General features: G+C 45.5%; 3 protein-coding genes across 9 annotated transcripts in view; 1 reads left to right on the top strand and 2 right to left on the bottom strand.

Moving 5' to 3' along the window:
- Positions 1-40,342: 40,342 nt before the first annotated feature.
- LOC137423841 (DNA-directed DNA/RNA polymerase mu) lies at positions 40,343-175,500 on the bottom strand. Of its 3 annotated transcripts, none has more exons than XM_068111385.2 (11): positions 175,278-175,500; positions 161,344-161,524; positions 143,241-143,339; positions 140,542-140,712; positions 124,682-124,753; positions 108,527-108,650; positions 89,802-89,922; positions 89,360-89,462; positions 77,585-77,905; positions 40,978-41,061; positions 40,343-40,649 (listed from the first exon to the last, which is right to left on the bottom strand). In XM_068111385.2, exons 1-11 carry the CDS (start codon positions 175,463-175,465, stop codon positions 40,563-40,565), a joined length of 1,551 nt encoding a protein of 516 aa, XP_067967486.2. In that variant the 5' UTR covers positions 175,466-175,500; the 3' UTR covers positions 40,343-40,562. The 3 variants fall into 3 exon arrangements, with proteins under 3 accessions (XP_067967486.2, XP_067967488.2, XP_067967489.2); XM_068111387.2 differs by having other exon boundaries at positions 77,585-77,887; positions 175,278-175,489; XM_068111388.2 differs by lacking the exon at positions 77,585-77,905 and having other exon boundaries at positions 175,278-175,489.
- A 10,508-nt stretch (positions 175,501-186,008) lies between these two features.
- On the bottom strand, positions 186,009-216,827 carry NRBF2 (nuclear receptor binding factor 2). 5 transcript variants are annotated; one of them, XM_078773708.1, is made up of 6 exons: positions 216,750-216,827; positions 216,449-216,582; positions 204,891-204,975; positions 197,759-197,799; positions 189,518-189,746; positions 186,009-187,073 (listed from the first exon to the last, which is right to left on the bottom strand). In XM_078773708.1, exons 2-6 carry the CDS (start codon positions 216,467-216,469, stop codon positions 186,424-186,426), a joined length of 1,026 nt encoding a protein of 341 aa, XP_078629834.1. In that variant the 5' UTR covers positions 216,470-216,582; positions 216,750-216,827; the 3' UTR covers positions 186,009-186,423. The 5 variants fall into 5 exon arrangements, with proteins under 5 accessions (XP_078629834.1, XP_067967484.2, XP_067967485.2 ...); XM_068111383.2 differs by lacking the exon at positions 216,750-216,827 and having other exon boundaries at positions 216,449-216,729; XM_068111384.2 differs by lacking the exons at positions 197,759-197,799; positions 216,750-216,827 and having other exon boundaries at positions 216,449-216,728.
- Positions 216,821-283,451, top strand: part of LOC144891269 (uncharacterized) — a 236,579-nt gene continuing 169,948 nt past the window's right edge. Inside the window, exons 1-3 of the mRNA XM_078773709.1 lie at positions 216,821-216,871; positions 216,953-217,009; positions 238,174-238,258. The gene's annotated coding sequence lies outside the window, so the exon portion shown is untranslated. The remainder of the gene's footprint in view (positions 216,872-216,952; positions 217,010-238,173; positions 238,259-283,451) is intronic.

Raw genomic sequence — 283,451 nt, 5'->3', positions numbered from 1 at the left:
AGGAAATTAGAGCTGTCTCCCTCGACTTATCACGTGCCTTCGATACGGACTGGCACCCCGCTCTGCTCACCAAACACTCCTCCTTTGGTATCCAAGGAAACCTCCACGCATGGCTGGCGGACATCCTCTCTCGTCGTAGTCAACGTGTGGCCCTGAATGGGTTTCTCTCATCTCCTCTTCCTGTTCAGGCTGGAGTTCCCCAAGGTAGTGTTCTGGGCCCTGTGCTTTTTCTGGTCTTCATCAATGATCTCTCTGACTCTCTTGAAAATCCTCTCTATCTCTTTGCTGACGACTCTACTCACTGTCGCTCCATTCTTCATCCCTCAGATTGGCAGTCTGCAGCCTCCTCACTCTATGCAGACCTGGACAAAATCACAGACTGGGCAAACAAGTGGAACATGTCTTTAAATCCTGACAAATCTCACACTCTTACGATGTCTCTCCGAAAAGACCGACTGGACAACCCTCCCACCCACTTTCTGAATAATCCTCTCCAAGAAGTTCTGTCACTCAAGCTTTTGGGTCTCACTATTTGCCATGATCTTTCCTGGGAAAACCACATTTCAAATCTGGCCTCCAAAGCCAGTCGCCGACTGGGCATCCTCCGTCGTGCGAAGTCCTTCCTTGGCACACCTAAGCTCCTCACCACATACAACGCTTTCATCCGCAGCTCAATGGAATACTGCTCTCCCCTCTGGGCTGGTGCTCCTGCCTCACACCTAGCTCGTCTTCACGCTGTGGAAACCAAAGCATTCTGAATCATTGGAAGGAGCAATCCAATCAGCAACCAATCATTCACTCACTCACCGCAGGCAGGTTGGTGGTCTTTCTGTCTTCTACCGACTCCTCTCCGGCCTTGCTCCCCCAGCTCTCTCTGTGCTCTGTCCCCCCAATATTCCTTCAGGTCGCACAAGATCTGCCTGCAACCCTCTTATGGTTAAACTGCCAAAGTCTAGGCTCTCTGCTCACCTTCACTCTTTCATTCCCCTTTTCTCCCGCCTCTGGAACAAACTTCCCCACTCCCTTCAATCCCACTCCTCCCTCCAGGTCTTTAAAACAGCTGTTCACCACCATCTCTTATCTTCCCCCATCGAAAACCTTGATCTTTTCTACCCCCGCCAATTCACCCCAGAGTCCTTGCAGTGTTCATATGTTTTATTCCTCTCCCACCTCCCCCCAAGTCCTCCCGATGTCCCTGCTCTCAAATGTTGTGTTTGTGTCCTTCCCCCTCTCTCCCCATCTTGTCTGCCGCTCCCCTTGTTTTTTGTGTTTTGTGTGTCGGTTTGTCTTTTTGTGTGATTAATGTTAGCTCTTTCACGAGCCTCGATCTTGTATACAAAAAAAAACAAAAAACACCCCAAAGACCCAAAACACCCCAAAGACCCAAAACACCCCAAAGACCCAAAACACCCCAAAGACCCAAAACACCCCAAAGACCCAAAACACCCCAAAGACCCAAAACACCCCAAAGACCCAAAACACCACAAAGACCCAAAGCACCCCAAAGACCCAAAACACCCCAAAGACCCAAAACACCCCAAATACCCAAAACACCCCAAAGACCAAAAACACCCCAAAGACCCAAAACACCCCAAAGAACCAAAACACCACGAAGACCCAAAAAGACCCAGAGGAACCAAAATACCCTTAAGACCCAAAAGCCCCTGAATACACCAAAGACCCAAAATACCCTGAAGACCCCAAAATACCTTGAAGACCCAAAAGACACCAAAGACCCGAAATACCCAAAATACCCCAAAGACCAAAAACACCCCAAAGACCCAGAAGACACAAAAGACCCCACCCCCCATCCAAAACCTTGATCTTTTCTACCCCCGCTAATTTCACCCCGAATCCACTTTTTTGAAATACCAACTTCTGTCCTGGAAGTCCTTGGTGTCCTTGTGTTTTATACTTCTCCCACCCCCCCCCCCCTTCCCACGCCTCCTCCCCCCAAGCCCTCTTCCTCCCACGCATCTCCCGATGTCCCTGCTCTCAAATGTTGTGTTTGTGTGCTTCCCCTTCTCTCCCCATCTTGTCTACCGCTCCCTACTTTTATATATTTTGTTTGTCTGTTTGATTTGTTTGTGAAATAAATGTTAGCTCTTTCACGAGCCTCGATTCTGTTTACAAAAAAAAAAAAAAGACCCCGAAGATCCCAAAGACCCAAATGGCGCCGAAAGACCCAAAACACCCCGAAGACTCAAAACACCCTGAAGACCAAAAAGACCCCAAAGAACCCAAATACCCGGAAGACACAAAAGACCCTGAAGACCCAAAACACCCTGAAGACCCCAAAGACCCTTAAATACAGGTTAAATCCAAAATACCCTTAAATACCCCGAAGGACCAAAATACCCCAAATATTCGGAGCGCCGAGTCACACTCGTAGTTAGAACTGCAGTTGTAATCTCATATACTTCCTGACAGTTTAGTTAACTTTAGAATCACTATCGGTTACGCTATTGTGGTTTATGTACTGCAGTAAGGATTGCAGGTAACTGAAGTGAGGACACTTCCAATAACAATCACTACTATACCATCTGTTTCAACAATCTCTGATATCGCCCTCATCAAACATCTATCCACGGTGTGTAATCTTCTTATTGTCTCCTTATTTCCCGATTACCTCGCTGCTCGTTACTCCTTTTCCCAACCATATCTGCAACCGACAACTATCAGGGACGGCTCTTTGTGGTGGTTGTACCCCCGCCCCAACGCAAGTCAGGGGCCAAATCTTACCCATTTCTCCCTGCTGCCTGGATTCGTCAGGGCAGCGTGCCGATTGGTCCCCATGGACAGACTCTTTCGCTCTTCTTGTTTCTCTCTTCTCTCTCTCCGTTGCGATTTGGGTGTGGCGTCATGGCCGCCGTATGCAGCTACTCTGTTTTGTGGTGAGCCCTCTGTGTGTTTTTCGCCTCTCCTGCCCCCCCCCTCCCTCCCCTTTTCCATCCTGTGTGTTTTGGCATTGTGTTTTCATCCGTTCTACACCTTTGTCTTCGAGAGAGAGAGGATTGAGAGCGGGCCCATTTTGGGTGCGGCCTACTGGCTTTGACAGCGCTTTATAAGCCTTTTTGTGCTTATAATGCGCGTTTGTTATTTATTTTAGTTCGATTTATGGAGGTTTGGTACCTTCTTGTCCAGTACGGACAAGTTGGGGGTGTTAATTCGTTGGTATGGCGAATACACGCTCTCGGTTAGAGGCGTTCGATAGCCTAACGAGGAAGCATGAATTTGTGTGTGTTCCACCAGAAGGAGTCCTCACTGAGGATGTGGTACTCAAGTGGGGAAAATAATCGGGTGCGAGCATGTCTGAGCTGCCTCACAAATGAATCAAAAAGTTGTTATTTTCGTGTCCGAAGAAACCTTTGTTCACGACGTCGTGAGTGCAGGTTTAACCACAGAGAGTGGTGTTTTTATGTTAGTGTCCCCATGGATACTCCAGCGATGAAAATAGTCATATCAAACGTACCACCTGTCGTGAAAATCAAGCTCAGACACGACTTGACCTCTGGGTAGGTTTAATATCATTTAGATCTGTAGTACATCCTGTAAGAATACATGCATGCAACAGGCATTAAAATCAGAGTATTTCATGAGCAATGGTCGATTCAATATAGCAATGGTCCAACAGAGAGGACAGTCAGCGCAGCATTTAGGGGCGTACATACCATTCAAACTACAGGACTATGTCACAGTGAGTATCGCTGGAGTGTCCGCGCGCCCCGGTTGTCCCGGGTCTTATAGACGCCCCTTCTGTAGCGAGCACACCCTGGGTTCACCTTAGTATAATTTCACTACATTCTCCCCGCCGTTAGAACTATACTGCCGCTCGGCAGGTTGCAAGCAAGCATCAGCAATAAACGAATGGGTCACGTCAATCCACGTCAGTCGGTCCACCCGTAGCGGTCGGGGCGGCGAACTTCCCTGCCAGTTCGTGTTCGGAATCTACCGGGCACGGCGTCCCCAAGCCCTGAGTCCCCCGCGTCGGAATAGCCGCCGGAGGTGGGAGTCGGAGGGGGCGCCCCTGCGCCTTCGGGCACGGGAGTGGGGGACGACGGGAGTAACGGTGGTAGTTCCATAGGGGAAGCTTCGGTAGAGTCCATAGACTCGTAGATGGGTTCGTCGATATCCCTGTCGCCGTCCCCACATGGGGCGAGATGGCGTACGGAGACAGTAGACTCGCGGCCATCCGCCGTTAACACGCGAGCATGCTCGGGATTAGCCTGGAGGACCTGCACCTTGTCAACAAGGGGGTCGTACTTGCTAGGGCGAACCGCTCATTTGAGATAGGCGGGCCCCGGTTCAGCGAGCCAGCTGGGTAAAGATTGGATACTGCCGGAGCTTCTAGGGTGGTGGAACAGTCGTTCGTGAGGAGTCTGGTTGGTGGCAGTACATAGGAGAGCCCGGATCGAGTTTAGAGCGGCAGGTAGCGACCACGCCCATTTATCGAGGCCTCGGCCGAGGGTCCGAAGGCTTAGCATGACGGCCCTCCATATAATCCCATTAAAGCGTTCGATCTGCCCATTCGCTTGGGGCCGGTACGGGGTGGTGTAGCTCGAAGCGACATTATGCTGGAGCAAGTAGCCCCTCACCTCCTGGGACGGGAACACCGCACCCCGATCGGTATGCACGTAGGCCGGATACCCGAACATAGAAAACAAATTCTGCAGGCACCGAATAACCGTGGCAGCCGACATATCCCCGCAAGTGTAAGCAAAGGGGAATCGGGAATACTCATTGACGATAGTGAGCAGATAGCGAGAGTTGCTCGACATTGGCAGCGGCCCTTTGAAGTCCATCGCCAAGCGCTCCCACGGTCTAGTAGCCCTAACGAGTGTCCCCATAGGAGGGTTATAAAAACGCGGTTTGAGTTCCGCACAGATCGCGCAATCACGGCAGATGCGGCGGATGTTCTCAATCGAGTACGGCAGATTGCCCTCGCGCACAAAATGCGCGAAGCGCGTTACCCCGGGATGACACATAGTGCCGTGCAAAGTGCGCAGCCCCTCCAAAGTTACAACCCCCGCGCAAGTGGCCGGCCTCGATAAGGCGTCAGCGACCAGATTATCCTTCCCCGGGCGGTATTTGATGGTGTAGCAGAAGTCGGCGAGTTCGATACGCCAACGGGTGATTTTCTCATTCTTAATGCGCTGAGCATGTAAGGTGTCGTACATAAACGCAACACTCTGTTGGTCCGTGACGATTTGGAAACTCCGCCCAAACAGATACGGCCGCCATCGCCGAATTGATTCGACGATCGCGTACGCTTCCTTTTCGACAGACGAATGCCTCCGCTCGGCGGAGGTGAGAGTCCGCGAGAAGAAAGCCACAGGGCGGCCTCCTTGGGAGAGAGTCGCCGCTATCGCATGATCCGAGGCATCACTCTCCAAAACGAAAGAGGCACTCTCGTCAATCGTCGCGACAGCGGCGCCAGCGATGTCGACTTTAAGGCCCTCGAAGGCTGCCAAGGCAGCCGGGCCCATGGGGAAAGTGTCGCAGGCCACGAGGGGGCGGAGCTTCGCGGATAAATTTTGCACCCACTTTGAATAGTGGGCGAACAGCCCTAGAGTGCGTTTCAGCGAAGCCCGATCGCGAGGCGGAGCCATATCGAGCAAAGGGCGCAGACGCTCCTTATCCGGAGAGACGGAGCCATGGGTCACGGTGTACCCCAAAAGGTCTACCGTGCGTAGAGAGAGTATCGACACTTAGCCGCATTCATGGTTAGGCGATATTTCCGCGCGACCTCGAGGAAGCATTTCAGATTAGCGTCGTGATGCTCCTGGTCATACCCACAAACCGTAAGATTGTCCAGATAGACAAAGACATCGGTCAAATTCTCCTTCGCAACGAGGTCATCCATAGCCCTCTGAAAACAAGCGACTCCGTTAGTTACCCCAAAGGGAAGTCTCGTGAACTGGTACAACCGCTGACCCGATTCAAAGGCTGTAAAGACGCGATCAGCCCTAGAGATGGGGACTTGATGATACGCACTACGCAGATCGAGAGTGCTATAAACGGAATTACAGGGCCACCTGGCGTACCAGGGCGTCCATCCCCGGTAAGGGGTAGGCATCCAGCTGTGTAAAACGATTAATCGTCTGCGAATAGTCGATTACCATGCGCCGGCGGTGGGCCTCACTCCGCACCACTAAGACTTGGGCCCGCCACGGTGACCTACTGTGTTCTATAATACCGTCCTTTAAGAGCAGGGCCGTTTCTTCCGCAATGAATTGCGCGTCCGCGCGAGAGTAGCGCCGCGATTTGATGGCTACAGGGGTACAATCAGTGGTCAGGTTGGGGAACAGTGAGAGTGGCTCCATGTCCATTTGAGCGAGGGCGCACACAGCGAGCGTGTCCGGCCCACCGAAGTCTATTTCCAAACGTCCATGCCGCTTAAGGAAATCAAGTCCTAACAGAACATCAGCGCATAAAGCAGGTAATACCATGAGATACACATCCGGGAACGTGCGTCCCTTTATCACAAGTTTCAATCGACACGCCCCTTTTGTGCTCAACCGAAGTCCCTGAGAGGCCATGAAGATCCGGCGGGTTGTCCCGAGAACCGGCCACCCATGTTGATGCACGAGTCGCTGATCGATAAAACTATCCGTGGACCCCGTGTCAATCAAAGCTTGCACAAAAACGCCCGCGACCGTGAGCGGAATGATGGCCTGCGCAAGGCCGGCAGACCCGGCAGGTATTGTACCGGCCGGGCGAGAAGATCGCGCCTCGCGGGTGGATCCCACGCCGGCTGCAATCCTTCGGGCAGCGGCGGCAGGTTGGGCCTCAGCAGGAGCATTGAAGTCAGTTGGCTCATCAGCAGTTTCATTTGCCAGAGTGGGTGTGTGTAGGTCGTAAGAGCAGCCGCCAGATGGCGCTCGAGTCACGTGAGAAAGATCTCTGCCATCTGCAGATTCATATGCCAAAGTGGGTGCATGTAATTCGTAAGAGCCACCGCCAGATGGCGCTCGCGTCACGTGAGAAAGATCTCTGCCGTCTGCAGATTCATATGCCAAAGTCGGTGCATGTAATTCGTAAAAGCCGCCGTCAGATGGGGCTCGAGTCACGTGCTGCGTTTGCCGCATATCGAGAGGAGTTTCCAAAGCAGGAGCATGTCGCTTGTTTGAAGTAGGCGTTCGAACGCCAGTCAAGGTCGGTCGCGCTGTGGTCGGTCGCGTTCGCGCCATTTGTTTCGGCGGCCCGGTGTATCTCACCAAGGTCGGGCGTGTAGCCAGAGGCCCGCGAGAAGGAGAGCGGCTCTTCAAAGCCGAGTGAGGCGCCCCGTCTGGCGCTCGATCCTTTGGCTCCGCGATGAGCCCATTCAAGGTCGCGCGGGGACGCGTGCCCCGAGCGGCCTTCCTGCAGACCTTTGCAAAATGGCCCTTGGTGGAGCACAGGTGGCATGTAGCCTCCCGGGCCGGGCATTCAGAGCGAGGGTGCTGCCGATTCCCGCAAAAATAACATTTTGCATACCGGTCAGGCCGTGGCCGGGCAGCGGTGGCAGCAGTGAGGCCGGAAGCGGAGTCCGCTTCAGGAGCTCCCAGAGACTTGGCCGTAGTGGTCGGGTCCTCCTCCGTATCCTCGGCGGTAGCCCTCTCCGGTCGCGCGAGTTGCGAGGTCCCCGCCACGACTCGTGGGTGATCATATGCGGTGGATTGTTCTCGGGCATCTGTGTATACGCGTGCCAGCCGTAGTGCCTCTGTAAATGTCAGATCCGCGACCTCCAGGAGTCGGAGCCGCAAGACTCCAGAATTAATTCCGGAGATGAATGAATCTCGGAGCAAGTCGTCCTGCACTTGCTCGTGGGTCCGGACGTCCTGCACGCAGTCTGCCAACAGGTAGCGCAACTCCTGCGCGAAGCGATCGATCGATTCAGATGGTTGTTGTCGCCGCTGAGAGAGTTGATGCCGGCCGTGCACAGCGCTCCGTGTCTTTACGTAGAGGCGCTTCAGCTCGGCTAGAGCCGTAGCGTACGTCCCAAATCGAGAAATGTTCCGGAAAACGGTGTGATAGACCTTCGACTGTAACACGGACAGCTTCATCCCTGCGGTGGGCTCTGTTTCGTGAGCAGCAAAGTAATTCTCCAGCATTTTGAGCCAGTGAGTGAACTCCGATGCTGATCCCTCAGCTTGAGGGTCGGCTCTGAGAATCGGTACCACGATCATCTTGTGGTCAGCCATTCCGGCGATCTAAATTATATTAAATGTCGTGAAAATCAAGCTCAGACACGACTTGACCTCTGGGTAGGTTTAATATCATTTAGATCTGTAGTACATCCTGTAAGAATACATGCATGCAACAGGCATTAAAATCAGAGTATTTCATGAGCAATGGTCGATTCAATATAGCAATGGTCCAACAGAGAGGACAGTCAGCGCAGCATTTAGGGGCGTACATACCATTCAAACTACAGGACTATGTCACAGTGAGTTCCGCTGGAGTGTCCGCGCGCCCCGGTTGTCCCGGGTCTTATAGACGCCCCTTCTGTAGCGAGCACACCCTGGGTTCACCTTAGTATAATTTCACTACACCACGATTTATATCAAACGACAAACTGATGTCAGTCCTTTCTCGTTATGGAACAGCTGTGTCGAGAATGTCCATGATCCCTCTGAAGAGCCGAGACGAGAGGATAAAACACGTTATGAGTTTCCGTCGCCAAGTTTACATGGTACTGCCCGATCGTGATGATGATACAGGGTTAAATATTTTATTTAAAGTAAAATCCGACAATCGGGAGTATCAAATGTACTATCAAATGTCAGCCTCACTAACGTGCTTTCACTGTGGAGCCTTTGGTCAAGTTAAACGTTTCTGTCCCAAGGTTTCGTGTTCAAAGTGTCGGGAAAATGGTCACGTAGACACCGATTGTAAAAAGGAGAATACTCGTGTTCCTATTCAACTGGAGTTGACTGGAGTCATTGGAGTTAATCCTGTGAGTTTACCGGTTCCTGCTGTTAACTCCTGCAGTGAGACGAACAATAGCAGCATCGATGCGCATATCCCGAGTCTTGAAAACGATCGCACTTCACTTCCTGTCACAGAAACCGAAGCGACCCCAACTCGCACAACCTTTGCTGCGATTCCCTCATGTAGTGAAGGAATGGAGGAGGATCCTATTATTGGTTCTAAAAAACGAAGGGCGTCGGTTGTTAATTTTATTACCAGTAATCCAAAAAAGGTGGTATTGGAGAAGGCCAGTGGATCTTAAAATGCACCTCAATGTGTTCCTCATGCTTCCATTTGGTTTGGAAAAAAGGATAGTGAATGGGGTGCTGCAATTGAGGATAATGTGTCTGAAAGTTTGTGTACCAACTCTGTGGATACAGATTGCTATATGGGTGAAATAGGTGGCAATGCTGAACACGTTTATAAACCCTCGTACGGACCGTTACGATCATTAGTCACAGTGAACGAGCAGACGGTGACTGACTTATCCCTCCACGGTGACTGACTCATCCCTCCACGGTGACTGACTCATCCCTCCACGGTGACTGACTCATCCCTCCACGGTGACTGACTCATCCCTCCACAGTGACTGACTCATCCCTCCACAGTGACTGACATCCCTCCACAGTGACTGACTCATCCCTCCACAGTGACTGACTTATCCCTCCACAGTGACTGACTTATCCCTCCACAGTGACTGACTCATCCCTCCACAGTGACTGACTTATCCCTCCACAGTGACTGACTTATCCCTTCACAGTGCTGCTCTGCCGATGCAGATTCAAAACTGTGTTACCGAGTCGCTCATTGATTCGGTAGATTGTGCTCCACAAGAGGATGAAACCGAGGTTTCAACTTCTGATGAGTACAAATATCACCGTGGCAACGTGGATCGCACAGTGGAGCTCTCCAGCGAATCCCCAGAGATACTGACAATTCCCATAGTGACCATGGAAGCCGACATCCTCGATCCCGGAGGGACCTTGTCAGACTTGTCGGAAACTGATGAGGATGACGAGGTGCCCGAGTTGTCTCAGTCTTATTTTAGTCAGCCAATGATATCTCCTCAACTCGTACTCTCTTTTCTGAATGAAACCTATAGACAGCGGAATGTAGTTATCAGGGATACATTTCCTGATTTAGGTTCATTTATTCAATCAGCAAAATAAATAACGAGAAAGGCTAAAGAATTTCCACTAACAAGGTCACAGTTTCACCGACTCAGGAAAATTATTACAAAAGCCAGTCTTGAGATTTCGCAACACCCAATCAAACCTTTTGATAAGGAATGAAGCAAATTACCTTTGGCACCTTGAACATTAACGGTGGAGGTGCAAACCCAAACCGCCAAGCTCAAATGCAAAGTTTGTTTCGCCGCAAAAATGTCGATGTACTTTTACTGCAGGAAACGCACATCACCCAAAACGTGGAATATGATTGGTGTCGCGTTTTTGGGGGACAGTGCTTTTTTAGCAACCTGTCTTCCCTTTCGGCAGGTGTTGCTTTCGTACTTCGACCAGGGCTAGTACCTGAGTCAATCCTCTTCCAGGAGATTGTTAAAGGCCGATTCAGCTCTCTTGAACTGGAGGTTAATAATTTCCATTTCACATTATTCAATGTGTACGCACCAAGTGAGAGCACAGAACGGAAAGCTTTCTTTGCGTCTGTGATTAATCACCTGCAGACAGTTGATCTAAACCAATGTGTGTGTATCGGGGGTGATTTCAACTGTACCTTTGAACCTGTAATGGACAGGAACTCGGCAGAACCTCATCCCGAATCATGTACTGATTTATCCCTTTTCCTTTCTCGGGTGGGTTTGCTAGATGTATGGAGGGTACTTTTCCCCAATGAACCTCAGTTTACCTGGAGCCGCATCACCAGAGGAAGAGTGTCCTTTGCGAGACTCGACCGATGGTATATAAACTCACCTTTTAGAAACGCTATAGTCTCTCCGGATTATTTTCCGTCAATATTCTCAGACCATCATTTAGTAACCATGGGATTTCTTTTTCCTCAATCAATAAATAAAAGTGCATACTGGAAATTTAATACCAGTCTTCTAGAAGATGGTCTATTTAAAGAAGCCTTCCAAGTTTTCTGGGCGAATAAAATCCTAAGAAAGCCCTCTTTTTCTTCAGTAAATCATTGGTGGAACAATACGAAAACCCAGATTCGGTTGTTTTGTCAACAGTTTAGAGCAAACATTACAAATGTTAACCCTCTGGAGTCTACTATTAAACCATTACACACACATCGAATCCAGGAGGCGGTAATTGCGTGGTAAATTTGAATGCGGTTAGAGCCGATAAATTCGGCTTGTAGACTCCAGAGGGTTAAGAATGTAACAATGACTTGTTTGGAAGCTGACATTGTACAACTCGAAGGTAAACTGGCTAAAAATAATAATGCAAGAAACTACCAGTTATTACTAGAAAAGAAGACTCAGTTGAGAGAGTTAATCCAGGAGAAAGCAGCAGGGTTGTTGCTCAGACTAAGGGTTAAGAACTTAAAGGTTTTAGATACCCCTAGTAAAGCTTTTTTTCGTCTGGACTCTGTCAGTAAAGCACCCAAGAACATTTTTTCTGCAATTAATCCTTGCGGAGCTGTTTTTGTAAATCCCAGAGACAGACGGTTATGTGTTCAAGATTTCTTTCAAAACAGGTTGTTTGTGATGAAACAATGAAACTTTTAACCTCTCACCTATCCTCGTTAACTGAGCCCCAGCGGCTGGATATGGACTCGCCAATTACGCTTGAGGAGTTAACGCAAGCCCTGGCTGGAATGGACTCGGGAAGAGCCCCTGGCATCGATGGACTGCCGGCTGAATTTTATGTGAAATTTTGGGAACTGTTAGGTCCAGAACTGATGCATGTTTTTGAATCATCACTGAATCATGGAGAATTGCCTTTAAGTTTGAGAAGAGCTGTGATGTCCCTTCTTCCAAACTTGTTTGTCCCTTCTTCCAAACTTGTTTGTCCCTTCTTCCAAACTTGTTTGTCCCTTCTTCCAAACTTGTTCCGACCTTGTTTGATGGTGTCGGTACACTAACTCCAAAGCAAAGAATGGATCTGGAGTCACCGCTCACGCTTGAGGAACTTTCTGTTGCCCTTAAAAGCCTGGACAGAGGGAAATCACCTGGCATGGATGGTCTGCCAGTGGAGTTCTTCGAGAAATTTTGGGACTTGATTGGACCTGATTTGCTTCTGGTTTTCCTGGAGAGCTTGAAGAAGGGTGAACTTCCACTGAGCTGCAGGAGAGCCGTGCTTACTTTGCTTCCTAAAAAAGGAAATTTATTGCTCATATCACAGTGGAGGCCAGTGTCCTTATTGTGTACGGACTATAAAATTTTCTCAAAGGCTTTGGCCTTGCGTCTCTCACCCCTACTAGGAGACATTATACACATGGACCAAACTTATTGTGTTCCTGGTCGCAATATTCAGGATAATATCTCTGTTGTCCGAGATGTCATTGAAATCTGTGAGACTAATTATGAAAGTTGTGGCTTGATCTTCCTCGACCAGGAGAAAGCTTTTGACTGTGTTTCTCATACATATCTTTTTGAAGTGCTAAAATGTTTTGGTTTTGGACCTCTCTTTCTATTCCATGTACAATTATGTTATTCAAACATATGGGCTATCTTAAAGATAAACAATGAACTTGTACCCCCCTTTTGTGTTGGGAGAGGGGTAAGGCAGGGCTGCCCTCTGTCAGGAATTTTGTACGCGTTATCCCTTGAGCCCCTCTTAAATACCTTTCGGAAGTCCTTGTCTAGTGTCACTTTTGGAACCCACCCCTTAAAAAGCATTGCTCATGCAGATGACATCTGTGTCTGCATCAGACAGTCAGAAGACGTTGATTTGATGATGAGTGCATTGGATCTCTTCAGCAAGGCATCATCGGCCAAGATAAATTCGACAAAAACAGAAGCGCTGTGACTTCAACCCTCTACCTATCCCCTGCCTGCCCTCCTATTTCCTCTCCCTCCCCCTCTCCCTGCCAATCTTTCGTGGAGAATATATGGGGTTAAGTTCCTCGGGGTGTTTCTTGGCCCTGGGAATTTTGTGAGGCATACATGGGAAGGCTTGTTGGCACACATTGAAGTACTGTTACTGAAATGGAAGAACTTGCTCTGCCAACTGTCCTACCGAGGTAGGGTACTAGTCATCAACAGTCTGGTCACCACTAAGTTATGGTACAAGGTTCTTTCCCTGCAGCCGCCCAAAACTCTGGTGGAGGACATACAAAAATGCATCACCCATTTCTTCTGGTCCGGAAAGCATTGGCTGAGACCAGAGATTCTAAACTTACCAACTGTGGAGGGTGGCCAAGGGATAATCAATGTCAAGTGCCGCATCATGGCTTTCCGCCTACGAACAACATGGCGCTTCTTGTTTGAACCATGTATGGCCTGGAGACAGCTTACCAGCTGCATCTTACGTCAAGCGGGGAAGTTGGACCTTGCACAGGAGCTGTTCCTGATGGACTCGACCAGGATAGATCTATCGATGCTACCTGCCTTTCACCAAAGCCTACTGAATGCGTGGCAAGCCTTTACCTGTCTCCATGACCCCTCGACTTATGTTCGATCCATGTTCTTCAACGAAACATTATTTCACAACTCTGTATTTGGTGAGTGTGTGAATGAAAGCACCTTCATTCAAAAGTTTTTACAAATGCCTCAGTAACAAAAGTGTGTCACTTGAGAAACGCCACCAATGACAGGTGGATCAGTGCTATCGCTCTGGCTTCGAAGGTTGGCATTAGATCGTGTCGCAGAGTTGACAGCTTTTTGAAAATGGTGCTTCGCATCTACTGTAAGGTGAAGGTGGGAGTGCATCAGGGGTCGGTACTAAGTCGACTACTATTTGTAGCTGTGATGGAGGTGCTGGCTCAGAACGTAAAGGAGGGTTTACCGTGGGAGTTGTTGTATGCAGATGATCTGGGGTTGATTGATGAAAGTATGGATGGACTGAAGGAAAAGATGAACAAGTGGAAGGAATATATGGAGACAAAAGGTCTGAAGGGGAATATCGGAAAGACGAAGGTAATGGCAAGTGGTAAAGCATGTGGTGAGGTGGAAAGAACTGGGGAGGGGCCGTGTGCTGTGTGCAGGAAGGGTGTCGGAGAGAACTCCATTCAATGTACAATGTGCGCTGAGTGGTTTCATCAAAAATGTAGTGGTCTGAGAGGGTCATTAACCAGTGTGGCAGGTACATTCAAATGTAAGGTGTGCACAGAGGGAGCTGCAGATGGAGGAAATGTTGAGTTGGATCTTGGAGGTGGCGTGAAGCTGGAAGGTGTGAAAACATTTTGCTACCTCGGAGATGTGCTGAATTGAGAAGGTGGATCAGACTCGGCAACGGTTGCTCGAGTGAGATGTGCATGGAAGAAGTTTCGGGAACTGAGTGGCGTGCTGATGAGGGGGGGGAGTGTCGTTGAAGCTGAAAGGAAAGGTGTATGCTGCATGTGTGAGAAGTGTTATGATTTATGGGAGCGAGACATGGGTAATGAACGTAGAGCAGCAACGAAGGCTGGAAAGATGGAAAGGAGAGAGGGTTGGCATGAAGCAATAGAGCTGGTGAGAGGGACTGCTTGGCAGAGTTGGAGAGAGATGGTCCACTGGCGTTCGAGAACGACCATACCAACCGCGCTGCCTGCCGGAGTTTTGCCGCGGCACCAGAGACGTGAACCAGAGTGAACGCGGACCAAAGACGTGGACGGGAACCGGACCGGTGCCCACGCTGATCGGCAGGACCTTTCTGCCTGCTATTCCCCATTCGTGTAAGTGTGTTTATTCTGTCCTGGGTGTGATAGCATAAGACTGTTTAAGGAATGCCGTGTGTATCTGCTTCTTCTTCCTCACTGTACATTCCCTTTCGTTTCTTCTTTGGTTTTGGTTTTGTATATAATTAATAAATTACACGTGTTCCTTCTTATTCTTTGGGTTTTCCTCTCATCCGATCGTTTTAGTGATTTCTCCATTGACATACGTGGCACGATTTGGCCGACCATTGTAATCGGGTTTAGTCTTTTGTTAACGGCTCGGATTTCGGACTGCTAACCACTCGGCAAACTCCATCTTGTCCGGGTCCGAGCAGGGAATTATATCCCTGCTTTGCGGAGAGATTGGCAAAGGTCTCTGGGAACCCCTTGACCAATCACCCTGGCCAATCTCACCCCGCAAAGGAGCGTGTAATTTCCATGACTGTGGGAAATCGGCCAGTGTAAAAGACAAGGGGATTAACTCCCCCCTTGGTAAGGGGAGCGCCGACCCCCAGATCCGTAACAATTCAATCCGCAACAACTCTGTCCAGGGCCAAGAAACACCCCGAGGAACTTAACCCCATATCTTCTCCACGAAAGATTGGCAGGGGGAGGGGGAGGGAGAGGAAATAGGGGGGCAGGTAGGGGATAGGTAGAGGGTTGAAGTCACAGCGCTTCTGTTTTTGTCCAATTTATCTTGGCCGATGATGCCCTGCTGAAGAGATCCAATGCACTCATCATCAAATCAACGTCTTCTGACTGTCTGATGCAGACACAGATGTCATCTGCATGAGCAATGCTTTTTAAGGGGTGGGTTCCAAAAGTAACACTCGACAAGGACTTCCGAAAGGTACTTAAGAGGGGCTCAAGGGATAAAGCGTACAAAATTCCTGACAGAGGGCAGCCCTGCCTTACCCCTCTCCCAACACAAAAAGGGGGGTACAAGTTCATTGTTTATCTTTAAGATAGCCGATATGTTTGAATAACCTAATTGTAAGTGGTTGTACTTGTGTGCGTCGCTCTCTCTCCCCATCTTGTCTCCCGCTCCCTTTATTATATGTTTTATGTGTCCCTTTGTTTTTTTGTGATTAATGTTAGCTCTGACACGAGCCTCGATCTTGTATACGAAAAAAAAAAAAAATGCGAATGGTTCGGTGGATGTGTGGAGTATCGTTGAGAGAGAGGAAGACAAATGATGAATTGCGAAAGATGATGGGAATAGAGCCTGTGATTGATGCTGTGAAGAGGAACAGGTTGAGATGGTTTGGTCATGTGTTGAGGAAGGATGAAAGTGACTGGTTAAGAAGAGTGATGGAAATGAATGTAGAAGGAAGTAGAGGACGGGGAAGACCGAGAAAGACTTGGCTAAATATGGTCGAAGAAGAAATGAGGGCAAGGGGGTTAACAAGGGGAGATGCAGAAAATACGGCAGAATGGAGAAGATTGTCATGGGGACCGCAAGGCTAACCCCCGCTCTAGCAGGGAAAATGGCCTTAAAATGCATGTTGTTTGTTTGTTGCATCGACTGAGCCTCAAATGGCTGGGCAAGCAAACCTCCCGTACCCACCTCTGAATCTTCTCCACCCTTCCCCAATCTTTGTCTATCTGGTTCTCTCAGTTTGGAACCGATTAGTTTTGGCCGCTCTCTATCCTGTTCTGGGAGCAATCAAAAGACCCTGTGTGTGCAATGCTTAAAAATCCTTTTTCCTTCGTTGTCCTCCCCTGTACCCTGTAGATGGTCTGCAGTCCTGCCGAATACCCCTCCCCTTTACCCTATTTGGGGGTGCTGCTATAAACAGCCTGTGCCGAAACGTGTTGGGGATCTTCAATGGAGAATTGCTCATTGGATCCTACCCACAAATTCCCTAATTCACCGGTTCTCGCAAGCGATAAGTGAGCAATGTCCATTTAGTGGACAAAATGAAACCTTGCCCCATGTGTATGTACGCTGTGACCGATTAACTCCTTTATTTGTTTTCTTTAAAATGTTACTTGCACGGTTTTCCTTTGTTTTTGATTTTCCTGCCTTTATTTTTGGCCCTAGTGGGCGGTTCAATTCCCCAACAACAATTTTAATTCATTTCTTTCTTGCGCAAGCCAAGTTGGCGATATATAAGACCAGGAAATCAAAGATACGGAATGATTCGTATCGTACAGATGTTTTGGAAATGTTTAAAGCTCTCTGTGTTTCAAGAGTGAAGCTGGAATTTTGTTGCTGTTCTGAGGTACAACTCTTTGAGAAGCAGTGGTGTGTGCGAGATGCATTTTGCAAAATAACTGACGGTCAGTTCGTATTCACTATGTAGTTGTTTTCCTTAATACTTGCTTGTTTATTTGCTGATAATTTGTTTATTTATTTGCTGATAATTTGTTTATTTATCATGTAAATGCTTGTGCAACTGTTGTGATTGTTTTCTTTGAATCATCATTTATTGGTTTTTTATACTTTTGTAATAAAAGGACAAAGAAAAGTCTCTAACTCTCCAACTCTGTCGTGGCCCTGACTGAAGGTGAAAGCAGGGGTACACCATCCTGGACGCAGGGGATCTCTGGGTCGTTCCTGCGAGATCGGTTGGCTGCCTCCATGCTACAGGCTTATTAGAGAGAACTGTCCGGGGCTGTACTACAACAACAACAACTCCCCCAGGAGTGACAAACAATTAGTCCTCACCCTACTGCTTCCAAATAAAACTAATACACTTACACACTAATATGCTGCAACCTTAAGTGATAAATACACAACATGATACAAAATCACGATAAAAAAAAGAAAAACAAACCAAAAAAAAATTACATGGCATGTTCTGCAATATAGAGCTCGGAAATCTACATGCGGACTATTCGTCACTGTCCCGTCCTTCTTTGAGGCATGCTTGTAGAAGTATATTATGGTTTTGTGGATATTTCCTTTCTGTTGTGTTTATTGTCATTTCCTCTTGTATTCTTCATATTTACAATTCTCCTTTTCATGTTTGCATTTATGGAGGAGATACAGGTGCTTGTATAGATCGTCGTTGTTGTCATTGTCATCGTAGTGCAGCCGACCGATGTTACAGAAAATGCTATACGACTCCACATCTCAGAATACACACCAACGTGCTCTGTGAAAATATTTTTCACATTTCAAAGAGTTTTAGAGCAATAAAAGCACAACTTGTATTCCAATGGCAGCAGGAAATTGAATCTCTGCCGGGAAGAAGAGTACACCACTGGATAGGAACTACGATAGAAAAGGATGAACATCTGTGCACTTATGTTGGTACAGCCTCGTTCCTTTGTAGTTTAGGGAAATAAAGCTTTTGAGCCCCCTAGTACTACACAGTAAGTTGAGGGCTCGGATTCGACAATTTTTGTCAGATTGTTGGAGCCGCAGACATTTGCTTTTGCAAGTTGAAGGACTTCCAAGACTCTAGGTCTGATTGTTCACTTTTCCCATTGTTCAATTTTCCATTGTTCACTTTTCCCATTGTTCACTTTTCCATTGTTCACTTTTCATTGTTCCCATTCAAAAGGGATTCCATTCGGATAAAATTTGACTTTAAAAACCTGGATCCTCCCACTTCTCCCCCACCCTGGTCCTCCTCCATGAGTACTGTCACAAAATAAGAGGTTTTTTTTTAAACCGCACTACTTTTTATGCCTCCGAAGGCCTGAGGCGCCATGTTTTTGGATGTCGTCTGTACGTTATCGGTTTTTCATTAACACGCTAACTCATGAACGACTGAAGTGATTTCAACCAAACTTGGCACAGGTATGGATTGTAATACAAGGATGAACTGATTAAATTTTGGGTTCAACATGTAAAAGGTTAAAGGTCATTTGCCCTTTGAAAATAATCTTACAGACCATAAGTCTAGTTAGAAGCATCAAATGTTGTCTTTCTTCTACTTATATCTCTTCTTGCTCTGTCACATGACTTTTAGTTGAGATCAAGCGTAACTGAGTCAACATCTGACATGGGTGGAGGCCATAGATGTAGTTTGAGTTCTCTATTTGGAGGGGCAAGGGCTTAATATTAATAATGGATATAGTTTGACTTCTCTATTTGGGGGGCATAGATGTCGTTTTGGGGCATAGATGTATATGGGGCATATGCATAGGGGGCATAGATGTAGTTTTTGGGGGGCATATATGTAGTTTGACTTCTCTATTTTGGGTGGGCAAGGGCTTAATATTAATAAACTGTAGCTCGGTCTGACATCCAAAATTACCGTTTGTTAGTGTAGTTACAGTGTACGTGAAATCACAAATACAGTTTACGTTCATTATTATTACTCACGTTTAAATACGGGATGTTTATATCTTAATTATAAACTACTGAAAAAAATGATGGTGGGTGCATTGCCCCCCTCGTCTCCCCCAAACTCCGCCGATGGCGGAGGCATATCCATCGATACATTCACATCACTATTTCTATTTTCTATTTTCTATTTCTATTTTCTATTTTCTATTTCTATTTCTATTTTCTATTCTATTCTATTTTCTAGTCACTTTTTCGATTCCATGTCGGATATTCATTCATTTATTCGGGGGTTGGTTGCCATTTATGCCTCAAATCTTGGAGTAGCTCAGGGTCATCAATACTAGGCCCTGTGCTCAAAATAAACGGACCACAAAATTGTTGATTTGGTGGGGGGCTCCATTACCTTATAAGTGATGTCTTTCCTGGGAAATGTACAACTCTCACATTCTATTTGGCCTTCACTGTTTCTACAACCTACTGCACTCATATGAGAAATATCTCAACTGCAAGGGGAACATGTTCCACAACCGAGACGTAAAGGGCCAACTACAAATTGTGATTCCCCATCAGGAAGGGTAATCCACACCTACCTTAAAGATTTCTTAAAGAATTCAAAATTCCATTTGCAGTTTATCACCAAATATCATCGTTTGCGACATTATTATTTCTTTCTTCTGCAGGTGTTGAGGCTCATGGAAGACAGGGTGTGAAGGGTCAGATAAAGTGGACCAAATGGGGAAACCATGGATATGAATACTTGGATACACAACCACAAGAGGAGAAGATGCAGGTGAAGAGGGAACAGGTTGTCAAGCAGATGAAAGTAAATAAAGAAGAAATGAGAGACCATTTGGTGGCACAGTGGGTAACACTGTGCCTTGAATTGCTCGTGGAAAGGACATGAGACAGGCTCTGGGAGATGTTGGCCTGTTCGGGTTTCCATCCAAAGTTTGGGCTCACCGAGGCTGCTGGGAATGCAGGTTACAAATCCCAAATATCACACGCGTTTGTTGAATGTCCTTGTAGTTTATTTGTAAGTACACTCATGTCTCATAATGTCTTTGGTGTACCTGTGATTAAGGATACAAGCTCAACCATGAGTCTTTCATCACAGTAAAAATAAAAAGGTGTTCCACAAGCAAGAGGAGAGGGGGATGAAATAACGGAGGTAAGCATTAAGTTTAGACTTGGGAGGGGTGACAAGCCGGGGCCTTCTGTTGAACACATGCGAGTGAAAGGGATTGTGTGCGGAGTTGAGAGAGTGGGATAAGCAAGATCTGAAGATTACAAAGAGAGAAAGAGAGAGTGAGAGAGACACCAGCACAGACATTAGGTGTTTGAAAGGGGGACAACAAATAACCAGGGAAGAATATCAATGAGTCTGGGATGGTGGGATATCCTGTGGAAGAAATGTTTTTTAGTAGACAGATGACGTCTGGGAATAAGAAAGCCTGGAGGGAGGAATCAATAAGGTTGGAGCATCGGCTTCTGCTATTAGTGGGCCAGAGAGAGAAGGTTGGATGATGCATGGCTGGGTGGTTGTTTGGGGGTGGTGGGAGCAGAGGCACAAGTTAGGGTGACGGCTGAATAGGCCGGAGGAGGCCGGAGGCATTGACGTGTATCTGCATAAAAAAAGATTTACTACCTTTTGAGGGGGAGGGATACCTGCTTATGACCTTATAATTTGCCTTCAAAATGTTTTACGGCGTTTAAACTTTCACAAGAATGTGTGATCGTAAACTTTATAATGCGTACTCACCGCAAATGCACCGAGGTGCCTCGGACGGAATCATTGCGGAACTGCACATTCAGCCAATGTTACAAACCATATAAGAGGTGCTTATTCATACAAAATGCACACGTTTGGAATATCATTGGAACTGCAAAGTACTTATATAATCTTCCCTGACAAGAGGCCACGAACCTTTCCAAGCGTTTATTATATCTATTTACTTGGTTGAGTAAAGGGTTAAACACTTCACGATTCAGCTTCACTGCCCGAGCCCTGCGAGCTCAATATGATCACTTATCAAGTCTACCAGATTGTATTTCTAGCCTTAGGCCTTTCATTATTGACACTTTTCACAATGATGTTGTCAGCTCATCATTTTCTTTCCACTTTTAAACTGGCACAGGCGAAGACGAGTGGACTTGTAACTCCTAATGATAAACTTGCACGACAAACTATTCCAAATCTTTCAAAGCAACAACAGCAGGGCCTGAAGGCTGCCGCTACTATTTTTAAGAAATTGCAATGTCACATCGAGCATGCTTTGAAAAGTGCTTAGAAAGGGCAGTGTATCATGGGTAAGAGCAGAAGTATGCCCCCTGCCCTGTCCCCCATACCCATAATTTTTTTCTTTCTTACTCGTCTGAGATACATCTCCCATATCTGAGATTCCAAGGAGGATTCTCTCCTGCTTTGGATCAGAATGGAAAGGTTAGCTGGGCCTTTAAAGAGTTGGAAACCTTGAAATGCTCGATGATTCTCTGATGTGACGAAAAGATAGAGATAGCCTGTCATAATGCATGGAACAATCCAGAGTTACCAAAAGGGAGTAACATGCGGAAACAATGACGGTAACGTGTGTAATGTGGGGTCCAGCGGATGTAATGTGGGGTCCAACTGGTGTAATGTGGGGTCCAGCAGATGTAATGTGGGGTCCAGCAGATGTAATGTGGGGTCCAGCAGATGTAATGTGGGGTCCAACGTGTGTAATGCGGGGTCAAACGGGTGTAATGTGGGTCCAGCGGATGTAATGTGGGGTCCAGTGGATGTAATGTGGGGTCCAGCAGATGTAATGTAGGGTCCAACGTGTGTAATGTGGGGTCAAACGGGTGTAATGTGGGTCCAGCGGATGTAACGTGGGGTCCAACTGGTGTAATGTGGGGTCCAGCAGATGTAATGTGGGGTCCAGCGGATGTAATGTGGGGTCCAGTGGATGTAATGTGGGGTCCAGCAGATGTAATGTGGGGTCCAACGTGTGTAATGCGGGGTCAAACGGGTGTAATGTGGGTCCAGCGGATGTAATGTGGGGTCCAGTGGATGTAATGTGGGGTCCAGCAGATGTAATGTAGGGTCCAACGTGTGTAATGTGGGGTCAAACGGGTGTAATGTGGGTCCAGCGGATGTAATGTGGGGTCCAACGTGTGTAATGCGGGGTCCAACGTGTGTAATGTGGGATCCAACGGGTGTAATGCGGGTCCAGCGGATGTAATGTGGGGTCCAACTGGTGTAATGTGTGTCCAGCGGATGTAATGTGGGGTCCAACTGGTGTAATGTGGGGTCTCGCGGATGTAATGTGGGGTCCAATGTGTGTAATGCGGGGTCCAACATGTGCAATGTGGGATCCAATGGGTGTAATATGGGGTCCAGCGGATGTAAAGCGGGGTCCAGCAGATGTAATGTGGGGTCCAGCGGATGTAATGTGGGGTCCAGTGGATGTAATGTGGGGTCCAACATGTGTAATGTTGGGTCCAACGTGTGTAATGCGGGGTCGAACATGTGTAATGTGGGGTCCAACGTGTGTAATGCAGGGTCCAATGTGTGTAATGCGGGGTCCAACATGTGTGATGTGGGGTACGAACGAAGCAATAAACAGATACACTTAATCTTAGAATAACAACCCAAGGCACCACTAGCACACGACCACTTTCACATACAACGGGGGGAGAACCAGGAAAGGTCTTAAGCATACAGGGTGAGCAGCACGGGAGAGATCCAGGTAGGCACGGGTAAGTTCACTCTTGAAGCAGCACTCGATGTCCTTCTTAACCCTCTGACTGCGTCCAAAGGTGGTCACTTTATCCCCTCACCTGTGGCATGCCAGCACCTTCGCCTCACGGTCCGCATTGGCCAATGAGAAGGCATGTCATCGGCCAATGAGGATAGCGGGTGGATGGGGAGGGGGGATTGAGGTTGGGGAAAGAGAGGAGGGACCTGGTGGGAATCAAGAATCAAGATACTTGCAATTAAATTCACAATTTCAATTGTCCATACAGTGACGCAAATTAGAGAAAGAGTGAATAAAAAATATTTTGGCAAAACATCTTCAAATGCATCCACACACCTGTAAGGTTACAGCAGAATTGCCACAATTGAACACGTGGTTATATTTGCAAGAAGAGTGTGTGTCAGGTTCATTTGAGAAGGAGGGATGGAGGAGACAAGGAATTCCTGGAAATTGTACAAGAATACTTTTTAGACGATTTATGAGTGAATTATGATGACTGTTCCACCCAGGAATTCTGTTGTGGAGATTGTGGAGTAACGAAGTGTCCACTGTATTCTGTATGGATTCAATGGGCCTGTTTCCTTTTGTATTGCACTACGTGTGTCAGTGTGTCACTGCCCTTTTTCCATTTGATATACAATAAATTGCTTGGCTATATATCCCAGAAAAGAACACGGGAGGAAGGAATTTATTTTTCATGACACACAGATATAACATAATGGCCAAAACATAACCACCTGTTTTTATCACCTTACCACGAGACTCTCACAGACACAGAGTACATAATTATTGACATAAACGTCCAGTTACTGACACACCACAACAAATTGTAAATGATTGTTTACATCTTAACAAATCAAATATCTATACAATAGTTAACAGCGGTATAAATAACATCAATAATTTAAAAAAACAACTGAAATAAGTTTGGCAAATTGTTAACAGATCAATGGAAGAGGACGATCAAGAGGAACTAACTCCCAATCCAACACATGGAAGCAAATCTGGGAATGATTGACCATAAAATGTACAAAGAGAAACTTAAATACGTTAATCATAGAAAAGGCAACGATGTCATCAAAATTATGTTTGATAACAAAGGGGTGGAAATGATGAATAGAGAAAATATTATAACAGAAGCAAGTGTGGAGTAAACTTCCAGAAACAATACAACAGAGTGACAATAAAAGGTGTACATTTTGGGAAATGCAATTCGGGAATAATCTTCAACTATAAGGAAATTGTACAATCAACAAGCATTCTGAGTATTGCGCTGCAATACATGTCCCCTACCGGCAGTCTGTCGTCCGGAAAACTGTTGGGGAAATTACCAAAGTTCAAAGTGCCATAACTTTGTCAAAAATGATCGAAACGTCGTGAAGTTCGAACTTGATCTGTAACTTATCATGAGGAAACCATGTGCCAAGTTTGAAATCATTAGCTTTAAGAGTTTAGAAAAAAAAGTCCGGAAAACTGTTATTTGCGTGATGGACTGACGGACTGACGGACTGACGGAGTGCAAACCTATAGTCCCATCCGGTGTACACCGGTAGGGGACTAATAACACGATTCACTTGAATAAATCCATGGAACTTCCAATGCTAGTACTGAGGGAATGGATGAGAGAACAAATTGATAAACACAAAGTACCAAACACACAAATGGTTTTATGGTTGGAGGAGGTAGAGAAACATGTGAAAAGGAGAATTGGCGATTTGAAAAGAAAAATTTGAATCAATAATCCGAAGGTAATTTTAAACAATCTGGAGACGCCCCGTGATTATTTAAAACAGCTTCAAACACAAGAATTGATAAAATAATAATATTGCAATTGTTTGAAAAACATTCAAACATTTTTGGAAGAATTGCGTTTAGAGACAGGAATTTGAAAGTCCTAAAAAAACATGTAGCGATAAGAAAATAGATTTGATACAAACAACAAATAAATCACTCAGAAGTGAAAAGACTGTTAGTTCCAGATAAACACCATGAATTAGCATTCATATACTGGATCCCAAAAATGCATTAAAACCTTGTCAGACGAGGTTCATCATCTCAAGTAGAGAATGGAGTTTGAAACATTTGTCGGGTTGTATTACAGGGGCGATTTTTGAATCCGTCCAGATTTTTCGAGATATTGTGCTATGCATAGCTTTTGGCCCTATCTCTCAAAAGTGAAGAATCACTTAAACATTATCGGATCAGGATCCTCACCAAAATCGTATCAATTCGGTCCTGTCACATACCCAACCTGTCCACCAAGATTCATCCAAATCCGTCCACAACTTTTTGAGATATTGGTCTATACCTGTGTATCGTTTTTGTCCCTATCGCTCAATGCTGAAGAATCACATAGGAGGTTTTAGTACAGCATTTGATTGCGGATCCTGATCTTCACTAAAATTGAGTCATTTCATCCTTGTCATATACCCAACCTGTCCACAAAATTTCGTCTGAATGCATCCACAGCTTTTTTGAGATATCCTGCTCACAGACAAAACAAACAGACAGACAGGGGTGAAAACATAATTTCCCTCAACCTTCGGTGGGGGAGGTAATAAAGGAAGAGGATTTGTAATACCGGATTCCACCAAGGGTGGCGCTATTCCCGCCACATGCCAATTTTGAAGTTTTAGTGGCATCCACATAAGCTCCATTATAGTAAAGATTGTAAATAAAGATTCATTCTCTATCTCCAGTATTGTGGTATGACTTATGTATTATTAGTACTAGCAACGGTACCCGCCCTTTGGGCGGGGCTTCAATTGGGAGGCCCAAATGAAAAGGCAAAATATCGGAAATTGAAGGCTTTTTTATTTTAAACGATTCATATGAACATCCGTTGAATCATATCACACGCAAATCATCAAAATCTAAACAGTACATGGCGCCCATTTTGAAAAAAGATTGAATTCTGCAAAACGGAAGCGGCCGCTACACGTCTTTCTCAGTCGTTATGTGTGAAGAGTGCGCGCCGAATCTGTAACACGGAAGTGGCCGCTACACCTGTTTCTCAGTCGCTTTGCACACGCTGCTGTGTTACTTCGGAGCCGCACGTTTATATAGGAAGAGTTCGTCAGGAGTCGATCTACTCTCTCCTGGTACGTAGAATAAACAGTATTTGTAGAATTTCAACAAAAGCCACATCACTGTTCATATCGGTACCTAAATATTATTCCATCGTGTTTGGAAAAACTGGAAAACTTTGAAAAAATTGGAAAAACAATGTAGCCTATTTTACTCCCAGGGGTCCCAGGAATACCCACCCAAAATATCGTTGCGATCGGTTGAGCCGTTTTTGCGGTACCTTCGAACGGACGGACGGACATTTGGTGAATTATAGTAAGATTTGGTTGAACAATGTAATCCGCTCGGTGCTACGAACGGCTCCTCGACTCACGGTGTGATCACTGATCTTTTGGGTCGGCTCATCTGAGTGCAAGCCATGATTGGTCATGACTCCCAAACACGTGACTATATGCAGTGCATTTGTGCTCATATCAAGGATTGGTTAAAAAAAAAGTTTATTTAGAATCAGCGGGTATTCATTATATTCTGGCAGGACAATTTATAATTCTTATTCTAAGTCCAAAGGATGGCATCAAGGCAGATGAGGAAATTAAACAAAGTTAGTCATTCTTGAATAGTGTTGGAAATGGAATTCAATAAAACCATGGACATGTCTCATAAAAGGAGGATGACTGATAAGGTTGGATGAAGTACGATGAGAGACTCTGCGGCAGCAATAACGATATGAAAAAAAAGAAAAGAAATAATACTTTTGCCTGAAAGGAAGTCCGCATATTATGCAAGAAAATAACCCATGTGAGTTATCTCAAGCTTGGAAAACTTTGCCCTAAAAATATTGGAGATCTTATAAATCCCATCAATCAGGTGACGTTTACCAGAATTGCGAGGGTGTTTAGAGAAATGGAAATGCACCATTTTGAGTCGCTTTTCAATTGTGGACAATGCAAAACTGTAATGGAATTCAAAAATTTTGTGAAACCAATTTAAAACCTTTCTAAAATTCAAAAGCTAGTTTTCCGCTGATGCTTCCACTGGAGTAGACAGAATCACTGAAATCATCCTTTTATGGATGTCTGTTCACATACCCCACTCATCCAAATGCGGACAAAGGCGTCGTCCCTCAACTGGTTCTCCTATCATTGTGCTTCCTCTGTCTCCTTGAAAAATGGCCTCTTCCAAGTCTGAAAAGCTTCACCTTCACATCGTCAGCGTAGTGCTTATGTGACGGCCTGCACAACTGCAAACGCATCATCTCCGCAGCTAAAGTCACCTTTATCCGGCAGGCCTCTGACAGCTCTCTTTCCCCAACAGAGATCGTGCCTTGTGGTCCTTGGCCAAGCGCATCTTCAACTTCTGTGAGTCATCTTTCCCTCCTCTCACCAACCCTGACGGCTTCCTCCTCAGCTCTCGTAAATTCAAAGCCAACACCTTTGTCCCTCAGTTTGCAGGTGCCTCCAATAAACTGGGTTTCCTCTTCAGAGCTCTCTCTACGAGCCCAAAGTCAAACCGGTGATGGAATACTGCTCCCATGTCTGCGGCGACGCTCCTCCATAATCATCATTATTTTGGATGGTGTTCCAGCCAAAGCTGTCCGACTGACTAACGGTCCAACTTTGTCTAGCCATCTCCAACCTTTTGCCCATCATTGAGCAGTCAAATCCCTGTTTCTATCCCTCCTCCTCTTCACTATATGTTCGTAACACCTGTCCAGCTTATACTCATCACCGTTTCTACGTTGCCCTCCCATCCCTCCATACCAATCGGCATTCCTCCTCCTTCTCCCGCATTGCCTCTCTTTGTTTGCCAATCGGCATGCCTCCTTCCTCTCCTGCATTGCCTCTCTTTGTTTGCCAATCGGCATGCCTCCTTCCTCTCCTGCATTGCCTCTCTTTGTTTGCCAATCGGCATGCCTCCTCCTTCTCCTGCATTGCCTCTCTTTGTTTGCCAATCGGCATGCCTCCTCCTTCTCCTGCATTGCCTCTCTTTGTTTGCCAATCGGCATGCCTCCTCCTTCTCCTGCATTGCCTCTCTTTGTTTGCCAATCGGCATGCCTCCTCCTTCTCCTGCATTGCCTCTCTTTGTTTGCCAATCGGCATGCCTCCTCCTTCCTCTCCTGCATTGCCTCTCTTTGTTTGCCAATCAGCATGCCTCCTTCTTCTCCTGCATTGCCTCTCTTTGTTTGCCAATCGGCATGCCTCCTTCCTCTCCTGCATTGCCTCTCTTTGTTTGCCAATCGGCATGCCTCCTCCTTCTCCTGCATTGCCTCTCTTTGTTTGCCAATCGGCATGCCTCCTCCTTCTCCTGCACTGCCTCTCTTTGGAACAGCTTTCCCAGTAGCGTGTTCCCAACTTCTATCAACTTGCAACAATTCAAGTGAGGAATTAATTGTCTATATCTCATTTAATTATTACATTTTCCCATCTGCTTTCTTTGCTTATTCACCTCGGGAGGGTTTGGGGGGCTCTTGGTTTTATTTGTTGTTATCTAAAAGAACCCAGTGTATTTTCAGAACATGTTTTAAAACCTACTTACGTTCTACTTTAGCATCAACAACATGGTACACAGAGATAACAAATGAGATTTACAAAAATGACTGTGAATATCTAAAGACGCATGGCTGCGTGGGTTGGGTCAGACATGGAGTCTGGGCGGGCAGTAGTCTGAATGTCACGTGCTGATTCGTTGCTTGATGTTGCACATTTTTTTTGTATACCAAGTCGAGGATTGTGTAAGAGCTAACACATAAAACGTATAATAAAGGGAGCAGGAGACAAGGGGGGGGGGGGGGGGGAGAGGAAAGCACAACAGTAGAGAACAGGGACATCAGGAGATCTGTGGAAGGGGAGGGATGGGGCGGAGTACAGAGTACACGGGATAAACAAGATGGACTCTACAAGGACTTCCAGGAAAGAAATTGGAATTTGAAAAAAGCGGATTTGGGAGCGTAGTGGGGGGCGTGGAGAGTGAAGAGCAGGGGGGGGGGGCTGGATAGAATAGATCAAGGATTTGGGTGGGGACAATCTGAGATGGTGGTGAACAGCTGTTTTGAAGACATGGAGGGAGGAGAGGGATTGAAGAGAGTGAGGGAGTTTGTTATAGAGGCAGGAAAAAAGATGAATGAAAGAGTGAATTTGAGCAGAGAGTCTTGATGTTGGTCGTTTCATCAGAAGAGGTTTGCTGGCAGGTCTTGTGCGTCCTGAAGGAATATTTGGGGGACAGAGCACAGATAGAGCAGGGGGATAGAAAGACCACCAACCTGCCTGCGGTGAGAGAGTGAAAGGTCCTCAGAATCGGCTTCATCACGGGAGATTTCAATGATTCTGAAAGCTTTGGTTTCTACGGCGTGAAGCCGAGCTCGGTGTGAGGCAGGAGCCCCGGCCCAGAGGGGAGAGCAGTATTCCAAGCTGCGGATGAAAGCTTTATGAAAGGATATAAAAAGGATAGAGTACAGACAATCATAGGTTGGCAATACGAGCGCAGGCTTTGAGGGGCCTAACGACCTTGAATGACCCCTTTCTGTAAAATAGTTAAAGTTTCTTGTAAAATAGTCCATGGATATTTTTCTGCAGCTTAGCACAAATTCTTCCACATCCATAGTAGTTGTAGTGAATATAGATATTGTGTGAGCGTCACATTTATATACGTGAAAAGCAGCCATTCCATAGTAGGCCGACCCAACTGCGCAGAGGCGAAAGCATCATGAGAGGGACGAGCTTGCTGTGATCGAGTATTAAACAATATTTATAAGAACAAGTACCCCTACCTACCCACCACTACCCCAGGCCCCATGCTCGCAAAGCGCAAAGGCGTGCTGAGTCAAAGCTTGCCAAAAGCATCATCATCATCGTGGGATGAAAGTTAAAACCAAACTGCCTCGGCCAAAGCTTCATGCACTGAGTGACGTCTCCCCACACAATAAACACAGATACATTTTCAACTCATTTTCGATATGAAAGCCAAAGCAATCACGCACGGCTAGTTTCGAATACGTTGAGCATCAAATAAACCAACAACGGGAATTCACAAGGTGTTTCAGCTTATAATGGAGAGGATCATATTCCAGCATGCTCTGCTGGAATAATGGAACTTATGAAACTTCCTTAACAGGGAGTTCGGCTTCATTGGCTCTTGTGATTATTCCGAGGTGTTGTTTAGAAACGCGACAGGTTGGCGTGGAGGTAGAGTAGTGCACACGCCCCTGAGATGTCTATAATCTGGCTTCGATACTCAGCCTGACCAATGCCACCTAGGCCTGACCAATGCCACCCAGGCATGACCAATGCCACCCAGGCCTGACCAATGCCACCCAGGCATGACCAATGCCAACCTGGCCTGACCAATGCCAACCTGGCCTGACCAATGCCACCCAGGCCTGACCAATGCCAACCTGGCCTGACCAATGCCACCCAGGCAAGACCAATGCCACCCAGGCAAGACCAATGCCACCCAGGCCTGACCAATGCTACCCAGGCCTGACCAATGCCAACCAGGCCTGACCAATGCCAACCTGGCCTGACCAATGCCAACCTGGCCTGACCAATGCCAACCTGGCCTGACCAATGCCACCCAGGCCTGACCAATGCCACCCAGGCCTGACCAATGCCACCCAGGCATGACCAATGCCACCCAGGCATGACCAATGCCACCCAGGTGGGGGTGTTGAACGCCATCTCGTGGACTGACGCTAAGTGGGGACCCGTCTGCTGGAAGTGATTACTGGTGGACGCTGAAGACCTCTTGGTAAGTTTCGATGGAAGACTTCGTGAGTTATCTCCGGCACCCTAAATTGCAAATCAATGGTCAAAACTGGTCCAAAGAGGAGATAGCTAATTGGTCTATTTCCCCATGGAAACTGTGATATGCCCCTCCCCCAAACGATCTGCTCGGTCATGGGATACATGATGGATGATTGCTTCAAAAATATAAAATAAAAACAGGAAGTATAAAACAAAATGAAAAGGCAAAACGAGCAAGACTTCAGTCTATTCTGGACTCGCACGATCATTTCCTATTACGATACCAATAGGCCTGGTGTATCTATCTCACTTGGCAACAGTAAATGCATCAACAACGATGTTTCAGGAATCGCTTTGCAGTCACAACTGCTCTTTCCCAAACTAGTTTTTGGTAGAAAAAAGAAAAATTCACTTTCATTTGCATCTTTGTTTTATATTCCTCTAATATATGAAAAAGCCAGTTCGTTTTCGAGACTATGGATGCAAGTATGTGTGGATGGACTGCCTTCGCCCCATTGGTTGGACAACTGACCCATCTCCACCCACAATGTAACCTAAAAAAAAAAAATCATACGTTCACCATTTTGAGAAGGTGCATATGACTCAGGCCTTAGGCCTCTGGTGTGAGCCCATGGTCCAGTGCAATTGCAATCTATCCGAGCTATATAACCACGATATATCGTATATGCACGTAAACAGTAGGTGTGTTTTTGCTTTAGTTATGGTACCCGGGTTATTACCCTCGCCAGAGGAGAGGGCATTGCATTTGAAGATTTTTCAAAGATTGAATCGAAGATTTTTCAAGTATATTGGTCAGTTGCGTTTGTGGTTCTGTCTGTCTGTTTGTCTGTCTGTCTGTCACCGGCCTACAGGTCACAATTCAAAACCGATCATCACGAACTTCACCATGTTGTATAGGTCGTCCCAATTGAGAACCCTATTGATTTTGAGGTCAAAGGTCATCTGGAGGTCAAATTTCTAAAATCACCATTTTAAGTCAGATTGACTTGAAAATTGAATAGCATTTGCATAGAGCCACTAAATTGGGAAATGAAGTTTTTTTGAGGTCAAAAGGCCAAAGGTCAACTCAAGGTCAAATTTTAAAAATCATACATTTTCATCTGAAAAGCCATCAATTTTCATCCGATTTACTTGAAAATTGAACATTTGCACATTGCCTCACTGAATTGGGAAACCTTTCATCCGCAGCTCAATGTAGTACTGTTCTCCCCTCTGGGCTGGTGCTCCTGCCTCACACCTAGCTCGTCTTCACGCTGTTGAAACCAAAGCGTTCAGAATCATTGGAATCTCCCACGATGACGCTATCTCAGAGGGCCTTTCACTTACTCACCGCAGGCAGGTTGGTGGTCTTTCCGTCTTCTACCGACTCCTCTCCGGCCTTGCTACCCCAGCTCTCTCTGGGCTCTGTCCCCCAAATATTCCTACAGGTCGCACAAGATCTGCCTGCAACCCCCTCTTATGGTTAAACTGCCAAAATCAAGACTCTCTGCTCACCTTCACTCCTTCATTCCTCTTTTCTCCCGCCTCTGGAACAAACTCCCTCACTCTCTTCAATCCCACTCCTCCCTCCAGGTCTTTAAAACGGCTGTTCACCACCATCTCTTATCTTCCCCAATCCAAAACCTTGATCTTTTCTACCCCCGCTAATTTCACCCCAAATCCACTTTTTTGAGGTGACTTTTGACTTCTTTCCTGGAAGTCCTTGGTGTCCTTGCGTTTTATACCTATCCTGCCTCCCCCCAGGCCCTCTCCCTCCCACACATCTCCCGATGTCCCTGCTCTCAGATGTTGTGTTTGTGTGCTTCCTCCCCTCCTCTCCCCATCTTGTCGACCGCTCCCCTTTTTATGTGCTTTGTTTGCTTGTTCGTTTGATTTGTTTGTTTGATAAATGATAGCTCTTTCACGAGCCTCGACTCTGTATACAAAAAACAAAAAACAAAACAAAAAAAAACAACCAACTATTGTTGAGGTCAAAAGGTCAAAGGTCAACTGAAGGTCAAACTTCCAAAATCATAAATTTTCATCTGAAAAAAACCGTCAATTTTAATCTGATCGACTTGGAAATTGAACAGCATGTGCAAATTGTCACTAAATAGGAAAACCAACTATTTTTGAGGTCAAAAGGTCAAAGGTCAACTCTAGGTCAAACTTCCAAAATCATTAATTTTCATCTGATCGACTTGGAAATTGAACAGCATTTGCAAATTGTGTCACTAAATAGGAAAACCAACTATTTTTGAGGTCAAAGGTCAACTCTAGGTCAAACTTCCAAAATCATCATTTTTCATCTGAAAACCCATCAATTTTCATCTGATTGGCTTGAAAATTGAACAGCATTTGTGTATTGCCTCACTGAATTGGGAAACCAACTATTTTTGAGGTCAAAGGTCAACTCAAGATCAAACTTCTAAAATCATCATTTTTCATCTGAAAAATCGTCACTTTTCATCCTGTTGACCCGAGCTTTAATCAAGATCGTAAATTTTAATCTTCATGAAATGGACAGTTTGCTGTATCAATGGAAACTTTTTGGCGGGGGGGGGGGAGGTGGATTTTGCAAGTATCGTACTACGCATGACGTCTTAACTGATCTCTCCATACAGGTTGCTTCTGACAAAGCAGACGTGATCTGCTTAACAGAAACTTTCCTCCTTCATGATGTCTCTGATTCTGTATTCATCCATATTGTTTGTCTTCTTGTTTGTTTGTTACTTGCTGGAAACGATTCCGGCAAGTATGTTGATCGGTTGGTTTATCTGTTTGTCTGTCTGTTTGTTCGCAGTACTACGTCTACACTCTACACCATTGCACGTAGAATCGCCAAAATTTACACAAAATTTACGACTTCCGTTTTCCGGTCCGGTCGTGAGAGGACGCTGGCGTCGTTTGCTCGCCGCTTCTCTGACTGGACCATTGTCCGTGTCTTGCTTTCCTGGTGGTCGTGGCGGATTTATGGCCATTGAGTCTTCCTCTGCGCGGTCCCGGCTCTGCTCTGCTGCTCCGGGCTTCACCTGCTCGGCTCCATCGCTGTTTCCTCGGGCCCACTCCCGTTGGTTGTGTCGATTGTTTCGCCTCCTCACCCTTGGCCGCGTGCTCGCTTTGCCTTCGCTCCTGCTGGCATGGCTCTGCGGTACTCTGCCGCAAGGCTTCTCCTGCTTAAAACCCGCTCCACCCCATCATGCATCTCTGCAATCAGATCGAATGGACTCCTGCGTCGACCCAGGTACATTCACCGTGGCTCCGGTCGTAAGTTTGTTTATTTACAATCAGGTCACTCCATCCCCATCCTCTGGTCGGCTCAGCGCACTCCCACTCATCGTCCCAACACACCTGGTCACAACAACGCACAAAATCGCACCTCCTGTCTGCGAACCCTGGCCAAATCACCTGGATTCATACCCGCCGTACAAAACAACATCAAGCTCACCCTGTTCAATACCCGGTCCCTCAACAACAAATGCCTCATCCTGAACGACTACATCCTGGAAAATAAACTGGACTTTCTCTGTCTCACTGAGACCTGGCAACAACCACTGGACTACTACACGCTCAACCTCACCACACCCAATGGATATTCTTACATCAATAAACCACGCTCGGAGGGCCGAGGTGGTGGAATTGCCGTTATTCACCGACAAGACATCAAGACCAACCTCATCTCCATCTCATCTGCTCCATCATTTGAACACCTGGCTTTTAAACTCTCTGGTCACACACAGTCAGTCATGGCTGTTGTCTACCGCCCTCCCAAACCACACCCATCATTCCTGTCTGACTTCTCCTACTTTCTGACCCAGCTATGTTCCCTCTCCCCCTCAATCCTCCTCCTTGGTGATTTCAATATCCACATGGACTCCACTGACTCCACGCTAACCACTGACTTCACTGATTTACTCACCTGCTTTAACCTCACTCAACATGTCAACTTTCCTACCCATAACCGTGGTCACATTTTGGACCTTGTCTGCTCTACTGGACTAATTTTGCACCATCTCTCTGGCTCCGACCTCACTCTCTCTGACCACCTAGCCATCACTCTGACCATCAACATCCCCACCCCAGCACCAAGGCATTATCGCACTATCAACTTCCGTAAGCTAAACGCTTTTTCACCTGCCTCATTCTCATCGACCCTCTCTGAAAAAATGTCCACTTCTCCCTTCGTTGACCTCCACACCCCTTCTGACCTCACTGACTACTACAACCACACTCTCTCTTCCTGCCTTGACCAAATTGCGCCTATAAAAACCAAAACAGTTTCTTTCACCCATTCTGCTCCCTGGTTTACCCCTGAGCTCCGCCTAATGAAAACTCGTGCTCGCCAACTTGAAAGACTCCGCAATAAAACAGGTCTCACAGTTCACTCCCAGGCCTACAAGGACCACATACAACACTATAAAGATGCCCTCTCCCGCGCCCGCTCCGCCTACTACTCTCAAATTATCCACTCTGGCTCCGGAAACCCAAAAGCACTCTTCTCTACAATAAACAAACTCCTCAGCCCCCTGAACACCACCACCCAGTCATTCACAATAGACAACTGCATCTCCTTCCTTTCATTCTTCCAACGCAAAATTGAAAACATCTACAACAGCTTGACCACCGCCGCACCCGCTCCCCCTCAAACCACCTGCCCCCCCTTATCCTGCCATCCCCTGTCTCAATTCTCCCCAGTCTCCCCTACTGACCTCTCTGAACTCCTCATCGGAATGAAAACTGCCACCTGCACTCTTGACCCCATCCCCTCCAGCTTTGTCAAGGCCTCCCTTCCTGCTCTTTCTCCACTTATCATTGCAACAATAAACTCCTCCCTGTCTACAGGCATCGTCCCACCATCCCTCAAAATTGCTGCTGTTACCCCCATTCTGAAAAAACCTGGACTAAACCCTGACACCCTAAATAACTTCAGACCCATCTCCAACCTACCCTTTCTGTCAAAGGTTTTGGAACGCGCTGTAGCCACTCAACTCAAGCATCACCTCTCTGCCAATAACCTGTATGAAACATTCCAATCCGGATTCCGGTCCAACCACAGTACTGAAACTGCTCTCCTCAAAATCACCAACGACCTTCTCCTCTCCTCTGATGCTGGCAACCTCAACATTCTCATCCTCCTCGACCTCAGCGCTGCCTTTGACACCATCGATCACACCATCCTCCTCACCCGACTTGAAACCACCTTTAACATTACCGGCACTGCCCTCTCTTGGATTAAATCATACCTCTCTGACAGACGTCAGTTCATCTCCATCAATAACTGCAAATCCCCCACTGCTCCCCTCCCCCAAGGTGTCCCCCAAGGTTCAGTTCTTGGCCCCCTCCTCTTTATCCTTTACCTGTCCCCCCTCGGTCACTTAATCCGCCGTCATGGTCTCCAATTCCACTGCTTCGCCGATGACATCCAGCTTTTCATCTCCACCGCCACCCACTCTATCCTGACAAACTGCATCACTGAAATAAAATCCTGGCTTCAAATCAACTTCCTCAAACTTAACTGTGATAAATCTGAAATAATCATCATTGGCCCAAAAACGCTCACCAAGTCCACCCATAACTTTGCCCTCAACATCGACGGTTTCCCAGTGTCCACCTCCCCTCACATCCGGAATCTTGGCATCATCTTTGACCAAACCCTCTCCTTCGACAAATACACTAAACAGATCACAAAGACAGCCTTCTTCCACCTGAAAAACATCGCCCGTCTCCGTCCATCCCTCTCCTCTGTGGCTGCAGAAACCCTCATCCACGCCTTCATCACTTCCCGTCTGGACTACTGCAATAGCCTCCTTTATGGTTCACCCTCAACAATCACCAATAAACTCCAATACATTCAGAACTCCGCTGCCCGTCTACTCACCCATTCCCGGACCCGTGACCACATCACCCCCGTCCTTTACAAGCTTCACTGGCTCCCCATCTCCCAGAGAATCCAGTACAAAATCCTCCTCTTGACCTACAAAGCCCTCCATAACCTGGCCCCATCCTACCTGGCTGACCTCCTCTCCAGACACACTCCCACCCGCAACCTCCGCTCTGCTGGTACCAACCTCCTGACCCCCCCCATCCGGACCAAATTTAGATCCTGGGGGGACAGGGCCTTCTCCATCGCTGCTCCCACCCTCTGGAACTCGCTACCTCACACCATCAGAGACTCCTCCTCACTCACCACATTCAAAACATCACTCAAGACCCACCTGTTCAACACTGCATTCAACATTTAACCCACAGCATCTAACCCCTGACTATCTCCTCTCCTTCTCCCTCCTTTGTGCTTTGAATATTTCCCTATTGATTCTTCTTTTTTTGCAATTGTCTTTATGTTTTGCTATGCGTTATGTTTTGCACTCTGTCAAAGCGTCTTTGGGCTTCCTGAAAAGCGCTATATAAAATAAATGCATTATTATTATTATTATATATTGGTCTTGCCCTGGAATAGACTGTGCCCAATTTATAACTCTCTCGGTCCAAGGCCTCCATTATGACGTCATAATTTGATAATTTGACAAGTACAAAACTTCATCCAATCAAGATGCAATTTCTTGAGCGCGATGTTGGCATAAACTGGTGGAGAAAAAAAATATTATGATGATGTCATCGGTCACGTGGTTCGGCCGCCATCTTGGAAAAACCGAAAAAGTTTGCACCTCTATATCTCCGAAAGTGCTGAATAGAAAAAATTGAGATATGGCTCATTGTAAAGAACTCTCCATGTGGAATAAAATATGTTAATGATTGTCATAGGTGCCTCTATTATGATGTCATAATTCGACAAGTACAAAACTTCATTCGATCAAGATGAAATTTCTTGAGCATCATCAAGGAATAAATTAGTTTAGAAAACAAATAATGATGACGTCATCGGTCACATGGTTCGGCCGCCATATTTGTCCAAAATGGCCGATAAAAAGTACATTCCGGCAAGTCCTCGGTCTCTGACCGATTTTTCATCTGTCTGTCTGTCTGTTTGTTTGTTCGCAGTACTACGTCTACACCGTTGCACATAGAATCACCAAACTTTACACACATATTTGACTTGCCCTGGAATAGACTTTGCCCATTTTATGACGTCATCGGTCACGTGGTTCGGCCGCCATCTTGGAAAAACCGAAAAACTTTGCACCTCTATATCTCCGAAAGTGCTGAATATAAAAAATTGAGACATGGCTCATTGTAAAGAACTCTCCATTGGGAATAAAATATGTTAATGATGATGTCATAGGTGCGTCCATTATGACGTCATAATTCAACATGTACAAAACTTCATCCGATCAAGATGAAATTTCTTGAGCATAATCTAGGAATAAATTAGTTTAGATGATGATGACAAAATAGATGATAGTAAACAAATAATGATGACGTCATCGTTCACGTGGTTCGGCCGCCATATTTGTCCAAAATGGTCGATAAAAAAAGTATATCCCGGCAAGTCCTCAGTCTCTGACCGATTTTTCATTTGTTTGTTTGTCTGCACAGAATAAATATGATTTGCTATGCAACCGTTGGTCCAATTGACAGGAAAGTTTCACGATTGGTGCAACTGCACCTGTAGAATTTTTTAATGATAATTATGATGTCATCGGTCACGTGTTTCGGCCGCCATCTTGGAAAAACCGAAAAACTTTGTACCTTTATATCTCCGAAAGCGCTGAATAGAAAAAATTGAGATATGGCTCATTGTAAAGAACTCGACCTGGGGAATAAAATATGTTAATGATGATGTCATCGGTCACGTGGTTCGGCCGCCATCTTGGAAAAACGGAAAAACTTTGCACCTCTTTATCTCCGAAAGTGCTGAATAGAAAAAATTGAGACATAGCTCATTGTAAAGAACTCTCCACAGGGAATAAAATATGTTAATGATGATGTCATAGGTGCCTCCATTATGACGTCATAATTCGACAAGTACAAAACGTCATCCAATCAAGATGAAATTTATTGAGCATAATCTAGGAATAAATTAGTTTAGAAAAAAAAAATGATGACGTCATCGATCACGTGGTTCGGCCGCCATATTTGTTTTAACACAAAAGCCTTAAAACCACTGGAAATACATCCTGGCGAGGGTTTGCAATATCTGATTGCTCTTTCTTGTTTTTTATTATGTTCGGGAGTGGCAGTGGTCTGTGGCCCGATACACAGCCCAAATAAAGGGATGAGAAACTTGTGTAATAAATGATGTTTTTTGTGCATAATTTCAGTTTTAGCCTAAGTCTTCAAGGCTGAATGAATTGTGTGAAAACACAGGAGGGCCCCCCGTCATTTTGATGGACTTTTCTGCTCGTCTATATAATACTACGATTGACCGTCCATCCGTGTGTTACGCTTCCTTCCATCGGGGAAAGGAAGGAAAGGTTGGACAGCTTCACTGACTCCACACACATGAAAAATCATACAACCGCCATTTTGGTTCTGTGCGAAGCCAGTCATCTTCGTAGCTGTCATATTCACAATCACTGTGCCGCCCCTACAAGTTTTCCGTTCAGTATAAAACGGCCAAAGCAACCGTTGAAAGGATCAAGTAATACCAAAAGGTTGGAGGCGATAGGCTTCACAGGCCTTGTGAAGGCCACAGTAAGTATAGGATTACCGCATATCTTGTGGGATTGTGAGTTGGACAGGTGACCGTGATAGGCCATGACATGTAGGAGCCAAGCTGTTTTAAATTGAGATTTTCGTGAAGTCAGTGAAAGCATGATAGTGGAGAGGAAAGAGTTAAATATTCTTCTGTTTTGATGATGTGGGAGTGCCTTGGGGGTAAGGGAGGTCAGAGAGTTGGGGTTGGGAGGGGATGTTGAGGCTTTATTGGGAGAGAGGGGTTGAGGACTTTCGGTGGTTGATGGGGGAGGTTGAGGAGTTGTAGTGGGGGTGAGGAGGGTGATTGAAGACTTGGAGTGGGTGGGGGGCGGGGGAGGGAGGGGAGGGGGGCGGCGAGGAGGACCTGAAGTCCCATTTTACATTGTGTGGATGTTCGGTGGGTCCCTGTTTGTAGTTTTACTAGTGACATAGGTTGTCATAAACGGTGGTGAGGTTAGTCCGAGTAATCAAACCTCACAGCAGGAACACTTCAGGCGTTTAAGAGAAAGTATGGGAATCTCGAAAATGCAAAGACTTCTACCAGAAGGGTTTATGAATCTACTCTGATTGTCCCAAGGATGAGTTCAGAGCGAAAACATCTGCTACGTCACACACATACCCCATAACTGCTTTCAGGGGATCGATTTATTATGTATGCACAAACGAATGGGATGGACTAACTTGAGAAATTTTAACTTGATAAACGGATGAAAAGGAGAAAGACTCGGATAGATGAGACAAAGGAAATGGGGAGGAGTGAGGAGAGAAGTTAAATTGGGACAACAAAAGACTAATCAAATTGGAAGGAAGTGATTCACAAGTTGTACAGGGGGAGGGCGAGTTAGGGAGTGGTTGTGGCAGGCGGAGGTTAGGGGTTAAATCACACGATTTTGCATATGTAATAAAAGGATGACCCCTCATGCAAGTTAAAATAACGGAGAGTTGCAGTACAGGGTCCCTCAACTGCAAGAAGCTGTCGTTGCCAGAGGAACACTCAGTGAAATCGACAGCCAAAGAATACTTCAAAAGGCCACTTCATCATGTTCCTGCCAAAGTACGCACTTCACAGGCCACCTTTGGGACACACGAGTGTCTGCCACTTTATCGTAACCTACATCCCCGAGGTTCCATTTTAGTCTCCCATGCATTCTGAGGCCTCTCAAAATTCACTTCAAAATTCCTTCATGTTACCCTGTGTTCATAAATTACCTCTCAGCGCACAGGTCACCTGGGCCCTACAATTCCATTCGCCACCATAATGACACCGTGAAATGCAAGGCCGTTACTTTCATTTCCACGTTCTTTATTCATTCCCACTGGCTTGACGAGTCATGGCACTGAATCCAATATGGAGTTCCAGCAGTAAAAAAACCAATCAGCATCGATGAATACACAAGAGATCTTACAATAATCGCTTTGCAGTTGCATGCCACAGCTGTACATGCAAAAAGATCCGCAAACAGTTGAGACATTCAAAAGCAAAATCGGTCTCCACAGCGTCGGGGCTCACGCATTTCTGAACGATGGTTCAAGGTATGGCAGGCCCAGGTGCGCAAAGATTTCCTCCTCTGTGTTTGCACGCAGAAAGGTGTTCTGAGAGGCAAAGGTAAATTGTTGTGAAGAAATAGATTCATAGACGCCATGCATTGGAAAATGGTGCACAACTGATGGTAAAGCGCGGGGAATCAGAATGAGGATTTACGAGGAAAGGCAGTACATTGGAAACTTAGGTAGTCACATCACACGAGGAGCCAATTTGGCTAATGCCAACATTCCAGTCTTTACAGGTGTTCTCAATTCGGTACACAAGAGGGAATTTCGGACAACACACCGGCAAACAATAGCCAACCCTTTTGAATCACGTGCAAGGGTCAGAAAAGTGTGCTCAATGGAAAGTGTGGGAAACGGTGAGCACATGTACCTGCTGCTTGTCAAACAGGTGATGACTAGAAAGGCTCATGGCCTTTTCTTGGCTGGCATATCTGCGCAAGTCTCGTTCAAACTGCTACGGGTTACAGGGCAGAGGCAGAGCCAAAGCACAGGTAATTAAATTCAGGAGTAAAAGAAACACAAACAAGACAAAGCCACGTGCAAGAAAGTTTCATCATTCGTGTCAAGTAAGGGTCGTGACATTCTTAAAACTACTCGAGTCAAGTAAGGGTCGTGACATTCTTAAAACGACTCGAGTCAAGTGAGGGTCGTGACATTCTTAAAACTACTCGAGTCAAGTAAAGGTCGTGACATTCTTAAAACTACTCGAGTCAAGTAAGGGTCGTGACATTCTTAAAACTACTCGAATCAAGTAAGGGTCGTGACATTCTTAAAACTACTCACGTCAAGTAAGGGTCGTGACATTCTTAAAACTACTCACGTCAAGTAAGGGTCGTGACATTCTTAAAACTACTCAAGTCAAGTAAGGGTCGTGACATTCTTAAAACTACTCAAGTCAAGTAAGGGTCGTGACATTCTTAAAACTATTCGAGTCAAGTAAAGGTCGTGACATTCTTAAAACTACCCAGGTCAAGTAACGGTAATGCAATTCTTAAAACGAATCGGGTCACGTCAAGGCCGTGACATTCTTAAAACTACTCGAGTCACGTAAAGGTCACGACATTCTTAAAACTACTTGAGTCAAGTAAGGGTCGTGACATTCTTAAAACTACTCACGTCAAGGAAGGGACGTGACATTCTTAAAACTACTCGAGTCAAGTAAGGGTCATGACATTCTTAAAACTACTCACGTCAAGTAAGGGTCGTGACATTCTTAAGACTACTCGCATCAAGTAAAGGTCGTGACATTCTTAAAACTACTCAAGTCAAGTAAGGGTCGTGACATTCTAAAACTACTCAAGTCAAGTAAGGGTTGTGACATTTTTAAAACTACTCGAGTCAAGTAAGGGTCATGACATTCATAAAAGTACTCGAGTCAAATAATGGTCATGACATTCTTAAAACTACTCAAGTCAAGTAAGGGACGTGACATTCTTAAAACTACTCGAGTCAAATAATGGTGGTGACATTCTTAAAACTACTCGAGTCAAGGAAGGGTCGTGACATTCTTAAAACTACTCGAGTCAAGTAAGGGTCGTGACATTCTTAAAACTACTCAAGTCAAGTAAGGGTCGTGACATTCTTAAAACTACTCGAGTCAAATAATGGTCGTGACATTCTTAAAACTACTCGAGTCAAGGAAGGGTCGTGACATTCTTAAAACTACTCGAGTCAAGTAAGGGTCGTGACATTCTTAAAACTACTCAAGTCAAGTAAGGGTCGTGACATTCTTAAAACTACTCGAGTCAAGTAAGGGTCGTGACATTCTTAAAACTACTCAAGTCAAGTAAGGGACGTGACATTCTTAAAACTACTCGAGTCAAATAATGGTCGTGACATTCTTAAAACTACTCACGTCAAGGAAGGGACGTGACATTCTTAAAACTACTCGAGTCAAGTAAGGGTCGTGACATTCTTAAAACTACTCGAGTCAAATAATGGTCGTGACATTCTTAAAACTACTCAAGTCAAGTAAGGGTCGTGACATTCTTAAAACTACTCGAGTCAAGTAAGGGTCGTGACATTCTTAAAACTATTCAAGTCAAGTAAAGGTCGTGACATCTTAAAACTACCCAAGTCAAGTAATGGTAATGCAATTCTTAAAACGAATCGGGTCACGTCAAGGCCGTGACATTCTTAAAACTACTCGAGTCACGTAAAGATTGTGACATTCTTAAAACTACTCAAGTCAAGTGAGGGTCGTGACATTCTTAAAACTACTCGAGTCAAGTAAAGGTCGTGACATTCTTAAAACTACTCGAGTCAAGTAAGGGTCGTGACATTCTTAAAACTACTCGAATCAAGTAAGGGTCGTGACATTCTTAAAACTACTCAAGTCAAGTAAGGGTCGTGACATTCTTAAAACTATTCGAGTCAAGTAAAGGTTGTGACATTCTTAAAACTACCCAGGTCAAGTAACGGTAATGCAATTCTTAAAACGAATCGGGTCACGTCAAGGCCGTGACATTCTTAAAACTACTTGAGTCACGTAAAGGTCACGACATTCTTAAAACTACTCGAGTCGAGTAAAGATTGTGACATTCTTAAAACTACTCAAGTCAAGTGAGGGTCGTGACATTCTTAAAACTACTCGAGTCAAGTAAAGGTCATGACATTCTTAAAACTACTCGAGTCAAGTAAGGGTCGTGACATTCTTAAAACTACTCACGTCAAGGAAGGGTCGTGACATTCTTAAAACTACGCGCATCAAGTAAAGGTCGTGACATTCTTAAAACTACTCAAGTTAAGTAAGGGTCGTGACATTCTAAAACTACTCGAGTCAAGTAAGGGTTGTGACATTCTTAAAACTACTCGAGTCAAGTAAGGGTCATGACCTTCTTAAAACTACTCGAGTCAAATAATGGTCATGTCATTCTTAAAACTACTCAAGTCAAGTAAGGGTCGTGACATTCTTAAAACTACTCGCGTAAAGTAAGGGTCGTGACATTCTTAAAACTACTTGAGTCAAGTAAAGGTCGTGAAATTCTTAAACCTACTCGAGTCAAGTAAGGGTCATGACATTCTTAAAACTATTCGAGTCAAGTAAGGGTCATGACATTGTAAAAACTACTCGCATCAAATAAGGGTCGTGACATTCTTAAAACTACTCGCATCAAGTAAAGGTCGTGACATTCTTGAAACTACTCGAGTCAGGTCAGGGTCGTGACATTCTTAAAACTACTCGAGTCAAGTCAGGGTCGTGACATTCTTAAAACTACTCGAGTCAAGTCAGGGTCGTGACATTCTTAAAACTACTCGAGTCAAGTCAGGGTCGTGACATTCTTAAAACTACTTGAGTCAAATAATGGTCATAATATTCATTCTTAAAACTACTCGAGTCAAGTCAAGGTCGTGACATTCTTAAAACTACTCGAGTCAAGTAAAGGTCATAATATTCATTCTTAAAACTATTGGAGTCAAGTAAAGGTCATAATATTCATTCTTAAAACTACTCGAGTCAAGTGAAGGTCATAATATTAATTCTTAAAACTACTCGAGTCAAGTAAAGGTCATAATATTCATTTTTAAAACTACTCGAGTCAAGTAAAGGTCGTGACATTCTTCAAACTACTCGAGTCAAGTCAGGGTCGTGACATTCTTAAAACTACTCGAGTCAAGTAAAGGTCATAACATTCATTCTTAAAACTACTCAAGTCAAGTAAAGGTCGTGACATTCTTAAAACTACTCAAGTCAAGTAAAGGTCGTGACATTCTTAAAACTACTTGAGTCAAGTTTGGGTCTTGACCTTCTTAAAACCTAATATAATCATTTCCCCTACTTGAACCTCTGCACTCGTCGATATAAAAATTCGTACTGCAGTTCATATGCACACACTTACACCTCGTTGAAAATATCAAAGAAAGATCAAGGTACATGATACAAGTCTGAAGCTTTCCCAGGTGGCAAAACGTGGATCGTAAGGTGTCCTGCTCCAGATTGCAGCTCCACTATTCCCCCCAATGTTAACCAAGGATGTAATACAGCAGCGAACAACTCGGGGGGCAAACACCATGCAGCTTTCCTTGCATCCCTTCCTCCCTTTGATCACATGTTTGTCAACAAATACAGTGGGATACAAAAGAAGTGGCTTTTTGCCGCCGACTCGATGTCAAAGGAGACGAAGGGCATCATAGAGGTATCTCAGCGATTCATCCTGCCTTTGAACGACAAAACAAGGATGATGCGTCCGAGCTGTTCCACTGTCTCCAATTTGCAGTCGCAGCATTAAAGACCGTTCTCATTTGCTCTGCTCTGCCACATGGCGACGCGCACACGTCTGAACACCCCGGGCGCAACTCCACGGAGATTTTGGTTTAATGCTGCACACGGCGTGAAAAACAAGCTCTTGTGCACACAGTGGAAAACAGAAGCACAGAAACTCACTAATGGGACCAAATGATTATCATGCAATCCAAATGTTCAAAATTAGTTCCTTAGCTTCCCACATGCTACCTGCTGCGCATGGCAATGCAGAACGTACAGAAAACAAGGATTGCACTCCCCCTCTCCATGCTACACTCACGCTCATCTTCCATACCACTCACAAGTACAGAAAACAAGGATTGCACTCCCCCTCTCCCTGCTACCCTCACGCTCATCTTCCATACCACTCACAAGTACAGAAAACAAGGATTGCACTCCCCCTATCCCTGCTACCCTCACGCTCATCTTCCATACCACTCACAAGTACAGAAAACAAGGACTGCACTCCCCCTCTCCCTGCTACCCTCACACTCATCTTCCATACCACTCACAAGTACAGAAAACAAGGCCTGCACTCCCCCTCTCCCTGCTACCCTCACGCTCATCTTCCATACCACTCAAGTACAGAAAACAAGGATTGCACTCCCCCACTCGCTGCTACCCTCACTCTCATCTTCCATACCACTCACAAGTACAGAAAACAAGGATTGCACTCCCCCACTCGCTGCTACCCTCACACTCATCTTCCATACCACTCACAAGTACAGAAAACAAGGACTGCACTCCCCTACTTGCTGCTACCCTCACACTCATCTTTCATACCACTCACAAGTACAGAAAACAAGGCCTGCACTCCCCCCCCCCTCTCGCTGCTGCCCTCACACTCATCTTCCATACCACTCACAAGTACAAAAAACAAGGCCTGCACTCCCACACTCGCTGCTACCCTCACGCTCATCTTCCATACCACTCACAAGTACAGAAAACAAGGCCTGCACTCCCCCTCTCCCTGCTACCCTCACGCTCATCTTCCATACCACTCACAAGTACAGAAAACAAGGATTGCACTCCCACACTCACTGCTACCCTCACGCCCATCTTCCATACCACTCACAAGTACAGAAAACAAGGATTGCACTCCCCCTCTCCCTGCTACCCTCACGCTCATCTTCCATACCACTCAAGTACAGAAAACAAGGCCTGCACTCCCCCTCTCCCTGCTACCCTCACGCTCATCTTCCATACCACTCACAAGTACAGAAAACAAGGATTGCACTCCCACACTCACTGCTACCCTCACGCCCATCTTCCATACCACTCACAAGTACAGAAAACAAGGATTGCACTCCCCCACTCGCTGCTACCCTCACTCTCATCTTCCATACCACTCACAAGTACAGAAAACAAGGATTGCACTCCCCCACTCGCTGCTACCCTCACTCTCATCTTCCATACCACTCACAAGTACAGAAAACAAGGATTGCACTCCCCCTCTCCCTGCTACCCTCACGCTCATCTTCCATACCACTCACAAGTACAGAAAACAAGGCCTGCACTCCCCCTCTCCCTGCTACCCTCACACTCATCTTCCATACCACTCACAAGTACAGAAAACAAGGCCTGCACTCCCCCTCTCCCTGCTACCCTCACGCTCATCTTCCATACCACTCACAAGTACAGAAAACAAGGCCTGCACTCCCCCTCTCCCTGCTACCCTCACGCTCATCTTCCATACCACTCAAGTACAGAAAACAAGGCCTGCACTCCCCCACTCGCTGCTACCCTCACTCTCATCTTCCATACCACTCACAAGTACAGAAAACAAGGATTGCACTTCCCCACTCGCTGCTACCCTCACTCTCATCTTCCATACCACTCACAAGTACAGAAAACAAGGCCTGCACTCCCCCTCTCCCTGCTACCCTCACTCTCATCTTCCATACCACTCACAAGTACAGAAAACAAGGCCTGCACTCCCCCACTCGCTGCTACCCTCACTCTCATCTTCCATACCACTCACAAGTACAGAAAACAAGGCCTGCACTCCCCCACTCGCTGCTACCCTCACTCTCATCTTCCATACCACTCACAAGTACAGAAAACAAGGCCTGCACTCCCCCACTCGCTGCTACCCTCACTCTCATCTTCCATACCACTCACAAGTACAGAAAACAAGGATTGCACTCCCCCTCTCCCTGCTACCCTCACTCTCATCTTCCATACCACTCACAAGTACAGAAAACAAGGCCTGCACTCCCCCACTTGCTGCTACCCTCACTCTCATCTTCCATACCACTCACAAGTACAGAAAACAAGGATTGCACTCCCCCTCTCCCTGCTACCCTCACTCTCATCTTCCATACCACTCACAAGTACAGAAAACAAGGATTGCACTCCCACACTCACTGCTACCCTCACTCTCATCTTCCATACCACTCACAAGTACAGAAAACAAGGATTGCACTCCCCCACTCGCTGCTACCCTCACTCTCATCTTCCATACCACTCACAAGTACAGAAAACAAGGATTGCACTCCCCCACTTGCTGCTACCCTCACTCTCATCTTCCATACCACTCACAAGTACAGAAAACAAGGATTGCACTCCCCCTCTCCCTGCTACCCTCACTCTCATCTTCCATACCACTCACAAGTACAGAAAACAAGGCCTGCACTCCCCCACTTGCTGCTACCCTCACTCTCATCTTCCATACCACTCACAAGTACAGAAAACAAGGATTGCACTCCCCCTCTCCCTGCTACCCTCACTCTCATCTTCCATACCACTCACAAGTACAGAAAACAAGGATTGCACTCCCACACTCACTGCTACCCTCACTCTCATCTTCCATACCACTCACAAGTACAGAAAACAAGGATTGCACTCCCACACTCACTGCTACCCTCACTCTCATCTTCCATACCACTCACAAGTACAGAAAACAAGGATTGCACTCCCCCACTCGCTGCTACCCTCACTCTCATCTTCCATACCACTCACAAGTACAGAAAACAAGGCCTGCACTCCCCCACTTGCTGCTTCCCTCACTCTCATCTTCCATACCACTCACAAGTACAGAAAACAAGGATTGCACTCCCCCTCTCCCTGCTACCCTCACTCTCATCTTCCATACCACTCACAAGTACAGAAAACAAGGATTGCACTCCCACACTCACTGCTACCCTCACTCTCATCTTCCATACCACTCACAAGTACAGAAAACAAGGATTGCACTCCCCCACTCGCTGCTACCCTCACTCTCATCTTCCATACCACTCACAAGTACAGAAAACAAGGCCTGCACTCCCCCACTCGCTGCTACCCTCACTCTCATCTTCCATACCACTCACAAGTACAGAAAACAAGGATTGCACTCCCCCTCTCCCTGCTACCCTCACTCTCATCTTCCATACCACTCACAAGTACAGAAAACAAGGCCTGCACTCCCCCACTTGCTGCTACCCTCACTCTCATCTTCCATACCACTCACAAGTACAGAAAACAAGGATTGCACTCCCCCTCTCCCTGCTACCCTCACTCTCATCTTCCATACCACTCACAAGTACAGAAAACAAGGATTGCACTCCCACACTCACTGCTACCCTCGCTCTCATCTTCCATACCACTCACAAGTACAGAAAACAAGGATTGCACTCCCACACTCACTGCTACCCTCACTCTCATCTTCCATACCACTCACAAGTACAGAAAACAAGGATTGCACTCCCCCACTCGCTGCTACCCTCACTCTCATCTTCCATACCACTCACAAGTACAGAAAACAAGGCCTGCACTCCCCCACTTGCTGCTACCCTCACTCTCATCTTCCATACCACTCACAAGTACAGAAAACAAGGATTGCACTCCCCCTCTCCCTGCTACCCTCACTCTCATCTTCCATACCACTCACAAGTACAGAAAACAAGGATTGCACTCCCACACTCACTGCTACCCTCACTCTCATCTTCCATACCACTCACAAGTACAGAAAACAAGGATTGCACTCCCACACTCACTGCTACCCTCACTCTCATCTTCCATACCACTCACAAGTACAGAAAACAAGGATTGCACTCCCCCACTTGCTGCTACCCTCACTCTCATCTTCCATACCACTCATAAGTACAGAAAACAAGGATTGCACTCCCCCACTCGCTGCTACCCTCACTCTCATCTTCCATACCACTCACAAGTACAGAAAACAAGGATTGCACTCCCCCACTCGCTGCTACCCTCACTCTCATCTTCCATACCACTCACAAGTACAGAAAACAAGGCCTGCACTCCCCCTCTCCCTGCTACCCTCACTCTCATCTTCCATACCACTCACAAGTACAGAAAACAAGGATTGCACTCCCCCTCTCCCTGCTACCCTCACGCTCATCTTCCATACCACTCACAAGTACAGAAAACAAGGATTGCACTCCCACACTCACTGCTACCCTCACTCTCATCTTCCATACTACTCACAAGTACAGAAAACAAGGATTGCACTCCCACACTCACTGCTACACTCACTCTCATCTTCCATACCACTCACAAGTACAGAAAACAAGGATTGCACTCCCCCTCTCCCTGCTACCCTCACGCTCATCTTCCATACCACTCACAAGTACAGAAAACAAGGCCTGCACTCCCCCACTCGCTGCTACCCTCACTCTCATCTTCCATACTACTCACAAGTACAGAAAACAAGGATTGCACTCCCCCTCTCCCTGCTACCCTCACGCTCATCTTCCATACCACTCACAAGTACAGAAAACAAGGATTGCACTCCCACACTCACTGCTACCCTCACTCTCATCTTCCATACTACTCACAAGTACAGAAAACAAGGATTGCACTCCCCCTCTCCCTGCTACCCTCACTCTCATCTTCCATACCACTCACAAGTACAGAAAACAAGGATTGCACTCCCCCACTCGCTGCTACCCTCACGCTCATCTTCCATACCACTCACAAGTACAGAAAACAAGGATTGCACTCCCCCTCTCCCTGCTACCCTCACGCTCATCTTCCATACCACTCACAAGTACAGAAAACAAGGCCTGCACTCCCCCACTCGCTGCTACCCTCACTCTCATCTTCCATACTACTCACAAGTACAGAAAACAAGGATTGCACTCCCCCTCTCCCTGCTACCCTCACGCTCATCTTCCATACCACTCACAAGTACAGAAAACAAGGATTGCACTCCCACACTCACTGCTACCCTCACTCTCATCTTCCATACTACTCACAAGTACAGAAAACAAGGATTGCACTCCCCCTCTCCCTGCTACCCTCACTCTCATCTTCCATACCACTCACAAGTACAGAAAACAAGGATTGCACTCCCCCACTCGCTGCTACCCTCACGCTCATCTTCCATACCACTCACAAGTACAGAAAACAAGGCCTGCACTCCCCCACTCGCTGCTACCCTCACTCTCATCTTCCATACCACTCACAAGTACAGAAAACAAGGCCTGCACTCCCCCACTCGCTGCTACCCTCACTCTCATCTTCCATACCACTCACAAGTACAGAAAAGAAGGCCTGCACTCCCCCACTCGCTGCTACCCTCACTCTCATCTTCCATACCACTCACAAGTACAGAAAACAAGGATTGCACTCCCCCTCTCCCTGCTACCCTCACTCTCATCTTCCATACCACTCACAAGTACAGAAAACAAGGCCTGCACTCCCCCACTTGCTGCTACCCTCACTCTCATCTTCCATACCACTCACAAGTACAGAAAACAAGGATTGCACTCCCCCTCTCCCTGCTACCCTCACTCTCATCTTCCATACCACTCACAAGTACAGAAAACAAGGATTGCACTCCCCCACTCGCTGCTACCCTCACTCTCATCTTCCATACCACTCACAAGTACAGAAAACAAGGCCTGCACTCCCCCTCTCCCTGCTACCCTCACTCTCATCTTCCATACCACTCACAAGTACAGAAAACAAGGATTGCACTCCCCCTCTCCCTGCTACCCTCACGCTCATCTTCCATACCACTCACAAGTACAGAAAACAAGGATTGCACTCCCACACTCACTGCTACCCTCACGCTCATCTTCCATACCACTCACAAGTACAGAAAACAAGGATTGCACTCCCACACTCACTGCTACCCTCACGCTCATCTTCCATACCACTCACAAGTACAGAAAACAAGGATTGCACTCCCACACTCCCTGCTACCCTCACGCTAATCTTCCATACCACTCTCCACGTGGGCATGGTGGTCTCATTGGAAGTACACTGGAATAACATTTAGAAGTTGTGTGCCTTCAAATATAACTCAAGACATGAGTATTGAAGATTTTGGTTCAAAAGGTTTGGAACTCGGGATAATTACTGCGTGGCGATTGGACCGTTAATAAGAAACACAAATGGCTCACTCATTCATTTGACCTTCAGGAAGGATCAGGAAGGACTTTTAGCTCTCATACGATCCTAGACCAAGTATACAAAGAAAGACCTGCCGACATTCTTCAGGTATTCACGAACATAATTGAGGTGGCAGTTTACGTGACGAAGACCTGGAAGTCTCCTTCCCAATGGAAAAGTTCACGACAATCAGTGGTGTCTGGGTTTGGATCGGATATCAATCAAGTCACCTTCATCACAACAGAATAATCAAATTCGAGAAGGCCCCATTACAAGTCATCGAGTATAGGAAATTCCCGAACTGGACACCGCAATATGGTTCTCGTGGAACTCCTTTGGGACGTTTGTTATAACAGGAAGGAGTCCGCATATTCCATCCTTGAAGCCAAAATGGGAAAACTTTCTCCAGGCCGTGGCACCCGAGATCACTAGGTAGGCCTCCATGACAGTTCCGACACATTAAGCTCAAGAAGCAACACGATCAATGGGTCCGTATCGGGTCTTGCTTCCAAAATCCAAGCGGTCATCAGTGTTGTAATAAGGAGCTGGAATAATGCCTTTCCACAAAAGCCAATTAATCTCCCTTGAAGACATCGAGACTTGGAGAGGAAATTGCATATTCACAGACAAATACGTCTTCCCACACAAGAGGAAATGAAGACAGAGTGCTAAAAAATATATATTAAGGCACCATTAAGAAAACCGAGAGAATGATGCGTTACAAATTCAAACACTAATATAACTAGGGTACAAGATATCAGGGAATACCAGGGGAATGATGCGTTACAAATTCAAACACTAACTAGGATACAAGATATCAGGGAATACCAAGGGAATGATGCGTTACAAATTCACACACTAACTAGGGTACAAGATATCAGGGAATACCAAGGGAATGATGCGTTACAAATTCAAACACTAACTAGGGTACAAGATATCAGGGAATACCAAGGGAATGATGCGTTACAAATTCAAACACTAACTAGGGTACAAGATATCAGGGAATACCAAGGGAATGATGCGTTACAAATTCAAACACTAACTAGGGTACAAGATATCAGGGAATACCAAGGGAATGATGCGTTACAAATTCAAACACTAACTAGGGTACAAGATATCAGGGAATACCAAGGGAATGATGCGTTACAAATTCAAACACTAACTAGGGTACAAGACATCAAGGAATACGAAGGGAATGATGCGTTACAAATTCAAACACTAACTAGGGTACAAGATATCAGGGAATACCAAGGGAATGATGCGTTACAAATTCAAACACTAACTAGGGTACAAGATATCAGGGAATACCAAGGGAATGATGCGTTACAAATTCAAACACTAACTAGGGTACAAGACATCAAGGAATACGAAGGGAATGATGCGTTACAAATTCAAACACTAACTAGGGTACAAGATATCAGGGAATACCAAGGGAATGATGCGTTACAAATTCAAACACTAACTAGGGTACAAGATATCAGGGAATACCAAGGGAATGATGCGTTACAAATTCAAACACTAACTAGGGTACAAGATATCAGGGAATACCAAGGGAATGATGCATTACAAATTCAAACACTAACTAGGGTACAAGATATCAGGGAATACCAAGGGAATGATGCGTTACAAATTCAAACACTAACTAGGATACAAGATATTAGGGAATACCGAAGGAATGATGCGTTACAAATTCAAACACTAACTAGGGTACAAGATATCAGGGAATACCAAGGGAATGATGCGTTACAAATTCAAACACTAACTAGGGTACAAGACATCAGGGAATACGAAGGGAATGATGCGTTACAAATTCAAACACTAACTAGGGTACAAGATATCAGGGAATACCAAGGGAATGATGCGTTACAAATTCAAACACTAACTAGGGTACAAGATATCAGGGAATACCAAGGGAATGATGCGTTACAAATTCAAACACTAACTAGGGTACAAGATATCAGGGAATACCAAGGGAATGATGCATTACAAATTCAAACACTAACTAGGGTACAAGATATCAGGGAATACCAAGGGAATGATGCGTTACAAATTCAAACACTAACTAGGGTACAAGATATCAGGGAATACCGAGGGAATGATGCGTTACAAATTCAAACACTAACTAGGGTACAAGATATCAGGGAATACCAAGGGAATGATGCGTTACAAATTCAAACACTAACTAGGGTACAAGATATCAGGGAATACCAAGGGAATGATGCGTTACGAATTCAAACACCAACTAGGGTACAAGATATCAGGGAATACCAAGGGGAATGATGCGTTACAAATTCAAACACTAACTAGGATACAAGATATTAGGGAATACCGAAGGAATGATGCGTTACAAATTCAAACACTAACTAGGGTACAAGATATCAGGGAATACCAAGGGAATGATGCATCACAAATTCAAACACTAACTAGGGTACAAGATATCAGGGAATACCGAGAGAATGATGCGTTACAAATTCAAACACTAACTAGGGTACAAGATATCAGGGAATACCGAGGGAATGATGCGTTACAAATTCAAACACTAACTAGGGTACAAGATATCAGGGAATACCAAGGGAATGATGCGTTACAAATTCAAACACTAACTAGGGTACAAGATATCAGGGAATACCAAGGGAATGATGCATTACAAATTCAAACACTAACAAGGGTACAAGATATCAGGGAATACCAAGGGAATGATGCGTTACGAATTCAAACACCAACTAGGGTACAAGATATCAGGGAATACCAAGGGGAATGATGCGTTACAAATTCAAACACTAACTAGGATACAAGATATTAGGGAATACCGAAGGAATGATGCGTTACAAATTCAAACACTAACTAGGGTACAAGATATCAGGGAATACCAAGGGAATGATGCATCACAAATTCAAACACTAACTAGGGTACAAGATATCAGGGAATACCGAGAGAATGATGCGTTACAAATTCAAACACTAACTAGGGTACAAGATATCAGGGAATACCGAGGGAATGATGCGTAACAAATTCAAACACTAACTAGGGTACAAGATATCAGGGAATACCAAGGGAATGATGCATTACAAATTCAAACACTAACTAGAATACAAGATATCAGGGAATACCGAGGGAATGATGCGTTACAAATTCAAACACTAACTAGGGTACAAGATATCAGGGAATACCAAGGGAATGATGCGTTACAAATTCAAACACTAACTAGGGTACAAGATATCAGGGAATACCAAGGGAATGAGGCGTTACAAATTCAAACACTAACTCGGGTACAAGATATCAGGGAATACCAAGGGAATGATGCGTTACAAATTCAAACACTAACTAGGGTACAAGATATCAGGGAATACCGAGGGAATGATGCGTTACAAATTCAAACACTAACTAGGGTACAAGATATCAGGGAATACCAAGGGAATGATGCGTTACAAATTCAAACACTAACTAGGGTACAAGATATCAGGGAATACCAAGGGAATGATGCGTTACAAATTCAAACACTAACTAGGGTACAAGATATCAGGGAATACCAAGGGAATGATGCGTTACAAATTCAAACACTAACTAGGGTACAAGATATCAGGGAATACCAAGGGAATGATGCGTTACAAATTCAAACACTAACTAGGGTACAAGATATCAGGGAATACCAAGGGAATGATGCGTTACAAATTCAAACACTAACAAGGGTACAAGATATCAGGGAATACCAAGGGAATGATGCGTTACAAATTCAAACACTAACTAGGGTACAAGATATCAGGGAATACCAAGGGAATGATGCGTAACAAATTCAAACACGAACTAGGGTGCAAGATATCAGGGAATACCGAGGGAATGATGCATTACAAATTCAAACACTAACTAGGGTACAAGACAACAGGGAATACCGAGGGAATGATGCGTTACAAATTCAAACACTAACTAGGGTACAAGATATCAGGGAATACCAAGGGAATGATGCGTTACAAATTCAAACACTAACTAGGGCACAATATATCAGGGAATACAAAGGCAATGATGCGTTACAAATTCAAACACTAACTAGGGTACAAGATATCAGGGAATACCAAGGGAATGATGCGTTACAAATTCAAACACTAACTAGGGTACAAGATATCGGGGAATACCAAGGGAATGATGCGTTACAAATTCAAACACGAACTAGGATACAAGATATCAGGGAATACCGAGGGTGCGTTACAAATTCAAACACTAACTAGGGTACAAGATATCAGGGAATACTGAGGGAATGATGCGTTACAAATTCAAACACTAACTAGGGTACAAGACAACAGGGAATACCAAGGGAATGATGCGTTACAAATTCAAACACTAACTAGGGTACAAGATATCAGGGATAACCAAGGGAATGATGCGTTACAAATTCAAACACTAACTAAGGTACAAGATATCAGGGAATACCGAGGGAATGATGCGTTACAAATTCAAACACTAACTAGGATACAAGATATCAGGGAATACCAAGGGAATGATGCGTTACAAATTCAAACACTAACTAGGGTACAAGATATTAGGGAATACCGAAGGAATGATGCGTTACAAATTCAAACACTAACTAGGATACAAGATATCAGGGAATACCAAGGGAATGATGCGTTACAAATTCAAACACTAACTAGTGTACAAGATATCAGGGAATACAAAAGGAATGATGCGTTACAAATTCAAACACTAACTAGGGTACAAGATATCAGGGAATACCGAGGGAATGATGCGTTACAAATTCAAACACTAACTAGGGTACAAGATATCAGGGAATACCGAGGGAATGATGCGTTACAAATTCAAACACTAACTAGGGTACAAGATATCGGGGAATACCAAGGGAATGATGCGTTACAAATTCAAACACTAACTAGGATACAAGATATCAGGGAATACCGAGGGAATGATGCGTTACAAATTCAAACACTAACTAGGGCACAAGATATCGGGGAATACCATGGGAATGATGCGTTACAAATTCAAGCACTAACGAGGGTACAAGATATCAGGGAATACCAAGGGAATGATGCATTACAAATTCAAACACTAACTAGGGTACAAGATATCAGGGAACACCGAGGGAATGGTGCGTTACAAATTCAAACACTAACTAGGGTACAAGACAACAAGGAATACCAAGGGAATGAGGTGTTACAAATTCAAACACTAACTAGGGTACAAGATATCAGGGAATACCAAGGGAATGATGCGTTACAAATTCAAACACTAACTAGGGTACAAGATATCAGGGAATACCAAGGGAATGATGCGTTACAAATTCAAACACGAACTCGGGTACAAGATATCAGGGAATACCAAGGGAATGATGCGTTACAAATTCAAACACTAACTAGGGCACAAGATATCAGGGAATACCAAGGGGAATGATGCGTTACAAATTCAAACACTAACTAGGGTACAAGACAACAGGGAATACCGAGGGAATGATGCGTTACAAATTCAAACACTAACTAGGGTACAAGACAACAGGGAATACCAAGGGAATGATGCGTTACAAATTCAAACACTAACTAGGGTACAAGATATCAGGGATAACCAAGGGAATGATGCGTTACAAATTCAAACACTAACTAGGGTACAAGATATCAGGGAATACCAAGGGAATGATGCGTTACAAATTCAAACACTAACTAGGGAACAAGATATCAGGGAATACCAAGGGAATGATGCGTTACAAATTCAAACACTAACTAGGGTACAAGATATCAGGGAATACCAAGGGAATGATGCGTTACAAATTCAAACACGAACTCGGGTACAAGATATCAGGGAATACCAGGGGAATGACGCGTTACAAATTCAAACACTAACTAGGGCACAAGATATCAGGGAATACCAAGGGGAATGATGCGTTACAAATTCAAACACTAACTAGGGTACAAGACAACAGGGAACACAGAGGGAATGATGCGTTACAAATTCAAACACTAACTAGGGTACAAGATATCAGGGAATACCAAGGGAATGATGCGTTACAAATTCAAACACTAACAAGGGTACAAGATATCAGGGAATACCAAGGGAATGATGCGTTACAAATTCAAACACTAACTAGGGTACAAGATATCAGGGAATACCAAGGGAATGATGCGTTACAAATTCAAACACTAACTAGGGTACAAGATATCAGGGAATACCAAGGGAATGATGCGTTACAAATTCAAACACTAACAAGGGTACAAGATATCAAGGAATACCAAGGGAATGATGCGTTACAAATTCAAACACTAACTAGGGTACAAGATATCAGGGAATACCAAGGGAATGATGCGTAATAAATTCAAACACGAACTAGGGTGCAAGATATCAGGGAATACCGAGGGAATGATGCGTTACAAATTCAAACACTAACTAGGGTACAAGACAACAGGGAATACCGAGGGAATGATGCGTTACAAATTCAAACACTAACTAGGGTACAAGATATCAGGGAATACCAAGGGAATGATGCGTTACAAATTCAAACACTAACTAGGGCACAATATATCAGGGAATACAAAGGGAATGATGCGTTACAAATTCAAACACTAACTAGGGTACAAGATATCAGGGAATACCAAGGGGATTATGCGTTACAAATTCAAACACTAACTAGGGTACAAGATATCGGGGAATACCAAGGGAATGATGCGTTACAAATTCAAACACGAACTAGGATACAAGATATCAGGGAATACCGAGGGTGCGTTACAAATTCAAACACTAACTAGGGTACAAGATATCAGGGAATACTGAGGGAATGATGCGTTACAAATTCAAACACTAACTAGGGTACAAGACAACAGGGAATACCAAGGGAATGATGCGTTACAAATTCAAACACTAACTAGGGTACAAGATATCAGGGATAACCAAGGGAATGATGCGTTACAAATTCAAACACTAACTAAGGTACAAGATATCAGGGAATACCGAGGGAATGATGCGTTACAAATTCAAACACTAACTAGGATACAAGATATCAGGGAATACCAAGGGAATGATGCATTACAAATTCAAACACTAACTAGGGTACAAGATATTAGGGAATACCGAAGGAATGATGCGTTACAAATTCAAACACTAACTAGGATACAAGATATCAGGGAATACCAAGGGAATGATGCGTCACAAATTCAAACACTAACTAGTGTACAAGATATCAGGGAATACCAAAGGAATGATGCGTTACAAATTCAAACACTAACTAGGGTACAAGATATCAGGGAATACCAAGGGAATGATGCGTTACAAATTCAAACACTAACTAGGGTACAAGATATCAGGGAATACCAAGGGAATGATGCGTTACAAATTCAAACACTAACTAGGGTACAAGATATCAGGGAATACCAAGGGGAATGATGCGTTACAAATTCAAACACTAACTAGGGTACAAGATATCAGGGAATACCAAGGGAATGATGCGTTACAAATTCAAACACAAACTAGGGTACAAGATATCAGGGAATACCAAGGGAATGATGCGTTACAAATTCAAACACTAACTAAGGTACAAGATATCAGGGAATACCGAGGGAATGATGCGTTACAAATTCAAACACTAACTAGGATACAAGATATCAGGGAATACCAAGGGAATGATGCGTTACAAATTCAAACACTAACTAGGGTACAAGATATTAGGGAATACCGAAGGAATGATGCGTTACAAATTCAAACACTAACTAGGATACAAGATATCAGGGAATACCAAGGGAATGATGCGTTACAAATTCAAACACTAACTAGTGTACAAGATATCAGGGAATACCAAAGGAATGATGCGTTACAAATTCAAACACTAACTAGGGTACAAGATATCAGGGAATACCAAGGGAATGATGCGTTACAAATTCAAACACTAACTAGGGTATAAGATATCAGGGAATCCCAAGGGAATGATGCGTTACAAATTCAAACACTAACTAGGGTACAAGATATCAGGGAATACCAAGGGGAATGATGCGTTACAAATTCAAACACTAACTAGGGTACAAGATATCAGGGAATACCAAGGGAATGATGCGTTACAAATTCAAACACTAACTAGGGTGGGTACAAGATATCAGGGAATACCAAGGGAATGATGCGTTACAAATTCAAACACTAACAAGGGTACAAGATATCAGGGAATACCAAGGGAATGATGCGTTACAAATTCAAACACTAACTAGGGTACAAGATATCAGGGAATACCAAGGGGAATGATGCGTTACAAATTCAAACACTAACTAGGATACAAGATATTAGGGAATACCGAAGGAATGATGCGTTACAAATTCAAACACTAACTAGGATACAAGATATCAGGGAATACCAAGGGAATGATGCGTTACAAATTCAAACACTAACTAGTGTACAAGATATCAGGGAATACCAAAGGAATGATGCGTTACAAATTCAAACACTAACTAGGGTACAAGATATCAGGGAATACCAAGGGAATGATGCATTACAAATTCAAACACTAACTAGGGTACAAGATATCAGGGAATACCAAGGGAATGATGCGTTACAAATTCAAACACTAACTAGGGTACAAGATATCAGGGAATACCAAGGGGAATGATGCGTTACAAATTCAAACACTAACTAAGGTACAAGATATCAGGGAATACCGAGGGAATGATGCGTTACAAATTCAAACACTAACTAGGATACAAGATATCAGGGAATACCAAGGGAATGATGCGTTACAAATTCAAACGCTAACTAGAATACAAGATATCAGGGAATACCAAGGGAATGATGCGTTACAAATTCAAACACTAACTAGGGTACAAGATATCAGGGAATACCAAGGGAATGATGCGTTACAAATTCAAACACTAACTAGGGTACAAGATATCAGGGAATACCGAGGGAATGATGCGTTACAAATTCAAACACTAACTACGGTACAAGATATCAGGGAATACCGAGGGAATGATGCGTTACAAATTCAAACACTAACTAGGATACAAGATATCAGGGAATACCGAGGGAATGATGCGTTACAAATTCAAACACTAACTAGGGCACAAGATATCGGGGAATACCAAGGGAATGATGCGTTACAAATTCAAGCACTAACGAGGGTACAAGATATCAGGGAATACCAAGGGAATGATGCATTACAAATTCAAACACTAACTAGGGTACAAGATATCAGGGAACACCGAGGGAATGGTGCGTTACAAATTCAAACACTAACTAGGGTACAAGACAATAGGGAATACCAAGGGAATGAGGCATTACAAATTCAAACACTAACTAGGGTACAAGATATCAGGGAATACCAAGGGAATGATGCGTTACAAATTCAAACACTAACTAGGGTACAAGATATCAGGGAATACCAAGGGAATGATGCATCACAAATTCAAACAATAACTCGGCTACAAGATATCAGGGAATACGAAGGGAATGATGCGTTACAAATTCAAACACTAACTAGGGCAAAAGATATCAGGGAATACCAAGGGAATGATGCGTTACAAATTCAAACACTAACTAGGGCACAATATATCAGGGAATACAAAGGGAATGATGCGTGACAAATTCAAACACTAACTAGGGTACAAGGTATCAGGGAATACCAAGGGAATGATGCGTTACAAATTCAAACACTAACTAGGGTACAAGATATCAGGGAATACCGAGGGAATGATGCGTTACAAATTCAAACACTAACTAGGGTACAAGATATCAGGGAATACCAAGGGAATGATGCATTACAAATTCAAACACTAACTAGGGTACAAGATATCAGGGAATACCGAGGGAATGATGCATTACAAATTCAAACACTAACTCGGGTACAAGATATCAGGGAATACCAAGGGAATGATGCGTTACAAATTCAAACACTAACTAGGGTACAAGACAACAGGGAATACCAAGGGAATGATGCGTTACAAATTCAAACTCTAACTAGGGTACAAGATATCAGGGAGTACCAAGGGAATGATGTGTTACAAATTCAAACACTAACTAGGGTACAAGATATCAGGGAATACCAAGGGAATAATGCGTTACAAATTCAAACACTAACTAGGGTACAAGATATCAGGGAATACCAAGGGAATGATGCGTTACAAATTCAAACACTAACTAGGGTACAAGATATCAGGGAATACCGAGGGAATGATGCATTACAAATTCAAACACTAACTAGGGTACAAGATATCAGGGAATACCAAGGGAATGATGCGTTACAAATTCAAACACTAACTAGGGTACGAGACAACAGGGAATACCAAGGGAATGATGCGTTACAAATTCAAACTCTAACTCGGGTACAATATATCAAGGAATACCAAGGGAATGATGCGTTACAAATTCAAACACTAACTAGGATACAAGATATCAGGGAATACCAAGGGAATGATGCGTAACAAATTCAAACACGAACTAGGGTGCAAGATATCAGGGAATACCGAGGGAATGATGCGTTACAAATTCAAACACTAACTAGGGTACAAGACAACAGGGAATACCGAGGGAATGTTGCGTTACAAATTCAAACACTAACTAGGGTGCAAGATATCAGGGAATACCAAGGGAATGATGCGTTACAAATTCAAACACTAACTAGGGTACAAGATATTAGGGAATACCGAGGGAATGATGCGTTACAAATTCAAACACTAACTCGGGTACAAGATATCAGGGAATACCGAGGGAATGATGTGTTACAAATTCAAACACTAACTAGGATACAAGATATCAGGGAATACCAAGGGAATGATGCGTTACAAATTCAAACACTAACTAGGATACAAGATATCAGGGAATACCGAGGGAATGATGCGTTACAAATTCAAACACTAACTAGGGTACAAGATATCAGGGAATACCAAGGGAATGAGGCATTACAAATTCAAACACTAACTAGGGTACAAGATATCAGGGAATACCAAGGGAATGATGCGTTACAAATTCAAACACTAACTAGGGTACAAGATATCAGGGAATACAAAGGGAATGATGCGTTACAAATTCAAACACTAACTAGGGTACAAGATATCAGGGAATACCAAGGGAATGATGCATTACAAATTCAAACACTAACTAGGGTACAAGATACCAAGGGAATACCAAGGGAATACCAAGGGAATACCAAGGGAATACCAAGAATACCAAGGGGAATGATGCGTTACAAATTCAAACACTATCCAGGGTACAAGATATCGGGGAATACCAAGGGAATGATGCGTGACAAATTTAAACACTAACCAGGATACAAGATATCAGGTAATACCAAAGGAATGATGCGTTACAAATTCAAACACTAACTAGGGTACAAGATATCGGGGAATACCAAGGGAATGATGCATTACAAATTCAAACACTAACTAGGGTACAAGACAACAGGGAATACCGAGGGAATGATGCGTTACAAATTCAAACACTAACTATGGTAGAAGACAACAGGGAATACCAAGGGAATGATGCGTTACAAATTCAAACACTAACTAGGATAGAAGATATCAGGGAATACGAAGGGAATGATGCATTACAAATTCAAACACTAACTAGGGTACAATATATCAGGGAATACCAAGGGAATGATGCGTTACAAATTCAAACACTAACTAGGGTACAAGACAACAGGGAATACCAAGGGAATGATGCGTTACAAATTCAAACACTAACTAGGATACAAGATATCAGGGAATACCAAGGGAATGATGCGTTACAAATTCAAACACTAACTAGGGTATAAGATATCAGGGAATACCGAGGGAATGATGCGTTACAAATTCAAACACTAACTCGGGTACAAGATATCCGGGAATACCAAGGGAATGATGCATTACAAATTCAAACACTAACTAGGGTACAAGATATCAGGGAATACCGAGGGAATGATGCGTTACAAATTCAAACACTAACTAGGGTACAATATATCAGGGAATACCAAAGGAATGATGCATTACAAATTCAAACACTAACTAGGGTACAAGATATCAGGGAATACCAAGGGAATGATGCGTTACAAATTCAAACACAAACTAGGGTACAAGATATCAGGGAATACCAAGGGGAATGATGCGTTACAAATTCAAACACTAACTAGGACACAAGATATCAGGGAATACCAAGGGAATGATGCGTTACAAATTCAAACACTAACTCGGGTATAAGATATCAGGGAATACCAAGGGAATGATGCGTTACAAATTCAAACACTAACTAGGGTACAAGATATCAGGGAATACCAAGGGAATGATGCGTTACAAATTCAAACACTAACTAGGGTACAAGATATCAGGGAATACCGAGGGAATGATGCGTTACAAATTCAAACACTAACTAGGGTACAAGATATCAGGGAATACCAAGGGAATGATGCGTTACAAATTCAAACACTAACTAGGGTACAGGATATCAGGGAATACCGAGGGAATGATGCGTTACAAATTCAAACACTAACTAGGGTACAAGACATCAGGGAATACCGAGGGAATGATGCGTTACAAATTCAAACACTAACTAGGGTACAAGATATCAGGGAATACCGAGGGAATGATGCGTTACAAATTCATACACTAACTAGGGTACAAGATATCAGGGAATACCAAGGGAATGATGCGTTACAAATTCAAACACTAACTAGGGCACAAGATATCAGGGAATACTGAAGGAATGATGCGTTACAAATTCAAACACTAACTAGGGTACAAGATATCAGGGAATACCAAGGGAATGATGCGTTACAAATTCAAACACTACCTAGGGTACAAGATATCAGGGAATACCAAGGGAATGCTAATTTATCTAGGGATTCATTTGTACAAGATATCAGGGAATACCAAGGGAATGCTAATTATCTAGGGATTCATCTGTACAAGATATTAGGGAATACCAAGGGAATGCTAATTATCTAGGGATTCATCTGTACAAGATATCAGGGAATACCAAGGGAATGCTAATTATCTAGGGATTCATCTGCACAAGATATCAGGGAATACCAAGGGAATGCTAATTATCTAGGGATTCATCTGTACAAGATATTAGGGAATACCAAGGGAATGCTAATTATCTGGGGATTCATCTGTACAAGATATTAGGGAATACCAAGGGAATGCTAATTATCTAGGGATTCATCTGCACAAGATATCAGGGAATACCAAGGGAATGCTAATTATGTCGGGATTCATCTGCACAAGATATCAGGGAATACCAAGGGAATGCTAATTATCTAGGGATTCATCTGTACAAGATATTAGGGAATACCAAGGGAATGCTAATTATCTAGGGATTCATCTGTACAAGATATCAGGGAATACCAAGGGAATGCTAATTATCTAGGGATTCATCTGCACAAGATATCAGGGAATACCAAGGGAATGCTAATTATCTAGGGATTCATCTGTACAAGATATCAGGGAATACCAAGGGAATGCTAATTATCTGGGGATTAATCTGTATGCAAACACTTCCTCATATGACGATACATGCAAACCTGATGAGATTGAAACGGGGAGAGAACGGGGCAGAAGTAACCCGGAAAATTACATCAACGTCTTAACGAGACCCCTCGTGCAAGGCATACACCTGTCATTTATAGGTGTGCACCTGCCGAGACCTCCCACGCCAGCCAGGAATTCATAAACGGTGTACACTTGATACTTTGTCGCAGCCAATCATGTGATTGTATCAATTTCGAAACTGGCACCGACTCCACATCTCAATTTGACTCGTCGAGTCGGAATCGTGAAATTATAGTCAAAAGGCAGCCCACCTGTACACCTGGTCAGAAATAGAAACCATACTGGCATCGAGGTTGAATAGTTGCTCAAGGTTCATCCAAATGAGTCTTGTTACCCTGCGATCACGAAGCGAAAAGCGGGGTTGAGCATTCAGTTGCATGCCGTGTGCTGTACGTGTGCCATACGTGTGCTGTACGTGTGTCGTGTGCTGTACGTGTGCCGTGTGTCGTACGTGTGCCGTGTGCTGTACATGTGCCGTACGTGTCTGCATTTAAAAAAAATCATTTTCTTGGCAATCGTTGTTCCGATTGAAACGAAACTTTACCATAGAAGCGCCTCCTCCTGCAGATTTTTAAAAAATGATAATCATGATGTCATCGGTCATGTGGTACAAGCGCCATCTTGGAAAAACCGAAAAATGTTTCACCTCTATATCTCCAAAACCGCTGCATGGAAAAAATTTAAACATGGCTCATTGCAAAGAACTCAATATGCGGAATAGGTGTTGTTTACGATGACGTTATTGGTGCCATAATTATGACGTCATAATTCGACAGGGAAAACGCTTAGTCTGATCAGTTTGAAATGTATTGAGCGCGATCTATGGAACAATTATATTAGAGGATATAAATTTATGATGTCATCGCTCACGTCGTCTGGCAGCCATATTGGATCAAATAAAAAAAATGTTCAAATGCAGAAGAGTTGGCTCACACCAAGTTGACTGCGCAGGCTAAGTATTCTATGAATACCATCTAGTTCATCGAATGTAATGGACAGGAAGTTGTTGGAGCGTTCTTTAACCACCATGGGAAGCAAGAAGTAATGACGTTTCACATGTTAACGTTTGCTTTGACGAAGGGTTCGTGTCTGAAATATCAGCTTTTCCTTGCTTTCCCGATCAACGTTCTGCTGATTTCATCCATCGTTCTACCTGTCCACAGACATATGGATGCCAGCCATCACCTGCAAGACTAGTTTTCATTCTCATTCATTGACTTTTTATCACTTGGGAATTGAGTCATCAAATTCCCGACATAATATTTAAATAACGGTGGGGAAGCTCATGGAAGGGGAATCCGTTTTTATGGCTTTTCCCCCCTGAAGTTGTCTGGAGGCATTATGTTTCCGGGTTGTGTGTACGTACGTACGCAGGTACGTCCATCCGTACGGGCTAAAGCTCATTTTTCTGAGCAAACACATGTCCGATTGAGACGAAACTTTCCGGGTAGGAGCGACACTCATGTAGAATGTTGTATGATAATTGTGACTGACGTTATAGGTCACGTGGTTTGGCAGCCATCTTGGATGGAATACCAAACCTTATCCGATCAACACGAAACTTCACAAATGCGATCCCATACCCATACATATGGAGAATGTACATTTTTGAGGTCACATGTCACGTGGTTTGGCAGCCATATTAGCTTGAACGCCGATATTTAAGAAAAACTCCCCTTCTCCGAAATGGCTTCTTCACCGATCGAAGGTGAATTTTACCTGTCGGGTAAAAGTGTGATACTTGAGAACAGCTGAAGGGATTTAAATCAAGCTTGTTTCTTTTTAGGACCGTCAACGTGGGCATCTACCCGTCGTCACAGACAGGGACGACGCGGAGCCATTTTGGTGACTCAGTCGCATTGCTCTCGTTTTTACCTCACCAAACTTTTGTTCCCTGTGGCTTTGCGAAAAGGCCACCATTAAACTACGTTTCAGTCTTGGAGGCAATCTTTTTATTATGTGTGTCAATAATGGCAGAACTTTTGGCAACTACCCCTCAGCAATAGGCTCGACACAAGGCCTATACCCATTCCTCCTTTCAATCCCCATTCCTCCCAAACTTCTTTTCACGTCTTCTCTATCTTTGCACAATACCCACAGGTTGACCGGGTATCTCGGGAGGTGCTGTCGTCAGGGTTTGAAGCCCGACCCGACCAGCCGACTCAAACGTACAAAGTGGTATCAGTGGGCATGCCTTCATTTGTAAGCCTGCTCGTGTTTTCTGGTGGACGTTAAAGAGGCCACGGCCTTTCTCAAGAGTGGGCCAATAAAAATGATAAATTGTGGCGGGCACAAGGGGTAATAATTCCGTGCACCAGTGGGTGGTGCGAGCGCCCAGGCGGGGACCGATGGCACATGCCCCGCCCTTCGACCGATCGGCCACGCCCGGGGACTAGGCGTGGCCTCGGCACATATATGCGGGCTCTAAGCCGAGCCCGCTCAGTGCTGCAGTTCGAGCTTTCGAAAAAAAGACTCTTTTGTTTTAACGAACGCGTTGTGGCCTACCTCTTTGGCAAGCAAGTTGTGTGTGCGCAGCACCACAATTCACTGGTGACACCGATTGGTTCAGCCGTTGCTGACCACCGAACGCGCCATGGCCACCAACGCCGTCGCAGTAAAACTCCCAGAGATTTGGGAAGCACAGGCCGACATGTGGTTCGTGCAGGCCGAAGCTCAATTTCAGCTTCGAGGCATAATGGCGGACGAGACCCGTTACTACCACGTGGTCGCCGCCCTCGGGCCCGGCACTGCCGCCCGAGTCGTGTCCATCCTGCGGCACCCGCCGGTCGACCGCAAGTACGAGGCGCTCAAACGTCTCCTCATCGCCACGTTCGGCCTCACGGAGATCGAACGGGCCGACCGCCTCCCGGACCTTCCCAAACTCGGCGACACACGACCATCCGTGCGGATGGATTTTATGCTGTCGCTGCTGGGTGACCAAGCCCCGGATTTCTTATTCTGGGCGCTTTTCCTACGCCAGCTACCCGCACAGGTACGCCTCGCGCTGGCCGGTTCCAAAATAAAGGAACCCCGCACCCTGGCCGGAGAGGCCGACAAGTTTTTCGCGGCTTGCAACACGCGGTCGAGTTACGGTGCTGCCGTCATGGATCCCGGGGCAGAGGCTACAGCGTCCCTCGTGGCCGCAGCCGCGCCCCGCCCACCACCACTGCCGCCGAGAACACCGCGGCCACCACCGCCACCGCAAACCTGGTGCTATTACCACGCCAGGTTCGGCCACAAGGCTAAGACGTGTCGCCCGCCATGCTCTTTTGGCCAGTTGGGAAATGACCGGGCCGGCGCTCATTAGCGGCCCTGAGCGTCGGCCATTCCGGCAGCCTACTGTTCATTACGGACACCTTGTCCGGGCGCCGTTTCCTCTGCGATACAGGAGCGCAGGTAAGCGTCATCCCCGCCTCCACGTCCGACAAGCGAACCGCGGGCCGGGGCCATGCGTTGCTTGCCGCCAATGGTACACCCATCCGCACCTTCGGGAAGCACTGCCTCTCCCTGCGGTTCGGAGGGCAGCGCTTTCAATGGTCGTTCGTGACCGCCAGCGTGCCAATGGCATTGCTCGGTGCGGACTTCCTATGTGCGAATGGGTTGTTGGTCGACGTGAAGCGCAGACGGCTCGTCCAGGCCGAAACCTTTAGCTCGCTCGCTTGTTCGCTGAGCGGCTCGTTGAGCAGCTTGCCAAGAGGCTTGCTGGAAGGTTCCGTCCCGGCAAGTTTAGTTTGCACGCTTCCGGCAGCGGATGACTTTACCCGCCTCCTCGCCAGTTTCCCGGCCCTCGCGCGGCCCACCTTCTCAGTGGTGGCCGTTAAACACGGGGTGGAGAACCACATCCTCACGCTCGGGCCGCCGGTCTATGCCCGGGAACGCCGACTCGAGCCCACGAAGCTCGCCGTGGCAAAAGCGGGGTTCGCCACGCTGGAGCGGCTGGGGATCGAAAGGCGCTCCAACAGCGCTTGGGCTTCTCTGCTGCACATTGTGCCGAAGCCCGGCGGGGGATGGCGGCCGTGCAGGGACTACCGCCGGCTCAATGATGCCACCACCCCCGACCGCTACCCGGTCCCACACATTCAGGACTTTTCCGCCCGGTTGGCCAACACGACCGTGTTTTCTAAGATGGACCTCATCCGGGGCTACCACAGGTCCCCATCCAACCGGACGACGTCCCGAAGACGGCCGTCATCACCCCGCATGGCAAAGTACGTGTTCATCCGGCACGACGCCCACCGGGCACCGCTTCGGCCCCTGTACAACGGGCCCTTCCGCGTGCTGGAGACCGGGGACAAATTTTTCACGGTCGACATCGGCGGTGCCCCGGATCGCATTTCCGTGGACCGCCTCAAGCCGGCCCACCTCGATCCGGACCACCCCCCGCCAGCAGCTCTGCCTCCGCGTCGAGGCCGCCCCCCGGCGGTCAGACCCCCGGCACCCCCCCAGCCCCGCTACCCCCCAGCCCTGCACCCATCGCCAGGGGGCGTTTCGACCGGGTCATCCGGCTTCCCCGCAAACTCACCCTTTAGGTGCGCGGGAATTCTGGGGGGTCGCGTGTGGCGGGCACAAGGGGTAATAATTCCGCGCACCAGTGGGTGGCGCGAGTGCCCAGGCGGGGACCGATGGCACATGCCCCGCCCTTCGACCGATCGGCCACGCCCGGGGACTGGGCATGGCCTCGGCACATATATGCGGGCTCTAAGCTCGAGCCCGCTCAGTGCTGCAGTTCGAGCTTTCGAAATAAAGACTCTTTTGTTTTAACAAACGCGTTGTGGCCTACCTCTTTGGCAAGCAAGTTGTGTGTGCGCAGCACCACACTTCAAAATCACATTAAATCACAGCATGAACAAACAACGATAGTAATGAAGCCTTTTGGATGATGACCACCATTTTGACAGCAAGCATTGTGCTGCTACCATTTACCCAAGTTAGTGCAATTTGGAGTATCAACTTAACACCAGTGGTGCACTGGAGCCTTGCAAAAATGTCGGCGGTGACGTCATCACCAGATCTACCAGATCTACCGTCCCATCAACTTTTACCATGACACTAACCATTGGAGTCCCAAAATGAGTGATTTTTTAATATACAAAATATAGGGCTCGTAATGGAGCTGCCATTGGACCAAACACACCCACACACACACACACACACACACACACAAACACACACACAAACACACACACACACACACACACACACACACGGACAAACTGACGAGACAAACAACCACAGCCACTGAGCTTGGGGGAAGTGCCGACACTTCCCATAATACTCTGGGTGCCAGCGACGTCATAACAATGGCGCCGCTTTTCACATCTCACTCAGCAGGACATTTCCTCAGGGGGCATTCGTCCTCCCACGGACGGGAGAAGCACAACATTTGAGAGCAGGGACATCGAGAGATCTGTAGGAGGGAGAGGGCTTGGGGGGAGGAGGCGTTTGTAGGGTGGGAGAGGTATAAAACATATGGACACTGCAAGGACTTCCAGGAAAGAAGTCGGCATTTTAAAAAAGTGGGTCTGGGGTGAATGAATGAGAGCAGAAAAGATCAAGGTTTTGGCTGGTGGAAGATAAGAGATGGTGGTGAATAGCTGTTTTAAAGACCTGGAGGGAGGAGTGGGATTGAAGGGAGTGGGGAAGTTTGTTCCAGAGGCGGGAGAAAAGAGGAATGAAGGAGTGAAGGTGAGCAGAGAGTCTTGATTTTGGCAATTTCACAAGAAGAGGGTTGCTGGCAGATCTTGTGCGACCTGTAGGAATAGTTGGGGGACAGAGCACAAACAGAGCTGGGGGAGCTCGGCCGGAGAGGAGTCGGTAGAAGACAGAAAGACCACCAACCTGCCTGCGGTGAGTGAGTGAAAGGCCCTCGGAGATAGTTTCATCGCAGGAGATTCCAATGATTCTGAAAGCTTTGGTTTCAACAGCGTGAAGCCGAGCTAGGTGTGAGGCAGGAGTACCGGCCCAGAGGGAAGAGCAGTATTCCATTGAGCTGCGGATGAAAGCCTTGTATGTGGTGAGGAGCTCAGGTGTGCCAAGGAAGGACTTCGCACGACGGATGATGCCCAGTTGGCGACTGGCTTTGGAGGCCAGATTGGAAATGTGGTTTTCCCAGGAAAGATCATGGCAGATAGTGAGACCCAAAAGCTTAAGTGACAGAACTTCTTGGAGAGGATTGTTCGGAAAGTAGATGGGAGGGTTGTCCAGACGGTCTTTTCGGAGAGACATAGTGAGAGTGTGAGATTTGTCAGGATTGAAAGACATGTTCCACTTGTTTGACCAGTCTGTGATTTTTTCCAGGTCTGCAGAGAGTGAGGAGGCTGCAGACTGCCGATCTGAGGGATGAGATATGAAGCAGCAGAGAGTGGAGTCATCAGCAAAGAGATAGAGAGGATTTTCCAGAGAGTCGGAGAGATCATTGATGAAGACCAGAAAAAGCACAGGGCCCAGAACACTGCCTTGGGGAACTCCAGCCTGAACAAGAAGGGGAGATGAGAGAAATCCATTCAGGGCCACATGTTGACTATGACCAGAGAGGAAGTCCGCAAGTCATGCGTGGAGATTTCCATGGATACCATAGGAGAGTTTGGTGAGCAGAGCGGGGTGCCAGACCGTGTTGAAGGCATGTGATATGTCAAGGGAGACAGCTCTAATTTCCTGTTTGACATTGAGGACCTCCATCCATTGTTGAGACAGCAGAAGCAACATGTCCAGAGTAGAGTGACCTGGTCTGAAACCAAATTGATGATCAGAGATCAAGCCATTGGAGAAGAGGAAGAATTTGATATCCGAAGCAATGATGGATTCCATGACTTTTCTGATAATTGGGAGCAGGCTGATTGGTCTGTAGTTGCAAGGATTTGTTTTTGCACCTTTTTTGTGTAAAGTCGTAATGTTGGCTGTTTTCCAAGCTGATCGCAGATGACCTTGAGCAAAAGAGAGGGTGAAGAGAACAGTGAGAGGGTGTGAAAGAGCAGCAGACCAGGAATTTAGGACCCGTGCGCTGATGCCGTCTGGTCCAGTTGCAGAATCAGAGTCGAGGATTGACAGAAACTTCTCCACCTTGTCAGGAGAGAAGGACACAGAGTCCAGGAGCAGCTGGGTATGACTGGGCACGGTGGGTACAGAGAGAGATAGGTTTGGGACACAAGATTTAGAGGCAAACAGAGTTGAGGCATTCAGCTTTTTCACGCGCGGAGTCAGCTGTGCAGCCATTTGAGGTGAGGGAGGGGATGGAGGGGGAACAAACACCAGGAACAGATTTGACCAGACGCCACCAGGATTTGGAAGAGAGAGACAGGTTTGAGAGTTCAGTCTTGAGAGTAGAGAGATCTTGTTTCCTTGCTCTCCTGAGGGTGAGCCCACACTTGATCCAGGCTTTCTGAAAGGAAATGAGATTGCCTTCCGTTGGATTTGCCTTCCAGGAGGGGAAGGCAAGTCGGTTCAGGGCAACTGCCTCACCACAAGAATCCGTGTACCATGGGCGGGAGGAAGGGTATGACAACTGAAGACGAGATGGGATAAATCTGTGCATGAGAGAGAGCAATTTACTTTGGAAGAATTCCCAGGATGAGTTGATGTCAGAGGCAGTAGAGATGGGAGACCAGTCCAGATGATTGATGGCTGCTTGAAGACCGTGCCAGTCAGCCTGAGTGAAATGCCAGACTCGTCGACGCTGAGGAGGCTCTCCGAGAATGGCCAGAGAGTCCACTTCAACAAGGAAATGATCAGAAGAACCAATTGGAGCAGAAGAAGAGCAGCAGATAGTTGCAGGGAAATTAGTCATAACCAAGTCGAGAAGAGAAGATGCTCTGTTGACTGAGATCCAGGTCAGCAAATTGACAGATTGTGTCAGTCCCAGCTGGTCGCAGAAGTCCTTTGCTGAGGAGTCATGGCTGGTGAGAGAGAGGTTGTTGTGAAAATCAACCAAATCCACAACTCGTCCCATAGATAGGTTTAATCTCAATAATATCTTTACATCATCCTGTAAAATACACCATGCAATATATATATGTCAGGATCAAGGCATCATATGAGAAAGATTGGATATATCAGTCAATGCAAGCAAGCCTAGAATATAAGTGGGTACGTACCATTCAATTCTACATGTCATTGTATAAAGTCGCAGGAGTGGCCTCGAGTCGCGGACGTCCGAGGTCTTATAGACACCGCCCAGCGGTTTAAGTGAGCATCACACCTGGGTTCAACTTTGGTACATTTTCACCACAATAAAAACATGCTAACAACCCACACCCAGCCAGCTGGCATGATGACAGTTGAAATCACCACATATGAGGAAGACAGAGGTGGGATGAGTTGATAGAAGTTGGTCCATGTTATCAGACAGCGAGATGTAGATGGAGTCATCACTGTTTGGTGGACGGTACAACACACATATGAACAAAAGGTGGGAGCGAAGGGGAAGCCGTCACCAAAGGTACTTCTGGGGGTGAGGTGGAGAGAGGGCAGTGCAAGGAGAGTGAGGAAGAGAGTTTTTGATAAGGATAGCAACCCCACCTCCAGGATGAGGCTCAGATCTATCATACCGGAGGAGGGAGTAACCAGGGAGAGATATTAAGGAATCAGAGACATCTTGAAGGAGGAAAGTTTCAGTTCAGCAGATTAAGTCTGGTTTGTCAGAAGCAACCTGAATGGAGAGATCAATCAGGTTTGAGCGAAGGCCCCGGATGTTTGAGGTCCATACCGTTAATGAGGAGAGAGGGGGAGCATCGGGTGCAGGACAGGGGAGTGGAGGGGTAGGGTAAGATGAGGAAGAGGAGGAGGAGCTAGGGAGAGCTGTTGATAGTGTGGCGGAGATTGCAGAATCGTTAGGAGAAAGGGAAGGATGAGGAGGTCAAAAGGTTTGATGGTGATTGGGTGAGGCACAGTGAGGTGTTGTTTGAGATGGCAGAGCGAGACAAAAGGTTGAGGGGGCAGAGCGAGGAAGAAGGTTCGAGGAGATTGAGGTGAGAGTTGGAAGGGAGAAGAATCGGGGAGAACACTTTGAGGAGGGATGAGAGGGGAGAATTACAACAAACAAACAACAGGCATTTTAAGGCCATTTTCCCTGCAAGAGCGGGGGTTAGCCTTGTGGTCCCCATGACAATCTTCTCCATCTTGCCCTATTTTCTGCATCTCTCCTTGTTAACCCCCTTGCCCGCATTTCTTCTTCCACCATCTTTAGCCAAGTCTTTCTTGGTCTTCCCCGTCCTCGACTTCCTTCCACATTCATTTCCATCACTCTTCTCAACCAGTCACTTTCATCCTTCCTCAACACACGACAAAACCATCTCAAACTGTTTCTCTTCACACCATCAATCACAGGCTCTATTCCCATCATCTTTCGCAATTCATCATTTGTCTTCCTCTCTCTCAACGATACTCCACACATCCACCGAACCATTCGCATTTCCACCCTTTCCAGCCTTCGTTGCTGCTCTACGTTCATTACCCATGTCTTGCTCCCATAAATCATAACACTTCTCACACATGCAGCATATACCTTTCCCTTCAGCTTCAACGACACTCCCCTCCTCGTCAGCACGCCACTCAGTTCCCAAAACTTCTTCCATGCACATCTCACTCGAGCAACCGTTGCCTAGTCTGATCCGCCATCTCCATTCAGCATGTCTCCTCGGTAACAAATTTTTTCACACCTTCCAGCTTCACGCCGTCTCCAAGATTCAACTCAACATTTCCTCCAGCTGCAGCTCCCTCTGTGCACACCTTCCACTTGAATGTAGCTGCCACATTGGTTAATGACCCACTCAAACCACTACATTTTTGATGAACCCACTCAGCGCACATTGTACATTGAATGGAATTCACTCCGACACCCTTCCTGCACACAGCACATGGCCACTTCCCAGTTCTTTCCACCTCATCACATGCTTTACCACTTGCCATCACCTTCGTTTTTCCGATATTCACCTTCAGACCTTTTGTCTCCATACATTCCTTCCACTTGTTCATCTTCTCCTTCAGTCCATTCATACTTTCCGCAATCAACACCAGATCATCTGCATACAACAACTCCCACGGTAAACCCTCTTTTACGTTCCGAGCCAGCACCCCCATCACAGCTACAAATAGTAGTGGACTTAGTAACGACCCCTGATGCACTCCCACCTTCATCTCAAACTCACCACTGTTCGCGTCCTTCGTCCTTACAGCTGTGCGCGCTCTTTTGTACATTGCCATCACTACTCTGGTCAACTATTCCTCCACTCCTAACTTCCTCAATGCCCATGTCACTACTTCACGTGGAACCCTATCGAATGCTTTCTCCAGATCAAAAAACCCAAGAAACAACTTCTTCCTCTTCTCCATGTACTTCTCCTGCAACCACCTCACAATAAAAAGCACGTCTGTCGTTCCTCTTCCTGGTATAAATCCAAACTGCATTTCGTCAATCTTCACTTTCTTCCTTATCCTCCTCTCCAACACCCTTTCCAATACCTTCATTCCATGCTCCAATAACTTTATCGCTCGATACAAGCCACAGTCCAGAGAGTCACCTTTCCCCTTGTATGGAGGGACGAGGGTACTCAGTTCCCAATCCACAGGAATGCAGCCTTATTTCACCACCAGATTGCAGATCTCTGTCATTCTCTTCACACCCCAATTTCCCGCTGCCTTCAACATATCTCCCACAACTCCTGTCGGCCCTCCCGCTTTTCGACTTTTCATTGCTTTTATCACTTCCTCAACTTCCTTCTCGGTTATCTTCTCTGCCTCTGGTTATCTGGTATCTGGTTCTGGTTATCTGGTTCCTCTGGTTATCTCTGGTTATCTTCTCTTCTCTAAAACTGGGTTACTCTCTATGTTGCCATCCCATTCATTCTCTGCATTCAACAGCATTTCCATATATCTTTTCCAACTTCCTTTAATTCCATCTGGGTCCACAACGATTTGTCCCACTTCATCCTTCAAACAACTCACCCCCATCACATCACACCTCTCTTTCGCTATCTGCTTTGCAATCCTGAATACTGCTCTCTGACCCTCTTCCAAATCCAAGCGTTCTCCGAACATTTTCCTACATGCCTCCTGTGCCTTTGCAACCTCTTTCTTTGCAGCCTTCTTGGCTGCCTTATAACTTTCATGCTCTGCCTTTTCTGCCCCCATACCCTTCGCCTTCTGCCACTCCTTGAACTTCTTCCTCTTCTCGTCAATCTTCTTTCCAAGCTTCAAGAGGGGAGAATTGGAGAAAAAAAATTTGAAGGGGAGGGGAGGGGGGGGGAGGAGTTTTGAAGGGGAGGGGGTGAGGAGAGAATTTAAGAGGGGTGGGGTGAGGGGGGAGTTTGGGAGGGGAGGGGTGAGGGGGAGTTTAGGAGGGGAGGGGTGAGGAGGGAGTTTAGGAGGGGAGGGGTGAGGAGGGAGTTTAGGAGGGGAGGGGCAAGGGGGGAGATTTGAAAGGAATGGGTAAGGGGTAGTTTAGGAGGGGATGCGTGAAGGGGGAGTTTGGGAGGGGAGGGGTGAGGAGGGAGTTTTGGAGGGGAGGGGTAAGGAGGGAGAGATTTGAAAGGGATGGGTGAGGGGGGAGTTTAGGAGGGGAGTTTAGGGAATGTAGGCAGGAAGAACTTGTTGTTTTTGCTTCTTGTTGTTTTGAACTTGTTGATCTTGTTGCTTCTTGTTGTTTTTGGCAACTCATGCGCATCTACGTTTCCTATAAGCTGTATTGTTAGGATATCATTCCCAAGACAAAGTGTCCAACGTATTCATATATCCAAAGTTGGGGACAAACTTGGTCCTGATTATTTCACCATGAAAGCATGATTATTTCACCATGAAAGCATGATTATTTCACCATGAAAGCATGATTATTTCACCATGAATATTTCACCATGAAAGCATGATTATTTCACCATGAAAGCATGATTATTTCACCATGAAAGCATGATTATTTCACCATGAAACCGTGATTATTTCACCATGAAACCATGATTATTTCACCATGAATATTTCACCATGAAACCGTGATTATTGCACCATGAAAGCATGATTATTTCACCATGAATATTTCACCATGAAAGCATGATTATTTCACCATGAAAGCATGATTATTTCACCATGAATATTTCACCATGAAACCGTGATTATTTCACCATGAAACCATGATTATTTCACCATGAAATCATGATTATTTCACCATGAAACCGTGATTATTTCACCATGAAAGCATCATTATTTCACCATGAAAGTATGATTATTTCACCATGAAGGCATGATTATTTCACCATGAAAAGTGTCATTATTTCACCATGAAATCATGATTATTTCACCATGATTATTTCACCATGAAATCATGATTATTTCACCATGAAATCATGATTATTTCACCATGAAATCATGATTATTTCACCATGAAATCATGATTATTTCACCATGAAAGCATGATTATTTCACCATGAAAGCATCATTATTTCACCATGAAAGCATGATTATTTCACCATGAAAGCATCATTATTTCACCATGAAAGCATGATTATTTCACCATGAAAGCATGATTATTTCACCGTGAAAGCATCATTATTTCACCATGAATGCATGATTATTTCACCATGAAAGCATCATTATTTCACCATGAATGCATGATTATTTCACCATGAAAGCATCATTATTTCCCCATGAAAGCATGATTATTTCACCATGAAAGTATGATTATTTCACCACGTGAACGTGGTTGATTTTTTCGTTTGTCTATTTTAAATCGCGAGGTTTGCTCCTCAGATGGATTGAGGTGCCGGAGCGGCGCTCCGGTACATGTTCACCGGCAATCCTACACTCCTGTTTAAAATGCAAAGATACAAATCAATGAAGTATCATTTAATATCAACGTCGTATCACATTCATAATTATTATCGGTTTACCCGTTTTACTCATTAATTAGCCACACGGCTTACCTGTGAACCTGTCCAACCCAGCAAGGCAAACGCATACTGGCTGGAGGGGCACACAACAAAATCGACTCTCACGGCCCTTTCTCGAGTCTCGGGGATCTTCTTCTTCGGATGTGTTGTGTAATGGCTCGTTGCAGCCTCGTTAACTTCGTGTCGCCCGGTGACCTTATCATCTTCGCGGCTGGTGACGCGAGGACACAGTGGCAGCCGGAGGATGGTGAAGCACCGTTCAAAGTGGTCCATGGTGCTTTTGGACTCGTTTAGGCCTGCAGCGTTTGTTCCTTTGTACGTGTTGTCTCTGTAGTCCTGAAACATGACACAACCCTGAAAGGAGAGTCGACTTTGAGTGGATGGCAGAACATTAAACGGAAGACAAAATAAAAGGAGAGCTTCATAGTGTTGCTCTCACCATAGTAATGTCTCGTGTTGAGTTTGACGTTTGATAGATTTGGTGCCAGCAGGGATATTAAGGTTCAAACAAAAAAATGCTTCCCATTATGTGGCACCTTTGTCGCACATCTTTGAATACCTAAGATCTCGATACAAAAACGTCATTCTCTGTCCTGGGAAAAACGGCACAGTGGGTTGGGCGAAGCCATGGTGATACGTTTGGTGCAATTACGGTTCTTTATTCTCACTGGTGGTGATCCCTGGTGTTGGGCTAGTGGCTAGGGTGCCAGCTAAGGATCCTAGGATCCTGGGTTCGAATCCCGGTCAATCGCTGAATTAACGCCAGGGGGGTTGACTCAGCCTGTCATCCTTCCGAGGTCGGCAAATTGAGTACCAGTTCACTGGTAATTCCCTGCTTGTCGTTAAAGGCGGCAAAAAGGGTTGGCGTCAGGAAGGGCATCCGGCCGTAAAACATTGCTTCAAAAAGGGGACCGAAAAACAACAACAACCACGGTTCCCGAAAAAGGCCAACCCCCGCTTGCGGGGGAAAATGGCCTCTAAAGGTGTTTTTTTTAATTTTTTTTATTTTATTCTCACTAGTGCTTCAAAAATTATCTCATCTTTACCTTGCAATGACTCTCCTTCATGGGATGCCATTCACCCTTCAATAAGAGGCCTGTACTTCGACAATCAAGGAAGAAATATGGGTTCCTGGCTTCAAAGTTAATAACTGCAGCAATTAGTTGATAAATAAATGCGAGAAATACATGCAGATCTGTGCGACGATGGCATCGATATTGTGGGAATGTGAAGCTGTTGAAATGGCAGTGATGGATTGGGTTGATGGAACATTGATTGGAGTATGCAAACCGCCAATGGGAAGAAAGGATGAGTTGATGTTTCCCATGTGAATCTATCGTTAGAGCAAAAGAGAAATAAGGCTCAATGCCCAAAATATCAGTTTCTTCTTGCTTCCCATTGTGGTTGGATAACTATGTCAAATGGTGGTTGGCATACTACGTCCGATGGTGGTTGGCATACTACGTCCGATGGTGGTTGGCATACTACGTCCGATGGTGGTTGGCATACTACGTCTGATGGTGGTTGGCATTCTACATCCGATGGTGGTTGGCATACTACGTCAGATGGTGGTTGGCATACTACGTCCGATGGTGGTTGGCATACTACGTCCGATGGTGGTTGGCATACTACGTCCGATGGTGGTTGGCATACTACGTCCGATGGTGGATGGCATACTATGTCCGATGGTGGTTGGCATACTATGTCCGATGGTGGTTGGCATACTACGTCCGATAACGTTCTGTCTATTCCAACCATCGTTGTACATGTCCAACGATGCAGGCCGCATGAGCCTCATGTCGACTAGTTTCCCATTGCTAATTGTACACATCGCTCAATACAAAGATTTCTCCACAGCAATTAGGAAGTTCTGCTGTTTGTTTTTCACAAGCAAATTCTGGTGACAGATTGAGATGAATAGTAAAAGGTAAAGAAAGTGCAGTGTTAGTGAAATAAAGTGTGACTACAACAAGCACTCGTGGGTATTTCATCGATGTGGATAATGAGGGGGAAATGATCAAAACTCGAATATAAATCAAATTTATTTTAGTTGTACAAAGAAAAGTCAACGGGAATAATAGAGGTGGGGGGGGGGGGGGGTGTGGGGGGGGGGTGAAATGATGAGTTTGACAATGGAACCTAAAGTGCCAATCTATATTTGAGTCTTACCCTGAAGAATATGCCACTTGGTATAACTTGGGTTCACGATAATAATAATAATAATAATAATAATAATAATAATAGTAATAATAATGATAATAATAATAATAACTACAGATGACCGTCACCGGGAAAATAATGAGGGCTGTGCTTGCAGAATACGAGCCAATCTGCCTGTTCACAAACAGAAAGACAAACAGACAGACAAACATACAGACAAACAGACAATGAGACAAACAAGCAGACAAACAAATAGACAAACAGACAGACAAACAGACCAAAAAACAAACAAACAGATAGACAGACAGACAGACATACATACATACAAACAAACAGACAGACAAACAGACAGACAAACAGACAAATCTAAGAGGACTGCCGGAATGTACTTTATTTTTATCGGCCATTTTGGATCAAAATGGCGGGAAATCTATACATGTATATACGCTAAGCAATGGAAGGTAACTGAGTAAGTGTATGCATATCTCTTGTACTTTTAGAGTTATAGTGGTTTGAAATATATTTTAAATGAAAACTCGACCCCCCCTGATTTCACGTTTTGGGTGACCTTGAGCTTGACCTTGGGCCTAGAGAGTTAAAAATTGGGCACAGTCTATTTCAGGGCAAGACAAATATGTGTGTAAAGTATGGCGATGCTATGTGCAACGATGTAGACGCAGTACTGCACACAAACAGACAGACAGACAGACAGACAGACAAACCAACCAACCAACCAACCAACCAACATACTTGCCGGAATCTATTACGGCAAGTAACAAACAGACAGACATTGGTGAAAGCATGACCTCCATCGAACTATGGTGTCAAAGCTAAAAATATGGAACAACAATTGGAGTAATTCTCAGGAAAAACTGTTTAAAACGTACGACGTATAATAAAACATTCCCTCCTAATAATCCATTAACATTGTGGGTTTTTTTTGTTTTTGTTTTTTGTATACAGAATCGAGGCTTGTGAAAGAGCTAACATTTATCACACAAACAAATCAAACAGACAAACAAAATATATAAAAAGAGGGAGTGGTAGACAAGATGGGAAGAGAAGGGGAAGCACACAAACACAACATTTGAGAGCAGGGACATCGGGAAAAATGTGGGAGGGAGAGGGCTTGGGGGGAGGAGGCGTGGGAAGGGGGAGGGGGTGGGAGAAGTATAAAACACAAGGACACCAAGGACTTCCAGGAAAGAAGATGGTATTTCGAAAAAGTGGATTTGGGGTGAAATTAGCAGGGGGAGAAAAGATCAAGGTTTTGGATGGGGGAAGATAAGAGATGGTGGTGAACAGCTGTTTTAAAGACCTGGAGTGGGATTGAAGAGAGTGAGGGAGTTTGTTCCAGAGGCGGGAGAAAAAAGGAATGAAGGAGTGAAGGTGAGCAGAGAGTCTTGATTTTGGCAGTTTAACCATAAGAGGGTTGCATGCAGATCTTGTGCGACCTGCAGGAATATTTGGGGTACAGAGCCCAGAGAGATCTGGGGGGGCAAGGCCGGAGAGGAGTCGGTAGAAGATGGAAAGACCACCAACCTGCCTGCGGTGAGTGAGTGAAAGGCCCTCGGAGTTAGCTTCATCACGGGAGATTCCAATGATTCTGAACGCTTTGGTTTCAACAGCGTGAAGACGAGCTAGGTGTGAGGTAGGAGCACCAGCCCAGAGGGGAGAGCAGTATTCCATTGAGCTGTGGATGAAAGCCATGTATGTGGTGAGGAGCTCAGGTGTGCCAAGGAAGGACTTCGCACGACGGAGGATGTCCAGTCGGCGACTGGCTTTGGAGGCCAGATTTGAAATGTGGTTTTCCCAGGAATGATCATGGCAGATAGTGAGACCCAAAAGCTTGAGTGACAGAACTTCTTGGAGAGGATTATTCAGAAGTGGATGGGAGGGTTGTCCAGTCTGTCTCTTCGGAGAGATATCGTAAGAGTGTGAGATTTGTCAGGATTGAAAGACATGTTCCACTTGTTCGCCCAGTCTGTGATTTTGTCCAGGTCTGCAGAGAGTGAGGAGGCTACAGACTGCCAATCTGAGGGATGAGGAATGGAGCGGCAGAGAGTAGAGTCATCAGCAAAGAAATAGAGAGGATTTTCAAGAGAGTCAGAGAGATCATTGATGAAGACCAGAAAAAGCACAGGGCCCAGAACACTGCCTTGGGGAACTCCAGCCTGAACAGGAAGAGGAGATGAGAGAAACCCATTCAGGGCGACACGTTGACTACCACTCGAGAGGAAGTCTGCAAGTCATGCATGGAGATTTCCATGGATACCCTAAGAGGATAGTTTGGTGACCAGGGTGTGGTGCCAGACTGTATCAAAGGCACGTGATATGACAAGGGAGACAGCACTGATTTCCTGTTTGGCAATGAGGACCTCCATCCATTGTCGAGACAGCAGAAGCAGCATGTCCAGAGTAGAATGATCTGCTCTGAATCCAAATTGATGATCAGAGATCACACCATTGGAGAAGAGGAAGGGTGGGTACGACTGGGTACGGTTGGTACAGAGAGGGATGGGTTTGGGACACAAGATTTAAAGGCAAACACAGAGTTGAGGCGTTCAGCTTTTTCACGTGCGGAGTCAGCTTTGTAGCCGTTTGAGGTGAGGGAGGGGATGGAGGGGGAACAAACACCAGAAACAGATTTGACCAGACGCCACCAGGATTTGGAAGAGGGAGACAGATAAGAGACTTCGGTCTTGAGAACGGAGAGATATTGTTTCCTGGCTCTCCTGAGGGTGGACACACACTTGTTTCGGGCTTTGTGAAAGGAAATGAGATTTCCTTCCGTTGGATTTGCTTTCCAGGAGACGAAGGCAAGTTGTTTCTGGGCAACAGCCTCACCACAAGATTCCGTGTACCATGGACGGGAGGAAGGGTATGACAACTGAAGACGAGATGGGATAAATCTGTGCATGAGAGAGAGCAATTTACTTTGTAAGAATTCCCAGGATGAGTTGATGTCAGAGGCGGTAGAGATGGGAGACCAGTCCAGATGATTGATGGCTGCTTGAAGACCGTCCCAGTTGGCCTGAGTGAAATGCCAGACTCGTCGACGCTGAGGAGGTATGGTGTCTGTCCGTGCGTTTGTCTGTCTCCTGTTTACGATGGCTGCTTCCCATGTTGTGTTTGAAAGGTTGCGCATGCAGGCAAAGCTCAACATCCACTTTTTTATCACCCCTTACAGTAATATTTCAATGAACGTGAACATCTGGATTAAAGTAGCTTTCATAAAGATCTTCATGGAGTAACAACTATTTAAAATCGGTATATTTGGCCCTTTTTTAGACAAATTGAACCTCCACCGCCAAATGTTGCACCACCATTTTACGGTGGGCAGTAAAAGGAGCTCAAAGCTTTGGCTCTCAATGATTCCAAGAGTGCAACACAATGAATCCTCAACTAACCAATCCAAGAGTGCAACACAATTAACCCTCAAATTAACCAATCCAGGAGTGCAACACAATAAATCCTCAATTAACCAATCCAAGAGTGCACTACAATTAACCATCAATTAGCCAATCCAAGAGTGCAACACAATTAACCCTCAATTAGCCCATCCAGGAGTGCAACACAATTAACCATCAATTAACCAATCCAGGAGTGCAACACAATTAACCATCAATTAACCAATCCAGGAGTGCAACACAATTAACCCTCAATTAACCAATCCAAGAGTGCAGCACAATTAACCCCCAATTAACCAATACAAGAGTGCAGCACAATTAACCCTCAATTAACCAATCCAGGAGTGCAACACAATTAACCCTCAATTAGCCAATCCAAGAGTGCAACACAATTAACCCTCAATTAACCAATCCAAGAGTTCAGCACAATTAACCCTCAATTAACCAATCCAAGAGTGCAACACAATTAACCCTCAATTAACCAATCCAAGAGTGCAACACAATTAACCATCAATTAACCAATCCAAGAGTGCAACACAATTAACCATCAATTAACCAATCCAAGAGTGCAACACAATTAACCCTCAATTAACCAATCCAAGAGTGCAACACAATTAACCATCAATTAACCAATCCAGGAGTGCAACACAATTAACCCCCAATTAACCAATCCAAGAGTGCAGCACAATTAACCCTCAATTAACCAATCCAAGAGTGCAGCACAAGTAACCCTCAATTAACCAATCCAAGAGTGCAGCACAATTAACCATCAATTAGCCAATACAAGAGTGCAGCACAATTAACCCTCAATTAACCAATCCAAGAGTGCAGCACAATTAACGCTCAACTAACCAATACAAGCATGCAGCACAATTAACCCTCAATTAACCAATCCAGGAGTGCAACACAATTAACCCTCAATTAGCCAATCCAAGAGTGCAACACAATTAACCCTCAATTAACCAATCCAAGAGTGCAGCACAATTAACCCTCAATTAACCAATCCAAGAGTGCAGCACAATTAACCCTCAATTAACCAATCCAGGAGTGCAACACAATTAACCCTCAATTAGCCAATCCAAGAGTGCAACACAATTAACCCTCAATTAACCAATCCAGGAGTGCAGCACAATCAACCCTCAATTAACCAATCCAAGAGTGCAGCACAATCAACCCTCAATTAACCAATCCAAGAGTGCAGCACAATTAACCCTCAATTAACCAATCCAAGAGTGCAGCACAATTAACCCTCAATTAACCAATCCAGGAGTGCAACACAATTAACCATCAATTAACCAATCCAAGAGTGCAACACAATTAACCCTCAATTAACCAATCCAAGAGTGCAGCACAATTAACCCTCAATTAACCAATCCAGGAGTGCAACACAATTAACCCTCAATTAACCAATCCAGGAGTGCAACACAATTAACCCTCAATTAACGAATCCAAGAGTGCAACACAATTAACCCTCAATTAACCAATCCAAGAGTGCAACACAATTAACCCTCAATTAACCAATCCAAGGGTGCAACACATTTAACCCTCAATTAACCAATCCAAGAGTGCAACACAATTAACCCTCAATTAACCAATACAAGATTGCAGCACAATTAACCATCAATTAGCCAATCCAAGAGTGCAGCACAATTAACCCTCAATTAACCAATCCAGGAGTGCAACACAATTAACCCTCAATTAGCCAATCCAAGAGTGCAACACAATTAACCCTCAATTAACCAATCCAAGAGTGCAACCCTCAATTAACCCTCAATTAACCTTAACCCTCAATTAACCAATCCAAGAGTGCAGCACATGAAGAATCTCCCGCGATGAAGCTATCTCTGAGGGCCTTTCACTCACTCACCGCAGGCAGGTAGGTGGTCTTTCTGTCTTCTACCGACTCCTCTCCGGCCTTGCACCCCCAGCTCTCTCTGTGCTCTGTCCCCCAAATATTCCTACAGGTCGCACAAGATCTGCCAGCAACCCTCTGATGGTTAAACTGCCGAAATCTCGGCTCTCCGCTCACCTTCACTCTTTCATTCCTCTTTTCTCCCGCCTCTGGAACAAACTCCCTCACTCCCTTCAATCCCACTCCTCCCTCCAGGTCTTTAAAACAGCTGTTCACCACCATCTCTTATCTTCCCCCATCCAAAACCTTGATCTTTTCTACCCCCGCTAATTCACCCCAGATCCACCTTGTTTGAAATTCCAACTTCTTTCCTGGAAGTCCTGGCAGTGTCCATATGTTTTATACCTCTCCCACTGCCCCCTTCCCACGCCCCCCCCCCCCAAAGCCCTCGCCCTCTCTCAGATCTCTCGATGTCTCCATGTCTCTCGGTCCCTGCTCTCAAATGTTGTGTTTGTGTCCTTCCCCCTCTCTCCCCATCTTGTCTACCGCTCCCTATGTTATATGTTTTATGTGTCGGTTTGTCTTTCTGTGTGATTAATGTTCGCTCTTTCACGAGCCTCGATCTTGTATACAACAACAAAAAAAAAAAAAAAAAAAAAAAAAAAAACACAATTAACCCTCAATTAACCAATCCAAGAGTGCAACACAATTAACCCTCAATTAACCAATCCAAGAGTGCAACACAATTAACCATCAATTAACCAATCCAAGAGTGCAACACAATTAACCCTCAATTAGCCAATCCAAGAGTGCAACACAATTAACCCTCAATTAACCAATCCAAGAGTGCAACACAATTAACCCTCAATTAACCAATACAAGAGTGCAGCACAATTAACCATCAATTAGCCAATCCAAGAGTGCAGCACAATTAACCCTCAATTAACCAATCCAAGAGTGCATCACAATTAACGCTCAATTAAGCAATACAAGAGTGCAGCACAATTAACCCTCAATTAACCAATCCAGGAGTGCAACACAATTAACCCTCAATTAGCCAATCCAAGAGCGCAGCACAATTAACCCAAAATTAACCAATACAAGAGTGCAGCACAATTAATCCTCAATTAACCAATCCAAGAGTGCAGCACAATTAACCCTCAATTAACCAATACAAGAGTGCAGTACAATTAACCATCAATTAACCAATCCAGGAGTGCAACACAATTAACCCTCAATTAGCCAATCCAAGAGCGCAGCACAATTAACCCTCAATTAACCAATCCAAGAGTGCAGCACAATTAATCCTCAATTAACCAATACAAGAGTGCAGCACAATTAACCCTCAATTAACCAATCCAGGAGTGCAACACAATTAACCCTCAATTAACCAATCCAAGAGTGCAACACAATTAACCATCAATTAACCAATCCAGGAGTGCAACACAATTAACCCTCAATTAGCCAATCCAAGAGTGCAGCACAATTAACCCTCAATTAGCCAATCCAAGAGTGCAGCACAATTAATCCTCAATTAACCAATACAAGAGTGCAGCACAATTAACCCTCAATTAACCAATCCAGGAGTGCAGCACAATTAATCCTCAATTAACCAATACAAGAGTGCAACACAATTAACCCTCAATTAACCAATCCAAGAGTGCAACACAATTAACCATCAATTAACCAATCCAAGAGTGCAACACAATTAACCCTCAATTAGCCAATCCAAGAGTGCAACACAATTAACCCTCAATTAACCAATCCAAGAGTGCAACACAATTAACCCTCAATTAACCAATACAAGAGTGCAGCACAATTAACCATCAATTAGCCAATCCAAGAGTGCAGCACAATTAACCCTCAATTAACCAATCCAAGAGTGCATCACAATTAACGCTCAATTAAGCAATACAAGAGTGCAGCACAATTAACCCTCAATTAACCAATCCAGGAGTGCAACACAATTAACCCTCAATTAGCCAATCCAAGAGCGCAGCACAATTAACCCAAAATTAACCAATACAAGAGTGCAGCACAATTAATCCTCAATTAACCAATCCAAGAGTGCAGCACAATTAACCCTCAATTAACCAATACAAGAGTGCAGTACAATTAACCATCAATTAACCAATCCAGGAGTGCAACACAATTAACCCTCAATTAGCCAATCCAAGAGCGCAGCACAATTAACCCTCAATTAACCAATCCAAGAGTGCAGCACAATTAATCCTCAATTAACCAATACAAGAGTGCAGCACAATTAACCCTCAATTAACCAATCCAGGAGTGCAACACAATTAACCCTCAATTAACCAATCCAAGAGTGCAACACAATTAACCATCAATTAACCAATCCAGGAGTGCAACACAATTAACCCTCAATTAGCCAATCCAAGAGCGCAGCACAATTAACCCTCAATTAGCCAATCCAAGAGTGCAGCACAATTAACCCTCAATTAACCAATACAAGAGTGCAGCACAATTAACCATCAATTAACCAATACAAGAGTGCAGCACAATTAACCCTCAATTAGCCAATCCAAGAGTGCAGCACAATTAACCATCAATTAACCAATACAAGAGTGCAGCACAATTAACCCTCAATTAACCAATACAAGAGTGCAGCACAATTAACCTTTTTAAAGTCCATGAAATAATTTAAATTGGTAAATTAAACAAAACTTTTCCCATCATTGGGAATGGATACTTTTGCTAGTTAACGATAAAATGTACAACGGCCAAACTTTGCTCATCTCTATCTGTATTTTCTATATTCATTATGGAAAATGATTGACCACACAGTTTTCCTGCAATAAGGGGATTGTGATGGACACACAGCGGTTTGATGGTTGGAGAGTCCGCTTTGAGTCGGGGAGGTCGGCGGTTCGAACCTGAACCCCATCCGAGTCATAAAGACTTTAAAAACTGCTGCTTCCTTGTTTGACGCTCAGCAATTAAAAAGGAAAGAGCACGGACAAACAACATGGGGTCACATCCAATGGAGGTGGGGATTTCTCAATTTCCCCACCGACTTGGAAGAGAAAAGCGAGGCCACAAGATGGGGAGGTTGGCACCGGGAAGTGACGTAACTTCCTGCATGGTCAGCGGCCATGTTTGTTTCAAGTCAATCCGGTTTTGCGTATTGTCTGCCTGTATGCAATAGCTCTTCCATTTAGTCTTTTTCAATGAAAATCTTCCCTTCTCCATGAAAATTTAGGTTTTTCTCAAATATCTATTTTAGGCCTATCTCAAATTTAGGACTATCTGTGCTCTGTCCCCCAAATATTCCTAAAGGTCGCACAATGTCTGCCAGCAACCCTCTTCTGGTTAAACTGCCAAAATGAAGACTCTCTGCTCACCTTCACTCCTTCATTCCTCTTTTCTCCCGCCTCTGGAACAAACTCCCGAACTCTCTTCAATCCCACTCCACCCTCCAGGTATTTAAAACAGCCGTTCACCACCATCTCTTATCTTCCCCCATCCAAAACCTTGATCTTTTCTACCCCCGCTAATTCACCCCCAGATCCACTTTTTTGAAATACCGACTTCTTTCCTGGAAGTCCTTGCAGTGTCCTTGTGTTTTATACCTCTCCCCCTCCTCCCACCCCCCCCCCCCCATTCCCACGCCGCCTCGCCCCAAGCCCTCTCCCTCCCAAGGATCTCCCGTTGTCCCTGTTCTCTGCTGTTGTGTTTGTGTGCTTCCCTCTCTCTCCCCATATTGTCTCCCGCTCCGTTTATCGTATGTTTTGTGTGTCCGTTTGTTTTTTTGTGATTGATCTTCGCTCTTACATGAGCCTCGATCTTGTATACAAAAAAAAAATCTCAAAAAATACAAAAACCAGGCCTAAAGGTGAAGAATGAGGATTGTGAGGATCAACCTCAAACCATATTTTCTAAAACAAAATTTTGCAACTGCAGCAATAACTGTTTTCATGCCCCAGATGACACAAAATGTATTGTTATAATAATTAAATAAATAAATAAATCTAATTAATAACAATGGGCCTTTTCATTCAGAATGGAAAGACTTAATTAGTGTGCAATGATGGGCAATGATGGGACGACGCAGTTTAAATGGTGAGCATGGTCATATATCCCATACTCATCAATCTCTCTCAATACTCTTTAGGTCGTCTACATATTACATACGTGTGGGTGTAGGGGTGTGTTTATTGTATAAAAATTAAGTGGTTCTTCTTGAGTGGTTTCAAGAGGAGATAATTGTGCTGGGAACATCGATAAACAGAACAGAGCTACTCAAAAGGAAAATTACATTTCACAAGGAACAAAACCCTTCACTTTACACTTCAACAACTGCAATACAAATGACTGCGAGTCCCTCCTTTGAGGCCTGCCACAAAAGCAGGAACCAGGCAGACCTACCTGCTCGTCCAGGTATTGAAGCAATTTGCACAACAGCCCGACTTCACCACCTTCATCGGGGTGAGTCAAAAGAAGGTCGACATCATGTCCAACATCCTTTCCCCTGTGGACATGAGCAGGAAATGCCCCATTATCTTTCACGCTCACAAAACAATGCCGCGACTCAAAAGAACCTCCCCAAAGCAAGGCCTCATTTACAGGAAGGCACAGCCTCAAAAACAAGGATAGCTTTTGAAAAATCAAGGAAAGCATGGAGCTCATTAAGAGATTACATCAAGGTGCTGCCAAGATTCCAAATAGTAGTTAATTTGCACAATAATGGAGCACTTTCTAAAGGATCCACGGAGGATCCACACCAGGCCTTCCGGTCGTCGCTTAAGAGAGTCTCAAAGCAGCTGGAATTACACAAATACCGTAAAAAGGAGGTCTACGCCATAAACACCTGCGAAACCCCCCGGTGATGGCGATGAAAGAATTGGGCACCAAAGCACGTATCGCTCCAGCAATGGTATCGGCTTCGACGTGGCTTACAGGCCTCGCCAGGTCGGTGTGATATTCAAATCCTGAAACAGATAAAAGTCATCAAGTCATCTCTCGTTTGCCGGATCAATGGCTAAGTATTTGTATTCCATTCCACATACTTTCAACTGTTATGATCAACTGTCAACAAACCCTCAAATAAACTCTGGCAATGCGGGGCCATCTACATATTACGTACGCAAAAAATGTGAAATTTTTACGTCTGCCTAACGTTTGTTGTCATCCAAACAGATTAAACAGCACACACACACACACACACACACCCACACACAAACACACACCCACACACACAAACACACATGCAAACACACACCCACACACCCCCCCCCCCCCCACCCCACACACACACACACACAAACACACACAAACATGCGTACACACAAACACACGTACACACAAACACACGTACACACAAACACACGTGAACACACACACACACACGCGCACACTGATGAGACAAACACTAAACAGAGCCACTGAGCTTGGGGAAATTCCGTCACTTACTGGGATACTCCGAGTACCAGCGACGTCATAACAATAGCGACACTTTTCTCAGGAGGAATTTCCTCCTCCCATGGTTGCCAACCTATTGGGATTGTCCGTGCTCTACCCTTTCAAATGCTGAACGACAAGCATGGAAGCAGGATGCACCATTTTCCGGTCCATACCGGACTCAAACCGGTCCATACCGGATGGGTGCTTTTTAGGAGACACCATGTTACTGGATGACCGTTGACTTCCGACGAGAGCTCATCCACCCTTTGCCAGGTGTTGTTTTTAGTCCTTGCAGAGTGTCAGTCACCCTCCCTACTAGCAAAGTCATTGAGGGGTGTTGGTTTACTCAAAGCCAACCTGACCATGCAGCAGATAGCACTGGGTTACATGTTACCTGTGGCAGTCCCAAAAAGACTGACGTGAAAGAAATGTACAAAATGCCCCTCACACCAACGTATTGGCGTATAGCAGCAATTGATGTTTCAAAGTAGGGACAATATATCTTAGGGACAACAAAGTCATGAAATAAATGAGAATTATCACTTGTAGGGTGTATAATAAGTAATTCAAAATATAGCAAGTACAATTGCTGATACATATCAGTTATACTCGTATGACAACTGACATCAATAAATGCATATATGTATACGTATATGTATAATATATGTATAATACATACATATATATATGTATAACATATATGTATAATATATGTATAATTACATATATGTATAATTACATATACGTTATACATATATGTATAATATATATACACTACATGGCCAAAAGTATGCGAACACCCCTTATAATTAGTGGATTCAGCTGTTTCATCCACACCCATTGCTGACAGGAATATATAATCAAGCACACAGCCATGCAATCTCCATAGACAAACATTGGCAATATATTGGGCCGTACTGAAGAGATCACTGACATTCAACTTGGCACCGTCATGGGATGCCACCTTTCCAACAAGTCAGTTCATCAAATTTCTGCCCTGCTAGAGCTGCCCCGGTCAACTGTAAGTGCTGTTATTGTGAAGTGGAAACGTCTAGGAGCAGGAACAGCTCAGCCGCGAAGTGATAGGCCACACAAGCTCACAGAACGGGACCGCCGAGTGCTGAAGCGCGTAAATATCGTCTGTCCTCGGTTGTAAAACTCAGCACCGAGTTCCAAACTGCCTGTGGAAGGAACGTCAGTGCAACAACTGTTCGTCGGGAGCTTCATGAAATGGGTTTCTATGGCCGAGCAGCCGCACACAAGCCTAGGATCACCATGCGCAATGCCAAGCATTGGCTGGAGTGGTGTAAAGCTTACCGCCATTGGACTCTGGAGCAGTGGAAACACGTTCTCTGGAGTGATGAATCACGCTTCACCATCTGGCAGTCCGACGGACGAATCTGGGTTTGGCGGATGCCAGGAGAATGCTAACTACCAGAATGCATAGTGCCAACTGTAAAGTTTGGTGGAGGAGGAATAATGGTCTGGGGCTGTTTTTCATAGTTCGGGCTAGGCCCCTTAGTTCAAGTGAAGGGAAATCTTAACGTTACGACGTACAATGACATTCTAGACGATTCTGTGCTTCCAACATTGTGGCAACAGTTTGGGGAGGGCCCTTTCTTGTTTCAGCATGACAATGGCCCTGTGCACAAAGCGAGAACAATACAGAAATGGTTTGTCGAGATCGGTGTGGAAGAACTTGACTGGCCTGCACAGAGCCCTGACCTCAACCCCATCGAACACCTTTGGAATAAATTGGAACGCCAACTGTGAGCCAGGCCTAATCGCCCAACATCAGTGCCCGACCTGACGAATGCTCTTGTGGCTGAATGGAAGCAAATCCCCGCAGCAATGTTCCAACATCTAGTGGAAAGCCTTCCCAGAAGAGTGGAGGCTGTTGTAGCAGCAAAGGGCGGACCAACTCCATATTAATGCCCATGATTTTGGAATGAGATGTTCGACGAGCACATACGGGTGTGATGTTTGGGTGTCCACATACTTTTGACCATGTAGTGTATATCTGTGCAGTCTGTCTTGTCACTGAACTACTCCCTCAAACTTTTGTGAAATCGTACCAAACCTCTGGTATGCATCTATCTCTCCCGTGTATATGTCCTGTGGGAATTCCGTGGTGGTGAGGTGTTTTGAATTACGTGGTGGTGAGGTGTTTTGAATCACATGGTGGTAAGATTTTTTGAATTACGTGGTGGTGAGGTGTTTTTGAATTTCGTGGTGGTGAGGTGTTTTGAATTACGTGGTGGTGAGATTTTTTGAATTACGTGGTGGTGAGGTGTTTTGAATCACGTGGTGGTAAGATTTTTTGAATTACGTGGTGGTGAGGTGTTTTTTAATTTCGTGGTGGTGAGGTGTTTTGAATTACATGGTGGTGAGGTGTAATCGTCCCAAACTTCCAGTTTATATATATACATACACACACACATATTTACCGAATCACTTCAAAGAACTGGAAAGTTCTGCACGGTTTTAGAAGTATGAAAATTTCATCAAAAGGTCAAAGTCATGGTCCCCGAGTTGGTGCTGTGTAAGCAAGTGAAGCAAGACAAGTAACGTGAGGGAAAATCAAGGCCCTGGCAATGCTGTTTTGAATCAATACTGCAGTTTAACAGGAGGACACCACCCGAACATGCAAAATTACTAAAATGCGAGAATGACAGAACCACAATTACTGTCAGACAAAGTGCAGACATTGTGAATAAAATTGTACATTTTAAACGGGATAATAGGTGAGGATTGCTTCTGAGTAACGACAAAACAGCTGAGCATTCTCAGCTTGATGTCTCGTCAAACGAGCTGCCATGAGGACGACATACAAAAACCTTAAGTTACAGAGACGACGGCAGATAAAAATGTTACATGCTTGGACGGTGGTGCTTCTTGTGCAGCCTTGTGGCTGCTGGTTGCATCATTTCCTGGGAGACAGTATTTGTTCATTTTTTCTTGTTATGGAGACAATATTTATTAGTGTTTTGGATAAATATATTAAAAAATAGATCATTTCTACTTGCTCATTTAATTCATAAAGAATTTTGTCATTTTGCTTATTTTCTTTAATTAATAAAATGCAGGTTTTGTATTTTTGTGCATAAGCTAAAAAAATTTACCAACATATTCAATAAGAACAGTTAGCAATAGTTCCTGATCTCTGACATGTGAAAATAATATGTTAAACATGAATTAGAAAAGTAAATTAAATACAGAAATCTGTGATATCATTCTGAGGATTACATTCAACTCAGGCTGAATTATAATATAAATGTCCAATAATGTACGAATGTGTCAAATATCCATGTAAGTTTCACAGATACCATCCATGTGGTATTGATTGATGTGTTACTATACCCACATGTTAGATTGCAATGTAATATTTGACTTTACCACACATTAACATGTCAGCATTGTCGTTTAAATGAATAAAGCTTGCTCTATTGAACTGAAGTTATCAACTGTGATGTGTAAGCGTATAAGGCATATATATATATATATATATATATATATATATATATATATATATATATATATATATATATATATATATATATACTGTATACATACTGTACACAAACTGAATATATACTGGATGCATAATGTATACACAGTGTATACATTTTGTATACATATTGCATATATACTGTATACATACTGCATATATAGTATATACTGTATGCATAATGTATACATATTGTATACATTTTGTATACTGCATACATATTGTATACATACTGTACACATACTGTATACATTTTGTGTACATACTGCATATATACTGTATACATATTGTATACATACTGTACACATACTGTATACATTTTGTGTACATACTGCTTAGATAGTTATATACTGTATACATACTGCACACATACTGTATACATTTTGTGTACATACTGAATATATAGTTATATACTGTACACATACTGTATACATTTTGTGTACATACTGCATATATACTGTATACATACTGTACACATTTTGTGTACATACTGCATATATACTGTATACATACTGTACACATACTGTATACATTTTGTGTACATACTGCATATATACTGTACACATACTGTATCCATATTGTATATATACTGTATATAAATACTGCATACATACTGTATACATATTGTATACATACTGTACATACTGTATACATTTTGTGTACATACTGCATACATACTGTATACATACTGTATACATACTGTATATATACTGTATACATACTGTACATATAACGTACTCCCGCATGTTGGAAAGACAGTGTCCAAGTCAGACTCTTTGTAAAGCAAACAAATCATGAGATGATGTGAATGAGATTTGTCCTCCATGTTTTTGTACCTTTGTTTTCAGCTTCTCAGATCTGCACTCTGGATGAACAAAATCTGTCCTTTCTCGTAACCCAGGGTAATACCTGCATAGATCACCGAGTTTCATTATTTCCTGCTGAGTGATGATTCTTTCGTGGACTAGACTACATACCTTTTCAAATACATGGTTATCAGCTTGTAATTCAAACTGCATATTCCTGCTGTTCCTCAGCTCTCCTCAGTCCTGACCGTCTGGTATATCATTTCCTGCACCTGGGATGGTAGTGGGCCTCAACTGAAAATAAACAGACTCCTGTGGCGGGAACAAGGGACAATAATTCCGCGCACCAGTGGGTGGCGCGAGCGTCCAGGCGGGGAACGAAAGCGCATGCCCCGCCTTTCGACCGATCGGCCACGCCCGGGGACAAGGCGTGGCCTCGGGACATATATGCGGGCTCTAAGCTCGAGCCCGCCCAGTGCTGAAGTGCGAGCTCTTAATAAAGACTCTTTGTTTGTACCAACGCGTTGTGGCCTACCTCTCTGGCAATTGAGTCGTGTGTGCACAGCACCACACTGGTGACCCCGATTGGTTCAGCCGTTGCTGACCCCCGAACGCGCCATGGCTACCAATGCCGTTAAACTCCCCGAGTTTTGGGAAGCACAAGCCGACGTCTGGTTTGTGCAGGCCGAAGCTCAATTTCAGCTCAGAGGCATCACGGCGGACGAGACCCGGTACTACCACGTGGTCGCCGCCCTCGGGCCCGGCACTGCCGCCCGAGTCGTGTCCATCCTTCGGCGCCCGCCGGGCGACAAGTACGAGGCGCTCAAACGTCTCCTCCTCGCCATGTTCGGGCTCACGGAGATCGAACAGGCCGACCGCCTCCTGGACCTTCCCGCCCTCGGCGACACACGACCATCCGTCTGGATGGATTTCATGCTGTCGCTGCTTGGAGACCAGCGCCCGGTTTTCTTGTTCCGCGCACTTTTCCTCTGCCAGCTACCTGCACAGGTGCGCCTCACGCTGGCCGGTTCCAAACTAACGAAACCCCGCGCCCTGGCTGGAGAGGCCGACAAGTATTTCGCGGCCTGCGACACGCAGCCTGCGCATGGGCTGTCGGTGTACGGTGCTGCCGTAGTGGCTCCCGGTGCGGAGACTCCAGCGCCCCCTGCTTCCCTCGTGGCCGCTGCTACGCCCCGCCCACTACCGCCGCCGCCACCACCACCGCCACCGACATGGCCGCCACGAGGGCCACTGCCACAAACCTGGTGCTACTACCATGCCAGGTTCGGCCGCAAGGCTAAAACGTGCCGCAGCCGTGTTCTTTTGACAGGTCGGGAAACGACCGGCGCTCACTTGCGGCCATGAGCGTCGGCCATTCCGGCAGCCTCCTGTTCATCACGGACACCTTGTCCGGGCGCCGTTTTCTTTGCGACACAGGAGCGCAGGTAAGCGTCCTCCCCGTCTCCACGTCCGACAAGCAAGCCGTGGACCGGGACCCCGCTTTGCTTGCCGCCAACGGTACACCCATCCGCACATTCGGGAAGCATTGCCTCTCACTGCGGTTCGGAGGGCAGCGCTTTCAATGGTCGTTCGTGACCGCCAGCGTGCCAATGGCCCTGCTGGGCGCGGACTTCCTATGTGCGCATGGGCTGTTGGTCGACGTGAAGCGCAGACGTCTCGTCCAGGCCGAAACCTTCAGCTCGGTTTAGGTTTAGTTTGCACGCTTCCGGCAGCGGACGACTTTACCCGCCTCCTAGCCAGTTTCCCGGCCCTCACGCGGCCCACCTTCTCAGCGGTGGCCGTTAAACACGGGGTGGAGCACCATATACCCACGGTCGGGCCGCCGGTCTATGCCCGGGCATGCCGACTCGAACCCACGAAGCTCGCCGTGGCGAAAGCGGAGTTCGCCATGCTGGGGCGGCTGGGGATCGTACGGCGCTCCAACAGCACTTGGGCTTCTCCTCTGCACATTGTGCCGAAGCCCGGCGGGGGATGGCGGCCGTGCGGGGACTACCGCCGGCTCAATGATGCCACCACCCCCGACCGCTACCCGGTCCCGCATATCCAGGACTTTTCCGCCCGGTTGGCAAACACGACCGTGTTTTCCAAGGTGGACCTCATCCGGGGCTACCACCAGGTCCCCGTACAACCGGGCAATGTCCCGAAGACGGCCGTCATCACCCCTTTCGGCCTCTTCGAGTTCCTGCGAATGCCTTTCGGGTTGAAGAATGCGGCCCAGGCATTCCAACGGCTTATGGACAGCGTCTTGCGCGACTTACCTTTCCTCTTTGTCTACCTGGACGACATCCTAGTCGCGAGCGCGTCCCGGGAGGAGCACCTGCTCCACCTCCGCACGCTTTTCGAACGCCTGGGCCAGCATGGCCTAATCATCAACCCCGCCAAGTGCCGTTTCGGCGTCGCCACCATCGACTTCTTGGGGCACCGCATCACCAGGCACAGGGCCGTGTCTTTACCGGCCAAGGTGTAGGCGGTCAGGGATTTCCCGTGACCCCGCACGATCAAGGGGCTCCAGGAGTTCCTGGGCATGGTAAATTTTTACCACCGCTTCGTGCCCCACGTCGCCGAGCTCCTCCGCCCCTGCACGAGGCCCTCCGGGGCAAGCCGGGCAAAGGTGACATCGCCTGGTCGGAGCCGATGGCCGCGGCGTTTGCGGGCACAAAGCTGGCCCTGGCCAACGCCACCATGCTGGTGCACCCGGCGCCCGATCGCCCTCACCCTCACCACCGACACGTCGGACTACGCGGTAGGCGCGGTGCACAAGCAGTGGGTGCGTGGTGCTTGGCAACCGCTGGCGTTTTTTAGCCGGCAACTTCGCCCGCACGAACGCCGCTTCAGCACCTTCGACCGCGAGCTGCTCGGGCTCCACCTGGTGGTCCGACACTTCCGCCATCTGCTGGAGGGCCGCCCGTTCACGGCTTTCGTCGACCACAAGCCCCTTGTGTTTGCGATGGCCAACGTCGCCGAGCCATGGTCGGCACGGCAGCAGCGTCACCTCTCTGCCGTGTTCGAGTATAAGACGGACATCCGTCACGTGGCGGGTAAAGACAACCCGGTGGCGGATTGCCTTTCCCGGTCCGTCGCGCACGCGGTCCACCTCGGGATCGACTATGCCCGGATGGCGGAGGACCAGACCGCCGACCCCGGCGTCCAGGCCTTGCGGACCGCCGTCGCGGGCCTCTGCGTCACCGAGGTGCCGTTCGACGCCGCGGGCGCGGCCCTCCTGTGCGACGTCTCCCTCGGCCGGCCTCGCCCCATCGTGCCCGCTGGCTGGCAGCGCCCAGTGTTCGACGCTATCCACGACCTGTCCCACCCGGGCACGAAGGCCTCCCAGAAGCTCGTCGCGGCGAAGTTCGTCTGGCATGGCCTCAGGAAGGACGTCCGTGACTGGGCCAGGTCGTGCCTCGCGCGCCAGAGCGCAAAGGTCCGCCGCCACACCCAGGCCCGGTTGGCCCCGTTTGCGGTGCCCGAGCGTCGGTTCGACCACGTGCACGTCGACTTGGTGGGACCTCTGCCCCCCTCACGGGGGTTCACCCACCTCCTCACCATGGTGGACCGCACCACACGGTGGCCGGAGGCCGTCCCATTGGCGGCAACGTCTGCGGCTGATGTGGCGCAAGCCTTCATCGCCACTTGGGTTGCCTGGTTCGGTGCCCCCTCGGACATCTCGTCCGACCGCGGCCCCCAGTTCACCTCGGAGCTCTGGGCCGCGGTGACGCAAGGGCTCGGCATAAAACTACACCGCACCACGGCCTACCACCCCCAGGCCAATGACCTGTGCGAGCGCTTTCATCGATCGATGAAGGCCGCGCTCCGGGCCAGCCTCCGCGATGGCAGCTGGGCCGACAGGCTCCCCTGGGTCCTACTGGGTCACAGGACGGCGCCCAAGGACGACCTGCGCACGTCCTCGGCGGAGCTGGTCTTCTGGCAACCACTGCGGGTACCGGGTGAATTTATCCCCGACACCACGGCTCCTTGGTCCGCGGCGCAACAGCGCTCCGCCCTTCAGGAGACCGCCCGGAGGTTTGCCCCGGTGCCGACGGCACACCACGGTTGCCCGTCTTCCCACGTTGCCCCGGAGCTTCGCACGGCGGAGTACGTCTTCGTCCGGCATGATGCCCACCGGGCACCGCTACGGCCCCCGTTCGACGGCCCCTTCCGCATGCTGGAGACCGGGGACAAATATTTCACCATCGACATCGGCGGTGCCCCAGATCGCATCTCCGTGGGCCGCCTCAAGCCGGCCCACCTCGATCTGGACCACCCCCCGCAAGCAGCTCTGCCTCTGCGTCGAGGCCGCCCCCCGGCGGTCGGACCCCCGGCACCCCCCAGCCCTGCTACCCCCCAGCCCTGCACGCATCGCCAGGGGGCGTTTCGGCCGGGTCATCCGGCTTCCCCGCAAACTCACCCTTCAGGTGCGTGGGAATTCTGGGGGGGGGGCGCGTGTGGCGGGCACAAGGGACAAACGCACCAGTGGGTGGCGCGAGCGTCCAGGCGGGGAACGAAAGCGCATGCCCCGCCTTTCGACCGATCGGCCACGCCCGGGGACAAGGCGTGGCCTCGGGACATATATGCGGGCTCTAAGATCGAGCCCGCCCAGTGCTGAAGTGCGAGCTCTTAATAAAGACTCTTTGTTTGTACCAACGCGTTGTGGCCTACCTCTCTGGCAATCGAGTCGTGTGTGCACAGCACCACACTCCTCTTATTGTTCTCAGAAGTTTTTGATCGTTTTTCAACTCAATAAGTTTTTCAACAAGATTTTCTTTCCACTACCCAAACCAAACACTGTTGTGGCCTCAGAAACTACAACCCCACCTTTCTTTTTTCCATTTACGACCTTCCTTGTTGCAAAATATGCAATGTTTGCTGAACAACTTGATTAACTCCTTGCCATCCACCGTTTGCCCTTCACGTGACTCGTGGTGGTCCCTCTCGGCTCTCCCCCCGTTGGTATTTTTGTGCACATAAGATTGTTCACGGTTCTGTTTAAATATTATTTAAATATGTATAACCTTTCCCCTTCAGTGTTTTACTCAGTGGTATTTTACAACACGCTGTTTTTCTTCCTATTTAAAAGGCTTTTCTCAATTTCGTCTCCAACTGATTCCACCTCAAAAAAAAGAAATTCAATATCTTATACTTCTCCCTCACTACATGGTCTAAACTCACATTCATTCCATCCCTCCTCCATCATTCTGAACCGGATTGCTAACTTGAAAATCACAACAAACCCAATTTGTTTTCAATGTTCGTCTTTCATTAATCATCCACTTTCTAAACTCCCCTCTTGCCCCTCCCATCCAAATCCCTCCCCTTGCACCTACACTCCTAAACTCCCCCCTTGCCCCGCCACTCTTAAACTCCCCCCCTACCCCTCCACTCCTGAACTCCCCCCTTGCCCTTCCACTCCTGAACTCCCCCCTTGCCCTTCCCCTCCTAAACTCCCCCCTCACTCCTCCCCTTCAAAACTCCCCCCCAACCCCTCCCATTCAAATCTCCCCCCATACCATTCCTCTCCAATTCTCCCTCCCCCCCCCTCCTCCTCAAAGCTGCCTCCTCCCCACTTCGTCTCCCTTCTATCTCATACCTCCACCCCCCCCAACCTTCTTCTTTCCTCTGCCCCCCCTCAAACAACCCCTCTCTGTGCCTCATCCCTTCACCTTCAAACCTTTCATCCTCCTCATCCTTCCCTTTCTTGGAACTCTTCTGCAATCGCTGACACACTAACAACTGCTCTCCCTACCTCCCCCTCTCATCCTTCATCTTACCCTACTCCTCCCCTCCCCTGTCCTGTACCCGATGCTCCCCCTCTCTCTTCATTAACGGTATGGACCTCAAACATCCGGGGCCTTCGCTCAAACCTGACTGATCTCTCCATACAGGTTGCTTCTGACAATCCAGACTTGATCTGCTTAACAGAGACTTTCCTCCTTCAAGATGTCTCTGATTCCTTAATATCTCTTCCTGGTTACTCCCTCCTCCGGTATGATAGACCTGAGCCTCGGCCTGGTGGTGGGGTGGCTATCTTTATCAAAAACTCTCTTCCTCACTCTCCTTGCACTGCCCTCTCTCCTCCTCACCCCCAGGAGTACCTCTGGCTACGGCTTCCTCTCCGCTCCCACCTTTTGTTCATATGTGTTCTGTACCGTCCCCCAAACAGTGATGACTCCATCTACATTTCACTGTCTGACAACATGGACCAACTTCTATCCACTCATCCCAACTCTCTCTTCCTCATATGTGGTGACTTCAATTGTCATCATGCCACCTGGTTGGGTGTGGGTTCCTCTCTCACCAGTCATGGCACCTCAGCAAAGGACTTCTGTGACTCACTGGGATTGACACAATCTGTCAATTTCCCGACCCGGATCTCAGCCAATGGAGTATCTTCTCTTCTAGACTTGTTTATGACTAACTTCCCTGCCAATGTCTGCTGCTCTTCTTCTGCTCCAAACGGTTCTTCTGATCATGTGCTTGTCAAAGTGGACATCTCTCTGGCCATTCTCAGAGAGCCTCCTCAGCGTCGACGAGTCTGGCATTTCACTCAGGCCGACTGGGACGGTCTTCAAGCAGCCATCAATCGTCTGGATTGGTCTCCCATCTCCACTGCCTCTGACATCAATTCTTCCTGGGAATTCTTCCAAAGCAAACTGATCTCTCTCATGCACAGATTTATCCCATCTCGCCTTCAGTTGTCTTACCCTTCCTCCCGTCCATGGTACACTGAATCTTGTGGTGAGGCAGTTGCCCTGAAACAACTTGCCTTTGCCTCTTGGAAGGCTAATCCAACTGAAGGAAATCTCAGTTCCTTCCACCAAGCTCGGAACAAGTGTGTGTCTACCCTCAGGAGTGCCAGGAAGCACTATCTCTCCTCACTCAAGAATGAACTCTCAAACCTGTCTCCTTCCTCCAAATCCTGGTGGCATCTGGTCAAATCCGTTTCTGGTGTTTGTTCCCCCTCCATCCCCTCCCTTACCTCAAATGGCCACACAGTTGACATCGCACGTGACAAAGCCGAATGCCTCAACTCTGTGTTTGCCTCAAAATCCTTAGTCCCAAACCCATCTCTCTCTGTTCCCACCTTTCCCAGTCGAACCAAACTGCTCCTGGACTCTGTGACCTTCTCTCCTGACAAGGTGGAGGAGTTTTTGTCAAACCTCGACTCTGATTCTGCAACTGGACCAGATGGCATCAGCCCACGGGTCCTAAAATCCTGCTCTGCCGCTCTATCTCACCCTCTCTCTGTTCTTTTCACCCTATCCTTTGCTCAAGGTCATCTGCCAGCATCCTGGAAATCAGCAAACATTACCGCTTTACACAAAAAAAGGTGCAAAAACAGATCCTTGCAACTACAGACCAATCAGCCTGCTCCCAATTATCAGCAAAGTCATGGAATCCATCATTGCTTCGGATATTAAATCTTTCCTCTTCTCCAATGGCTTGATCTCTGATCATCAATTTGGTTTCAGACCAGGTCACTCTACTCTGGACATGCTGCTTCTGCTGTCTCAACAATGGATGGAGGTCCTCAATGCCAAACAGGAAATCAGAGCTATCTCCCTTGACATATCACGTGCCTTCGATACGGTCTGGCACCCAGCTCTGTTCACCAAACTCTCCTCCTATGGTATCCATGGAAATCTCCATGCATGGCTTGCGGACTTCCTCTCTGGTCGTAGTCAACGTGTGGCCCTGAATGGATTTCTCTCATCTCCCCTTCCCGTTCAGGCTGGAGTTCCCCAAGGCAGTGTGCTGGGCCCTGTGCTTTTTCTGGTCTTTATCAATGATCTCTCCGACTCTCTGGAAAATCCTCTGTATCTCTTTGCTGATGACTCCACTCTCTGCCACTCCATTCCTCTTCCCTCAGATCGGCAGTCTGCAGCCTCCTCACTCTCTGAAGACCTGGACAAAATCACAGACTGGTCAAACATGTGGAACATGTCTTTCAATCCTGACAAATCTCACACTCTTACTATGTCTCTCCGAAAAGATCGACTGGACAACCCTCCCATCTACTTTCTCAACAATCCTCTCCAAGAAGTTCTGTCGCTCAAGCTTTTGGGTCTCACCATCTGCCATGATCTTTCTTGGGAAAACCACATTTCCAAGCTGGCCTCCAAAGCCAGTCGCCGACTGGGCATCCTCCGTCGTGCGAAGTCCTTCCTAGGCACACCTGAGCTCCTCACCACATACAAGGCTTTCATCCGCAGCTCAATGGAATACTGTTCTCCCCTATGGGCTGGTGCTCCTGCCTCTCACCTGGCTCGGCTTCACGCTGTTGAATCCAAAGCTTTCAGAATCATTGGAATCTCCCGCGATGAAGCTATCTCTGAGGGCCTTTCACTCACTCACCGCAGGCAGGTAGGTGGTCTTTCTGTCTTCTACCGACTCCTCTCCGGCCTTGCTCCCCCAGCTCTCTCTGTGCTCTGTCCCCCAAATATTCCTACAGGTTGCACAAGATCTGCCAGCCACCCTCTGATGGGTAAACTGCCGAAATCTCGGCTCTCTGCTCACCTTCACTCTTTCATTCCTCTTTTCTCCCGCCTCTGGAACAAACTCCCACACTCACTTCAATCACACTCCTCCCTCCAGGTCTTCAAAACAGCTGTTCACCACCATCTCTTATCTTCCCCCATCCAAAACCTTGATCTTTTCTACCCCCACTAATTCACCCCAGATCCACCTTGTTTGAAATTCCAACTTCTTTCCTGGAAGTCTTGGCAGTGTCCATATGTTTTATACCTCTCCCACCCCCCCCCCCCCCCTTCCCATGCCTCCTCCCCAAAGCCCTCTCCCTCCCACAGTTTTCTCGATGTCTCCATGTCTCTCGGTCCCTGCTCTCAAATGTTGTGTTTGTGTCCTTCCCCCTCTCTCCCCATCTTGTCTACCGCTCCCGATGTTATTTGTTTTGTGTGTCTGTTTGTCTTTCTGTGTGATTAATGTTCGCTCTTTCACGAGCCTCGATCTTGTATACAAAAAACAAAAAACAAAAAACAAAAAACAGAACTCTATCACTAGAGGATTTCTCACTGGTAGGAACAAATGACGGACTAGCTTTAGAGTCGGAAGACTGTTTCGACCTGTCTCTGTTTTTTGTAAATCTTTGGTCGGGTCGCATGCATTCATCATCCACTTTAAGTTTTGAACCAACTGGGTGACTTTGCCTCAGAGCACAAATCTCCTCTCATGTTTAATCTCTCCTTCGGATTTATGTTGCATGTGTGTTGTGTTTTTGTAACGAATGTGTCTGCACACTGCAGACATTGCAACTGGCCAGTTCAAAGATTCTGATGCCCTATTTGCCTTTGGGGAAGCACTGGACCCACCTTATTACCATGAATTTAAATTTTGATGTGAATGAAATAACGTATTACTACATAACGTTTACCCATACCTATACAAATGGTACATTTTGACGACCTTGACGCGGTTTTGATTTAAATCAAGAAAACAAGGTTCGTGACTCCTTGTTTAGAAAATAAGGGGAGAATTATTCTTTAGAACCCTTTAGAATTACACTTTAGAACCATTTAGAACCCATTATAATTACACTTTGGAACACTTTCGAACTTTCAGAATTACCCTTTAGAACAATTTCGAATTACCCTTTAGAACAATTTCGAATTACCATTTAGAACCCTTTATAATTACACTTTTGAACCATTCAGAACCATTTAGAACCCATTATAATCACACTTTAGAACACTTTCGAACTTTTAGAATTACCCTTTGGAACCCCTTAGAATTACCTTTTAGAACCCTTTAGAATTACCCTTTAGAACAATTTCGAATTGCCCTTTAGAATTACACCTTTTGAATCATTCAGAACCATTTAGAACCCATTATAATCATACTTTAGAACTTTTATAATTACCCTTTAGAACCCCGTAGAATTACCTTTTCGACCCCTTCAGAATTACCCTTTATAACAATTTCGAATTACCCTTTAGAACCCTTTAGAATTACCCTTTAGAACAATTTCGAATTACCCTTTAGAACCCTTTAGAATTACCCTTTAGAACCCTTTAGAATTACCCTTTAGAACAATTTCGAATTACCCTTTAGAACCCTTTAGAATTACCCTTTAGAACAATTTCAAATTACCCTTTAGAACCCTTTAGAATTACCCTTTAGAACCCTTTAGAATTACACTTTTGAACCATTCAGAACCATTTACAACCCATTATAATCACACTTTAGAACACTTTTGAACTTTTAGAATTAGCCTTTGGAACCCTGTAGAATTACCTTTTAGAACCCTTTAGAATTACCCTGTAGAACAATTTCGAATTAACATTTAGAACCCTTTATAATTACACTTTTGAACCATTCAGAACCATTTAGAACCCATTATAATTACACTTTAGAACACTTTCAAACTTTTAGAATTACCCTTTAGAACCCTTTAGAACAATTTCGAATTACCCTTTAGAACCCTTTAGAATTACACTTTTGAACCAATCAGAACCATTTAGAACCCATTATAATTACACTTTAGAACACTTTCAAACTTTTAGAATTACCCTTTAGAACCCTTTAGAACAATTTCGAATTACCCTTTAGAACCCTTTAGAATTACACTTTTGAACCAATCAGAACCATTTAGAACCCATTATAATTACACTTTAGAACACTTTCAAACTTTTAGAATTACCCTTTAGAACCCTTTCGAATTACCCTTTAGAACCCTTTAGAATTACCCTTTAGAACAATTTCGAATTACCCTTTAGAACCCTTTAGAATTACACTTTTGAACCATTCAGAACCATTTACAACCCATTATAATCACACTTTAGAACACTTTCGAACTTTTAGAATTACCCTTTGGAACCCCATAGAATTACCTTTTAGAACCCTTTAGAATGACCCTTTAGAACAATTTCGAATTACCCTTTGGAATTACACTTTTGAATCATTCAGAACCATTTAGAACCCATTATAATCACACTTTAGAACACTTTAGAACTTTTAGAATGACCCTTTAGAACCCCGTAGAATTACCTTTTCGAACGGTTCAGAATTACCCTTTAGAACAATTTCGAATTACCCTTTAGAATTACCCTTTAGAACAATTTCGAATTACCCTTTAGAACCCTTTAGAATTACCCTTTAGAACAATTTCGAATTACCCTTTAGAACCCTTTAGAATTACACTTTAGAACCCTTTAGAATTACCCTTTAGAACAATTTCGAATTACCCTTTAGAACCCTTTAGAATTACCCTTTAGAACAATTTCGAATTACCCCTTTAGAACCATTTAGAATTACACTTTTGAACCATTCAGAACCATTTACAACCCATTATAATCACACTTTAGAACACTTTCGAACTTTTAGAATTACCCTTTGGAACCCCGTAGAATTACCTTTTAGAACCCTTTAGAATTACCCTTTAGAACAATTTCGAATTACCCTTTAGAACCCTTTAGAATTACACTTTTGAACCATTCAGAACCATTTAGAACCCATTATAATCACACTTTAGAACACTTTCGAACTTTTAGATTTACCCTTTAGAACGCCGTAGAATTACCTTTTAGAACCCTTTAGAATTACCCTTTAGAACCCTTTAGAACCATTTCGAATTACCCTTTAGAACCCTTTAGAATTACCCTTTAGAACAATTTCGAATTACCCTTTAGAACCCTTTAGAATTACACTTTTGAACCATTCAGAACCATTTACAACCCATTATAATCACACTTTAGAACACTTTCGAACTTTTAGAATTACCCTTTGGAATCCCATAGAATTACCTTTTAGAACCCTTTAGAATTACCCTTTAGAACAATTTCGAATTACCCTTTAGAATTACACTTTAGAATCATTCAGAACCATTTAGAACCCATTATAATCACACTTTAGAACTTTTAGAATTACCCTTTAGAACCCCGTAGAATTACCTTTTCGAACCCTTCAGAATTACCCTTTAGAACAATTTCGAATTACCCTTTAGAACCCTTTAGAATTACCCTTAAGAACAATTTCGAATTACCCTTTAGAACCCTTTAGAATTACCCTTTAGAACAATTTCGAATTACCCTTTAGAACCCTTTAGAATTACCCTATAGAACAATTTCGAATTACCCTTTCGAACCCTTTAGAATTACCCTTTAGAACAATTTCGAATTACCCTTTAGAACCCTTTAGAATTACACTTTTGAACCATTCAGAACCATTTACAACCCATTATAATCACACTTTAGAACACTTTCGAACTTTTAGAATTACCCTTTGGAACCCCGTAGAATGACCTTTTAGAACCCTTTAGAATTACCCTTTAGAACAATTTCGAAATACCCTTTAGAATTACACTTTTGAATCATTCAGAACCATTTAGAACCCATTATAATCACACTTTAAAACACTTTAGAACTTTTAGAATTACCCTTTAGAACCCCGTAGAATTACCTTTTCGAACCCTTCAGAATTACCCTTTAGAACAATTTCCAATTACCCTTTAGAACCCTTTAGAATTACCCTTTAGAACAATTTCAAATTACCCTTTAGAACCCTTTAGAATTACCCTTTAGAACAATTTCGAATTACCCTTTAGAACCCTTTAGAATTACCCTATAGAACAATTTCGAATTACCCTTTCGAACCCTTTAGAATTACCCTTCAGAACAATTTCGAATTACCCTTTAGAACCCTTTAGAATTACCCTTTAGAACCCTTTAGAATTACCCTTTAGAACAATTTCGAATTACCCTTTAGAACCCTTTAGAATTACCCTTTAGAACAATTTTGAATTACCCTTTAGAACCCTTTAGAATTACCCTTTAGAACAATTTCGAATTACCCTTTAGAACCCTTTAGAATTACACTTTTGAACCATTCAGAACCATTTACAACCCATTATAATCACACTTTAGAACACTTTCGAACTTTTAGAATTACCCTTTGGAACCCCGTAGAATTACCTTTTAGAACCCTTTAGAATTACCCTTTAGAACAATTTCGAATTACCCTTTAAAATTACACTTTTGAATCATTCAGAACCATTTAGAACCCATTATAATCACACTTTAGAACTTTTAGAATTACCCTTTAGAACCCCGTAGAATTACCTTTTCAAACCCTTCAGAATTACCCTTTAGAACAATTTCGAATTACCCTTTAAAATTACACTTTTGAATCATTCAGAACCATTTAGAACCCATTATAATCACACTTTAGAACTTTTAGAATTACCCTTTAGAACCCCGTAGAATTACCTTTTCGAACCCTTCAGAATTACCCTTTAGAACAATTTCGAATTACCCTTTAGAACCCTTTAGATTTACCCTTTCGAATTACCCTTTAGAATTGCCCTTTAAAGCCGTTTCGAACGACCCTTTATAACTCATTATAATTACCCTTTAGAATTAAACACAGTGGGTTATAAAGGTTCTTCTTCCTAATTTTTGATGAATGGACAGCCAAATATTGAAGCGGCTTCACCGCTTAAAAATCATCTCACTCTGTGCATGTCTGATCGGGACAAATTCAGAGCCAAAGTACAGTAAAACAGCAGGTTGGTTTTCCGATTCCTGCTCAAAATATAACTTTCGATTTCAATTAAATTGTTCCTCGATCATAAACTGACGATCATAAACTGATGACAGACAGACAGATAGGAACCAATTCCTTAACCCCACTTTTCGCTTTGTGTGCGCGAGGTAATAACAGACAGACCAACCAATATACTTGCGAATCTTCAAATTCACAAGTAACAGACAAACAGACCCAAATGCAATACCCTCTCCTCTGGCGAGGGGAACAAAATAAGATATTCCGAGCATTTCTCGTCAAATTTACCTGCTTGCTGCATCCGCGTGAGTTTAACGGAAGGACTCGCACGAACTTCGCTCAGACTCCGAAGACCATCTCGGTACCAACGTGCTGCGGTTTTCAGCCCCACGCCCCATACGCTCATGAATACCTGTATGACATGCACATGTTGATTACCTTTTTCCATTTCTACCTCCGCCATTTCACCCCACACTCTTATCGACAACCATGTATGTGACTCGAGTTAGGCAAGAAACCCTCCACAAACCTCTTCAATTGATGATTTATTTCAACTCAGGTTTCTCAAATGCAGCACTGAAAATTTCCACCGCCATTTGGGAAATTACAGTCGTCAAATAATGGAGCAAGAAAACATACCTGAAAATACATTAAACCTACATTCCTCTCTACCAACCAAAGATACACCATATCCTATTCATTAAAATATGTAAATATCCACAATCCTATTCGCAGTCGTTACACCGGACCACAATCCCACCTCTTGGTTGATGGGCAGTGAGGCAGAGGTGATGTGTTAGTGTGGCAGGTGGTCATTGTAGTTTACAGATCACGCAGCTTCGGCTGTTATGGCAAACTATCTGTGCCTTGCTGCTCCATCAAGCGAGGAGGTTTAATACAATATTGAACCGACTACTTTTGCATCGTTACATGTAAATGTTTGTGCAATATGTTGTCCTGACGAGCCCATAACAAGGGAAAAGTTATGGTCGGTGGCTCCACTGTCCTTTACTTGTGACCTTTAAATCCTCAATCTCTAAAATTTAAAATAGACGCAAGTATGCTCTGCTGAAGACATCCAGGACAGAGGCAAAGCGGTATCACTCGGCCATTCTTGATTGACAGTAATGGGGCGGTGAAAGCATGGTTCCCTATCTGGGGGGATTAATTTGTTGGGAAGGTGATGCGGAAATTGGACTCGTGGACCTTACCAAAATTGATCATCTCAGATGGCGTCTGTGGTTGCTTAGCAACCCATCATGCATGGAGTTATCTGCGGCTCATCGGCTTTAGAGTCACAGGTCATGCAGCCCCCCCCACCCCCCACCCCCTCGTGATCCTGACCGGCCAAACCTGTAACAATATATCCCTGACCGGCCAAACCTGTAACAATATATATCCCATTTCACTTCTACGTTCGTCCATTGAAACGGAAGTGACACTAGCACAGCATACATTCAACCAATTTTTACATACTGGAAAAGTTACTTGGGAAACCAACCATGCCCATGTCTCAAGGAACTGCCGTGATGGATTTGTGAAAAAAAACAAGTCACTGTTCTCATGGTTTAAGAGCTAGGGATAACAAAGTGCTATAACAGACTGGCATTTCATTTCAACTTCCCACAGAAATGCCAAATCAAGGTTACTATGGAATGATACTCCCATAACGGATCAATCTCATGAAAGATACCATGGAATTTTTTGTTAACTGTAGACCGTTAACGGACAACCCAGAACTGAACACAATTACAAGTTGAGCTATCCTGCTGCCCATGCCAGAAACATCATACTTCACAAGGTATACATTATGCAAGGTGTCTCCATGATTCTCCCAGCGCTAACCTCAATAAAAAGATGGTCGGATATAGATTTGTAATCCTTCAATTGGCTTCAAAAGAGGACAAAACACGGCAGATTCCCTCCTCCTCCAAAGACCCAATCTGATGAAGAAGTTGTAACCATGTCGCGAGGACCCACCAGGCCATCCTCCATATTTCCAACAATACACTCTGCATGATGCACACAAATGAAAGGTTCACAATCCTTATTACAGAACCAATGTCCTGACTTGTTTAACTGCAAAAGGAATTCTCATTTATTTTTGACCAATCAGCAAGTGAGCTTTGTGTGACGTGATCTCTGTGCAAGTTCCTAAGCCTGGTGTTGGCTTATCGGTTAGGGTGCCGGCTTGGGATCCCAGGATCCTGGGTTTGAATCCCGGTCAATCGCCGAATTAACACCAGAGGGGTTGACTCAGCCTGACATCCTTCCGATGTCGGCAAATTGAGTACCAGTTCACTGGTAATTCCGTGTGTCGTAAGAGGCGACTAACATGGTTGGAGGCAGGAAGGGCATCCGGCTGTAAAACATTTCTTCAAAAAAGAGACAACGGTACCTGAAAAAGGCCAACCCCTGCTCTGCGGGGGAAAATGACCTCTAAACGTGGTTCTTCTTTCTTCTTGTCTGTGCAAGTTCCTCTTTCTCTCTCTCTGATGGTGTCAGTCATACGGCCCTTAAATTAATCAACGATTTCCTTTGAGCTGCACCACACGCAACATAAGCATCACCTCGGCATCGCATACAATTCCTCAAGTCAGTCGACGCACTTTGCCCATTATTCATTGGAGTCTCATGTCCGAGTGCATAACCTTCGGAAATAGCAGCTATATCGTCTCCTGACAAACTGCGGCCTCTTAATAGCAATTCATTGGCAATGGCAGTCATCCTCGAGCGAAGATCAAGAAGCACTCCACTTGTTCCAAACGCAATTTCACCACTCGATCGACGACTCCCGATGGAAGAGAAGACAGCAGCGATCGCGTGAAGATTACAACTGTTGTACTTCCAAATGACCTCCATTTTGTGCGTCTACAAAAGTGTGCCGATTGCAGCTGCACGGCTTCGGCGTTCAGTGCATCCCTGCCATCTGCTGGCTGTACTTTTGATAGTGATGGAGGCAAAAAAAGAAAGAAAAAAAAGACTGTTGTCAAAATTATCAAAGCCACCATCACCAACCATTTCAACAAATGCAATTTGCGCATTAACGTGCAATTCCATTGAAATGACACAAAACATAATTGCTTGTTGCATTTGCTTCATAAGTGCACTCGATGGAATATGAATCATTTTGGTGAAACACTCATTCATCACACTTCCAATTCCTGTACAAATACAACAGAATTGCTTGTACAAAATAACAAACATGGAGAAAGGCTGCACACGTTAGATGGACTATCATGAGCAGTATGGCATCAACATCGCATTTATTTAAACCAAAGGTAGGGTTTAGTTGGCTTTTATATCAGGCCAAAGCAAGACGACTTAAGCAATGCAACTTGATTGTGCTTTGTTTGTATGGCTAAACTAGCTAAACTATTAAAGTGGCCTTTTGTTTCCTTGGGTTTGTATGGCTAAACTAGCTAAACTATTAAAGTGGCCTTTTGTTTCCTTGGGTTTGTATAGCTAGACTAGCTAAACTATTAAAGTGGCCTTTTGTTTCCTTTTGTTTGTATGGCTAAACTAGCTAAACAGGCCACACAGGCCTATATAAAAGAGAAGCCATTGTGTGCTGGTATCCAAGCCAAACACCAAATTCCTGTTTAATGAAAAGGGGAATTGCATGAACATCACAGCCATGCATCAGTGATGATGTAACCAGTGGATCAATCTTGTAATCAAATCAGTCCTGCAAGAAAAAGTGAATAAAAACCACCGTTTAGAGGCCATTTTTCCCCGCAAAGCGGGGGTTGGCCTTTTCGGGGACCGTGGTTGTTGTTGTTTTTTTGGTCCCCTTTTTGAAGCAATGTTTTACGGCCGGATGCCCTTCCTGACGCCAACCCTTTTTGTAGCCTTTTTACGACAAGCAGGGAATTACCAGTGAACTGGTACTCAATTAGCCGACCTCAGAAGGATGACAGGCTGAGTCAACCCCCCTGGCGTTAATTCAGCGATCGACCGGGATTCGAACCCAGGATCCTTGGATCCTAAGCTGGCACCCTAGCCGCTAGCCCAACACCAGGTAGTGCAAGAAAAAGTGATAGTCCTTGAGCCAACCGGCCATTTTTTGAAGTGAATGCTCCGGGGGGGGGGGGGGGGGGGGGGGAGTAATTCTCATTATGATTTTCCATTAGACCAATGTCTCAAGTGTCAGAAAAGGTGTGATGGACATCTGAGAACGGTAGCTTAGTGCCCGGATGGACGCCATCTTTGAAACCACCCAGCTCGAAAATGCCCATTTGGTGGGGTACATTGTTGCACGTGTATCTGGACTTCTATACTAGCTATCGATGTGCGGTTGACGACTAAATATACGTCCGATGTGTACCGTCTAAATAAAAAATAATATGAAGCATTTTGTTTTAGATTAATTATTATAAAAATCAATTATCGAAAAAAAATCATATATTTTTCAATATTTTATTATTAGACTTGTACTTTTTTTAGTGAAACAACACTGGTATGATTTTTCCAAATTATGCATTGTGCTACACCGTTTATCTGTCTATAAAAATAACTCAAAAACTAAAACATATCATCCACCACGAGTGTACACAAAAAATATATGAAAAGGCATGCACTTTCCACAAACCGAAACTATGTCAGTTGGAATTTCCCGCCGATAATCAACCCACAGAACCCAGTGCCGAAAGTGACGTCAGTCTATTCTATATCTATATTCTATATTCTATATCTCAGTCTGAGATTTGTTGCGGTGACCTGATTAATTTCTGAGGGGGGGGGGGGGGTGGTGGGTGGCTTAAGAACTAAAAGTGAACATGTTAGATGGCGCCACATACAACTCTATTATAGAGTTGTATTGTGGCGCCATCTAACATGTTCACTGACTTGGATGAGTATGTCTATGTAAGCTGGCGAGCTTTTCGGATATCGGAGTAATCTAACGTCAGTCTTTTTGTTCTTTCAGCTGAGATGGCCGGTGTCGAGGCGAAACGGGCGAAGATTGAACCTGAGTCCGGAACGTGCATCCTGTGCAGCAAGAAGTCGCCACTCTCTGAACTAAGCAAGGCAGCGGGCAACAGTTCTTGGAAGACATTGTGTGACGCAGCCGCAGTTAGAAACTTTTATCCAATTCTAAAGCTAGTCCAAGAAGGCGCAGTTGAACTTCCTAATATTCCAATATTATACCATAGGGCTTGTAGATCAGACTTCACTCACAAAAACCACCTAGCTACTTTGACCAATGCAGCTAGAAGTTCTTCAGTTGATACTGGCGATGCGGTGCGACGGCGATCATCACGGGAAGAGACAGGATCAACTTCAACGGTCTACGATGATAAATGCATTTTTTGCCAGCGTGCTTCAAAATTCATAAAAGGCAGTCGTACCCGTGAAACAGTTGTCTTGGCTGTTGAACTTCGAGCAGATAAGACAATAAGAGATGCTGCGACAGCTCGCAATGATGAGAGAGTTTTGGCATTGACTACACGAGATATGGTTGCAGCTGAGGCTCACTACCACTTCTCCTGCTATAGAAACTACACACGGCCCCAAAAACCTCAAGTAGAAACTGACATTGAAGATAATATCGAGAAAAAAGAAATGATACGATGTATATTCAATTTCATTCGCACTGACTTGTTCTTGAACCCGAGGATTGTTCCAATAGTTGATGTTGCAACAGATATCCTGTCTTCAGATACATTTTCAGTTGATGTTCATGACTCCATCAAGAAGAATCTGCAGCGCACATTACAAAGAGAGTTTGGAGAATCGCTCATCTTCTTCAATGTGAAACACCGTGTATACTTGATGCCCGATAATCTGACAAAGCGAGAGATTGCTGCAGAGTGCGTAAACCTGAAAGCAGAAGTGAAAGCATTTGAACGAACGGACGGTGAAAGTAACATTGTGCGTGCAGCTACTTCACTGCGACACCAGATCAAAGATGCTCATTACAATGAACGTTGGCCGCCTCAGCCAGCAGAACTCACTTCAGATTACGTGAAGATACCAGATTCTCTTCGTGTATTTCTGCATACTTTGATTTGCGGGAGTGGGGGTAGCTCTGCGCGTGCCGACACACTGGTATGGTCGATGGCTCAAGATATCATCAATGCTGTACGCCGGGGTACCATCAGAACATCGAAGCATGTCCTACTTCCGTGGGTCATGAAAACGCTCACCGGTAATACAGAGGTCATCAGAATATTGAATCGAATCGGGCACGGATGTTCGTACACAGTTCTCGAAGAAATCGAGACAGCGCTATGCATAGACAAATTAGCAAGTGTGGAGAAAGATACAGTACCACTTCCGTCACATGTGCACCCTTCGGTCCCGACTGTATTAGCATTCGATAACATCGACAGGCTAGAGGAATCGCTGAGTGGTGGCGGAACATCGCATCGCGTCAACGGTATCATCGTCCAACCGAAGTCGCAGTCGTGTTTGCCGCCCCAACCTCCATCGGCAGTATCCAAAGCAGATAAGAAGCGATCTATCCCGTCATCCAGCGATTTAGTTCCAATATACAGCGGTGGGAAACGAGAGGGCCCACCTGCAATCAAGCCTGCAGATCTTTCTGACACTCTTGCAGGCGCAACATCCCTTGCGCAGCGCCGAAATCACGTATGGATTATGACTCGCATGCTGGAACCATGCGACCAGACAATCAGTTCGTGGACTGGTTTCAACATCATGACTAGAGATCGTGTTCAGGTGACGGAAGATGTAGTTGGCTACCTGCCGACTATAAACGCGCCTGCCACAGATATGGCAACAGTGCAAGAAATCCTCAGAGAAGCTCTGAACATCATGTCATCACTTCAGCTTGAGCGTATACCGGTGGTGCTAGACCAGGCACTATTTGCTAAGGCGACCGAAATAGCATGGAAAGATGTCGATCGATATGGAAGAATCGTGCTCATGATGGGGAACTTCCATACCATCTGTAACTTCATGTCGAGCATTGGGAAAATGTTTGGAGATGCAAGAAATGCAGTGCAAGAAATCCTCAGAGAAGCTCTGAACATCATGTCATCACTTCAGCTTGAGCGTATACCGGTGGTGCTAGACCAGGCACTATTTGCTAAGGCGACCGAAATAGCATGGAAAGATGTCGATCGATATGGAAGAATCGTGCTCATGATGGGGAACTTCCATACCATCTGTAACTTCATGTCGAGCATTGGGAAAATGTTTGGAGATGCAGGCCTTCGGGATGTAGCTGTTGAGTCAGGAGTAATCGCTGAAGGTTCCATCAACAGGGTTCTGGAAGGCAAGCAATACAACCGTGCTGTGCGACTCCACAAGTTGATGTACGAGGCACTAATGCGCATCATTTGGAAGGGCTTCCAGGTGTGGATAGAAAGCAATCATCCTGACAAGGAACCCCAGATTCGAAGCACTGACCTCAAAATTCGCAGCATCAAGGAGGATGTTTGCCACGAGACTCTCGCTGCTGCTCTCGATGATGATTCATGTGTACAGAGCTTTGACATGTTCGCGAAATACCTACATTTTCTGCGAACCAAACATGGAGACCTGGCTCGCTTCTGGATGATGTATATTGATATGGTAGAGACCCTGCTGGGGTTGATTCGTGCGGATAGAGAAGGCGACTGGATGCTTCACTTGGCTTGTGTCAGAAGAGTGATCCCTTGGTGTTTCGCAATGAACAAGGTGAACTATGCTAGATATCTACCAGTGTACTATGCACAGATGACGCAACTCCACGAAACATGCCCCGAGTTGTACAGGCATTTCAATCAAGGCTACTTCTCCGTACAGCTTAGACCAGGGAATCCATTTGCCAGAATCGCTGTTGATCAGACAACAGAAGAAACAGTAAACAAAGATACGCAAACAGCTGGAGGAACACGAGGTTTTAGTCTTCGACAAGGGGCTGTGTCACGATACTATCTAACTGCAGAAAATCAGGCTACTGCACTGAGGCAACTACGAGAAACTATCCTTGTGAATGGCAGCGACACATCTCACGCCAAGCACCCTGACTTGTCTACTTCTCGCATCAAACGTGATGAGTCTGGCGTCACAGCTATCTGTGATCTACTGGAAAATGACTGGACCAATCCATTCGCCGATGATCCGTCATGTCTTCTCAGTATATCTACCGGAGCGGCTGCGAGGGAGGACGTTTCTAATGACCTACTCAACACCCTGCAAAAGGGGGAAGCGGCGTATCAAAGCTTCCAGAAACGTCTTGAAGAGGGAACAGGCTTTCATGACACATTGAACAAGCTAAACTTGAAGACCTTTGGTAAGATCAAGCAGAAAGTTGTGAAGGGCACAAACAAGGAGATCGTCCTGAGAGCTGACAGACAACAGTTTGCCACCATGATACTCATCGCCAAGACAAGGAACCTCGACATGCAACTTGTCCTTTGTCACCCACTAGGGCCGTTACCATGGTCTTTGGCAAACGTTGATGGGTCAATGAAAAAAACGAACAAAGCTGCACTTGCGAAACACATGGAAGGTCTTGTGGAACCAGCCGAGAACGTTGACAAGCGAAGTGCAACAATAATTGATGCGATGGCTCTCATACAAAAGATGCATGGCGAGAACGACACGTTCGAAGAACTATCTGACCGCATCCTTGCTGCAGCGCTTCACGCTGGTCAAGGCAGTGAGCGCATCGATGTTGTCTTTGACACATACACAGAAGAATCCATCAAAGCAGCTGAGCGTGTGAACCGCGGTTCAAATGAAGGCATCAGTTTCAGCGAGATCAGACCCGCACACAAAATCATGAACTGGCGGCGTCTCCTTGCTTGCAGCCAGACAAAGGAGAAACTGGTTGTGTTTCTGGCGGAGTCGTGGAAACATGAAACAAATCGCGAAAAGCTAGGCAACAGAACACTGTATGTCACCTGTGGTGAAAAACGTCTGGTACTGACCCGCGATAGGTGGAAGTTGGTGCAAGCACTCAAATGTAGCCACGAGGAAGCAGACACGCGTATGTTTCTCCACGCAAAGCACGCCGCTACCCACTACAAGACGATCATCTTAGTGGCAGATGACACCGACGTTCTGATCATCAGTCTTCATCTCAGCAGAACCATCGATAGTGAGCTCTTCATCAGACGAGGAACAAAGGTTCGAGTCAGAATGATCGACGTTGGAAAGTTGGCTGCGGTATTGGGGTCTGGAGTTTGCAGTGCATTGCCAGGGCTTCATGCATGGAGCGGGTGTGACACTGTGAGTGCTCTGGCTAGCCAAGGAAAGATAAAGGCTTTGAAGCTTGTGCAAGCGAATGAGCTGTATCTTCAAGCATTCACAGATCTGGGATCTTCGTGGAATGTACCAACAGACGTCTTCAATAGCATTCAGGCCTTCACGTGTCAGCTGTACGCCAAGAACACGAAGATCGTCGGTGTTAATTCGCTCCGTTATCACATGTTCTGTGCAAAGAAGGGCCAGATCGAATCTGGACAATTGCCGCCTTGTGAAGACTCCTTGATGCAGCATACGCTTAGGGCCAACTATCAGGCGGCTATCTGGCGACGCAGCCTTGAAAACCTACCAGACGTCCCAACACCATCAGCAGGACATGGTTGGGAACTCGATGATGGCGGTTCGCTCACAATCCGATGGATGGCGGGTCTACCAGCTCCAGATGTCGTCTTGAATCTCATCTCATGCACATGCAGAAGGACGTGTCGACCGTCAGATTGCTCCTGCATACTGAATGGGTTGAAGTGCACTGTTGTGTGTAAGCTGCAGGGATGCTCCAACATGGTGCAGGATGATGCTATCGTGGCTCAGGATGCCAATGACTCTGATGGCGACTCTGATGATTAACTTTGTGTGCACTGTATATTGTATAGCATATGTTGTTCTCTATTATAATGCAGGCCAAATTGCCTGAAAATCTTTATAGACAGATAAACGGTTTAGCAAAATGTATAATTTGGAAGATCATACCGGTGTTATTTGACTAAAACATGACATGTTCAATGATACCTCCGCTTGCTTATTAGGAATATACATCGTATGGTGTTAAAATCAGTTCCATACGTCTTTCCAAACTCTAGTAATGAATAATTAATATAATTGGCGGCCATTTTGAAATCCAAGATGGCCACCAAAGTGCAGATTTCCTATGTAACAATTTCCGCCTGCTTATTAGATATCGTATGGTGTTAAAATCCTCTCCGTACGACATTCCTAACTTGCGTTATCGTCAGAATAGATAATGCCAGCGGCGGCCTAAGTCATTTTATGCCTCTTTACATTTATTTGTTGTAAACTCGTGGTGGATGATATGTTTTAGTTTTTGAGTTATTTTTATAGACAGATAAACGGTGTAGCACAATGCATAATTTGGAAAATCATACCAGTGTTGTTTCACTAAAAAAAGTACAAGTCTAATAATAAAATATTGAAAAATATATGATTTTTTTTCGATAATTGATTTTTATAATAATTAATCTAAAACAAAATGCTTCATATTATTTTTTATTTAGACGGTACACATCGGACGTATATTTAGTCGTCAACCGCACATCGATAGCTAGTATAGAAGTCCAGATACACGTGCAACAATGTACCCCACCAAATGGGCATTTTCGAACTGGGTGGTTTCAAAGATGGCGTCCATCCGGGCACTAAGCTACCGTTCTCAGATGTCCATCACACCTTTTCTGACACTTGAGACATTGGTCTAATGGAAAATCATAATGAGAATTACTCCCCCCGCCGGAGCATTACTTTTGGTCTGGCTCAAGGACTATGAATAGTCAACCTTAATCCTGAGCCACACAACAAAAAAGGCATACGAATTTAGATTCAAATCACAAACAAAGTCTTCTTAAAAGATGCCAACATGAGGTGTTTAATGATAAATAATGACTCACGGTACTGTTTGTTTTATGGGCACATCCAACGCCATTCATACCAACACTTTCATTTGTGGTCATACATAATTGAATTCCTAACAGTACTGTGATTTATGATCACGTCACTCAATTTCTAACAATAGTTTGCTTAGTGATCACATGTCACTCAATTTCTAACAGTACTGTGATATGTGATCACATGTAACTCAATTCCAAACAATATTTGTTTTGCGGTCACGTCTCACTCAATTTCTAACAGTACTGTGATTTGTGATCACACGTCACTCAATTTATAACAGTACTGTGATTTGTGATCACATGTCACTCAATTCCGAACAGTACTGTGATTTGTGATCACATGTCACTCAATTTATAACATTATTGTGATTTGTGATCACGTTACTCAATTTCTAACAGTACTGTGATATGTGATCACATGTCACTCAATTTCTAACAGTACTGTGATTTGTGATCACATGTCACTCAATTCCGAACCGTACTGTGATTTGTGATCACATGTCACTCAATTTATAACATTATTGTGATTTGTGATCACATGTCACTCAATTTATAACATTATTGTGATATGTGATCACATGTCACTCAATTTCTAACAGTACTGTGATTTGTGATCACATGTCACTCAATTTCCAACCGTACTGTGATTTATGATCACATGCCACTAAATTCCGAACAGTACTGTGATTTGTGATCACATGTCACTCAATTTCTAACAATACTTTGTTTTGCGGTCACGTGTCACTCAATTTCTAACAGTACTGTGATTTGTGATCACATGTCACTCAATTTCTAACCGTACTGTGATCACTGATCACATGTCACTCAATTCCTAACAGTACTGTGATTTGTGATCACATGTCACTCAATTTATAACATTATTGTGATTTGTGATCACATGCCACTCAATTTATAACATTATTGTGATTTGTGATCACATGTCACTCAATTCCTAACAGTACTGTGATTTGTGATCACATGTCACTCAACTTATAACATTATTGTGATTTGTGATCACATGTCACTCAATTCCTAACAGTACTGTGATTTGTGATCACATGTCACTCAATTTTTAACATTATTGTGATTTGTGATCACATGTCACTCAATTTATAATATTAATGTGATTTGTGATCACATGTCACTCAATTCCTAACAGTACTGTGATTTGTGATCACATGTCACTCAACTTGTAACATTATTGTGATTTGTGATCACATGTCACTCAATTCCTAACAGTACTGTGATTTGTGATCACATGTCACTCAATTTATAACATTATTGTGATTTGTGATCACATGTCACTCAATTTATAACATTATTGTGATTTGTGATCACATGTCACTCAATTCCTAACAGTACTGTGATTTGTGATCACATGTCACTCAATTCCTAACAGATCACATGTCACTCAACTTCTAACATTATTGTGATTTGTGATCACATGTCACTCAATTCCTAACAGTACTGTGATTTGTGATCACATGTCACTCAACTTATAACATTATTGTGATTTGTGATCACATGTCACTCAATTCCTAACAGTACTGTGATTTGTGATCACATGTCACTCAATTCCTAACAGTACTGTGATTTGTGATCACATGCCACTCAATTCCTAACAGTACTGTGATTTGTGATCACATGTCACTCAATTCCTAACAGTACTGTGATTTGTGATCACATGTCACTCAATTCCTAACAGTACTGTGATTTGTGATCACATGTCACTCAATTCCTAACAGTACTGTGATTTGTGATCACATGTCACTCAATTCCTAACAGTACTGTGATTTGTGATCACATGTCACTCAATTCCTAACAGTACTGTGATTTGTGATCACATGTCACTCAACTTCTAACATTATTGTGATTTGTGATCACATGTCACTCAACTTCTAACATTATTGTGATTTGTGATCACATGTCACTCAATTTATAACATTATTGTGATTTGTGATCACATGTCACTCAATTTATAACATTATTGTGATTTGTGATCACATGTCACTCAATTTATAACATTATTGTGATTTGTGATCACATGTCACTCAATTCCTAACAGTACTGTGATTTGTGATCACATGTCACTCAACTTATAACATTATTGTGATTTGTGATCACATGTCACTCAACTTATAACATTATTGTGATTTGTGATCACATGTCACTCAATTCCTAACAGTAGAGTGATTTGTGATCACATGTCACTCAATTTATAACATTATTGTGATTTGTGATCACATGTCACTCAATTTATAACATTATTGTGATTTGTGATCACATGTCACTCAATTCCTAACAGTACTGTGATTTGTGATCACATGTCACTCAATTTCTAACAATACTTTGTTTTGCGGTCACGTGTCACTCAATTTCTAACAGTACTGTGATTTGTGATCACATGTCACTCAATTTCTAACCGTACTGTGATCACTGATCACATGTCACTCAATTCCTAACAGTACTGTGATTTGTGATCACATGTCACTCAATTTATAACATTATTGTGATTTGTGATCACATGTCACTCAATTTATAACATTATTGTGATTTGTGATCACATGTCACTCAATTTATAACATTATTGTGATTTGTGATCACATGTCACTCAATTCCTAACAGTACTGTGATTTGTGATCACATGTCACTCAACTTATAACATTATTGTGATTTGTGATCACATGTCACTCAACTTATAACATTATTGTGATTTGTGATCACATGTCACTCAATTCCTAACAGTAGAGTGATTTGTGATCACATGTCACTCAATTTATAACATTATTGTGATTTGTGATCACATGTCACTCAATTTATAACATTATTGTGATTTGTGATCACATGTCACTCAATTCCTAACAGTACTGTGATTTGTGATCACATGTCACTCAATTTCTAACAATACTTTGTTTTGCGGTCACGTGTCACTCAATTTCTAACAGTACTGTGATTTGTGATCACATGTCACTCAATTTCTAACCGTACTGTGATCACTGATCACATGTCACTCAATTCCTAACAGTACTGTGATTTGTGATCACATGTCACTCAATTTATAACATTATTGTGATTTGTGATCACATGTCACTCAATTTATAACATTATTGTGATTTGTGATCACATGTCACTCAATTTATAACATTATTGTGATTTGTGATCACATGTCACTCAATTTATAACATTATTGTGATTTGTGATCACATGCCACTCAATTCCTAACAGTAGAGTGATTTGTGATCACATGTCACTCAATTTATAACATTATTGTGATTTGTGATCACATGTCACTCAATTCCTAACAGTACTGTGATTTGTGATCACATGTCACTCAATTTCTAACAATACTTTGTTTTGCGGTCACGTGTCACTCAATTTCTAACAGTACTGTGATTTGTGATCACATGTCACTCAATTTCTAACCGTACTGTGATCACTGATCACATGTCACTCAATTCCTAACAGTACTGTGATTTGTGATCACATGTCACTCAATTTATAACATTATTGTGATTTGTGATCACATGTCACTCAATTTATAACATTATTGTGATTTGTGATCACATGTCACTCAATTTATAACATTATTGTGATTTGTGATCACATGTCACTCAATTTATAACATTATTGTGATTTGTGATCACATGCCACTCAATTCCTAACAGTACTATGATTTGTGATCACATGTCACTCAATTTATAACATTATTGTGATTTGTGATCACATGTCACTCAATTTATAACATTATTGTGATTTGTGATCACATGTCACTCAATTCCTAACAGTACTGTGATTTGTGATCACATGTCACTCAACTTATAACATTATTGTGATTTGTGATCACATGTCACTCAACTTATAACATTATTGTGATTTGTGATCACATGTCACTCAATTCCTAACAGTAGAGTGATTTGTGATCACATGTCACTCAATTTATAACATTATTGTGATTTGTGATCACATGTCACTCAATTTATAACATTATTGTGATTTGTGATCACATGTCACTCAATTTATAACATTATTGTGATTTGTGATCACATGTCACTCAATTCCTAACAGTAGAGTGATTTGTGATCACATGTCACTCAATTTATAACATTATTGTGATTTGCGATCACATGTCACTCAATTCCTAACAGTAGAGTGATTTGTGATCACATGTCACTCAATTTATAACATTATTGTGATTTGTGATCACATGTCACTCAATTTATAACATTATTGTGATTTGTGATCACATGTCACTCAATTCCTAACAGTACTGTGATTTGTGATCACATGTCACTCAACTTATAACATTATTGTGATTTGTGATCACATGTCACTCAACTTATAACATTATTGTGATTTGTGATCACATGTCACTCAATTCCTAACAGTAGAGTGATTTGTGATCACATGTCACTCAATTTATAACATTATTGTGATTTGTGATCACATGTCACTCAATTTATAACATTATTGTGATTTGTGATCACATGTCACTCAATTTATAACATTATTGTGATTTGTGATCACATGTCACTCAATTCCTAACAGTAGAGTGATTTGTGATCACATGTCACTCAATTTATAACATTATTGTGATTTGCGATCACATGTCACTCAATTCCTAACAGTAGAGTGATTTGTGATCACATGTCACTCAATTTATAACATTATTGTGATTTGTGATCACATGTCACTCAATTTATAACATTATTGTGATTTGTGATCACATGTCACTCAATTTATAACATTATTGTGATTTGTGATCACGTCACTCAATTCCTAACAGTGCAGTGATTTGTGATCACATGTCACTCAATTTATAACATTATTGTGATTTGTGATCACATGTCACTCAATTTATAACAATACTTTGTTTTGCGGTCACGTGTTACTCATTTTCAAATAGTCGTTTGGTTTATTGTCACGTGTAGCTCAATTAAACATACTCAGTGGCATAATGGTTTGAGGGTCCGATCTGAGTTTGTGAGGTCGACGGTTCAAACCCCTGAGTCTGGTACGTGCTGCTTCCTTGCTTGACGCTCAGCATTTAAAAGCATAGACCATAGACAAACAACGCTAGGAAGGCAATGGCAAACCACCCAGCATAACCCTTGCCAATAAACTGCTTCGGCAGCACAAACCCTCTGTAAAGAGAATGGTACAGAGAACTAAATTTCTAACAATTATATGCTTTGTGGTCACATGACATTCAATTGCCGAGAGTTACATGCTTTGTGTTCCACTGTAACTCAATTGTTAAGTGTGTGATGAAAAAGTTACATCAAGTTATATTTCGATGATTTCCTTTCTCTCTCTACCTATCTCTATTTACATTTAAACATTTTCAAAGGGGTTGTAAGAATTGGGAGAAAGAGAGAAAGAAAGCAGAGCGGAAGGGGAAGCGGAAATGGGGGGGGGGGGGGGCAGGAAGGAGGGAAGGGGTGGTGGGGGGAAGGGAGGAGGTGGTGGGCGGGAGGGAGGGGGTGGTTTGCGGGTGGTGGTAGGCGGGGAGGGGTGGTGGGGGAGGGGTAGTGGGAGGGAGGGCGGGAGTTAAAATGAAAGATATGCAACGCCGACACTTTTCTTCCACCTGCACCGAACATACCTTCATGACCCTGTTCATCTCAATACTTCTTATTTTCTCAACTTCCTTGCACACTCCAAGGTCCAATAGTTCCTGTGTGCAAACAATGGTTGTCAAAGACGCCCAAACATAATATTTTTCATTTCTCTGAAATGTAAAGCAGAATCAATGGAGCCTGGTTGAAAATCATGGTGCTTTATGCTGTGGAACCGCATCGTATCATCATCACATACTAAAATACACAATGTGGTGTCTGTCTGTCGATTTTTGACAGCAATACATTCAGTAGTTACTCATCCAATCTCCTCCAAACTTGACAGGAGGGAGGACTTAGGGTCAAACAATGAAAGTTGGAGCGAATTCATTTGCCCCGCTCCCCTTGGGGGTTTTCCCCACCAAGGGGGTTGCGTGTTGAGGTGTATATCCGTGTTAAGATAGCTTTATTGCGGCGTTTTTCCAAGGCCACTTCTAATAACAATGCTAATGATAATAGCATAATATTATTGTTATTACAAAACAATATTAATACTAATAATATCTCCCCTACCTAAGGGGTGTTTCCTCCTTGACCAAACACATGTATAAACAGCTTATTGTGGCCTTTTCGTGGGAGCACCTCTCCCCGAAGTAAAATATTTAAAACCACAAACACGTTAAAAGCGGCCTTTTGTTTCACAGTCGCTAATGCTATTTAACACTAAACTGAAAGGAAGGAAACCCAGGGTGTGTTCAGTTACCAAGCAGCTAGCTAGCGCTTGCCAAGCCAGCCGTTCCTTAACGGTTTAGAATGGAGTCCTTGCTCGAATGCTTAAACCACTTGGCGATCTCTCCATAAGAAACTTGGTAAATGAACACACACCAAATGATCTTGAGACCAGACCATATACCGACTGTAATATATCTACCCCAAAGAGGAATGACCCTTTCTGCCCCTCCCGTAGTTAGCGGGTGAACTCGTAAATATAAAAGTGTGTATACTTGTTGTGAGAATGAATCAAATCCATAACTTTGTCCCATAGGTAGGTTTAATAACAATCAGGTCTCTGGCATCATCCTGTAAAATACAATCATGCAATATATGTATCAGGATCTTGGCATCATATAGAAAGGATCGATATCAGTCAATGCAGGCAAGCCTAGAATACGAGCGGGTACATACCATCCAAGTCTACATGTCATAGTATAATGTCGCAGGAGTGGCCCAGAGTCGCGGACGTCCGAGGTCTTATAGACGCCTCTCAGCGGTTTAAGTGAGCATCACACCTGGGTTCAACTTTGATACATTTTCACTACATTCTCCCCACCGTTAGAACTTCACTGCCGCTAGGCAGGTATCAAGCGTGCGTCAGCATTAATTGATTGGGGATGTCATTCCATGTCAGTCGGTCCACCCGTAGCGGTCAGGGTGGCGAATTACCCTGCCAGCACGGGTCCGGAAACTACCGGGTACGACATCCCCAAGCCCGAAGTCCCCTGCATCGGAGTAGCCGCTGGAGGCAGGTGTCGGAGGAGGCACCTCAGTGCCTTTAGGCAAGGGTGTATCTGGCGAAGGGAGGGACGGCAGATGCTCCATAGGGGAAGCTTCGGGAGAGTCCATAGACTCGTAGATCGGTTCGTCGATATCCCTATAAGGGTCGATGACCCCACAAGGGGCGAGATGGCGTATGGAGACAGTGGACTCACGTCCATCTGCCGTCATCACACGAGCATGCTCGGGATTAGCCTGCAGTACCTGCACCTTATCCACTAAGGGATCGTACTTGCTTGTGCGAACCGCATGTTTGAGATAGGCCGGCCCCGGCTCAGCGAGCCAACTGGGTAAAGATCGGATACCGCCCGAGCTTCTCGGGTGGTGGAACAGTCTTTCATGAGGAGTCTGGTTGGTGGCCGCACATAATAGAGCCTTGATCGAGTTCAGCGCCGCAGGTAGCGACCAAGCCCGTTTATCTAGGCCCCGGCCGAGGGTCCTGAGGCTTAGCACGACGGCCCTCCATATAATCCCATTGAAGCGTTCGACCTGCCCATTCGCCTGGGGTCTGTACTGAGTGGTGTAACTCGAAGCGACATTATTTTGGAGCAAGAAAGACCTCACTTCCTGGGACAGGAACACCGCACCCCGATCGGTATGCACGTAGGCCGGATACCCAAACATAGAAAACAATTTCTGCAGGCACCGTATGACTGTGGCAGCCGTCATATCCGCGCACGTATAAGCGAAAGGGAATCGCGAGTACTCATCAACGACAATGAGCAGATAACGAGAGTTACTCGACACCGGCAGCGGTCCTTTGAAATCCATTGCCAATCTCTCCCACGGTCTAGTAGCCCTAACCAGCGTCCCCATGGGAGGGTTGTAAAAACGCGGTTTGAGTTCCGCACATACAGCGCAGTCGCGGCAGACCCGGCGGATGTCCTCAACCGAGTACGGCAGATTACAACGACGCACAAGATGAGCGAAACGCGTCACCCCAGGATGACACATAGAGTCGTGCAAAGCGCGCAGACCCTCCAAAGTTATGATACCCGCGCACGTAGCCGGCCTCGATAAGGCGTCGGCGACCAGGTTATCCTTCCCCGGGCGATATTTGATGGTGTAGCAGAAGTCGGCGAGTTCGATACGCCAGCGAGTGATTTTCTCATTCTTAATGCGTTGAGCATGTAAGGTGTCGTACATGAACGCCACGCTTTGTTGGTCCGTGATGATTTGGAAGCATCGCCCGAGCAAGTACGGTCGCCATCGCCGAATCGACTCGACGATCGCGTACGCTTCCTTTTCGACAGACGAATGCCTCCGCTCAGCGGAGGTGAGATTCCGCGAAAAGAAAGACACAGGGCGCCCCCCCCCAGGGCGCCCCCCCCCCCCCCCTGGGAGAGTGTCGCCGCTATCGCATGATCTGAGGCATCACTTTCTAAGACGAAAGATTCGCTCTCGTCGATCGTCGCCACAGCGGCGCCAGCGATGTCGGCCTTAAGGCCCCCAAAGGCTGCCAAGGTGGCTGGGCTCATGGGGAACGTGTCGCAGGCCACAAGGGGGCGGAGCTTCACAGATAAATTTTGCACCCACTTCGAATAGTGGGCGAACAGCCCGAGAGCACGCTTCAGCGATGCCCGATCGCTAAGCGGAGCCATATCGAGCAAAGGTCGCAGACGCTCCTTATCTGGAGCGACAGAGCCATGGGTCACGGTGTACCCCAGAAGATCTATCGTGCGTAGAGAGTAACGACACTTAGCCTCATTCATGGTTAGGCGATACCTCTGCGCAACCCCGAGGAAGCGCTTCAGATTAGCATAATGATGCCCCTGGTCATACCCACAAACCGTAAGATTGTCCAGATATACAAAGACATCTGTCAAGTTCTCCTTAGTAACGAGGTCGTCCATAGCCCTCTGAAAACAGGGGACCCCGTTCGTCACCCCAAAAGGTAGTCGGGTGAACTGGTATAATCTTTGACCCAATTCAAAGGCGGTATAGATGCGATCGGCCCTAGATATGGGGATCTGATGATACGCACTACGCAGATCGAGAGTGCTATAGACCGAGTACTGGGCCACGTGTCGAACCAGTGCGTCCATCCCCGGTAGGGGGTAGGCATCCAGCTGTGTAAAGTGATTAATCGTTTGTGAATAGTCGATTACCATGCATCTGCGATGCGCTTCACTTCGCACCACTAAGACCTGTGCCCGCCATGGCGACCGGCTAGGTTCTATGATACCTTCCTTTAAGAGCTGGGCCGTTTCCCGCAATGAATTGCGCGTCTGCCCATGAGTAGCGCCGTGATTTTACCGCTACAGGTGTGCAGTCAGTGGTCATGTTGGGGAACAGCGAAAGAGGCTCAATTTCCATTCCTGCGAGTGCACACACAGCAAAGCGTGTCAGTCCCACCAAACTCCATTTCTAAACGTCCATGTCGCTTAAGAAAATCATGTCCTAACAGAATTTCAGCACATAGAGCAGGTAAGACCATGAGATGTACATCTGGAAACATGCGTCCCTTTATCACAAGCTTCAATCGACATTCCCCTTTTGTGCTGAGCCTAAGCCCTTGGGAGGCCATAAAGATCCGTCGTGTTGTCCCAAGGACCGGCCATTCATGTTTTCGCACCAGTCGATGATCAATAAAACTATCCGTGGACCCCGTATCGATTAAAGCCCGCGCAAAAATGCCTTCGATCATAAGTGGAATAATGGCCTGAGCAAAGCCGGGAGGTCCGGCAGTTATTGAGCCATCCGAGCGAGACGATCGCGTCTCGCGTGTAGATCCAACGCCGGCTACAGTTTTCCGGTCGTTCGAGCAGCCTCCGGAGGGCGCTCGTGTCAAGCGCATAGTTTGCCGTGCCAAAGCAGGAGCTTGTAGTTTGTACGGGCCGCCTTCGGATGGCGCTAGAGTCGCGCGATGAGTCTCAAAGCCATCATGAGACGTTCGGATACCAGTCAAGGATGGTCGCTCCGCGTTCGGTCGTGTTAGTGCCACTTGTTTTGGCGGCCCGATGTATCTCACCAAGGTCGAGCGTGCAGCCAGGGGCCCACGAGGAGGAGCGCCGCTCATCAAAGCCGGGTGAGGCGCCCCGCTCCGTGCTCGGCCCGTTGGCTCGGCGATAAGCCCATTCAAGGTCGCGCGAGTTTGTGTGCCCCGCGCAGTCTTTCGGCAGACTTTAGCAAAATGTCCTTTTGACGAACACAAATGGCATATCGCTTCGCGAGCCGGACACGCAGTCCTGGGATGTTGTCGATTCCCGCAGAAGTAACACGTAGCGTTTCGTACAGGCTTTGGTCTTGCCGCCGCAGCCGCCGCCAAGCCTGAATCCAGGTCCTCCTCGGGAGCGGCCAGAGGTTCCGCTCGTGTGGTCGAGTCCGCTCCCGTATCCTCGGCGGTAGCTCTCTCCGGGCGCGCGTGTTGAGAAGTCCCCGCAACGACCCGCGTGTGGTCATAGGCGTTAGATTGCTCCCGGGCCTCAGCGTATACGTGAGCCAGCCGCAGAGCTTCCGTGAACGTCAGGTCCGCTGTCTCCAAAAGTCTGAGTCTGAGAGTCGAAGAGCTGATCCCAGAGACAAAAGCATCTCGGACAAGATCATCTTGGACTTGCTCATGAGTGCGTACCTCTTGAGTACTGTCTACAAGTAGACGTCGCAGCTCCTGGGCGAAGTGATCTATCGACTCAGCGGGCTGTTGACCGCGTTGCGAGCAGATGCCTGGAATACACCACACTCCGTTTCTTAATGTAAATTCGTTTTAGCTCCGTCACAGCGGCATTGAAGGTCGTACACTGTTCGATGCTCCTGTAGACGCTATGGTGAACTTTAGTCTGTAGCACGTCCAGTTTCGTTTCAGCAGTGACAACGGCATCCTGGGCTTTGAACTGATTATCCAGTGTCTTGAGCCAATGCGTTAGCTCCGAGCCCGAATCCACAGCTTGTGGGTCGGCGCCGAATGTCGGTATCTGGATCATCTTGTGTCCCGCCATTTCCGCTTGTCCTCGAGTGGACGGCAAGACTGATTGTTATTAAGTGTTGTGAGAATGAATCAAATCCACAACTTTGTCCCATAGGTAGGTTTAATAACACTCGGATCTCTGGCATCATCCTGTAAAATACAATCATGCAATATATGTTTCAGGATCTTGGCATCATATAGAAAGGATCGATATCAGTCAATGCAAGCAAGCCTAGAATACGAGCGGGTACATACCATCCAAGTCTACATGTCATAGTATAATGTCGCAGGAGTGGCCCAGAGTCGCGGACGTCCGAGGTCTTATAGACGCCTCTCAGTGGTTTAAGTGAGCATCACACCTGGGTTCAACTTTGATACATTTTCACTACAATACTGACTTAACAATATCAAGATTTCATGTAAACGAATCAATGCTGAACCAACGTTGACAAAATTGGTCACATGGAAAAGTCTCAGCAGCCCTGATGTGGAATAGGACAAGGTTTGGTGAAAGAACATCAGTAACCAATTTAAAATGTTAGGAGGAGCATAGTTGACGTCATTGACCCAGACAAAGATAGTGCTATTAATTTCCTTTAACAATACACAACGGATATGAGTACGTGCTGTAACTTTTTTATTGTCAGTATTATAAAACGTTTATTTAAAATTTCCCATTGTCTAAACCCACTTGCTTGAAGCTTGTCCACGTCCAGTATTCTTCACACACTTGTTGCCCACTCGGCTGTACAACAACATTGCTCACGTCCTACTAGGCCTGGTGTTGGCTTAGCCATTAGGGTGCCGGCTTGGGATCCGAGGATCCTGGGTTCGAATCTCGGTCGATCGCTGAATTAACACCAGGGGGTTGACTCAGCCTGTCATCCTTCTGAGGTCGGCAAATTGAGTACCAGTCACTGGTAATTCCCTGTGTGTCGCAAAAAGGCGACTAACAGGGTTGGCGGCAGGAAGGGCCGTAAAACATTGCTTCAAAAGGGGGACCACGGTGCCCGGAAAAGGCCAACCCCCGCCCTGCGGGGAAAAATGGCCTCTAAAGGTGGTTCTACTAGGCCTACTGCTGCTACCAGCCGTGTGAGGCCTAACGGCAGTCTGTGTGACAGTTGCTGATAATTGAGTTGCTGATAATGAGTGATTTTTCTTTCAGATATTGTTGGTATACCATATCCCTTTCGCTTACTATATGTCCGTGTTGTACTTTTCTTGCAAAATATGAAATTAAATTTGAATGCTAGTCAAAACAGACTTCAATGAAAATGCTTCGGCCTTCTGAGGTCTGTGCAAATCCAAATCTACTTGGCCCCGTGGCCGTTTTAAAACACGTTTTGCAATAAATGTTGAATGCAGACTGGGTATTTGCTAAATAATGTATTTAAACATATTTGATTCGTATTTGGAGACATGTTGTAGGTCAGGTGACCTGGAATCTTCAAATGATGCAGACATTTGCCTTTCATACCCGAGACTCATACACAAGACTGCATTTCCTAATCTATATTTGTGCAAGATTGGGCGCTTCATTTGTTTGAACCACAAATACTGACAAACCACCAATAGATGCCTCTCCAGAAGGTTCCTTTCAAGCAACATATATAATTATAATGAAGGGGTGCGAGACTGCATTTTGGTGGCATTAAGTCGATGTGCGGTGTAAGTCGAATCGGCTAATTCTCCATTTTAATTTCCCTCATTCAAAGATAAGTCAATTTGGAGCATAATATGAAGCAAAATCAACTACAGTAGTTAACAAAACTGTCTGTCCGAACGATTGAGGTGTTAATTCCTCCCTGACACCGCCAACGCATCGTTAACTACGTTGCTTCCAGGGTCATGGATATTAATGAGATGTTTGTGCATATTATTTGAATTACTTTGTGGGACGACGATTCTGATAAATGAAGAATGTAAACAGTTCTTCAACATGTTTTTTTATCATATAGAGGTACAGTATTGAAAACGAGTTACACAATCATTATCAGCACTGGCTCATAGCACATGACATTTTGTCACAGTTCACTACTCCTTAATAAACATGAACACCTGACACAACTAGATGGTATTCATAGAATACTTACCCTGCACAGTCAACTTGTTGTGAGCCAACTCTTCTATTTTTGAACGTTTCTTTTTTTTTGTTCCAATATGGCTGCCAGACCACGTGAGCGATGACATCATAAATTTATATTCTCTAAATAATTGTTGCATAGATCATGCTCAATAAATTTCAAACTGATCAGACTAAGCGTTGTCCATGTCGAATTATGACGTCATAATTATGGCACCAATGACGTCATCATTAACAACACCTATTCCCCATATGGAGTTCTTTACAATGAGCTACGTTTCAATTTTTAAAATGCTGACACGGCACACACTTTACTTTACTGAAATGCAGACACAAATGTTATATTTTCGTCAAAAATCGTCGGAATTTCGCCAAATCTGTTTTGGTCATGTGTTATTATACCTCAGCGATTGACAAATCTGAAATCAGAATTATATTTGAGGTCAAAATGACTCCGTGAGGTCGCTCCGTACTTTGCCTGCTCGTCATGTGCAGTGTCATAATTAATTCCAAGCCCACTGTAAAAGACTCTTCTTCTTCACGAAAGAACAACTTCTAGCTTCCAGACCGTACATCCAATCATCTTGAAATTTTGCACACGTTAAACTTCATTACATCCACTACAATATAACGTTTCACATCGATCAATGAAGCGGTTCAAGAGAATTTTTTAAAAATATTTTCGTTTAATTATTCATATCTGCCAAACCACCTAACCCATCGCAAATTCCAAAAAGTCATTTTAGTAGACTGATATGCTGAACACATTTGTGAAGTTTACCCTCGATAGGATCAAAAATGAGGGAGGAGAATGAATGAATGAATGAATGAATGAATGAATGCTCGTTTTAAGGCCATTTTCCCCGCTAGAGCGGGGGTTAGCCTTTCGGGCCCCAATGGCAATCATGGTTCCCTGTTTAAGGCAATGTTTTTATGGCCGGATGCCCTTCCTGACGCCAACCCTTGGTCACGCTCTTACGATGCGCAGGGATACGGTGTACCTATTCTAAACCGGGGTACACACCGGGATCATTCATCCCAGCAAGCTGGTACTCAATTTGCCGACCTCGGAAGGATGACAGGCTGAGTCAACCCCCCTGGCGTTAATTCAGCGATCAACCGGGATTCGAACCCAGGATCCTAGGATCCAAAGCCGGCACCCTAACCACTAAGCCAACACCAAGGAGGAGCTTGGTTTTAAAAGTTTATGCTTAAAAACGTCATAACTCCGAAACCATGTGACGCATGACATCATGCCCGCTGCCTTTTTTTGTTCGTCATTGGTATACGATTCTGCCTGCAAAGTTTGGCCTCGATCTGTTCAGTCGTTTAGGAGAAAATTGGATTTTAGTGATTTTTCAGGCTTTTCACTCAAAACAATATGGCGTCCGATCCACGTGACCTACGACGTCATTATAATTTTATTTCTGCATCAATGTATACCGAGAAGATGCACAAGAAATTTCATCCTAATCGGATAAAGTTTTTTACTTGTTGAATTATGATGTCATAATGGCGGCACCTATGATGTCATCATTCACATATGTTATTCAGCATGGAGAGTTCTTTGCAATGAGACCTGTCTCAATTATTTCTGTGCAGCGGTTTTTGAGATATAGAGGTGCAAGGTTTTTTGTTTTTGTCCAAGATGGCGCCCGTAACACGTGACCTGTGACGTCATAATATTCACTAAAATATTCTACAGGAGGAGGCCCTCCTATGGTGAAATTTTCATGTCAATTGGACAAACGGTTGCCGAGAAAATGAATTTATAAAATGCAGACACGCGCGTACGTACGCGCGTGTCTGCATACGTACATATATTAATACGTACGTGCGTACGTACGGACCCGAATGCTTATCCCTGCCTTTCGCTTCGTGAGCGCAGGGTAATAAGCGCAAGTCCCAACTCTGGGGATAAAATCACAAACTAGTCAAACAAGTGGACCATGTCTTTCAATCCCGACAAATCTCACACTCTCACTTTGTCTCTCCATAAAGACCGTCAGGAAAACCCTCCCATCTACTTTTTTCTTTTGTATACAAGATCGAGGCTCGTGAAAGAGCTAACATTAATCACACAAAAAGTCAAACCAACACATAAAACACAAAATAAGGGGAGCGGTAGACAAGATGGGGAGAGAGGGGGAAGGACAAAAACACAACATTTGAGAGCAGGGACATCGAGGGAAATGTGGGAGGGAGAGGGCTTGGGGCGAGGTGGGAGAGGTATAAAACATATGGACACTGCAAGAACTTCCAGGAAAGAAGTTGGAATTTCAAAAAACTGTATCTGGCGTGAATTAGCGGGGATAGAAAAGAGATGGTGGTGAACAGCTGTTTTAAAGACATGGAGGGGGGAGTGGGATTAAAGGGAGTGGGTGGAGTTTGTTCCAGAGGCGGGAGAAAAGGGGAATGAAAGAGTGAAGGTGAGCAGAGAGCCTAGATTTTGGCCGTTTAACCATAAGAGGGTTGGTAGCAGATCTTGTGCGACCTGTAGGAATATTTGGGGGACAGAGCACAGAGAGAGCTGGGGGAGCAAGGACGGAGAGGAGTCGGTAGAAGACAGAAAGACCACCAAACTGCCTGCGGTGAGTGAGTGAAAGGCCCTCGGAGATAGCTTCATCGCAGGAGATTCCAATGATTCTGAAAGCTTTAGTTTCAACAGCGTGAAGCCGAGCTAGGTGTGAGGCAGGAGCACCGGCCCAGAGGGGGGAACAGTATTCCATTGAGCTGCGGGTGAAAGCCTTGCATGTGGTGAGGAGCTCAGGTGTGCCAAGGAAGGACTTCGAACGACGGAGGATGCCCAGTCGGCGACTGGCTTTGGAGGCCAGCTTGGAAATGTGGTTTTCCCAAGAAAGATCATGGCAGATAGTGAGACCCAAAAGCTTGAGCGACAAAACTTCTTGGAGAGGATTGTTGAGAAAGTAGATGGGAGGGTTTTCCAGTCGGTCCTTTCGGAGAGGCATAGTATGAAAGTGAGATTTGTCAGGATTGAAAGACATGTTCCACTTGTTTGACAAGACTGTGATTTTGTCCAGGTCTGTGGAGAGTGAGGAGGCTGTAGACTGCCGATCTGAGGGATGAGGAATGGAGCGGCAGAGAGTGGAGTCATCAGCAAAGAGATAGAGAGGATTTTCCAGAGAGTCGGAGAGATCATTGATGAAGACCAGAAATATCACAGGGCCCAGAACACTACATTGGGGAACTCCAGCCAGAACAGGAAGGGGAGATGACAGAAATCCATTCAGGGTCACACGTTGACGATGACCAGAGAGGAAGTCCGCAAGCCATGCGTGGAGATTTCCATGGATACCATAGAAGGAGAGTTTGGTGAGCAGAGCTGGGTGCCAGTCCGTATTGAAGGCACGTGATATGTCAAGGGAGACAGCTCTGATTTCCTGTTTGGCATTGAGGACCTCCATTCATTGTTGAGACAGCAGAAGCAACATGTCCAGAGTAGAATGACCTGGTCTGAATCCAAATTGATGATCAGAGATCAAGCCATTGGAGAAGAGGAAGGATTTGATATCTGAAGCAATGATGGATTCCATGACTTTGCTGATAATTGGGAGCAGGCTGATTGGTCTGTAGTTGCAAGGATCTGTTTTGCACCTTTTTTGTGTAAAGCGGTAATGTTTGCTGATTTCCAAGATGCTGGCAGATGACCTTGAGCAAAAGAGAGGGTGAAAAGAACAGAGAGAGGGTGAGATGGAGTGGCAGAGCAGGATTTTAGGACCTGTGGGCTGATGCCATCTGGTCCAGTTGCAGAATCAGAGTTGAGGTTTGACAAAAACTTCTCCACCTTGTCAGGAGAGAAGGACACAGAGTCCAGGAGCAGTTGGGTTCGACTGGGTAAGGTGGGAACAGAGAGAGATGGGTTTGGGACACAAGATTTTGAGGCAAACACAGAGTTAAGGCATTCGACTTTGTCACGTGCGGTGTCAACTGTGTAGCCATTTGAGGTAAGGGAGGGGATGGAGGGGGAACAAACACTAGAAACGGATTTGACCAGATGCCACCAGGATTTGGAGGAGGGAGACAGGTTTGAGAGTTCATTCTTGAGTGTGGAGAGATAGTGATTCCTGGCACTCCTGAGGGTCGACACACACTTGTTCCGATCTTGGTGGAAGGAAGTGAGATTGCCTTCAGTTGGATTTGCCTTCCAAGAGGCAAAGGCAAGTTGTTTCAGGGCAACTGCCTCACCACAAGATTCAGTGTACCATGGACGGAAGGAAGGGGAAGACAACTGAAGACGAGGTGGGATAAATCTGTGCATGAGAGAGAGCAATTTACTTTGGAAGAATTCCCAGGATGAGTTGATGTCAGAGTCAGTAGAGATGGGAGACCAGTCCAGATGATTGATGGCTGCTTGCAGACCGTGCCAGTCAGCCTGAGTGAAATGCCAGACTCGTCGGCGCTGAGGAGGCTCTCTGAGAATGGCCAGACAGATGTCCACTTTCACAAGCACATGATCAGAAGAACCGATTGGAGCAGAAGAAGAGCAGCAGATATTTGCAGGGAAGTTTGTCATAACCAAGTCTAGGAGAGAAGATACTCCAGTGACTGAGATCCAGGGTCGGGAAATTGACAGATTGTGTCAGTCCCAATGAGTAGCAGAAGTCCTTTGCTGAGGTGCCATGGCTGGTGAGAGAGGAACCCATACCCAGCCAGCTGGCATGATGACAGTTGAAGTCACCACATATGAGGAAGAGAGAGTTTGGATGAGTTGATAGAAGTTGGTCCATGCTGTCCGACAGCGAAATGTAAATGGAGTCCTCACTGTTTGGAGGACGGTACAGAACACATATGAACAAAAGGTGGGAGCGGAGAGCAAGCTGTATCCAGCGGTACTCCTGGGGGTGGGGTGGAGAGAGGGCAGTGCCAGGAGAGTGAGGAAGAGAGTTTTTTTTATAAAGATAGCAGCCCCACCACCAGGACGAGGCTCAGGTCTATCATACCGGAGGAGGGAGTAACCAGGAAGAGATATTAAGGAATCAGAGACATCTTGAAGGAGGAAAGTTTCTGTTAAGCAGATCAAGTCTGGATTGTCAGAAGCAACCTGAATGGAGAGATCAATCAGGTTTGAGCGAAGGCCCCGGATGTTTGAGGTCCATACCGTTAATGAGGAGAGAGGGGGAACATCGGGTGCAGGACAGGGGAGGGGAGGAGTCGGGACAGATGAAGGATGAGAGGGGGAGGTAGGGAGAGCAGTTGATAGTGTGTCAGAGATTACAGAGAGTTACAAGAAAGGGAAGGATGAGGACGACGAAAGGTTTGATGGTGATGGGATGAGGCACAGTGAGGGGTTGTTTGAGGGGGAGCCGAGGAAAGTAGAAGGTTGGGGGAGGTGGAGGTATGAGATAGAAGGGAGACGAAGTGGGGAGGCAGCTTTGAGGAGGAGGGGGGAGGAGGGAGAATTGGAGAGGGATGGTAGGGGGGAGATTTGAAGGGGAGGGGTTGGGGGAGAGTTTTTAAGGGGAGGGGCGAGGGGGGAGTTTAGGTGGGAAGGGGCAAGGGGGGAGTTTTGGAGGGGAGGGGCAGGGGGGGAGTTTAGAAAGTGGATGATTAATGAAAGACGAACATTTATAACAAATTGGGTTTATTGTGATTTTCAAGTTTGCGATCCGTTTAAGAACGATGGAGGAGGGGTGGAATGAATGTGAATTTCGAGCAAGTAGTGAGGAAGAATTGTAAGAGATTGAATATTTTTTTGAAATGGAATGAATTGAAGAGGAAATTGAAAAAAGCCTTTTAAATAGGAAGAAAAACAGCGTGTTGTAATATACCACTGAATAAAACACTAAAGGGGAAAGTTTAAACATACAGTATTTAAACAGAACCATGAAGAACAGTCTTATATTCACAAAAATACCAACGGGGAGAGGGCCTAGAGGGACAACCATGAGTCACGTGAACAGGGCAAAAGGTGGAAGGCAAGGAGATAATGGGGGCGGGGCGAGACAGCGCACGTGGACAGAAGCACACGTGGAGAAAGGGAAATAAATGTTGTTTCTTTTTTTCGGGGGGGGGGGGGGTTGAGGGGGATTAAAACGTTAGACAAAGAGTAGATGTTTGGGGAAGTTCAGGGAAGATGGGAAAAATCTAACAACCAAGCAAAAACAGCGAAGGAAGGAACTTAAGTGAACAAACTTCGACGGGGGAAGCCTCAGGCTACAAGGCCGCACACGCGGGACAAACAGAAACGATTAATTTATGAAAGATTAACACCGAGAATCTTCCTCGGGACACACTATAGGTACACACCCCGAAAGATAAATACAGTTTCGACAAAAATACAATTGTGAACAATTACTTAAATTCGAAAACGTGGAAAACATGTACAGCTTCGAAAAATCGTGCCGTTGCCGGCAACATCTCCAAGTTTTTTGTTTTTTCCAAAATGGTGTCCGTACCACGTGACATGTGACTTCATAGGAGGAAGCCCTCCTATGGTGAAATTTTCATGTCAATTGGACTAACAGTTGCCGAGAAAATGAATTTTTTAAATGCAGACACACACGTACGTACGCACGTGTCTGCATACGTACATATATTAATATGTACGTGCTTACGTGCGGACCCGTACGGACTCTCAACAATCCTCTCCAAGAAGTTCTGTCACTCAAGCTTTTGGGTCTCACTATCTGCCATGATCTTTCCTGGGAAAACCACATTTCCAAGCTGGCCTCCAAAGCCAGTCGCTGGGCATCCTCCGTCGTGCGAAGTCCTTCCTTGGCACACCTGAGCTCCTCACCACATACAAGGCTTTCTTCCACGGCTCAATGGAATACTGTTCTCCCCTCTGGGCTGGTGCTCCTGCCTCACACCTAGCTCGTCTTCACGCTGTTGAAACCAAAGCTTTCAGAATCATTGGAATCTCCCGTGATGAAGCTGATTCTGAGGGACTTTCACTCACTCGCAGCAGGCAGGTTGGTGGTCTTTCTGTCTTCTACCGACTCCTCTCCGGCCTTGCTCCCCTGCTCTGTCTGTCCTCTGTCCCCTAAATATTCCTGAAGGACGCACAAGATCTGCCAGCAACCCTCTTCTGGTGAAACTGCCAAAATCAAGACTCTCTGCTCACCTTCACTCTTTCATTCCTCCTTTCTCCCGCCTCTGGAACAAAGTCCCTCACTCACTTCAATCCCACTCCTCCCTCCAGGTCTTTAAAACAGCTGTTCACCACCATCTCTTATCTCCCCCCATCCAAAACCTTGGTCTTTTCTACCCCCGTTAATCCACACCAAATCCACATTTTCAAATCCCGTTTTCTTTCCTGAAAGTCCTAGTAGTGTCCATTTGTTTATCCCACGTGCACCCGCCCCAGCCCTCTCCCTTCCACAGATTTCCTGATGTCCCTGTTCTGTACTGTTGTTGTGCCTCCCTCTCTCTCTCCCCCTCTTTTCTCCCGCTCCCTTTATTAAATGTTCTCTTACAGAAGCATTAGCTCTTCCGTTAGCTATCTTGTCGAAGCCTGGTGTTGGCTTAGCGGTTAGGGTGCCGGCTTGGGGTCCTAGGATCCTGGGTTTGAATCGCGGTCGATCGCTGAATTAACACCAGGGGGGTTGACTCAGCCTTTCATCCTTCCGAGGTCAGCAAATTGAGTACCAGTTCACTGGTAATTCCCTGTGTGTCGCAAGAGGCGACTAACAGGGTTGGCGGCAGGAAGGGCATCCGGCTGTAAAATATTAATTCAAAAAGGGGACCACTGGTGCCCGAAAAAGGGCCAACCCCTGCTCCGCGGAGAAAAATGGCCTCTAAAGGTGGTTCTTCTTCTTTTCATGCTATCTTGCCAGCCATGATTCATGTCGTATACATTTGGTAAAATTAAAGGACTTTCACAGCAATCTCTCTTTACCCACGGTTTAAAGCTCAAGGAGAATAATAATAATAATAATAATAATAATACATTTATTTTATATAGCGCTTTTCAAGAAGCCCAAAGACGCTTTGACAGAGTACAAAAAAACAAGTGCAAAAAGACAAAAATCAACAGGTAAATAATCAAAGCAAAAGGAAGGAGAAGGAGAAGACATAGTCAGGGGTTAAATGCTGTGGGTTAAATGTTGAATGCAGTGTTGAACAGGTGGGTCCTGAGTGACGTTTTGAATGTGGTGAGTGAGGAGGAGTCTTTGATGGTGTGAGGTAGTGAGTTCCAGAGGGTGGGAGCAGCGATGGAGAAGGCCCTGTCCCCCCAGGATCTGAATTTGGTCCGCATGTGGGGGGGGGAGGGGGGGGGTCAGGAGGTTGGTACCAGCAGAGCGGAGGTTGCGGGTGGGAGTGTGTCTGGAGAGGAGGTCAGTCAGGTAATCAAACAAGCAAGGAAATTCCGTTTGCAAGACAAAATGTCAAAATGCACGAAACACCTGGATAATCCCTAGTGAGTGCTTCCCGAGGCATGGAACTCCTTGCAGTTGCTCCATTCTGGCAACACGAAAAGGGAGAGATTTTAAAACAGACGCAGCTCTCCTAAAAGCCAGTGCCCGACCATTGCTCTCCGAGAACGCCGCACCTTCAGCCAAGTCTTCAAGTGCATCCTAAGAGGAACAACATTACACTGGAACTGCAGTCAGAAAATTCAATAGTGAGTTATATTATATTAAGCAATATTTGTGCATGACCATGTGCATATGCAATAGGTTTCGTTACGATACCGCAGATGTCAAACACTGCAAAATCATTTAAAGCTGTAAAAACTGGAGTTTTCTTCTTCTTCTGTTTTTTTTTTTGGAGTGCAGACCAATTTATTGTTGGGGGGTAGGGGAGATAGGAGCTACAAAAACCAATGGTGAAAATTTTATGATTTTAGAGCAAAAAAAAAAAAAATTTTTTTTTAAAATAACAGAAAAAATAGATTATGAAACTAACATCGAAGATCCATCGTTTCACTGACAGTATATGCCAATCTTTGCCTAATTGCGATAAAACGGTTGTTGTTTTTGTTGTTTGTGTGCTCCGTCCGTGTACTTTTTTATACATGGTCTCGGCTCGTGGAAGAGCTAGGACACAGAACATATCAGGACACAAGTCAACATAACAAATGGAACAGGATCTGCGTCTGGACCTGAACCAAAATCAAATCGGCTTGTTCTCGTCACCGAACCAACAAATCCAACAAGTTTTCTCAGACTCCGTCCACAACTTTTTGAAATATCGTGTTTTATATCGTTTTAGTCGTATCTTTAAATATGGTGAAGTTAAACATTTATTCCTCGTATCTGGATCGGGATCTTAACCAAAATATAATAAATTCGTCCTTGCCACACTCCCATATTATCCACCAAGTTTCGGCCGAATCATTCCATAATTGTGACATCGTGCTTTATATCATTTTGCCATTTCCTCAAACACGTGCAAAAAATGTTGGAAACACATAGTTTAAATCATTCAAGTTTTAAAATGTTTTATTGAAATATTTTTGAAAAGGTTATGTAAAATATCTATCAGATAGTTTTCATGGGTGAGTCCTATCTGGGGCACCCCGTATTTTGTTCATCATTTTCTACCAAAGAAAAGTGAAGATCAAGACAACGAGTTGATAAAAAAAAACTGCCAAGAAGTGTCACCACTGCGAAGCATCGTGTTCTTGTTAGAAAGTGTAACGAGTGCCTTAAACACACCGCAAAAAAGTATTCAACGTGCAAATGTTAACATGACCCGAATGACGTAAATTCTTGTTTACCTCATTGTTCAATGAAAGCTCAGGTCATGTGTTCTATACATCAGTGTGAAGCACATAGCTGAGAATTTGTTGCATCATTGCTGGAAACATGGATCTGCCATTGATGCAGCACAGAGGTGTCGGTTAGAGCAGGAGTTTGGAATTTTTCCAGAGTGCTGGTGATAACTCACCTCCTCCTCGTCAAGGACACCATGGGATATTTTATGTTCACCATATATAATGCTAGCAGACTTAACAGAGCTCAACATCCTTCTGATGGATGGAACACACATTGATGCGTCTCTCTGCATGGAAAACACCAGGTAAAGGTTTATTGCTGGACCCAGATTAGACAGACAGCTCAGGTGCGAGTGCACATTACGTCTAGGCTGTCCTGTCAGTCCATGCTAACATATGAAGCTGTGTTACTTCTCAAGACGTTGTATTCATATTGCAGTGCACAGATTATAAACCAGGTAAATCTGCAAAGTTACAATAATGGAGGCCCACAGCTTCAAGGGAGGGTTTCAGCACAAGTCAACAAAACGTTTTAAGGCAGAAACAATCCCGGGGAGATTGTCATTCCATCATAGTAAAATATTTAATTGATAAATATTTAAAACAAAGTAAACAAGAAAGAGCAATCAGAGATTGCAGACACTCGCCAGGATGTGTTTTCAGTATTTTTAAGGCGTTTTGTGTTAAAACAAATATGGCAGCTGAACCACGTGACCGATGACGTCATCATTTTTTTTTGTCCACCAATCTATCCCTAGATTAATTATGCTCAAGAAATTTCATCTTGATCGGATGATGTTTTGTACTTGTCGAATTATGACGTCATAATGGAGGCACCGATGACATCATCATTAACAGATGTTACTCCACATGGAGAGTCCTTTACAATGAGCGATGTCTCATTTTTTTCTATGCAGCACTTTCGGAGATATAGAGGTGCAAAGTTTTTCGATTTTTCAAATATGGCGCCCATACCACGTGACTATGACGTCATAATTATCATTTAAAAAATTATACAGGTGAAGTTGCACCTTTTGTAAAAAAAATTCCTGTCAATCGGACCAACGGTTGCAGAGAAAATAATATTTATTCTGTGCGGACGAACAAACAAACAGACAAACGGACTCAAATGCAATACCCTCTCCTCTGGCGAGGGTAACGAGAAAATTAGCAAAATGACGAGAATGAGGAAAATAAACACAATGAAAAGCAAATTTAGGGAAATAAAGGGAATGAGAAAGGGGGGAAAAATCATAAAAATCAACACATCTTACAATGTGTTTGGGAATGGAACATCACTTTGTTTTTGGTTGCATAGAGCTTAGAGCAAGGTAATAAAACAGAGGTGGGTGTGAGAGAGGGGGATCATAGGGGTGGTGTTCTCACAGTAAAATGGCGGTTGAGATGGTTCACTGGGGTTTTCCTCTGGCAGGCGTAAATCGGGATTGACGAACTCCGAGTACAGACTTCTTCCTCGCTCTCTTCCTAGTTTTCCACATGACACAGACATGTTGAATAGCACATTCTTCTCATGAAACCGAGAGTGTTTAAACTAATAGAAAGACACAATATACGTGTGTCTGCAGTCATTCTATAAATCTCTTCATAAATTATATCAAATCGTTTTTAGCAAGTGGTGAGGAAACTGAGCATTTATTTGGAGCAGCCATGCTGGGAAAATCATATGGAATGGCAAACCCTTTCTATTCCAGCATATACAGTCATGTGAAAAAGTAAGTACACCCCATGTAAAGTTTTGACTTTTTCAACATATTTCAACATACAGCTATTTGATCTTCATTTCAACAATATTGATAGATAAAGGTGATATAATATAACAAATATCATGAAACATTTACATTTTGTAGTCCATTGTATAATTTAAATAAACATAAATGCAAATTTCGCATGTGGAAAAAGTAAGTACACCCCTACATTTATCACTACTTCAAATACCTAAAATTTGAATCAGGTGCACCAGCTCAGGTGCAAATGATTAGAACATCATTAGAGAGGATCTTGGAGGAACCTGTCTTATTTAAACATCAGACATTGAGGTTGGTTTGCTCTTTGTTGTTGAAGTGTGCGGCGTCACCATGCCTAGATCAAAAGAGCACTCTGAGGCCTTCAGAAAGAAGGTTATAGATGCCTACGAGTCTGGGAAGGGATTTAAAAAGATCTCCAAACAATTTTAAATCAATCATTCGACTGTCCGAAAGATCAGCAACAAGTGGAGAAGATTCCAAACAACTGCCAACTTGTTCAGGCCAGGCCGCCCCAGCAAGTTCAGCCCGAGAGCAGACCGCAAGATGCTGAAAGAAGTCTCTAAGAACCCCAGAATGTCATCACGGGACCTACAGGTAGCTCTTGCCACTGTTGATGTCAAAGTGCACGAGTCTACCATGAGAAAGAGGCTGCACAAATTTGATCTACATGGGAGGTGTGCCAGGAGGAAACTTTTTCTGTCCAGAAAGAACATCAGGGCAAGACTAAAGTTTGCCAATGAACACCAAGGAAAAGACCAACACTTCTGGAACAATGTGCTCTGGACAGATGAGTCAAAGGTGGAGCTATTTGGCCACAGTACCAGAAGACATGTTTGGCAAAAACCAAAGACAGCATTTGACCACAAGAACCTGATACCAACTGTAAAGCATGGTGGTGGAAATATTATGGTTTGGGGCAGCTTTGCTGCATCAGGGCCTGGGCAGCTCACCATCATAGAATCCACTATGAATTCTTCATTGTACCAGAGGGTGCTTGAGGATAATGTGAGGCCATCTGTCGGAAAGTTGAAGCTCAACCGAAGGTGGACTTTGCAACATGACAATGACCCTAAATATACCAGTAAATCCACCAAGGAATGGCTGAAAAGAAAGAAATGGAGGGTTCTGGAATGGCCAAGTCAAAGCCCGGATCTAAATCCCATCGAGATGTTGTGGGGGGATTTGAAACGAGCTGTGCATGCAAGAAACCCCTCAAACATCGCACAGCTGAAAGAATTCTGCATGGGGGAGTGGGCAAAAATTTCTCCCAGTTGATGTCAGAGACTGGTAGACAGTTATAAGAAACGCCTACTTGACCTTGTTTCCACCAAAGGGGGCAATACCACCTATTAGAGCCAAGGGTGTACTTACTTTTTCCACATGCGAAATTTGTATTTATGTTTATTTAAATTATACAATGGACTACAAAATGTAAATGTTTCATGATATTTGTTATATTATATCACCTTTATCTATCAATATTGTTGAAATGAAGATCAAATAGCTGTATGTTGAAATATGTTAAAAAAGTCAAAACTTTACATGTGGTGTACTTACTTTTTCACGTGACTATGTGAAATGTATGAAGGTGTTGTGCACTTGATGATAAAAGGATGTAACTTGGCAGATGACTAGGGCATGTCCAGGGTAAGAAAACTGGCTTTAGGGCCATTGCAAATTTGCTCCATGATGGCTGTGACATTGTGACAACCACTTTTCCAAACAGGTGGGAACACGCCTTATGAAGTACTTCCAGGAGTCATGATAATGTAATAAAATGAGTATAATCATGGTATTATGTGTTGTTTTCCCATCTGTATGTATGTATGTATGTATGTATGTATGTATATATGTATATATGTATGTATGTATGTATGTCTGTATGTATGTATGTATATATGTATGTATGTATGTATGTATGTATGGCCTGGAATGATGCTTACTTACATACTGTTTATTCTGCTTACAGGTGATGACCATAACTCATTTGCTACGTCAATCTACATTGTGAACTCTGGTGTTGGTCCACCATTTAATTAGTGTTTGGTGGTGGTCAAACTAAATATCCTGGCTAACAATGGCGAAGGTACACAAGTTCATGGATCCTCAGCAGCCTGCAGGGACATCCAGTAGAGCATATCCAATCGACTGGGACACATGTTTTCTGTGTCAGGAAGAAACTTCCGAGTCGCTGATCTGCCCAGCTAATTCAAGGTGAGGTACAGAGGAAACAGGTTACAGAACCATAGCCAGCAATCTTCAGGCATTTTGCAGGATTGGCTGTCTGCCAAGAACAATACCCTTGCAATACATCTCACAAGTGGATGATGGTGATGGAATTGAGGCAAAACTGCAACATCATAAGGCCAAGTTTCATGACTCTTGCAGGCTGAAATGCAATAAAACCAAGCTGCATTGTGCGGGTAAAAGAAAGTCATCAAACAAAGAAAGTACCAGTGCAGAAGTGAGCAAGAAGTTCACCCGTCTGAATACGGGGCAGTCTTCAGCTCTTGCTACAAAATGTTTCTTTTGTGGTGAATTTGAGGCTGGGGAGACATTGCATGAAGTATCAACATTTGACCTCGATGCTCGGGTCAGGAAATGTGCCCTTCAACTCGAAGACAAGTATCTGATGGCCAAATTGAGTGCTGGTGACTTGATTGCACAGGAAGCCAAGTACCAGGTCAAATGCGTGGTCTCTCTGTTTAACAGAGCACGAGAAACAAAGTCATCCAAAGAGACTGACGTTGATTCCGTCAACCATGGCATTGCATTAGCTGGACTGATTTCCTATGTTGAGGAAGTTCGCATGGACAGTGGAGTGGCTGCAGTATTCCATATGTCAGACCTGGTCAAACTGTATACAAGCAGACTGGAACAGCTTGGTACTGAGCTCACTGGACGCGTTCACTCCACCAGGCTTAACAATCGAATCTTGGCCTATTTTCCAGACATGATAGCAAAAACAAAAGGCCGAGAGGTTGCACTTATTTTCAATGAGGATGTTGGTCCTGCTTTACAAAAAGCATGTGAATATGATGCTGACAGTGATGCCGTTATTCTTGCAAGAGCTGCTAACATAGTTTGGAGAGACATGCTGAAAATGAAAACAACATTCAGTGGTTCATTTGGTGATCAGTGCCAAGAAAAACCGTTACCAAGTTCCCTTTCTGCACTGGTAGCTATGATCCTGAACGGGCCAAATATCAAAACACAAGCAAGTTTCACATCAGTGCCTCAACCAGGACTTTCCATCACACAGCTGTTGATGTTCAACAGTTTTGTGCGCCATCGGGAGACCTCTACTGCAGCAAGTGCTACAACACACAGCCAAAAACGAGAGACACCTCTGCCAGTCTATCAAGGAGTGATGGTTCACACAAAGACACGCAAGCGTGATCTTGTAGACACTCTGTTCAACTTAGGACAGTCTATCTCATATGACAGAGTGCTGAACATCTCCACTAATCTAGGAAACAAGATTTGTCAACACTATGAGACTGAGAAAGTGGTCTGCCCTCCTCATCTGAGAGGTGATCTCTTCACAACTGCTGCAGTTGATAACATAGACCATAATCCAAGCTCGACAACTGCTCATGATTCAATCCATGGGACAGGCATATCCCTGTTTCAGCATCCAAATTCTGACATCAGTGGAGTGAAATGGGCCATGCAGGGTTGTGATGATACCCAGACTGCCTCCAAAAGGACCTTGGCCCAGTTGCTAGATCGTATACCAGTGCGCCTTCAGCCCCAGTGCCCAGAAAGGATCCACCAGTGCCTAAAACAGATGGGCCAAACAGAGCTGACTGTCGACGTATATCTGAGGCCATGCAGAAAGAATACAGGTAAAGTATAGGACGTTGTCTTTCATAATCACCTAATTACAGTTGTTCTTTGAAAATGTATACATGTAGTTTTTCTTTGAAAATAAGTTACATTATTGTATTTCTCTTGTGTTTTCAGTTGGCTGGAGCATGTGAAGCAGACAGTCGCTACTGACTCATTCAGTAATGAAGAAACTGTCTCCTGGGCTGCATATCACGCAAGTCAGCAGGCAGTTGGTTCAGAGCCAGAGAGCAGCGTATCACTTAGTGATCTTCTTCCCCTGTTATATGACCAAGCAAACTCTGTTGCCATGATTCGTCATTCAATGGATGTTGTACAGAAGGCAGTGGAGATACTCATTCCTGGACAAGTACCCATCATTACCATGGATCACCCTCTGTTTACACTTGGAAAGCAAATCCAGTGGAGATGGCCAACAAGCTATGGTGAGGACAAATTCATTGTAATGTTCGGTGGACTGAGGTTTGGGACATGGAATGTAGGGACAATGACAGGGAGATCAGGAGAAGTGGTGGAAGTATTGGTCAGAAGAAGAGTGGACAGATGTTGTGTGCAAGACACGAGATGGAAGGGAAGTGGTGTGAGAATGGTGAATGGTAGGCAGGGACAGAAATACAAGTTTGTGTGGCAAGGGTGCCCCGAGGGCGTGAATGGTGTTGGTGTCCTGTTTTCTGAGGAGTTTGTAGACAGTGTGGTGAGTGTGCCCAGAGTGAGTGACAGGTTGATGATGGTGAAAATGATGATTGGAAAGCTCTTGGTGAACATCATCTCGGGATATGCTCCGCAGGTTGGTCGGAGCGATGAAGAGAAGGACAAGTTCTGGTGTGCGATAGAGAAGCTGATGGAAAACGTGAAAGATGAGGAAGTTGTTGTGATAGGAGGAGACCTAAATGGACATCTGGGAAGGAGTATGGACGGTTTTCAGGGAGTTCATGGGGGTTACGGATATGGTGTGAGAAATGCAGAAGGTGAAAGGATTTTGGAGTTTGCTGATGGAGCTGATTTGTTGATTTGTAATACTCAGTTCCAGAAAGGGGATAATAAGCTTGTTACATACACGTCAGGTGGGTCAACGACAACTGTTGACTACCTGATGGTGCATAGGCGAGATAGGGGGCACCTCCGGGACACAAAGGTGATCCCGGGGGAGGAGGCTGTTTCACAGTACCACTTGGTTGTCTGCGACATAAGGGTGAAAGGTGCGAGGAGAGCTCGGCGGGTGAAGTACCAACCGAGAATGAAGGTGTGGAGGTTGAAAGAGGTGACAGTAAGGGAGGCATTAAAAGAGAGGCTGAGTCGGGTCGAGGATGATGTGGTTGAGCTTGAAAGTGGTTGGATGTCAATGAAAGATAGTCTGTTGGGAGCCGTTGGTGAGGTATGTGGATGGACAAAAGGACCACCGAGGCACTCAGAAACATGGTGGTGGGATGATGAAGTTGGAAAGAGGATTGACGAGAAGAGGAGGAAGTTCAAGGAGTGGCAGAAGGCGAAGGGTACGGGAGCAGAAAAAGCAGAGCATGAAAGTTATAAGGCAGCCAAGAAGGCTGCAAAGAAAGAGGTAGCAAAGGCGCAGGAGACATGGAGGAAAATGTTCGGAGAACGCTTGGATTCGGAAGAGGGTCAGAGAGCGGTATTCAGGATTGCAAAGCAGATAGCGAAAGAGAGGTGTGATGTGATGGGGGCGAGTTGCTTGAAGGATGAAGTGGAAAAAATTGTTGTGGACCCAGATGGAATTAAAGGAAGATGGAAAAGATATATGGAAATGCTGTTGAATACAGAGAATGAATGGGATGGCAACATAGAGAGTAACCCAGTTTTAGGACCGGCAGAGAAGATAACTGAGAAGGAAGTTGAGGAAGCGATAAAAGCAATGAAGAGTAGAAAAGCGGGAGGGCCGACGGGAGTTGTGGGAGATATGTTGAAGGCAGCAGGAAGTTGGGGTGTGAAGAGAATGACAGAGATCTGTAATCTGGTGGTGAAAGAAGGCCGCATTCCAGTGGATTGGGAAATGAGTACCCTTGTCCCTCTATACAAGGGGAAAGGTGACCCTCTGGAGTGTGGCTCGTACCGAGCGATAAAGTTATTGGAGCATGGAATGAAGGTATTGGAAAGGGTGTTGGAGAGGAGGATAAGGAAGAAGGTGAAGATCGACGAAATGCAGTTTGGATTTATGCCAGGAAGAGGAATGACAGACGCCCTCTTTATTGTGAGGCAGATGCAGGAGAAGTACATGGAGAAGAGGAAGAAGTTGTTTCTTGGGTTTGTTGATCTGGAGAAAGCATTCGATAGGGTTCCACGCAAAGTATTGACATGGGCATTGAGGAAGTTAGAAGTGGAGGAATGGTTGATCAGAGTTGTGATGGCAATGTACAAAAGAGCGCGCACAGCTGTAAGGACGAAGGATGGGAACAGTGGTGAGTTTGAGGTGAAGGTGGGAGTGCATCCGGGGTCGGTACTAAGTCCACTACTATTTGTAGCTGTGATGGAGGTGCTGGCTCAGACCGTAAAGGAGGGTTTACCGTGGGAGTTGTTGTATGCAGATGATCTGGTATTGATTGCGGAAAGTATGGATGGACTGAAGGAAAAGATGAACAAGTGGAAGGAAAGTATGGAGACAAAAGGTCTGAAGGTGAATATAGGAAAGACGAAGGTGATGGCAAGTGGTAAAGCATGTGGTGAGGTGGAAAGAACTGGGAAGTGGCCATGTGCTGTGTGCAGGAAGGGTGTCGGAGTGAACTCCATTCAATGTACAATGTGCGCTGAGTGGATTCATCAAAAATGTAGTGGTCTGAGAGGGTCATTAACCAGTGTGGCAGCTACATTCAAATGTAAGGTGTGCACAGAGGGAGCTGCAGATGGAGGAAATGTTGAGTTGGATCTTGGAGACGGCGTGAAGCTGGAAGGTGTGAAAACATTTTGCTATCTCGGAGACATGCTGAATGGAGAAGGTGGATCAGACTCGGCAACGGTTGCTGGAGTGAGATGTGCATGGAAGAAGTTTCGGGAACTGAGTGGCATGCTGATGAGGAGGGGAGTGTCGTTGAAGCTGAAGGGAAAGGTGTATGCTGCATGTGTGAGAAGTGTTATGATTTATGGGAGCGAGACATGGGTGATGAATGTAGAGCAGCAACGAAGGCTGGAAAGGGTAGAAATGCGAATGGTTCGGTGGATGTGCGGAGTGTGGCTGAGAGAGAGGAAGACAAATGATCAATTGCGAAAGATGATGGGAATAGAGCCTGTGATTGATGCTGTGAAGAGGAACAGGTTGAGATGGTTTGGTCATGTGTTGAGGAAGGATGAAAGTGACTGGTTGAGAAGAGTGATGGAAATGAATGTTGAAGGAAGTAGAGGACGGGGAAGACCAAGAAAGACTTGGCTAAAGACTGTGGAAGAAGACATGCGGGCAAGGGGGTTAACAAGGAGAGATGCAGAAAATAGGGCAAAATGGAGAAGATTGTCATGGGGACCGCAAGGCTAACCCCTGCTCTTGCAGGGAAAATGGCCTTAAAATGCATGTTGTTGTTGTTGTTGTTCGGTGGACTGCGCAGAGAAATGGCTTCCAGACAATAGTGGATGGACCAGTGTACTGGTAGAAGCAGGTGTGGCCACATCTGGCACTGCAGATTCATTTCTCAAAGCCTCTCATGTTACTCGAACACGTCGTGCTCATCAGGTGACAGCCTGGGCTCTGTACCTACTCCTGCAGAACACATATGACCAGTATGGGCAAAGCCTGCAAGAAGGAGAAAGCATATTGCCTCTAGAAGACTGGTGTTTCAAGCGAGCTGAAGTCAGTCCTCAATTCCAGTTTTAGCTCATCATACTGAATTTGGAGCTCGGGCTAATGATCTATGTGAGAGCAATACGTGAGGCAGACTTCTTGCTATACGTGGATGCTTTGACCAAGATTACACCCTGGTTCTTTGCTCTAGACCACACTAATTATGCCAGGTGGGTTCCTGTCCATTTGTGTGACATGGTAACATTGAAAATGAAACATCCAGAGATCTTTGCAGAGTTTCTCAAAGGAAACTTTGTGGTGAAGACAGTCCTAAGTATCTCCACATTCTCTGCAATAGCAAAAGATCAGGCCCATGAACAAAACAATGCTGCAGCAAAAGGGTGATGGTGGAGCTGTTGGCCTGACTGAGAATCCAGCAGCACCGAGGCGATGGATGATTTGTGGCCCTGAAATGGCACAAGTTATTGAAGAGTTTGAATGCTCAACAGAGAGGAGAAAGAAGTCAGATCACAGGCATCATGATCAGGTTTGCTAAAGATGCCAAATCTCTGAGAGATACAATGGAAAGACTGTGGAATCCCTTCTGTGAGGATCGCAGTGATCTTCTCATACTGGACAGTAGAGACCTTGTTGATCCTGCTGTCATAGACACTGTACGTCACATTGAGAAGCTTGGACAACATCAGTACAACACGTATGTCACAGAGCGCCCAGTCAACCAAACAAAACATATTTATGAGCCAATCAAGAGGAACAACCTGCCCCTCTTCAGCCGGCCTCCAGCCCAACAGAAGTCAAAGGGACAACAACAGCTAACAACACTGAAGAACGACTGTTATTTGTTCTCCAGGCTATACATTGCCTCACAGATACAAGATGGGGACTTCAACGAGTTCTTTCAACATGAGAATCAGGCTTGCCCACCTTCGCTGTCATAGAAATGGCAAGTTGAGAACTGGGGTGAAATCACACCTGGTAGGCTGTCTGGAAGAACTCGTTCCTTCACAAACCAGTGCATCTGCACCAGCTACAGATGTTATTGTTCTTGATGGAGCCCTGAGTGGGTTCATCAAAAATGTAGTGGTTTGAGAGGGTCATTAACCAGTGTGGCAGCTACATTCAAATGTAAGGTGTGCACAGAGGGAGCTGCAGATGGAGGAAATGTTGAGTTGGATCTTGGAGATGGCGTGAAGCTGGAAGGTGTGAAAACATTTTGCTACCTCGGAGACATGCTGAATGGAGAAGGTGGATCAGACTCGGCAACAGTTGCTAGAGTGATATGTGCATGGAAGACGTTTCGGGACCTGAGTAGCGTGCTGATGAGGAGGGGAGTGTCGTTGAAGCTGAAGGGAAAGGTGTATGCTGCATGTGTGAGAAGTGTTATGATTTATGGGAGCGAGACATGGGTAATGAACGTAGAGCAGCAACGAAGGCTGGAAAGGGTGGAAATGCAAATGGTTCGGTGGATGTGTGGAGTATCGTTGAGAGAGAGGAAGACAAATGATGAATTGTGAAAGATGATGGGAATAGAGCCTGTGATGGATGCTGTGAAGAGAAACAGGTTGAGATGGTTTGGTCATGTGTTGCGGAAGGATGAAAGTGACTGGTTGAGAAGAGTGATGGAAATGAATGTCGAAGGAAGTAAAGGACGGGAAAGACTGAGAAAGACTTGGCTAAAGATGGTCGAAGAAGAAATGCGAGCAAGGGGGTTAACAAGGGGAGATGCAGAAAATAGGGCAAAATGGAGAAGATTGTCATGGTGACCGCAAGGCTAACCCCCGCTCTTGCAGGGAAAATGGCCTTAAAATGCCTGTTGTTGTTGTTGTTGTTGTTGTTGTTGTATGGAGCTGCAGTTGTCAATATGCTGCAATCTGGTCCAGCCAAAAAATCGGATGATTAAGCAACTGCAGTGTTCCTACCTCACATCAGAGCTCACCTGCAGCAAGCAAGACGGGTAGACTGTGTGGGATGAATACTTTACGGACAGTCTGAAGGCAGGTACACGGAAGAGAAGAGGGAAAGGAGTTAGAAGACGTGGAGACCCATCCACCCTAGTTCCTAGGAATTGGAATGAGTTTCTCAGGATTTATAAGAACAAGATGGAACTGTTCTCTTTTCTGGCAGTCTGCATCAGATCAATGGACCCCGACAAGCAAGTCATCACCACACATCACTCTGGCATCTTTTGTAATCAGCGTCAAGATGAAGAAGGCCTTGCTCCCTGCAACCACGAGGAAGCTGATACAAGAATCATGCTCCATGTGCAGGATGCTGTGAAACAGGGTATACAAAGATCTCAATCCACACTGTTGATGCTGATGTGGTGGTTCTGACAGTGACAGCAGCACAGCAACTCAACATTCCTGAGCTGTGAGTTGTCTTTGCAACTGGAAAGAACTTTCGTATCTTGGCAGCTCACGATATGACCAAGGCTCTGGGTCCTGAGAGGTGTGCAGCTCTGCCAGTGTTTCATGCATTCACGGGATGTGACACTGTCTCGTTCTTTGCTGGTCGAGGAAAGAAGACTGCATGGGACACATGGAGGTGCTACATTGAGGTGACATCAGCATTTTGCACATCGAGTGCTACACCAGAGTCTGTAGATGACTCAATGGAGCAACTAGACAGTTTTGTTATCTTGCTGTATGACCGTACCAGTAGTGAGCAATGTGTCAATCAGGCCCTCAAACAGCTCTTTTCTCAGAAGGGTAGAGCACTCGATGGTCTTCCTCCAACAAAGGCAGCATTAATCCAACACACAAGGAGGACTGCATACCTATAGTCAGGTTCACTATGTTTTTTCGTTCAAAATCTTGGTAGATTAGCAAACCTATACATTTTTGGAAACGTTATTACATGGAAAATCTGAAAATCAATGCTTACATTTGCCAATTCCGACCAATTATATTCGACCAATTCGACCAATTCGACCAATCGCTTCGATCGACCATTCGACCAATTCGATCGATTCGATTCGATTCGATTCATCGAATTCGATTCGATCGACCATTCGACCAATTCGATTTGCCAATCAATTTGACCGACCTTTGCTTGTGTGGAACGGACTGTGAAAACGATGTGGACTATATTGTCGGATACGACACACAGGACGGTGACGACGAACTCTAAATGGCATATTCTGTAATCGTGTATGTTTGATGCCATTGACTGCCTGTGTATATTTTGTCATTGACTGCCTGTGTAGATGTGAAGTTATACTGACTGCATGTGTATATATGATTTTGCTGACTGCCTGTGTATGTTTGGTGATATGAATTATTGTGACACATTTTGATGTTATTAACTGCCTGTACAAAATGATAACATGTATTTGATTATGCAACTTATCGCGAAAATAAAGACAGTATTTTGCAATTCAAAACCTTTGATTCGTGTCTTACCATTCCCCATAGCACTAATTTGATACTTTCATTGGATTCCTTGTCCCTGAAAATATAGGTTTAGTATATTGTTGCGGATATGGGATTTGGCCTCTATCCATATCCGCTTGTAAATATTCCCCTATTTCCCCAATACTCCCCAACTATCCCCAATCCCCCATTCCCTAGTCCCATTGTCTGTAAACAACACTCTGTAGAACCGACCTTCCCCTTTTTCCCCCATTAAATGTCGTGCCCAGGTTCACCGCATCTCACGTAGAGAACTATAGGACCTCTTGCTAGTTATTCTTAGTCTATGTCAGTTAAGGACTCGTTTCCATTAATTCTGACTCTTCGTTGCACCAGAATGTGATTGTATGGCACCAGTAGTGAGTTTAGGACCTCCCAATACCTCCCCCCCAACCTCATCTCCGCATCCTCCCATCATCTCATGGAACAACAACAACTACAACCAAAGCGGGGGCAGCGTGGCCGCGGTGCGGGGAGTGGGCGTCCTCACTCCGGCTCGGTTAGCCGCCATGGCCCATGTGCTCCAGGTTACGGGGTTACCACGAAGGGGCTGGCTGTCAGCTCCTCGTCAAGGGCGGAGCCCGGTAACCCCCCGCACCCAATAAGAAGGGCGGACCGATTCCATCTGGGGCGGAGCTAACGAGCCGAGGGCGTGTCACTCCCCGCCGGATATACGCAGCCTACCGGACGTGACGTGAGATGCGCCTCAGCCACGAAAGAGAACCAAACGCGACCTCCGAGCGCTGTGACCTCCCTGCATCTACTGGACCGTACTGTATCCTGTCCCTGAGCCAAGAGTGCACCTTGAGCCATCGACTACCCGCCTTTCCTTGCCATCAATCCCCGTGTGAGTCAGTCTTGTCCCGTTTATCTGTCGTCTGTCGGGGCTAAGATAAGACCGTGTTTAAGTGCCCACCTTTCTATGCTGTCTCTCCTGTCTTTGTAATCTAACCTTCCGCAATATTATAACCTCCTCCGGAGGTCTTGAGAACCGTACCCCTGGTGTCGTGTCATTTTAACCCAGCCGTTGTGTCCTTTTCCTCAATTGATTTAGCGTAGCGCGACTCGGCCAACGTTCGAGTAAAGTCGGGTAAACTGTGCAGACGCGGCCATACCAAACCGCTCGGTAAACCAACATCCACAACCGCGTCTGTAACAATATTTTAAAAAGTTTTTAGGGTAATTAGAGGCAGAAATAGAACAAAATATGTATTTTACAGTGGCCATTTTGAAAATCCAAAATGGCCGCCATACAGGTATCTCTCCAAATGTAAACATTGATTTTTAGTTTCCTTATGCTATAACCTTTCCAAAAATGTATAGGTTTGCTAATCTACCATGATTTTGAACGAAATATAATTTATTGACATAGTGAACCTGACTACTATCTGGTTACTGCTGGGGCCAAATGATGATTGTAGCTCCTCAGCTTCCAAGCCCAAGCGAATGGGGATGGAACAAGGGTGACAATGGGGAATGGTATGCATGCTGGACAACACTTCCAGAAGCATCAAAGGCCTGCCGGGGACTCTTGAGATGCGGCTGTAGAGGGCTGTGTAAATGTGTTAAGGCAGCTCTTCCATGTGCAGCACTTTGTGAATGTGCAGGAGAACGTGCAGCTTAAGTATCACAGCAGAGTATTGAGCATCCGCCTACATATTATTTATCGGTATACAGCAGATCTGTGACATTGGCACCAAATGGATGTGCACCAGACAGCATTTCTTGGTTTTAAAATACCATTACTAACTTTACAAATGTGAAACGGTTCCAATCAATCAAAATTGTAATGAGACGAGATATCCCAATCCGAGACGTATGTAGAAAGTGCATGGAAATTGCAGCCATTTTGGAAAATGGCTGCCACTGCTGCCACAGGACATTTCTGCGATGGCTCTATAGGTAAAAATCTTCCTTTAGATATGACCTAACTCTGTTCCAAATTTAATGCTTTTATCATTAAGTGCACAATACTTTCACCTTTCTGCTGTACTATTCGATACCCCTAACTTTGCTGAACATCCTGGATGTACATTCTTGTTCGTGGGACTCCGTCAGCATCATATCTACCATGTGTGCTCTTATATGATGATATCATCTTCGATAACGTGACATGGAAAGGGAAGGGGGGCATAGCAATCATGTGGCAAGAATAGTATGGACCGTGTGTTCAAGTCGGTTAGATTTACCGTTGTATTAGATACTAGCAGGAGTACCGGCATGGCATGGGGGGGTGGGGGGAGGGTGAGGGAGGGGGGAGAGCAGGAGAGGGAGGGGTGAGGAAGAGAGTGGGGGGAGTGGAAGGGGGAGGGGAGGAGGAGGTGAGGGGAGAGGGAGGAGGAGGTGAGGGAGGGGGAGGGGGAGTTGAGGGGAGAGGGAGGGGAGAGATATACTACATATACATACTTTGGGGGAAGGGGGTGGCTTTGACAAGCCCCTCCGTTTTGGAGAAGGGGGGGGGGGGGGGGGAAGGGAAGCAGGAAAATTTACCTGTGCAAAGAGTGCATCATAACCTCAGTGTTGCCCAGGTAAAAAGGGAAATTGTAATACCCTCTACCACCAACACCAGGTGGCGCTACAAGGTACACATTTACATAGAGAATTTACGCCCTTCCCCCGGTCCCCCACACCCTCACATGAGGCCGCAGCCACAAAGCCGATGTTACCCCCCAGACAAAGTTGTATTTGTATTTGTATCCCAAGTAAAGTATAAAAGTGTTTATAGCTGGAGTACCCAGCGTTGCTCAAACGAAAAATAAACATTAACGTATTTGGAAGGAGGGCAAATATAATGGAAAAGCAATTACATCCAAATCGGAATCCATCACAAATGTCAAATCATCATTTTACCTTTTTGTTGAATATATGCTGCTGAATGTGCCGTTCATCACGTTTCTGAGTTAAGTATGATGACGTCAGGAAGAAGAAGAACCCTTACCACCAACTTTGACTGCTTCCGGAATTGTTTTATTATTTATGTTCAAATGTCTGGTGATTGTTTTGTATTTATTTATGCGAATGTGTACTTCTGTATAACCTTCATTAATCAAAAAGGCTTTGATGCTATAGAGTGATAAAAAAAATAATTTTAAACCGAACTTTTTACTTTTTATTTTTTGCCTGAAACACTCCCAAGCACTCACTGATCAACCTCTGAAAGTTTGACAAAAATCCATTCATCCATCTCTGAGAAAAATGGCGACACAGACAGACAGACAGACCAATGGCTCTCGTTATAGTACATCTCTCAGAGGTAAATCGTACATAATACATGCACTGTGAGAGCAGTGATTGTAAACAACAGAGTACAATATGGTAGAGTTATATGGTGTAAAACCTCCTGTACAGGGTGTCCTGCACACTATTTGTTTTTTATTATGATTTAAAAACCACAGAACTTTACTCATTTGGACTTCTTTGATGTTTTGAATTTCTAAACTGCATTTACGTATGCCACATCCAAGATGTCAACCCTGTGTTAGTCCTAAATGAAGTCCTCAATACTCAACCCCGTGTTAGTCCTCAATGAAGTCCGAGATAGTCAACCCTGTGTTAGTCCTCAATGAAATCCGAGATAGTCAACCCCGTGTTAGTCCTCAATGAAGTCCGAGATAGTCAACCCTGTGTTAGTCCTCAATGAAGTCCGAGATAGTCAACCCTGTGTTAGTCCTCAATGAAGTCCGAGATAGTCAACCCTGTGTTAGTCCTCAACACTGTACAAATGTCAGTTTATGATCGAGGAACAACTTGATATAAAGTGAATGTTGTATTTTGAACATGAATTGGAACAATAACATGCAGTTTAACCATACTGCATAGAGGAGTGAGATTATTTTTTTTACTCTGTCTACCTGGCAGTCAACAGTGAAAACATTTTGTTACCTAGGAGACATGCTGAATGGAGAAGGTGGATCAGACTCGGCAACGGTTGCTAGAGTGAGATGTGCATGGAAGAAGTTTCGGGAACTGAGTGGCGTGCTGATGAGGAGGGGAGTGTCGTTGAAGCTGAAGGGAAAGGTGTGTGCTGCATGTGTGAGAAGTGTTATGATTTATGGGAGCGAGACATGGGTAATGAACATAGAGCAGCAACGAAGGCTGGAAAGGGTGGAAATGCGAATGGTTCGGTGGATGCGCGGAGTATCGTTGAGAGAGAGGAAGACAAATGATGAATTGCGAAAGATGATGGGAATAGAGCCTGTGATGGATGCTGTGAAGAGAAACAGGTTGAGAAGGTTTGGTCATGTGCTGAGGAAGGATGAAACGTGACTGGTTGAGAAGAGTGATGGAAATGAAATTTTTTTTTTTTTTTTTTTTTAAATACTGAATCGAGGCTCGTGAAAGAGCTGACAACCGCGAGGGAAAGACAGTACAGTGGGACCGCGAGGGAAAGACAGCACAGGGGACCGCGAGGGAAAGACAGTACAGTGGGACCGCGAGGGAAAGACAGCACAGGGGACCGCGAGGGAAAGACAGTACAGTGGGACCGCGAGGGAAAGACAGCACAGGGGGACCACGAGGGAAAGACAGCACAGGGGGACCGCGAGGGAAAGACAGCACAGAGGGACCGCGAGGGAAAGACAGCACAGAGGGACCGTGAGGGAAAGACAGCACAGGGGGACCGCGAGGGAAAGACAGCACAGAGGGACCATGAGGGAAAGACAGCACAGGGGGACCACGAGGGAAAGACAGCACAGAGGGACTGCGAGGGAAAGACAGCACAGGAGGACCACGAGGGAAAGACAGCACAGGGGGACCACGAGGGAAAGACAGCACAGAGGGACCGCGAGGGAAAGACAGCACAGGGGGACCGCGAGGGAAAGACAGCACAGAGGGACCGCGAGGGAAAGACAGCACAGAGGGACCGCGAGGGAAAGACAGCACAGAGGGACCATGAGGGAAAGACAGCACAGGGGGACCACGAGGGAAAGACAGCACAGAGGGACTGCGAGGGAAAGACAGCACAGGAGGACCATGAGGGAAAGACAGCACAGAGGGACCGCGAGGGAAAGACAGCACAGGGGACCGCAAGGGAAAGACAGTACAGTGGGACCGCGAGGGAAAGACAGCACAGGGGACCGCGAGGGAAAGACAGTACAGTGGGACCGCGAGGGAAAGACAGCACAGGGGGACCACGAGGGAAAGACAGCACAGGGGGACCGCGAGGGAAAGACAGCACAGAGGGACCGCGAGGGAAAGACAGCACAGAGGGACCGTGAGGGAAAGACAGCACAGGGGGACCGCGAGAGAGGGACCACGAGGGAAAGACAGCACAGGGGGACCACGAGGGAAAGACAGCACAGAGGGACCGTGAGGGAAAGACAGCACAGGGGGACCGCGAGGGAAAGACAGCACAGAGGGACCGCGAGGGAAAGACAGCACAGAGGGACCGCGAGGGAAAGACAGCACAGAGGGACCATGAGGGAAAGACAGCACAGGGGGACCGCGAGGGAAAGACAGCACAGGGGGACCACGAGGGAAAGACAGCACAGAGGGACTGCGAGGGAAAGACAGCACAGAGGGACCGCGAGGGAAAGACAGCACAGAGGGACGCGAGGGAAAGACAGCACAGAGGAACCATGAGGGAAAGGACCATACGGGATAAACCGCGTTTTTCTCAGCAGAAAAAGTATAAGTAGAAATGTAGAAATGTAGTGAAGATTAGGCATTGTAGGCAATGGCAATGTAGGCAATGTAGTGAAGTAGAAATGTAGAAGGAAGTAGAGGACGGGGAAGACCGAGAAAGACTTGGCTAAAGATGGTCGAAGAAGAAATGCGGGCAAGGGGGTTAACAAGGGGAGATGCAGAAAATAGGGCAAAATGGAGAAGATTGTCATGGGGACCGCAAGGCTAACCCCCGCTCTAGCAGGGAAAATGGCCTTAAAATGCCTGTTGTTGTTGTTGTACCTGGCAGTCAACAAAATGAAAATCATTCCAAACAGGAAACCTACTGTTTTTAAGAACGTCATAAAGGACACAAACAGCAGGCATGAATAAATAATGTAACATGTTAGATAGGGTGGTGTAAAAGATGCTGCATCAACGGCAGTAAATTCTTGAAAAATTTCAACAACCTTTAAAATCTTTATTTTATTTCAATTGAATTATATACGGTACTTAAACTCTGTAGAACACAAATCACCTTTTTGGTGATTTTTTAGTCATTTTGGTAATCACTAACAGCTCGGTTTCAAAACCCTTTAGATTAGCAGAACTTGGACAAACTATTACAGCATTTTAATCATCTCAACCAATCAAATCTGCTGCTCATAAACCCCACCCGTGTCCTTGTTTTTCAAGACTACACGGGTTAAGGTGTTTCATGAACTCTCTAGTTTACATAAGGAGCAAGTTTTGTTTAACACATCCATACAATATTTATTTACCCAATTGAATGTGGAAATTTGTATGCTCGTCACGAAAGCCAATATAATGCCTGAACGAAGGTTGGCCCAATCAGGCATGGCCATAGTGGAAATGTAGTGCTGTAGTGGGACCTGTATCACTGATAAATCATCATGTGTGGATCATGAAAGCAAAGTGTCATTATTTTTAAGAACCAACAGTTTAAAGTGAAGGTTAGGCCATCCCAAAAATTTATTTAAAAACTTTGGACTAATGCAACTTCGGCATGACACTGATAAATAAAAAAATGAAATCAACAATAAAAAGGCCTGAATTGTTACCCACAAACACTGTCACAGTGCACAAACAGGTTTGCATGCCTTAAGACGATGCCGATCCTCCACAGGTAACCGGCAGCCAGACTCCATGCAGTCGGTCAACCACGAAATGTCTAAAACCTCTGGCAGGACCTCCAAGCCACATTTAGCGGAGACGTTTTTCAGCCAGCTCCAAACATCCTTTGGCTGGTTCCTTTCAGCCACTACGTGTGTAACGGATGTGCTGCACAGAGAGAAATAAAGAAAACGTTTAACAAACTACTCATTGGCACTCAGAAGCCTCGTGGATGAAAAGGCAATACACACAGATTACCACAAAATATAATCTCACAAGCCAAATGAATAGAGGATCTATATCCTATTCCTTTCTAAAAGAAGATCAATCAGGATGGTGCAGAGGTAGCACGGTTACTCTTGAGATGCTCAGTCTGGGTTTGATTCCTGTCATGTCAAACTATACCTGGTGTTGGCCTAATGGTTAGGGTGGTGGGCTTGGGATCCTAAGGTCCTGAGTTCGTAATCCCGTTCAGATGTCGAATTAATACCAGTCGGTGAAAGTTGACTCAGCCTGTCATCCTTCCGAAGTCGGCGAAATGAGTAACAGGGTATTGGGTATTAATTCTCAAGGAGGTTGGTGGCAGGATTTGCACCCTGGCCACTGTAAAAACACCTCATTCTGGAGCACTCACAGTGGTGTGTGTTGGGATGGTCAAGGACGCAGTGATGTGCTGATATCCAGCGTATGCTCATATATATATATATATTATATATATATATTGTAACGGATTTGAGAAGTGTAACGGATTTGAGAAGTGTAACAATTTTGAGAAAGTGTAACGAATGTGAAAAGTATGGTTTTGTTGTGTGTAACTGACCCTCGTAATGTAAAGAATGGTCGCAGCTCGTCCTCTTAGTTAATTCCATAAACCTACACACAGGACACGATATATCCTTTTAAATAGTTAGTCCCTTATTCTCTGTGTAGGCTAAGGATGTGTTTCCCACTAGTTTGACTCTTCATTGCACCGAATTAAATAAGAGTAGGCCCTCTGACGCCCCATGGCAGCTTCCAAATGCCAGGTTCGCCACTTTGCTGCAATTTCCTCTTTAGGCACTTTGCTGCATTTCCATCTGCCGTCCACTTTGCTGCATTTGACTCCATTACGCACCAGGTAACGCCGAAGAAGAAAGGCGGGTCTCCACCTCGTCATAGAGGGGAGGAGTAAGTCGGCCCCGCTCATCCAACCCAGAACAAGGGGTTTGGCTTGAGAGGGCGGAGAGAGAATGCTTGGGGGAGGTTCGAAAAGGGTGAAGGGAGGGGCCTATATAACCCGCCGCGGGACGCTCCCAAGCAGATACGAGATGAGCTTTGACTGAGATGGGTCCAGGTGATGCGCGGGAGACGAGCAGGTGTGACCAAGCCGCCGTGAGACGTGCCGCGCTGCAGGAAAAGCGGACCGGGGCAACGCAAGGAGCGCACGAGGCAGCAGTACAGAGAAAGGAACTTCGCCCGCGCAGTTTGGGACCAAAGCTCGGCTTCTTGACGGCGGTGCCTTCTGGCCCGACCGTGCCCAGTACCCGCTGAACCTTCCTTGCCTCTAAAAGCCACCCATCTCCAAGCCATTCATTCCTGCCTGCATTTCCCCGTGTAAGTGTGATCGTCCGTCTGTCTTTAACGTTGTCCTGGGGTTTATTAATTAAGCTTGTATAGGTAAGATAAAGATTTCACTGTGTGCCTGCTCCTTCCATTTTCTGTATATAACCAACTGCTCTCTTTGCTTTGGCTTGTGAAAATAATTAATAAAACCTGTTATTCCTCCGTACGTCTTCTTCTTCTTCCTCTTTGCATTCGGTCGCTTTAGAGTTTTCCACATTGAATAGCTGTGGCGCGATACGGCCAACGTCTGGGTGAATCGGGTGAATCGGGAAAACTGTTAGGTCGCGGGGCCTCCGCTCGGCAAACCAACATCCTTAACCGCGGACCGTAACAATTGGTGTCAGGAGTGTCGGATTCGGACCTGAAGCGTTTAACGCGCTCAAAATTACAAAGTACCGAAATTGCTTTTGTTTTACAAAACCCGAATTTTGAAATCGCGCCATGGCTGGTCAAGGCGACGGGATGCCGGTGGGAGAGATAGACGGGGTAGAATCGACCCAGGACCTCGGGGAAATGTATATGGAGGAGGTGGTTGAGGGGGTTCCAGGCGCGCAAAATGGCGCTCTCGCGCACGAGGTTACGGGCGCGCAAAATGGCGCCTCGCACATGGCTACGGCGACCGCGCCCGCGACCGTAGCAGCGCCACCGGTGGATTCGGACCTTTTTATGTTACAAATGGGGGCCCTTATGGAGAGGCTAGAAGCCAAAATGGGACAAATGGGGAACCGGATGGATGCTCAGGGTGAGCGGTTGGGAAACCAAATTGTGGGATTGAGGGCTGATAGTGAGCGAATGAGGGACGAAGCGAGGGCTGATAGTGAGCGATTGGGGGGCGAAATGGGGAACCGAATGGATGCTCAGGGTGAGCAATTGGGGGTAATGAGGGACGAAGCGAGGGGTACCGATTAGATTTGATTAGATTAGAAAATGAGGGTGAGGGATTAGAAAAAAAATTTGAGGGGTTAGACAATGGGATAAAAGAGGTAAAGAATGGGTTAACGGGGGTGGAAAATAGAATGGCTGCCCAGGAGAATCAGTTAGAGGGGGTGAAAAACGGGTTAAGGGGGCTAGAAGATAGAATGGAAGACAAATTGCGGGAGATAGGGGAGCAATCCGCCCGAGAAATTAAACAAATGGGAGAGCAGATAGAGGAGGTGAAAATCGGGGTAGAAACCAAACTGGATGCCCAGAGGGATGAATTGGGACAGATGAGGGCGGCATCTACAAAAGAGAGGGAGGAGATGAGAGAGGAGATCTCGGGGGTACACGAGGAGGTAAAGTGAGGTGAAAAGCGTATGGAGAAAGAGGTGAGGAATAATACAGCTAGGTTACAGGGGGGCATAGAGGGTCTGACGAAGGGAGTAGAACAGCTGACAGTGGGACAAAAGGAACTAGTGGACCAAGTGGAAAAGAACACTGCAATAATCGGGGGCTTAAAAGCGACACAAAAAGACATTAAAAATGAATTAATAGCGACACAGAAGGAATGTCAGATGGTACATGAGGGGTTGACGAAGAAGTTGGAAGAGGTGACAGAAGTAATGGAGACGAAGGACCGAGAGGTGAGGACGCACATAGAAACGGTTAAAGTGGCGTTAGAGGAAGAGATAGAGGGGGCGCACCGGGAGATGAAGGAGGTAAAGGAAAAATTAGAGGAGGTGGAAGAAGGGGTGAGTGAAATTAAGAAGAGACGGAGGGAAACTAAAAAGGAGATAAGGGAGGAAGTGATGGAGTATGTGCAAGGTCTGTGTTCAAATCATGATGATGTGCTCACTAACCAAATAAAGAGTTTGCAGGTGGCGGAAGAGGTGCGACGACGAGGTACCGAGGTGAGTGGCGAAATACGAGGAAATGTATATGATGTGAGGGGAGCTTCAGTCGGCTTGGGGGTTGATTTGGATCCGGGTGTTCGTGAGAGGCCGTTGGTGAAGTGTGCGACAGGTACGGTGTGCGAAGGAGGAGGTGTGCGAGAATGTCCGACTCTGGGGTGTGTGAGGAAAAAGTGCGCGCCAAGGAGTGTGTGTGCTGTCGAGAGTGAGTCGGTCGTAGCGCGTGTGCGAGGGAGCACATGGAAGCACGTACTGAGGAGTGTTACAGAGGATGTAACAAGAAAGTGTACACCTGTGGTGAGTGTTACGGAGGAAGTAACGGGAGAGTGTGCGCAAGAGGATGTGCGAGAAAGGTGTGTAACGGACAGGTGCATGGGGAAAGAGTGCGCTGTCAAGAGTGAGGGAGAATGCACACCTGTGGTGAGTGTTACAGAGGGTGTAACGGGAGAGTGTGCGCGAGAAAGGTGTGTAACGGACAGGTGCATGAGGAAAGAGTGCGCTGTCGAGAGTGGTGGTGAAAGTAGTGAGAGTGACACGGAGCGTGAGTTGGTTGTGACAGGTGAGAGAGGATGTACACCTGGAATGGAAGGAAGCACACCTGGAATGGTAGAGCGTGTGTGGGAATGCACGCTGGAATTGGTAGTGAGACACGTGGTTGGGTGTGCGAGTGAGAGCACACCTGTGGTTGTCACAGAGGAGGTGACCGAGAAGGGGGCGCGAAGAGGTGTGTTGGTGAGGTGTGCGAACGACGAGTGTGTGCAAAGGTGTTCGGTGGTCAGGTGTGTGACCAAGTCTGTGAGCGGAATGAGTGTACCTGGGTGTGTAAGAGAAGGTGCAATGACAAGGAGCATGGGAACAGCTGGATGTATGAGCAAGGAACGGGCTGCGGGGTGTAAGCATGCAGGTGAGGCATCGACGGTAACGGGGTTAGCGGTTAGAACAACATTTAGCCGAATCGGGCCCTCGGTGCGCGTCGGGCAGCTTCGCGTGCCGCGAGGACCAGCGGGGATCCGAACCACGGCGGTTTCGAAAGAACCGCCGTACGCGATCCACGCTGGGCATCGCTTTGAACGGCCGCGTCCGTGCTCCACTAGGCGGAGCGGGCAGCCCGATAGGGCAGCCCAATAGGTGTGTGACCAAGTCTGTGAGCGGAATGAGTGTACCTGGGTGTGTAAGAGAAGGTGCAATGACGAGGAGCATGGGAACAGCTGGATGTATGAGCAAGGAACGGGCTGCGGGGTGTAAGCATGCAGGTGAGGCATCGACGGTAACCAGGTTAGCGGTTAGAACAACAGTTAGCCGAATCGGGCCCTCGGTGCGCGTCGGGCAGCTTTGCGTGCCGCGAGGACCAGCGGGGATCCGAACCACGGCGGTTTCGAAAGAACCGCCGTACGCGATCCACGCTGGGCATCGCTTTGAACGGCCGCGTCCGTGCTCCACTAGGCGGAGCGGGCAGCCTGATAGGAAGGGTCATCATGGCGACCCATTTTTGTTGAGACGTTCCGGCAGGTCGAGATCGGGCCATTGGACGGCTCTGTGCCGAGATGGTGCGTGGGACCTCGGCCCGGGTAAGCGTCCTTCCCTGCACCGAATGCGGGACGTATCCAGCCGCCGGCACCAAACAACCCACATTAATTGCTCGGCTTTACGAAGCCGGGCTGTGGAAGTGAATTGGCGCACCGAGAGGCACTAGTGAGTGGACTGTGATGATGGTAATAGTGATAGTGATTTGATACGAAATTTAGAATAGTGGGTAGAATTGGCAGTAATTGGAAAATTTTTGATTTGTGGAAATTGGACGAGCAAAATTTATAGTAAGAGATGCCCCATGTGATGGGATGGCCAATCCACCATCCCTCACAGCGGGGGCAAAGGAGCACTAGATTTATGGGGTTTATGGCAGTGTAAGCTCGCCGAGGGAGGGTTTGGATAATGTGTAGGGACCTAGAAGATGACCTTAGGTGACGTTAAGGTTAGGTAGTGACTGATACCTGTAGTGGGGACGCAGGTAGATTAGTGTGGATGATAATGACGTGGTATGTGCTTAGTTTAAAGGGAAGACGGGGAGCACTAAGTTAGCAGGGCAACAGGTAGATTAGATGATGCCGTGTGAGTGTTGGAGGTGTATAGAAGGGTATTATGAAAAGTGTGAGTTGTAGTGTGATTGCACAGGTGTGCAACTGAACAGGTGTGTGGAGCAGTGTTTGAGTGAGTAATGGTGATGAGTATTGTGCTGACCAAATGGTCCAGGAAGGAAGGAGGGTGCAGGTGGCACCATGTAAGATTGCACAGGTGTGCAACGACAGGTGAATGGAGAACAGGTGTATGGAATAAATGGTATGGAGTATATGGAGTATTGGAATGGATGGTCGTGGAGTGAGTATGGTGGAAACTATGGAGTGGAGTGGATGGTGCGAAGATGTGAATGGGGGAAGAATGGACCCCATCACGAATACCCGGGGAGGGTAGTGTAAGTGTTAGGTAGAGGGTATAGGTAAATTGTGGTTGGATATTGGCATCTGTGGTGCGGGTGAGAGAATGGTATTTGGATGGGTGCATTAGTGTTGTGGAAATGGCTGGGCGTGTAGCCTGTTAGTGTGTGTAGTTGGTTTGGGCACTCCACCACTGTGAGGATGTCGGCCAGGTGAGGCCGCAGGTGGGCTCTGGGAGCCGGTAGTTGTGGATGGGGCCCGAGGATCCGGAGGACGGACCCGGGTAGCCCAGTGCCAGAGGGCACCAAGGGGTGACAGAGCCAGGAGGGGCCTTCCCCAGTTAGTTAGGTTAGGGTGAGGAGCTAGGTAAGCTCGGGTGGCAACTACAGTGGTGGAGGTGTGCAGGTGGGTAGACCTGCTGGGAGAGCTACACGTCTCAGCCCAGAAATTGTGCAAGGGCACCGGGAGATGAATCGGGGGAGTGAGACCCCAAATTGAGAAGCACCACAGTTTGGTCAATGGGAATTGGTTTTTAGAACCCATAGTGTAAGTTGGCCAATGGATTGGCAGGGAAAGACCCCGGGTAGTGTAAAGCGTGTTAATGTCATTTAGAAAGTAGTTAGGATGAAAATATCCTTGCACCATCTGCATCCACTCACCTGAGCTGACAGGTACTCCGCACCATGCCAGGTGGTTTTTATTATTTTTATTGATGCAAATGTTGGAAGGTGAGACGCATCATGACGTGGGTGTGACATTGTGCCTTGATGTTCCATCTCTTCCTCCTTATGAGGGTTGATGATGAATTGGGTGATGGCAAATTTTGGATAGAGGGATTGTGGAGACGAATTTGGTGTAGGGGAAATATGGGGAAGATGTGACGGTAGCGACGGATTTGTAAAGGTGTAGATTTTGTAAATATGGGGTAAGGGCAAGGGTAGAGTAAGTGACAGGGGGGGGTGACGTACGGTAGGGACGAGCTTTCTCACTTCGCTCTCCATACGTACTTCGCCTTGCATTGCCTTGTTTGATGTGTACCCTTGTGACCTTACCCCTCGCTCATCTGTCTTTCCCCCCCTTTTGTCTCCCACCTGAGGACTGTGCGCCACTGGGTGTTGAGGGGAGCGTGCGGAGGTCGTCTTGTGTGCCAGGACCCTCTCAACCAGCATGCATTGCATTGATGTACCACTTTATGGACCGCTGTTCTGCGGCCAAGTACCACTTGATGGACCCCAGGTTCTGGGGCAGGGCACCTCTGTTGGAGACAAGCCATAGTGGCCAGGGAATCTTTCTTGCGGACCTCGGTAAGGTGGCACCTATGCCAAACAGGTGGACCACCCTTAGTTGGCCCCTGTGGCCCTAAATAAAAATGGACACGGTTTGTGCTTTTTATATGTCCAAGTAGGCCGCATGAAGCAAGAAGACATCGGGAAGAACATCGGGCCAGCAGAGAAGAAGAAGACCACCCCCAGTTGTTGTTTTTGTGTGTTTATTGCAAACAGTAATGACTGTGCACTGGTTGGTGCGTTTAGGTGCTTTTGGGTGCTTTGGTGTTATTGGTACTGGTGCATCGATGCAATGCGTGCTGTCTCCTCCCTCCCAACAGGAATTTCCTTCTCTTTGTTTCCCTAAAAAGAAAAGAAAAGAAAAAAACACAGGTCCTGGGTTGCGTTGTAAATAAGAAAGAACATCACTGTAAATAATGCTCCCCACCGTAAATGTATAGCTTGAAAACAATTCCGTAATTCGGTTATCCTGTGGGCGCAAATCTGTTAGGCAGGGTGCAATGCAGCAGGGGGACATATTTATTTGTGTTTTAAAATTGTCACACTCAGGGTCAGGTTAATTGTAGAGGGAATTACACCTACGTGTCACACCAAGTTAAAGTTTTGTAGGCCCGAGCGCGGCCCTGAAGAAAGGAGGGTGCAGTGTAACGGATTTGAGAAGTGTAACGGATTTGAGAAGTGTAACAATTTTGAGAAAGTGTAACGAATGTGAAAAGTATGGTTTTGTTGAGTGTAACTGACCCTCATAATGTAAAGAATGGTCGCAGCTCGTCCTCTTAGTTAATTCCATAAACCTACACACAGGACACGATATATCCTTTTAAATAGTTAGTCCCTTATTCTCTGTGTAGGCTAAGGATGTGTTTCCCACTAGTTTGACTCTTCATTGCACCGAATTAAATATGAGTAGGCCCTCTGACGCCCCATGGCAGCTTCCAAGTGTCAGGTTCGCCACTTTGCTGCAATTTCCTCTTTAGGCACTTTGCTGCATTTCCATCTGCCGTCCACTTTGCTGCATTTGACTCCATTACGCACGAGGTAACGTCGAAGAAGAAAGGCGGGTCTCCACCTCGTCATAGAGGGGAGGAGTAAGTCGGCCCAGCTCATCCAACCCAGAACAAGGGGTTTGGCTTGAGAGGGTGGAGAGAGAACGTTTGGGGAAGGTTCGAAAAGGGTGAAGGGCGGGGCCTATATAACCCGCCGCGGGACGCTCCCAAGCAGATACGAGATGAGCTTTGACGGAGATGGGTCCAGGAGATGCGCGGGAGACGAGCAGGTGTGACCGAGCCGCCGTGAGACGTGCCGCGCTGCAGGAAAAGTGGACTGGGGCAACGCAAGGAGCGCACGAGGCAGCAGTACAGAGAAAGGAACTTCGCCCGCGCAGTTTGGGACCAAAGCTCGGCTTCTTGACGGCGGTGCCTTCTGGCCCGACCGTGCCCAGTACCCGCTGAACCTTCCTTGCCTCTAAAAGCCACCCATCTCCAAGCCATTCATTCCTGCCTGCATTTCCCCGTGTAAGTGTGATCGTCCGTCTGTCTTTAACGTTGTCCTGGGGTTTATTAATTAAGCTTGTATAGGTAAGCTAAAGATTTCACTGTGTGCCTGCTCCTTCCATTTTCTGTATATAACCAACTGCTCTCTTTGCTTTGGCTTGTGAAAATAATTAATAAAACCTGTTATTCCTCCGTACGTCTTCTTCTTCTTCCTCTTTGCATTCGGTCGCTTTAGAGTTTTCCACATTGAATAGCTGTGGCGCGATACGGCCAACGCCTGGGTGAATCGGGTGAATCGGGAAAACTGTTAGGTCACAGGGCCTCCGCTCGGCAAACCAACATCCTTAACCGCGGACCGTAACAATATATATATATATATATATATATATAATTATATATATGTGTGTATGTGTCAAAGTGGAATTTTCTTTTTTAATTTTTACAAAATAATTAAAATGTAATATAGAAATATCTAATCTAAAAGTATTCAACCCACTGAGTCAACACTTTGTAGAAGCGTCTTTGGCAGTGATTAAAGCTTTGCGTCTTCTTGGGTATGTCTGTATCAGCTTTGCACATCTGGATTTGGGAAGTTTCTCCCATTCTTCCCTGCAGATTTGCTTAAGCTCTGTCAAGTTGGATGGGGCGTGTCGGTGAACAACAATCTTTAAGTCTTTCCACAGATTCTCAATGGAATTAAAGTCTGAGCTTTGGCTGGTCCACTCAAGGATTTTCACATTCTTGTTCTGAAGCCATTTCAGTGTTGCTTTGGCTGTATGTTTGGGGCCATTGCCCTGTTGGATGTAATCTTTGCTGCAATCTAAGGTATTTCGCACTTTGAAGCAGGTTCTCCTCAAGGATTTACCTGTATTTGGCTCCATTCATGGTTCCATCTATCCTTACAAGTATCCCAGTTCCTGCCGCTGAAAATCATCCCCATAGCATGATGCTGACACCACCATGCTTCATGGAAGGGATGGTGTTAAATGGGTGATGAGCTGTGCTTGGTTTCCACCAGATGTAGCAATTTACCTTCAGGTCAAAGAGTTTAATTTTTGTCTTATCAGACCACAGAATCTTTTGTCTCGTACTCTGAGTTTTTGACATGCCTTTTTGCCAACTCCAGGAGTGCTCTCATGTGCCTTTTTCTCAGGAGTAGCTTCCATCTGCTCACACTCCCATTAAGCCAAGATTTGTGAAGTGGTGGAGAGACTGTTCTCTTCACCCTCTCTTTTGCTCAAGGTCATCTGCCATCAGCTTGGAAATCAGCCAACATAACCCCTTTACACAAAAAGGTGCAAAAACTGATCCTTGCAACTACAGACCAATCAGCCTACTCCCAATTATTAGCAAAGTCATGGAATCCATCATTGCATCGGATATCAAATCCTTACTTTTCTCCAATGGCTTGATCTCTGATCATCAATTTGGTTTCAGACCAGGTCATTCTACTCTGGACATGCTGCTTCTGCTGTCTCAACAATGGATGGAGTTCCTCAATGTCAAACAGGAAATCAGAGCTGTCTCCCTTGACATATCAAGTGCCTTCGATATGGTCTGGCACCCCGCTCTGCTCACCAAACTCTACTCCTATGGTTTCCATGGAAATATCCATGCATGGCTTGTGGACTTCCTCTCCGGTCGTAGTCAACATGTGGCCTTGAATGGATTTCTCTCATCTCCCCTTCCTGTTCAGGCTGGAGTTCTCCAAGGCAGTGTTCTCGGTCCTGTGCTTTTTCTGGTCTTCATCAATGATCTCTCTGACTCTCTTGAAAATCCTCTCTATCTCTTTTCTGATGACTCCACTCTCTGCTGCTCCATGCCTTATCCCTCAGATCGACAGTCTGCAGCTTCCTCACTCTCTGCAGACCTGGACAAAATCACAGACTGGTCAAACAAGTGGAACATGTCTTTCAATCCTGACAAATCTCACACTCTTACGATGTCTCTCCAAAACGACCGACTGGACAACCCTCCCATCTACTTTCTCAACAATCCTCTCCAAGAAGTTCTGTCACTCAAGCTTTTGGGTTTCACTATCTGCCATGAACTTTCCTGTGAAAACCACATTTCCAAGCTGGCCTCCAAAGCCAGTCCCCGATTGGGCATCCTCCGTCGTGCAAAGTCCTTCCTTGGCACACCTGAGGTCCTCACCACATACGAGGCTTTCATCCGCAGCTCAATGGAATACTCTTCTCCCCTCTGGGCCGGTGCTCCTGCCTCACACCTAGCTCGGCTTCACGCTGTTGAAACCAAAGCTTTCAGAATCATTGGAATCTCCCGCGATGAAGCTGATTGTGAGGGCCTTTCACTCAGTCACCGCAGGCAGGTACATGGTCTTTTGGTCTTCTTCCGACTCCTATCCGGCCTACCTCCCCCAGCTCTGTCTGTGCTCTGTCCCCCAAATATTCCTACAGGTCGCACAAGATCTGTGAGTAACCCTCTTCTGGTGAAATTGCCAAAATCAAGACTCTCTGCTCACCTTCACACTCTTTCAATCCTCTTTTCTCCTGCCTCTGGAACAAACTCCCTCACTCTCTTCAATCCCACTCCTCCCTCCAGGTCTTTAAAACAGCTGTTCACCACCATCTCTTATCTTTCCCCATCCAAAACCATGATCTCTTCTACCCCCGTTAATTCACCCCCAGATCCACTTTTTTTTTAAATACCGAGTTCTTTCGTGTTGGGCTAGCGGCTAGGGTGCCAGCTTAGGATCCTAGGATCCTGGGTTCGAATCCCGGTCGATCGCTGAATTAACGCCAGGGGGGTTGACTCAGCCTGTCATCCTTCCGAGGTCGGCAAATTGAGTACCAGTTCACTGGTAATTCCCTGTTTGTCGTAAAAAGGCGACAAAAAGGGTTGGCGGCAGGAAGGGCATCCGGCCGTAAAACATTGCTTCAAAAAGGGGACCAAAAAACAACAACAACCACGGTCCCCGAAAAAGGTCAACCCCCGCTTGCGGGGAAAAATGGCCTCTAAAGGTGGTTTTTTTTTTTCCTGGAAATTCTAGCTGTGTCCATGTGTTTTATACCTCTCCCACCCCTCCCACCCGCCTTCCCATGCCTCCTCCCCCCTAGCCTTCTCCCTCCCACAGATCTTCCGATGTCCCTATTCTCTGCTGTTGTGCTTGTGTGCTTCCCTCTCTCTCGCCATCTTGTCTCCCACTCTTTTGTCTCCCGCATGGGAAAAGGGGGGGGGGGGGGGGGGGTGGGGGGTGGGGAAGGTATAAAACACATGGACACTGCTCGGACTTCGAAAAAGTGGATCTGGGGTGAACTACGCATGGGTGGGAGGCCGGAAGCAACAGACAATGCAGAAACGGCGAATGCTAAAGCATGAAACCACATTCCTGTAGCACCTTCAGTCGCACGTCAGACATGGACAGCACGTTCGTGAAGGACGTCCATGAAAAACGTACCCGTTCGCTAACAAACGGGAACATTTGTTCCATACCCAGTCAATGGCGAATCTGCATATGGCGATCCGCTAATTTCACGTTAAGAAAGTAGAAACAGTCACGGCATTTCGTCATTCACTTGAACTCGATATCTCTTTGTTCATTCCAAACAGCATGACTTCAATCACAAATTAAATAGCATTAATATAAAAAATAAACTTTTAACAACATTCATGACAAACAAATATTTAAATCCTGATGTGAAGTTCCGTATGGTTGGGTGAATACAATTACGAATTCAAAATCGTAATTGTATTCACTCAATTGAATGAATGAATGAATGATCGTTTTGAGGCCATTTTTCCCCGCTAAAGCGGGGGTTAGCCTTGTGGGCCCCATGACCTCATGGTTCCCTTTTTGAGACAGTTTTTTTTATGGCCGGATGCCCTTCCTGACGCCAACCCTTGGTCACCTCTTACGATGAGCAGGGATACGGTGTACCTATTCTAAACCGGGGTACACACCGGGATCATTCATCCCAGCAAGCTGGTACTCAATTTGCCGACCTTGGAAGGATGAGAGGCTGAGTCAACCCCCCTGGTGTTAATTCAGCGATCGACTGGGATTTGAACTCAGGATCTTAGGATCCCAAGCCGGCACCCTAACCGCTAAGCCAACACCAGGCTGTATCATCAATTGATACTTCAACAAAATACTGTTATAAATGATGGTTGTTTTGGGATATTATCAAACCAGCTCATTGCCGTAATCTGTCCACTTCCGCTTTCGCGGCAGGTTCGTAACTCATCAGGATTTTCCTCAATTCCACAATGAAATGTTCATGAAATACTGTTCAGCCATTTTTAATTTTCATGTCATGTTATTTTGGTGAATTATCGTAGGATTTTACTGCAGGGCTTCCAGGAAATCGTTGCAGCCGTTTTTTGCTGTACCTGGGACAATAACCTGAAAATGCTGGAGACCAAAGGTGAAATTGGAAAAAATAATATACTATAGCCTATTTTACTCCAGGGGTCCCAGGATTACCCACCCAAAATATCGATGCGATCGGTTCAGCAGCTTTTGCGGTACCTGGGAACAAACAGACAGACAGATGGAGAGACAGACGGACGGAGAGACAGACAGACAGACGGACGGACATTTGGTGAATCATTGTAAGAGATAGATATATATATATATATATATATATATATATATATATATATATATATATATATATATATATATATATATACATACATACATACATACATACATACATACATATACACACACACACACACACACACACACACACACACACACACACACACACACACACACACACACACACACACACACACGCATGCACACACGTACGCACACACGTACGCACACACGCACGCACGCACACACAGAGACACACACACACACGCTTTTGAGAACCCTTGAAGTGAAGTGACTTGTCCTTGATGAAGACTTCGGCAACCCTGCTCATATTAATGGTTATGTGACTGCTCCTGGAGTTCCATGATGGCGGCAGGCTGGCTTCAAGAGCTTCCATCGACAAGCATACTCTGTGTTGTGCACGGTATTCAGATCAGCATTTGCAGCTAAATGCTCATGCAAAACGTTATTGATTGTTAAAAGAATAAAACCTAATTTTAATTGACCAATTAAATAAATACATGAAACTGCAAACGTTCATCCTGGTGTCTGGTGACGCGCCGGAAGAAGCACCGAGAAGCACGGTATTGCAATAGAAGGATTGTTACAAGTCCACTGTGCTTTCTTGCTCTATCGATTTCAACATACTGTTTGAACAGGAACAAGACTGACGTTAAAGTTGCCATTATCGTATCGAATAAAGTAAAACGTGAACCTGAATGAATCCGCCACGCCGAATCCTTTGTCGCGAGCGAGAGCAGAGATCATCGCTCGTCTACTCGAACCCATTTTGCTTTCACGTACAAATAACATCACTTCGGGAAACTTTGTGCCAGGTCGCTCGACACAGACGGCCCCTGGATCGCCCACCCGCCGTCTCTTTGGCGAACAAGCCGGATCCATATTCTCTCAGATCCTGACACAGTCAATGATTCTTCGTTTTTTTAGAATTATATTTTATTATAATGACGTGTCTCAGTAAAATATACGTTAATGTGACCACTGTACCACAATATTAGCTGCAACATTAATGAAATACTAAAGACATAAAGGTTAATACATCAGCGTCTTACTCGTGTTACCTATACACCGCTCGATATAAACCATTACTGGCAGGTTTGAATTTCGTTAACCAATAACAAATTAACACGAATAACGGGATGCATTATATAAGTTTGTTTTTATTTTAAAACGAGACGAATGTTTGTATATAATCGTTTTTGCATTTTCTTTTAATTTTATTCTTACTTGGATTTACCTGGATTTACCTGGATTTACTTGGAGTTTGGTATCGAGACTTGAAGCGTTGCTTCGTTGTCCCTCGTTACATCAGTCCTTCGTTGGTATGGCGTATACAGTATACTTCACGAGGAAAGCCTTTCACCGTCTTCCCAGGGCTGATTTGAACTACTTGACTGTTCTGGCCTGAACATCTTCACTGGTAGTCGGTAGTCTGTTCCAGCTGGTAATTGTTCTCATTGAGAAGCATTTTGTCTTGTATTGGTTCTGCACTGCTGTTTCCTCATTTTCTCAACATATCCTCCAGTTCGTGAGCCATCATCCCTCTGGAAAAATATCTGGTCCTCAATGAGATCAATTCCGTTTATGATGTTAAAGATCGAGAGGAGTTCAGCCCTCTGGGCCTCAATGAGATCAATTTAGCTTATTATGTTAAATATCTGGAGGAGTTCAGCCCTCTGGGCCTCAATGGGATCAATTTAGCTTATTATGTTAAATATCTGGAGGAGTTCAGCCCTCTGGGCCTCAATGGGATCAATTTAGCTTATTATGTTAAATATCTGGAGGAGTTTAGCCCTCTGGGCCTCAATGGGATCAATTCAGCTTATTATGTTAAATATCTGGAGGGGTTCAGCCCCCTGGGCCTCAATGAGATCAATTCAGTTTATGATGTTAAATATCTGGAGGGGTTCAGCCCTCTGGGCCTCAATGGGATCAATTCAGTTTATGATGTTAAATATCTGGAGGAGTTCAGCCCTCTGGGCCTCAATGGGATCAATTCAGTTTATGATGTTAAATATCTAGAGGAGTGCAGCCCTCTGCCTTCTGTAAGCAAGTGTGGGGAGTTTCAGGAATTCCAGTCTCTTAGGATATTCCAGATGATGGAGATCTGGTCATAACCTTGTGGATCTCTCCTGGACTTTTTCCAAGTACATCTTATTCCCTCTTGAACACCCAAAAGTACCATACAGGGTTGCAGTATTCCAAGGTTGGGCGAACAATTGTCTTATATAGTTTGAGCAGACCGTTTTCTTTCGGTGCTGAGAAGGATCTCTTTAAGATACCAAGTTTTGCATTCGCTCTTCTTTCTGCATCAGCTGCATGTGCACTGAAGGACAGTGTGGGATCAAACAGCACTCCCACATCCTTTTGTCAACTTTGATGTCCTGAAGCCCATCTTTACCAGTTGTTATGTTTGGAATTAACACGTTACAATTCATATGTTGGGGGAAACGGCAGCGACGTCATGGGAAACGGAAGTGACGGTTGGTTCTGAGAGTGTGGGAGTTGCTGAGTGAGACACGGGGTTTTGAGGCCTAATGGGCATGCTGTGCTGGGTTGCAAGTTTCTGATTAAACCGTTGATGTTACAAGCAAGTACGTTTCCTGTGATTGCTGGATACAACATTTGGCGACGAGGATGGCTGATATTTTGTTACCTCCACCTGCAAGTACGTTTCCTGCGATTGCTGGATACAACATTTGGTGGCGAGGATGGCTGATATTTCGTTACCTCCACCTGCACCGAATCGGCCTAGGTTCGGTCCTAGGTTCCTGCCGGTCCTAGGCGAGCCCACAGTGGCATGGCGGCGATGGTATCAGTCATTGGAAACTTACTTGCACTGGCTTTACAAGACAGGCCGGCCCCACGTAAGTGAGCCATTCTTATACACTGCTTGGGTACGGAAGGCCAGCGGATGTTGTCTACTTTGGAACCGGCGAACGACACGTTCCAAGCGGCTGTTGATGCACTTTCTGCACATTTTCGTTCTCGGCAGAGTCTTCTCCTCAACCGCTTTCAGTTTCGTCAGCGATCTCAGTGGCGGGGTGAGTCGATGCTCCAATTTGTGTCAGCACTGAGAGAGCTAGTACAGCAAAGAAAATTTGAAGCACTGCAGGACAAGTTAATAAGGGATCAGCTCATTGAAAAAACGTCTTGCGTGCAGCTGAGGGAGCACCTGTTGTTACAATCTGACGATTTATCATTGGGGAAAGCAGTGGATCTCGCAAAGCAAATCAAAGCGGCATCAAGAGCCACGTGTACACTGGCAGACACCTCCACAGCGCCATCTTTGGTTACTACAGCACAAGTGCCTGTACAAAAAACCACCCGGCCTTGCACTAACTGTGGATCATTCAAACATGCAGCCCCGGAGTGCCCTGCAAATGGCCAGCACTGTAGGAATTGCCAAAAACTGCCCCACTTTGCCGGTGTTGCCACTCTTCACCTGTCCTATCGGCTACTGCATCAGACAGCAACTTCATCACAAGTCGCAATCAACTTGGTCAGATTTATTTATTATTCCTCCATCCCTTACTCCTCCTTTGCACAGGGAAGAAAAAAAATTTCCTTGCATTACCAACTTATGAATTAATTGTGGGGAAGTACGCTTGCGTCGTGGCCTGTGGGGACGTACGCTCGCATCGCGGGGACGTACGCTCGCGTCGCGGGGACGTACGCTCGCGTCGCGGCCTGTGGGGACGTACGCTCGTGTCGTGGCCTGTGGGGACGTACGCTCGCGTCGTGGCATGTGAGGACGTGCGCTCGCGTCGTGGCCTGTGGGGACGTACGGTCGCGTCGTGGCATGTGGAGACGTACGCTCGCGTCGTAGCCTGCGGAGACGTTCGCTCGCGTCGTGGGGACGTACGCTCGCGTCGTGGCCTGTGGGGACATACGGTCATGTCGTGGCCTGTGGGGACGTATGCTCGCGTTGTGGGGACGTATGCTCGCGTCGTGGGGACGTATGCTCGCGTCGTGGGGACGTATGCTCGTGTCGTGGGGACATTTGCTCCCGTCGTGGGGACGTATGCTCGCGTCGCGGGGATATACGGTCGCATCGTGGCCTGTGGGGATGTATGCTCGCATCGTGGGGACATACGCTCGCATAGCTGGGACATATGCTCGCGTCGTGGGGACGTACGCTCGCGTCGTGGGGACGTACGCTCGTGTCGTGGGGACGTACGCTCGTGTCGTGGGGACGTACGCTCATGTCGTGTGGACGTAGGCTCGTGTCGTGTGGACGTACGCTCGTGTCGTGTGGACGTACGCTCGCGTCGTGTGGACGTACGCTCGCGTCATGTGGACGTACGCTCGCGTCGTGTGGACGTACGCTCGCGTCGTGTGGACGTATGCTCACGTCGTGGGGACGTACGGTCGCGTCGTGGCCTGTGGGGATGTATGCTCGCATCGTGGGGACGTACGCTCGCGTCGTGGCATGTGGGGACGTACGCTCGCGTCGTGGCGACGTATGCTCCCGTCGTGGGGACGTATGCTTGCGTCGCGGGGACATACGGTCGCGTCATGGCCTGTGGGGATGTATGCTCGCATCGTGGGGACATACGGTCGTGTCATGGCCTGTGGGGATGTATGCTCGCATCGTGGGGACATACGCTCACGTAGCTGGGACGTATGCTCGCGTCGTGGGGACGTACACTCGCGACGTGGGGACGTACGCTTGTGTCGTGGGGACGTATGCTAATGTCGTGAGGACGTATGCTAATGTCGTGGGGACGTATGCTCACGTCGTGTGGACATACGCTAATGTCGTGGGGACGTATGCTAATGTCGTGGGGACGTATGCAAATGTCGTGAGTATGTATGCTCGCGTCGTGGTGACGTATGCTCGCGTCGTGGGAACGTATGCTAATGTCGTGAGGACATATGCTCACGTGGGAACATATGCCAATGTCGTGGGGACGTATGCTCGCGTCGTGGGAACGTATGCTAATGTCGTGGGGACGTATGCTCGCAACATGGGGGCGTATGCTCGCGTTGTGGGAATGTATGCTTGCGTTGTGGGAACATATGCCTGCGCCTTGAGAACATATGCTCACGTCGTGGGAACGTATGCTCACGTCGTGGGAACATATGCTCGTGTCGTGGGAACATATGCTAATGTCGTGGGGACGTATGCTCGCAACATGGGGGCGTATGCTCGCGTTGTGGGAATGTATGCTCGCGTTGTGGGAACATATGCCTGCGCCTTGGGAACATATGCTCGCGTCGTGGGAACGTATGCTCGCAACGTGGGGACGTATGCTAATGTCGTGGGGACGTATGCTAATGTCGTGGGGACGTATGCTCGCAACGTTGGAACGTATGCTAATGTCGTGGGGACGTATGCTCGCAACGTGGGGACGTATGCTCGCAACGTGGGGACGTATGCTGGCGTCGTGGGGACGTATGCTGGCGTCGTGGGGACGTATGCTCGCGTCGTGGGGACGTATGCTCGCGTCGTGGGGACGTATGCTCGCGTCGTGGGGACGTATGCTCTCGTCGTGGGAACGTATGCTCTCGTCGTGGGAACGTATGCTCTCGTCGTGGGAACGTATGCTCTCGTCGTGGGAACGTATGCTCTCGTCGTGGGAACGTATGCTCTCGTCGTGGGAACGTATGCTCTCGTCGTGGGAACGTATGCTCTCGTCGTGGGAACGTATGCTCTCGTCGTGGGAACGTATGCTCTCGTCGTGGGAACGTATGCTCTCGTCGTGGGAACGTATGCTCTCGTCGTGGGAACGTATGCTCTCGTCGTGGGAACGTATGCTCTCGTCGTGGGAACGTATGCTCTCGTCGTGGGAACGTATGCTCTCGTCGTGGGAACGTATGCTCTCGTCGTGGGAACGTATGCTCTCGTCGTGGGAACGTATGCTCTCGTCGTGGGAACGTATGCTCTCGTCGTGGGAACGTATGCTCTCGTCGTGGGAACGTATGCTCTCGTCGTGGGAACGTATGCTCTCGTCGTGGGAACGTATGCTCTCGTCGTGGGAACGTATGCTCTCGTCGTGGGAACGTATGCTCTCGTCGTGGGAACGTATGCTCTCGTCGTGGGAACGTATGCTGTCGTCGTGGGAACGTATGCTCTCGTCGTGCGAACGTATGCTCGCGTCGTGGGAACGTATGCCAATGTCGTGGGGACGTATGCTCGCGTCAGTCTTGGGGACGTATGCTCGCGTCGTGGTGACGTATGCTCATGTCGTGGTGACGTATGCTCGTGTCGTGGGGACGTATGCTAATCTCGTGGGGACGAATGCTAATCTCGTGGGGAATTATGCTAAAGTCGTGGGGACGTATGCTCGTGTCGTGGGGACGTATGCTAATGTCGTGGGGACGTATGCTAATATCATGGGGACGTATGCTCGCGTCCGTCGTGGGGACGTATGCTCGCGTTCGTCATGGGAACGTATACTCGTGTCGTGGGGACGTATGCTAATCTCGTGGGGAATTATGCTAATGTCGTGGGGACGTATGCTCGCGTCGTGGGGATGTATGCTAATATCGTGGGGAAGTATGCTAATGTCGTGGGGACATATGCTCACGTCATGGTGACGTATGCCAATGGCGTGGAGATGTATGCTAATGTCATGGGGAGTATGCAAATGTCGTGGGGAGGTATGCTAATGTCATGGGGACGTATGCTAATGTCATGGGAACGTATGCTAATGTCGTGGGAACGTATGCTAATGTCGTGGGAACGAATGCTAATGTCGTGGGGACGTATGCTAATGTCGTGGGGACGTATGCTAATGTCATGGGGACGTCTGCTAATGTCGTGGGAATGTATGCTCGCGTTGTGGGGACGTATGCTAATGTCATGGGAATGTATGCTCTCATCGTGGGGACGTATGCTAATGTCGTGGGAATGTATGCTCGCGTCATGGGGACGTATGCTAATGTCGTGGGAATGTATGCTCGTGTCGTGGGGACGTATGCTCGCGTAGTGGGGACGTATGCTAATGTCATGAGGACGTATGCTAATGTCGTGCTGTCGTGGGGACGTATGCTCGTGTCGTGGGGACGTATGCGCGCGTCGTGGGGACTTATGCTCGCGTCGTGGGGACGTATGCTCGTGTCGTGGGGACGTATGCTCATGTCGTGCTGTCGTGGGGACGTATGCTCGCGTCGTGGGGACGTATGCTCGCGTCGTGGGGATGTATGCTCGCGTCGTGGGGACGTATGCTCGCGTCGTGGGGACGTATGCTCGCGTCGTGGGGACGTATGCTCGCGTCGTGGGGACGTATGCTCGTGTCGTGGGGACGTATGCTCGCGGCGTGGGGACGTATGCTCGCGTCGTGGGAAGGTATGCTCGCGTCGTGGGGACGTATGCTAATGTCGTGGGAATGTATGCTGGGCGTCGTGGGGATGTATGCTAATGTCGTGGGAATGTATGCTCGCGTTGTGGGGACGTATGCTAATGTCATGGGAATGTATGCTGGGCATCGTGGGGACGTATGCTAATGTCGTGGGAATGTATGCTCGCGTTGTGGGGACGTATGCTAATGTCATGGGAATGTATGCTCGCATTGTGGGGACGTATGCTAATGTCGTGTGGACGTATGCTCGCGTCGTGGGGACGTATGCTTGCATCATGGGGACGTATGCTCGCGTCGTGGGGACGTATGCTCGCGTCGTGGGGACGTATGCTGCTTACCTTTCATTTATCAGCATCTTCCCAATTTCAGAATGTAACACCATGAACCATTGCTCCATGATTAATGTAATTTACCATAATTACCTCTCCCACAAGGAGAATGGAGGTTATGTTTTCACCCCCGTTTGTTACTTGTGAAACTGTATATTGGTTGGGCTGGTCTGTTATTCTGTCTGCCTGTCTCTCTCTCTCTTCCTGGTGTGTACCCTGGTTTAGAATAGGTACACCGTATCCCTGCGTGTCGTAAGAGGCGACTAAGAGAGTTGGTGTCAGGAAGGGCATCTGGCCATAAAAACATTGCCTCAAAAAGAGAACCATGACAATTACCATGTCGACATATGGGCAGGGTACAGCCCGAAGTGGAGATCGGTTTCTGAGGTTTGGGACATGGACAATGTAGGGACAATGACAGGGAGATCAGGAGAAGTGGTGGAAGTATTGGTCAGAAGAAGAGTGGACATATGTTGTGTGCAAGAGACGAGATGGAAGGGAAATGGTGTGAGAATGGTGAAGGGTAGGCAGGGACAGAAATACAAGTTTGTGTGGCTAGGGTGCCCGGAGGGCGTGAATGGTGTTGGTGTCCTGTTTTCTGAGGAGTTTGTAGACAGTGTGGTGAGTGTGACTAGAGTGAGTGATAGGTTGATGATGGTGAAAATGATGATTGGAAAGCTCTTGGTGAGCGTCATCTCGGGATATGCTCCGCAGGTTGATTGGAGCGATGAAGAGAAGGACAAGTTCTGGTGTGCGATAGAGAAGCTGATGGAAAACATGAAAGATGAGGAAGTTGTTGTGGTAGGAGACCTAAATGGACATGTGGGAAGGAGTCTGGACGGTTTTGAGGGAGTTCATGGGGGTTACAGATATGGTGTGAGAAATGGAGAAGGTGAAAGGATTTTGGAGTTTGCTGATGGAGCTGATTTGTTGATTTGTAATACTCAGTTCCAGAAAGAGGATAATAAGCTTGTTACATACACGTCAGGTGGGTCGACGACAACCGTTGACGACCTGATGGTGCGTAGGCGAGATAGGGGGCACCTCCGGGACACAATGGTGATCCCGGGGGAGGAGGCTGTTTCACAGCACCACTTGGTTGTCTGCGACATAAGGGTGAAAGGTGCGAGGAGAGCTCGGCGGGTGAAGTACCAACCGAGAATGAAAGTGTGGAGGTTGAAAGAGGTGACAGTAAGGGAGGCATTGAAAGAGAGGCTGAGTAGGGTAGAGGATGATGTGGTTGAGCTTGAAAGTGGTTGGATGTCAATGAAAGATAGTCTGTTGGGAGCCGTTGGTGAGGTATGTGGATGGACAAAAGGACCACCGAGGCACTTGGAAACATGGTGGTGGGTTCATGAAGTTGGAAATAGGATTGACGAGAAGAAGAAGAAGTTCAAGGAGTGGCAGAAGCCGAAGGCAACGGGAGCAGAAAAAGCAGAGCATGAAAGTTATAAGGCAGCCAAGAAGGCTGCAAAGAAAGAGGTAGCAAAGGTGCAGGAGGCATGTAGGAAAATGTTCGGAGAACGCTTGGATTCGGAAGAGGGTCAGAGAGCGGTATTCAGGATTGCAAAGCAGATTGCGAAAGAGAGGTGTGATGTGATGGGGTTGAATTGCTTGAAGGATGAAGTGGGACAAATCGTTGTGGACCCAGATGGAATTAAAGGAAGATGGAAAAGACATATGGAAATGCTGTTGAATACAGAGAATAAATGGGATGGTAACACAGAGAGTAACCCAGTTTTAGGACCGGCAGAGAAGATAACTGAGAAGGAAGTTGAGGAAGCGATAAAAGCAATGAAGAGTAGATAAGCGGGACGGCCGACGGGAGTTGTGGGAGATATGTTGAAGGCAGCAGGAAGTTGGGGTGTGAAGAGAATGGCAGAGATCTGTAATCTGGTGGTGAAAGAAGGCCGCATTCCAGTGGATTGGGAACTGAGTACCCTCGTCCCTCTATACAAGGGGAAAGGTGGCCCTCTGGAGTGTGGCTCGTACCGAGGGATAAAGTTATTGGAGCATGGAATGAAGGTATTGGAAAGGGTGTTGGAGAGGAGGACAAGGAAGAAGGCGAAGATCGACAAAATGCAGTTTGGATTTATGCCAGGAAGAGTAACGACAGACGCGCTCTTTATTGTGAGGCAGTTGCAGGAGAAGTACATGGAGAAGAAGAAGAAGTTGTTTCTTGGGTTTTTTGATCTGGAGAAAGCATTCGATAGGGTTCCACACGAAGTATTGACATGGGCATTGAGGAAGTTAGGAGTGGAGGAATGGTTGATCAGAGTAGTGATGGCAATGTTAAAAAGAGCGCACAGCTGAAAGGACGAAGGACGGGAACAGTGGTGAGTTTGAGGTGAAGGTGGGAGTGCATCAGGGGTCGGTACTAAGTCCACTACTATTTGTAGCTGTGATGGAGGTGCTGGCTCAGAACGTAAAGGAGGGTTTACCGTGGGAGTTGTTGTATGCAGATGATCTGGTGTTGATTGCGGAAAGTATGGATGGACTGAAGGAAAAGATGAACAAGTGGAAGGAATGTATGGAGACAAAAGGTCTGATGGTGAATATCGGAAAGACGAAGGTGATGGCAAGTGGTAAAGCATGTGGTGAGGTGGAAAGAACTGGGAAGTGGCCATGTGCTGTGTGCAGGAAGGGTGTCGGAGTGAACTCCATTTAATGTACAATGTGCGCTGAGTGGGTTCATCAAAAATGCAGTGGTCTGAGAGGGTCATTAACCAGTGTGGCAGCTACATTCCAATGTAAGGTGTGCATAGAGGGAGCTGCAGATGGAGGAAATGTTGAATTGGATCTTGGAGATGGCGTGAAGCTGGAAGGTGTGAAAACATTTTGCTACCTCTGAGACATGCTGAATGGAGAAGGTGGATCAGACTCGGCAACGGTTGCTCGAGTGAGATGTGCATGGAAGAAGTTTCGGGAACGGAGTGGCGTGCTGATGAGGAGGGGAGTGTCGTTGAAGCTGAAGGGAAAGGTGTATGCTGCATGTGTGAGAAGTGTTATGATTTATGGGAGCGAGACATGGGTAATGAACGTAGAGCAGCAACGAAGGCTGGAAATGCGAATGGTTCGGTGGATGTGTGGAGTATCGTTGAGAGAGAGGAAGACAAATGATGAATTATGAAAGATGATGGGAATAGAGCCTGTGATTGATGCTGTGAAGAGGAACAGGTTGAGATGGTTTGGTCATGTGTTGAGGAAGGATGAAAGTGACTGGTTGAGAAGAGTGATGGAAATGAATGTAGAAGGAAGTAGAGGAAGGGGAAGACCGAGAAAGACTTGGCTAAAGATGGTGGAAGAAGAAATGCGGGCAAGGGGGTTAACAAGGAGAGATGCAGAAAATAAGGCAAAATGGAGAAGATTGTCATGGGGACCGCAAGGCTAACCCCCACTCTTGCAGGGAAAGTGGCCTTAAAATGCATGTTGTTGTTTGTTGTTCTCTCTCTCTCTCAGACAGACAGAGAGAGACACAGAGACAGACAGAGAAATAGACAGAGACAGGGACAGAGAGAGACAGACAGACAGAGAGAGAGATAGAAGAGAGAGAAGAGATAGAAGAGAGAGAGAGAGAGAGAGAGAGAGAGAGAGAGAGAGAGAGATAGACGAGAGAGGAGAGAGAGAAGAGAGCGCAGGTGGTACAGACACAGCCTCTTGGCATGGGTTATGCTCAGTGGTTTGCAGTTGCCTTCCCAGCAAACGTCAGCACAGACAGGTGATAATTATCAAAGCCAAGGCTGACATTGCATGCAATGATGAAAAATGTTTTGAAACAATTGCAAAAGATCCCAATAAAAGAACTTTAATAGTATGTACATTTGCCTCATTAATAAATTTAACCGCATTGTTTTTTTTGCAGAATATCAAATTACAGTCACTGCAAAAAAATGTATAAAACTATAAATAGGAGTGCATTATCAAACCATCCATGTTAAAAATAACATTTCATTGTTATATCCAATATCCACCTATACATTGTAAGTTTCTAAAGAGTCATTTAAAAAATTGAAACTCGGAATCCACAAAGACACCCATTTCTCAATGTCATATCAATTTTCTGAGCAGACAAAAGCCGACGATTACAGCAAACAACGCATTGCAGAGCTTCAAATCATGCATCGGCGGAATTTCAACACCGGCACGCATGAGCAACTGCGATGCCAAACCTATACAAACTCATTCCAAGTAGCTCGTTTGACAGTCATGCTTCATTCTTCTCATCTTCATGTACAACGCACTCGGCCTCCGTCATACCGAGGCCTTGCAAGTCAAAACGCTCGGCAGGTAGCTCCAGTGGAGGCAGGTCACCCAGTTCGGGAAGATCCGTGAGCGGTGGTATGCCGTCCTGCTGATCATCGAAACTGACGACAGGATGCTTGAGGGCCGAGAGATGACCCACAGTAGGCAGCTGCTGCCATGAGACCCCAGCCTCACCGGGAGAGTCTGTGAGCGCCCACACCTCGTGCCCATCGACAAAGTGGGTATCCGGGTCGAGATAGCGACTGCAGCCGACTCCAAAAGCAGAGGTGAAAGACGAAATATTGGCTTGACCATCTGAAACTCGACTTGATGGCCGAACCAAGCAACTCTTGCGAAGATGGGCATTCTCAACCTTCAGTTGCTGGTTTTCCTTATGCAGGTGTTCATTTTTCGCAAGCACAACGCGCAGCATGCGCAACAGCTCTGCAATGCGACCCTCCTGCTCCTCCAGCAGCACTGATGGGGTCTTCGAGGTTTTGGTCCCAGATACAGGTGCCTGAAGGCCACCCTCACCTCCCTTCAGCAGGTATATCAGTGTGTCAGGCTCTCGATCAAAGAAATTACCTGGCTTCATGAGCTGTGCTTGCTCACCTGAAAGTGGAAGAACATACAAGAAAATTTGAACACCAGTCGAGGATATTCATCTCGTTATGCCTGTGTCGTATCCATGTGTCAAATTCATTATTCGCCTCATCATGAAGATTCCTGAGTTAATAGCTGTATGTACAGAATGGAAAGTTCCCCCAAAATGATCACAGAGCATATAGTCAGGTTCACTATGTTTTTTCGTTCAAAATCATGGTAGATTAGCAAACCTATACATTTTTGGAAACGTTATTACATGGAAAATCTGAAAATCAATGTTTACATTTGCCAATTCCGACCAAATCGATTCGACCAATTCGACCAATTCGACCAATCGACCAATTCCATTCGACCAATTCGACCATTCGACCAATCACTTCGATCGACCATTCGACCATTCGATCGATTCGATTCGATTCGATTCATCGAATTCGATTCGATCGACCATTCGACCAATTCGATTTGCCAATCAATTTGACCGACCTTTGCTTGTGTGGAACGGACTGTGAAAACGATGCGGACTATATTGTCGGATACGACACACAGGACAGCGATGACGAACTCTAAATGGCATATTCTGTAATCGTGTATGTTTGATGCCATTGACTGCCTGTGTATATTTTGTCATTGACTGCCTGTGTAGATGTGAAGTTATACTGACTGCATGTGTATATATGATTTTGCTGACTGCCTGTGTATGTTTGGTGATATGAATTATTGTGACACATTCTGATGTTATTAACTGCCTGTACAAAATGATAACATGTATTTGATTATGCAACTTATCGTGAATATAAAGACAGTATTTTGCAATTCAAAACCTTTGATTCGTGTCTTACCATTCCCCATAGCACTAATTTGATACTTTCATTGGATTCCTTGTCCCTGAAAATATAGGTTTAGTATATTTTAAAAAGTTTTTAGGGTAATTAGAGGCAGAAATAGAACAAAATATGTATTTTACAGTGGCCATTTTGAAAATCTAAAATGGCCGCCATACAGGTATCTCTCCAAATGTAAACATTGATTTTTAGTTACCTTATGCTATAACCTTTCCAAAAATGTATAGGTTTGCTAATCTACCATGATTTTGAACGAAATATAATTTATTGACATAGTGAACCTGACTCATAGAAATTACGGAGCAATCCCAATGCTTTAGCAACACGTTGATAGGCCCTCGATGAGAGAAACCGAAAGTGTTGTTAAACCTTTGAATTTGGGACATTTCCCAGGTTTCTGGTCTTCCTCAAGGCTAAAGGTGCAGCCCTTCACCTTAACATTTTGTTTCCTCTTTTGGCCAGAAATTATATCAAAGTTCATTAGAGGGGCCTTTCTCGTTGAGAGAAGTCAAAATATTTATCGAATATCTTGGAACCACAAAATTAATCAAATTGAAGTAGGGGATGAAATGTTTGCTCGGTTAAAGTTCCTCTTCAAGTGTGTGTAAGCAAATTCTGTTTCATTCCCGATATAAAATCTATTTGTTCACAACATAATATTCCCAACAAACTAGTTTTCAATCCGAGCAATCCAATTATTTCGACGTTTCATCCCCATCATTACCTCTGCCACCGAAGCTCGACGGAAGTTGTGTTTTCACCCCTGTTTATCTATGTCTGTTTGTCTCCGTCTATTCGTTTGTTTGGCTGCGAGCAGGATATTTCATAAAGTTATGGACCGATTCGGCTGAAACTTGGACAGGTTTGGTGTGTGACAAGGACGAATCGATCCGATTTTAGTAAAGATCCGGATCCGAACACGACAATATTTAAGTGATTCTTCACAACCAAGAAATAACATGACATCTCAAAAAGCTGTGGACGGATTATGACAAAACGATGTGTACAAGATGGTTACGAGGTGTACGAGTTGGACAAGAACAAACAATTAGATTTTGGTTCAGGTCCGGATGCAGATCTGGCCTATCAGTGGAAACGAACCGTAAACTGCTCACACTGGCGGAGGGGCGTGCTCTACCGAGTGACATTGTAGTTTATTGCTCGTTTTACGTTTGATGGATTTTGGGCGGCTCTGTCTTTTCACAAACAGCATTTTAATGCAGACCACAGCTGCCTTACGGGCATTAAGAGCCAAACCACAACATAGGGACCGGCATTACATGAAGACCACACCAGGGGGCATTGATGTGCCAGCTCGGGTTTTAATGGCAATGCAATTCTCCTGAGACTAGAGTTTCATTTCCAGGAGCTTACAATCCATAATCCCTCAAGACTGTTGCCTTCAGCTAAGATACAACCTTTGATACACCAGTTCAGCGTTTTCAACATTAGACCACCACCATACCCAAGGTTAATAATTGCATTTCATCTGTTACCAGAGACAAACCAATATGTTTACGTTCCGCTGTTGCAAGATATACCAAGAGATTTTGTTCACGTCTCTAAAACAACGATGGTTGGCAGGAACAAGGTTAATAATGCACTTACCATCATGGGGCACAACTTCCGTTGTATCTTGCTTGGGAAGTTTAGTTTCACATGCAGATACGGTTTCATCCGGAGAAGCAGAAGCACCCTTCTTTCCCACCACCTTCTGCTGCCTGCGCTGCAACTCTGCCCGCAACCTGGTCTCACGCCGTGCACGGCTCCACTTCTCCTGCACGATCCGCTGCTGAGTCACGTGGCTGTCTCTCTGTAGACGCAGAGACAGCAGTGCCTGCCAGACCACACCATCGATTGATCATCAACAAATCGATACATAATGCTCGGCAATCACTGCACACTAAATGAGAAAACGCACAAAAGAAAAATCACATTAACGAATCTTCGTTAAACAAATCAGTGGATTTGTATCAGTCAACTTCACACACTTCAGACACTTCACACACTTCACACACTTCAGACACTTCAGACACTTCACACACTTCACACACTTCACACACTTCACACACTTCACACACTTCACACACTTCACACACTTCACACACTTCACACACTTCACACACAGTGCAGAATACAGTGTTTTTTTCCCCGAAGTATTTTATTAACTTAGTCAAAGGTCAAGTAAAACAAACAAATGGAATAAAAACACAACAGGATAAAATAAGAAAGAGCAATCAGTGATTGCAGACCCTCGCCAGGATGTGTTTTTAGTGGTTAAGGATTTTGTGTTAAAACAAATATGGCGGCTGAACCACATGATCGATGACGTCATCAATTTTTTTTTCTCCACCAAATTATCCATAGATGATGCTCAAGAAATTTCATCTTTATCGGATGAAGTTTTGTACTTGTCGAATTATGACATCATAATGGAGGAAACTATGACATCATCATTAAAATATGTTATTCACTCCCCCTGGAGAGTTCTTCACAATGAGCCATGTCTCCATTTTTTTCTACGAAGCGCTTTCGGAGATATGGAGGTGCAAAGTTTTTCAGTTTTTCCAAGATGGCACCCGTACCACGTGACCTATGACATCATAATTTTTTATTTTTTTTAACTATACAGGAGGAGGCGCACATAAGGTGAAAATTTCCTGTCAATCGGCACAACGGTTGCAGAGAAAATCATATTTATTCTGTGCGGACAAACAGACAGACAGACTCCGATGCAATACCCTCTCCTCTGGCGAGGTAATAAATAAATAAAAGGCAAGACAAAATATGCTGAGAATATTTAGTGCACGGATATCAACGCAGGGCACCACTAGAGACGCAAGTAATTAAAACAAATAATAAGCACAAATCGAATTTTTAAAAAGTATAGAAACAGGAAATGAGCGAAAAAGGGGAAGATGAAGAAGAGGAAATGGGAAGGGGGGGGGGGAGCAATCGGGGAATACAACAACAACAACATGCATTTTAAGGCCATTTTCCCTGCGAGAGCGGGGGTTAGCCTTGCGGTCTGATCTCTGATCAACCATTCCTCCACTTCGAACTTCCTCAATGCCCATATCAATACTTTGTGTGGAACCATAACGAATGCTTTCTCCAGATCAACAAACCCAAGAAACAACTTCTTCCTCTTCTCCATGTACTTCTCCTGCAACTGCCTCACAATAAAGAGCGCGTCTGTCGTTCCTCTTCCTGGCATAAATCCAAACTGCATTTCGTCGATCTTCACCTTCTTCCTTATCCTCCTCTCCAGCACCCTTTCCAATACCTTCATTCCATGCTCCAATAACTTTATCGCTCGGTACGAGCCACACTCCAGAGGGTCACCTTTCCCCTTGTATAGAGGGACGAGGGTACTCAGTTCCCAATCCACTGGAATGCGACCTTCTTTCACCACCAGATTACAGATCTCTGCCATTCTCTTCACACCCCAACTTCCTGCTGCCTTCAACATATCTCCCACAACTCCCGTTGGCCCTCCTGCTTTTCTACTCTTCATTGCTTTTATCGCTTCCTCAACTTCCTTCTCAGTTATCTTCTCTGCCGGTCCTAAAACTGGGTTACTCTCTATGTTGCCATCCCATTCATTCTCTGTATTCAACAGCATTTCCATATATCTTTTCCATCTTCCTTTAATTCCATCTGGGTCCGCAACGATTTGTCCCACTTCATCCTTCAAGCAACTCACCCCCATCACATCACACCTCTCTTTCGCTATCTGCTTTGCAATCCTGAATACCGCTCTCTGACCCTCTTCAGAATCCAAGCGATCTCCGAACATTTTCCTACATGCCTCCTGCGCCTTTGCTACCTCTTTCTTTGCAGCCTTCTTGGCTGCCTTATAACTTTCATGCTCTGCTTTTTCTGCTCCCGTACCCTTCGCCTTCTGCCACTCCTTGAACTTCTTCCTCTTCTCGTCAATCCTCTTTCCAACTTCATCATTCCACCACCATGTTTCCGAGTGCCTCGGTGGTCCTTTTGTCCATCCACATACCTCACCAACGGCTCCCAACAGACTATCTTTCATTGACATCCAACCACATTCAAGCTCAACCGCATCATCCTCTACACTACTCAGCCTCTCTTTTAATGCCTCCCTTACTGTCACCTCTTTCAACCTCCACACCTTCATTCTCGGTTGGTACTTCAGCCGCCGAGCTCTCCTCGCACCTTTCACCCTTATGTTGCAGACAACCAAGTGGTGCTGTGAAACAGCCTCCTCCCCCGGGATCACCTTTATGTCCCGGAGGTGCCCCCTATCTCGCCTACGCGCCATCAGGTAGTCAACGGTTGTCGTCGACCCACCTGACGTGTATGTTACAAGCTTATTATCCCCTTTCTGGAACTGAGTATTACAAATCAACAAATCAGCTCCATCAGCAAACTCCAAAATCGTTTCACCTTCTCCATTTCTCACACCATATCCGTAACCCCCATGAACTCCCTCAAAACCGTCCATACTCCTTCCCACATGTCCATTTAGGTCTCTTCCTACCACAACAACTTCCTCATCTTTCACGTTTTCCATCAGCTTCTCTATCGCACACCAGAACTAGTCCTTCTCTTCATCGCTCCGACCAACCTGCAGAGCATATCCCGAGGTGACGTTCACCAAGAGCTTTCCAATCATCATTTTCACCATCATCAACCTATCACTCACTCTAGTCACACTCACCACACTGTCTACAAACTCCTCAGAAAACAGGACACCAACACCATTCACGCCCTGTGGGCACTCTTGCCACACAAACTTGTATTTCTGTCCCTGCCTACCCTTCGCCATTCTCACACCACTTCCCTTCCATCTCGTCTCTTGCACACAACAGATGTCCACTCTTCTACTTATCAATACTTCCACCACTTCTGATCTCCCTGTCATTGTCCCTACATTCCATGTCCCAAACCTCAGAAACCGAGCTCCACTTTGGGCTGTACCCTGCCTATATGTATTTGTAATCGTCATGGTTCTCTTTTTGAGGCAATGTTTTTATGGCCGGATGCCCTTCCTGACGCCAACCCTCTTAGTCGCCTCTTACAACACGCAGGGATACGGTGTACCTATTCTAACCAGGGTACACACCGTACACACCGGTCCAAGTCAATTCATGTAAAAGCACAAAGATGGCCGAGTCGTCCTCCCAAATACATTACACATACAAGCTCCTCCACAAGCTTGAGATCACCATTAATAACAAAGAAAAGGTTCGTTTACACTGCACGTTAAGCAGCTAAGATGGCCAGGCGTACATAATGTAAACGCAACACTTTCGAAGGTGAGATCCTCAGTGAGCAGAAGCACTCGGAGCCCTCAAGCACGTCGTGCAAACAAGCCTCAGGAAGCAGGAAAGGAGGCGTCAAGCGCGTCGTGCAAACGAGCCTCAGGAAGCAGGAAAGGAGGCCTCAAGCACGTCGTGGAAACGAGCCTCAGGAAGCAGGAAAGGAGGCCTCAAGCACGTCGTGCAAACGAGCCTCAGGAAGCAGGAAAGGAGGCCTCAAGCACGTCGTGCAAACGAGCCTCAGGAAGCAGGAAAGGAGGCGTCAAGCGCGTCGTGCAAACGAGCCTCAGGAAGCAGGAAAGGAGGCCTCAAGCACGTCGTGGAAACGAGCCTCAGGAAGCAGGAAAGGAGGCCTCAAGCACGTCGTGCAAACGAGCCTCAGGAAGCAGGAAAGGAGGCCTCAAGCACGTCGTGCAAACGAGCCCCAGGAAGCAGGAAAGGAGGCCTCAAGCACGTCGTGGAAAAGAGCCTCAGAAAGCAGGAAAGGAGGCCTCAAGCACGTCGTGCAAACGAGCCTCAGGAAGCAAGAGAGGAGGCCTCAAGCACGTCGTGCAAATGGGCCTCAGGAAGCAGGAAAGGAGGCCTCAAGCATGTCGTGCAAATGAGTCTCAGGAAGCCTTGTCTTGTCCTTTCCTCGCTTGTTTAGCCGATGACGATGAAAGGAAGACCGACGGGGGTCGAGTTGAACCTTCCCGTGCTGAGATTGAGTATCGTATACAACACAAGGGAATGAAAAATAAATAATATAATGTTCTTTGTATTTGTATCGGCCGGCACTCAGCTCTGGTCTACGAGGCTTTTAGGAGTTTGATGGTCGTATCCGTGGTATAACCACCCCGCGTGGGAAGCACACAAGATGGCGCGGATTCGCGCCTGTAGCCAGCCGCCGGCATGAGGCAAGCAGACAGAATAGCATCCTTTGGTTTGCTCGCTATCTCCTCCGTCTCTGAAGAGCACCACCGTCAACCAACACCCCTTCCTCCGATGTTGCAAAGGTTTTCGGGGAATACGGTTATCATTTTGAAAAGAAAACTCGAGCAAAGTCAACGGCGCGCCATCGCAAATTCCCATGATTCCCATCTCGAGTAAAGTTGAATTATGGAAAACAATTCCACCAGCAATGACCAAATATCCAATTTTGAGTTACCCAAGTCATGTAACCCCAAGTCCCACCCCCTGGGGCATCAATATGGGGTTACATCCAAAAATGTTACATATTTCATGAGTCCCCCAATGTTGATTGCACATACAGTGCATTCAGAAAGTATTCAGATCCCTTGACTTTTTTCACATTTTGTGATGTTGCAGCCTTATGCTAAAATCGTTTCAATTCATTTTTTCCCTCATCAATCTACACTCAACACCCAATAATGACAAAGAGGAAACGGAAGCCTCTCCTCAGTGAAAACACATGAAAGTCCGCTTGGAGTTTGCAAAAAGGCACCGAAAGGACTCTCAGACTGTGAGAAACATGATTCTGTGGTCTGATGAAACCAGGATTGAACTGTTTGGCTTCCGTCTGGCCACTCTGCCATAAAGCCCAGATCGGTGGAGTGTTGCAGTGATGGTTGTTCTTCTGGAAGTTTCTCCCATCTCCACACAGGATCTCTGGAGCTCAGCCAGAGTGATCATCGGGTTCTTGGTCACCTCTCTTACCAAGGCCCTTCTCCCCCGATTGCTCAGTTTGGCCGGGCGGCCAGCTCTAGGAAGAGTCCTGGTTGTTCCAAACTTTTTCCATTTAAGAATTATGGAGGCCACTGTGCTCTTGGGAACCTTCAATGCAGCAGAATTTTTTTGTACGCTTCCCCAGATCTGTGCCTCGACACAATCCTGTCTCTGAGCTCTGCAGGCAGTTCCTTCGACCTCATCTGCTTGGTTTTTGCTCTGATATGCGTTGTCAGCTGTGAGACCTCATATAGACAGGTGTGTGCCTTTCCAAATCATGTCCAATCAATTGAATTTAACAGGTGGACTCCAATCAAGGTGTAGAAACATCTCAAAGATGATCAATAGAAATGGGAGGCACCTGAGCTACATTTCAAGTGTCATAGCAAAGGGTATGAATACTTATGTAAATGTGATATTTCAGTTTTTTCTTTTTAATAAAATTGCAAAACTTTCTAAAATCCTGTTTTCTCTTTGTCATTATGGGGTATTGAGTGCAGATTGATGAGGGAAAAAATGAATTTAAACGATTTCAGCAAAAGGCTGCAACATAACAAAATGTGAAAAAGTGAAGGGGTCTGAATACTTTCTGAATGCACTGTACGTTTCATTTAAAAACGTTTTAAAATGTCCCCGCAATTGCATTTTTTGGTATATGACTTTATGACCCCACCCCATGGGGTGGGGAAAAATGATGTTGCTCTTGCACCTTCTTGCCATGCGGTGATCATAACAATCAAGTTTGGTGAATTTCTGTCCAACCCTTTAGGAGGAGATAGTGTGATGGGCAATTCCAATATACCCCAGTTTTTTTTATTATTATTTATTTTTCCAAAGAGCGTGGGGGTAAACATGACTAAAGGGTCACGGGGTCTCAAGGTCAACCTGTGTTTAATGGGATGTTGCAACTTGTTGGTTGTGAAATTCCTAGAATGATACTTTCCTGATCCAGTCAAGGCATGATAAGATTGGTTATGCCTTTACGAGTTCCCTTACAAGGAACGTCAATGCAGGAGGTCATTCTGCCCGGAGACTGAGCAATGGTTGCAAACCTCTGGTTGTTTATCCATTCTCTGTCCTTTTAAATGCTGAGCATAAAGCAAGGAAGCAGCACATAGCATTTTAAAATCTTCGGTACGACTCGGACCTGGTTTGAACCGCAGACTTCCCAGATTCACAGCGAACGCTCTAACCATGACACCACCTTGTCAGGTAAAAAGCCAATGTTTAGGCTATTTGAGGAGAAATCATTGCCGTGTTAACCTGTCGTAGTCAGGTGATACACAAACCGAGGCTTCGTGGCTGGCCAGATTCATGCAAACTGCTCTTGTGTAAATCGAATGATGGGATGTTTCAGGGTGGCAATGCCACAATCTAGCAGGCCTACCTAGTCTCTGTACACCAAATTGACGGAGCATCTTTGGGATGTGTTCCAAAAGAAACCCTTCGAAAATCAGGACTGCAGCTACTCTCCCCTTCAATATAATTACCTTATATTAATTACCTCCACCTTCAATATTAATTACCTCCACTCAACCCTCATTGCAGAATGGTCCCAAATATTATCTTATGCAATCGCTATCACACCGTGTCACTGCAATCATCAGGCTAACCCACAATTAGTAACATTCTAATACTTTTTTCTGCTGTAGCTACCATCAAATACAACAGCAAGACTGAACTCGATCAAGTTAGACCAACCCAGGTAGTCTACAAAGGTCACAACACATGAAGAAATTCAAAATCAGATCTGCCTGCCACCCTTAAACTCATGGTCCATTTGCTTAAGATTCAATGTTTTTGTGCAAAATCTCTTGCAGCAAAACATTCCAAAAATAGGAATAACTAGAACAGCATTCAGTAGGGCGCACATATATCCGTAAAACCTCACCCTCCGTGGCGGAGACGTTCCTGTAAACCTTTGCAAATGGAGAAATCGCCAATGCCAAACACTTTACAACATGCTAGTGAGAGATCGATATATGTTCCGGCCCCCCCAAAATTTAAGTCCAGAAATCATTTTTTTTTTAAACAAAACTGGATATTTCATAGAAAAATAGGACCGCAGGTCCTGAAGCTCACCTGGATCAGGAGCAACAGTCACTCAAACTCCCCACGGAGCCCCTCAGACTTAGACCCTGATTTTTGTTCATCAGGCTAACCTGATGGTCAAATGATCAGAATGATCAAAATAATGATCATCAGGATGATCAAATAAGTACCTTTCCCACCTCCCCCAAGCCCTCTCTCCCTCCCACATTTCTCTCGATGTCCCTGCTCTCAAATGTTGTGTTTGTGTCCTTCCCCCTCTCGCCCCATCTTGTCTACCGCTCCCCTTACTTTGTGTTTTATGTGTCGGTTTGACTTTTTGTGTGATTAATGTTCGCTCTTTCACGAGGCTCGATGTTGTATACAAAAAAAAGAAAAGAAAAAAGAAGTCATGAACAAACTTTGGTACATCATGGGTGATGAAGGTTGTAGTCAAGTTTCGTCGAAATTGTGTGTACAGTTCCGGAGAAGAGAGCAAATACCTATTTTGGAGAGTCAAACCTGGACCCACTTTGAACCCCGGTACACCCCAAGTTTTTAATGCTGTGAACATACTTGAGTTCCAACATACCAAACATCATTTTAGCCAAGTTTAGTCACAATAAAATCAGCAGTTTTGGAGAAGTTGCAAGTGTTTACAGACGGACTGACGAACTGAGAGTGACAGACGTGCCATCCCATAAGCTCTCTGAAACTACATTCCAGGCGAGCTAAAAATAAGAACAATTGAGTAAAGTAAGATCAAATAAGTAACACGTACCATCAAGGTAAGATATATACATAATATACAAATATATATACACACAAAACGTGAGAAATGTAAACAAAAATCCAAACAAACTTGATCGGTGTCTGTTAGCTTCGTTGCTTCCTCAAGATGTTCTGCAAAATAAGATTCGGTGTTGTGTGGGTAGAACCAAAGTCAGTCAAAACAAAAACTGAGCATGACATGATGACAGCAACGCCAAATATACTAACCAACCTGGATCTCAGCACAATCATGGAATTTATACGATCCGGTATCGGAATGACACATTACAAAAAAGTTAATAAAAGCAACAAAGAAATTGTGAGACTGTTAACTGAAATTGTTTTGCTTTTAGTGATTCTCTACTGTTGGATAAGGAAGAGCTCATGCACAGGAGAACGCCATTTGATGAAACTCCCATCAGATACCTGTTAAGGAGAATGCCATTTGATCAAACTCCCATCAGATACCTGTTTTTTGGTGTTTTTTTTTTGCATACAGCCAAGGCTCGTGGAAGAGCTAAATCACTGAAAGGATCAAGACGGAACAGGACAAAAGGAACAGTTGAGAGAGAGAGAAAGAGGGAGAGAGGCAGGGTAGGGTGCATCAAACACCCCGTTTTTGAAAAATACTCATATTGATCTAGTCATATGTTTTATTTTTTGTTGTGAAATGTGAGATTTGTCGAATTTTTTAAAAGCAAGATGAGGGAGATCCCGACTGCACGGAGATCAACCCTAGCCACGATCGCCAAGCTGCAGGCCACGGAACAATGACTGGATGCAACCTTCCAGCTGTGGCCGCCCAATGTTGAGCAGCTGATCACGAACCCAGAGTATCGCCTGTTCCTGCAGTCAATGAAGACTGACCGCATAGAATGTTTCGGCACGTACGACAAGGTCCTGTCGCAAAGTGTGCACCGTCGCCAGATTCGTGAGCAGGCCGAGGAAGAACGGCGCAAGCGAAGTGGAAGGTGCAGAAAAATTGGAGCTGCTAGTTCCATCATTCCATTGGCAGATGACAGTAAAGTGGCAGCAACGATGAAAGTGACGTAACTGCCACTCAGACGACCACTGCGACTTCCACTAAGCCATCACCGCAGCGAGCACACCCTGGTTCATCCCCCCACAATATCCTACACCGTCCAAAGTTAGTTTCCCTGGCCACTCCGCTTAAGCTGACATTGCCACAACAGGCCAGCTTCACAAAGGTCAAAATAGATGAAGCCGGGGGAAATCCCATCAATGTATCAACTTCGTACATCACTGTTGAAAATGAAAATTTGGCATGTTTTGAAGAGAGAATATAGTCGACCAGGCAAATCTGAAAAGAGGCCGATTTAAGGAGTTAGCACAAGTGGTCGGGTAGAAAAATTCCAATGATACCAGCTGTTATGGGGGGGGGGGGGAGGTATGGGGGTCATCACCATGGTGCATGTAGGGTCTAAAAGTGGTGCAATTGTTTTTTATGGAGCCGTTTCCATGGTAACCACCAAAATTACTACATTCGTTCTAACTCATATAACTTTCTTATTACAGAAGCTCAAAACACAATTCTGATGTTGAATGAAAGGTCTGACCATCCACTACACAATGATGTCCTTTATTACTTTTCTGGAGCCAATTTGCATACACGTATGACGTCACAAACATGCAAAATAGTATTTTTAAATGTTCCAGGTTTATATATTCGCTGTACATTTTCTGGTGCATCGTTGCAGCTCATATATAGCACCATTCATAGCAAATGTATCTAAGTTATCAAAAATGTACATAGTATGGGGTGTAGGGTCTGGAAAATATTGCTTAAGCCTTAGTTTCCATGGTAACGTTAATGGCGATTTTGGTAGTGGAGCAACCACCTTCCATTGTTCAAATTTGTATAACTTTGTTGTTGAAGATGCTATGAACACAATTCATGCACTGAATGAAAATTTTGTGATAACGCTAAACAATTCTAGCATTCATAATTACCATTTGGCTAATTTGCATATCATTATGACATCACATACTGCAAAACGGTATTTTTCTAAATGTGTGACATTTTCATCTTTCATCTAAGCAGAGATGACTGTGTGACAACGGACGTATGGCCTAGTTGTCGCTATAGTCTCCTGCACAAGGGTGACATGCTTTTTACATCCTCATGTTTGACTCGTGTATGAAGGTCACAAACCGGGTAGGATCTGCTTTCCAAAATACAGTCACGTGAAAAAGTAAGTACACCCCATGTAAAGTTTTGACTTTTTCAACATATTTCAACATACAGCTATTTGATCTTCATTTCAACAATATTGATAGACAAAGGTGATATAATATAACAAATATCATGAAACATTTACATTTTGTAGTCCATTGTATAATTTAAATAAACATAAATGCAAATTTTGCATGTGGAAAAAGTAAGTACATCCCTACATTTATCACTACTTCAAATACCTAAAATTAGAATCAGGTGCACCAGCTCAGGTGCAAATGATTAGAACATCGTTAGAGAGGATCTTGGAGGAACCTGTCTTATTTAAACCTCAGACATTTCGTTTGGTTTGCTCTTTGTTGTTGAAGTGTGTGGCATCACCATGCCCAGATCAAAAGAGCTCTCTGAGGCCTTCAGAAAGAAGGTTATAGATGCCTATGAGTCCGGGAAGGGATTTAAAAAGATCTCCAAACAATTTTAAATCAATCATTCGACTGTCCGGAAGATCATCTACAAGTGGAGAAGATTCCAAACAACTGCCAACGTGTTCAGGCCTGGCCGCCCCAGCAAGTTCAGCCCGAGAGCAGACCGCAAGATGCTGAAAGAAGTCTCTAAGAACCCCAGGATGTCATCACGGGACCTACAGGTAGCTCTTGCCACTGTTGATGTCAATGTGCACGAGTCTACCATGAGAAAGAGGCTGCACAAATTTGATCTACATGGGAGGTGTGCCAGGAGGAAACCTTTGCTGCCCAGAAAGAACATCAGGGCAAGACTAAAGATTGCCAATGAACACCGAGGCAAAGACCAGCACTTCTGGAACAATGTGCTCTGGACAGATGAGTCAAAGGTAGAGCTATTTGGCCACAGTACCAGAAGACATGTTTGGCGAAAACTAAAGACAGCATTTGACCACAAGAACCTGATACCAACTGTAAGGCATGGTGGTGGAAATATTATGGTTTGGGGCAGCTTTGCTGCATCAGGGCCTGGGCAGCTCACCATCATAGAATCCACTATGAATTCTTCATTGTACCAGAGGGTGCTTGAGGATAATGTGAGGCCATCTGTCGGAAAGTTGAAGCTCAACCGAAGGTGGACCTTGCAACATGACAATGACCCTAAACATACCAGTAAATCCACCAAGGAATGGCTGAAAAGAAAGAAATGGAGGGTTCTGGAATGGCCAAGTCAAAGCCCGGATCTAAATCCCATCGAGATGTTGTGGGGGGATTTGAAACAAGCTGTGCATGCGGTGCAACAATTTTTTGTTGAATAAATTATTGCAGTCAATTTTACATTGTTTTTTGTTCAATTAGATCACCTTTATCTATAGATACTGTTTAAATGAAGATCAAATATTGATATGTCAACACATGTTAAAAAGATTTTTTTAAAAAACATTTAATGGGGTGTACTTACTTTTTCCACATGTGAAATTTGCATTTATGTTTATTTAAATTATACAATGGACTACAAAATGTAAATGTTTCATGATATTTGTTGTATTATATCACCTTTATCTGTCAATATTGCTTGAATGAAGATCAAATAGCTGTATGTTGAAATATGTTGAAAAAGTCTAAACTTTACAGAAAAGTACTTACTTTTTCATGTGACTGTATATTGATTAGGGTTCATAACTCTGATAGAATTCTACTACATCTTTTGCTCTTTAACTTTCCACGTGAACGAGTAATATAATTCAGCAGCCATGGACCCCAGCCCACTCAAGTTATTGAAACCAAAGGTGGAAGGTTACTGTAGTCCGAGGAAAGTGCATCATCTGCCAAAAGGAGGATGAACGGAAACTGAGGTGCGGCTCCATTCAAGGAATTAAATAATTCATCATGATCGATTGGACCAACAGCTGGTAGCATTGCCATTTTTCTACCCGACCACTTAAGCAAGGGTGCTCAATTCAGATTTGGCTGGTAGACCAATCATAAAAATTTTGAAAAATTTGAAATTTGAGTTGGTTTGTTGGTTACCCATTACCCAATTTTCTAAAAATTGAACGACATTTTTTCAAATTTTGATCCGACCACCTTTTAGAGGGAACTTTTGGAATCGGTGACCCTGGATTACCATAAGAATATCCCAACATATCCCAACTCCATTCCTCATCCCTCAGATCGGCAGGCAGCAGCCGCTTCACTCTGCAGACCTGGACAATATCACAAACTGGTCAAACAAGTGGAACATGTCTTTCAATCCTGACAAATCTCACACTCTCACTTTGTCTCTCCGAAAAGACCGTCTGGACGACCCTCCTATCTACTTCCTGAACAATCCTCTGGAAGAAGTTCTGTCACTGAAGCTTTTGGGTCTCACTATCTGCCATGATCTTCCCTGGGAATACCACATTCCCAAGCTGGCCTCCAACCTGGGCATCCTCCGTCATGCAAAGTCCTTTCTAGGCACTTCTGAGACCTCACCACATACAAAGCATTCAACCGCAGCTCAATGGACTACTGCTATCCCCTCTGGGCTGGAGCTCCTGCCTCACACTTTGCTTTGGTTTCAACCATGTGAAGCCGAGCTTTCATCATCATTGGAATCTTCCACGATGAAGCTGATTCTGAGGGCCTTTCTATCTCTCACCACAGGCAGGTAGGGGGGTTTTCTGTTTTCTACAGACTCCTCTCCGGCCTTGCTCCCCCTGTTCTGTCTGTCCTCTGCCCCCAAATATTCCTGCAGGACACACAAGATTTGCCAGCAACCCTCTTCAAATGAAACTGCCAAAATCAAGACTCTCTGTTCACCTTCACTCCTTCATTCCTCTTTTCTCCCGCCTCTGCAACAAACTCCCACACTCTCTTCAATCCCTCTCCTCCCTCCAGGTCTTTAAAACAGCTGTTCACCACCATCTCTTATCTTCCCCCATCCAAAACCTTGATCTTTTCTACCCCCATTAAAACACCCTAAATCCATCTCTTTCAATCCCCAACTTCTTTCATTAAATTTCCAGTGGTGTACATTTGCTTTATACCATGTACCCCTCCCTCCTCCTCCAGCCCTTTTGGAATCTAACAGACCTACCGACGAACTTTTGGAATCAAACAGACCTTCCACAGACCTACCGAAGTCCTTGTTCTCTTCTGTTGTTGTTCTTGTGTGCTTCCCTCTCCCTCCCCCTCTTGTCTTCCACTCCCTTCATTGCATGTTTTATGTGTCTGTGCATGTTTTCATGTTCAATGTGTTAGCTCTTACATGAGCTTCGATTCTGTATACAAAAAAAAAAAAAAAATGTTCTTACTTTTATGAAATTTGAAAAATCTTACATTTGGCCAAAACAACTCATTAGTGGGGACACCCAATTTTTACCCAATCCTGGTGGGGGTCGAAAGAAAATGGAAAATCAGAAATATTTTACAGAAATGCTATATAGTAACAAAACAAGACCGATAGACTAACAATGGTTGAAGCCGGGCTTGTTTGATGCTTTAGTTGAAGAGGATAGCATAGCCTGGGTGGGGATACCATTAGCATTTAGCAAATAAGGTGATTATTTAAAAAAAATTGACTTCAGGCATTAAGTCGGTCCATGAATGACTTGGGGGGGCAGGGGGGTGTTGGAGGGGGGAGGGAACTGTGAATACTAAAAGAATGAATGATCGTGTTAAGGCCATTTTTCCCACTAGAGCGGGGGTTAGCCTTGCGGGCCCCCTGGTTCCCTGTTCGAGGCAGTTTTTTATGGCCGGATGCCCTTCCTGACGCCAACCTTAGTCGCCTCTTACGATGCGCAGGGATACTGAATGATAAAAGATGAACCAAGAAATTCCACATTCCTATGCCACCTTCAGTTGAACGTCAGGCATTGACATCAGGTTCGTGAATGACTTGCACAACAAACGTACCCCGTCTGAATGTTGCTATATCCAGTCAATAGCGAAACTGCAAATGGGGAATCCGCGAATGTCACGGATGGAAACCCTTGCGTCATTTCCTCATTCTGCTTTAAACCCAATATCTCTATATTTTCATTCCAAACAGCATCATTCATCATTCCAATCACAAAGTAATACTACAGTATTAATATATCAAAATCTAATGTTAAATCACGATTGTATTGAGATATTATCAAATCAGTGAATCATCATCATCTGTTCACTTCCGGATTTGGCAGCAAGGTCCATGTCGATCACATTACAAAATCACAAATGCTGTTCTAGACTGCATTGCCCTATGGGCTATGTCATAAAAAAAACTATGACGAGATCAATACAAGAATATCTTTCAAAAACGGGCCGTTTGATGCACCCTAGCGGAGGGACACCAACAGCGGAGATGAAGGACAAAATAGAGGGAGAAATGAGGGTTAGGGGAGGACACACGGGGTGGGCAAGATGGATACAGAAGCAAACTCTCTAAAAGGAAAAACTGGCACTTTGGAAGAAGTTGGGCTTGGGAGTGGTGGTGGGGTGGGGGTTAGGGTGGGTGAAAGGGTGGTAAACATCATGGTTTTGGATGTGGTCCGAGTGATCTGAGTCTTGGTGAACAGGTTGGTGTGAGACTAGCATGAATCCAGTTCAGAAAACTTAGCTTTGATAATGTGGAGGTGGCAGCTGCAGATTCGAATTCATCGGAAAAAAAAAATCCCCAAAGGGAAAAATCCCCAAAATTACTTCCATCCCAACACTAGTTTGTTCCATATGCAGCAATAAGCTGTGGATTGCAACGGTACCGGATTAATGGTGTACTACTATGCCACTGAAGAAGCATCCCATATGTTTGAACAAGAATTTCTAATTTATCCAGGGTGCCGACGTTGGCTCACGAAAGATGTTGTGGGATCTTTCATGTCCATTACAGACCAGTGCTCGCAGACTGATCCTCCGGCCTAAACGCCCATAAATCGACGAATCGCTTTGTATGCAAATCACCAGGGTGACAGCTTATAGTTGGGTCAACACTCAAACCTCGGCGAGACAGCTGAGGTGTACATACCTCAAAAGTCTGAGATATCCTACAAGCCAAACCCAGCAACACAACATAATCGAAATACAATAATGGTCTCCACACTTACCTGCTGCTTTTTTATGACAAGCAATTGCATCGTCGTATTTTCCACCAGCAAGAAACTTTTCTGCCTTCCTTCCCTGCAGGTGAGCCTGTGAACAGATGAGCAAACTAAGCCAGAAGTCAGACATGGATTTACATCCTGTAGGAAGTATGCAATAGACGTCCATTCCAACATGGGAACAATGCTGCACAATGCTTCTGCCATTACGGGAGACAAAGTGAGGTGCTCATAATGAGAAGTATAAACAATATACGAGCTGGTGTGATTTCAAAGTGAAAATGCCATGCTTTTGGACTGTTTTAGGGTGCTCTAATCGTGCTACCAGAGAAAATGATAAATCATCTTCACGCATCCCAGGAGATGTAATTAAAAAAAAAAAATCAAGAAACTCAAACTGAGTTAGCAAGAAAACGGCGGAAAAAGTGGCTCAACAACCTTCCAGAAGAGAGAGAAGCACGAAGAAGAGAGAGAGAGAGTTTAAGAGAGAGAAGCAAAACGTGCTTGTTCGCTCTCCTCCTCGTCTCGACTTGTGCCCCGCCCCCTATATGATTGTGCCTCTGGCTCCGGAAACCCAAAAGCACTCTTCTCGACAATAAACAAACTCCTCCGCCCCCTGAACACCACCACCCAGTCATTCACAGTAGACAACTGCATCTCCTTCCTCTCTTTCTTCCAACGCAAAATTGACAACATCTACAACAGCTTGACCACCGCCGCACCCGCTCCCCCTCCAACCACCTGCCCCCCCTTGTCCTGCCATCCCCTGTCTCGGTTCTCCCCAATCTCTCCTACTGACCTCTCTGAACTCCTCATAGGAATGAAAACTGCCACCTGCACTCTTGACCCCATCCCCTCCAGCTTTGTCAAAGCCTCCCTCCCTGCTCTCTCTCCACTTATCATTGCAACAATAAACTCCTCCCTGTCTACAGGCATCGTCCCACCTTCCCTCAAAATTGCTGCTGTTACCCCCATTCTAAAAAAACCTGGTCTAAACCCTGACACCCTAAACAACTTCAGACCCATCTCCAACCTACCCTTTCTGTCAAAAGTTTTGGAACGCGCTGTAGCCACTCAACTCAAACATCATCTCTCTGCCAATAACTTGTATGAAACATTCCAATCCGGATTCCGCTCCAACCACAGTACTGAAACTGCTCTCCTCAAAATCACCAACGACCTTCTCCTCTCCTCCGACGCTGGCAACCTCAACATTCTCGTCCTCCTCGACCTCAGCGCTGCCTTTGACACCATCGATCACACTATCCTCCTCACCCGACTTGAATCCACCTTTAACGTCACCGGCACTGCCCTCTCTTGGATTAAATCATACCTCTCTGACAGATGCCAGTTCATCTCCATCAATAACTGCAAATCCCCCACTGCTCCCCTCCCCCAAGGTGTCCCCCAAGGTTCAGTTCTTGGCCCCCTCCTCTTCATCCTTTACCTGTCCCCGCTCGGTCACTTAATCCGCCGTCATGGTCTCCAATTCCACTGCTTCGCCGATGACATCCAGCTTTTCATCTCCACCAAGTCCGTCTCCACCGACACCCACTCTATCCTGACAAACTGCATCACTGAAATAAAATCCTGGCTTCAAATCAACTTCCTCAAGCTTAACTGTGATAAATCTGAAATAATCATCATTGGCCCAAAAACGCTCACAAAATCCACCCATAACTTTGCCCTCAACATCGACGGTATCCCAGTATCCACCTCCCCTCACATCCGGAATCTTGGCGTCATCTTTGACCAAACCCTTTCCTTCGACAAATACACTAAACAGATCACAAAGTCAGCCTTCTTTCACCTGAAAAACATTGCCCGTCTCCGCTCATCCCTCTCCTCCACGGCTGCAGAAACCCTCATCCACGCCTTCATCACCTCCCGTCTGGACTACTGCAATAGCCTCCTCTATGGTTCACCCTCAAAAATCACCAATAAACTCCAATACATTCAGAACTCCGCTGCCCGTCTACTCACTCATTCCCGGACCCGTGACCACATCACCCCCGTCCTTTACAAGCTTCACTGGCTCCCCATCCCCCAGAGAATCCAGTACAAAATCCTCCTCTTGACATACAAAGCCCTCCATAACCTGGCCCCATCCTACCTGGCTGACCTCCTCTCCAGACACACTCCCACCCGCAACCTCCGCTCTGCTGGTACCAACCTCCTGACCCCCTCCATCCGGACCAAATTCAGATCCTGGGGGGACAGGGCCTTCTCCATCGCTGCTCCCACCCTCTGGAACTCACTACCTCACACCATCAGAGACTCCTCCTCACTCACCACATTCAAAACATCACTAAAGACCCACCTGTTCAACGCTGCATTCAACATTCAACCCACAGCATTTAACCCCTGACTATCTCTTCTCCTTCTCCCTCCTTTTGCTTTAAATATTTCCCTATTGATTCTTGTCTTGTCTTTTTGATTCTTGTCTTATATATATGCCGTATATCGCTGCTGTTTGTTTTCTTGATTCTTGTCTTTTTGCAATTGTTGTTTTCATGTATTGTTATGCATTATGTTTTCCACTCTGTCAAAGCGCCTTTGGGCTTCTGGAAAAGCGCTATACAAAATAAATGAATTATTATTATTATTATTATATCTAGTTTTTCTTCCACCTCTGCTCCTTCTTTCTCAAATCCATGTCCTCACTTAGAGACTTTTCCCAGATTATTTTGCATGGTTTTGTTTAAATATTATTTAAATATGTTTAAACCGCAGCCGTGATGCTGACGCCGCCCTCCACCCCCCGCAACCCCCAGAATTTCCATATGGATGATGATGGTTTCATGGATGATGGTTTAAACGCTTCCCAGTGCGTACCCTGGATTAGAATAGGTACACCGTATCCCTGCATGTCGTAAGAGACGACTAAGAGGGTTGACGTCAGGAAGGGCATCCGGCCATAAAAACATTGCCTCAAAAAGAGAACCATGACAATTACAACTACATATGGGCAGGGTACAGTCTGAAGTGGATAGGTTTCTGAGGTTTGGGACATGGAATGTAGGGACAATGACAGGGAGATCAGGAGAAGTGGTAGAAGTATTGGTCAGAAGAAGAGTGGACATATGCTGTGTGCAAGAGACGAGATGGAAGGGAAGTGGTGTGAGAATGGTGAAGGGTAGGCAGGGACAGAAATACAGGTTTATGTGGCAAGGGTGCCTGGAGGGCGTGAATGGTGTTGGTGTCCTGTTTTCTGAGGAGTTTGTAGACAGTGTGGTGAGTGTGACTAGAGTGAGTGATAGGTTGATGATGGTGAAAATGATGATTGGAAAGCTCTTGGTGAACGTCATCTCGGGATATGCTCCGCAGGTTGGTCGGAGCGATGAAGAGAAGGACAAGTTCTGGTGTGCGATAGAGAAGCTGATGGAAAACGTGAAAGATGAGGAAGTTGTTGTGGTAGGAGGAGACCTAAATGGACATGTGGGAAGGAGTATGGATGGTTTTGAGGGAGTTCATGGGGGTTACGGATATGGTGTGAGAAATGGAGAAGGTGAAAGGATTTTGGAGTTTGCTGATGGAGCTGATTTGTTGATTTGTAATACTCAGTTCCAGAAAGAGGATAATAAGCTTGTTACATACACGTCAGGTGGGTCGACGACAACCGTTGACTACCTGATGGTGCGTAGGCGAGATAGGGGGCACCTCCGGGACACAAAGGTGATCCCGGGGAAGGAGGCTGTTTCACAGCACCACTTGGTTGTCTGCGACATAAGGGTGAAAGGTGCGAGGAGAGCTCGGCGGGTGAAGTACCAACCAAGAATGAAGGTGTGGAGGTTGAAAGAGGTGACAGTAAGGGAGGCATTAAAAGAGAGGCTGAGTAGGGTAGAGGATGATGTGGTTGAGCTTGAAAGTGGTTGGATGTCAATGAAAGCTAGTCTGTTGGGAGCCGTTGGTGAGGTATGTGGATGGACAAAAGGACCACCGAGGCACTCGGAAACATGGTGGTGGGATGATGAAGTTGGAAAGAGGATTGGCGAGAAGAGGCAGAAGTTCAAGGAGTGGCAGAAGGCGAAGGGTACGGGAGCAGAAACAGCAGAGCATGAAAGTTATAAGGCAGCCAGGAAGGCTGCAAAGAAAGAGGTAGCAAAGGCGCAGGAGGCATGTAGGAAAATGTTCGGAGAACGCTTGGATTCGGAAGAGGGTCAGAAAGCAGTATTCAGGATTGCAAAGCACATAGCGAAAGAGAGGTGTGATGTGATGGGGGTGAGTTGCTTGAAGGATGAAGTGGGACAAATCGTTGTCGACCCAGATGGAATTAAAGGAAGATGGAAAAGATATATGGAAATGCTGTTGAATACAGAGAATGAATGGGATGGCAACATAGAGAGTAACCCAGTTTTAGGACCGGCAGAGAAGATAACTGAGAAGGAAGTTGAGGAAGCGATAAAAGCAATGAAGAGTGGAAAAGCGGGAGGGCCGACGGGAGCTGTGGGAGATATGCTGAAGGCAGCAGGAAGTTGGGGTGTGAAGAGAATGACAGAGATCTGTAATCTGGTGGTGAAAGAAGGCCGCATTCCAGTGAATTGGGAACTGAGTACCCTCGTCCCTCTATACAAGGGGAAAGGTGACCCTCGAGAGTGTGGCTCGTACCGAGCGATAAAGTTATTGGAGCATGGAATGAAGGTATTGGAAAGGATGTTGGAGAGGAGGATAAGGAAGAAAGTGAAGATCGACGAAATGCAGTTTGGATTTATGCCAGGAAGAGGAAAGACAGATGCACTTTTCATTGTGAGGCAGTTGCAGGAGAAGTACATGGAGAAGAGGAAGAAGTTGTTTTTTGGGTTTGTTGATCTGGAGAAAGCATTCGATAGGGTTCCATGCAAAGTATTGACATGGGCATTGAGGAAGTTAGGAGTGGAGGAATGGTTGATCAGAGTAGTGATGGCAATGTACAAAAGACCGCGCACAGCTGTAAGGACGAAGGATGGGAACAGTGGTGAGTTTGAGGTGAAGGTGGAAGTGCATCAGGGTCGGTACTAAGTCCACTACTATTTGTAGCTGTGATGGAGGTGCTGGCTCAGAACGTAAAGGAGGGTTTACCGTGGGAGTTGTTGTATGCAGATGATCTGGTGTTGATTGCGGAAAGTATGGATGGACTGAAGGAAAAGATGAACAAGTGGAAGGAATGTATGGAGACAAAAGGTCTGAAGGTGAATATCGGAAAGACGAAGGTGATGGCAAGTGGTAAAGCATGTGGTGAGGTGGAAAGAACTGGGAAGTGGCCATGCGCTGTGTGCAGGAAGGGTGTCGGAGTGAACTCCATTCAATGTACAATGTGCGCTGAGTGGGTTCGTCAAAAATGTAGTGGTCTGAGAGGGTCATTTACCAGTGTGGCAGCTACATTCAAATGTAAGGTGTGCACAGAGGGAGCTGCAGATGGAGGAAATGTTGAGTTGGATCTTGGAGACGGCGTGAAGCTGGAAGGTGTGAAAACATTTTGCTACCTCGGAGACATGCTGAATGGAGAAGGTGGATCAGACTCGGCAACGGTTGCTCGAGTGAGATGTGCATGGAAGAAGTTTCGGGAACTGAGTGGCGTGCTGATGAGGAGGAGAGTGTCGCTGAAGCTGAAGGAGACATGGGTGTATGCTGCCTGTGTGAGAAGTGTTATGATTTATGGGAGCGAGACATGGGTAATGAACGTAGAGCAGCAACGAAGGGTGGAAATGCGAATGGTTCGATGGATGTGCGGAGTATCGTTGAGAGAGAGGAAGACAAATGATGAATTGCGAAAGATGATGGGAATATTGCCTGTGATTGATGCTGTGAAGAGGAACAGGTTGAGATGGTTTGGTCATGTGTTGAGGAAGGATGAAAGTGACTGGTTGAGAAGAGTGATGGAAATTAATGTAGAAGGAAGTAGAGGACGGGGAAGACCGAGAAAGACTTGGCTAAAGATGGTGGAAGAAGAAATGTGGGCAAAGGGGTTAACAAGGAGAGATGCAGAAAATAGGGCAAAATGGAGAAGATTGTCATGGGGACCGCAAGGCTAACCCCCGCTCTAGCAGGGAAAATGGCCTTAAAATGCATGTTGTTGTTGTTGTTGTTGATGGAGCTGATTTGTTGATTTGTAATACTCAGTTCCAGAAAGTGGATAATACACTTGTTACATACACGTCAGGTGGGTCGACGACAACCGTTGACTACCTGATGGTGCGTAGGCGAGATAGGGGGCACCTCCGGGACACAAAGGTGACCCCGGGGGAGGAGGCTGTTTCACAGAACCACTTGTTGTCTGCGACATAATGGTGAAAGGTGCGAGGAGAGCTCGGCGGGTGAAGTACCAACCGAGAATGAAGGTGTGGAGGTTGAACGAGGTGACAGTAAGGGAGGCATTAAAAGAGAGGCTGAGTAGGGCAGAGGATGATGTGGTTGAGCTTGAAAGTGGTTGGATGTCAATGAAAGCGAGTCTGTTGGGAGCCGTTGGTGAGGTGTGGATGGACAAAAGGACCACCGAGGCACTCGGAAACATGGTGGTGGGATGATGAAGTTGTAAAGAGGATTGACGAGAAGAGGAAGAAGTTCAAGGAGTGGCAGAAGGCGAAGGGTACGGGAGCAGAAACAGCAGAGCATGAAAGTTATAAGGCAGCCAAGAAGGCTGCAAAGATAGAGGTAGCAAAGGCGCAGGAGGCATGTAGGAAAATGTTCGAAGAACGCTTGGATTCGGAAGAGGGTCAGAGAGCATATTCAGGATTGCAAAGCAGATAGCGAAAAAGAGGTGTGATGTGATGGGGTGAGTTGCTTGAAGGATGAAGTGGGACAAATCGTTGTTGACCCAGATGGAATTAAAGGAAGATGGAAAAGATATATGGAAATGCTGTTGAATACAGAGAATGAATGGGATGGCAACATGGAGAGTAACCCAGTTTTAGGACCGGCAGAGAATATAACTGAGAAGGAAGTTGAGGAAGCGATAAAAGCAATGAAGAGGAGAAAAGTGGGAGGGCCGACGGGAGTTGTGGGAGATATGTTGAAGGCAGCAGGAAGTTGGGGTGTGAAGAGAATGACAGAGATCTGTAATCTGGTGGTGAGAAAAAAGAACAAAAAAAAAACACCTTTAGAGGCCATTTTTCCCCGCATAGCGGGGGTTGGCCTTTTTTGGGCACCGTGGTTGTTGTTGTTTTTGTTGGTGCCCTTTTTGAAGCAATGTTTTACGGCCGGATGCCCTTCCTGCTGCCAACCCTTTTTGTCGCCTTTTTACGACAAGCAGGGAATTACCAGTGAACTGGTACTCAATTTGCTGACCTCGGAAGGATGACAGGCTGAGTCAACCCCCCTGGCGTTAATTCAGCGATCGACCGGGATTCGAACCCAGGATGCTCGGATCATAAGCTGGCACCCGAGCCGCTAGCCCAACACCAACACCAGGCTGTTGGTGAAAGAAGGCCGCATTCCAGTGGATTGGGAACCGAGTACCCTCGTCCCTCTTTACAAGGGGAAACGTGACCCTCTGGAGTGTGGCTCGTACCGAGCGATAAAGTTATTGGAGCATGGACTGAAGGTATTGGAAAGGGTGTTGGAGAGGAGGACAAGGAAGAAAGTGAAGATCGACGAAATGCAGTTTGGATTTATGCCAGGAAGAGGAACGACAGACGCGCTTTTCATTGTGAGGCAGTTGCAGGAGAAGTACATGGAGAAGAGGAGGAAGTTGTTTCTTGGGTTTGTTGATCTGGAGAAAGCATTCGATAGGGTTCCACACAAAGTATTGACATGGGCATTGAGGAAGTTAGGAGTGGAGGAATGCTTGATCAGAATAGTGATGGCAATGTACAAAAGAGCGCGCACAGCTGTAAGGACTAAGGATGGGAACAGTGGTGAGTTTGAGGTGAAGGGTGGGCGTGCATCAGGGGTCGGTACTAAGTCCACTACTATTTGTAGCTGTGATGGAGGTGCTGGCTCAGAACGTAAAGGAGGGTTTACCGTGGCAGTTGTTGTATGCAGATGATCTGGTGTTGATTGCGGAAAGAATGGATGGACTGAAGGAAAAGATGAAGAAGTGGAAGGAATGTATGGAGACAAAAGGTCTGAAGGTGAATATCGGAAAGACGAAGGTGATGGCAAGTGGTAAAGCATGTGGTGAGGTGGAAAGAACTGGGAAGTGGCCATGTACTGTGTGCAGGAAGGGTGTCGGAGTAAACTCCATTCAATGTACAATGTGCGCTGAGTGGGTTCATCAAAAATGTAGTGGTCTGAGAGGGTAATTTACCAGTGTGGCAGCTACATTCAAATGTAAGGTGTGCACAGAGGGAGCTGCAGATGGAGGAAATGTTGAGTTGGATCTTGGAGACGGCGTGAAGCTGGAAGGTGTGAAAACATTTTGCTACCTCGAAGACATGCTGAATGGAGAAGGTGGATCAGACTCGGCAACGGTTGCTCGAGTGAGATGTGCATGGAAGAAGTTTCGGGAACTGAGTGGCGTGCTGATGAGGAGGAGAGTGTCGCTGAAGCTGAAGGGAAAGGTGTATGCTGCATGTGTGAGAAGTGTTATGATTTATGGGAGCGAGACATGGGTAATGAACGTAGAGCAGCAACGAAGGCTGGAAAGGGTGGAAATGCGAATGGTTCGATGGATGTGCGGAGTATCGTTGAGAGAGAGGAAGACAAATGATGAATTGCGAAAGATGATGGGAATATTGCCTGTGATTGATGCTGTGAAGAGGAACAGGTTGAGATGGTTTGGTCATGTGTTGAGGAAGGATGAAAGTGACTGGTTGAGAAGAGTGATGGAAATGAATGTAGAAGGAAGTAGAGGACGGGGAAGACCGAGAAAGACTTGGCTAAAGATGGTGGAAGAAGAAATGTGGGCAAGGGGGTTAACAAGGAGAGATGCAGAAAATAGGGCAAAATGGAGAAGATTGTCATGGGGACCGCAAGGCTAACCCCCGCTCTAGCAGGGAAAATGGCCTTAAAATGCCTGTTGTTGTTGTGTCAATGACATACAATAACACTCACCAAATTAAGCTGGCTTTCCAAGGCACACAGTACCACTCACCAAATTAAGCGGGCTGTCTGTGATATACAGTAACACTCACCCAAATTAAGCAGGCTGTCCATGACATACAGTGACACTCACCAAATTATGCGGGCTGTCCAAGGAATACAGTACAACTAACCAAATTAAGCCGCTGTCCACGGCATATAGTACCACTCACCAAATTAAACAGGCTGTCCACGGCATACAGTGACACTCACAAAATTAAGCGGGCTGTCCGCGGCATACAGTGACACTCACAAAATTAAGCGGGCTGTCCGCGGCATACAGTGACACTCACAAAATTAAGCGGGCTGTCCGCGGCATACAGTGACACTCACAAAATTAAGCGGGCTGTCCGTGGCATACAGTGACACTCACCAAATTAATCGGGCTTTCCAAGGCATACAGTGACACTCACCCAATTAAGCGGACTGTCCATGGCATACAGTGACACTCACCAAATTGAGCGGGCTGTCCATGGCATACAGTGACACTCACAAAATTAAGCGGGCTGTCCACGGCATACAGTGACACTCACAAAATAAGCGGGCTCTCCGCGGCATACAGTGACTCACAAAATTAAGCGGGCTGTCCACGGCATACAGTGACACTCACAAAATTAAGCGGGCTGTCCGCGGCATACAGTGACACTCACCAAATTAAGCGGGCTGTCCACGGCATACAGTGACACTCACCAAATTAAGCGGGCTGTCCGCGGCATACAGTGACACTAACCAAATTAAGCGGGCTGTCCACGGCATACAGTGACACTCACAAAATTAAGCGGGCTGTCCGCGGCAAACAGTGACACTCACCAAATTGAGCGGGCTGTCCACAGCATACAGTACCACTCACAAAATTAAGCGGGCTGTCCGCGGCATACAGTGACACTCACCAAATTAAGCGGGCTGTTCATGGCATACAGTACCACTCACCAAATTAAGCGGGCTGTCCATGGCATACAGTACCACTCACAAAATTAAGCGGGCTGTCCGTGGGATACAGTGACACTCACCAAATTAAGCGGGCTGTCCATGGCATACAGTGACACTCACCAAATTGAGCGGGCTGTCCATGGCATACAGTGACACTCACAAAATTAAGCGGGCTGTCCATGGCATACAGTGACACTCACCAAATTGAGCGGGCTGTCCATGGCATACAGTACCACTCACCAAATTAAGCGGGCTGTCCATGGCATACAGTGACACTCACCAAATTGAGCGGGCTGTCCATGGCATACAGTGACACTCACCAAATTGAGCGGGCTGTCCATGGCATACAGTGACACTCACCAAATTGAGCGGGCTGTCCATGGCATACAGTACCACTCACAAAATTGAGCGGGCTGTCCATGGCATACAGTGACACTCACAAATTTAAGCGAGCTGTCCACGGCATACAGTGACACTCACAAAATTAAGCGGGCTGTCCACGGCATACAGTGACACTCACAAAATTAAGCGGGCTGTCCATGGCATAGTGACTCTAACCAAATTAAGCGGGCTGTCCATGACATACCGTGACGCTCACCAAATTAAGCGGGCTGTCCATGGCATACAGTGACACTCACCAAATTAAGCGGGCTTTCCAAGGCATACAGTGACACTCACCAAATTAAGCGGGCTGTTTATGGCATACAGTGACACTCACCAAATTGAGCGGGCTGTCCACGGCATACACTACAGTGACACTCACCAAATTAAGCGGGCTGTCCATGGCATACAGTGACACTCACAAAATTGAGCGGGCTGTCCATGGCATACAGTGACACTCACAAATTTAAGCGGGCTGTCCACGGCATACAGTGACACTCACAAAATTAAGCGGGCTGTCCACGGCATACAGTGACACTCACAAAATTAAGCGGGCTGTCCATGGCATAGTGACTCTAACCAAATTAAGCGGGCTGTCCATGACATACCGTGACGCTCACCAAATTAAGCGGGCTGTCCATGGCATACAGTGACACTCACCAAATTAAGCGGGCTTTCCAAGGCATACAGTGACACTCACCAAATTAAGCGGGCTGTCCATGGCATACAGTGACACTCACCAAATTAAGCGGGCTGTCCATGGCATACAGTGACACTCACCAAATTAAGCGGGCTGTCCAATGCATACAGTGACACTCACCAAATTAAGCGGGCTGTCCGCGGGATACAGTGACACTCACCAAATTAAGCGGGCTGTCCATGGCATACAGTACCACTCACAAAATTAAGCGGGCTGTCCGCGGGATAGTGACACTCACCAAAATAAGCGGGCTATCCGCGGCATACAGTGACACTCACCAAATTAAGCGGGCTGTTCATGGCATACAGTACCACTCACCAAATTAAGCGGGCTGTCCATGGCATACAGTACCACTCACAAAATTAAGCGGGCTGTCCGCGGGATACAGTGACACTCACAAAATTAAGCGGGCTGTCCACGGCATACAGTGACACTCACAAAATTAAGCGGGCTGTCCATGGCATAGTGACTCTAACCAAATTAAGCGGGCTGTCCATGACATACCGTAACACTCACCAAATTAAGCGGGCTGTCCATGACATACCGTAACACTTACCAAATTAAGCGGGCTGTCCATGGCCGGTCTCGTTATCGAGTGGAATCCACTACCTCTACATTCACTAGATTATGAAGCATGTCTTGATCCTTCAGCCGGTTCGTAATCTGCCAAACACCCTGTGATGGCAAGGCCTGGTCCGCACCGTGATGACGTCAGCACGCATAACATTATTCCAATCCAGCGTAGTATTTACAATCCAGCGTCCACCCACTGACTAAGGAATCCTTTTTTATTTTAATAATTTATGTTCAATTCATCGTTTGTACTCGTAAGCTCTGTATTGTAGGGTTTATCTCACGGTATTTCCGGCTTTACTCGAACCCGACACGATGCATCTCCAATTGCGTCATCGCTTCTTCTCTGCTGATTGGACGTCGAGTCAGCGTAACGTCAGGTCACGTGTTATAAACTGCCGTGTCGGTGAGTTATCGCTGTGCAGGTTTGCAGGTAATCGGTTACTAATTAATAGATAATAATCATTTTGTTTTCTTTTTCCTTCAGTGTTCACACGTCGGATTCAGATGTACACGGTGTGCTTTGAAAAGCGGAAGACGAGAGGTAATCACGTGCTGGTATTGAAGTTTCATTTTCGTCACAACTCATTCGAGGAGTCGGCGTGATGACGTCACAGACACGCGATTTTGCTGAGATACGTGACCGCCATTTTTTTTTGTATTCAAGATCGAGGCTCGTGTAAAAGCGAACATTAATCACAAAAAAACAAACGGACACAGAAAACGTACAATAAAGGGAGCGGGAGACAAGATGGGGAGAGAGGAAGAAGCACACAAGTGCAACATTTGAGAACAGGGACATCGGGAGATCTGTGGGAGGGAGAGGGCTTGGGGGGGGCGTGGCAAGGGGGTGGGGAGGCGGGTGGGAGAGGTATAAAACACGTGGACACTGCTCAGACTTTCAAGAAAGAAGTTGGTATTTCAAAAAAGTGTGTCTGGGGTGAATTAACAGGGATAGAAAAGATCAAGGTTTTGGATGGGGGAAGATAAGAGATGGTGGTGAACAGCTGTTTTAAAGACCTGGAGGGTGGAGTGGGATTGAAGAGAGTGAGGGAGTTTGTTCCAGAGGTGGGAGAAAAGAGGAATGAAAGAGTGAAGGTGAGCAAAGAGTCTGTGATTTTGGCAGTTTCACCAGAAGAGGGTTGCTGGCAGATCTTGTGCGTCCTGCAGGAATACTTGGGGGGACAGAGCACAGAGAGAGCTTTGGCAGCTAGGCTGGATAGGAGTCAGTAGAAGACAGAAAGTCCACCAACCTGCCTGCGGTGAATGAGTGAAAGGCCCTCGGAGTTGGCTTCATCGCAGGAGATTCCAATGATTCTCAAAGCTTTGGTTTCAACTGCGTGAAGACGAGCTAGGTGTGAGGCAGGAGCACCGGCCCAGAGGGGGGAACAGTATTCCATTGGGTTGTGGATGAAAGCCCTGTATGTGGTGAGGAGCACAGGTGTGTCAAGGAAGGACTTCGCACGATGGTGGATGCCCATTTGGCGACTGGCTTTGAAGGCCAGCTTGGAAATGTGGTTTTTCCAGGAAAGTTAATGGCAGATAGTGAGACACAAAAGCTTGAGTGACAGAACTTCTTGAAGAGGATTGTGCAGAAAGTAGGTGGGCGGGTTGTCCAGTCGGTCTTTTCGGAGAGAAATGGTAAGAGTGTGACATTTGTCAGGATTGAAAGACATGTTCCACTTGTTTGACCAGTCTGTGATTTTGTCCAGGTCTGCAGAGAGTGAGGAGGTTGCAGACTGCCGATCTGAGGGATGAGGAATGGAGCGGCAGAGAGTGTTGTCATCAGCAAAGAGATAGAGAGTATTTTCCAGAGAGACAGAGAGATCATTGGTGAAGACCAGAAAAATCATAGGGCCCAGAACATTGCCTTGGGGAACTTCAGTCTGAACAGGATGGGGAAATGAGAGAAAGCTATTCAGGGCCACATGTTGACTACGACCAGAGAGAAAGTCCGCAACCCATGCATGGAGATTTCCATGAATACCATAGGAGGAGAGTTTGGTGAGCAGAGCGGGGTGCCAGAACGTGTTGAAGGCATGAGATATGTCAAGGGAGACGTCTCTGATTTCCTGTTTGGCATTGAGGACCTCCATCCATTGTTGAGACAGCAGAAGCAGCATGTCCAGAGTAGAGCGACCTGGTCTGAAACCAAATTGATGATCAGAGATCAAGCCATTGGAGAAGAGGAAAGATTTGATATCCGAAGCAATGATGGATTCCATGACTTCTCTGATAATTTGGAGCAGGCTGATTGGTCTGTAGTTGCAAGGATCTGTTTTTGCACCTTTTTTTGTGAACCGGAAATGTTGGCTGATTTTCAAGCTGATGACCGATGACCTTGAGCAAAATAGAGGGTGAAGAGAACAGAGAGATAGGGTGAAAGAGCGGCAGAGCAGGATTTTAGGACCCGTGGGCTGATGCCGTCTGGTACAGTTGCAGAATCAGAGTCGAGGATTGACAGAAACTTCTCCATCTTGTCAGGAGAGAAGGACACAGAATCCAGGAGCAGCTGGGTATGACTGGGTACGGTGGGTACAGAGAGATACGGGTTTGGGACACAAGATTTTGAGGCAAACACAGAGTTGAGGCATGGAGCTTTTTCACGTGAGGAGTCAGCTGTGGAGCCATTTGAGGTAAGGGAGGGGGTGGAGGGGGAACAAACACCAGAAACAGATTTGAACAGACACCACCAGGATTTGGAAGAGGGAGACAGGTTTGAGAGTTCAGTCTTGAGAGTAGAGAGATATTGTTTCCTGGCTCTCCTGAGGGTAGACACAAACTTGTTCTGAGCTTTGTGAAAGGAAATAAGATTGCCTTCCGTTGGATTTGCCTTCCAGGAGGCAAAGGCAAGTTGTTTCAGGGCAACTGCCTCACCACAAGATTCCGTGTACCATGGACGGGAGGAAGGGTGTATGACACCTGAAGACGAGATGAGATAAATCTCGATATGAGAGAACAATTTACTTTGGGAGAATTCCCAGGATGAGTTGTCAGCGGCAGTAGAAAAAGAAAATTCACAACAGAATAATTTTAATACAGCAATAGAAAAAGGAAAATTTACAACAAAATAATTTAAATACAGCAATATAAAAAAGAAAATTCACAACAGACTAATTTTCACAGAGCAAGAGAAAAAAGAAAATTCACAATAGAATAATTTTAATACAGCAATAGAAAAAAGAAAATTCACAGCACAATAATTTTAATACAGCAATAGAAAAAAGAAAATTCACAAAAGAATAATTTTATTACAGCAATAGAAAAAAGAAAATTCACAGCACAATAATTTTAATACAGCAATAGAAAAAAGAAAATTCACAATAGAATAAACTTTCTCAGAAAAAAGAAAATTCACAATGGAATAATTTTATTACAGCAATAGAAAAAAGAATATTCACAGCACAATAATTTTAATACAGCAATAGAAAAAAGAAAATTCACAATAGAATAATTTTATTACAGCAATAGAAAAAAGAATATTCACAGCACAATAATATTCACTGAGCAATAGAAAAAAAGAAAATTCACAACAGAATAATTTGAATACAGCAATAGAAAAAAGAAAATTCACAACAGAATAATTTTAATACAGCAATAGAAAAAAGAAAATTCACAAAAGAATAATTTTAATACAGCAATAGAAAAAAGAAAATTCACAGTGCAATAATTTTAATACAGCAATAGAAAAAAGAAAATTCACAACAGAATAACTTTAATGCAGCAATAGAAAAAAGAAAATTCACAACAGAATAATTTTATTACAGCAATAGAAAAAAGAAAATTCACAGCACAATAATTTTAATACAGCAATAGAAAAAAGAAAATTCACAATAGAATAATTTTATTACAGCAATAGAAAAAAGAATATTCACAGCACAATAATATTCACTGAGCAATAGAAAAAAAGAAAATTCACAACAGAATAATTTTAATACAGCAATAGAAAAAAGAAAATTCACAATAGAATAATTTTATTACAGCAATAGAAAAAAGAATATTCACAGCACAATAATATTCACTGAGCAATAGAAAAAAAGAAAATTCACAACAGAATAATTTGAATACAGCAATAGAAAAAAGAAAATTCACAACAGAATAATTTTAATACAGCAATAGAAAAAAGAAAATTCACAAAAGAATAATTTTAATACAGCAATAGAAAAAAGAAAATTCACAGTGCAATAATTTTAATACAGCAATAGAAAAAAGAAAATTCACAACAGAATAACTTTAATGCAGCAATAGAAAAAAGAAAATTCACAACAGAAGAATTTTAACACAGCAATAGAAAAAAGAAAATTCACAACAGAATAACTTTAATGCAGCAATAGAAAAAAGAAAATTCACAACAGTGGAATTTTAACACAGCAATAGAAAAAAGAAAATTCACAACAGAATAATTTTAACACAGCAATAGAAAAAAAGAAAATTCACAACAGAATAATTTTAATACAGCAATAGAAAAAAGAAAATTCACAGCACAATAATTTTAATACAGCAATAGAAAAAAGAAAATTCACAGCGCAATAATTTTAATACAGCAATAGAAAAAAGAAAATTCACAACAGAATAATTTTAATACAGCAATAGAAAAACGAAAATTAACTACAGAATAATTTTAATACAGCAATAGAAAAAAGAAAATTCACAACAGAATAATTTTATTACAGCAATAGAAAAAAGAAAATTCACAGCGCAATAATTTTAATACAGCAATAGAAAAAAGAAAATTCACAACAGAAGAATTTTAACACAGCAATAGAAAAAAGAAAATTAACTACAGAATAATTTTAATACAGCAATAGAAAAAAGAAAATTCACAACAGAATAATTTTATTACAGCAATAGAAAAAAGAAAATTCACAACAGAAGAATTTTAACACAGCAATAGAAAAAAGAAAATTCACAACAGAATAATTTTAACACAGCAATAGAAAAAAGAAAATTAACTACAGAATAATTCTAATAGAGCGATAGAAAAAAGAAAATTCACAACAGAATAATTTTAATACAGCAATAGAAAAAAGAAAATTCACAACAGAATAATTCTAATAGAGCGATAGAAAAAAAGAAAATTCACAACAGAATAATTTTAATACAGCAATAGAAAAAAGAAAATTCACAACAGAAGAATTTTAACACAGCAATAGAAAAAAGAAAATTAACTACAGAATAATTCTAATAGAGCGATAGAAAAAAGAAAATTCACAACAGAATAATTTTAATACAGCAATAGAAAAAAGAAAATTCACAACAGAATAATTCTAATAGAGCGATAGAAAAAAAGAAAATTCACAACAGAAGAATTTTAATACAGCAATAGAAAAAAGAAAATTCACAACAGTGGAATTTTAACACAGCAATAGAAAAAAGAAAATTCACAACAGAATAATTTTAACACAGCAATAGAAAAAAAGAAAATTCACAACAGAATAATTTTAATACAGCAATATAAAAAAGAAAATTCACAGCACAATAATTTTAATACAGCAATAGAAAAAAGAAAATTCACAACAGAATAATTTTAATACAGCAATAGAAAAAAGAAAATTCACAGCGCAATAATTTTAATACAGCAATAGAAAAAAGAAAATTCACAACAGAATAATTTTAATACAGCAATAGAAAAAAGAAAATTCACAACAGAAGAATTTTAACACAGCAATGGAAAAAAGAAAATTAACTACAGAATAATTTTAATACAGCAATAGAAAAAAGAAAATTCACAACAGAATAATTTTATTACAGCAATAGAAAAAAGAAAATTCACAACAGAATAATTCTAATAGAGCGATAGAAAAAAAGAAAATTCACAACAGAATAATTTTAATACAGCAATAGAAAAAAGAAAATTCACAGCACAATAATTTTAATACAGCAATAGAAAAAAGAAAATTCACAACATAATAATTTTAATACAGCAATAGAAAAAAGAAAATTCACAACAGAATAATTTTAATACAGCAATAGAAAAAAGAAAATTCACAGTGCAATAATTTTAATACAGCAATAGAAAAAAGAAAATTCATAGTGCAATAATTTTAATACAGCAATAGAAAAAAGAAAATTCACAACAGAATAATTTTAATACAGCAATAGAAAAAAGAAAATTCACAACAGAATAATTCTAATAGAGCGATAGAAAAAAAGAAAATTCACAACAGAAGAATTTTAATACAGCAATAGAAAAAAGAAAATTCACAGCACAATAATTTTAATACAGCAATAGAAAAAAGAAAATTCACAACAGAATAATTTTAATACAGCAATAGAAAAAAGAAAATTCACAGTGCAATAATTTTAATACAGCAATAGAAAAAAGAAAATTCACAGTGCAATAATTTTAATACAGCAATAGAAAAAAGAAAATTCACAGTGCAATAATTTTAATACAGCAATAGAAAAAAGAAAATTCACAACAGAAGAATTTTAACACAGCAATAGAAAAAAGAAAATTCACAACAGAATAATTTTAATACAGCAATAGAAAAAAGAAAATTCACAGTGCAATAATTTTAATACAGCAATAGAAAAAAGAAAATTCACAACAGAATAATTTTAATACAGCAATAGAAAAAAGAAAATTCACAGTGCAATAATTTTAATACAGCAATAGAAAAAAGAAAATTCACAACAGAAGAATTTTAACACAGCAATAGAAAAAAGAAAATTAACTACAGAATAATTTTAATACAGCAATAGAAAAAAGAAAATTCACAACAGAATAATTTTAATACAGCAATAGAAAAAAAGAAAATTCACAACAGAATAATTTTAACACAGCAATAGAAAAAAAGAAAATTCACAGAACAATAATTTTAATACAGCAATAGAAAAAAGAAAATTCACAACAGAATAATTTTAATACAGCAATAGAAAAAAGAAAATTCACAACAGAATAATTCTAATAGAGCGATAGAAAAAAGAAAATTCACAACAGAATAATTCTAATAGAGCGATAGAAAAAAAGAAAATTCACAACAGAATAATTTTAATACAGCAATAGAAAAAGGAAAATTCACAACAGAATAATTTTCAGAGCTATAGGAAAAAAGAAACTTCACAACAGAATAATTTTAATACAGCAATAGAAAAAGGAAAATTCACAACAGAATAATTTTCAGAGCTATAGGAAAAAAGAAAATTCACAACAGAATAATTTTAATACAGCAATAGAAAAAGGAAAATTCACAACAGAATAATTTTAATACAGCAATAGAAAAAGGAAAATTCACAACAGAATAATTTTCAGAGCTATAGGAAAAAAGAAACTTCACAACAGAATAATTTTAATACAGCAATAGAAAAAGGAAAATTCACAACAGAATAATTTTCAGAGCTATAGGAAAAAAGAAAATTCACAACAGAATAATTTTAATACAGCAATAGAAAAAGGAAAATTCACAACAGAATAATTTTCAGAGCTATAGGAAAAAAGAAAATTCACAACAGAATAATTTTAATACAGCAATAGAAAAAAGAAAATTCACAACAGAATAATTTTACTTTGGCTCTGAATCCGTCCTGATCAGACACACTCAAAAAGGAGTAAGATTTATTTTTCTTGTTTACTCTGTCTACCTGTCTGCCAATCACACAGAAATGACAATCACTCCAAACAGGAAACTTGCTGTTTTTTAGGACATCATAAAGGACACAAGTAACAGGCGCGAATAACTGATTTAACATGTTAAATAAGGTGGTGTAAAATACGCTGCAGCAATGGCGGTAAACTTACAATTTTCTGTTTCTACAATGTTTAAAACCTTTATTTTATTTCAAAATGAATTATATACTTTATATACTTCAATTATATACTTCAATTGAACACTGAAGAACACTAATTGCCTTTTTGACAATTTTCAAAACCCTTCCATTTAGCAGTACTTGAACAAAATATTTCAGCATTTTACGTCCTTATGACCAATCAAATTTGCCGCTCATTGACTCCGCCCATGCCCTAGTTTCTGAAGACTGTGCGGGGCGAGGTGTTCTATAAACTCTCTAATTTAATGTCTTTTATAAATAATAATATACAAAATATTTTATAAATGTTTAAATTATTGATATTTCAATTTCCAGTAAACTTAAAGGTTTTTTTTCTTCTTGCGAATGGTAAGCGTACACTTTTACATCATTTTCTTCACTTTTTCAAAAGATGTATTTTCACAACGTCACCTTCTTGTGATGAGTCAATTTGGGTTTAGTATTCAAGTAGACAGGTGACTAACAGTTTGATGAAGGAGGGAGCAATGGTATGACCTGAAGCTATTGTACAGCCTGTCAATATGATCAAGGTTGTCATTGTGATTACCTGGAGGAATCTGCACCCACACATTCACCACTCCACTGTAACCTCGTTGGAGAGCCACAAGAGGACACCATTGGGCTGATAATCGCACAGACACTTGTGAAACGTGTAACAGCAAGGTTTGATGTTACGTCTACTGCTGCATAACTATAACAGTCAATGTGAAAACAAGTGAAAGATTGGAAATGGTACGATCAGATGATTTCCCTATTACTTACCGGTGGTTATAAGGGGTGGTATGGGTTGGTAGGAGGTCAGAGATGTGTGTACTGTACTCGCACTTAAGCGGTCTAGCTAGGGTTGGAATCCCGACCGAGTTATAAATTGTCAAAATGGTGTTTTTGCATGCAGGGCAAGGCGTCAGACCAATGTGTATGCCATCCACTAGAAGGACCAATGTGCATGCCATCCACATGAAAGACCAATGTGGATGCCGTCCACCACAAGGACCAATTGGTGCTCGGCCAGAGGTGGACGGCATACACATTGGTGCTAGGCCGGAGAACCCGTCTGCCAGGAAATGTAAAATGATATAGGGGACATCTTTTTATTTGTTGGAGAATTTGCTGATTTTCTATCCCTTCTCCCCCCTCACCCTCTTTGTCTGTCCAATACATACTGTTTCCCTCTCTTCTCATGATACTATCTCCTTCTCAACTTACTTTATCTTCCCTCGGCCACTCTTCGCAGACTCCCCTACCTTCCTTTTTCTTTTTGTTATCCAACCCCATTCCTTTATTTTCCCAATGGAACACCCCTCACTCCAGAGTAAGAAATACATGGGTCCCATTGCATGGTGGATCTTTTTAAGGCTAAGGAATCGAGGAAAAAATAAAACCACAATGTCACATGGTAGGTGTACATGATGGATGATTGAGAACTGTAACCTTGTGCTCTAGATGAAAGACAAGGGTCGTGAAAACGAAATACAGGTTTCTCGTCATTGAACACAATGCTGAGTAATATAAGGCTAAGAATAGATCTGTCCAGTTCTTGTCCAATATAAAAATTAACTTTTTACAAGACCCAGTATCTCATTCAAAATGGAGTGCATCAGTTAGGGATCCATTCAACATTGTAATCTACTACTTATCAAATGTAAAAAGGTACAGGTGACTTTTCACAACTTGCTCACAATGGTCGGTTCTTGAGAGAATACTCTTGTCATGTTTAGGATCGAAGAAGACAACTCCCCTTTCCCTTATTTTTGAGTTCCCAATCTTTCCATGCTCTCTTTCACATATAAAAATATATTATGACCGGAGACGTCCAATTATCATTGGTGGTGATGGTGTGGTGGAGTCCCATAAGTCCTAGGACAGTGTGTGGTGTTTATAACAAGTTGTGAATAGAATAATAAGGCTCGAATTATATTTATCCTGGACAAGTATGGAAGTTTTCCACTGGGAGCAATGGGAATCAAACTCACATCAGCAAGGATTGTGCAACAAGGCTGTTCCCACTCCAACACTGAACCGCTCACTCCTCAATTATCAAAATTCAACTGGAATTTTAGCAACGTGTGATTGGATTAGTGGAATCCCCTTTTCACAAACGTCAATGGGCTTCTGCATCAGGAAGATTCTGTATTTGATTTCATATTGATTTGGTATATTTCCCTATACCACCGCAAATAGACGGAAGTTATGTATTCGCCCCTGTCTGTCTGTTTGTCTGCGAGCACGATATCTCAATAAGTTATGGACATCTCAATAAGATTTCCTCCAATGGTGTTAAATTATGTGAGGTATACTTTGCATCGCCTGGAAACTTTCAACAGAACATCGTGTGAAGATCCAAACTTTGGGAGAAGAAGAGCACACTATCTTACTATAATTCACCAAATGTCCGCCCGTCCGTTCCCAGGTACCGCAAAAACAGCTGAACCGATCGCAACGAAATTTTGGGTGGGAAATCCTGGGACCCCCTGGAGTAAAATAGGCTGTATTGTTTTTCCAATTTCAGCTTTGGTCTTCAGCATTTTCAGGTTTGGACTCGTACCTAACTTTATTGTCCTGGTATCGCATAAACGGCTGCACCGATCACAACGATACACCTCCATGCCCGTGGGATTCCCACGGGTGACCCCACTAGTGAATAAAATATCAGGAAAGCTGAAGATCTCCTCCAATGGTGCATGGAGCACTTTACAACGCCCAAAAGAAACTGTCTCGGTACAAGACAAGAAACTGCTACAAAGTCCCAGAAGACCCTTCCCAAGGAAGGACCATCCCTTGAGGGTGCTGAGCTTAGTGATAGAAGAAATTCAAGTCGGCCGCTGACGGGAAATGAGAGCAGGCCGGAACAATAACATCTCATCCCGCATTGTGCGCAGAATGTTGACCGCAGCAGTTCTCCATTAACGAAGGTGCAGCAAATAATCCATTGCTGAGACCACATAATCTGAGACCAGAGAATAAGGTGAAAAGACTGAAATGTTCATGGTAAGTCCAAGAATGGGCGACTGAACAATGGAATCAGGTACTCCGGTCTGATGAATCAACGTTTGAACGTTTTGGGTCTTCGAAGACCCAGAGTTCATACCTTGAAGACCCGGAGAACGTTACGACATGCAATGTTTGCAGTCTACTGTTAAACACGGGGGAGGCTCTGTGACCGTCTGAGTGTGTATCTCAGTTTTTGTGTCGAAAAAGTTGTTAAAATCAATGGGACATTAACGAAAGAGACGTGCAAGCAGATACTACAGTTCCTAGTGGAAATCGTTTCATCGGAAGAGGATTCATTTTCCAAGAAGATAAGGATCAGAGACACCCTTCCAATATAGTAAAACATTATTTGGAGAACAAGGTTACATCTGGTGTGCTGCAAGTGTTAGAATAGCCAACCCAGAGTCCGGACATGCGTCCAATCGAGGTCATATGGGAATTACTGGGCAACAGAGAAGAAGAGTAACCCATCTAACCTTACAGAAATGTGGAATGTACTGCGAGTTTACACACAATATTTGGAGCAATATTCCTGTAAGTGCTTCAGTGTTATGCAGGAATCATGGGCAAAATAGTGATGGCACTCAAGAGGGCAAAGGGCAGACACACAAAGTATTGACTGAAACTATAAAATTACACTGTTCTTGTTATTTACTTTAGTAGTTTGTTACTCCCGCCAGGGAGTAATGCATTCACTCGTGTCCGTGTGTGTGTGTGTTCGTGTGATTGTGAACAAGATATCTGGAAAAGTTCTGAACGGATTTGGATGAAAGTTGGTGGGATGATTGCCCTTGGGATAAGGAAGAATTGATTAGTTTTTGGTGAAGCTCAGGATATTATTCCGGATCCAGGAATTTTTTTGGGAAATTTTTTTGGGAAAGATTTTTTCTGTTTTACTGCATTAAAGCTTTTATTCTTATTCTTAAATGATGTTTTTCTCCTCTAATTCCGAGATATATCAAAGTAAATTCTCTGACAGTTAGGGCTTACTTTCTTTTTCATTTATTGTTTTGGGGAGAGGGGATGTTAAACAAAACGTATTATTCCAACTAAACCCACGGCGGGAGTATGCGCTCCACTGAGTGGCGTTCTAGTTTCACATGCATTTATAAAGGTTGTTATTTAGAATAATAAACACATGAGTTTTATTACTGATAATTTGATGAATTTATCTTGAGGTATGAATATTATTGGAATAACCCAAACTGTTGCACAGTACAGTGTGTGTGTGTGTGTGTGTGTGTGTGTGTGTGTGTGTGTGTGTGTGTGTGTGTGTGTGTGTGTGTGTGTGTGTGTGTGTGTGTGTGTGTGTGTGTGTGTGTGTGTGTGTGTGTGTGTGTGTGTGTGTGTGTGTGTAAGACAGAGATAGAATTGTACAGAACAGAAATGAAAAAACGAGATGTGTGTGCCTGTGTGTGTGTGTCTGTGTGTGTATACATATACATATTCACCACAGTGTGGTCCAGACGTCTTGTTACCCATAACATTCTTTCCTTTTCTCTTTCATTTGCAGAAGTGTAACAATATTGATACTTAATAAGTTTATATATGCCAATTTTACATTCCTTACATTACATTACATGCATTGGTATCCAAAAATATTAACTTTTGAAGAATGAAAAGGGGTCACAAGACATGTGGACCATCCTGCATATTATTTTATTATTTTCCATTTGTACATGGTGGGCGAGGGGTTGCCCTGCACCTGCCAAGTCTCACAATACCACCACGCAGGATTTTTTCCCACGCGGAATTCCGTGCTGCCCTCATATGGAGGGTGCAGCTCCGGTAACTCTCGCTCGCTTTGAGCCGAGCCATGTTGGGGAGGCGTGGGATGATTTAAATGGGCAACCCTGGCCAGTGACAAGAGGAAGAATTTATCCGCTTTATAATTGCTTCGTGACAAATTCACCCCGTTGGTCCCCTTGTTATCGCTATTGTGGAATTCTCAGGATAGGGGAATTTAGTATTTTTTCTTTTTTCCTCAACGCTTTGCATGGACATTTAATTAGAATAATTTGGCGACAATGACTAACCGTTGTTGAAATGCCATTGTCGTGGGGGCGAAACAAGCCAAACTTTTGACGTGACATGAAGTATTGTGTTTTGTCCATCGCAGGCAAACCTTGAAATCATGTCATTTATGGCCAACTAAGAACTACAATCGGTTTTGTTTATTGCTATAAAATCAATCACTAATAATTGTTTCTAATTTATCAATAACTAATAAATCAATTACTAAAAAAAAAAATCGTTCAGAATCTTGCATCACTTGCGGTTTTTTTTTTTTTCACAAACAGGGTGGGTCATCAATATGTGTGTGCCTCCCTCGGATGGACGTAAACTGCGCGTACCGTCTGTCGGTATTCGTTGGTGGACGATAAGGATTACTGGTGTCCTTCAGGAAGAGTAGGCGAGCCATCGCGGGCACCCCAAACTAAGTAGAAATTACTGCTTCAACATACAGGGGACACCGCATCAGCGGCACAACCGTGCCCGAAGCTAATGATGCTACCCCGCAGTCTTGTGCTGCATACGAACGAATAATTTCTAGGTCAAATTACCTTAATTCTGTTCCGATTAGACAATAATCCAGGTCATGTGATGATGATAGTTCTTACCAAATTTACACTTTTAGAAAAAAAGAACATGAAAAACTAGAACAACGTGACTATGTCGCCAATATGCCTCCGCATAGTCCGACAACGGGTAGATGCCATCATTGTGCATATGTATGGGCACGGGATCACGTTTGTGAAGTTTCGTGTTGATTGGATAAGGTTCGTTTTTCGATGCAAGATGGCTGCCAAACCACGTGACATATGACATTATCATTTTCAAACGATATGCAACAGTGCTGTGAAATTATATTTGTAAAATTTCGCATCGATAGCGTGAGATGTTTCAGAGATATAATTATTTAATATTTCCCCTTAATCCAATATGGCTGCCAAACCATGTGACCTATGATGTCATACATTTAATATTTCAATACAAATGTGTCATATATCATGTGCATGCAATTTCAGATTTTTAGGATGAGGAATTCGATTAAAATATTTTTGGCTGGTACACCACTTCACCTATGATGTCATCATTATCATGTTTTTGTTCCCCATTGGGAGTGCTTGACAATGTGCCAAGTTTCAAATTTTTCCATTCAGCGGTTTCCGAGAAAGAAAATTTTAATTATTTGCCTTTAATCCAAGATGGATGCCATATCACGTGACCTATGATGTCAAAATTATCATAAAAACATTCTGCATGGGTGTCAGTCCTACCCTGAAAGTTTCGTCTTAATCCGACATGTGGTTGCTGAGAAAAACGAGGTTTAGCTCGGACGGACGGACGGCGACTTTGTCGGCGGAAGCATAAAAAACACAAAAAAACATTTCAACAAACCCCACAGTAGCGAATGGAGTTTTACTCAGCAACTTTCTCCACTCTTATCCGATTGGCGTCCGTTACTCAGGTGCTCACTTTATCAACCTTTGCGACCAGGACCCTTGGATGTCCTGGCACGCTGCTTTTTCTTGATTTTTCTTGATTTCCTGTTATTTCATCCTGCTTAGGGACGATGTAATGATTACATGTTCAAATTGTCCCTCCCTCCTCCCACCCTACCCACTCCTTACATAATAAGTAGATGTTGTGTTACCTGGTCGCCGTTGTTTTTTGGGCAGCACATTGAACTGTACTGAATGTCAGCAATGAATTGCAAGAAATTTAACCCCCTCCTCAATAATAATATGTTCAGTTTTTTATTGTTTCCCGAGAACACTTTTACCACATTAACCTTTATTTTGGTTTAGGTACAAATGTCACAAGTGAAGGTGTTTCTGCGTGAAGGTCATTCAGCTTGTGGGACAATACATTACATAAACAGGTGGATTCGAGGTTTTCATTGAATTTTGTGATTTATTTGTCCCATTTTAGGCAAATGTAGGAAATACTTTTCATTGTTCCAAATAAGAACTAAATACTTTCAGTACATTTTTACATTCAATCATAAAAAAGTTCCAGGATGATGAAAACTGCTGTTTCAATAAAAATGGTTTGTGTATAAATTTTATAAAAAGTGTAAAGTGCAAGCAATATGTCGCTCTCTGATGTGCTGTGCATCGTCAGTCGTTCAAAGTAATTCCTTCATTAGCCAGAACAACTCACGGTCGATAAGGCCTTTTCTGTAGGTCAATGGAGCACTGCCCTCCCCAATGCGTTCCGGTGCCACCATCATCCGCATCACCTACCACTGGTGAAATCAAAAACTCTCACCATTATTGGCATCTCCTGTATCGAGGCCAAAGCAAAAGGTCCGATGCTCTCACATTACAAACAATTTGGTGGCCGTTGTTCATTACCACCTGTATTCTGGTCAAGGTAGCTCTGCTCTCTCAGCCCTCCGGCCCTCCACGGCTTATTGCTGTCACACCAGATCTTCCTGTAACTCCTTCCGGTTACACTTCCGAAATTGAGTCTTACTGCACACATGAACTCTTTTGTTCCTCTTCTCTCCTGTTTGCTGGACTATGCAATCCATACTACGCTGTATACTACGACGGATGATGGATCCATACTACGCAGTATACTACGACGGATGATGGATCCATACTATGCTGTATACTACAACGGATGATGTATCCATACTCTGCTGTATATTACAACGGATGATGTATCCATACTACGCAGTATACTACGACGGATGATGGATCCATACTATGCTGTATACTACAACGGATGATGTATCCATACTATGCTGTATACTACGACGGATGATGTATCCATACTATGCTGTATACTACAACGGATGATGTATCCATACTATGCTGTATACTACAACAGATGATGTATCCAGACTATGCTGTATACTACAATGGATGATGTATCCATACTATGCTGTATACTACAACGGATGATGTATCCATACTATGCAGTATACTATGACAGAGGATGGATCCATACTATGCTGTATACTACAACGGATGATGTATCCATACTACACTGTATACTATGACGGACGATGTATCCATACTATGCTGTGTACTATAACGGATGATGTATCCATACTATGCTGTATACTACGATGGATGATGAATCCATATTATGCTGTATACTATGAAGGAGGATGTATCCATACTATGCTGTATACTATGACGGAGGATGTATCCATACTATGCTGTATACTATGAAGGAGGATGTATCCATACTATGCTGTATACTATGAAGGAGGATGTATCCATACTATGCTGTATACTATGATGGAGGATGGATTCATACTATGCTGTATACTATGAAGGAGGATGTATCCATACTATGCTGTATACTATGACAGAGGATGTATCCATACTATGCTGTATACTATGAAGGAGGATGTATCCATACTATGCTGTATACTATGACAGAGGATGTATCCATACTATGCTGTATACTATGAAGGAGGATGTATCCATATTATGCTGTATACTATGATGGAGGATGTATCCATACTATGCTGTATACTATGACGGAGGATGTATTCATACAATGCTGTATACTATGACGGAGGATGTATCCATACTATGCTGTATACTATGAAGGAGGATGTATCCATACTCTTATCCGATTGGCTGTCTTTGGGAAATATGCTGGACATGCTGTATATTATGACGGAGGATGTATCCATACTATGCTGTATACTATGACGGAGGATGTATCCATACTATGCTGTCACAACTTGTTTGATCCATCTATTCAGGTCAAGCAAAGTCAAAAAACGAATTTTTTCCCCTTTTCTTAAAGTAGGGGATATTCAGAATACCACCAAGAAAATAGAACTTTCAAACGGTGTTTGAATTCCAAAGAGAATAGACCGGGTTAACGTTAACTTCGCTCGAGGGGTGAAAGCGAACCATCCATTGTGTAACGCGTTCCCCGCTGCTGTCACGTCCTGATGTACCTACACCTGAAGTTAATTCTTAATTGCTCGTAACAAGCTTTCCTCGAATTCGCACTTTGTCTTCAAATTTATTTTATTTCTTTTTATTTTTGCTATAAATGTTTTGTAATAACATTTTTTTTGGTAATGAATGTCAATCTTGGGAATATTTTCCCCAAGTATAACGGATTCCATTACACCTCCGTATTTATCTGCAGGTAAAAGATTTGAATTAATTGCTTTTCGTCTTTTTTTTATATTTTTGAGGTAAAACAACCAAACACTAATTAAATAAAATCATTACCTCTACCTTGCCGTTGTAATTTATTGGTGAAGCCAAATGATAAAATATTTGTTGTTAATAATCGCGATGGCAGCACAGTTGTATCAAAGGTGGTAAAATGGAAATTCTTTTAAACTAGAGCAATGTGGTTGCGTCGTCAAAATGCCCCCGCATAGTCAATGCCCGTGACAATGGGTAGATGCCCGCGTTCACTGTCCTAAAAATAAACAAGTTTGATTTAAATCCCTTCAGCTGTTCTCAAGTTTCACAAATTTACCAGACAGGACAGGTTTCACATTGATCGGTGAAGCTGTTTCAGAGAGGAGGTTTTTTAAATATCGGCCTTCAAACTAATATGGCTGCCAAATCACGTGACATATGACCTCAAAATGTACATTCTGCATATGTATGGGTAGGGCATCACATTTGTGAAGTTTCGTGTTGATCGGATAAGGTTCGGTATTCTGTCCAAGATGGCTGCCAAACCACGTGATCTACGACGTCATAATTTTCAAACTATATGCAGCAATGGTGTTAGATGGCATTTGTAAAGTTTTGCATCATAAGGTAAGCGGTTTCTGAGATATAATTATTTAATATTTTCCTTCAACCCAATATGACTGTCACACTGTAGTGAAATGTAGGGAACCTAATTTATAACCCAGGTGTAGTAACATCTCTTGCCCACTGAAGTGCTCTTATAAGTAAACGTCCGCTGAATGCAAGGGGCAGACCTGTGACAATTACGTGCCTAATTAGGATGGTACGGAAATCATATTCGCATGAGGCTTGCTTGATTGTACTCGATATTATATGTATTGTGATGCCAATTAGTGCATATGAATGATGGCCGTTATGTATTCTTCCTTAGATGCTGTTTGAGATTGATTCAGGTTAAACTCAGATCGGAAAAGCGGTTGTGAGATTCTGATTTTACAACACTTAATCTGAATCATCTCCTGTCACCGTTCGAGATGAACAAACTTCTGCAACTACCTACATTCAGCGGGGACCCTCAAACCGATGATGCCGTGAGCCAGCTGACTCATTGGTTATGTGTGCTCGAGAGTTACATGGAGACGTATGCTGAAATCGCGGACGCGCAGAAACTCTCTGTTCTCAACTGTCACGTGACTAACACCATCCATGACGACATCTCGCATTGTCCCACCTATGAGACATCGGTGGCGGCGCTTCGGAGTATCTACATCAAGCCTCGAAGCATGGTCTATTCCCGATATAAGCTCACTACTCGAAGGCAAGACCCCTCGGAATCGCTTGAGCAATTCCTTCAAGAACTACGTCGGCTGGGAAAGGAATGTGCACATGAAGGAATTATGTGGGACTCCTTTGTGTCCGAGCTTCATTTGCGCTCTATCTGCCAGCGATTGCTTGAGAACGCCACCATGACCCTACAAGGCGCATATGATCAGGCGCGAGTACTACAGTTGGCACAAGCTGAATCGGAGTCATATGGTCGACCTTATGTAACTGCCGGACTCGCTGGGGAGAAATGTCTGGAGCTCTCCACTACCATGGAGCGAGAGGTTGCCGACACCTCTACGAAGCCGAGCCAGCCCGAAGACCTCGGAGCGAAGGTACGAGTCTGACAGCGGCCACCTCCTTCAGAGGCAATACTAAGTGGTATTTTTGTGGCAATCTGAGGCACCCTCGGGTGACCTGCCTGGCACGAGATGCGACCTGCCACACCTGTGCCCGGAAAGGGCATTTTGCGAATGTTTGCCGTGCCTTGAGAGGGTGGCGGTCGACTCTGGCTGGGATCACTATGTCGCATGAGGCACGACCCGGGCCTATAGAAGTCCCGGCATTGTACGGACCGCGCAGTTTGGAGAGCACCGTGCTACCGGTGCTGGTCGAAGGTCAGTCTGCTAAAGCTCTTGTGGACACTGTGTCGACGGAGAGCTACATTGACATGGCCTTTGTACGATGGCATGGATGGCCAGTACTCGGGACCTCGCGAAGAATTTTCATGGCTTCTCAGTCTCTCTGGATGTGCACCAAAGGGGAATGCTGCGTCAAATTAGTGGTTAATGGCACGATGTATCCGGATGTCCGTTTGATGATTTTGTCTACTCTATGTGCCGACGCACTATTGGGACACGATTTTCTTCATCAGCATGGACGTCTAGAGATGAAGTTTGATGGGGACACTACTCTCTCTCTGTTGGTGCTTTGACGGGAATGTCTATAGAGCCGCTGTCACTATTCCCGAGCCTAACCTCCGACTGCACGCCGGTCGCGATCAAGTCTAGACGACACTCCTGGGCCGATGAACAATTTATCGCCAAGGAAACTAGTCGGCTTTTGAAGGAGGAGATTATCAAACCGAGCCGATCACCCTGGCGGGCTCAAGTATTGGTGGTTCAAACCGCAAATCATCGTAAGCGCATGGTAATCGATCATTCACAAACTATAAATAGATTCACGCAGTTGGACGCGTACTCAATTCCCAGGCTAGACTCGCTTGTCCGACAGGTTGCTCAATACACTGTCTATAGTACGCTAGATTTACGAAGTGCATATCATCAGGTACCATTCCGCGAGGCAGATAAACTCTTTACGGGGTTCACGTCAGGACAAAGGTTGTATCAATTCAGGCATTTGCCCTTCGGCGTAACCAATGGCGTTACGTGCTTTCAAAGGGCGATTGATGACATAATTGCCAAGGAGCAATTAATGGATGTCTTTGTGTACCTTGATAATCTCACAGTGTGTGGACGAGATAAAGCGGACCTCGACGCTAATCTGCGACGCTTCTTACAGGTCCTGCGACAATATAATTTAACCTTCAACGAGGACAAATGTCACTACTCCGTGAGGACCATTGATCTTTTCGGGTAGACGGTGACCCAAGGAAAGATAACACCCGACAAAGAGCGTCTGCGACCCTTGCTAGACATGGCGGCACCGTGCGTCATTGAGACGGGCTCTAGGCTTGTTTGCACATTATGCTCGCTGGGTCCAAGGTTACTCCGAGAATCTCCGACCACTTGTTGATTGCAAGACATTCCCAATGACCGAGGCAGCGAAGGCCGCCTTTCAAAGGCTGAAGGTAGACATAGCTAGCGCGGCTGTGACCTTGGTGGACGAGAACATACTCTTTGTATTGGAATCATATTCTTCTGACTGTGCCATCGCGGCGACCCTGACCCAAGGGGGGCAACCGGTCACCTTCTTCTCTCGCACCCTATCTGATAGTGAATGACGATATTCTGCTGTCGAGAAAGACGCCTATGCCGTGATAGAAGTAATAAGATGTTGGAGGCCATATCTGCTTGGCAAGAAGTCGACGTAATTGCGGATCAACAGAGCGTTGCATTTATGTATGACACGCGACATGCACAGCGCATTAAAAATGAAAAGATAACCCCTTGGCGCATCGAATTGGCCGACTACTGCTTCAAGATCACTTATCGCCCAGGGCGGGATAATTTAGCTGCGGACGCGTTGTCTCGGTCCGTGTGCAAGGGCATCACCACAGGTGAGGATCTCCGCGAACTTCATGAATCACTATGCCACCCAGGTGTGACGCGATTGGTGCACTTCGTGCGCAGCCGAAACTAGCCCTATTCCATGGAGGATGTTCGTCGTTTGTGTCGAGCATGTCCTGTTTGCGCGGAGCTGAAACCGCGCTTCTACAAACCGGAAATGGGGGCTTTGATTTAAGCTAGCCGGCTGTGGGAGAGATTAGCTATGGACTTCAAAGGGCCATTGCCAGCATCCGGCTCGTACCGTTATCTCCTTCAATCATCGATGAGTACTCCCGATTTCCGTTCGTGTTTCCGTGTCACGACATGACCTCCGGGTCGGTTCTTCGCTGCTTGAGGCTCTGCTTTCTGATGTTTCTTTCATTCATACTGACAGGGGAGCTGTCTTCATGTCTCGGGAAGTCAGGGCATTTCTGTTGCATCGGAATATTGCTTCCAGCTGCACTACCCCTTATCGGCCACAAGGAAATGGGAAAATTGAGAGATTTAACGGGATCATATGGAGGGCTGGCCTATCTCAAACGAGCCGTGCGTCCAAGCAAATACGATCCGCTCGTCGACAAGACACAAATAATTCAGGCTAATCCTGATTATGCTCACGTCAGAATGCCGGACGGCCATGAAACAACTGTGTCGGTGCGTCATCTCGCCCCTTACGGAGAATCCAACGAGTCTAAGTCCAGTACAGAGGTTCCATCGGCCGGCACTTCGTCTCCTTCCAGGTCGCCCATCCCGGACGGAGCCGTAGTACCGACCCCGTCGCCTGAACTGACTAGAGCACCGACTGAGGAAGACCTGGGTAAATCTGCTGACAGCTCAGATGTATATAGAACCCGTACGGGGAGAGAAAGCCGTCGTCCGTAGCGTTTTTGTTGGTCGTAACTCCTTGATTGGTGTTCTTTGTTTTTCTTTGTATGCTGCTCTAATTCATTGCTGACTAGTACTATGTGTATTCTGCTAAAATGGCTTGCTTGCAAAGTTTTTGCTCTCTGGGAGGATTGCAGTGAAATGTAGGGAACCTAAGTTATATCCCAGGTGTAGTAACATCTCTTGCCCACTGAAGTGCTCTTATAAGTAAACGTCCACTGAATGCAAGGGGCAGACCTGTGACAATTACGTGCCTACTTAAGATGGTAAGGAAATCATATTCGCATGAGGCTTGCTTGATTGTACTCGATATTATATGTATTGTGATGCCTATTAGTGCATATGAATGATGGCCGTTATGTATTCTTCCTTAGATGCTGTTTGAGATTGATTCAGATTAAACTCGGATCGAGAAAGCGGTTGTGAGACTCTGATTTTACAACAGTTTCGCATCATAAGGTAAGCGGTTTCTGAGATATAATTATTTAATATTTTCCTTCAATCCAATATGACTGCCACACCATGTGACCGATGACATTTTAATGATCAACTTTTAATCACCATGCCTAGTTGATGACACACGTAAAGTTTTGAGTCAATCACTTTGGTTGTTTGGGAGATGTCATAAATTTGACGTATGATGTCATAAATCACATTTGACTATGATGTCATAAATATAATATTTCAATACAAATGGGTCATCGATAATGTGCATGCAATTTCAGATTTTTAGAATAAGGCATTTGATTAAAACATTTTTGGCTGGTATACCACTTCACCGATGTCATTATCAGGCTTTTGTTCCCCCATTGAGAGAACTTGACAATGTGGCAAGTTTCAAATTTTTGTATTCAGCGGTTTCCGAAAAATATATATTTTAATTATTTACGTTTAATCCAAGATGGCTGCCATACCACCTGACCTATGATGTCACAATTATCATAAAAGGAATCTACATGGGTGTCGCTCCTATCCTGAACGTATCGTCTCAATCGGACATATGGTTGCTGATAAAAACGAGCTTTAGCTAGTACGGACGGACGGAAGTACGGATGGACAACCTGAAAACATAACTCCAGCCACCTTCGGGTGCGGAGGCATTAAAAAACATTTAATGGAAATGCAAAATAATTAGACTTAGCCTTTTATTGTACATTGTACAGTATTGGAAAGAATTATTATTCAAACGGTGATTTAAAAAAAAAAAGGTTATAAATGCTTTATATTGGAGTAAAGGCTACACATTTACGCTTTATCATGTGAAAATGAACTGTGCAACATTAGTCACGTGTTGGTATCGTCCACCATCATTTATTACCCTCGCCTGAGGAGAGGGTATTGCATTTGAGTCTGTTTGTCTGTGTGTCTGTCTGTTTGTCTGTCTGTCCGTTTGTTTGTCCGCACAGAATAAATATGATTTTCTCTACAACCGTTGGTCCAATCGACAGGAAATTTTCACCATATGTGCAACTCCACCTGTAGATTTTTAAAATGATAATTATGACGTCATAGCTCACGTGGTTTGGTCGCCATCTTGGAAAAACAGAAAAGAAATTGCACCCCTTTTTTCTCCGAAAGCGCTGACTCGAAAAAATTGAGACATGGCTCACTGTAAAAAACGCTCCATGGGGAATAAAATATGTTAATGATGATGTCATAGGTGCCTCCATCATGACGTCATAATTCGACAAGTACAAAATTTCATCTGATCAAGATGAAATTTCTTAAGCATTATGTAGGCATAAATTGGTGGATAAAAACAATAATGATGACGTCATTGGTCACGTGGTTCAGCCGCTATATTTGTTTTAACATAAAAGCTTTAAAAACCACTGAAAATACATCCTGGCAAGGGTTTGCAATCTCTGCTCTTTTTCATATGGAACAGACAAAGGGAGAGATAAAATAAAATCCCCCCTTTATGCCGGCACTTTGGTCTCCATGAGGACTCTTCGAGTGAGGTCGCAGCACAAAGCGGCCTGAAGCAGCTCACGCAGGAAATGCACAAGATGGCGCGAAGTAGCTCTCCGCGTCGCCACGAACGTGAGGAGGTTCGTGCTGCCGGTCCCCTTTCGCTTTTGTCTCCCTGTGAAACGTGACGTGGCTCCTTCTCCCCCGAAAAACATCACCGGCAAACAACACCCCTGGCTCCACCGTTGCAAAGGGTCTCTGAGCTCCGAACAGTTCTCTGCACAAGTGCAAATGAGACGAAGCGACCGCCCCAGCTGAAAGCCAGACTGAGAGAGAGACTCAGCGATTCTTCCTCTTCTCCTGGTCTAACCTTCTCGCTCTGACGTCACCCCGACCAATCACCGAGTTCCACTGAATCGCCCCATGGTCGGGATCGACTAATGTCGAATTTCGGGGCGTGGCCCTTTTCCTTAGTCGGTTGGTAGGGCGGGGTTTACTTGTCTATCGAGAACGTTCGGCTCTGCTCGGGAATGTTCGGGTTTCTGTTGGCAGTTATGTCGATTATTGTTGTTGTTGGTTAAAGTTGTGGGGTTTTAAGGCTGGCTTTTTATAATTGTAAGAACATAGGGAAAATCATAGGAGGCATTCACATACCTGGGAAAGCTAGCCTTTGACCCTACCTAATTAACATAACCGCCCAACCCCCACCCCGTGTGGTGACACGTAAACGATTTTAAGCTCACAGTTTTTCAACTTATTACCTACTCCCACAAATGTAGTAATATATTACTCGTGGGGCACCCATGGGAAACCCACAGGCTTTTAATTATGTTGACATTTCGACATCTTGGGTGAGATGCTGCACATGGAGTTTTACAAAATGGTTACTGCCAATTCATCAGATCAAGAAATGATGTAATCTACACAATTTATTTACTCCACATAATATGTGACTCCTCATTCCTCTCCACCCTCACTCATCTCCAACCCATCACTGCGCACAGCGAAACATCAAACACTGGGGAGAGCATCGTGCACGGGTGAGAGGGGTAGAGGATTGCACACAGAGGAGAGGGGGAGAGGATCACACATAGGGGAGAGGATCACACAAAGGGGAGAGGATCACACTAAGGGGAGAGTGGGAATGGATCACACCCAGGGGAGAGGGGAAAGAGGATCACACACAGGAGAGAGGATCACACAAAGGGGAGAAGGGGAAAGGATCACACACAGTGGAGAGGGGGAGAGGATCACACAAAGGGGAGAGGGGAAAGAGGATCACACACAGTGGAGAGGGTCACACAAAGGGGAGAGTGTGAAAGGATCACACCCAGGGGAGAGGGGAAAGAGGATCACAAACAGAGGAGAGGGGGAGAGGATCACACACAGGGAAAAGGATCACACAAAGGGGAGAGGGGGAAAGGATCACACCCATGGGAGAGGGGGTGGAGGATCACACACAGGGGAGAGGAGTAGAGGATCACACAAAGGGGAGGGTGGAAAAGGATCACCAACAGGGGAGAGGAGGAGAGGATCACACACAGGTGAGAGGGGGAGAGGATCAATCACACATAGGGGAGAGGATCACACACAGGGGAGAGGATCACACACAGGGGAGAGGGGGAGAGGATCACACAAAGGGGAGAGGGGAAAGAGGATCACACACAGTGGAGAGGGTCACACAAAGGGGAGAGTGTGAAAGGATCACACCCAGGGGAGAGGGGAAAGAGGATCACAAACAGAGGAGAGGGGGAGAGGATCACACACAGGGAAAAGGATCACACAAAGGGGAGAGGGGGAAAGGATCACACCCATGGGAGAGGGGGTGGAGGATCACACACAGGGGAGAGGAGTAGAGGATCACACAAAGGGGAGGGTGGAAAAGGATCACCAACAGGGGAGAGGAGGAGAGGATCACACACAGGTGAGAGGGGGAGAGGATCAATCACACATAGGGGAGAGGATCACAAACAGGGGAGAGAGGGAGAGGATCACACACAGGGTAGAGGGGGAGAGGATCAATCACACATAGGGGAGAGGATCACACACAGGGGAGAGGATCACACACAGGGGAGAGGGTGAGATGATCACACAAATGGGAGAAGGGGAGAGGATCACACACAGGAGAGAGGGAGAGAGCATCGCACACTGGGGAGAGGCAGAGAGCATCGCACACAGGGGAGAGGTAGGAGGGTAGGGAAAAGATTGACACTTCTACTTTGACTTGATTGACTTGACTTGAGGGGAGGGAGTGGGGAGAACCCACCTTTACTGATTTACTTCTGGTGTTCATTTTAAAACTTGAAAACATCGAATACACTTTGCTTTACAAATAAAAAAATAGATTAAAACCAAAAGTTAATAAATATTGTATTCTGTAATTAGTCCACTTGTACAATTCAATAGGAACAAAGTTTTTTCAAAGTATTTCTTAATCACATAGTTGGAAAAGAGTAAACTTGCCTTAAACAAACTGCCTTCCTCTCTTTCTTCCAACGCAAAATTGACAACATCTACAACAGCTTGACCACCGCCGCACCCGCTCCCCCTCCAACCACCTGCCCCCCCTTGTCCTGCCATCCCCTGTCTCGGTTCTCCCCAATCTCTCCTACTGACCTCTCTGAACTCCTCATAGGAATGAAAACTGCCACCTGCACTCTTGACCCCATCCCCTCCAGCTTTGTCAAAGCCTCCCTCCCTGCTCTCTCTCCACTTATCATTGCAACAATAAACTCCTCCCTGTCTACAGGCATCGTCCCACCTTCCCTCAAAATTGCTGCTGTTACCCCCATTCTAAAAAAACCTGGTCTAAACCCTGACACCCTAAACAACTTCAGACCCATCTCCAACCTACCCTTTCTGTCAAAAGTTTTGGAACGCGCTGTAGCCACTCAACTCAAACATCATCTCTCTGCCAATAACTTGTATGAAACATTCCAATCCGGATTCCGCTCCAACCACAGTACTGAAACTGCTCTCCTCAAAATCACCAACGACCTTCTCCTCTCCTCTGACGCTGGCAACCTCAACATTCTCGTCCTCCTCGACCTCAGCGCTGCCTTTGACACCATCGATCACACTATCCTCCTCACCCGACTTGAATCCACCTTTAACGTCACCGGCACTGCCCTCTCTTGGATTAAATCATACCTCTCTGACAGATGCCAGTTCATCTCCATCAATAACTGCAAATCCCCCACTGCTCCCCTCCCCCAAGGTGTCCCCCAAGGTTCAGTTCTTGGCCCCCTCCTCTTCATCCTTTACCTGTCCCCGCTCGGTCACTTAATCCGCCGTCATGGTCTCCAATTCCACTGCTTCGCCGATGACATCCAGCTTTTCATCTCCACCAAGTCCGTCTCCACCGACACCCACTCTATCCTGACAAACTGCATCACTGAAATAAAATCCTGGCTTCAAATCAACTTCCTCAAGCTTAACTGTGATAAATCTGAAATAATCATCATTGGCCCAAAAACGCTCACAAAATCCACCCATAACTTTGCCCTCAACATCGACGGTATCCCAGTATCCACCTCCCCTCACATCCGGAATCTTGGCGTCATCTTTGACCAAACCCTTTCCTTCGACAAATACACTAAACAGATCACAAAGTCAGCCTTCTTTCACCTGAAAAACATTGCCCGTCTCCGCTCATCCCTCTCCTCCACGGCTGCAGAAACCCTCATCCACGCCTTCATCACCTCCCGTCTGGACTACTGCAATAGCCTCCTCTATGGTTCACCCTCAAAAATCACCAATAAACTCCAATACATTCAGAACTCCGCTGCCCGTCTACTCACTCATTCCCGGACCCGTGACCACATCACCCCCGTCCTTTACAAGCTTCACTGGCTCCCCATCCCCCAGAGAATCCAGTACAAAATCCTCCTCTTGACATACAAAGCCCTCCATAACCTGGCCCCATCCTACCTGGCTGACCTCCTCTCCAGACACACTCCCACCCGCAACCTCCGCTCTGCTGGTACCAACCTCCTGACCCCCTCCATCCGGACCAAATTCAGATCCTGGGGGGACAGGGCCTTCTCCATCGCTGCTCCCACCCTCTGGAACTCACTACCTCACACCATCAGAGACTCCTCCTCACTCACCACATTCAAAACATCACTAAAGACCCACCTGTTCAACGCTGCATTCAACATTCAACCCACAGCATTTAACCCCTGACTATCTCTTCTCCTTCTCCCTCCTTTTGCTTTAAATATTTCCCTATTGATTCTTGTCTTGTCTTTTTGATTCTTGTCTTATATATATGCCGTATATCGCTGCTGTTTGTTTTCTTGATTCTTGTCTTTTTGCAATTGTTGTTTTCATGTATTGTTATGCATTATGTTTTCCACTCTGTCAAAGCGCCTTTGGGCTTCTGGAAAAGCGCTATACAAAATAAATGAATTATTATTATTATTATTATTATTATGAATTATTATATACACCCCGGGAATATGAAAAATATAATTACGCTACGGTTTGATCCCTAACTTCAGTTTTCAGTCACTGTACTTTTACTAAGTAATAATATAAATAACTAATTTCCCTGCAATTAACTGTACCGTCCCTCCTCTCCACCTCCTCCATCCACTCTACCCCCACTCCATCCCTCCTCTCCCCATCCCCACATCTTGTCCAACGAGACATATTCAAAACGACTATTAGAATACATTTCACCGATTTTTCTCAACTTATGCTGAAACCGATAATTAAACCATCCTAGTGACTACTAAAAATGAAATCAGATAGTGAATTTGAGTCGAGATAAAGCCGTGAGGGAGTCGGAATGGACTTTATATTATAGGCCTTAATTTCATTTAAAATGCATTTTGTTCTATAAATGGTAACTCGTACAATTTTCTTCCCGTTTTTAAAAAACTGAATCTAAAACCATTCTGGCGACTATGGAAAATGAAATCAGATATCGAATTAGAGTTTAGATAAAACCATGAGCGAGTCGGAAAGCACGAGCCTAACAACAAAAGCCTCAGAGCTATTCGGAGCAAACAAAATGGTGGAGATTTGTTTTTGAAGCCCCGCCCAGAACTGGTGTAGCCCCACCCTCAATGGGGGAAGCCACACCCTCAATGCAGGAGGCCACACCCATGAACTGACAAACGCCAGAGTCACTGGAGCAGAGTATTATAGTGATTTTACACTATTGCCAGGAATTAAAATAAAATGATTTAGGAGCTCCAAACAATAGTAAGTAATGAGGATAGTGATGTAGTCATAGTAAGTAAAACTTAGTTTAATCGTCAGGGCAATTGGGAGGTGAGGAGGATCCAAGATGTGCAGTTGTGAGCAAAGTGATGTGAGAAGGTGTAACAATGTGTGTGTGTAACCAGGTGGTGTTAAAGCACCGATTATTTTATACTTGTAGATAGTGTAATCCCGTGGGAGTTAATGGGCCACGGGGTTTGGCAGCGGAAGTACGTGAGTCGCGTGGGATTGTGAGGGCTTCATGTTCGAGAGGGAAGAGCGTCGGCCATTGTTCGTGAAGCTTGTATACGTGGGCGCATGTGAGGCTAGACCAACGGTAAATAGACACATTTTTCATTGAAAGACATGACGGAGTGTAATGTAGGAATGTTGTCGTGTTTTTGTGGCAAAATGCTGCACGTAATGCTCTGGTGGTTTTGAATCCGTGAGTTGAGCACTTGTTAAAATGTTTCCGGTGGTGGTCTCTGGAGGAAAACTGCGCTGATTTTGGACGAGATACGACACGTATTTTTGTAAGTACATCAAAGTTTGCTGCTCCTGTACCGGCTTGGTGTGCAGGCCGGGAGAATGGTTTTGATTCGGGGATTGTGTCCCTCCTTTCTTTTTGTTTCAGGCAACTCGCCATTTTTGGCTTTATTAATCCCCTACCGGTGTACACCGGAGGGGACTATAGGTTTGCACTCCGTCTGTCAGTCTGTCCGTCTGTCAATCTGTCCGTCTGTCAGTCCGTCACGCAAATAACAGCTTTCCGGACTTTTTTTTCGAAACTCTTAATGCTAATGATTTCATAATTGGCACATGGTTTCCTCATGATAAGTTACAGATCAAGTTCGAACTTCACGACGTTTCGATCATTTTTGACAAAGTTATGGCGCTTTGAACTTTGGTAATTTCCCCAACAGTTTTCCGGACGACAGACTGCCGGTAGAGGACATGTATTGCAGCGCAATACTCAGAATGCTTGTTAGTCCCCTACTGGTGTACACCGGAGGGGACTATAGGTTTGCACTCCGTCCCTCCATCTGTCAGTCTGTCAGCCTGTCAGTCCATCACGCAAAGAACAGCTTTCCGGACTTTTTTTTCTAAACCCTTAACGCTAATGATTTCATACTTGGCACATGGTTTCCTCATGATAAGTTACAGATCAAGTTCGAACTTCACGACGTTTCGATCATTTTTGACAAAGTTGTGGCACTTTGAACTTTGGTAATTTCCCCAACAGTTTTCCTGACTATAATTTGGAGTGCGGTAAGTCAAAGCTGTTAATATTCCTTGTTGTTCTGGCGTCTTCCTGCCATGATGTTGGAGTTTGATTCATTGTATTAGCTAAGTGCAAAAGATGCTTATTTCTCAACGATTTTTCGTTGTAAAGTTACCACAGTGCGACTTTGTTTTGCGAAGTGTTGATTAAAATTCCAAAAATTCAATTTTGCGACTCGACAGCGAAATTATTCCAGTGAGAACCCGTAGTAATTTGTATACCCGAGGGTACCGGGTAACATGTGTAAAACATGTTATTGTATCATTATAAATGGAAGATATTAGACAGTGAACTGGGTGCAGGAGTCTGTGTGAATCGAGGTAATTGGAGATGCTCTGGTATTCGTAAGATGCTGCTAAAGGGCTTCCTGGAGTGAGGGAAGAGTTAGGGAAGGAAACTTTGAGCGAAAAGAGAAAGGAATGTGGAAAAGTAATGGTTTTGGAGTATTTTAACTTTCCAGTTAATGACGTACATGGAAAAGTGTGTGTGTGTGTGTGTGTGTGTGTGTGTGTGTGTGTGTGTGTGTGTGTGTGTGTGTGTGTGTGTGTGTGTGTGTGTGTGTGTGTGTGTGTGTGTGTGTGTGTATTTATGTAGTGCATGTCGTTGGTTGTTGTCTCCATTTGCGGGTTTCAGAAGGTGGAATGGAGTCCTCCCAAGACCCAAAGTATCCACCTCCTCTTCGGTAAGATGGAGAAGTGCTGTGAAGATGGAGAAGTGCTGTGAAGATGGAGACGTGCTGTGAAGGTGGAGAAGTGCTGTCAAGGTAGAGAAGTGCTGTGAAGATGGAGAAGTGCTGTGAAGATGGAGACGTGCTGTGAAGGTGGAGAAGTGCTGTCAAGGTAGAGAAGTGCTGTGAAGATGGAGTATTTCTGTGAAGTTGGAGAAATGCTGTATAGATGGAGAAGTGCTGTGAAAATGGAGAAGTGCTGTGAAGTTGGAGAAGTGCTGTGAAGATGGAGACGTGCTGTGAAGGTGGAGAAGTGCTGTCAAGGTAGAGAAGTGCTGTGAAGATGGAGTATTTCTGTGAAGTTGGAGAAATGCTGTATAGATGGAGAAGTGCTGTGAAAATGGAGAAGTGCTGTGAAGTTGGAGAAGTGCTGTATAGATGGAGAAGTGCTGTGAAGATGGAGAAGTGCTGTGAAGATGGAGACGTGCTGTGAAGGTGGAGAAGTGCTGTGAAGGTGGAGAAGTGCTGTGAAGGTGGAGAAGTGCTGTGAAGGTGGAGAAGTGCTGTGAAGGTGGAGAAGTGCTGTGAAGGTGGAGAAGTGCTGTGAAAGTGGAGAAGTGCTGTGAAGGTAGAGTATTTCTGTGAAGATGGAGTATTGCTGTGAAGATGGAGAAGTGCTGTGAAAGTGGAGAAGTGCTGTGAAGGTGGAGAAGTGCTTTGAAGGGAGAGTATTTCTGTGAAGATGGAGTATTGCTGTGAAGATGGAGAAGTGCTGTGAATATGGAGAAGTGCTGTGAAGATGGAGAAATGCTGTAAAAATGGATACGTGCTGTGAAGATGGAGAAGTGCTGCGAAAATGGAAACGTGCTGTGAAAATGGAGAATTGCTGTGCAAATGGAGAATTGCTGTGACGATGGAGAAGTGCTGTGTATATGGAGAATTGCTGTGAAGATGGAGAAGTGCTGTGAAGATGGAGAAGTGCTGTGAAGATGGAGAAGTGCTGTATAGATGGAGAAGTGCTGTGAAAATGGAGAAGTGCTGTGAAAATGGAGAAGTGCTGTGAAGTTGGAGAAGTGCTGTGAAGGTGGAGAAGTGCTGTGAAGGTGGAGAAGTGCTGTATAGATGGAGAAGTGCTGTGAAAATGGAGAAGTGCTGTGAAAATGGAAACGTACTGTGAAAATGGAGAAGTACTGTGAATATGGAGAAGTGCTGTGAAATGAAAGTGGAGAAGTGCTGTATAGATGGAGAAGTGCTGTGAAGGTGGAGAAGTGCTGTGAAAGTGGAGAAGTGCTGTGAAGGTGGAGAAGTGCTGTGAAAATGGAGAAGTGCTGTGAAGGTAGAGTATTTCTGTGAAAATGGAGAAGTGCTGTGAAGTTGGAGAAGTGCTGTATAGTTGGAGAAGTGCTGTATAGATGGAGAAGTGCTGTATAGATGGAGAAGTGCTGTGAAAATGGAGAAGTGCTGTGAAGGTGGAGAAGTGCTGTGAAGGTGGAGAAGTGCTGTGAAGGTGGAGAAGTGCTGTGAAGATGGAGACGTGCTGTGAAGGTGGAGAAGTGCTGTCAAGGTAGAGAAGTGCTGTGAAGATGGAGAAGTGCTGTGAAGATGGAGACGTGCTGTGAAGGTGGAGAAGTGCTGTCAAGGTAGAGAAGTGCTGTGAAGATGGAGTATTTCTGTGAAGTTGGAGAAATGCTGTATAGATGGAGAAGTGCTGTGAAAATGGAGAAGTGCTGTGAAGTTGGAGAAGTGCTGTATAGATGGAGAAGTGCTGTGAAGATGGAGAAGTGCTGTGAAGATGGAGACGTGCTGTGAAGGTGGAGAAGTGCTGTGAAGGTGGAGAAGTGCTGTGAAGGTGGAGAAGTGCTGTGAAGGTGGAGAAGTGCTGTGAAGGTGGAGAAGTGCTGTGAAGGTGGAGAAGTGCTGTGAAAGTGGAGAAGTGCTGTGAAAATGGAGAATTGCTGTGCAAATGGAGAATTGCTGTGACGATGGAGAAGTGCTGTGTATATGGAGAAGTGCTGTGAAGATGGAGAAGTGCTGTGAAGATGGAGACGTGCTGTGAAGGTGGAGAAGTGCTGTGAAGGTGGAGAAGTGCTGTGAAGGTGGAGAAGTGCTGTGAAGGTGGAGAAGTGCTGTGAAGGTGGAGAAGTGCTGTGAAGGTGGAGAAGTGCTGTGAAAGTGGAGAAGTGCTGTGAAAATGGAGAATTGCTGTGCAAATGGAGAATTGCTGTGACGATGGAGAAGTGCTGTGTATATGGAGAAGTGCTGTGAAGATGGAGAAGTGCTGTGAAGACGGAGAAGTGCTGTGAAAATGGAAACGTACTGTGAAAATGGAGAAGTACTGTGAATATGGAGAAGTGCTGTGAAATGAAAGTGGAGAAGTGCTGTGATGATGGAGAAGTGCTGTGACGATGGAGAAGTGCTGTGTAGATGGAGAAGTGCTGTGAAGATGGAGAAGTGCTGTGAAGATGGAGAAGTGCTGTGAAAATGGAAACGTACTGTGAAAATGGAGAAGTACTGTGAATATGGAGAAGTGCTGTGAAATGAAAGTGGAGAAGTGCTGTGAAATGGAGAAGTGCTGTGAAACGGAAGTAGAGAAGTGCTGTTTGAAGATGGAGAAGTACTGTGAAAATGCAGAAGTGCTGTGAAATGTTCCATCACACCACCAGGCGCAGACCTTGGGCCCTATCATGAACTCTTTGTGGCAAAACTGAGCCAAATCGAGAAAGTTCAAAAATTTTAAAACACCCCGACCAGATATAAACTTGAAAGCGTATCTAAATAATATGCAATAAAGGTAAAAAACCAAAAACCCACTTAGCAAAGCTGAACCTGGTTAACAGAATGCCAGATGATTTGTGATAAGAGTTGAAAACATGGGAAAAGAAGAGACCAAAGCAACACTCAAATATTCCCCGCACCACACACACTCAAACCTTCCCCTGTACCCTACATCCTTGTACCACCCCCTACCTCACCCCCAAAGCTTCACCTCACCCTCGCAAAGCCTCCACCACCTTCCTGCACCCTATCAAAGCCTCTCCCCCTATCTCTAACTGTGTGGACCTCAAACATCTGAGGTCTCTGCTCTAACCTGATGGATCTTCCAACTAGGCCGCTACCGATAAACCAGAAATCATCTGTTTTAGCAGAATCCTTCCTCCCACAGGACATCTCCAACTCCTGGGTGTCTCTGCCCAGTTATTGTCTCCCTATTTGATAGGCCTGAACCACGCCCAGGTGTCGGCGTTTCACTTTACATCAATAACTCCATTTCTCAATACCCTTGTACTGACGTTACACCTCCCAACCCCCAGAGTACCTTCAGCTGTGACCCCCCCTCCGATCACCAACCTCTTGTTTCTCTGTGTTTTAACCGTCCTCCTAACAGTGATGACTCCATCCACATCTCTCTCTCAGACACCATGGAAAAACTTTTAACCACTCATCCCAACTCTCTCTTCCTTATATGTAGCGATTTTAATTGTCACCATGCAACTTGGCTGGGTGATGGTACCTCTTCAACTTCTGTGACTCCATTGGCTGACTCAATCTGTGAACTTTCCCACCCGGATTTCTCTAAATGGCAAATCCTCCCTTCTGGACTTGGTGATGACTAACTTTCCCCGCAAATGTCTCCTGCTCTTCCTGTACTTCAATTGGTTCATCTGACCACATGCTTGCGAAAGACAACATCTCTCTGGCTATTTTGAGAGAGCTCCCTCACCACCGAAAGTCTGACATTTCTCTCAGACAGATTCACAGGGACTACATATTGTCGTGTCCCCAGGGTTAAGACCCCAAGAGGACGAATGGCCAAAACGAGCTTTATCTCCGTGGTGTATACCCAATTTGGTGGTAGTGACACACGCGGGAAGGTTCGAGGTCTTTGAAGGAGCTGGGGCTCCCACGTCGATCGGAAGAATGGACGCGACAAAAAGCTGGAATTCTTCCGAGTTGCTTTAATCAAACCAAACACTCAGGCACTCTGAAAAGCCCGTTTATCGCGCAGCAATATAAATACATATTATCCCGGAGCGTTTGCCCAGGAAAGGCGAGAGGGGGCGTGGCCCAGCGTCCTGGCTGCGGCCTGGCAAGTTGAGGGCGAGCCTGCCCGGGCGTCCTGGACGAGCCGGGCATGGTGATCGCTCCGCGTCCTTGATAGGTGCAAGGCGATTGTGAAAACCCAGCAGTAGCCGCTACACACGTCCCCCCAGAATCAACTTGCACCGGCAGGGTCAATTTGAGGGGGGTCCTGATGACCCGGCCGAAGCGACCCCTGGCGGGTCGTGGGAGGGGGTCCGGTGTGGTGGTGGGCGGTCGAGTGGGGGGCACCGTGGACGGGGGGCGGCCTCGCCGCGGCGGAAGGGCCACCCGTGGTGGGTGGTCGACGTCCACGTGCGCCGGCTTGAGGCGGTCCACCGCAATCCGGTCCGACCTGCCGCCGATGTCGATGACGAACGACTTGTCGTCCCGTCGCAGCACCCGGAAGGGCCCGTCGTACGGCGGCCGGAGTGGCCCCCGATGTGCGTCGTGACGCACAAAAACATACTCCGCTGTGCGAAGTGCTGGGGGGACGTAGGACTGGGGGTCACCATGGTGGGATGTTGGCACGGGGGCAAACCGTCGGGCGGCCTCCTGGAGGTCCGAGCGCTGGTGAGCTGCGGACCAGGCACTGGTAGCGTCGGGCACGAATTCGCCCGGGACGCGTAGCGCCTGGCCATAGACAAGCTCGGTGGTGGATGCCTGGAGGTCCTCCTTGGGGGCCGTGCGGAGGCCCAAAAGGACCCACGGCAGCCGGTCGGCCCAACCGCCGTCTTGAAGGCCGGCCATGAGCGCGGCCTTCATGGAGCGGTGGAATCGCTCGCACAACCCGTTTGCTTGGGGGTGGTAGGCCGTAGTACGGTGGAGCTTGACCCCCAGGTTGCGGGCGACCGCGCCCCACAGCTCGGAGGTGAACTGTGGTCCGCGGTCTGACGAGATGTCCGCCGGTGCGCTGAAGCGGGCGACCCAGGTGGCGATGAAAGCCTGCGCCACGTCGGCGGTGGTGGTGGAGACGAGGGGAACGGCCTCCGGCCACCTGGTGGTCCTGTCCACCATGGTGAGCAGGTGTGTGAACCCCCGTGACGGGGGGAGGGGGCCCACCAGATCCACGTTGACATGGTCGAAACGTCGTTCGGGCACGGTGAAAGGTGCCAGCGGGGCCTGGGTGTGTCGGTGGACCTTGGCCCATTGGCAGGCCGTGCAGGTGCTGGTCCAATCGCGGACGTCCCGACGAAGGCCGTGCCAGACGAATCGCGCCGACACCAGCTTCTGGGAAGCTTTCCGGCCCGGGTGGGAAAGGCCGTGGAGGGAGGCGAAGATGCTGCGTTGCCAGGTGACGGGCACGATGGGGCGAGGCTGGCCTTGGGAGACGTCGCAGAGCAGGACAGTGTCCGCGAAGGGGATGTCGGCCAGGCGGAGGCCCGTGTCCGCTGCCCGGAGGGCTTGCACCGTGGTGTCGGTGGTTTGGTCCGCCGCCATAAGCGCAAAGTCCACGCCCAGGTGGACCGCGTTCGCGCTGGCCCGGGAAAGACAGTCGGCCACGGCGTTGTTTTTGCCGGCGACGTGCCGGATGTCCGTGGTAAACTCCGACACGGCGGAGAGGTGGCGCTGTTGGCGGGCCGACCACGGCTCCGTGACCTTGGCCATGGCGTAAACCAACGGCTTGTGGTCGACGAACGCCGTGAAAGGTCGGCCCTCCAAGAGGTGGCGGAAATGGCGGACGGCCAGGTGTAGACCGAGGAGCTCCCGGTCAAACGTGCTGTATTTGAGCTCGTTCGGCCGGAGCTGCCGGCTGAAAAAAGCGAGTGGCTGCCAAACCCCGTTCACCCATTGCTCATGTACGGCGCCCACCGCGTAGTCGGAGGCATCCGTGGTGAGGGCGATGGGAGCGTTGAGCACCGGGTGAGCGAGCAGTGTTGCGTCGGCGAGGGCCCGCTTTGAGCTTTGGAAGGCCGCATCCATTGCTGCGGACCAGGCGATGTCGTGCTTGGCCGGCTTGCCCCGGAGGGCTTCGTAGAGGGGCCGCATGAGTTGAGCAGCGCGGGGCACAAAGCGGTGATAAAAATTCACCATTCCCAGGAATTCCTGCAGGGCCTTTATGGTGCGGGGACGCGGGAACGTGGTGATGGCCTCGACCTTGGTTGGCAGCGGCACGGCCCCGTTCTTGGTGATGTGGTGGCCCAAAAAATCAACGGCCGTCGTGCCGAAGTGGCATTTGGCCGGGTTGACGATGAGGCCGTGCTCGCTGAGGCGCCCGAACAGTGTTCAGAGGTGGAGGAGGTGCTCGGCCCGGGACGTGCTGGCGACGAGGATGTCGTCCAGGTAAACGAAAAGGAACGGCAGGTCACGCAGCACGCCGTCCATCAAGAGCTGGAACGCCTGAGCCGCGTTCTTGAGACCAAACGGCATCCGCAAGAATTCGAATAAGCCGAACGGCGTGATGACTGCCGTTTTAGGGACGTCGGCCGCCCTGACAGGTACCTGGTGATATCCCCGTATGAGATCAATTTTCGAAAAAATGACCCTTCCCGCCAGATGGGCGGAGAAGTCTTGGATATGCGGGATCGGGTACCTGTCGGGGGTGGTAGCGTCATTGAGACGGCGGTAGTCGCCACACAGGCGCCATCCATCCCCCGGCTTTGGCACGATGTGCAGTGGCGAGGCCCACGCGCTATCGGAGCGCCGCACGATGCCGAGGTGCTCCAACGCGTCGAATTCGGCCTTCGCCACGGCGAGCTTGGCTGGGTCGAGGCGGCGGGCCCTGGCATAGACCGGCGGGCCCGTGGTTGGTATGTGGTGCTCGATCCCATGCCGTACTGCGACGGCCGAAAACGTCGGCCGCGTGAGGGCCGGGAACTCCGTGAGCAGGCGAGCAAACTCGTTCACTGCCGGGACGGCGCATGCCAGCTCGGTCGGCGCGGAGCTGCTCAATGTGCATACCAGGGAGCTGAAGGTTTCGGCGTTGATTAAACGACGCCGTTGGACGTCCACCAGCAGTCCGTGTGCGCAGAGGAAGTCGGCGCCTAGCAGAGCCATGGGCACGTTTGCGGTTACAAACGTCCAAGCAAAGCGTTGGCCGCCGAAGCAGAGGGTGACGTTGCGCGGGCCGAAGGTGCGGATGGTCGATCCGTTGGCCGCAACCAAGGAGGGGCCGCAAACCGCGGATTGCCTGTCCTGGTCAGAGGCGGGTATGATGCTCAGTTGGGCGCCGGTGTCGCACAGGAAGCGCCGTCCGGACGCTTTATCCGTGATGAACAGTAAGTTGTCCGTGTGGCCGGCGCTCATGGCTGGTAATGAACGCCGGCCCGGCCGTTTCCCGGCCTGCCGAAGGTGCACGGGGGTCAGCATGTCCGGGCCTTCTGTCCGAACCTGGCATGATAGTAACACCACGCTTGGTCAGGTGGAGGCCCCGGTCGTCGTGCTGGAGGTGGTCGGCTCGGTGTAGCGGCCGCCAATTGCGTCGGCAGTTCGGTCGTCGACCGTGCCGGGTGCTCGGGCGCCATGGGTGTTGCGTCGGACGGCGGTGGGTCCCATGTCGCCGCTGCGATGCGCTGTCCTGCGGCGGAGATCTTGTCGGCTTCTCTGGCAAGGGCCCGGGGATCTGTGATTGTCGTGCTTGCCAGGGCGAGGCGTTCCGGGTTAGGCAGCTGATGGAGGAACAGCTCCCGCAACAGGAATGCCGGAGAGTGCTCGCCGAGCAGTGAAAGCATGTAGTCCATTCGCTCGGAAGGGCGCGTGTCGCCGAGCTCGGGCAGGTCGAGCAGGCGCCGTGCGCGTTCCGCCGATGGGAGGACGAAAGCGTCGAGGAGAAGCTTCTTAATCGCGCCGTATTTGTCAGCGGCTGGCGGGCTCTCGAGGAGGCTCAGGGCGCGGGCCGCGGTGGCCGAACCGAGCGCTGCTACCACATGGTGGAAGCGGGTGTCGTCGGCCGTGATGCCTCGCAGGGCGAACAGGGAATCCGCCTGTGCGAACCAAACCGCCGCGTGAGCCTCCCAGAAGGTAGGCAGTTTAAGGGCGACTGCCTTGTCCATGTCGGTAGGTCACCAATGAAGGAGCTGGGGCTCCCACGTCGATCGGAAGAATGGACGCGACAAAAAGCTGGAATTCATCCGAGTTGCTTTAATCAAACCAAACACTCAGGCACTCTGAAAAGCCCGTTTATCGGGCAGCAATATATATACATATTATCCCGGAGCGTTTGCCCAGGAAAGGCGAGAGGGGGCGTGGCCCAGCATCCTGGCTGCGGCCTGGCAAGTTGAGCGCGGGCCTGCCCGGGCGTCCTGGACGAGCCCGGCATGGTGATCGCTCCGCGTCCTTGATAGGTGCAAGGCGATTGTGAAAACCCAGCGGTAGCCGCTACATCTTATCTGATCACGCAGGGGTTATCCCTTCCCCACAGACACAGAAACAAACCAGGACAAGAAAATTCAAATTCAACAAATAATGATTTAATGAAAATAAATGCAAGTAACAATGAAAAGTGAGGTAAAAACTAAAATTCCTAAATGAGGGATCCTCCATCAGACTCATCTACAAACACAGGCAAAAGAAAAGTAAAAATATATTTTATTTAGTTTATTGCCGGCCGGCACTTAGCTTTGCATCCCCAAATGGCTGGTAGGGCCCGCTGGTCATCATGCCAGAGTCACCGCGTGGGAAGTGCACAAGATGGCGCGGAAATGCACCGCACCCATAGCCAGCCGCCGGCGTGAGGCAAGTAGGTTGGATCCCTCTTTGTTGTGCTCACGACTCCCTCCTTCTCCGCAGAACACCACCGTCAACCAACATGTCCTCCTTACATGCTGAAAAAGTCCCAAAGCTCCGTCCGACTCGTCTCCACACCAGCGCACCCGAGACAACAGCTTGTAGCCGTCCACTCAAGACGAGAGCCAGAAAGGGAGAGAGAGCAAGATGGTGCAACCGCGTCTTTTTTTCCTTCACTCTCGAACCCTCCACGATGACGTCACATTCCCTGTCCAATCACCGAGCGCCACTCAATCATGAAGGCCGGGGCGTGGCCTCCCCATTATGATTCGTCGGGGGCGGAGTCTAATCTCCGTTCGGGAATGTTCAGATGATGTCGTTCCCTTGCCGATCGGCAAATGTGGCGTGTTTGTAGGACCTGGCGGTGTTGTGAATGAATGAGTCCATTTACAGTGTGATTGTTGTAGCTATTGTGGCGGCACTTTTTGATTCAATAGCAACGAAGGGAAAAAAATACAGGGCAAATACACACTGGGGTTTATCCTGAAGCCCTACCTAATTAGCATAGCTCCACCCCTCATATGGAGACACATACGTAGTATACGAACTTACAGACAATCGGCCTAAGTTAATAATACGACAATCAGCCTAACTTGACTTACATCGAGGTGGCTTCGCGGCATATGGAGCATTCTAAACCTACATGTTCTGAACTTTATGAAGATATTTCATCCATACCCCAAAAACAACAATATCTACGCCTGTCTGTCTGTTTGTTTGTTTGTCTGTGAAGTCAAACATCAATAACTCCTGCGATGAAGCTAACTCCGAGGGCCTTTCACTCACTCACCGCAGGCAGGTTGGTGGTCTTTCTGTCTTCTACCGACTCCTCTCCGGCCTTGCCTCCCCAGCTCTCTCTGGGATCTGTCCCCCAAATATTCCTACAGGTCGCACAAGATCTGCCAGCAACCCTCTGATGGTTAAACTGCCGAAATCTAGACTCTCTGCTCACCTTCACTCTTTCATTCCCCTTTTTCCCCGCCTCTGGAACAAACTCCACCACTCCCTTCAATCCCACTCCCCCCTGCAGGTCTTTAAAACAGCTGTTCACCACCATCTCTTATCTTCCCCCATCCAAAACCTTGATCTTTTCTACCCCTGCTAATTCACCCCAGATACACTTTTTTGAAATTCGAACTTCTTTCCTGGAAGTCCTTGCAGTGTCCATATGTTTTATACCTCTCCCACCTCCCCCCAAGCCCTCTCCCTCCCACAGTTCTCTCATGTCCCTGCTCTCAAATGTTTTGTTTGTGTCCTTCCCCCTTCCCCCAAGCCCTCTCCCTCCCACAGTTCTCTCGATGTCCCTGCTCTCAAATGTTGTGTTTGTGTCCTTCCCCCTCTCTCCCCATCTTGTCTACCGCTCCCCTTATTTTTTGTGTTTTATGTGTCGGTTTGACTTTTTGTGTGATTAATGTTAGCTCTTTCACGAGCCTCGATCTTGTATACAAAAAAAGAAGAAGAAAGTCTGTGAAACTCAAACAGTTATGGACAGATTCAGCCTTAAATTTGGTTGACAGGTTGAGTGTGTGACCAGGACGAAAGGATTAGATTTGGGTGAAGATCCGGATCCGGATACGAGAATTTTTTAAATTACAAGTGATTTTTCACCATTGAAAGGTGGGGCCAAAAACGATATATAGCATGATGGTTCAAAAAGTTGTGGCAAAACTAGGTCGGGATGAGTTGGGAAGGGTGACAATAACCACCCGATTCGATTTTGGTTCAGGTACGGATTCAGATCCAACCTATGAGTGGGATACAAAAGGTAAACTGTTCAGCGTGGCGGACGTATGTGCTCTACCTCGTGGCGGTCTTGTTACCTATGGATGACGTCATGTGATTGAAGCTGTAGCCAATCAGAATGACCCAGGAATAAAAATGAAGCCATCATTTTTATAGAGAGCACAAGCAGCATCGTGCCTCCTGCATTTCATGTTAATTGGCTCTTTATCTGGGACATGTAAGACAACGTGTAGTGATATGCCAGGTGAACACTGACCAATTACGCAGCACATTTAAATGACTGTATTTGTGCTGCACGTACCTATCTTACCCTGGCAGTTGTTGGGCTGTCTGTATGGGGTGCACCGGATGGTGCAGCTGGAGCCCCATTCTGTCAGTCCAGCAGAATAAATCCCTCTTCCCATCCGCAACTTTATACCTTCCCTGTTTCTTGCTCACCGTCTGCGCTGCTCAACCTGTGAAGGTGGTACATGTCCAAGAAACAAAGCAGCAATTATACAGCAATAACGTACTCACATACTGTGTACCTGTCCGACGTGGGCAGCCTATTGCATGTGCTAACAGAAACTGACACCATGATAAGATATTTCGTGTATTGCCAGGGATAGCCACACCTTGCAGGTAACCGCAGGGTGTTTAGTCTCCGAAGCATTTGCGACTCAGGACATCAGCTATTTTCATTGATATGTTCTTCTCCTTTTTTTAACTTGTTTTATTAACGAGGTGCCACTAAATGCAGCAATTAATCTTTAAGGAGATGAATAAACCCATCTTCCATCACCAAAGGTCGTTCTGTAATTATTGTCTAATTATTTATCCAAAACAATTGTTTGTCATTCTTTTTCTTCAAGTCCTTTTCATCAGGTTTTCTGTTGTTGTTGTTGTTGTTATTCGATGACCATCTCTCCCTTGTGGTCTTTTTTCATCTCCTACCTTTCCTCCTATCTGCAATTATTTTGCTACAAACATCTTCCATCTCCAATCCGTCTTTGACCACGGAAAATCTGGTCGTCAGGTACGAAAATGTACCTTTCCTCTTGTAAATAATTTAAAGTGCGAGTGTGTTTGTTTATGTGTTTGTTTGTGTGTTTGTTTGTGTGTTTTTTGTGTGTGTGTTTGTTTGTGTGTTTGTTTGTTTGTTTGTGTGTTTGTTTGTGTGTTTGTGTGTCTGTTTGTTTGTTTGTTTGTGTGTTTGTGCGTTTGTTTGTGTGTTTGTTTGTTTGTGTGTTTGTGTGTTTGTTTGTGTGTTTGTGTGTTTGTTTGTGTGTTTGTGTGTTTCTTTGTTTGTTTGTGTGTTTGTTTGTTTGTTTGTTTGTGTGTTTATGTGTTTGTTGTGTGTTTGTTTGTTTGTGTGTTTGTGTGTTTGTTTGTGTGTTTGTTTGTTTGTTTGTTTGTGTGTTTGTTTGTGTGTTTGTTTGTGTGTTTGTTTGTTTGTGTGTTTGTTTGTGTGTTTGTTTGTGTGTTTGTTTGCAACTATTTCATGGTAAAACCGTAGCACCCAGCGGCCCCAAGTTTTGGGTGTGGGTACTTGTGAATCTGGGCAAGGTTTTAAGCTACCGTGTGTTGACCTTGAAGACCTTTTTTGGCCACCAAAGGCCGCTATAAAGTGTAGGGTCAGGAATATTGGAATGTAGGGTCAGGCAATACAGCCGCCTGCAGGCAAAAGGTAACCACCATGAGGCCAATAACTCCATAGCTTTTCCAACACGTCCTGAAACTACAGGTGGGAAAAGCTCACCCAGCCGGGCAGTACCAGGTATTTCCCAGTCCCATTCCTAGTATAGAATAATTTTTCAACAATAGACAATAACTTTATTAGTGAAACGCGAGATGCAGAGGTACCACACTTACCTTTGAGCTGCCTGCTGTGTGTTCCATTCTCAACCTGGCTCTAAACTGTCGGATTGGTGCTTCCCAGGTAGGGAGTTTGGATCCAATGTGTACTCTCCCTTGTATGGATGTGAAGCCGGATGTTCTGTCTGCTATATTGATTCCTGGTGGATGTTCAATCCAAAATCTAGGATGACTGCACACCTGAAATATTTCATTACTCTGTTCTCACATCTATGGAACCACCTTCCAGAGGCTCTTCTGTCTCATTCTTCCCTCCAAGGCCTCAAGCAGTGTCCCTCCATCTCTTGTCATCCCAAATTCTGTCACATGATCTTTATTATCCTCCTCACCCAACCTTCATAAATGCCAATTTCCATGTTTCCTCCCCATCCTCTGCTTTTCCCTTTTCCTGTTTGTTCATTCCCTTAATATTTATCCCACTGTCAGTTCTACCTTGTTCTTCCATGAGCCTCGCTCCTGTAAATAAAGAAATCAATCCCACGGTGTATTTCAATCAAGACTCCGAGACATTGCGACACCCGGACCAAATAACTATTTCCCCCCCAAATTGACTCCATTTCAACATCAGCTCCGTGAAATACTTGATATTGGACGCACTACGAGCTGCCGCACCTATACTGCGGAGGTAGTTGAAGAGGAAGATGGCTTTCTTTAGCCAATATCTCAAGGAGTGCTGAAAAACCGAAAGGAATTTCAGCTATAATGTGAAGGTGTTATATTAGGGTACCGGTGCAGGTGTCTTTAAAAGTCACATACTTTAAACAGACATCAATAAATAGGGTCCAGTGCTGCAGTTTTTTGTATCCAAAGTCCATGCTGCACTGGCCTCCTTCCATGACAGCAGACTGAGCAGCTGATTAACAAGCAGTTATGTTTCTGCAGTGTTTCTTGTAATGACCATTTCGGCATCGAACAGCCGAGCCGTAAAACGGTTTGCTTTGGCAAAGAAACGCATGCGGCCAAGATGTAATGGTGTGCCATCTTGATGCCTGGACATATGCCTTGGCCTATATCTCATATACCACCCACCCTTTCCCCTCCTCTGGCAGGATTACTCCTGTGTTGGTGATGGTGGACCCAGATGCACCAAGCAGGATAAAGAGGACTCCAAAGTATTGGCACCACTGGTTGGTTACAGGCCTCAAGGTGAGATTGAAGTGGAACCAGACTTGAGAGAGTGAGTGACTGATGGTTTAGTTTGTGCAAAATGTCCTTGTGTAGGACATGTCACCATTCATACAATCGGGAAGCGACACTAAGGTTGTAATCTGCCGAGCTGAACGTCTCATCCAAAGGTTCTGGTCTCATGAATATCGACGGATTAAACAATCTTTTGCAGACGACGATGAACAACCGGTCTTGGTTTTGCACTCACTCCTGACATTCAAAACCGTCCTGTCTTTTGGAAGTGTCTTGTTACCCTGGACAAATTTGCCACAGACTTAGACAACCGTGACATTGAGACAACTATTGGGGACGTCTCTTCGCAGTGGTTGTACCCCCAATGCAAATCGGGGGCCAAATCATCCCCATTATTCCCTGTTACCCGGATTCATCAGGGCAGCGCAGTCATGGTCAGAGTGCTGATAGGTCCCCATGGATTGGCCCTTTCCCTCCTGTTTCTCTCTCTTTCTCTCTCTGTCTCTTTCTCTCTCTGTCTCTGTCTCTTTCTCTCTCTGTCTCTGTCTCTGTCTCTCTCTGTCTCTCTGTCTCGAAATCTGCGTAGGACTTTGTGAAGGCCTGTGGGGGGGGTGGAGGGGGGGGGTACATCATCCTGAATGTGTGGGATCTCTTGGTCACTCCTGCGAGATCGATCGGCTGTCTCCGTGCTGCAGGCTTGTTTGAAAGAACTGTCTTGGGCTACACAACAACAACAGCAACAATTGTGACCTTGAACAACTATCGGGGATGCCTCTTTGTGGTGTTTGTACCCCCAATGCAATTTGTGTGTCATATTTTCCCCATTCTTTCCTGCTGCCTGGATTCGTCAGGGCAGTGCGATCACGGTCAGAGTGCTGATCGGTCCCTATGGACCAGCCCTCTCCGTCTTGTTTCTCTCTCTCTCTCTAACTCCCTCCAACTCTGCGTGACCTCGAGTTCATCTAAAGGTGGTTTCCAATCATCGGAGCTCTTTCTTCCTTGGAAATAATGACGTGTTTTTGATAGCTCGAACCCCAAAAAAATTCGTATTCTCCTTCCTGCCTTTCAATGCAAAGTTTGTTTGGCCATGCTTCTTGAAAACAGAATGCTTGGCAAATGTTTGTGAACCGACGTCGAGTGTGAAATAAAAGAGTCGGGTGAATACAATACGCGCTCCTTGCCAAGCGTACGTGAAGATCTTGTGAGGCCTTTTACGGAGCCGCACGGCCATCCCAAGGCCGAGCCATTTTATGCAGGCAAAGAGACACGTTCCTGGTTGTTATTTTCTCCAAACAATTTGTATACCTCCTTTTGGACACCGTCCCATTTCGCCCCAGTGCCATGTTTGCCAAAATGTACAGCCTTCATCTGCGCATCCTTTGCGCACCACTGTTTCGAAATTCTTGTCTATCACAGCTTTTACCCCCTGTGGTTCGTGTTGTTATTTTTAATATAATTCTGCAATTTTACAACCGTGAGTCTGAAATCAAAATGATTTTGTCTTTTCTTCATCCGTGCCTCGAGATATTCATTAAAGAGGAAACAAACTCTTCTGCCAACTGCCTTTTGGCATGTGTTTCTTTGCCTTTCAAGTTGTCCTAGACTTAGCAAAGTCACATCTTTGATGGCCTTGCTGTTTGCCATTGAATTATCATAACAAACAATTGAATGATTTTTCGGCAAAACAAGAAAACAAGTGAACAGTGGTTGTAACTCTGTGCACTTTCCTGTGTTGTGCTGCAAGTTTTTCCCTGGTTTGCGACGAGCACTGGCAAAAGTTTTCCCATTTCTGGCAAAATAGCTTGTGTGTGCAACATGATGATTGTGATGCCTGCCATGAGTGATTGTATTTATATTTGTTTCATCTGAAATTTGCATTTTGCTCGCCTCCTCCACAACGAATGGGAAAATGCAGGGTTAACAATTTCGAGTTTTGATATTTATTTTCCGCCGTCGCATCGCGGAGCGAAAGGGGGACTATGGCTTTCCCCTCCGTCCGTGTGTCCGTGTGTGCGTGCGTGCATACGTGCGCGCGTCTGTGCGTAAGTGAAGGACCGAATTCTAATTTGGTGTGTGGGTGCAACCCACGTCAAAATCCAAGATGGCCGCCGCCATGTATGTCTGAACCTTGTGAGCGGAATATCTCGAAAAATAAGCGAAGTACCAACTTCTAATCTGGTGTGTGGGTGTATCTCGGCATAAGGAAGAACGCTATTGTAAATTGGGTCACCACGTCAAAATCCAAGATTGCTGCCGACATGTATGTCTGAACCTTGTGAGCGGAATATCTTGAAAAATAAGCGAAGTACCAACTTCTAATCTGGTGTGTGGGTGTATCTCGGCATAAGGAAGAACGCTATTGAAAATTGGGTCGCCATGTCAAAATCCAAGATGGCCGCCGACATGTATGTCTGAACCTTGTGAGCGGAATATCTTGAAAAATAAGCGAAGTACCAACTTCTAATCTGGTGTGTGGGTGTATCTACGCATAAGGGAGAACGCTATTGAAAATTGGGTCGCCATGTCAAAATCCAAGATGGCCGCCTTGCGTCTTCCACTTTGTCAACTCACATCACTTCACTGACGGGTGACCTGGGCGTAACGCTTGTTAGCACCTACAAGTCAAAATTTGCTGGTTTTTTTGGAGGGGGGTGGGGGTGGGGGTAGGCAGGGCTCGTAATAGAGCTGACAAATACACACACACACACACACACACACACACACACACACCCACTGAGAGTGTGTGAAGTAACATCATTACTGTCACTTCCCGGGATACTCTGGGTACCAGTGACGTCACAACAATGGCACCGCTTTTCTCACCGTACTTAGCGGGGAATTTCCTCAGGAGGAATATCTTCCTCCCCATGGATGCCAACCAATGGGGATTGTCCCTGCTCTACCTTCTCAAGCAATGAAGCAGCACGTACCATTTTTAATAGTTTGGTATGACTTGAACCGGGCCAAACGGGATGGATGTTTTCTAGGAGACATCATCTCCTTACTGGATGGACATTGGCTCACAGAGGGAGCTCATCCGCCCTTTGCCAGGGCGACTCATGCAGCTCATAAAGTCCATTCTATAAATATGTCAATGCTAAAGTTGAACAGTTTTCTGTGTCTCTGCTGATGTCTAATTTATTATATACTTGTTTGATAAAATGGAACATGTCTTTCAATCCTGATAAATCCCAGTGTCACCCTGTCCACACCTGTCGATTTGCATTTTTGGGGCCACTGGAACAGATGTTCAGTCTCTTGAACTTATAGGCTTCACCATCGGCTATGACCTCTCTTTGGCTGACCGCATTACAAATTCTGGCCTACAAAGCCAACTGCATCCATCCTTCCAACTCATTCCTTCAAAAAACCAGAACTACTCACGTCCTACAAGGCATTTAACTGTGCGTCATTAGAGTGACGCTCTCCCACATGGGCCAGCCTCCCAGCACCACATCTGTCTCTCGATAAATCTTTGGAAGTCCTCAACATTATTGGCATCCCTCACAACGAGGCCAAAGCGCCTTTCCTCAAGTCGAGTTTTTTCTGCTCCTCAGTCTTCAGACCCTTCCCAGCAATCCATTATGTATGCATTCTCTCAGTGACCCCACCTGGTTAAATCCCCGAAATCCAGACTTTCTTTACTTTCTTTTCTTTACTTATTGTTTTCTTCCTTTTGTGGAATTGCCTTCCTGAGGCTGTTCAATTCCATGTTTTCCTCCAGTGTTTCAAGTCGGTGGTACACCACCATCTCGTGCCATTTCCCATCCCTACTCACAACTCTCTGTACCCTTCGTTGACCCTATTTAGCCAACCCTCTTACGTACTGATTAGTGTATTTGTCCCCTCCTCTTTCTCCACAACATCCTGGCATGTGCCCAACTGTTGCCCCACTGTCAGTTCATTGCATTTTTCCCGGGTCTTCACTTCATTCTTCCATGAGCCTACATCAGTCAATGTATCATTTTTGTAGTTGAACAGTCTTACTACGTAAACCACAACAAACCCTATCTATGTCATTCTATTCTCAGAATTCCCATTCTCTGAAGTGAAAGTAGGTTCTGCCAAAGCGGTGTCCTGGGCTAGAGCGATACGCTGGGCAATTTCCCTTTGCTTCCGCAGCACCAATCCAGGCCTTGAATTTGATCTGCATCCTGGCACACGATGAGCTCTTTTTTTCAGAAGGCATCGTAATGTTGTTTCATAAACAACTTTCCAACATTGTAATAACACAGCTGTAGTAAATATGTGAGGGTTATTGCTTCTATCTGCCATCGTGGTCGAGTGGTCGAGAGACGTAATTGGAGGTTGTTTGTAAAATTGTGTATTATGTTCCAAAATATTCTTGCAGTGAATAGTCAAACTCTTTGGATTGGGCATTTTGAAGTTGATATTTTAGTTCAAGAAAACCAGGAATGCAAAAGGTTAACTGGGAAACCATGAGAATCAGTTAACAAGGTATTTATGTACATCAATGGTATGTGCACATGTCAGAACTTTAACACTGTGGGTTCTATCATTTGTTTAAGAACTGTAGGTTGGTAGAAAATGAAATGGGAATTCGTTAGATTCCTAATTTCAATTCGGTTCACACAATCAAACAATTCAACTCAACTGACTTTGATTCTTCTTGCCTTCGTATGCGTGCATATTTACAAATAAATACATATAAATGGAGCGGCACTCGGTAGAGAGCATACCTCCACCAGGATGAACCGTTTACATGGTGTATTCCACCAACAGGTCGGACCTGGATTCGGACCTGAACCAAAATCAAATCGGCTTGTTCTTGTCACCGACCAAACTAATCCACCAAGTTTTGTCACAAGTCGTCCACAACTTTTTGAAATATCCTGCTCTATTTCGTTTTTGGCCCGATCTCTCAATGGTGAAGAATCAGTTCCGAAATAATAAACGATCAGATCCAGATTCGGATTTTCACCAAATTCGAATCAATTTGCCTTTTTCACCGACCCAACCTGTCCACCAAGTTTCGTCCGCATCCATCCACAACTTTTTTTTTAATATCCTGCTCACAGACAGTAGACAAGCAGAGGTAAAGACATAACCTTTGGTGGTAGAGGTAATAACACTTGGTGTTTTTTTTGGCCCATGATTGGGATAATGATTGATTATTATATATCATGCCAAGGTATTGTATCACTATTGACCTGATTGTTCACATTTGAGTGTTTTTTCTTTTCCTAGATGTAGGAACTTGGGTGGTGGGTATTTTAGGGAGGAAGGATGGGTGGGGAATTTGCATTGCTCCCCTCAATTATAAGTTAGCGGAGGGGACAGATCACCCCTCATGAAAGTTGCCTGCCTGCATATCATGCCTTGCATGTTCCCCTAAAGAGAATAGTACAACTGAGGCATGTACTTTCATTGTTTTCCACGGCACCCCAATCATATCATGCTGCGTTTTTATCCCCACACTTTTTGAAAAACAACAGGAGGATATTGTGATCGACTCCGTCCGTCGCACTATCTCTGCCTAAACGGTTGTGCAGAAATTTACCAAACTTGGTAGTTATGATCACCAAATGGCAAGAATGTGTGATGGGTGTGGTCAAAAGGTCAAATACCAAAAATGCAATTACGTATATTTCAAAACATTTTTTTAAATGAAACATTGTATATGCAATCGACATTGGGAGACTTTTTTTTTTTTTTTTTTTTTTTTTTGTATACAAGATCGAGGCTCGTGAAAGAGCGAACATTAATCACACAGAAAGACAAACCGACACATAAAACATATAACATCGGGAGCGTTAGACAAGATGGGGAGAGAGGGGGAAGGACACAAACACAACATTTGAGAGCAGGGACCGAGAGACATGGAGACATCGAGAGATCTGAGAGAGGGCGAGGGCTTTGGGGGGGGGGGGGCATGGGAAGGGGGCGGTGGGAGAGGTATAAAACATATGGACACTGCCAGGACTTCCAGGAAAGAAGTTGGAATTTCAAACAAGGTGGATCTGGGGTGAATTAGCGGGGGTAGAAAAGATCAAGGTTTTGGATGGGGGAAGATAAGAGATGGTGGTGAACAGCTGTTTTAAAGACCTGGAGGGAGGAGTGGGATTGAAGGGAGTGAGGGAGTTTGTTCCAGAGGCAGGAGAAAAGAGGAATGAAAGAGTGAAGGTGAGCAGAGAGCCGAGATTTCGGCAGTTTAACCATCAGAGGGTTGCTGGCAGATCTTGTGCGACCTGTAGGAATATTTGGGGGACAGAGCACAGAGAGAGCTTGGGGTGCAAGGCCGGAGAGGAGTCGGTAGAAGACAGAAAGACCACCTACCTGCCTGCGGTGAGTGAGTGAAAGGCCCTCAGAGATAGCTTCATCGCGGGAGATTCCAATAATTCTGAAAGCTTTGGTTTCAACAGCGTGAAGCCGAGCTAGGTGTGAGGCAGGAGCACCGGCCCATAGGGGAGAACAGTATTCCATTGAGCTGCGGATGAAAGCCTTGTATGTGGTGAGGAGCTCAGGTGTGCCGAGGAAGGACTTCGCACGACGGAGGATGCCCAGTCGGCGACTGGCTTTGGAGGCCAGCTTGGAAATGTGGTTTTCCCAAGAAAGATCATGGCAGATAGTGAGACCCAAAATCTTGAGCGACAGAACTTCTTGGAGAGGATTGTTGAGAAAGTAGATGGGAGGGTTGTCCAGTCGATCTTTTCGGAGAGACATAGTAAGAGTGTGAGATTTGTCAGGATTGAAAGACATGTTCCACTTGTTTGACCAGTCTGTGATTTTGTCCAGGTCTTCAGAGAGTGAGGAGGCAGCAGACTGCCGATCTGAGGGAAGAGGAATGGAGCGGCAGAGAGTGGAGTCATCAGCAAAGAGATAGAGAGGATTTTCGAGAGAGTCAGAGAGATCATTGATGAAGACCAGAAAAAGCACGGGGCCCAGAACACTGCCTTGGGGAACTCCAGCCTGAACAGGAAGAGGAGATGAGAGAAACCCATTCAGGGCCACACGTTGACGACGACTAGAGAGGAAGTCCGCCAGCCATGCGTGGAGATTTCCATGGATACCAAAGGAGGAGAGTTTGGTGAGCAGAGCGGGGTGCCAGACCGTGTCGAAGGCACGTGATATGTCGAGGGAGACAGCTCTAATTTCCTGTTTGGCATTGAGGACCTCCATCCATTGTTGAGACAGCAGAAGCAGCATGTCCAGAGTAGAGTGACCTGGTCTGAAACCAAATTGATGATCAGAGATCAAGCCATTGGAGAAGAGGAAAGATTTCATATCCGAAGCAATGATGGATTCCATGACTTTGCTGATAATTGGGAGAAGGCTGATTGGTCTGTAGTTGCTAGGATCTGTTTTTGCACCTTTTTTGTGCAAAGCGGTGATGTTGGCTGATTTCCAAGCAGATGGCAGTTGACCTTGAGCAAAAGAGAGGGTGAAGAGAACAGAGAGAGGGTGAGATAGAGCGGCAGAGCAGGATTTTAGGACCCGTGGGCTGATGCCGTCGGGTCCAGTTGCAGAATCAGAGTCGAGGGTTGACAGAAACTTTTCCACCTTGTCAGGAGGAAAGGACACGGAGTCCAGGAGCAGCAGGGTACGACTGGGTATGGTGGGTACAGAGAGGGATGGGTTTGGGACACAAGATTTAGAGGCAAACACAGAGTTGAGGCATTCAGCTTTTTCACGTGCGGAGTCAGCTGTGTAGCCGTTTGAGGTAAGGGAGGGGATGGAGGGGGAACAAACACCAGAAACGGATTTGACCAGACGCCACCAGGATTTGGAAGAGGGAGACAGATAAGAGAGTTCGGTCTTGAGAACGGAGAGATATTGTTTCCTGGCTCTCCTGAGGGTGGACACACACTTGTTTCGGGCTTTGTGAAAGGAAATGAGATTTCCTTCCGTTGGATTTGCTTTCCAGGAGACGAAGGCAAGTTGTTTCTGGGCAACAGCCTCACCACAAGATTCCGTGTACCATGGACGGGAGGAAGGGTATGACAACTGAAGACGAGATGGGATAAATCTGTGCATGAGAGAGAGCAATTTACTTTGGAAGAATTCCCAGGATGAGTTGATGTCAGAGGTGGTAGAGATGGGAGACCAGTCCAGATGATTGATGGCTGCTTGACTTGTGCTCCATGGGTGCGGTGTGCCTCTAATGCATCTATCCTGTTTAAATATCTATTACACAGCTAATGAGGTTTCCGGGTTAGAGCTGGAAAAGAAGATGTTAAAGTTAAAATGCAACTTCTGGGTTTGGTGCAGTCTGTTGAAGCCTTCTTCTTCTTTTTCAAGAACATTTTGTGCTGCAGCCAAACCTTTATTGATGTTCTCAACCTCACCTGGAAGACAATCTGGGTTTTTACTTTTCTTCCATTAATTTGCAAGCCGTTCAAGCAAATGTGGTAGTCGCAATTAGAAAGTAGAATGTGGTGCAAATGCGTGTCTGGATATTTCTTCAGAGTTAGATGTCACCCACTGTTACATTTGGTCTCAATGATTACATTAAAATTTAAAGGTCAAATGGGAAAGAACTTGAAACAGATGAGTAGAAGCGAGACAACGTCGGATGCTTCTAACTCAAGTTTTCTCTCAAAATGATGGGCTCATCACCTTTGACCTTTGATCCGTTGACCCAAATTTAACTACTTTGTCTTTGTCATCGAATCCATACTTGTGCCAAGTCTGGTTGAAATCGTTTTCGTGCTTCACAAGTTATCATGGTAACAAAAAGCTGATAACAGACAGCCGGACGGACGGACAACCCGAAAACATAATGCGTCTGTCTCCAGCTGGTGAGACATTTAAAAAACTAGAACAATGCGACTGTGTCACCAATATGCCTCCGCATAGTCCCACAACGGGTAGATGCCATCACTCTGCCTATGTATTTGTAGTGGATCACGTTTGTGAAGTTTCGTGTTGATCGGATAAGGTTCTTTTTTCTATCCAAGATGGCTGCCAAACCACGTGACCTATGACATCATCATTTTCAAACTATATAAGTTGCACTTTCCGTATTTGTAAATAAATCCAATCGTTAAACGTTTTCTTTCCCACTGTCCGTGAATGTATTTTCTTACATTGGTTCGCCATTGCTCACGCCCAGAGTAGCGATCGGCCGTAACAAAATTAGCATCAGTCCGGCAGGTACCAACGGTTGCTCGGCCGTTCAAATTTCCATCCATGAACAAAAGGGGTACACCGCCGGAGGGTACGTTCCCCGATTGGAACCGTCACGTGGTACAGGCAAACGGTGTAAGACGATTGGACCCTGCTATCGCGCGATGGACCAATTGGCGTTCGTAGTTGCTGGTTCGCAATCTGCCGAAGTACGAAGTTATTCGTGCGTGGCATCTAGGTCCGGTAATTTCGGGAGGGAATGCAGGCTAACCCCCTCATAGTAGCCCTGAATCCCGGGCCGTAACAATATTGAAATCCTGCAGACAGAGTTACGATGCTTGTTGTTTTTTGTATACATACAAGGTCAAGGCTCATGGCAGAGCTCGTGCACTGAACGGATCAGGATGCAACAGAACAAAAGCAACACTTGAGAGAGAAAGAGAGGGGGGGGGGGGCACAAACAGCAGAGTTGAAGGACAAAACAAAGGGAGACTGCAGATTGGTTGTTTTGATGCAGATCAAAGTACAGATGCAAACCTTTAAGTGCGGATCTGTTGAGTTGATGCCAAACAAGCCGATGTCTCGCAAAGGTGCATTTCAACCTGAGTTGCACAAGACTGTTAGCTCGGCCAGCTAGAGAAGAAGGCAAAAGCCTGTAACGACTTTTGTGAGGGAAGGAAAGAGGAACACACAAGGTACACACACAAAAGGATACACACATGTACTTTGGCACAGGGGGAGGCCATTTGACCCATGCTCCTATGATGCACTCACCGTGTTATCGTCACACATCCTCACATACAAGCTAATATCCCCATTATCTCCAATGCAGACAGGTACCTATCCAAATAACTTTTAAACATATCAGCCTCCTCTTGTGCCTCTACTTTTCCAGGCAGACCATTCCATGCATTAACCACTCTTTGACTGAAAGACCCTTTCCTTAAAACGGTCATAACTCTTATTATATCTTCTTTACTCTCAAGCTATGGCCTCTGGTCCTAACACTGTCCATTCTGCTGAAAAACTCCACTTCACCAATCCTGTCCACACCTTTTATCACCTCTCTATCAGATCCCCTCGCAATCGCCTACTTTCTAATGTGTAAAGTCCTGTCTCCTCCAAACGTTCCTCATAGCTGAGTCTCACTTGCCCTGGAATCAATCGAGAAGCTCGATGCTTTCCCCCTCTTTGGCAGCTACAGTGCATTCAGAAAGTATTCAGACCCCTTCACCTTTTTCACATTTTGTTATGTTGCAGCCTTATGCTGAAATCGTTTAAATTCTTTTTTTTCCCTCATCAATCGACAATCAATACCCCATAATGACAAAGAGAAACAGGATTTTAGAAAGTTTTCCAAATTTATTAAAAAGAAAAAACTGAAATAACACATTGACATAAGTATTCAGACACCTTGCTATGACACTTTAAATTTAGCTCAGGTGCCTCCCATTTCTCTTGATCATATTTGAGATGTTTCTATACCTTGATTGGAGTTTACCTGTGGTAAATTCAATTGATTGGACATGATTTGGAAAGGCACACACCTGTCTATATAAGGTCTCACAGCTGACAATGCATATCAGAGCAAAAACCAAGCCATGAGGTCGAAGGAACTGCCTGCAGAGCTCAGTGACAGGATTGTGTCAAGGCACAGATCTGGGGAAGCCGACCAAAAAAATTCTCCTGCAATGAAGGTTCCTAAGAGCACAGTGGCCTACACAATTCTTAAATGGAAGGAGTTTGGAACAACCAGGACTCTTCCTAGAGCTGGCCACCCGGCCAAACTGAGCAATCGGGGGAGAAGGGCCTTGGTAAGAGAGGTGACCAAGACCCTGGTGGTCACTCTGGCTGAGCTCCAGAGATCCTGTGTGGAGATGGGAGAAACTTCCAGAAGGACAACCATCACTGCAACACTCCAACGATCTGGGCTTTCTGGCAGAGTGGCCAGACGGAAGCCTCTCCTCAGTGAAAGACACATGAAAGCCGCTTGGAGTTTGCAAAAAAGTACTCAAATGACTCTCAGACTTTGAGAAACAAGATTCTGTGGTTTGATGAAACCAAGATTGAACTGTTTGGCCTCAATTCTAAGCGTCATGTCTGAAGGAAACCAGGCACCGCTCATCACCTGCCCAATACCATCCCAACGGTGAAGCATGGTGGTGGCAGCATCATGCTGTGGAGGTGTTTTTCAGCAGCAGGGACTGGGGGACTGGTCAGGGTTGAGGGAACAATGAACGGAGCAAAGTACAGAGATATCCTCAATGAAAACCTGAAACAGAGCGCTCAGGACCTCAGACTGGCCTGAACGTTCACCTTCCAACAGGACAATGACCCTAAGCACACAGCCAAGACAACGCAGGAGTGGCTTAGGGACAACTCTGTGAAGGTCCTTGAATGGCCCAGCCAGAGCGCTGACTTGAACCCAATCGAACATCTATGGAGAGACCTGAAAATGGCTGTCCACCAACGGTCCCCATCCAACCTGACAGAGATTGAGAGCATCTGCAGAGAAGAATGGCAGAAAATCCCCAAATCCAGGTGTGCAAAGCTTGTCGTGTCATACCCAAGAAGACTCGAGGCTGTAATCGCTGCCAAAGGTGCTTCAACTAAGTACTGAGTTAAGGGTCTGAATACTGATGTCAATGTGATATTTCAGTTTTTTCTTTTTAATAAATTTGCAAAACTTTCTAAAATTCTGTTTTCTCTTTGTCATTATGGGGTATTGAGTGGAGATTGATGAGGTAAAAAATGTATTTAAACGATTTCAGCATAAGGCTGCAACATAACAAAATGTGAAAAAAGTGAAGGGGTCTGAATGCACTGTATGTATATATATATATACAGACTTGGCATTTAATATGGAATATTTTTTTTGTGGGGGTGAACGTACTTTTCAAGATGACTTAGAACCAAAAGTTCATTGGAATTATGTTGAAATTATTCTAGATTTTGTTAATGTGACCTTTAAAAGAAACAAAAACCACATTTGACATTTCGAAGCAAATAAAGTGATCCTTGAAAGTGATGTGAACTGATATCGAACTCAATTCACGGACAGTACTGTATTAAACTTCTGTACGTTTTCCAGAAGTATCTCTGTATTTTGCACATCAGCCAAATTTTTTTTCAACAAAAACAAAAGCTAAATTATGACTGGGATTACGGACAGTAAAATTACAGTTCAGTACTTCGTGTAAACCCCACGAGCATTCAGGAGAGCACGTACATGTCGAGGCATGCTGTTCACGAGATTTGCCAAGGTTTGGATAGGAATCGCTTGCCATGCAGTGACAATAGCCTGCTGCATTTCACGCACAGAGGTCGGCTGCTGGTCCAAATTGTCGATTTGACACGTTAATTCTGCCCACAGGTTCTCTATCGGATTCATATCCGGGGACATGGCAGGCCACTGCATATGCTCTACACCACAGTCAGCAAGAAAGTGTTGGATCATGCGAGCATGATGAGGCCGTGCATTGTCATCCTGGAAGACAAAGTTTCCTCGAAAGGCTGCACGAGCAAATGGAAGCAATGTTTCTTCCAGAATGACCCTGTACTTGAACTGGTTCAGGTTTTCATTCAGAACAAACAGGTCAGTTTTGCCTCCTGCATGAAAAGCAGCCCAAACGGTCACCCCACCAGTTCCAGCTTGGACTCTTGGCACTATACAATCTTCGTTGTGGGCTTCATGCACTTGTCTGCGCATTCGGACATGGCCATCTTGATGATAGACCAGAAATATAGACTCGTCACTGAAGGTCACGTGATTCCAGTGTCCTGGCTGCCATTGACGGTGCTCTCTGGCCCACTGCAATCGGCGCTGGTTGTGTTGTCTGGTCAGGCGTGGCTTTCTCAGGGGACGCCTGGCACGATAGTCTGCTTGACCAGTCGTTGGTTGACTAGCCTTCTGGATACAGGCACATTTGTCAGTTGCTGCCACTTAGCCCTAAGCCGATTAGCTGACTTGGTACGGCCATTGCAGACTAACCGGTGCAGCTGGCAATCATCTCTCCTTGTGGTTCTGCAGTGGACGTCCTGGCCTCGGTATTGGAGTAGGGACACCCCTCTGAGCATTTCGTTTCAGGATATTTGACATGTGACCTTGAGTGATGCCATATTGCCGAGCAATAGCACGCTGTTTCATGCCAGAATTTCTTAAAGCCACCACTCCATGACAAACAGCATTGTCAAGTTGACGGACCATCTCCAGAGGAAGCGGCAATAACTTTTGTAGACGTGCAGCAGTTGTTTTCCACTAATACAGAATGCAACAACCCTTATATACCCGATTGTGAAGCCAATCGTCAAATGTGCCTGTCCTTACAATTTGTCACGCCACCTGTGATATAATCCTGTTATTGACTTCTTGCTGCGAAAGACAATCAGTGACATGGTTCTTTCAACAAAGACATCACTGAAGGGTAAAATAAACTCATCAGATTGATATACTGAGTTCAGAAAGTAAACCCAAGTCAAGAGAAATAAAATATTCCATATTAAATGCCAAGTCTGTATATATATATATATGAATGAATGAATGAATGATCGTTTTAAGGCCATTTTTCCCCGCTAGAGCACGGGATAGCCTTGCGGGCCCCATGACAATCATGGTTCCCTGTTTGAGGCAATGTTTTTATGGCCGGATGCCCTTCCTGACGCCAACCCTTGGTCATGCTCTTTGATGCCAACCCTTGGTCACACTCTTTCGATGCGCAGGGATACCGTGTACTTACTCTAAATCGGGGTACACACCGTGATCATTCATCCCAGCAAGCTGGTACTCAATTTGCCGACCTCGGAAGGATGACAGGCTGAGTCAACCCCCCTGGCATTAATTCAGTGATCGACCGGGATTCGAACCCAGGATCCTAGGATCCCAAGCCGGCACGCTAACTGCTAAGCCAACACCAGGCTATATATATATATATATATATATATATATATATATATATATATATATATATATATATATATATATATATATATATATATATATATATATATATATATATATATATATATATATATATATATATATATATATATATATATATATATATATATATATATATATATATATATATATATATATATATATATATATATATATATCTATCTATCTATCTATCTATCTATCTATCTATCTATCTATCTATCTATATATATATATATATATATATATATATATATATATATATATATATATATATATATATATATATATATATTTCTCTATATATATATATATATATATATATATATATATATATATATATAGATATATATATATATATTTCTCTATATATATATATATATATATATTTCTCTCTATATATATATATATATATATATATATATATATATATATATATATATATATATATATATATATATATTTCTATATATATATATTTCTATATATATATATATTTCTATATATATATATTTCTATATTTATATATATTTATATATATATATATATATATATATATATATATATATATATATATATATATTATTTCTATATATTTCTATATATATATATATTTCTATATATATATATATATATATATATATATATATATATATATATATATATTTCTATATACAGTGGAACCTTGACTTACGAGTTTAATCCGTTCCGTGACCGAGCTCGTAACTCAAATTGCTCGTATCTCAAATCAAATTTCCCCATTGAAATGCATTGAAATGCTATTAATCCGTTCCAGCCCGCCAAAAACCACACCAATTTTTTTTAAATATACAGTATATATAAAAATATCTCGCGCTTTATATTTCACCTGTATGCCAGCATACAAGCTGGCAGGATGGCCTGGACTGGAGGTACGCACACTTGACTCTAAAGTCTAAACTGTCCAGCCTGGGTTTGAATCCCGACCCAGCTATAACCTGTCATGGGTGAATCACAGGCAGGGTGATTCATCAATGTGTGTACCGCTAAACTGGGCGCCCCGTTTGCGTCCCATTAGTTGTTGGATGTTAAGGATCTCACCGTGTTTTCCACAAAGAGAAGGCGAGCTATCGCCGGCACTCTGAACAAGTTGACGGCAGAGATACTGTACTTGCAATGACAAGATAACCACGTGTCGCACGATCTCTTGTCATGGTCCACAAGATTATCACAGAGAGGTGCAGCTTCCAGCGTTTCGAGATCTGATCCAGGCCTATCCAAGGAGACCGGTCCCAGCGTTCTAGGCCCGGTGGTTGTCTCAGACGGACCCGACAAAGGACGTGTTGGATTTTACCGCGAGCCGATTCGAGCACACGACGTGCCGGCGAACAAAACCAGTCATATCTTTGAACGCGTTGGCTCGATATTTACAAAATAAACTTTTTCTTGAAGGGCTGAACCGTGCGCTCAAAACGATACGAGGTTTGACCCTGAGAGAGCCGTTTTGCGTAAACTCAAAATAACCGAAATGCGAAAACTAAAATGCAGCGCTATACTACGACAGAGATACTGTACGTGCACGGCAAGATAACCACGTGTCGCACGATCTCTTGTCATGGTCCACAAGATTATCACAGAGGTGCAGCTTCCAGCGTTTCGAGATATGATCCAGACCTAACTTTTGAGACCAGTCCCAGCCTTCTAGGCCCCGTGGTTGGTTCAGACGGACCCGACAAAGGACGTGTTGGATTTTACCGCGAGCCGATTCGAGCACCGACGTGCCGGCGAACAAAACCAGTCATATCTTTTGAACGCGTGGCTCGATATTTACAAAATAAACTTTTTCTTGAAGGTCTGAACCGTGCGCTCAAAACGATACCGAGTTTGACCCTGAGAGAGCCGTTTTGCGCCGGAGATACTGTACGTGCACGGCAAGATAACCACGTGACCGGGTGGCGAAAGCTCGTAACTCGGATCTCGGCTCGCATCTCAAAGCAACAAACTGCCAGAGTGACGGCTCGTATCTCGAAAAACTCGTAAGTTGGGGCACTCGTAAGTCGAGGTTCCACTGTATATATATTGTTGCGGATCTCCCGAAGCCCGTTCCCGTTACAAAGGGGGGTTTAAAACCCCTTTTTCCCCCCCTGGTTCTTCGTGTCCACGAGGCCGAATCGCCACTTCAGGAGCAAGCGTGAAAAAGTGTATCGGGTCAACATCGCACGTACCTTTAACCCACGCTGCCACGAAAGCGGGGACCGAATCTTGCACAAGCCACGCTTAATAGAGTACGCCTGAGTGGTATGCGTATCACATGACTCGTGCCGTTACTTTTATGCAACCCGATTCGAGCGGTTCTAGTCGTACCATGTGAGGCCAATCAATTGAAGGGACGGGAACGATCAAATCAGAGGAAGAACACAATTTATTTACACTGTACAATGATCAGGATGAAGGAAAGGGGGCACAGAGCAGAAGCTTAACCAATTTAACTAAACCCAGACACAGGGCCCACTCATGCACATTGGGAGAAGAAGAGAAGAAAGTTCGCCTGCCAAACGTGCTTTGCCGTCGGTTGCTCGGGGGCAGCTCGCCCGGCATGGCTCTCTGTCGGTCACAGCACGTATGCGGGAGAAGGCAGGCAGGGAGGAAATCGCGCGTCTGTGGCCCGGCACGGGTCGTCCTCTCGAGCGCGTGAACAGGGCAAGTTCGTGTACAATCACGATAACCGGCAATTCAATGCACTCGTTCTGCGGCGCGTTCTCATGTGTTCTCAAGCTCAACTCAACTCCACTCACTCTCACAGGGCTCCGACTCAACTGAACTCCGAACTCATCTCTCGTCTCACAGGGAACTGAGGTGGGGGGGGGGGGGGGCTTGGAGCAGGGTAATATGGCTCCGCCCCAGCCCTACTCAAATGTTCCAAACCCCATCTCTCATCGTCGTGGTTAGCCACTCCCCTCGAGCCCTGATTGGCGGCTCGTTGCTTACCGGCCACTCCCTCTACAGCGCCTCCCTTTGGCCTCGCCAGACTTGTTCAGGCCTGCCACGTGGCATGCTATCACCAAAAGACCGCCCTACTCACGGGCCTGCTCAACGCAAAACTAAAACAGGACAGGACTACGCTTACATTCACTAAGTAATAACTGAACTATCGTGAGGCTTCATGTTGTGGTGCATCTACCTACGAGGGGGAATTATCCTTTATTCCAAAACCACAACAATATATATACATATTGTTGCGGATCGCCGACGTTGGCTCTCCCCTTATCAAGAGGGGGTTAATCCTCTTGTCCTCTATCTGGCCGACGCGATCCTGGAAGTTATAACGTCCTTCCCTGGCAGCGTTAGGTCCGGTTTTTAGGCCTAGGGATTCGCTGACACCTAAGTACTAACGCTGACCGCAAACGAGGGAATAACTCCCGCCCGAATCACGGATATTGATGGAAACGCCGAGCGGATAGCAATCCACGATCCGAGCTGTTAACAAGTGACTAGACCCGATTATAGCGGTTCCGAATCATGCCGCTTTTACCCAATGGAGAAAAGACTAGGACGATCGAATTAAGAGGAAAACCAGGAAGAACACGGTGATTTATTCACAATTTGTACAATTAATAAGAAGAGGAAACGAAAGAATGTACAAGAAAGAAAGAGGAAGGAAAAGTACACAGGGCAGTCTTAACCACAGTCTTAACTTATTCCCTTGGACTCGGGCCCGCTCGCTCTCAGATTCGGTCTCAGACTTCAGACTCACGTGGGGATGCAGATGGTAGGGTGGAAGGTCTGGCGATGGCGTTCAGGCTCCGGTCCGGCTCCGGTCCTCGACCCGTACCAGGCGATGAAGGTGGATGGCAGACAGCTCTCCACGTAGCGTACGCGCGTAGCGGACAATTGTCGTGATGGGGAAAGGTTGGTATACTGGCGGTTATACGTCGCGCTTTTCGCACACGTCCTCCCAAAGCAGCCGCCTCAATCAAAGCTCATAACGTGAGTTCTTTAGAGCGCTCTCTCCAACGAGTCCTTTATGAATGTCAACTTTCCCCCAGCGAGTCCTTCTCATAAGTCCTCAATAAGCCAACCTTCCAGCAAGTCCTCTTTAATGCGAGCTCGCTCAGGCAGTCCTCTCTGCACAGTCCTTCTCTTGGTAAAGCGCATATACTCTCGAGTCCTTTCAAAGGACTTTGTGTGCGCGCTTTTATAACCCAAGCCAGCGAACGCTCTGGAAGCCCAAACCACGCCCGGTCAGGCGACCTCACCTCTGCCCCTGGTTGGCTGGTGATGGCTTACCGGCTCAACGTTGATGGCTGGTTGACATGGCCGCACCTCCATCCTGGCGCTCCGCCCCCTTTTTCCGGGCTTCACCTCGTGGATTTTGGCTGGGTTGAGCGAGCCCAAGGGCAGCGAAGGCTGCTGGCAAAGGAGCGTTCCAAATTGGGAGGGCCGATGGGGCTCAGACAGGAGAGCGCTTAATGGCGTCGATGAAGGGAGGCTGCCAAAATGAATGAAAGGGGCCTACTCTTATTTGTTTGATGCAACGCAGATGCAACTATTGGGAATGGCCTTATCTAAACACGTACTTTGAAATAACTGATGTCCTATGGTGACCTACGTGTTGCTTGTGGCCTACCTATGGGGTGCAACCTTTAACCTTTAATGATGTTACTTGTGTGGGTTCTCAAAACCGCAACACTGCACCCCTCCTTTTGCCAGGCTCGGCCCGAGCCGAATCGATACCTGGGTCAGGACTACTTTTACAACTACATGTGACACTTAGGTGTGGTTACCCTCTACATTTAACCTCACCCTGAGTGCGACAGTTTTAACACTAGATATGTCCCACCTGCTACGATGTGTACTACTTAACTGACTCACGCCCACAATTAACCGAATTATGGAATTATTTCCAAACTAAACATAAAGCCGGTGGGAAGCATGTTATTTACAAGACACTAATGAATTATTTACAACTATAACCCAGGACCTGTCTTTTGTGGGAAAAAGAAGAGAGATTTTGAAAAGAGGAAATACCAATTGCACTGCACTGCACCAATACACCATACACCCATATGTACCAACATATGCACCATTAAAAAAAAATGCACAAAAAGCACTATCACCCAAAATGCACAGAACAAACATTATAAAATAAGCCGTGATGTCTTGTGCCTTGCTTGACTGCTGGGCCGATGGAACTTGGCTGCATTTTCTTCTTACTTGATGTTAATTAATATTTAAAAAAGGGCACAACCTGCGTCTGCTTTTTTATTTATGGCCAGCAGGGCCAGCGTAGGTGGTCCGCCTGCATGGCATTGATGCCACTTAAAACACAGTGGTCCACAAGCAAGATGCTGTTGGCAGCAATGGTCTGTCCCAGCAAAGGTGCCAGGCCACAGAACGTGTGGTCCAAAGGTGCCAGGCCACAGAACGTGTTGTCCAAAGGTGCCAGGCCACAGAACGTGTGGTCCAAAGGTGCCAGGCCACAGAACGTGTGGTCCATATGGTATATCAGTGCAGGCAGCAGGGTGCAGACAGCAAGAGTGCGGCCGCACCACTCAGGGCACCTGCACACTCCCCTCGCACAAAAGACCATAGGTCCATGAGTGGGGAAGGAAGACAAAGCAGAGGTTAGCGGGGTGTAAGGGCGCAAGGGTACACATCAAAACAAGGCAATGCGACATGAAGGGTGTGGGAGAGCGAGCTGAGAAAGCTCGTCCCTACTCGTTCGTCACCCCCCATGTCAGCCTACACAGCCCTTGTATATACACAATTTACAAATTCGTCTCTACTGTCTCGTCCCCCATATCTCCCCTAAACCAAATTCGTCTCCAATCCCTCCCAAGAAGGAAGGGATGGAATCAACACAATGTCTCACCCACGTCAAGATGCATCTTACATTCCAAACTGTTCACAAACCTGGTGTGGAGTCCTATCACCTCGGTGAGTGGATGCGGATGGTGCGAAAAGATTTTCCTCCTAACTATCCTTCTAATTGACATTAACACAGTTAAACTACCCGGAGTCTCTCCCTGCCAATCCAATTGGCCACTTTACACTATGCGTTTCTAAAAACCAATTCCCATTGACCATACTGTGGTGCTCTCCCAATTTGGGGTCTCACTCCCCCCATTTTTCAATCTGTGCCCTCGCACAATTTCGGGGCTGGGTCGTGTGGCTCTACTAGCAGGTCTACCTACCTGCGCATCTCCGCCACTGGAGTCGCCACCCGAGCTTACCTAGCTCCTTCAGACTACCTAACTGGGGAAGGCCCTCCCTGGTTCTTACCCCCTAATGCCCCCTCTGGCATCGGGCTACCCGGGTCCTCTCCTTAGGATCCTCGGGCCCCACTGAACTCTAACTCTGAACTGAACACTAACTTGCTCCCAGAGCCTACCTGCGGCCTCACCTGGCCGACAGACTACCAGTGGTGGAGTGCTCATCTAACCATACGTACCAATTAAGCCACATGCCCAGCCATTCCACTAACTTACACACCCCTCCAAGCACTTCATTGCTACTACACGCACCACAGATGTCAATATCCAACAAATTTACCTACTCCCTCTACCTAACTTTAAACTACCCTCCCCGGGTACTCGTGAGGGGGTCCATCTTCCCCCATCCACTCCTTCACACCATGCACTCCACACCAGGTATTCCACACTACTCACGCCACACCATTTATTCCATACCACCAAGCTCTCTTGCACACTCTTGTGCTCACATTCCTGTTTCCCACTTGCACCCTATGCAAGTCAATGCACTCATCGCCATTACACACATCCTCAATACTCCACTCATACACTTTCACACACACACACATCCTTCTCGAGCATTGCCTCATTTGTTCACCAGCACCACCAAGACTCCCATTCTCAATGCCTCATTTGCGCATGAAACGCATCCTCCAGCTCATACACACAGCATCATTTAATCTAACTATCTCCCTCTAATACTGGTGCTTTCCCTGTCATCCCTTTACACTGAGCACATCCCTCGTCATTATCAACCACCTAATCTGACTACGTCCCCACTACTTGTACAATGTCACTACTTAATTCTCAAGTCTCCTAAAGTCATTTCTAAATCGTAACATTATCCTAGCCCACCCTGGCTAGTTCGCACTGCCAAACCCCATAAACCTACTGCTCATGTGCCCAAATGAATGGTACAACTACCATTCCTGTCACTACCACCACTAGTTGTCCATTAAACTTGAGCCTTCGGTGCGGGAATGCATTTTCACTGCTCGGCTTCGAAAAGCCGGCAATGCGTGCGGATGGTCAGTCTCCTGTAGGTTGGGTCTGTCCGGCATTTTCCATTCTGGGGAGGAGGCATACTCGGGCCGAGGTTCCAGGCGCCATCCCGGCGCGGAGCCTTTCGGTCTCCGGCCCGATGACCCAACCTCCCCCGGTCGGAACACCGCGCCTGCCAGGGGGCGAAGGTCCGACCTGGCCTTTCTCCCCCAGAATTGTGCCGGTCGCCGCTACGACGCGGCACCGACCATACAGGGCGGAGCCCGGCCCGAATCGTGCATGGCACTCCTTGCAGGAGCACCACGGCAACGATCCCCGCTGGCCCCCGCAGCACTCAAAGAACACCACGCCCTGAGACCTCACGTCGGCTATACGTCGGCCTAAGCGCTGCCCCGGTCAGCGTCGATGCTCGAGTCGCATTCTCCCATCCACACGCGACTCTTACTACACTTACCAAACGCGGCGCTCCAGTCCCTCCCATACATCCCACTCATTTCGTCACAGCACTCGCTCGTGCATACCCTTCCATTCCACACTTCGTTAACAAACATCCCCGTGCACACCCTGGCGCTCTCACACTACTCGCACACCCCGTTACATCCTCTGTAACAATCATGGGTGTGCACTCGCATACACCCACTCAGCGCACACCTACCCATGGGTGTGCAATCCCCTGCTGCACACCCAATCACACACTCTGGTGTGCATCCTCGCACACTCTCCATCCATCTCCAGTGTGCATCCTTGCACACTCTCCACAACCAACTCACACTCTTGGTCACACTCACTCCCACTTTCACACTCTGTTGTGCATTCACCCTCCGGCGCCGTTCGCACACGCGCGCCATTTCCTTTCACACAGCGCACCACGGACCTTCCACATGCGCCCGGGTGACGCCGGATCCCAAGCGCGTGAAAAATCCTTTCGCGCCAAACCTTTTCGCGCCATATACAGCCTGGCTTACCTTCGGGATCCTTTTCTCCACATGCAGCTGCAAACTTTCATTTGGGTTAGGAAGTACGGCATCATGATGCGAACACAGACTCTGTACACATTCCATCTTTTCCTCCCGCGATTGCTCTTCTAAGTCCGCCGTCTTCTTAACCCCGATTTCAACTATTTCTTTTATTTCAATTTCTTTTTCCTTGTTAAGCTCGGTAACCACTGGTGCTGATAAAATAAAATTTTCTAATTCAACGGCCGTCGGCTTTTCTATCCCCTGTGTCGCGATTTCTACCCTGGTCCACCCGGCTCTGCTTTGCTCCCCCTCGCTTAACCCACGCTCCTCAAGCTGCGCTACCCCGTCGCATACCAATGTGCCTTTCCCGCTCGACCTGCGGTCAATGTCTTTCCCCATCTTCTTTTTCTGGCCACCCACTCTGTTTCCAAACCCCGTTAACCCCTCGTTTATTTCTCTGGCTTGGCCTCCCACGTCCTTCAACTGGCCGCCAAATTTGCTTCCGAATCCCCCCAATTTGCTTCCTAATCCCCCCAATTTGCTTTCTAACCCCCGAATTTGATTTCCCAATTGCTCCCTGTTCTTTTCCATCTCCTTACTCAATCCCCCAATTTGGTTGCCCATATCATTTTTCAATCCCCCAATTTGGTTTCCCATCTCCATTTGTATGGCTGCCGGTAGCTGCGCAATGAGGGCCTGCATATCCATCCCTCTCCTTTGCCCAGCGGGCGCGGCCCTCGTCACCATGGGCGAGGCGCCGCCAATTTGTTCGCCTGCAACCTGTTCGCCTGTTCGCCTGTTCAAGCAGCGAATCACACTCATTTAGCCGGC

This window comes from Myxine glutinosa, chromosome 3 (genome assembly GCF_964187855.1).
Source record: "Myxine glutinosa chromosome 3, kmMyxGlut1.1, whole genome shotgun sequence".
Classification (NCBI taxonomy): Eukaryota; Metazoa; Chordata; class Myxini; order Myxiniformes; family Myxinidae; genus Myxine; species Myxine glutinosa.
Note: the sequence above shows the minus strand (reverse complement) of the source record. Positions and strands in the feature narration are given on the sequence as shown.

Excerpts from the sequence above, each read along its gene's own strand:
- LOC137423841 (XM_068111385.2), bottom strand. The coding sequence starts at position 175,465 with ATGGATCCGGCTTGTTCGCCAAAGAGACGGCGGGTGGGCGATCCAGGG. Across the intron at positions 161,525-175,277 it reads GGCGTGGCGGATTCATTCAG|CACATCCGTTACACACGTAG; the intron begins GTTCACGTTTTA and ends CTCTCTGTGCAG. Across the intron at positions 40,650-40,977 it reads ACCTGTTTGACAAGCAGCAG|AACACCTTTCTGCGTGCAAA; the intron begins GTACATGTGCTC and ends TTTGCCTCTCAG.
- NRBF2 (XM_078773706.1), bottom strand. The coding sequence starts at position 192,455 with ATGGAAAACGTGAAAGATGAGGAAGTTGTTGTGGTAGGAAGAGACCTA.